A 276,777-nucleotide genomic window follows, 5' to 3' on the forward strand; every position below is an offset into this window, starting at 1 on the left:
CCATTTTGGATTTCAGGATAACAAAGACACATAATTTCTTCTTCCTTTCTGTAACACTAACCACTGAGCCTCAGCTAAGGAATGCATTATATAAAAAAGCCAAGTGATAAGCAAGGAAGCAGGGGGATAGAATGCTCTGTCTAAATATTAATGGAATAGAAATAATTCTAAACACAGACATAATGACAGAGAAGACAAGTAATTAATTTTACTTTCTACATTTTACAAGGTCCCATTGTAATTAAGGGGTGAAATTTAGTTTACAACTGTCAATTTTAGAAATTACGACAGGAATTGTCGACACACTGTCTGGAGAAAATCCAAAGAAACGCTTTGAACTGACAAGTAAATTTAAATTATGGTAGTCATATAGATAAGCCAAATGACGTCAAAGTCGTCATCAGGAAAAGTTAACTGTTTCCTGGATAAGAAGGTTTAGTGAGGCGAGACTGCCCCTATGGACCAAATACCTAAATTACAATCTGCAGGTTGACCACACCTTCAGTTTCCTATTAGCCTTATCAACTAATGACATACAGAGAGTCTGGTCCTTTAAAAGTTAGGACAAAGGGAAGAGAGGGGTTGGAGTTGGAGAGAGTTTGGGATTTCAGATTCGAACATGCAGAGAGATCCATGACAGATATTCACTCTTGGACCCAACTCAAGAAACACTCCTGGACACTTAAAATTTTACTTTTACTTTCTAAGCAACACTATTTTTTTTTCTATTACTTATATACCTCCATACAACCAATTATACACGCATTCAAGTTCCTGGGACTACCTACTCATCTGATGAGAACATCTACTTAACTGGTAATTATGCTGGTTTTATTTAATTAATCTAAAATAATTAAAAATCTAATAGCATGATATATGACTGGATAAATCACGGTCAGATTTCAATATTTAGAAATCTTAGTTAACTAAAGAATATATAGTTATAAACATTCCATTCTGCAGGTGGAATTAAGAATAATTATATATTGATGTGATATTATCACGTGTTAGCATACCGATGGTTTTATCCAGGTGTATTGATTTGCTCTAAATAAGATAAGATATCTTTTTAGGCAAATTAAAAATTCAGCTTATAGAATTTGGTAGATTATTCTTATTGGATGGTTCCAGGAAATGATTAATGAGCTGGTTTGAATGTTATTTTAATTTAAAAAAATGACATGAGAATAGGATATTATATGCCTAGGACAGGCATAGGCAACCTTTGGCTCTGCAGATGTTTTGGACTACACCTCCCATGATGCTTTACCAGCATTATGTGTGTAAGAGCATTATGGGGGATGTAGTCTGGACATCTGGAGAGCCGAAGGTTGCCTATCCCTGGCCTAGGAGGATCTAGCCAGCATTGAAAGGGTTACTCAGTTGATCTGTTAGCCAAGGTTTTATGACTTTTCGCTGCACTGTGTGAAGTTTTACTTTCTGTCTGTAAAGTACCCCATAAATCTAGTCTTGACAGTTGATGCTGTAGATTTTGCTGTTAGCCATTGGAACGTGTTTTAACATTGCCATTGTATTGCATACTTATGTTATACTAAACATTCACTGATTATTATCGTGCATGCTGCCTAATATTATTATTATTTTATTTGTCACAATAAATTATATCTATTTTTATAACAAATTGTGATTTTATTTGTATGGAATACATTTCACTTACATGATAACGATCTCTGAGATCTAAGAGAATTGAAATAGTGGGCAATTCTCGACTGTTTAATATTATCATCCCATAAATATCCCCACACACCCAAGAATTCATTATATCTTGTCGAAAACCCTGCAGTGCATAGAATATTGCTCTTAGTTCTCTTAGGTTTGAGTGCAACTTGCTCTCTCTCTGTGCCCATGTACCTTGCATCCATTCCTTTTCTAAATGCGCACCCCAACCTTGGAGACTTGCGTCTGTAGTAACTGTTATCCATGGTGGATCCTCCAGAGGAAACCCCAAGGATAAGTTCTTGGTTTTCTCCCACCAAGTCAGGTCGTCTTTTGTTTTTTGAGAGATAGGAATTTTTTGATCCCAGTCGCCCTCTTGTTTCTTGAATTCCTTTAGAAACTGCATTTGGATGGGACGCATCTTCCACTGGGCCCATTTCACCAAGCCTATAGTCGACGTAAGAGATCCTATAAGGCTCATGAATTCCCGTGCTGTAATGCATCTCTTGTAGTGAAGATTCCTGGTCTTCCTCTGAATCTTCTCCATTCTTTCTGTAGACAAATTCACTTGACCGATTACCGTATCTATGGCAGCCCCCAGGAATATAATATTCTGAGAGGGAACTGTTGCGGAGCTGCAATATTATAATCCCAGGATCTCCGCTGGTAAAACACAATAATCCAAGTACAAAGCTGGAAGCAGGCAATATTCCCAAATCCTCCCAAGAACCAGACGGAACACAGTCTGAGAGTCAACTGACACTTTATTCAAAAAGACTGATATTTAAAGCAGGTCACTCAACTGTCACTTTATTAAAAAAAAACTGATATTTATAGCAGGTCACTTAACAGGGGTTTCCAAAGATGGGCAGCAGGGGTTTTGGTTGAGAGGACTGGAGGGAGACTACCGTTTCCAGGTCCTCCTCCCATCAGCCCCTGCTGTAACATACAGTAATGAAAACCACGAGGACATAAACCGTTACCTTTCTACTTCAAAATATACAACTTAGTCAGTTTTAATAGCAATGCTAACGAATGGGGAGGATTCGAACAGATATACACAGTACAGCATAAATTAAACATAGCCGGAGACGCCACACTATACCGGCGCGCAGTACACAACAGAAAATAGGCACAACCATTCTATCTTAGGCAGTCCCAAGTGGCTAGGTTTGCCACAATGCTCCCCCAGAACCAAGCCGGCATACACAGTCTGATCCCAACGGATCGGCTTGGGGATGTCCGGGGGAGTGCTCACAGATCATTTCTCAAGTTCTGTCTGTCTGGACAACCCATCGGCGTTACCATTCTGTTTTCCAGGGCGATAATGGATCGTGAAATCAAACGGCTGCAGCGCCAAACTCCAGCGCAACAGCCGGGCATTGTCTCCTGACACCCTGTGTAGCCACACCAACGGGTTGTGATCTGTGAGCAAGGAGAATGGTTGTCCATACAAATAAGGTTGTAACTTTTTGAGGGCCCACACCACGGCCAGGCATTTCTTCTCGATGGCGGCGTAGCTTACTTCCCTTGGTAGTAATTTTCTGCTTAAGTAAGCTACGGGATGTTCTCCGCCATCAGCTCCCACTTGGCTCAGTACTGCCCCCAATCCAAACATGGAAGCGTCTGTGTGAACAAGAAAGAAAAGCCTTAGTTAATGCAGTTTTTAGTTCATGGAATGCCTGTTCACACTCTGGGGCCCAGTTGACCTGTCGTGGCAAGTTTTTCTTGGTCAAGTCCGTCAGGGGTTTGGCCAGGGCGCTGTAATTGGGCACAAATTTTCTGTAGTAACCAGCGGTACCAAGGAACGCCAATACTTGTGTCTTTGTCCTGGGGGTAGGCCACTTAGCTACTGCCTCTATCTTGGCCGGTTCGGGCCTCTGCTGTCCGCATCTTACCCTGTGTCCCAGGTACTGCACCTCTGCCATCCCTATGTGACACTTGCTAGGTTTTAGGGTCAGCCCTGCCTCTCCAATACGGTCAATGACCACACTAATATGTTTCAAATGATCTGACCAGGTCTGGCTATAAATGGCTATATCATCTAAGTACGCACAGGCGTACTCTTGGAACCCGTCCAGTAGCCGATCTACCATCCTCTGAAAGGTAGCCGGAGCGTTTTTCATCCCGAAAGGCATGACCCGAAATTGATACAGGCCAAACGGGGTGACAAACGCCGACTTGGGGATGGCCTCCTTGGCTAGTGGAATCTGCCAGTATCCCTTACACAGATCAATGGTAGTGAGATACTGGCCTCTTGCCATCCTATCTAGCAGCTCGTCTATACGGGGCATCGGGTAGGCGTCAGACACTGTTTTGTCATTGAGCCTCCGGTAGTCTACACAAAACCGCGTGGTGCCATCCTTCTTGGGTACTAGCACTACCGGTGATGCCCAGGGGCTATCTGAATGTTCGATAACCCCTAACTGCAACATTTCCTCAATTTCTTTCCTCATGTGCTCCCTTACTGCTTCAGGGATACGATACGGAGTCTGTCTCATAGGGAGCTGTCCTGGGGTCTCTACTCGGTGGGTAGCTAACAGAGTGAACCCTGGTAAATTGGAGAAGGTAGCACCTTTTGCCGCAATCAACTCCTGTACCTGGGCACGCTCCTGGGGACTTAGCCCCTCCCCCAGCTGCACACCTGTAGCGTTTTCTGCAGAATTTTCCTTTTCTAACATGTCTGGTAAGGGCAGATTCTCATAATCCTCAGTGGCTGGGGCACAGATGGCTGCTACCTCCTCTATTCTCTGGTGATAGGGTTTGAGCATGTTCACATGGAGCATGCGTCGTTTCCCTACCCCAGAGCACGGGCCGATCACATAAGTGGTGTCACATCTCTGTTCTACCACTTGGTATGGGCCCTGCCAGGTGGCCTGTAGCTTGTCTGTGCGGACAGGTTTCAAAATTAGAACTTTCTGTCCCACCTGAAAGCTACGGTCTCTGGCTCCCCTATCGTACCACCGGCGCTGTCGCCGCTGAGCCGCCCGGAGGTTCTCCCGTACGGTTTGGGTCAGAGCCTCCAAGCGGTCCCGGAACTCCAGCACGTATGGCACAATGGGGACTCCATCTGCACTGCTCCCCCCCTCCCAATGCTCTCTAATTAAGTCTAGGGGTCCTCTCACCCTTCTCCCAAACAATAACTCGAACGGAGAGAAGCCGGTAGATTCCTGTGGCACTTCTCGGTACGCAAAAAGCAGATGGGGTAAAAACCTCTCCCAGTCCTTATGGGACTCCCCAAATGTCCTGAGCATCTGCTTCAAGGTACCGTTAAAGCGCTCACATAACCCATTGGACTGCGGGTGATAGGCAGAATTTACAATTGGCTTAATGCCACATAACTTCCTTAGCTGGTGGGTCACTTCGGCTGTAAATTGGGTCCCCCTATCCGAAATTATCTCTTGGGGAAATCCAATCCTGGAAAATATCTTCATCATAGCTTCGGCTACCGTTTCTGCTTGTATATTGGAAAGGGCTATAGCCTCCGGGTACCGGGTGGCATAATCTACAATGGTCAGAATATACCGCTTGCCGGAAGGGCTAGGCTTGGACAGTGGTCCTACTATATCCACTGCTACTCTGCTAAAGGGTTCTTCAATAATGGGAAGGGGGCACAATTTCGCTTTGTGGCGGTCACCCCTTTTTCCCACTCTCTGACAAATGTCACATGTCTGACAATACTGTCTCACATCTCTAGATATACCTGGCCAGAAAAATGCATGTGTCAATCTGTACCTCGTTCTTGTCATCCCTAAATGCCCAGACAGCGGAATATCGTGGGCAATTCTAAGCAGTTCCTGCCGGTATTTCTGGGGCACTATAAGCTGCTTATTAGTCACATGTACAGACCCCCCTACCACCCGCTCAGCAACACGATACAACAGATTTTTCTCCCATACATACTGTTTTCCCTCTAAACCTGTCTGACCAGCTGTCGCCTTATCCTTATATATTTGCAACGTGGGATCGTTTTTAACCTCTGCCTCAAAGTCAGTCGGGGTATCCCAGGAAACACGGGTTACATGGGGTACATTGTCTCTTACCTGAGCCTCAGAGTGTGTGGAAGATGAAGCCGTGGTGCGAGCCTGCTGATGGGTGGTCACTGGATATGCCTCATGGCGAGGACTTTGGGGCACAAAAGCGGAAGTCATTTGCCCCAGGTCATTCCCCAAAACAACATCAGCTGGTAACTTGTGCATCAGCCCCACCTCCACCATACCTTCCCCCGCACCCCAATTCAGATGTACCTTGGCAGTTGGTAGCCGGTACATGGCACCCCCTGCTACCCGGACTGCTACCGATCCCCCGGTATGTGCTGATCCTGACACCAAATGCAGGGCAACCAAAGTTAAGGTAGCGCCGGAATCACGTAGCCCCTGTACCTCTTTCCCTTCCAGAGTCACGGTCTGGCGATGTGGTTGTCGGTTGTCAGTAGCATGGATGGACATTACATCATGCAAAACGCCCAGGGGTTCATCAGCCGACTCAAGCGGCACTCCTGGCAAAGTTGGCTCTGTATGATAATAATGGGCAGCTGCCCGCGGGGCCATATTCTGCCGGAGCTGATTCCAGCTCTGGCGGCTCCGGTTTTGGGTGCACTCCCGGGCCATGTGCCCCCATTGCTTACAGGCATGGCACTGGATGTTGGCCCTGCCATTATAACGGGAGTGGGGAGGTTGTCCCACAAGTGCTGGTCTGGATGGTGCTGTCGCTGGGGCAGGAGCAATAACTGGAAACGGTTGCGGGTTGGGTTTTGCATACCCTCGGTTATTATTTTTATGATGCCTCCTAGCATCATAATGTTGGTCGGCCAATCGTGCCGCTTCGGTTAGGGTGTGAGAATTTCGGTCATTCACCCATTCTTGAGCCTCTGGTGCCAGGCCATTACAAAACTGCTCCAGTAGCAACATCTGGCGTAACTCCTCCATGGTGGTAGCTCTGCTGGCTTGTATCCAGCCTTGTGAGGCTTGGTCAAGCTTGTGTGCCCACTCCGCATGTGAGTCTTTGTCCCCTTTTTTCTTTTTTTTTGTCAATCTTTCTTTTATTGAAGCATTTGTGATGGGGTACAGAAGAGAAGAGGGAAACGTATATTTTGATTACATTAGAGGGTGTAGACATTATCAGAGTTATACTAGTACATTTCTGAATAACAATGCTTCGCTTTTTTTTTATTATTAAATTATGAACTTGCCGATTGGGAACAACGTAATGTATTCAAGAGCACTGCATGACTTGTTAGAAAGTCAAAGGAATAGCAAAAGACAAGATGATTTCTAGACATGCAGTCAATAAACATAGCACGATTCAGGCTGGATTTACTCCAATTTAGGGGACATAAACACATGTGGGTTGTCGGTAGATTAAACTAAAAGTAGGTAGACATTAGACTAACGCAGCAAACGATAATATTAACGTGTTATGAGGGTCGCCATCGTAGTCTGTCATACAGTATATTTTAACTCAGGAGGCATAACCCTGTTCTGCTCTAGGAAACATACGTGGGTCACATAGTGTGTCCTGACATGCGCCAAGAGGCTAATGGAACAGTAAGTGGACGCGTAGCGTGCATGGTAACGTTACAGTACGTGCTGGTAAAATTAACTGTGTGACTGTGTGGGTCAGGAATATAAACTTATCCACCACTCAGGGTGGGTAGTACTATGTAGAGGTAGAACTAATGCACCCCCAGTCTGCGGCCATATCACAACTGTAGTTGAAAGTACCCGATATAGGTCTGAGATTTATATTGGTAACATGTTACCTAAAAAAGTGACGTCTGGCTCAGCTAACGCCTCCACAAGATATAAAAACAACAGGTAAAACTTAGGTGCAGTGAGTAATAAAACAAAATATAAGGTTATGCATATCTCGCAAGTATATTGCCCAGGTAATATTGCGCCAGGTCGTGAGTGTCCGTCAGCTTGTGGTCTGGCCTTTTATGATCAGGATCTAGGATTCATTCAGCCGATCCCTGTCGGTCTCATGGCTTGTGGTGAGCAAGGGAGTAGTCGATAGTTCATCAGCGGAGGTATCAGGTGGGTAAGCACGGAGGTGGTTGGAGTACGGCACGGAGCTTCACCCCAGCTCCAGGCTTGAAGTCGGGCCCACACCTTGTGTCCACAGACTCGGATACCTCTCGGGGCCGGGTCTTTCCCGTTGTGGGCGCTTTGGAGGGCCCTGGTGGTTCTCCGCCGCCGGCGGCGGGCAACCCTCCTGCGGTGTGGTCGGTGTTTGGGAGGAAATCTCCTGTTGGGCCCCTGCCTAGAAGGGCATTCCGCCTGTAGGCGTATGGCGGGTTTGCCCGGGGAACGCTCGCTCTGTCTCACGGCCTCCCGCCTTTCCCCTACCTCTTGTCGGTGAGGTGGTTGTTGTGCCGTCCGCTGCTCCAGTTTTTCCCAAAAGCTTTGCAGCAGGGCATCCAGACGTTCGTGGAGGGGCTGATGGAGAGCAGGCTCAGCTTTGAAGTTTGTGGGCGCCATTTTGTGGAGCACTGTTTGCTGGTTCGAAGCATGCTGTGGAGTCTTGTCCCCGTTTGCAGCATTTGTGGGTCGATGATAGCCGCTGATATGGACCGGGATAACCCCCACCGGTCCTGGGGGGGGGATGTCCGATACTGCGGGTGCGTCATGATTAGTCGTGCTGGGAGAGCGGCCGTCTCTCGCCAGCCCAGTGATGTGTAGGCCTCGGACCTCCGGTTCAGCGGTATGCGGTCAAAGTGTCTCAGAAGGTGTCTCCCGGTACCTCTGCCCTAGTGTAACAAGGTAGGGTGAACCAGGGTGCAGGGTTTGCAGAGTGTACCGTTGAATTTCGCCGTTAACCGTGAGCAGAATCCGGAGCTCAGAGTAAGCACGTCTGTGCAGCTCCCCGGTCAGGCTCCGCCTTTGTCCCCTTTTTTCAATTCTCGGAACTTGCGCCGGTATGCCTCTGGGGTAATGGCATACCTTTCTAATAGCGCCTGCTTTACCTTGTCATAATTCTTGCTGTCCTCTCTGGGTACAGCCCGGTAGGCGTCTGCTGCACGCCCAGACAGTTTGCCTGCCAACAAGGGTACCCACATAGCTTGCTCTACATCATGCAAGTCACACAATCTTTCAAAATCTTGCAAGAATCCATCTATTTCGTCTTTATCCTCGTAAAAAGTTTTAAATGCATGATGTGGTATTTTTGGCCTTCCCTGGCCCACAGTTGAAACAGCAGCGGTTTCTGCTTGAGGTGAGAAGGCTTGATTCCTTTGCGCCATCACGTACTCCTGTGCATCCGCCGAAATTATGGTCATAATTTCTGGAGATACTGGAGCGGGCCAAAATGCCAATCTTGTCCTCATTTCTCGTTCAAATGGGGTCTCCTCCAAGTTTGCTGGGGGTGTAGCACTACGAGCTCGGTCTCCTTCCATTAGCTCGGCAATAAGTCTTGCTTTAGGCTTATTGCTGGCTATCTTACCCCTGGCTTCCAACAGCTCCTTTAACGTTTGCCGTTTCAATATGGTGTAGTCCGTCCCCATTCACTTCTGCATCTGTATCAATTGCCTTCTGCTTTCCAGTATGTCAATTACAATTGTATAAACAGCGTTTTTCCTGCTGTACGGTTGGATCCCGCCGCTTGCCACCAATTGTTGCGGAGCTGCAATATTATAATCCCAGGATCTCCGCTGGTAGAACACAATAATCCAAGTACAAAGCTGGAAGCAGGCAATATTCCCAAATCCTCCCAAGAACCAGACGGAACACAGTCTGAGAGTCAACTGACACTTTATTCAAAAAGACTGATATTTAAAGCAGGTCACTCAACTGTCACTTTATTAAAAAAAACTGATATTTATAGCAGGTCACTTAACAGGGGTTTCCAAAGATGGGCAGCAGGGGTTTTGGTTGAGGGGACTGGAGGGAGACTACCGTTTCCAGGTCCTCCTCCCATCAGCCCCTGCTGTAACATACAGTAATGAAAACCACGAGGACATAAACCGTTACCTTTCTACTTCAAAATATACAACTTAGTCAGTTTTAATAGCAATGCTAACGAATGGGGAGGATTCGAACAGATATACACAGTACAGCATAAATTAAACATAGCCGGAGACGCCACACTATACCGGCGCGCAGTACACAACAGAAAATAGGCACAACCATTCTATCTTAGGCAGTCCCAAGTGGCTAGGTTTGCCACAGGAACCATCATACTTTTCTCCATGTTCAATTTCCAACCATGGTTCACGAGGATTTCTACTACCAACTGGGTGTGGAGTGCTACCGTCTGGCTGGATGGACCTATAATCAGAAAATCGTCCAAGTAATATTATATCTTTATCCCTTTCTTTCTGATTACTGCTACTAATGCGATGAGAGCCTTTGAGAATGTTCTCGGAGCCAGGCTTAGTCCAAATGGAAGTCCCTGGAACTGGTAGTGACTTCCTAATACACAAAATCTGAGGAACTTTCGGTGCCATATGTTGATTCGGATCTGGTGGTATGCATCTTTCAAATCGATTGACGTCATCCAATCCCCCACACTGATGTTTGTTACAATAGTCGAAATGGATTCCATCTTGAATGTTTTTCTTTTTAGTTTTGAATTCAACTTCCTCAAGTCCAGGATAAGTCTCCACTTCTTTTGTGGTTTCGGGGCTAGAAAAACTGTAGAATAGGGACCCTTTCTCTGTTCTCTTTTTGGAACATATTCTATCACATGTTCTTTTAGGAGTTTCGAGATGCAATCCCTCATAGCTTTCTCTTTTTCTCCTTTTGCTACCCGAGACTGGGTAAACACATCCTTTGTTGGAATGGCCTCGAATTCTAACCTGTATCCTTCGGCCAAGATTGATAGGACCCAGGAGTCTGTCACACTTCTGACCCAGACAGGATAAAAGAGATTCAGTCTTCCTCCTGTAATTCCAGGCTGGGCCGGCACACGTTCAGAAGTTTATCCCTTGTCTTGCTCCTCTTCTTCTGGAAGATTTTTGCTGAGTGTTTTTCCAATTTGACCTGGAATACTCTTTCCCAGGTTTATATGCCCTGCTTTCACGAAAGGCACGGTCTTTATATCGCCTATCTTTCCATGCTGCAGAACCGTATTTTCTGACTTGTGGAAGAAAGGCTTTTTTCCCATCTGCTGCCTTATGTATAGTTTCATCCAAGACCTTCCCAAATAGGAGATCACCTTGAAATGGAAGAGCACACAGGGACGCTTTCGAAGCGTAGTCTGCTCCCCAGGAGTGCAGCCATAATGCTCTTCTTGCTGCTATAGACAGGCCCATGCTTTTAGCCACCATTCTGGTAACATCCAGAGATGCTTCAGAGAACTCTGTTGCCAACTTCAGATCTCTCAGTCCTTCCAGAAGATGATCTCTCTGAACTCCTTTGGCGATATCCTCCTCTAAGTTGCCAGGCCATACTTTGAAGGCTCTTGACAGCGTTGTTAATGCTACTGCTGGATGTAGTGCTGATCCTAACTCCAGGTATGACTTTATCAGGCTGGCATCTAGCCTTTTCTCCATCGGTTCTCTCAAATAAGCCATGGAGTCAATAGGAAGGGCTATCTTTTTTGCCATATGTATAACTGCGGCATCAATCTTGGGGACAGAATTCCAGGTTTTGCAATCTTCCTTAGAATACGGATATAATCTGAATGCTTTGTTCTTCAGAGTCGCTTTTCTCTCTGGTTTCTGCCATTCTTGTGAAATGATCTCTTTGATTGTAGAGTGTACCGGAAAGGTAGGTATATTTGCTCTCAAATCCTCAAAATATCTATCAGATTCCTTTATTTCAGATTCTTCTTCTGGAATCTCAGGATCTCTCTTATTATGTGGATCAGCTAATCAACAGATTTCGAATCCAGATTTCTGGAGGCATAGTTAACTTCACCTTCCTCTTCGTCCGATATATCTTCCATCTCCATATTATCACCTGACTCAGAGGGGATTTCTTCTCTTCTCAGGCGTTTAGATGAGGACATCTTGCTTGTGGATTTAAACCCTTCTGCAATCGCCTCTGCAATTCATTTTTTCAGTTCTGTTTTTGGAGACTTTCTTCTCTCCCTTACTTCAGCGGCTTCTGTCAGACAATCTTGACATAAGTTTCTTCCACTGGGTGCAATTTGATTGCAGTTAACACACCTATTTGTTTTTTCTTTATGCTTTCTTGGTGATTCCTCTTTTGGATTACTCGGGCTGTTAAAAAGGCAATTTTAGCAATAATATATTTTTGGCCCCTAGTGGCACTCTTTTAACCCCCCCTCCCCCCCTTTAAAGGATAAACGTATATGAGGCTCACCTATGTTTTCTAGAAACAGATCTTAAAGCAGAGTGAGAAGCCATTTATTTTAAACAAAAAAAAATATTTTTGTTATTGTAGCGGAGAGGTAGTATAATCCACAGTATCTCAGCTGGGTAACAGGAACAACATAAAATAATCCAGGCAAATCAATACAGCATACAATAATCCCGGTAGCGTTGTAAGAATCCTTCCTCCCCAAGAACTAGACGACACATAGGCTGTGAGTCAACTGAGCTTTTAATCACAGGTCACAGTATTTATGGCCGACCGCCGCGTGGTCGGTAGCTGAACGGCGGCCACCCTGAATCCTTCTAATTACCGATTGCAACAATGTTGCAATCCTTAATGGGAGCCACACGACCTCCTGTGTGTGGTCTCCCTTCGGTAGTTTGTTCGTTTCTCGAACAGTGTTGAAATTCACTGTTCGTGAAACTATTGTATGATTGCTGGTGGCTTTCATGCCACCAGCAAACGAACGCTATTGTTCACATGGAATACATTATGCAGACATATACTTGGTTCTTAATGCTATAATGCACACCTTTATTAAAGTACAGTTTAAAGTGGCTAGTTTTGCCACAGTTATCCTACTCATTCTGAATATAACTGAACAGAAGAATACAAACATAACAAAGAAAGAGAACATTTTTACCTTATATGACCAGATATTAGTCTAGGGCAGCCTTAAACACACCAAAACTGTTCCAAACTTCAGCCAGAACATTGGAAACCCCACAAGAGCGTTCTTTTACAGGATTTCCGTTTTTTAAAATTTTGGCGCGATATCGCTTTAAGAGCCCGGCGGTTCACGCATGCGCACGACGCCGATGCCCCCGCCCTCCGAACCCGGAAGTAGCACCCAGCCGGTGCAAACAAGCAAGCAAGCCTTCAATCTCTCTCCAGCATGAGAAATACAAAGAACAACAGAAGAAGAACACTATATCAATGACTTTAGGGTAAAACCTGTAACGGACCGTTTTGCTCACCAGAGGTTAAAAACCGTTTAGGCGATAATCCCCTTTCCAGATGCACAGGCAGCAACTGAAAGCACCAATCTCCCGAACTGCAAACTTTACGAATACAGTTTTTACACAATATTTATAACTTCTAAAATATACATGCCACAAACATAAAACATACATTTTCATAATCAGCATGTGGGAAATAAGCACATACTCAAAAATCAGGGCAATCGGTTCAGGGGTTAAAAAGTTATATGGAAGTCCTTTAGGACCGACCGCAAGCACATTTTCATGCCCAAAACAGTTCCATAGATTTGGGCTGTGGGGTCGGTCTATTTCAGGCTGAAAAAAATGACGAATTAATCTTCGAACGGGACTTAGTCTCTGCGGCTGCAAAATCACCGTGGGAGAAGGTAAGGCTCAGCGGTGTTCGCGGAACTGTGTAGCCGATTTCAGTTCCATGAATACACATACCGCTGACCGCACGGAATGAACCAAGATGGCCGCCGTCATGTGTTTTGTTTTTCGAATGGCGGCCACTTCGACTACTTCGTCACTTCGACGGCATTCGAAGTGCCAATTTAAAAGTACAAACCCTTTCTCTGGGAGTTAAAGGGCCAGCAGCAGCACAACAAAAATCCATTATGCCCAAATCTGCTATTTCAAGGGCCAAACCTCCCAGGGACCATAATCACAGGGCAAGAGGCTGGCAAGCAGTCCTCTCCAGGCACAAGTGGCGGGGCTGGTTCCACCACATTTCTCCCCTTTACCATCCAGACTTACAGGGTATCTGATCTCCTGTCGGTCAGTGCCCTGGTTAGTCCAGCAACCCACCCACAGAACACAATCAGCAGTACAGCCTACCCACAATAAAGAGTTACTGCACCTGGGTAAACGTGCAGCCAGTTTTTGTCCAGGGGCTCCATCACGGCTTTGTGGGGTACGGGTACTTTGGATCTGGGGGTTGCATAGTGGGCAGAGACCAGCGGTACTCTGCCCTGATGCCAGTGCTTAAGCTGGAGTAGTCTGGTTGGAGCCCAGCTGTGAAGAGGGGGTAGTAGGCTCCTCTCCCTGGACCCAGTATTGCTGCTGGAGGGCACGACAGGCGGTCTCCCCTTTCAATATTTTGTCCTGCTGCTGGGGGGCGAGACTGACTGCCTCATCTGCCCCATCTGGGAGAATAGGGTCTCCCCTTTGGGAAATAAGCTGCCGCTGGGGAGAGTTGGTCACCGACTTCTCTCCCTGGAACCCTTTCAGACGCTGGGGAGAGGGGGTAGCAGGTTCCTCTCCCGGACACTCTCTCTGCTGGTGAAGGGGGGGACCGACTGTCTCCCCTTTCAGTATTTTGTCCTGCTGCTGGGGGGCGAGACTGACTGCCTCTGATTGCTATCTTTTATCATTATATAATCCACAATTAGGATTTCGAAACAATGTAAACGAATATTACAAAGTGCTTATTAGAACGCTATGAATCAAAATTGCTTGTGAATGTACAATAAGAAAGTATGGCATATCTATTAGACATAAAGTTTATACAGTGAAATAAAAATATAAATATAAATGTACATATAGGTATTACCTCTATTATGTTCATGCAATATATCTGTTATTCAGAAGTGTATGAAACAATGAAATAGAAATAAATATAGATGTACATATATATAATTGGCTATAAATAGCTTTGATAGATAAATAGGTTCAGCAAGAATTCCTCAATATTGATAACTGCATATGGAGCAAAGCAGGAAAACCAATATACAGAAAAATAGGGTGATGGACTACATATATTGTAAATGAGCAGGCTCAAAAAGGAAGAAGAAGCATAAATAAAACAAATTATATACATCAAACAATGTGTAAAACTACTTGTGTATAATAAATATAGTTGAATCATGGAATACAAAATTAAATCAGGTTAATCAGAGATAAATGGTGTAAATGAAAAACCCTCATTAAGACCCATATGGGTGTCATGCCTTAATTACGGTATTCCCTTACTTCCTGGTTCCACGGAGCTTAGCCACACCTCTTTATGACACGGTCTGCCTATTTAATCTGACCGCACCAGCTGATCGACGCTGGATTATTAAACTACGTTCCGTACCTACCAACCGGTACAACTTCATGGTGAAAGCCTCTGCTACCAGACCGGACTGAAAGACTCTGCAAAGTTCCCTTCACCTCTCCTCATCCACGACTAAAGCTTAACACTCTTCATCCGCCTCTGAGGAGATCTCGGGAACCAGTGTTCTATGTGCCGGAAGCTAAGTAAAACCAATGTGATAAGCGTTGCATCTAAAAGCTGTTATTACCTGTCTCCAAAAGTCCTTCGTTAAAGCCAACCGTTACAGCTAACTTCAACTCATACTTTATCTCAGTTATCTGCATCTGTCTTGCTTCAGTTAAAGTTATGGAACAGCTATTGTAATTACTTATCACCTAAACCGTTAATTCTACTAAGAGACTTTATTTGATTCAGTATCCGCAATTTACTATCGTTTACTCCTTAAAGCTACAGTGCCTATAATTGTGGACTTCAGTTATCGTTTACTCCTTAAAGCTACAGTGCCTATAATTGTGGACTTCAGTTATCGTTTACTCCTTAAAGCTACAGTGCATATAATTGTGGACTTCAGTTATCGTTTACTCCTTAAAGCTACAGTGCCTATAATTGTGGACTTCAGTTATCGTTTACTCCTTAAAGCTACAGTGCCTATAATTGTGGACTTCAGTTATCGTTTACTCCTTAAAGCTACAGTGCCTATAATTGTGGACTTCAGTTATCGTTTACTCCTTAAAGCTACAGTGCCTGTAATTGTGGACTTCAGTTATCGTTTACTCCTTAAAGCTACAGTGCCTATAATTGTGGACTTCAGTTATCGTTTACTCCTTAAAGCTACAGTGCCTGTAATTGTGGACTTCAGTTATCGTTTACTCCTTAAAGCTGCAGTGCCTATAATTGTGGACTTCAGTTATCGTTTACTCCTTAAAGCTACAGTGCCTATAATTGTGGACTTCAGTTATCGTTTACTCCTTAAAGCTACAGTGCCTATAATTGTGGACTTCAGTTATCGTTTACTCCTTAAAGCTACAGTGCCTATAATTGTGGACTTCAGTTATCGTTTACTCCTTAAAGCTACAGTGCCTATAATTGTGGACTTCAGTTATCGTTTACTCCTTAAAGCTACAGTGCCTGTAATTGTGGACTTCAGTTATCGTTTACTCCTTAAAGCTGCAGTGCCTATAATTGTGGACTTCAGTTATCGTTTACTCCTTAAAGCTACAGTGCCTGTAATTGTGGACTTCAGTTATCGTTTACTCCTTAAAGCTACAGTGCCTATAATTGTGGACTTCAGTTATCGTTTACTCCTTAAAGCTACAGTGCCTATAATTGTGGACTTCAGTTATCGTTTACTCCTTAAAGCTACAGTGCCTGTAATTGTGGACTTCAGTTATCGTTTACTCCTTAAAGCTGCAGTGCCTATAATTGTGGACTTCAGTTATCGTTTACTCCTTAAAGCTACAGTGCCTATAATTGTGGACTTCAGTTATCGTTTACTCCTTAAAGCTACAGTGCCTATAATTGTGGACTTCAGTTATCGTTTACTCCTTAAAGCTACAGTGCCTATAATTGTGGACTTCAGTTATCGTTTACTCCTTAAAGCTACAGTGCCTATAATTGTGGACTTCAGTTATCGTTTACTCCTTAAAGCTACAGTGCCTATAATTGTGGACTTCAGTTATCGTTTACTCCTTAAAGCTACAGTGCCTATAATTGTGGACTTCAGTTATCGTTTACTCCTTAAAGCTACAGTGCCTATAATTGTGGACTTCAGTTATCGTTTACTCCTTAAAGCTACAGTGCATATAATTGTGGACTTCAGTTATCGTTTACTCCTTAAAGCTACAGTGCCTATAATTGTGGACTTCAGTTATCGTTTACTCCTTAAAGCTACAGTGCCTATAATTGTGGACTTCAGTTATCGTTTACTCCTTAAAGCTACAGTGCCTGTAATTGTGGACTTCAGTTATCGTTTACTCCTTAAAGCTGCAGTGCCTATAATTGTGGACTTCAGTTATCGTTTACTCCTTAAAGCTACAGTGCCTATAATTGTGGACTTCAGTTATCGTTTACTCCTTAAAGCTACAGTGCCTATAATTGTGGACTTCAGTTATCGTTTACTCCTTAAAGCTACAGTGCCTATAATTGTGGACTTCAGTTATCGTTTACTCCTTAAAGCTACAGTGCCTATAATTGTGGACTTCAGTTATCGTTTACTCCTTAAAGCTACAGTGCCTATAATTGTGGACTTCAGTTATCGTTTACTCCTTAAAGCTACAGTGCCTATAATTGTGGACTTCAGTTATCGTTTTCTAATTAAAGCTACAGTACCTGTGAATTGGACTAACGTCCCATTATCTTTTACCTTTTATAATAAAAACTTCAAACTATATGAAATCTACAGTTGTGTTCCTTCATATCAAATGTTTAGACGTGACAATGGGAGAGAGTTTTTAATTTATATATCCAAAGACTCTCTCTTTGTAAACGTTTTTTATCAAGGTCACCTCCCCTTGGGCCGAGTGTAACCCTTTCAATTCCGCAAAAACGTATGTTTTGTGCGGAGCCTCCATGATGGAGTTTTAGATGTTTCGAGATAGGAGTGTCAACTAATCTCCTTGGGTTAACTGATGTAATGTGTTCTCAGATCCTGTGTTTAAATGCACGAATTGTCTTACCCACGTACATTTTTTTTACACGAACAGGTTAGTAAATAGATTAATCCAGTGGTTTGACAGTTAAAAAGGTTTTAACCCCTTAAGGACACAGCTTCAGAAGCTTGACTTACGCTTAATGACACAAGCAATTTTTGCATTTTCTTGCTGTTTGCGTTCAACTGCAATTTGCATCTCTCTCATTTATTGCACCGACACATATTATATACTGTTTTTTAAAGGACAGAAAGGGCTTTAATTTGATATGACATATATATATATAAATGCTTACTTATTATAAAAAAAATACAGAAAAATGAAAAATATTTTTTTTTTTTTACAGTTTTTGCAATCATAATGTGTGCCTAGTTAGTGCAGGTTAAGGAAAGTAATTAAAAATAAATTCATTTAGTTGTTCTGATTTACAGAATATATAATGTGTCTGGGATTTTAAGTTTTTTTTGGTAGTTACAGGTCACAAAGCACAAGGAGTAAAATAAACTTTTAATATGGAGCGATTTTAGAATTTGGTATGTTTGTCTTGTAAGCCTAATAGCCATAAAAGAAAACAAAATTGCCACACAAAAGTATATATTTATATAAAGTAGACACCACAGGCTATTTACCTAAGGTTGTTTTGACACTTTCATCGTAGCCATTTTACCGCCAACCTCTGCTAAATATTGGAGTAAAATTGTGTTTTTTGGGGGTTTTCGCACACAAACGTATAACAAAGAACTTCTCATGTGTATTTTGTAAAGTTGGTGTGTGCTATTCCTGTACAAAGTTTTATTATGTGTTCAGTTACTTATGCTGAGTACAACGGTACCCCCATTGTATGTCTTTGGCACTATTTTGTGAAGCTACAGTGCCATATAGGAGACCTGTCCTTTTCAGTATTCACAGTAGAATTTTGAGAGACGGATTTAATGAGCCTATGCTTCCATTTGGGGTATTATAGTAGTTTGACTGTTCAAAAACCCCCACAAAGGCCTACCATTTGTAAAAGTAGACACTCCAGGGTATCTCATAAGGTGCATTTTGTGCCTTAACATGCCCCCATTTTTTTACCATTACATGCCAAAGTATGTGGTAAAAAATAATTTTGTGCATTTTTTACATACGGATTGCATTTTTGCTGGGCATTTTGTATATTTCATGTGTGCCACTAAGTTCAAACCCCCCAAATTATGCTCAGCTAAGTCTTCTGAGTAAAAGGACACCCCCATTGTATGTCTATGGCACTATTTCGTGAAGCTACAGTGCCATACAGGAGACCTGTCCTTTTCAGTATTCACAGTAGAATTTTGAGAGACGGATTTAATGAGCCTATGCTTCCATTTGGGGTATTATAACAGTTTGACTGTTCAAAAAAAAACCCACAAAGGCCTACCATTTGTAAAAGTAGACACTCCAGGGTATATCATAAGGTGCATATTGTGCCTTAGCATGCCCCCATTTTTTCACCAATATATGCCAAAGTATGTGGTAAAAAATAATTTTGTGCATTTTTTGACATCCGGATTGCATTTTTGCTGGGCATTTTGTATATTTCATATGTGCCACTAAGTTCAAAACCTCCAAATTATGCTCAGCTAAGTCTTCTGAGTAAAAAGACATCCCCAATGAATGTCTTTGGCACTATTTTGTGAAGCTACAGTGCCATATTGGAGACCAAGCCATATCAGTTTTTACAGAACTTTGAATTTTGACGCTGGGCCTATGTGCAATTTCCAAGCATCTTCGTAAGTTTTAAATTCAAACTACCCCACAAAGGCCTACCATTTCTTAAAGTAGACACCCCAGGGTATTTCAAAAGGCATATTTTGAACCTTAGCGTGGCATCATTTTTCCGCTAGCTTGTACCAGGTGTAGTGGTAATGAGCGTTATTAAATTAATTTTTTAACTTTTTAAACCTTTTTTTACTTTTTCAAACTATTTTTTAAACTTTTTTTTTGCTTATTAATTTTTTTAAAGTTTCCTAAACTTTCGTAAAACTTTTTTTTACAGATTTAACATTTTTCTAAGCTTTTTCTTTTACCGTAAACCCCTAACTAGCAGTAAGCAGCACTAACAGTAAATTCCCCATTTTCCCATAACTCCCACCCACCCCAGCTAGCAAAATATTTAATTATACAATATTTAAATTAGTTAATTAAATAAATTTAACCCCTGAGGGTTAAAAAATAAATAAAAGTTAATCGTCAGGGGTTAAAAAAAAAATTAGATCACAGTATAATACTGTGATCTGTATTTTGATCACTGTAGGCAGTGATAGACTGGCAGGGAAGGGGTTAATTTTTATTTGGACTGGGTAAAGGGTTTATTTTCTTTCAATTTTTTACTTAAACGTTATTAAAACTTTTTTTAACTTCATTTTTTACTTTTTAAAGCTTATTTTAAAACTTTTTTTAACGTTAACCCCTAGTTAGCCTAACACTAAATCCCCCAATTCCCCACTAACTTCCACCTTCCCCAGCTAGCTAAATTTATAATTTTAAAATATTTAAATTAATTAATAAAATAAATTTAACCCCTGAGGGTTAAAAAAAAAAGAATTAACCCTCAGGGGTTAAAAAAAAAAAATCAGATCATATTAAAATGTAATCCCTGCCAATTGATCACTGTAGTCAGTGATCAATTGGCAGGGAAGGGGTTAATTTTTTATTAAAATGGGTAAAGGAGGGGTAAAGGGGGGTGGGATTTTAATTTAACTTTTTTTTTTACACACCAGGGGGCAGGATCACTGAAGATCCGTCTCCCTGCACTTCACACTGAACCCGGAAGTGCAGGGAGGCGGATGTTAAGTATACAGAGCGCTGTCAGAGCGGGCACATGTACTGGGACAGCCCGATCCGGTGCTCCCGGTCTGCCTCTAATACAGAGGCAGACCGGAGCACCATTAACCCCACGATCGCCGCGATTGCGGCGATCTGGGGTTAATTTTACCGCGTGACGGACGAGGTCCGTTATCCGTCGTTAAGGGTATCCCCTGGATGACGGACCTCGTCCGTCACCCGTCCTGAAGGGGTTAATGTCAAACTCATGTGTGTTTGTAGAGTCTGAGATCTTCTTAGATGGGCGAAGTATAAATTTGCATGCTTTACATCTGCCACATTGGTACGTTCCAGATACTGAAGATTTCAGCCATGTGGATTTAGTAGATGGGGATCGTAGATGGCTTGGGACCAACATGTCTTTAATGTTTCTTCCTCGTCTTACCGTGACTGATGCATATGGTGTAATAACTTTCTGTAGATGGTGGTCTTGTAAAATCTATTAAGAATTTTGAGCGTTGGATGCCAGCCGGCATCAAAATTGCCTATGCATCTTCTCAATTGTGTATTTTCACTTCTATGTTTATCTATCAAGAGAGTTTCCCTGTCTGTCATCAGGACTCGTTGGTAAGCATTTTTCACGCATCTATTGGGATATCCTTTTCTTTCAAAACTGCTCTTTTAAAGTCTTTGCTTTGTTCTTAAAGTCTTCGATCGTAGAGCAGTTGCGACGTAAACGAAGGTATTGACCCACTGGTATCCCTCTTTTAAGAGGAAGTGGGTGGTAACTCTCCCAATTCAAGAGGTTATTTGTCGAGGTTGGTTTCTTAAAAAGGGTAGTGGTCACATTCCCCTGGTCATTAATCATAATCGAAATATCCAAGAAATTTATGGCCCTGCCACCCATTTCATAAGTCAATTTCAAATTGATATCATTATGGTTTAGAGTATGAACAAATTCCTTAAAAAGCTCAGTGGTACCGGTCCACACTATTACTATATCGTCGATATAGCGCTTCCAAATCTTGACGTATTTGGTATATTCTATCAATGGTGTGCCAAATACTGTGGTCTTCTCCCACTACCCTAGGTGGAGGTTAGCATATGAGGGCGGGGTACAAGCCATCTCCATAGCTGTCCCTCTTACCTGATGATAGTATTTCCCCTGGAACATGAAATAATTATGTGTCAAAATATATTTCATGAGGTCTTGTACAAATTGATTATGTCTCTTTGAGGTGGTTAGGTTATTGTCAAGATGTGCCTTCAAGTGTGTCAACCCTATTTCATGTGGAATGGAACTATAGAGACCCTCCACATCCAAGCTGCACACAAATAAAAAAATGAATTTTTAGGGAGATTAATCCCATCAAAGACCTTCAAAGTGTGTTTAGGGTCTCTTAGGTATGATGGTAAATCCATAACATTTTTACGTATGATCTGAACAACGTATAGACTCACGTTCTGTGTTAAATTTTAATTACCAGAGACAATTGGTCTTCCGCTCATTATTGGCTGTTTGTGTACTTTTGGTAACGAGTAGAAGGTTGCAACCACTGGATTTTTAATGTACATAAAAAAGATATTCATCTTTAGAAATGAGTGACAGGGACATCGCTTCATCTAAGATCATCTTTAATTCAGAGAGATATCTTTTTGTAGGGTTGTTACCTATTATTTCGTATGTGTCTTCATCTTGAAGTATCCTATGTGCCATAGACACATAGTCATATCTATCAAGGATAACAAGGTTCCCACCTTTATCCGAGGGTTTAACAATAATTTCTTCAATACCTTGTAAATGCTTCAAGGATTTACGTTCTTGAGGAGTGATGTTACTATATGGAGAAACGTCAAACTCTCTATCTCATTGCAAGTCAGTTCCACAAATAGATCAATATACTTAAATTCGGACAAGTATGGTGTAAATGTGCTCTTCTTTTTAAGTTGTGTAAATGGTGCTTGTGGGTTTGTTTGTATTTCATTGCTTGATAAAAGTTCAACTAATGTATCTAGCAAATCAATATCCAACGATTGTAATCCTAGATTTTTTGCTCTCCTTTCATCTTTTATGCAGTGGAACTTATGTAGAGCTAGCTTTCTTTCAAAGAGATGGATGTCTTTTGTCCAGTTGAATTTGTCAAACTCAGGTACTGGAACAAAAGACAGGCCACGTGTAAGTACTTGGGTTTCGGATATAGAGAGTTTGTATTTTGAAAGATTGAGGATTTGATTAGAATCTAATACCTTCTCCTTCGGAAGGTGTGTGGGGGTCTGGAACGACTCTGTGTCTGGGGTACCAAATTGTTCTCCATACTCGGATGTCCTAAAAAAGATACACCTCTTTTTAAAATGCTTTTAGTATTGCCTTCTCTATGTGTATTATCTCCTTTTGTATTGTCTGATTCAGAGCCGCTGGTTTCATATTCAGATGTAGGAATTGTTTCAGAGAAACTTTCCTTAATTCTCTTGCTCCACCTATAGACGTTCCCAGTTTTAAAATCACCACTATCTCTAATGTATTTAGAATGTTTTCGTATTTTTATATTCTGTTGATATTTCTCCAGGTTGATCTTGAGTTTATTCTCAAATGGCTCAAAATTAGGTTCTTGTTTTAATTTTTCAATTAGATCAATCTGGTCATCAACCTCTTTGTTTACTTTCTCCAGTCTTTTGGACTCGTATTTACATAGTATTTCCATAAATTTATTGGAGCAGGTCCCCGCTGCTTCCTCCCATTCTTTAATAAACTCATCTTCATCTATGTGACTGGTAGGCATGTTGTGGACTCTCAGCCCTCTAGGTATGAGATCTTTTTTAAGGTAGTTCTCTAGTGATACAATTTCCCACTCGGTTTTGATTTTTTGTTGGAATAGATTAGATGATAAAAGATAGCAACATAAGGTCATCGTACATGGAGTAAAGTGGGAGGAGCCTAATTCAATGTTTACAATCTGTCCGTCCCATTTTCTCTGACGTCCTTGAGCTAACGATGCTGAATAAGTCTATTCGGCGCGGGAAATGCTGGCCACGCCCCCTATTAAGGCAGGACGCCTATTGGTTAACGGACTTACAATACAGGGTATATAAAGGACTTCCCGAGCAGTATCTCGTTTGCCTCTGACGAAGGTGCTTTGAATAGCACCGAAACGCGCGTCAGGCGTTTCTTTGTCTCTTTCAGACATTACACTTATTCACAGTATGGCACTGTAATTATGTCACTTGTCTTTGTTTGATGTTTTAATAGATAGTTATTTAGTTCTACCACTGTAAGAGGTTTGAGCATATGTAGCCAAGCGGATCACATAGTATCTCTATAATCAGATACACTGTTGCTATTTAGGCTGCTACAAGTTTAAGCAGCTTTAGTTACATCTATCTTGTATATCTGTCCTGGCTATTATTCTGTCTATAGATATGCCGTGAGCATTCGATATCTATATTTTTCACCTCTCTCTCTACTATATGTATTTACAGCCTCCTTTCATTTTCTATTGTTTATGTGTGGAATACTTTACATATTGATACTCTGAGACTACTATATTAGCCCATGTACTTATTGGGACTTCCTTGGAGATATTCAATACTTCTACACTTCGGAGACTCTTTTAAGTGCTAGTTACTGAATATTTACTAACATAATTCTTTTTGCCCCTTTTTCTCTTCTATTGGAGATAGTAATCTTATATAGCAGTGACAACACAGAGCCTGATACATTAAAGCTCAAATTGCTGTCCTAATACTGCCTATATAGACCAGGATATTGTATTACTACTAGGGGCATATGATATCCCTATCTATTTTTTAATGTTTATAGGGATATTTAACATTTCACTTTATATGGTATTATCTGTCGTTTAACTACTTGATCATTTCCAGTCATACACAGTCCGATACAGCCAGTGGCGTACACATGACCCATGGGGCCCCGGTGCGAAAATTGATCCATGGGCCCCCTATCCCCCGTGCTTACTCTGCGCGGGCCGGGGCCGCAACACATGGCGGCGGGCACCTGGTCGCAGTGCTGCGACCCCTGCGACCACAGTATGTACGCCAGTGCATGCAGATGCACACACACTTAAAGGACCACTACAGACACCCAGATCACATCAGCTCAATGAAGTGGTCTGGGTGTCAGGTCCATCTAGTTTTAACCCTGCAGCTGAAAACATAGCAGTTTCAGAGAAACTGCTATGTTTCACTGAGGGTTAATCCAGCCTTTAGTGGCTGTCTCACTGACAGCCGCTAGAGGCGCTTCCGCGATTCTAAGACACTGAACGTCCATAGGAAAGCATTGAGTAATGCTTTCCTATGGGTGGTTTGAATGCGTGTGCGGCTCTTGCCGCACATGCGCATTCGGAGCTGAGAGACGGAGGGATCCCCAGCGCCATGGGAGTCCAGCGCTGGAGAAAGGTAAGTGCTGAAGACGCATACACGCTAGCTAACAGACACACACATTTACTGACAGAGACACACTCAGCAACAGACATACATACACACTCACTTAAAAACATACACTCTCACTGACAAACACTCACTAACAGACATCAAACAGACTCACTAACACACACACAAACACACTCAGTAACAGACACACACACTGACACTCACTAGCAGACACACACACTCTAACACACACACTAACACTCACACACTAACACTCACACACTAACACTCACACACTAACACTCACACACACTAACACTCACACACACTAACACTCACACACACTAACACTCACACACTATCACACAAACACTCACTATCACACAAACACTCACTATCACACAAACACTAACACTCACACACACACTAACACACAAACACACACTATCACACACAAACACACACTATCACACACAAACACACACTATCACACACACACTAACACACACAAACACTAACACTCACACTAACACACACAAACACACTATCACACACACACTAACACACACTAACACTCACACACACACACGTTTTTTTTTTTTTGATTGAATCCCCCCAGCCTCCTTACCTTTTGGAGTGCTGAGGGGATTCCCTGGGGTCCAGTGGTGCTGCTGGGCTCCTGGGGGGGCCGGTCACTGGGCGGGCAGTCAGGCTGGCTGGCGCGGGAGGGAGCACTCTCCCCTGAGTGCTTCCTCTTCAGCTCCCTCGCGCGTTGCGTAGGGATGCCGGCGCCGGAAGATGACGTCATCTTCCGGCTCCGGTTTCAGTGCGGTGCACGAGGGAGCTGAAGAGGAAGCACTCAGGGGAGAGTGCTCCCTCGCGCGCCCGCAGGATCGGATGTGGGGTGATAGCAGGGCCAGCATCGGGGGACCCGGAGGTGGCCGGCTCTTGGGCCCCCCAGGAGAAGAGGCTGGCCCAGTGCGTACATACCGGATCGCAGGGGCGGCCGGGCCCCCTGGTGGGCCGGGCCCGGTCGCAGCCGCGACCCCTGCGACCCTGGTATGTACGCCACTGGATACAGCTGTTCTTTGCAGCTGGATGCTCTGTGTTTGTTTTTCTTTTTTTCTTCTATATAACTTGGGGTTAGGCCCCTGGAGACCTCTGGAGTCTCCATTAGGTACTGGGTAAGTTAGCTTATATTAGTGATGCCAATATTGTTAGGCGTTACATGGTAGAGGCTTACTTCCCTTATTTCATAGTTTTTTTCTTATGTATTGCACACATATTTTAATTTTATTTTTCGTTTATTTCTATTTTCATTTATATTTATTTTTATTTACCGGTATATGTTTTTATTATTATTTTTATTTTTTTATTTTCATTTTAATTTGATTATTTTCATTTTAATTTATATATTTTTTTATATGTATATATTTTTTTACATACATATATTTATATATATTTTTCTTTTTATTAATTTTTTCCTCTTATCTAGATTTATATATCCATTTATGATCCATACACAGTCCTTATGTTCTATAATGAATGTAACCGAAAAAAAATATTTTTTTCTTTTGCTTATACGTTAGCCCCTTATATATATTAATCCTGATGCCATTCTCAATGCCATTCTCAATACTAATACACTGTTCTAATTGTAGGTGCGTGCATGACTATCTGTATGCACGCATGTATGTCTTTCTTTCTTATTTCAATGTGTTTGACGGCTTGCCGAAACCGGAAGCCGGAAATGACATCAGTGCATAGGAAATGATTTGCGCTCCACAATGGAACACACGCGAACACCAGCTGATCGGAAGGTATGAAATTAAGCACCATATTTAAACTAAAACATCAGAACAAGGTCCCAGATCCCTGAGGAAGTCCACAAACCGGACTAAACGGGTTGGATATTGTGACGAGACCAATCTCGCCACATTGCATTGGAGGAGCCTGGTTGCCCACCTGCTCCCTTTAGACTATGGCCTGGACTTTTAAAAGACTTTATTCTCCCTGCAGAAAGGCTTATTCGTGCCTTTCTGCCAGGGCGTTGGGTAGATTTTATCTACCGAACAAAATGCAAAAGGCGCGACCACCGGGAAGCTGGCGTGTGCCTTCAATCTACCTCCCTGAAGCTAGCGTGTGCTGTCAATTGACCACCCAGTTGCTGCGGTTAAACGCAGCTTAATTGATTGTTACTGGGTGGCCACGGTTACACTTAGCGGCCGCTAGGTGGTGGTGTTATGGAGCTCCCTGGACGGCCAACGGTGCTCAGCCTGGATTCAGTGCACTAAAAGCGGATACTTTTACGTGCAGGCACCACTGAGCCTCCAGCCTTCCCTGTTTCTATTTGTGGCTACTTAACCGAACGCCGGTTCAATCGGGACTTTACTAAGTGAATGTATTTGACCCAGATAGCTATGCCATGGAGCCTATTCGTGCAATTAAAGACTTTGACTCCATGGCAATTGAACTATGTGTGTGGGATCTGAGCGCTATTCGGTAGTTATGTGACATGTATGGATTTGGTGTAATAAATGTAATATTATATGTTTTAATGTATTTTACTGTCTCTGTGTCCCCACGTGTATAATGGCGATTTGCCTCTGTCCTGGGAGATAATTGGATTACTTCCCAATTATCTCCAGGATAGAGGGAGGGAAATTAGGATGCATTGTGGGATGTTTTACTTCTGTGTGTCTGAATGTGATACATGTCTGTCTGTGTTACAGTCTTCCATCTGGTCCCCTAGGGGAGTGTCCACCAGGTGGGAGACCTGCATAAATACCGGGCAGGTAGCCCTCAAAAAAACAGAATCCTATTTTACCCTCAATACGGAGTTTGGTCTTGTGATTGGGGGGATTTAGTATGTACGCAGTTAGAGACTGATTGCTGGGAATGTAAGCTGCTTGGATGCTGTGTGTGTTCGTCTGTTAGCAGCTATTCGTGAGATTACCGTTCAGGAGTTTGGAGTACTACTGGGTATACTGTTCGGGAGTTTGGAGCATTCCCTGGTTCCAGTTCGGGAGTTTGGGGTTCTACAGTAGCTGTACCTCCACAAAAGGGAAACTCTACTAAACGGCGGTTTAACCCCTTTATGCCGGGAGAGCCGTAACACCTGCACCCATGATGGAATGAAAGAAGGTACCCTTTGCTGCTTTTAAAAGTTTCCAGGAGACAGAAGGAGAAATAGATTTGTACCTTGCAGATTTTGAAAGACAATGTGCTTTACACAGTGTTCCCACCGACGAATGGGTTACCATCTTGGCTGGGAAATTATCAGGGAGAGCAGCAGAGGCGTTCCAGGCTATCCCTGACGAGGAGATCCAACACTACACTGCTGTCAAGGAGGTATTGCTCGGCAGGAACGCTGTCACTTCCGATGTGTACCGCCGTCGATTCAGAGAGTCCAAGAAGCAGGGGAACGACTCTTACACCGAATGGGCCTGCCACCTCCATCGAACAGCGTCCCAATGGGTGACCGGTTGCCAGGATGTATCAGGAGAGGACTGTGGCAAAACTAGCCACTTAAGAAATGTATGGGGGTAAAATGTTTCATTTTTAGTTTATTTTCCCTTTTATTACATGTATATGTATAGGGCATTCATGTGCTTGCAGCATACGAATGCTGCCAGTGTTCCGCTTGGAGTTCCACAAACAGTGATTTTCAAACACTGTTCGTGAAACGAACCAACTGCCGAATGGGAGACCACACAATGGGGATCGTGTGTCTCCCATTAACTACTGCAACAATGTATCTCCAGTTTATTAATGGGTTTCGTGGGTGGCCGCCGTTCGTATACCGAACACGTGGCGGTGGCCATCTTTGTTCACGAAAGCACAGCGGTATTTGGTCGTCGAGTGCCTGGAACTAAAATCGGCTACTTGACTTACCGAACACTGCTGGACTTCCAGGCCGTTCGTGCAAATAATTATTTCGGTAGATGAAAGCTTTTTGTGTATTCTCCAGGTACAATGTCTGTTCACCTAAAGTGTATTCTGCATGGCGTTCGGTTATTTCTGCAGGGATCTGAGCGGTAATTCACCAGACGGTGTGCTCAGATCCCAGCTATAAAATAAAGCATGGGTAGTCAACCTGGTCCCTACTGCCCACTAGTGGGCGGTTTGGGATTTCAGGTGGGTGGTGGTGGGTTCTGCAGAAAACGCCCAGTGAGCCTCGATGGCCGTGTGTAACGGACCGCCCAGCACCCCGACTGGGTACCTCTGTTATTGGATGCTCCTAGCGCTTCCAGAGGGCTCCAAGCGCTCCATCAGACACCACAACCACCGCAGACCCCACGAAGCGCCGTAGCTTGGTTGGGGTCTCGCCGTCTTTACCCACCCTGGACCAGGCTCCAGTGGGTGAACCTCTCCTCCAAGAGAGTGAAACAGGAACAAGCTCTTAAAAGAGCTTAGAAGTGATTATACAAGGGAGCATGAAGAGCATAGCAATCCCTTGTAGTGATATAGCAATTTCCCCAATAAGAGACAGGACTCTAGATTGAGGGTGAAGAAGAACTGTCTAATACTTTATTTTCCTTGGGACTAGCCCATATGGTCATTACATTAACATTGCTGTGAAAACTCAATAAAATTACAAACAGTCAAATCATAGCAGGCAACATACAGTGATTTATTATAACACAATGGGGAAATCCTTCCATCTTGAGTTCTCTGCAGTCAGTGGCGTACACAAAACCCATGGGTCCCCGGTGCGAAAACTGATCCGTGCCCCCCCCCCCCCGCGCGCTTACTCTGCGCAGGCTGGGGCCGCAACACATGGCGGCGGGCACTTGGTCGCAGGGCTGCGACACGTGTGACCGCGGTATGTATGCCAGTGCACTTAAAGGACCACTACAGACACCCAGATCACATCAGCTCAATGACGTGGTCTGGGTGCCAGGTCTCTCTAGTTTTAACCCTGCAGCTGAAAACATAGCAGTTTCAGAGAAACTGCTATGTTTCACTGAGGGTTAATCCAGCCTCTAGTGGCTGTCTCATTGACAGCCGCTAGAGGATTTTCTGCGATTCTCACTGTGAAAATCACAGTGAGAAGACGCTGAACGTCCATAGGAAAGCATTGAGTAATGCTTTCCTATGGGCGGTTTGAAAGCGCGTGGCTCTTGTCACGCATGTGCATTCGGAGCTGAGAGGCGGATCGGGACTGAGAGATCCCCAGCGCCAAGGGAGTCCGGCGCTGGAGAAAGGTAAGTGCTTAAGACACACACACACACTCTCATGAACAGATGCACACATTTACTGACAGACACACACTCAGTGACAGACGCACACAAACATACTCAGTAACAGACACACACACTAACACACTCTCTAACACTAAGACACACACTAACACACACACTCTAACACACACACACACACTCACTAACACATACACACACACTCACTAAAACTAACACACTAAAACTAACACACACACACACACTAACACACACTAACACTAACACACTCACTAACACTAACACACTCACTAACACGTTTTTTGTTTGTTTTTTAAATGTAATCCCCCCAGCCTCCTTACCTGTGGGAGAGCTGGGGGGATTCCCTGGGGTCCAGTGGTGTTGCTGGCCCTGCTGTCACCCGGCTGGCGGGCGCGCGAGGGAGCACTGTCCCCTGAGTGCTTCCTCTTCAGCTCCCTCGCGCGCCGCGTACTGATGCCGGTTTCAGTGCGGTGCGCGAGGGAGCTGAAGAGGAAGCACTCAAGGGACAGTGCTCCCTCGCGCGCCCGCCAGCCGGGTGACAGCAGGGCCAGCCTCGGGGGGCCCTGAGGTGGCCAGCTCCTGGGCCCCCCAGCAGAAGAGGCTGGCCCTGTGGGTACATACCTGGGTCCATACCCTGGTGGGCCTGGCCCGGTCGCGGCCGCGACCCCTGCGACCCCGGTATGTACGCCACTGTCTGCAGTACAAGGCTTAAATAGGGTCCTGAGATGAGACACCTGTGACAGGGGGCGGTGCAAAACCAAGGAGCTGGCTAGACTCCCAAATATATATGGGAAAACAAGGGACTGGCTGCACTCACCTAAACATGCTTAAATGGGGTGCTGCTGGGGGCCAATAAGTACAGTAAAAATAGAAATCCAGCGCACTCACTTATCAACTAAACAGCTACTTTGATGCTGACAGATTTGACTAGTTTTATTAAAAAAAAAAACTAATCTAGGCAAAAAATAATGTTTTTTTTTTTTTTACTAAAGCTAGTCAAGTGAAGTGTGGTAATCCTCGTGGAAATGTCCAGCAGGAAAACAGATACAAAATAAAATACAAATACAAATAAATGACTCAGCTCTACGCGTTTCGTCTGTATTCTCAGACTTCCTCAGGAGTAATAAGGTGCTTCAACTCATCTGGGGAACTCATCTTCCTTTTATAGGGAGTCCCGCCGTTTTTTTTCATTTATTTTCCCGTTCAGCTGATTCTGATCAGCTGTACTTCAAATGTCCGTGTTCACCTTCCTTATATGGAGTTCCGGAAAACGTCCGTGGAACGCACTGGTGTTCCACCGATCCGGAAATATCTGCATTCTTGCCAGCCGTGCGGAAATCGTGTATGCCGTTGGAACGCATATGCGTTCCACTTCATTCTCTTACGAACCCCACAAGGATTAGGCAGTCCCCATGATATAGAACAAAATAAAATCACATTAAGTTAGTGGTTTATTCTCTGTACGTTCCAAACAGCATTTCTACTACACCATTTTCTAACATACTGTTGCGGTCACCGCCCCGCCGAGCCTCACGGTCGTGCCCAACCGGCACGACCGCACCGACTACACGAGCTTACCTGCTCGTCGGCGAGCCGGGAACCGCGCACTTAGTTCTTCCGGGCATCACGCCCGAATCCAATATGGTGCCGACCACGTGGTCGCGTCTATGGATAGCCCCGCCCCTGAGAATTATACTAACGTGTGCGTGACGTCACGACGTCAACGCACACGCACGTTCTGGGGTCAGAGGTCGCCCTCTGAGCAATCATAGCTTAGAGAGGGGTATTTAAACCCCTAATTCACCCCAGTACTTTGCCCTGTCGTGGTTTCAGTTTCCTGGTTTCCCGAGAGTGCTATTTTCGTGTTTCTGATTTCCTGGTATCCTGATCCTTGGCGTTTCCCTGGTTATCCTGATCTCTGGTTTCCCTGACTTGGCTTGTTTTATCGGTATTGAGTATTTTCTGGCTTCCTTGACCTCGGCTTTCCCTTTGACCATTCTCTGTCTCTAGCGTATTAGTCCGGCCATTCTAAGGTCCGGTTTACGCTCTATCCTGTTATTTTCCTTTTCTTACTTATGTATATGTTTACATAGTTTCTGCGTGCTGGACCACATTACTAGCCGTGACATTACGACAGGGCCATGGATCCTGCAGAACTATGCAAACATATGATCGCCTGTGAAAATAGGGTGGAGGATATGGACCATAGGTTAGACCAATTTGCCCAGGCATTTCAGACCTTGCTCCAGAGGACTGCCTATTTAGAGGTCCCTCCTGTACCACCTGTGGTTCCGCCACCTGTAGTGGTTCCCGTACCACATAAACCACCGTCCATAACCCTGTCACCGCCCCCTCGTTATGGAGGTGATTCTAAGGAATTCAGAGGTTTTTTAAACCAAATTGAATACCACTTTGAGGCCTCTCCAGGTTCATTCCCAACAGATAGATCTAAAATCGGCTATCTGATGAACCAATTAACTGGAAAAGCCTTGACCTGGGCTAACCCCTTATGGGAAAGTGGTGACGCAGTAGCCCGTGATTACAGTACCTTTCTTACGGCTTTTAAGGCTACGTTTGAACCTAAAGGCAGGGAGAAGAACGCTGCCAAAGCCCTTATGAGAATCAAGCAAGGCAGTCGTTCTGTAGCCGATTATGCCATAGAGTTCAGGACATTAGCGTCTGAGGTTGATTGGACCAATAGCGGTCTGGTGGCTGCTTTCTCTGAAGGTCTAGCTGAGAGTATACAAGATGAGACTGCAGCTAGAGACCTTCCGGTTAATCTTAATGAGTTTATTGCCTACATGATAGACATTGATAACCGGCTCAGAGAGAGAGAGAAAAACAAACAACGTAACAGACGTTCTAATTTGTCCATAGCTCCTCGTTTCTCTAACCCAGTGGTGAGTAGCCAAACGCCTCTTCCAGAACCTGAACCCATGCAATTGGGCAGCGCTAAACTCACTGAGGCAGAGAGACAACACAGACGTAACGAGGGGCTATGTATGTATTGTGGCAAGAAAGGACATCTAAGATCGTCATGCCCGGTTTGGCCGGAAAACTTGCACACCTAAGGCACGTACGGGGACCGACCTTAGGTGTGATGTATATGTCCCCTAAATTGACTAAGAACCGTTTCCTTGTCAAAGTAACCTTGTCTTTCAAGAACACTACTGTTCAGTGTGAAGCTATGATTGACTCTGGGGCAGCGGAGAATTTCCTAGACAAAGAATTCTCTGCAAAACATCTCCTGCCCTTAAAACAAAAAGAGAAACCTATAGCAGTCGAGGCCATTGATGGAAGGCCTCTTACCCAGCCTTTCATCACACACGAAACTATGCCAATCACTGTTTCAGTGGGTATTCTCCACTCTGAAGAAATGACCTTTCAAATCATATCTTCACCTACAGTTCCGATAATACTCGGTTTCCCTTGGCTACTAAAACACAATCCACGTTTGGATTGGATTGAAGGAGAGATTGTGAGTTGGGGTGAGAGATGCAAAGGTGTTTGCTTTAAGCAAATCCCACAACCTATTGGTACCATTAATGTTCCTATTGCACCTCCCTTGACCACACAAATTCCGCCGCAGTATATGGATTTGAAAGAAGTATTTAACAAGGTCCACGAGTGAGGAGAAACTGCACAAAGAAATCAGATTATAGGGAGCAAGCCAGGCACCTAAAAAATAAATTTATAGCAAAAAAATACGAATCCACTTTGCTGGATAAAGAAATTGGGGAAATAGAAAAAAAGAATAGAAAAGACCTAATGACATCTAAACCCAAGAAGATCCCCCAAAGGGACTACAATTTCTCCTTTATCACACAGTACAATACTCAACATTGGAAAATCAAAAAGATTTTCAACAAACATTGGAACATTCTGTGTAGAGATCCCATACTAGGTAAAGTGTTACCCAAAAAAACACCTATGATTTTTAGAAGAACAAGAAATCTGAAAAACATTCTTGCACCCAGTTATGCATTAAAAATCCAGCGAAAGGGCAGACCATTTAACGTCAATGGTTTTAACCCTTGCAACAACTGCAAAGCATGTAAAAATCAAAGATACATACAAAAGAGAGAATTTAGGAGCTCTACAACCGGAGAGAAATTTAAAATAAAATCTAACATTAACTGCAACACCAAAAATATAGTCTACATGCTTCAATGCCCATGTGGGAAACAATATGTGGGGAGAACCTGTAGAAAACTTAAAGAAAGAGTTTGGAACATCAAAATAATATTAGAAAAAAATCAACTAAACATATAGTACCTCTGCATTGTAATTCCTGCAACCAATTTGATTGGCAACATTTTTCTTTCGTGGGCATTGAACATGTGGATCCCTATTGGAGGGGAGGAGATTTAACTAAAAAACTCTCACAGAGAGAAACATTCTGGATAAATAAACTAAAGACACTCCAACCTTGGGGTTTGAATTTGGATATTGACCTGTGGAGTTTTTTTGAAGATTAATTTTGGTTGTATAAAAGGTCTGTACGGATGTCGCACCTCCTTTTTCCTCATTTCATTTCTATGTAATTTCCAATATTCGTATAAAGGCGCTACTAATGGATTTATCTCGAAAGATTATATATATACAATTCAGTCCTCTAGTGGTATTAATATCAAATATTGAGCTGTATAAATAATATGGCCAATTATCCACATTAGTATTAAACATGGGGCCCCTTTAAAAACTTTTAAAAAATTCTAAAAGGGCAACTCTAAGATCCCTGCATCTATCCCCCACACCCTGAGCCCTCCTGGGCTGAGAGCAAGACGGGGAGTACCCCAGAGGCGCTGGCCACATAAGCGGAGAGGGGCAAGACGACACCACAAGCGACCTGATCTACCTCCCTGCAACAACCCGAAAGGGCCGATCCTGGACCACGAAGGTTCCCAGGCTCGTGGCCTGCAAGCGCCAGCTCTCCCACAGCTCCAGGGCAAGAGGGGATTCCCACATCCGAGACGCCGCGGCACTACCCAGAAAAGACGGAACTCAAGCGAGAGGCCCAAACCTGGGAAGCAGCAGACAACCGGAGATCACCGGGCCTACAGCGAACAGACCAGCATTCTGGCACAAGCTCGAGGGATGAACTTCCTCATCGCCATCTCAGCCCTAAGCGACTGTCTAGCTGTCTCCATCCACACCAGACAAGCAAGACTCTACAAGGCAAGACACCGAGGCCAACAACCGAAGAACCCCGGGGACGGTACGGACCTACCGAGCCGAGGCATCGGCTAACAGAGCCTCATGCCCCCGAGCGAGGTACCCGTGCCCCCCCCAGGACTTACTGCTACACTGCTCTATACTCACCCATTGATACCCAGGCGGATGATTACACTAAGCCAGGCCGAGACGCCGAGAAAATTCAGCTGACTGCCGGCAAGCACAGAGGTTTACAATGTCACCCATTGCCTGAACATTTTCTTTTTTGTTAGCGCTTATTTTTCAGGCTCTTAACTTCTGTACTGATACACTCAGGTTTACTTTATTTAATTATAGCTGGCACCACCTATTGTGCAATTGGAGAGCCCTAAAAGCTTGTTCAATCGCATTGAGCCTAACATGTTAGTAACCTTCGCCATCTTGTTTAGCCAGACCTTACAAGTAAAATGTCTACCAGCTCGAGTCTTGCTACAGCTAGCCGACTTCTTTTTTCTTGTGTTATCAGACAACTGTATAATTTAATTGGCAAAGTTTAAGGTCTTTATGTTTATCAGTCTGCCTAACAAACGACGACATCCTCAACCTAAGTTCACTATTTTATTATTTCATATTATTATGATTAACACGAGACATGTATATCACACCGTAAGCACAAGTGAGCTAATCTCTGATACTCAAAACTATACGCATACTAATACTGATAATATGTTACCACTGTGCACACCGCTAATATGTTTTAAGCTTTAGTCTATAACTAACGTAAAAAGCATGGCTATTTTATTTTATTATTATTTTCTTTATTACGCTTAACACGAGAATTACATAAGCTAACCACTGGATGTTTAATTAGTTGCTCTCCTCACAGATACTAGACAGCATTGTTTGGAAAATTACCCACTCAACTGAGCATACCAATATTATAAAAATTGTGCCTGTATTTCATTTGTCCCGCATGTTCAGCGAGGAAATGCCTGAGGACTGCTCTTGGGGCACCTCAAAACTGCTTGTAAACTTTATATGCACAACAAAAATAAAAAATTTAATTAAAAAAAAAAAAAAAAATTCTAAAAGGAAAACCTGTAGAGGTAGAAAAATGTGGAAGTACCATAGAGAGTGAGATGAGTGGGAGGAGTGCGAACAAATATACATGTAGAAATGGGTTCCACCTTATGCACTTAATTACCAATATATTATAGAAGAGTTATGTGTTAAATATTGGGCTGTATGTATCTTCATTTGTCTGTCTTATACACACTCCCAAAATGAGAAACCAGTATGTAAGAAAGATATAAATATATGGAGTTTCACTTTAGATTTCTATTTGAATGTAATAATTTAGATGTATATACTTGTTTTAGTGTATTTTTATTTTTTAATTTTTTTTTTTTCATTATGATTTTTTTACAACATAGTTTATATATATATATATAATATCTATGTATATATTTTCAATATATATGATTTTTTAGCTTTTAGTAGTAATATAATGGATATTTTTATCCACAAATGTGCTATCCAGAGTCTTCTTTTAACTTCCTTCCCCCTTATATGCTTTGATTTGCCCATATGTCTCCGGGAGAACTGAAGATTCATGACTGTCATCCATTTCCGGGTATTTGGAACGCACGTCTGGAACGCAAGGGACGTGCGTACGTGATGACGTCATCGCGTCCAAGCAGGAAGTGCGGCCCGAACGGAGAAGAAACACCGGCCGGGAATAATTGAATAATGAACTCCGGGAGGGGATATATAAGAACGGGCGGGGGGGAATGTTTTTTATACACATTTTCTGTTGTGATTGATGCACCAAGTCCCTGAGGAAGTCCCATCTAAGGACGAAACGCGTAGGACGCCCAGTGGTGATATACTCAATGCTTTTAACTTATATGTAAGTTATTAAATTCTTTTTATACTTTACTCTGGAATTGCACTTTATTTTTCTCCATATACTTTCTCTTTTGAGCAAATACTCTGATTGACTGATGGGAGTGTGAAGAATCAGAAGAAAAAGATTTCACTTAAGGCTGATTTACATCTGATAATTTGTGAGTGGCCAATTGTAAATTATAATACCTCACTAACTCTCACACAGTTAAACGCTATGTCTCTCCATTTTATCTGTATTTAGCAGATGATCCCCTATTCTATTTTGCTTTAACAAGGTCCAGTCAGAAGGATTACCTCCTCATAGACCTTATGACTGTACTATAAACTTATTACCAGGGACTATGCCTCCCAAGGGAGGAGTTTATGCCTTGTCCCCCCAGGAAAATCTTTGTTTGGAGGAATATATTAAGGATGCTCTCAGAAAGGGTCATATCCGTAGATCCTCCTCACCAGCCGGGGCTGGGTTCTTCTTTGTCTATAAAAAAAAAAGGAGATCTACGCCCCTGTATCGATTATAGGGGTTTGAATAGGATTACCATAAAAAATGCCTACCCTATTCCCCTTATATCAGAGCTGTTTGACAGATTGAAGGGAGCTCGAGTCTTTACTAAGCTCGATCTCCGAAGTGCATACAATCTAGTCAGGATTAAGGACGGTCACAAATGGATGACCGCATTTAACACCAGAATGGGACAGGGGGGGGGAAAGGGGGGGGGGGGTTGTCGGGCGATGGCTAGCGGCGGTTATCATGTATCTGAGGGAGATGTCTCCTATGTATATATTGTTGGGGTGTGGGTAACCGCGCCTGTTCCGTGGCATCGTCAGTTTGGGCGTAATGGGGGTTATAGTGTAACAGCCTGGTATCGTCCTCTGATAATGCCCGTGTGTACGGTGAGGTTTGATCGGTGTGTGTGTGTGGTTGCTTGTGTGTGTTAGGTCGGAGAGGGTGTGGGGGGAGGGGGGGGGGTGAGGTGAGGGCGGGGGGGGGAGGAGGGGGGGGGTAAGGGGGGGGGGGGGAGGATGTTGCCAAATCCTCCCAGGGTGTGCCCAAGTCCCCCTCCCAGTCTCTCGACCCATTTCCCCTCAGTGGGTACGATCGTCCCTGCCGTCGTTTAGGCCGTGTATAGTATCCAGGGTGTCCAGCATGTAATGTGTTTTTCATATCTCCCCTGTAGTTCCGCGATTTTGGCTTCTGCTGTCCTAATGTCTTCCACCTTTCGCTTCCAGTGTTCCAGTGTGGGTGGAGTCACCGACTTCCAGTGTAGAGGAATGAGAGTCTTAGCCGCGTTGAGCAAGTGTCTTAAGATTGATCTCCTGTAGGCCGGCACTGGGAGTTCCGTGTGGTGTAGGAGTGCTGCCTCCATAGTCAGCTGTGTTGGCTCGTCCAGGATTTCTTTTATTTCGTGCTCAACACTGGTCCAGAACGGTTTGATCTTAGCGCAGTCCCACCATATGTGTCGTAGGGTACCAGGGTCTTCGCCGCATCTCCAGCAGGTGTTAGGGATCGTTGGGTTATAGCGGTGTATCAGACTCGGTGTGCGATACCAGTGGGATAGAAGCTTATAGTTTGTTTCTTGGTGGTGCGAGCTGGATGTGCTTTTGTGTTGTAGAAGCAGTATTTTTTCCCATTGTTCGGTTGTGAACGTAGTCCCTGTCCAGTCTTCCCATTGCTGTTTGTAGAGAGAGTTGTGGGTTCGATGTCCCGTTACTAGTTTTTGGTACATGGTTGACACCCTACTGTCCGTTTCTGGCGTCTGCGTGCAGAGACTCTCGAACCAAGTTAGGTCCCTGTGTAGTGATCCTCTGTGCGGCATGTTGTGGTAATAGTGTGTGAGTTGGGCGTAGTGGAATTGGTGCATAAGCGTTGGTGGGCCCACCGTCGCGATGTCCCTGAGCTGGCGTATTTCCGAATTATGAAGGACCGCGTGAATTGGGATATATCCGGCTTGATCAGCCATCGGCCAGGCACTTGGTGGCAGGTTGTCCCCTAGGTTTGGGTTGTACGTGATTGGTATGAGGGGGCTAGGTTTGGGTGAGATGTGTTTGTCCTTCCTCAGGGTGGTCCAGTGTTTTAGGGTGTGCGCGATAGGCGAGTCGGCTTCCAGGGCCGGTTGTGCTTCTGCGTCCTTGTGCCAGACAAGCGTGTGTAGTTGTTTGTCTACCGTTTCCCTCCATAGTGTCACCCATCTTTTGTGTGGTGAGTCTGTGTGTAGTTCCTTGATCCTCTGTAGGATTGTTGCCTGATGATATTTTCTGATATCTGGTAGTGCCAATCCACCCCAGGTCCTGGGGAGGCAGAGTTTGTCATAGCTGACTCTCGCTTTTTCTCCCCGCCATACGTATCGGATGAGCGCTGTTTTTAGGGTTGCGAAAAATGTTTGCGGGACTGTCTGCGGGGTCGTCTGAAGGACGTACAGTATCCGTGGGAGGACGTTCATTTTTATGACTGCGATCCTCCCTAGCCAGGATATGTGGGGATAGTTCCATCGTTTAAGGTCTGCTAGGATGTTAGCCAGAAGCGGGGCGTGGTTATGGGTATAGACCTCTTTAGTCGCGTCTGGTATCCACAGTCCGAGGTATCTCATTTTGTCCTTACACCAGTGGAAAGGAAACCTGCTGATTATTTTGTCGCAATCTGCTTTCGGGGTCGTGACGTTCAGGATGTCGCATTTGGGGAGGTTTAGTTTGAGTCCAGATAGTCTGCCGTACCTGTCGAACTCGGTCATGAGCTTGGGGAGTGAGTCTACTGGACTATCAAGGAAGAAGAGCATATCATCCGCAGTGGTTCCAGGGTGAGTGCGAATATCAGGGGTGACAGTGGACAGCCCTGTCTCGTGCCGTTTCTAATGTTAAAGCTTTCGGAGAGTGCCCCGTTAACCCTGATTCGAGCTGTAGGTTGACTGTAGAGTGCCGAGATCCATGTGAGCATGCCCGCACCCATTCCCGTCCTTCGTAGGGTTTCTGTCATGAAGTCCCAGTCGACTCTATCGAATGCTTTCTCGGCATCCGTAGAAAGCAGTAACAGTTTGGTTGACGAGTGCTTGGCTAGGTGTTGGATGGTAAACAGTCGTAATGTACTGTCCCGAGCCTCCCGTCCCGGAATGAATCCTGTTTGGTCGGGGTGTACTAATCTGGGCATGTGAGGATGGATCCTCATCGCTAAAATCTTGGAGAATAATTTAATGTCCGTGTTAAGGAGAGAAATCGGGCGGTAGTTCCCCACCTGCTCAGTATCCTTGCCCGGTTTGGGGATCACTGTTATGGTTGCCGCCAGGGCCTCTCTGTGAAAGGTGTGTCCGTCTTTTATCCCGTTGAGAGCCTCAGTGAGGTGCGGTATTAGGATGTGTCCATACTGTTTGAGGTATTCCACTGGGTAGCCATCAGGGCCTGGAGCTTTCCCGGATTTGGTCGTCTTCAGGGCTCGGCGTACCTCCTCCTCCGTGATGGGGGCATCCAGATCTTCAGCTTCTAATGGTGTTAAAGTGTCTCGAGGCAGGTTGTCGAGGTAGTTCCTGATATCGGTCCGTCTTGCGGCTATATCCGGTTCGGTGTCTCCTTCGCGGACGTTATATAGACCTGTGTAGAATCGCTTGAAAGTATCAGCTATTTCTTCCGGGAATTGTGTCGATGTTCCCAGTGCAGTTCGTAGGGTGTGTACTTGCGCTCTCCCTTGCGCACCCCTGAGCATTCGGGCGAGCAGCTTGCCTCCCTTGTTGGCATGTAGGTAGAAAAACGCCCTTGAGCGTCTTACAGTCCTGGCGTATCTGGAGGTGAGGAGATCCGTTAATTGTTTCCGAGCGGTTATTAGGTCCCTATAGGTCTGTATCTGTTGATCTCGTTTGTGCGTTAGCTCTAGATCAGAGATCCTCTGCGTGAGGTCCCTGAGTTGCGCAGAGGCTTCTGTCTTCCGTCGGGATGCCATCTGAATGAGGTGTCCCCTCATGACACTCTTGTGGGCTTCCCAGAGCGTCATGGCGGACATTCCTTCAGTGTTGTTTTCGGCGAAGTACTGATTGAGGTGTTCCGCGATCTGAGCCTTCGAGGTAGCGTCCAGGAGCAGGGAGTCGTTCATTCTCCAGGAGGTCCTGCTTGGTCTGAATAGGGGTGATGTGATATCTATCTGTACCGCACTGTGGTCTGACCACGGCGTGGTGAGGATGTCAGCCTTCCGTAGATGGGTCAGCCCTTCTTGTTGTAAGAATAGGTAGTCGATTCGGGTATAACGTCGATGTAATGTGGAATAATAGGTGTAGTCCCTGGTATCGGGTTTCAGGGCTCTCCAAGCGTCTATCAGGCGCAAGTCTCTGAGCGCTTTTCGTATCGTCCGAATCGCCGAGTCTGGGACGCTGCTGCTACCTGTGGAGGTATCTATCCGAGGGTCTAATGGTATATTGAGGTCACCCCCAAATATTAGGGTGCCTTCAGTGAAACGCGACAGTCTGGTCAGGGTTCGTCTGAGGAAACTGGCCTGCCCGGAGTTCGGTGCATAGGCGGTGGCGAACGTATATGTTTTGCGCGCTATCTCCCCTTTAATGAAGAGGTATCTGCCTCCTGCGTCTGACAGCGTATCCATGGGAGTAAATTGGAGGTGGGCCGCTAGGAGGATTGCTGTTCCGGCTTTGCATGCGGTCGGATGGTTGCTGAAGTAATTGTGTACATAGTGGGTATCTTTTAACAGCTTGTTCATTTCGGGTTTGAGATGCGTTTCCTGCAGCAGTGCGACTGACACATGCTGTTGCCTGAGGCTACGTAGAAGGTGGGACCTTCGTTCTGGAGCATTGAGGCCCCTACAGTTTTGCGAGCGGACCACCAGGGGGGACGGCGTATAAGCCATTTATGTGTTTCCAGGTGTGGAGTTCCAGGTGCACCTCGCCGGTTCCGCAGGGGTGGTGTACACTTCTCTGGTCGGCGTACCCGGGCACACCCGGGGGGAGAGGAAGCTCCTGGAGTGGGAAATAAGGGGGGGGGGGTCAGAGGGGTGCAGGCAGGAGGTGAGGGGAGGGGGGGGGGTATGTAGTTGAGATTAGTGTTGCTGATAAGTGTTTGGTTGTGTGTGATGTGTCGTGTTTGAAGCAATGTGTGGGTGCGAGTGTGTGTGGAGCAGACGTTACCAGGTGTTCTGTTGTGTCGGCAGTAGGGCGTGTGGGGGAGGGGGGGGGGAGGTCAGGTCCGGTAGGGGGTATGAGAGTCCCGCGAGGTCTGACCTCTCGGTGAGCAAGCGAATCTGTAAGCAACGTTAAGTAACCACAATATCTACGATTCCAATCATATCTTATAACTCTGCTGACTAAATAGTACCCAGCGCATTTACATTTCTAACAGTATCACATTGACCCACACAACGTATCTCCCCCCCAACCCATCCCCCCCGCCAGTCCACCCGCGGGACGGCGGTCCCTCCCAGGGAGCTCTATCGGCATCCCCATCGGCATCCCCATTATATTATAGGATCACAGAGAGGATATATTGTATTATAGGATTACAGAGGGGATATATTGTATTATAGGATCACAGAGAGGATATATTGTATTATAGGATCACAGAGAGGATGTATTGTATTATAGGATCACAGAGAGGATATATTGTATTATAGGATCACAGAGAGGATATATTGTATTATAGGATCACAGAGAGGATGTATTGTATTATAGGATCACAGAGAGGATATATTGTATTATAGGATCACAGAGAGGATATATTGTATTATAGGATCACAGAGAGGATATATTGTATTATAGGATCACAGAGAGGATATATTGTATTATAGGATCCCAGAGAGGATATATTGTATTATAGGATCACAGAGAGGATATATTGTGTTATAGGATCACAGAGAGTATATATTGTATTATAGGATCACAGAGAGGATATATTGTATTATAGGATTACAGAGGGGATATATTGTATTATAGGATCACAGAGAGGATATATTGTATTATAGGATCACAGAGAGGATGTATTGTATTATAGGATCACAGAGAGGATATATTGTATTATAGGATCACAGAGAGGATATATTGTATTATAGGATCACAGAGAGGATGTATTGTATTATAGGATCACAGAGAGGATATATTGTATTATAGGATCACAGAGAGGATATATTGTATTATAGGATCACAGAGAGGATATATTGTATTATAGGATCACAGAGAGGATATATTGTATTATAGGATCCCAGAGAGGATATATTGTATTATAGGATCACAGAGAGGATATATTGTGTTATAGGATCACAGAGAGTATATATTGTATTATAGGATCACAGAGAGGATATATTGTATTATAGGATCACAGAGAGGATATATTGTGTTATAGGATCACAGAGAGGATATATTGTATTATAGGATCACAGAGAGGATATATTGTATTATAGGATCACAGAGAGGATATATTGTATTATAGGATCACAGAGAGGATATATTGTATTATCTGATCACAGAGGGGATATATTGTGTTATAGGATCACAGAGAGGATATATTGTATTATAGGATCACAAAGAGGATATATTGTATTATAGGATCACAGAGAGGATATATTGTGTTATAGGATCACAGAGAGGATATATTGTGTTATAGGATCACAGAGAGTATATATTGTATTATAGGATCACAGAGAGGATATATTGTATTATAGGATCACAGAGAGGATATATTGTATTATAGGATCACAGAGAGGATATATTGTATTATAGGATCACAGAGAGGATATATTGTATTATAGGATCACAGAGAGGATATATTGTGTTATAGGATCACAGAGAGGATATATTGTATTATAGGATCACAGAGAGGATATATTGTATTATAGGATCACAGAGAGGATATATTGTATTATAGGATCACAGAGAGGATATATTGTATTATCTGATCACAGAGGGGATATATTGTATTATAGGATCACAGAGAGGATATATTGTATTATAGGATCACAGAGAGGATATATTGTATTATAGGATCACAGAGAGGATATATTGTATTATCTGATCACAGAGGGGATATATTGTATTATAGGATCACAGAGAGGATATATTGTATTATAGGATCACAGAGAGGATATATTGTATTATAGGATCACAGAGAGGATATATTGTATTATAGGATCACAGAGAGGATATATTGTATTATAGGATCACAAAGAGGATATATTGTATTATAGGATCACAGAGAGGATATACTGTATTATAGGATCACAGAGAGGATATATTGTATTATAGGATCACAGAGAGGATATATTGTATTATAGGATCACAGAGAGGATATATTGTGTTATAGGATCACAGAGAGGATATATTGTGTTATAGGATCACAGAGAGGATATATTGTATTAGATCACAGAGAGGATATATTGTATTATAGGATCACAGAGGGGATATATTGTATTATAGGATCACAGAGAGGATATATTGTATTATAGAATCACAGAGAGGATATATTGTATTATAGGATCACAGAGAGGATACATTGTATTATAGGATTACAGAGAGGATATATTGTATTATAGGATCACAGCGAGGATATATTGTATTATAGGATCACAGAGAGGATATATTGTGTTATAGGATCACAGAGAGGATATATTGTGTTATAGGATCACAGAGAGGATATATTGTATTATAAGATCACAGGAAGGATATATTGTATTATAGGATCACAGAGAGGATATATTGTATTATAGGATCACAGAGAGGATATATTGTGTTATAGGATCACAGAGAGGATATATTGTATTATAGGATCACAGAGAGGATATATTGTATTATAGGATCACAGAGAGGATATATTGTATTATAGGATCACAGAGAGGATATATTGTGTCATAGGATCACAGAGAGGATATATTGTATTATAGGATCACAGAGAGGATATATTGTATTATAAGATCACAGAGAGGAAATATTGTATTATAGGATCACAGAGAGGATATATTGTATTATAGGATCACAGAGAGGATATATTGTATTATAGGATCACAGAGAGGATATATTGTGTTATAGGATCACAGAGAGGATATATTGTATTATAGGATCACAGAGAGGATATATTGTATTATAGGATCACAGAGAGGATATATTGTATTATAGGATCACAGAGAGGATATATTGTATTATAGGATCACAGAGAGGATATATTGTATTATAGGATCACAGAGAGGATATATTGTATTATAGGATCACAGAGAGGATATATTGTGTTATAGGATCACAGAGAGGATATATTGTGTTATAGGATCACAGAGAGGATATATTGTATTATAGGATCACAGAGAGGATATATTGTATTATAGGATCACAGAGAGGATATATTGTATTATAGGATCACAGAGAGGATATATTGTATTATAGGATCACAGAGAGGATATATTGTATTATAGGATCACAGAGAGGATATATTGTATTATAGGATCACAGAGAGGATGTATTGTATTATAGGATCACAGAGAGGATATATTGTATTATAGGATCACAGAGAGGATATATTGTATTATAGGATCACAGAGAGGATGTATTGTATTATAGGATCACAGAGAGGATATATTGTATTATAGGATCACAGAGAGGATATATTGTATTATAGGATCACAGAGAGGATATATTGTATTATAGGATCACAGAGAGGATATATTGTATTATAGGATCACAGAGAGGATATATTGTATTATAGGATCACAGAGAGGATATGTTGTATTATAGGATCACAGAGAGGATATATTGTATTATAGGATCACAGAGAAGATATGTTGTATTACAGGATCACAGAGGGGATATAGTGTATTATAGGATCACAGAGAGGATATATTGTATTATAGGATCACAGAGAGGATATATTGTATTATAGGATCACAGAGAGGATATATTGTATTATAGGATCACAGAGAGGATATATTGTATTATAGGATCACAGAGAGGATATATTGTATTATAGGATCACAGAGGGGATATATTGTATTATAGGATCACAGAGAGGATGTATTGTATTATAGGATCACAGAGAGGATATGTTGTGTTATAGGATCACAGAGAGGATATACTGTATTATAGGATCACAGAGAGGATGTATTGTATTATAGGATCACAGAGAGGATATATTGTATTATAGGATCACAGAGAGGATATATTGTATTATAGGATCACAGAGAGGATATATTGTATTATAGGATCACAGAGAGGATGTATTGTATTATAGGATCACAGAGAGGATATATTGTATTATAGGATCACAGAGATGATATATTGTATTATAGGATCACAGAGAGGATATATTGTATTATAGGATCACAGAGAGGATATATTGTATTATAGGATCACAGAGAGGATATATTGTATTATAGGATCACAGAGAGGATATATTGTATTATAGGATCACAGAGATGATATATTGTATTATAGGATCACAGAGAGGATATATTGTATTATAGGATCACAGAGAGGATATATTGTATTATAGGATCACAGAGAGGATATATTGTATTATAGGATCACAGAGAGGATATATTGTATTATAAGATCACAGAGAGGATATATTGTATTATAGGATCACAGAGAGGATATATTGTATTATAGGATCACAGAGAGGATATATTGTATTATAGGATCACAGAGAGGATATATTGTATTATAAGATCACAGAGAGGATATATTGTGTTATATGATCACAGAGAGGATATTATATGATGTTGCTGAGTATTTAGAGTAATTTAGGTTTACGCAGAATATATATAGAGATATAGGGTAGTACATAGGGTCTATACAATGCTCCCAGCGCATACACTGCATTCTATACATCGCTCCCGTCCCAAACATCGCTCGCTGAGAGGTCGTACCCTTCACTGATTCACACTTTGCTTTGGAAGGACGCGTGATACATCGCTTCGTCTCCGCTCCTGAGATACGTTTATTGTGGAGATCCTGATTCATCTGGGCTGAGGAGATCCTGGTCCTGGTCCATCTTGCTGAGGAGATCCTGGTCCTGGTCCGTCTGGGCTGAGGAGATCCGGGTCCTGGTCCATCTTGCTGAGGAGATCCTGGTCCTGGTCCATCTGGGCTGAGGAGATCGTGTCCTGGTCCATATTGCTGAGGAGACCCTGGTCCATCTTGCTGAGGAGATCCTGGTCCATCAGGATTGAGGAGATCCTAGTCCACCTGATCCATGTGGAGATGATCTTGGTCCTCCTGGGCTGAGGAGATCTTGGTATTCTCGGGGGTGATGAGATCCTAGTCCACCTTGGATAATGAGACCATGGCCCAGTGAGGCTGAGATGGATATTTGACCCTTATTTACCTTCTGGTCCGTGGTGGGATTTTCATCAGAGGAGGTTGGGAAGATGGAGTCCAGTGCTGACTCAGAGACTCGGCGCTTAGTGGAGCAGAACCGGACCGGGGGAGACCTGAAGATCAAAAGGTAATGGGGCAACTAGCAGGGGAACTGCCTGATCCTCAAAACAACCAATGTTTCATTCTTCATATATATCTAGGACAACATGTATCTTATACACCTTGTATATATAGGACAACATGTATCTTATATACCTTGTATATCTAGGACAACATGTATCTTATACACCTTGTATATCTAGGACAGCCTGTATCTTATACACCTTGTATATCTAGGACAGCCTGTATCTTATACACCTCGTATATCTAGGACAACCTGTATCTTATACACCTTGTATATCTAGGACAGCCTGTATCTTATACACCTTGTATATCTAGGACAGCCTGTATCTTATACACCTTGTATATCTAGGACAGTCTGTATCTTATACACCTTGTATATCTAGGACAGCCTGTATCTTATACACCTTGTATATCTAGGACAACCTGTATCTTATACACCTTGTATATCTAGGACAGCCTGTATCTTATACACCTTGTATATCTAGGACAGCCTGTATCTTATACACCTTGTATATATAGGACAACATGTATCTTATATACCTTGTATATCTAGGACAACATGTATCTTATACACCTTGTATATCTAGGACAGCCTGTATCTTATACACCTTGTATATCTAGGACAGCCTGTATCTTATACACCTTGTATATCTAGGACAGCCTTTATCTTATACACCTTGTATATCTAGGACAGCCTGTATCTTATACACCTTGTATATCTAGAACAGCCTTTATCTATATCTAGGACAGTCTGTATCTTATACACCTTGTATATCTAGGACAACATGTATCTTATACACCTTGTATATCTAGGACAGCCTTTATCTTATACACCTTGTATATCTAGGACAGCCTGTATCTTATACACCTTGTATATCTAGGACAGCATGTATCTTATACACCTTGTATATCTAGGACAACCTGTATCTTATACAACTTGTATATCTAGGACAGCCTTTATCTTATACACCTTGTATATCTAGGACAGCCTGTATCTTATACACCTTGTATATCTAGGACAGCCTGTATCTTATACACCTTGTATATCTAGGACAGCCTTTATCTTATACACCTTGTATATCTAGGACAGCCTGTATCTTATACACCTTGTATATCTAGGACAACATGTATCTTATACACCTTGTATATCTAGGACAACATGTATCTTATACACCTTGTATATCTAGGACAGCCTGTATCTTATACACCTTGTATATCTAGGACAGCCTGTATCTTATACACCTTGTATATCTAGGACAGCCTGTATCTTATACACCTTGTATATCTAGGACAGCATGTATCTTATACACCTTGTATATCTAGGACAGCCTGTATCTTATACACCTTGTATATCTAGGACAGCCTGTATCTTATACACCTTGTATATCTAGGACAACATGTATCTTATACACCTTGTATATCTAGGACAGCCTGTATCTTATACACCTTGTATATCTAGAACAGCCTTTATCTATATCTAGGACAGTCTGTATCTTATACACCTTGTATATCTAGGACAACATGTATCTTATACACCTTGTATATCTAGGACAACATGTATCTTATACACCTTGTATATCTAGGACAACATGTATCTTATACACCTTGTATATCTAGGACAACATGTATCTTATACACCTTGTATATCTAGGACAACATGTATCTTATACACCTTGTATATCTAGGACAGCCTTTATCTTATACACCTTGTATATTTAGGACAACCTGTATCTTATACACCTTGTATATCTAGGACAACATGTATCTTATACACCTTGTATATATAGGACAACATGTATCTTATATACCTTGTATATCTAGGACAGCCTGTATCTTATACACCTTGTATATCTAGGACAGCATGTATCTTATACACCTTGTATATCTAGGACAACCTGTATCTTATATACCTTGTATATCTAGGACAGCATGTATCTTATACACCTTGTATATCTAGGACAGCCTGTATCTTATACACCTTGTATATCTAGGACAGTCTGTATCTTATACACCTTGTATATCTAGGACAGTCTGTATCTTATACACCTTGTATATCTAGGACAGTCTGTATCTTATACACCTTGTATATCTAGGACAGCCTGTATCTTATACACCTTGTATATCTAGGACAACATGTATCTTATACACCTTGTATATCTAGGACAGCCTGTATCTTATACACCTTGTATATCTAGGACAGCCTGTATCTTATACACCTTGTATATCTAGGACAGCCTGTATCTTATACACCTTGTATATCTAGGACAGCCTGTATCTTATACACCTTGTATATCTAGGACAGCCTGTATCTTATACACCTTGTATATCTAGGACAGCCTGTATCTTATACACCTTGTATATCTAGGACAGCCTTTATCTTATACACCTTGTATATCTAGGACAACATGTATCTTATACACCTTGTATATCTAGGACAGCCATTATCTTATAGACCTTGTATATCTAGGACAGCCTGTATCTTATACACCTTGTATATCTAGGACAACATGTATCTTATACACCTTGTATATCTAGGACAGCCTGTATCTTATACACCTTGTATATCTAGGACAGTCTGTATCTTATACACCTTGTATATCTAGGGCAGCCTGTATCTTATACACCTTGTATATCTAGGACAACATGTATCTTATACACCTTGTATATCTAGGACAACATGTATCTTATACACCTTGTATATCTAGGACAGCCTGTATCTTATACACCTTGTATATCTAGGACAACATGTATCTTATACACCTTGTATATCTAGGACAGCCTGTATCTTATACACCTTGTATATCTAGAACAGTCTGTATCTTATACACCTTGTATATCTAGGACAACATGTATCTTATACACCTTGTATATCTAGGACAACATGTATCTTATACACCTTGTATATCTAGGACAGCCTGTATCTTATACACCTTGTATATCTAGGACAACATGTATCTTATACACCTTGTATATCTAGGACAGCCTTTATCTATATCTAGGACAGTCTGTATCTTATACACCTTGTATATCTAGGACAACATGTATCTTATACACCTTGTATATCTAGGACAGCCTGTATCTTATACACCTTGTATATCTAGGACAACCTGTATCGTATACACCTTGTATATCTAGGACAGCCTGTATCTTATACACCTTGTATATCTAGAACAGTCTGTATCTTATACACCTTGTATATCTAGGACAACCTGTATCTTATACACCTTGTATATCTAGGACAGTCTGTATCTTATACACCTTGTATATCTAGGACAGCATGTATCTTATACACCTTGTATATCTAGGACAGTCTGTATCTTATACACCTTGTATATCTAGGACAGCCTGTATCTTATACACCTTGTATATCTAGGACAGTCTGTATCTTATACACCTTGTATATTTAGGACAACCTGTACTCTATGGCGTCGAGCGGTGTGTATTATGTGTTGCTAAGCAGTGTGTACTATGTGTCTGTAGCGGAGCTGCAATATTAAAATCAATATCTCCGCTGGTAGACTGTAGAACAGGCTTCCCCAAACTCCGGCCCTCCAGATGTTGCTGAACTACAACTCCCATGATTCTCAGCCTATTTCATTCATAGAATCATGGGAGTTGTAGTTCAGCAACATCTGGAGGGCCGGAGTTTGAGGAAGCCTGCTGTAGAACATCACAGAGAAATACAGTACAGCAACACAGGGGTTTTCCACTGGTGGACCTTGTTGGAGACAGAGGACAAAGTAACATTTCCCAGACTCCTCCTCTGTACCTGGGAGATAATTGAGTAAGGACAACTCTTTAATTCCATTATGTCCCAGGTACAGAAAATATACAATATTTCAAACCCTCATAACACACATTGATATTATTCATAACTCCAGGAAAGATACTTCCCTGAATAGCAGGGATCTGAGTGCCCACTCTGTCAAAATATCACTCAGATCCGTTCGGTTGATTAGGTTGATCAAGTAAAAGTTTAGGTCAACCACGTGGTGAAGCCCCAAAATAGTTCCAGGTGATTGTATGCTTTGACCGGTCTTCTTTTGGTTGTTTTTACTATTAAAATAACAAAGGGAACTGTTCGTGTAACAGGGGGTCATGTCTTCGGTAGTTTATTTCATACGAATGACGCTCTTTATAGGTGAAGGGAAATGAACACACAAAGGGATGGTAGTTCAACGGTGTTCGTGCCTAGACTGGTCAACTACGAGGTAAAATATAGTCCCAGATGGTTTTATGCTTTGACCGGTCTTCTTTCGGGAGTTTTCACCATTAAAATAACTAAGGGAACTGTTCATTTAACAGGGTGCCCTGTGCTCGGTAGTTTATTTCATATGAATGTCGCTCTATATAGGTAAAGGGAAACGAACACACGAAGGGATGGTAGTTCAGCGGTGTTTGTGCCGTCGAGTGTCCGATTATAGTTCCATGCACTCGACGACCAAGCACCACTGTCTGTTTGTGAACAAATATGGCCGCCGCCATTTGTTCGGTCATACGAACGATGGCCAACCATCCGACCACTAAGAACCTTGCTGTTTCTAAGTGTGAATACTGTCAATTGGAGGCACATGACTCCCCTGGGAGGGCTCACTGTTCGGTAGATTGTTCGACAGACGAACAATATATCTTTAGTCTGTTCCGTAACCCCAAATTGTCTAACCAACTCAGTCTTTAATATGAATAGGTGGTTGGTTCTGCCACAGTGCCGCAGGGCGGTGTGTACCATGTGTCGCTGGGCGGTGTGTACCATGTGTCGCTGGGCGGTGTGTACCATGTGTCGCTGGGCGATGTGTACTATGTGTCGCTGGGCGATGTGTACTATGTGGTGCTGGGCGGTATGTACTATGTGTCACAGAACGGTATGTATTATGTGTCGCTGGGTGGTGTGTACTACGTGTCGCTGGGCAGTATGTACTATGTGTCGAATATGTACTATGTGTCGCTGGGCGGTATGTACTATGTGTCGCTGGGCGGTATGTACTACATGTCTCTGGGCGGTATGTACTATGTGGCGCAGGGCAGTATGTACTATGTGTCGAATATGTACTATGTGTGGCAGGGCGGTATGTACTATGTGTCGCTGGGCGGTATGTACTATGTGTCGCTGGGCAGTATGTACTATGTGACGCTGGGCAGTATGTACTATGTGTCGAATATGTACTATGTGTGGCAGGGCGGTATGTACTATGTGTCGCTGGGCGGTATGTACTATGTGTCGCTGGGAGGTATGTACTATGTATCGCGTATGTACTATGTGGCGCTGGGCAGCGTGTACTATGTGTCGCTGGGCAGTATGTACTATGTGTCGCTGGGCGGTATGTACTATGTGTCGCTGGGCGGTATGTACTATGTGTCGCTGGGCGGTATGTACTATGTGTCGCTGGGCGGTATGTACTATGTGTCGCTGAGCGGTATGTACTACGTGTCGCTGGGCGGTATGTACTACGTGTGGCAGGGCGGTATGTACTACGTGTCGCTGGGCGGTATGTACTACGTGTGGCAGGGCGGTATGTACTACGTGTCGCTGGGCGGTATGTACTATGTGTCGCTGAGCGGTATGTACTACGTGTGGCAGGGCGGTATGTACTACGTGTCGCTGGGCGGTATGTACTATGTGTGGCAGGGCGGTATGTACTATGTGTGGCAGGGCGGCATGTACTATGTGTGGCAGGGCGGTATGTACTACGTGTCGCTGGGCGGTATGTACTACGTGTCGCTGGGCGGTATGTACTACGTGTGGCAGGGCGGTATGTACTACGTGTCGCTGGGCGGTATGTACTACGTGTCGCTGGGCGGTATGTACTATGTGTCGCTGGGCGGTATGTACTATGTGTCGCTGGGCGGTATGTACTATGTGTCGCTGGGCGGTATGTACTACGAGTGCAGGAATGTAATATTGAGTGCAGAATTTTAATATTAAGTGCAGGAATGTAATATTGAGTGCAGGATTGTAATATTGAGTGCAGGATTGTAATATTGAGTGCAGGATTGTATTATTGAGTGTGGGATGGTAGTATTGAGTTTATGGTTGTATTATTGAGTGAAGGAGTGTAATATTGAGTGTAGAATTGTAATATTGAGTGTGGGACGGTAATATTGAGTGCAGGATTTTAATATTGAGTTTATGGTTGTATTATTGAGTGTAGGATTTTATTATTGAGTGCGGGATGGTAATATTGTGTACATGGTTGTAATATTGAGTGCAGGATTGTAATATTGAGTGCAGGATTTTAATAGTGAGTGTAGGACTGTAATATTGAGTTTATGGTTGTATTGTTGAGTGAAGGATTGTAATATTGAGTGCAGGATTGTAATATTGAGTGCAGGATTGTATTATTGAGTGTAGGATTGTAATATTGAGTGCGGGATTGTAATATTAAGTGCAAGATTGTATTATTGAGTGCAGGATTGTAATTTTGAGTTTATGGTTGTATTATTGAGTGCAGGATTTTAATATTGAGTGCAGGATTGTATTATTGAGTGTATGATTTTAATAGTGCGTGTAGGATTGTAATATTGAGTTTATGGTTGTATTATTGAGTGAAGGATTGTAATATTGAGTGTATGATTTTAATAGTGAGTGTAGGATTATAATATTTAGTTTATGGTTGTATTATTGAGTTAAGGTTTGTATTATTGAGTGCAGGATTTTAATATTGAGTGCAGGATTGTATTATTGAGTTAAGGTTTGTATTATTGAGTGCAGGATTTTAATATTGAGTGCAGGATTGTATTATTGAGTTCAGGTTTGTATTATTGAGTGAAGGATTGTATTATTGAGTGTAGGATTGTAATATTTAGTTTATGGTTGTATTTTTGAGTGAAGGTTTGTATTATTGAGTGCAGGATTGTATTATTGAGTTTATGGTTGTATTATTGAGTGTAGGATTGTATTATTGGGTTTATGGTTGTATTATTGAGTGTAGGATTGTATTATTGAGTTTATGGTTGTATTATTGAGTGAATGTTTGTATTATTGAGTGCAGGATTTTAATATTGAGTGAAGGATTGTAATATTGAGTGTATGATTTTAATATTGAGTGTAGGACTGTAATATTGAGTTTATGGTTGTATTATTGAGTGCAGGATTAGTTTGCTCAGCTGGGGTAATAAAACAATAAGTAGAGGCTGCGATTATCACTGATTACACGCAGTTCAGCCCTGGGCGCATTGTTCCAGCTTCTCTCCACGGCTCACCGCGTTCCCCAGAAGATTAATGTACTGACTGCTCCAGTGCTGATGGCCGTAGTATTCACCTCTCAACAGCACATTAACTGACTCTATTATTCTCTTAATTAATTCCATTAAAGTCGTCCTCAGAGACGTCCATTAATCGCACAGCTCTACGCTCCGTCCTTGGGGAATGAAGGAGATTTACACATTGTTTGTAAATACAGCTGAGCCCGCGTGGAAACTGACAAATACAAATTCCACATAGAACATCCCACAGCGACACGCACGCTGTCATACGTTAACTCCATAATAAAAAATATCACACCGACCGATAAATACAAACGGCACATAGAACATCCCACGCGACACGCACGCTGTCATACGTTAACTCCATAATAAAAAATATCACACCCACTGACAAATACAAATTCCACATAGAACATCCCACAACTCCATCATAAAAAATATCACACCCACTGACAAATACAAACTCCACATAGAATATCCCACAGCAACACGCACGCTGTCATACGTTAACTCCATAATAAAAATATCACACCCACTGACAAATACAAACTCCACATAGAATATCCCACCGCGACACGCACGCTGTCATACGTTAACTTCATAATAAAAGATATCATACCCACTGACAAATACAAACTCCACATGTAACATCCCACCGCGACACGCACGCTGTCATACGTTAACTTCATAATAAAAGATATCATACCCACTGACAAATACAAACTCCACATAGAACATACCACCGCGACACACACGCTGTTATACGTTAACTCCATAATAAAAAATATCACACCCACTGACAAATACAAACTCCACATAGAATATCCCACCGCGACACACACGCTGTCATACGTTAACTTCATAATACAAATATCACACCCACTGACAAATACAAACTCCACATATAACATCCCACCGCGACACGCACGCTGTCATACGTTAACTTCATAATAAAAGATATCATACCCACTGACAAATACAAACTCCACATAGAACATACCACCGCGACACACACGCTGTTATACGTTAACTCCATAATAAAAAATATCACACCCACTGACAAATACAAACTCCACATAGAATATCCCACCGCGACACACACGCTGTCATACGTTAACTCCATAATAAAAAATATCACACCCACTGACAAATACAAACTCCACATAGAATATCCCACCGCGACACACACGCTGTCATACATTAACTCCAGAATAAAAATATGTCCTGCCATGTCCTGCCATGTCTTGCCATGTCCTGCCATGTCTTGCCATGTCTTGCCATGTCCTGCCATGTCTTGCCATGTCTTGCCATGCCCTGCCATGTCTTGCCATGCCCTGCCATGTCTTGCCATGTCCTGCCATGTCTTGCCATGTCCTGCCATGTCTTGCCATGTCCTGCCATGTCCTGCCATGTCTTGCCATGTCCTGCCATGTCCTGCCATGCCTTGCCATGCCTTGCCATGTCCTGCCATGTCTTGCCATGTCCTGCCATGCCTTGCCATGTCCTGCCATGCCTTGCCATGTCTTGCCATGTCCTGCCATGTCTTGCCATGTCTTGCCATGCCTTGCCATGTCCTGCCATGCCTTGCCATGCCTTGCCATGTCCTGCCATGTCTTGCCATGTCTTGCCATGTCCTGCCATGTCTTGCCATGTCTTGCCATGTCCTGCCATGTCTTGCCATGTCCTGCCATGCCTTGCCATGTCTTGCCATGTCCTGCCATGTCCTGCCATGTCTTGCCATGTCCTGCCATGTCCTGCCATGTCCTGCCATGTCTTGCCATGTCCTGCCATGTCCTGCCATGTCTTGCCATGTCCTGCCATGTCCTGCCATGTCCTGCCATGTCTTGCCATGTCCTGCCATGTCCTGCCATGTCTTGCCATGTCCTGCCATGTCCTGCCATGTCTTGCCATGTCCTGCCATGTCTTGCCATGTCTTGCCATGTCCTGCCATGTCTTGCCATGTCTTGCCATGTCCTGCCATGTCTTGCCATGTCTTGCCATGTCCTGCCATGTCTTGCCATGTCCTGCCATGTCTTGCCATGTCTTGCCATGTCTTGCCATGTCTGGCCATGTCTTGCCATGTCTGGCCATGCCTTGCCATGTCCTGCCATGTCTTGCCATGTCTTGCCATGTCCTGCCATGTCCTGCCATGTCTTGCCATGTCTTGCCATGTCTTGCCATGTCTTGCCATGCCTTGCCATGTCCTGCCATGTCCTGCCATGTCTTGCCATGTCCTGCCATGTCTTGCCATGTCCTGCCATGTCCTGCCATGTCCTGCCATGTCCTGCCATGTCTTGCCATGTCTTGCCATGTCCTGCCATGTCTTGCCATGTCCTGCCATGTCTTGCCATGTCTTGCCATGTCCTGCCATGTCCTGCCATGTCTTGCCATGTCCTGCCATGTCTTGCCATGTCCTGCCATGTCTTGCCATGTCCTGCCATGTCCTGCCATGTCTTGCCATGTCTTGCAATGTCTTGCCATGTCCTGCCATGTCCTGCCATGTCTTGCCATGGCAAGACATGGCAGGACATGTCCTGCCATGTCTTGCCATGTCCTGCCATGTCTTGCCATGTCTTGCTATGTCTTGCCATGTCTTGCTATGTCCTGCCATGTCTTGCCATGTCTTGCCATGTCCTGCCATGTCCTGCTATGTCCTGTTTTTAATAGTATTTAATAATATGTGTTGGTGCAATAAACGAGAAAGATACATGGTTGAACACAAACAGCAAAAAAGGCAAAATCGCTTGTGTCCTTCAGCGCAAGACAAGCATCTTTAAAATACATTAAGACCAAAATGGAAGTAAAAATAAATGTACAAAATGCACAAAAATGCTACATTGTTCAACACGTTTTTTTGTTACATGATACTTGTAGCGGAGAGCTGATTTCTCACAGATTAACTCCACCAATATATCCAGAGGATGCAGGAACAAGTAATAAATCCCAGAGAATATCCAGCACAGTCAGCAATACAATCCAATAATATCCCATCACCTTCTCCAATCACTGGACGACACACAGTATCAGGAGTAGAACTGACTGTACTGGCACATACAGCCTCTTTTATTCCCAATCCACAAACATAGTACTGCCCACAGGGTTTTACAGAGCAACCAATCAATACGTACAATACACACAGACAATCCCACACAAAATCCTCCCCTCTGCCTGTGATATGATTACTGAACACAATTGGTAATCTTATTATCACAGGCAGAGGAATACAGTTTTATAAAACATATCACAGGGACCCCAAAACATGACCCCATATGAAGTATATCCTCAGAACTGGGGGATCTGGGTGAACCACATATCCAAAATTCACCCAGATCCGTTCAGTAGTTTGGAAGATACAGTTTACTGCAGATTCCGTAGAACATATACAGGCTATATGAAAATTAATTACTGTATAATGTGTCCCCTGTTGTATAGTTTAAAACTACTGCACGATGTCTTTGTGCACCAAATACCGGTGAGATGGCACCATGTAGAAAAGTCACAACAGTGTCTGTGAGTTAAAATGGCCGCCATCCATTCTTCTCACCATGTGCTTCATCCATTGTTCTCACCATGTGCCTCTGATACATGAAATGGTGGCCACTCAGTAACTCCACAGTATGTCCCCAGATGGTTCTTAAAGGGCCAGTAGTGCCATTCAACATCCCATGAATCCCAGCCATTGTACTTAAAGGGACCATAATCACTGGGCAGGAGGTGAGCCATCAACCCCCTCCAGGAAACTGGAGCGTACTCTGTTATAGGACCCAGTCCGCTACAATAGTTAACACAAGTTCCTTCACTGAAGGCAAAAATAAGCATATACGCATGGCAACTATGTATCAACAACCTACAATAACATGCTAGATGCTGCGGGATTTTACTTCAAGTATTAATTGTGGATGTTTCATTAATTAATGATAAGGTAGGCCGAACGAGCCCTCATTATGTATATACGAATCTGAATAGCTCCCTCTTTGCCTCTAGAGGTTTTTGTTTCTTGAATAAGAATAGTAGTTTTCTCGTCCTCAGCCTTTTTACAAGCACCAAGGACTTGTTCCCGGACTTTCCTTTCCGGAATGGTGGTTCTGCAGTGTCGATCGAGCTGGAAAGGCCAATATCCAGTCACTGCCATGGGCCGTCTTTCTCGTCCACCGATAACCAGCAGAAGCTGCAGGCACGGAGGAAGCTGTACTTTGCCTGTGGAGTCTGCTTCATATTTATGATTGGAGAAGTCGTAGGTAATGTTACCCATTTGGCCTCTTGCCATGTCTATAACCCAACTCTGTCATTGATTGTTTGTCACATTGTCCCGTCTCTTTCCTCTAGGAGGGTATCTTGCCCACAGCTTAGCTATCATGACAGATGCTGCTCACCTCCTCACTGACCTGGGCAGTATGTGTGTCAGCATCTTCTCCTTGTGGATCTCAACCCGTCCTCCCACCAAGACGATGAATTTTGGATGGCATCGCTCAGGTAGGTATTATCAGAACTCATTTTACACTGCCAACATTAACTGCAGCTCTAGAGCATGTTTGGGAACGAGTGGACCAACAATGACATATTACTACATAGAGCAGCAGGCGGATAATTCTAGATTTGGAACAGGTTCATGGCAGATTCCTACAAGCTATAATGCAGGCAAAGAGATCTGGCACAAGTGAAATTCTAGAGATGGGGTAGGCAACCTTTTAGCAGAACTGTGCCGAAATGAGATTGTGATGTTCCATAGCGGGCCGGTCTTATTTTTTTAAACTGAGGTGTGCATGTTGCCGTATTCTGCTTGTGTTATTTTTGCTGCAGTTGCTTTGTATTGTGCATATATGAGTTATTATACTGTATATGTTCACAAGTAGTTTGTGGTGTTGTGTATGATACCTATGTATGAGGGCTACTTGTGGAATTGTGTGTGTGGATGGATATGTCACATTGTGTGTTTGGTAGTGTGTGTATGTGTGGAGCTATTTGGGATATTGCAAGTGGGGTTGTGTGCATGTATGTGGATTGTTAGTCATGTTGAGTTTGTTGGGATTGTGTGTATATTTGTTTGTGGGCTGTTCATATTTTTTGTATGAGGGGAGCGTTATGTCAGGATTACTAGTAGATCCACACGTAGAATAATATCACACCTATGACTAAAGGTAAGGTCTTACTGGGCCTTAGAATGGCCAGACATAACGTACCAGAGAATAGTTAGAATACTTGCTGAGGTCAGGGATACAAAAGGAGTCTTGAGTTCCATCCACGATGACATACATCATCAACATAGCTTCACCAGAGCCCAGGCTTACACCAAACATGTCCAGATATATGCCAAACAGATGTGTAAACATGTATGTGCCATACATAACCTCCAGTCGTATGTATTGGGTGCTGTTATAAACTAAATAAAATTAAAGGGACAGTCTCACTGCTCAATTCTCTGCCATTTAGGAGTTAAATAACTTTGTTTATGAACCCTAGTCACACCTCCCTTCACGTGACTTGCACAGCCTTCCTAAACACTTCCTTTAACCCCTTAAGGACCAAACTTCTGGAATAAAATGGAATCATGACGTGTCACACACGTCATGTGTCCTTAAGGGGTTAAAGAGTCCTTTAAAGTTTATCCTTCCTTTATTGCAAGTTCTGTTTAATTTAGATTTTCTCATTCCCTGCTATGCTAATAGCTTGCTAGACCCTGCAAGAGCCTCCTGTATGTGATTAAAGTTCAATTTACAGAGCAAGAGATGCAATTTTATTACATGACAGGAGGTTTCTTATTTTGCATAAACTCTCTTTACTAACTCCACAGCAGCAAAGAAAAAGTATAACACGAACCAATCAAAATGCAGTAGGAGCTATAGTATCCACAGTGAATGAGCTCCTCCTCCTCCTCCTCCTCCTCTTTCTTTGCTGCTCCATCAGCAGACAGGTCAGAGTTTTTGGCTCTTCTCTGAGTTGTAGTTACATTTAAACCTTCCCATATCTTTTATTTCATTTTTGCTTTCCTATTTATCCTTACTACTGCCTTTCAGTTTATTTACTTCTACCTACTTTTCTCTAGCCTTATTGGCTTTGGTGTATGTAGCGGACTGGACCCTGCACCAGAGTCTGCCCCAGTTTCCTGGAGGGGACTGCTTGCTCGCCTCCTGCCCTGTGATTATGGTCCCTTTGAGATTTGGCCCTTCAAGTACAATATTTGGGCATAATGGATTATGTATGACCTTACTGGCCCTTTAAAGAACTGCATGTGGACATATTGTACTTTATTGTACTGTGCTGGCCTTTTAACAACAGTGAAGGGAAATACTGAAACTTTTTGGACACTTCCTCTTCCCCTCCCCCGGATCCATTGTTCTCCAGCAGGATGTGGTCCCAGGGACACTGCCAAAGCAGTGGGAACTGGTTTGAAAAGGAAAAGTCATGCTGACAGGGGTTTGAAAAGATACTTTACTAACTTTTGAACCCCTGGTCGGATTCATGCCATGTTTTAATATGTTGTTCCCCTGAATGGATTGATTGTGGATATGTAATTTTGTGTGAATGTGATGTATGGTTTTAAAGTTATGAAAGTTGTGTAAAAAGTGTATTTTAAACTGTATGAATAATGGGATTATGTGTCACACTAAGGGGAGGGGATGTGTGGGTTGCACCCGTGATACTATTGGTCATTTTATGCCTCCCCCTGGGTGTGGCCTGTATGTGTGAGATGGAAATAAAAGCCAGGCTGGATGTGCCAGTCCAGAGTTCCTGCTTAACCCTCAAAGTGAAGTGTCGTCTCATTATTGGGGGAAGGATTTATTGCATGCTGTTCCAGTTTGACTGCTAGGAGTGCAAGCCTATTCGTATGGTTCCTATTCGACGGTCTACAGCATTCCTATGCTTGAGAAGATTCATATGCTGCTTCGGTTCGGTGATTGTGGTGTCTGTCAGAGTGCTTGGAGTCCTCAGGAAATGCTAGGAGCATCCTTTAACGGAGGTGCCAGGCGATCCGTTACAGTGTATTTGACATATTGCACCCCCCACTCAACCCCACCGTCACGGGTCTTGCACCACCCTGAACCTGGCGATAACCCCTTAGCGCCTGGGGGAAGAGTTCCTACCTGGAACTGCTCCCTCACCGCCTCCTAACCAGGTGTATCCACGCCTCTGGCGATTGTCGGATCGTTCAGTCACGATCTCTCAGTGGTGGCGCCCATCTTGGATCTCGTGTCTCGAGTGCCGTTTTTTTTCCTTCTTACTTCTGCAGGTATTGCCTCTGGATCCTCGTTCAACCAGGCAGGAGTCTCCACAGGTCAGTCCCAACTTGCTGCGGTGGTATGCACTATAGGGCGTATCACCCTGTGCATTCTGGGGTGAGGCCCCTTATTCTGTGCTGCTGATGAGAGCTCTGCTTTGGCATTCTCTGTATACCTGGGTGAGGCCCAAATAAATCCCAATCTGACCATCTACACCCTATTAATATTTAGTACTGCTGGTAGTTACTATATCCCGAGTTTTAATCTGACCCTGCTGGGGTTTACTTATAATATTGCTGGTACTATAACACGGAGTTATCATACCCTGTTGGGGATATATTCATTAGTACTGCTGGTACTATCACCACTGTAGGATCCCCCCCTACAAGTCTGACCCCTGACCTACCTAAACCCTATACCTACTCAGTGCCAAGGTCCCTCCCCTACTCACAATGGAAGATTCCCAGACTTCCAGGCCATAGTAAATGCAGCTGTGGCCGCGTCCATGGAGAACGCCCTGTCACACATGATGACCATGAAGGCCGACCTTTCCAAACCCTCCAAACCTCAGTGCACACGTTACAAGTCGGACTCCGAGGCCTTGGACTTCGAGGCCTCGGACTCCCACACTAAAGAGGAACCCCAACCTGGCAAGCACCAGGGTGAGAAGGTACAACCCAATCCACACAAGGGAAAGACTCCTACCAAGAGACTTAAACCTGCACCCACCGTCACTCTTCCCCCTCCTCAGGACTACTCCTCTGAGGAGGGAAAGCTTGGCAATTCTATGGACATATTGGACGAATTGCAGGCGGTCGAATCAGACTCCAAAGACAATGTGTGGGGTTTGGATACTAGACCACTTCACACAGTGGGTCTAGATTCCTTCATGGATGACTTTCAGGCAACTTATTCAACCTCACCTTGTGGTGTTGGCAATAGGAATGGGCCTTCCTAGCAGTGATGGAGGTGTCGTTCAGCAGTCCGGCGCTGGTATACCTGACTGCTGCAGCACATCTGTGGACGTCGGCCGCTGCGGATACACACCATATTATAGCCCCACGTCCACCCACGGTAATGACGGCGTCGACGTGCGTGTGATGTCACGTAATAGATGCGCGCACGTTTAGGGGGTTAAAAAGGCCGGTTACTGCCAATTGGATCTGCAAGAGGGGTATTTAAACTAATTTCTCCTTTCACTCATTGCCCTGTCGTGGTTTCCCTTGGTTGGTGATCCGAGAGTGTGTTCCTGAGCGTTTATTTCTGGTTATTGACTTTGGCTTTATTTTGACTTCCCTGTATTCTGGTATCCCTGACTTTTGGCTTTCCCTCATTGTTGTGTCTCATGCTGTGTCCCCGACCTAGGCAAGTATTCTGACTATTCTCTGGTATGTGAAGTCCGGGAATTCTAAGGCCGGTAAGATGTTACCTTTGGTCCTAGGTGTGATACAGTTCTGCGTGCTGGATCAGCTAGTAATCCTGACACGCCTACACTATGTCCCGGGTAGACAAACTGTTACACCACATAGCTAGGGGATGCTACCTCACTACCATTGACTTCTTTAAGGGTTATTGACAGTTTTCCCTAGCCGAGGAGGCTATACCCAAATCGGCCTTTGTCACCCCATTTGAGTTATACCAGTTTCGAGTTATGCTGTTTGTGATTAAAGAGCTACCTTCCAGCGAATGGTAGACAGACTCCTCGATGGCCTTCAGGATTATGCTTGTGCATACCTGGATGACATAGCGGTCTACAGCGACACCTGGGAGACTCAATTGGAACATATAGGGACCGTATTGGATAGAATTTGGAGAGCCGGCTTAATCCTGAAGCCAGACAAGTGTCACAAGTGGTATGGCGGAGGTACAGTACCTGGTACACAATGGCCAGAACCATCCAAAGTCAAAGCAGTTGCTAACTGGCCCACTCCCTGTACCTAAGCACGAGTCAAGGCTTTCTTGGGAACAGCAGGTTACTAACAACAATTTGTCCAAGACTACAGTGTCACAGCGAAACTCCTGACTGACCTGGCTAAAAATAATTTATCTAGGTAGGTCCTGTGGTCCCCAGAATGTGAGAAAGCAATCCACACATTGAAACAAGCTCAGTCAAGTTGAAGACGACAGAAGAGCACCCTGTTGCCTATTTGAGCCAGAAACTGTTAACCTGAGAAGTCAGCTATGCAGCCATTGAGAAAGAGTGCCTGGCCCTGCTATGGACACTGAAGAAATTGAACCCCTACCTATATGGGCAAGCTTCCCTCTAATCACCGACCACAACCCGCTAGTATTTAGCTTAACCAGGTTGCAGACAATGCCCGATTACTAAGTTGGAGTCTGGCCCTACAACCCTACGAGTTCACCATCCACTACTGGCCTGATAAGCAGAATAGGAACGCTGACTGGTTGTCTCGGCAGACCGAGTTGGTGCACTGATGACATCGCCAGGTTGACCCAAAAGGGTCAAACCGTGTCTGCCGGAGTAATATACCAGGGGGGAGCCGTGTGATGGAATAATAATAATAATAATCCCATCACTTGTTTAAAAACGTAAAACTTTTCATACATTCAGGAGTTATTGTACCCAATCCCTGTTGGTTCAACAAAACCTCATCAGAACCCTGACACATCCATTAACATACGTTTGAAACTGAAAGGGAAGTAATTAATGAGTGCTTCCTCATGGCGGCCATCTTGTCTACCGAACACAGGCAGCAGTACTTAGTCATTGAGCGCCTGGAACTCTTTTCAGCTATGCGCTCGTTCAAACCCTGGTAAACATTGTACTGCTGCCCGTACTACTACGAACTACTTCTTGACCAGCTATTCGAACGACGTCTGGGAGACATGAACTACTGCCTAAGGGGAGCAAATTTCATTATTTTGTATGGAGACACCATGCTGGGGGTTTGTGTTTGAATTCTGTTTGTTTGGACAAACAAACCAGATCTACTCCCAACATTTAGTCTCAACTAATGTACGGGGGGAAAGCTATACCAGCTATAATCACTTCAACGGTTGGATAGAGCTACTTCACACTGGGAAAGGGAATCCATAGCGGCGATACTCTGTCGGTCCTCCACTCGAGGTTTCAGTAACTATTTTCTGGTGTTAATCATCTCGAACATTGTCCATCTTTGGATGAATATTTTATCAAGATGGAAAAATTATCTATTAAAGAAAAAAACAGTTTTGGAGAATTATATTGTGGCAGACCTCTCTGCCTTTGGATTATTATTTAAAACCTAATTTGTCTGTTTGTTTGGCCATTGCCGGTTGTTCGTATGTTTCCTGCTTGCATTCATCAAAAGACGAACAAACTACCGGATGGCAGGCCACCCAGCAGGGAAGTGTGCTGCTCGTTAACCTTTCTGCCCTCATTAACATTGTGGTTAACCGCAGACACTTCCAACTCCCGAACAGTCGGCTGGGTGGTCGTCGTTCGTATGAACGGATTTTGGACACTGCTTCCCACAAACACCGCTAAAATCACCGACCATCCATGACTCTGTTCCAAATTCCTACGAACGCTGTGCCGTTTGGTAAATTGACAATACATGAACAGAACTGTACCAGATAGTAGACCCATGGAGCTAATTTGTTTAGTTGAATGCACAATGTACAAGATTTTAGCTCCATGGCGATTGAACTACATGTATGGGATCTGAGCGCTTTTCGGTTTTATTGAGCACTCAGATCTAAGCTATCTGGGGATACGTTGAATGTGAGGGTTCCGTTCGGTATATTGGCTAAACAAGATGGCGGCGGCCATCTTGCTTAGCCGAACGCGGTCAGCTGTGTTTTGCCGTCAAGTTCATGGAACTAAAATCGAACACTCAACGGCACTAACACTGATGGAACTTCCACCTCCACATAATTTTGTCTACGTATGCACGACCTGAGCGCCATTGAGACACACATTGACTGTGCGCATGAATGGCTCTGTTTGACCATTCTGACTGGATTTGAACTATGTGAAATAGACCGGCCGCACAGCCTAAATCCCTGGAACCATTTTGGGCATGAAAGCCATGCTTGCAGTCGGTCAAATATGACTTCCAGGAATTTCCTGAACCCCTGCTCTGATCTGGGTGATTTTTAGATATGTTGTACATCCAGATCAGGGCTACCCAGGGATGTATAAATTATGGGGACATGTGGTGTTTTGGGCTGTTTTCTGTGTTTTGTGAAAAAAAAAAATCTGCTTGGGGATAATTTAGTTAATTACAGTATCTTACTCGATTATCTCTCAAGCAGAGGGGAGGGTTTGTGTACATTATCTAGGACTGTCTAACTATACAAGACTGTCCTGAATGGCTTCGTGACTTTGTGTCCTGTGCTCCACAAGGTCCACCTGGGTGGTAACCTTGTGGTTAAAACTGTATAAAAGACAATAAACCCTCAGATCTGCAGAGCGCTGGAGGTGAGACTTTGGGATTAAACTGTACACACGGTACTTAGTGACCTGCGCTACACCCACTAGTCCGTCACATATGTTTGTGGCGTATTAAACAGAAAGATGGAATGACCTTGTGATTGTCAACTAACGTACTAATTTGATGATCATCTCAGGGAAATGGAAAGTCAGTGGTTGTAACTATTTGTTCCTTCCCATGTGATCAATGCTGAGTACACAGGCGCTAAGGATATGTACTCCAGCGTATACAAGTCCAAGCCACGAATGTAGACCTTACATATTTACTTATTAACCCGGAGGACGTCCGTTCATAACACAGATGAAAGATAGAGGGTTCATTTTATTGATTTTATATAAGTTTGCCATTTATTTACATACTTCCACGAGCACTTTATACCAGCACCTTTAGTCCAATGTCACCAAATTCAGGAGTCAGAGATTGTTCTCAGAAGCACAGGTGAGAACTTCATTTTGGGAAGCTGTTCTACTGAAAATTCCAAAAAACTGAATTGGTATAATAATTGTCATTGTAATTGGCAGCTTAGCCAATATCCATGTGGTCGGTGATTCCCTCCCAAACTCTCCCTTTAATCTTTATTTTATTATTTCTTACGGTTTATTCTGGTTGGCCCTCTTTATGCCTATCGTAACCTGTGGCATCACAGTCCGCTTTCATTCATTGTTAAATTTTTTGACCCAATTAAATGTTTTCCTCCGTTAACAGAATTTCCTAGGCCAAATATCGTTTATGCAAATGATTCGGGAAAACCTATTCAGATGAACAAAAATGTTGCGAAAAATTAGCCTTTGTACTGCAGAATAAAAAGATGGAATTTATGAGCGTATATATATTGTGAGTTTTGGGACAGGTATGAGACAAGCTAGACTGAAATGACCTACATTACTCCTGCTCCATTCTGTGTCTTTGTATAATTTCAGAGATCCTCGGAGCTTTGGCATCAGTCCTTTCAATATGGATTGTAACAGGAGTTCTAGTCTACCTGGCTGCTGCTCGGATTATCAACAATGACTACGACATCGATGGACATGTCATGCTGATCACATCGGGCTGTGCTGTCGGTGTCAATGTCATGTGAGTAGTAAGATACTTTGCAGTATATTTTACATGGACAGATTCGACCTGACCTGATAATGTCATGGCTTTTGCTCAATGTTTCAGAATGGCCTACATTCTCCACCAATCCACTACTTTCCATGGACACAGCCACGGGTCAGGTTATGAGAAGATTGGAGACAGTCCCACCAGTGGGCTCCTCATGCACCTTGGGCCGCATGGCAATACAAGTGTGAGGGCGGCTTTCATCCATGTGATAGGAGACTTGCTGCAGAGCATTGGAGTCATGGTGGCAGCCATTATGATATACTTCAAGGTGCGAGTGTGTCTATACCAACACAGAGTGTGTGAAAATACGCCCACACACTTCCAGGGGTGCCACTTACTCCCTCTATGTTGCCACGGGCAGAGGCACTCAACCCAGTTTTCTGTTATACCGCTATGTTATTGTATGTATTTTGTGTGTGTGTAAAATTATAATTAAGTAAATCTGATATAGGGTGTAAACAAATATATACACAATGCTGAAAAAGGTCACACACTACTAGACAGGCCTGGTCATACAAGTCAGGCACACTTGACAGGCACTACTAAACACTGACAGGCCTGGTCACACTAGTTAGACACTACTAGACAGGCCTGGTCACACCAGTCAGACACTACTAGACAGGCCTGGTCACACTAGACAGACACCACTAGACAGGCTTGGTCACACTAGACAGACACTACTAAACAGGCCTGGTCACACTAGTCAGACACTACTAGACAGGCCTGGTCACACCAGTCAGACACTACTAGACAGGCCTGGTCACACCAGTCAGACACTACTAGACAGGCCTGGTCACACCAGTCAGACACTACTAGACAGGCCTGGTCACACTAGTCAGACACCACTAGACAGGCCTGGTCACACTAGACAGACACCACTAGACAGGCCTGGTCACACTAGTCAGACACCACTAGACAGGCCTGGTCACACTAGACAGACACTACTAGACAGGCCTGGTCACACTAGACAGACACTACTAGACAGGCCTGGTCACACTAGACAGACACTACTAGACAGGCCTGGTCACACTAGACAGACACTACTAGACAGGCCTGGTCACACTAGACAGACACTACTAGACAGGCCTGGTCACACTAGACAGACACTACTAGACAGGCCTGGTCACACTAGACAGACACTACTAGACAGACCTGGTCACACTAGTCAGACACTACTAGACAGGCCTGGTCACACTAGTCATACACTACTAGACAGGCCTGGTCACACTAGTCATACACTACTAGACATGCCTGGTCACACTAGTCAGACACTACTAGACAGGCCTGGTCACTGCAAGGAAACATAGAATGTGACGGCAGATAAGAACCATTCAGCCCATCTAGTCTGCCCAGTTTTCTAAATACTTTCATTAGTCCTTGGCCTTATCTTATAGTTAGGACAGCCTTATGCCTATCCCACGCATGCTTAAACTCTTTTACTGTTTAAGCACTCAGCGCACGCTCACCAGCGGGGAAACTTCACTTACATACACAGAAATATAATCCCTGCGCTCTAACTTCCACTACTCGTGGATGCCAGCAATGGCCATAGTATTAATCAGTCAAAATAAATAGAACTAAAACCCCCCAACAGGTCGCTGCCCACTGTCCTAAATCCCTATGGACATTCCATTTAATAACATGGGTTTCTAGTACCACTCCAATGGCCATTACCGTTACCTACCCAGGCAGAACCTCTCAGCTGAGTCCTACACTAACAATTCACCCCTAAACACTCATTAACCTTTAATAAGGAACACATTGGGTGGGCGGCAAGTTTCATGTGACAATTCCTAGCCCTCGTTACATGTGTGACATAACATTATACAGGCACAGTGTGTGTTTATGTCTATCATTAATATGGTGGGTATCTCTCCATGGAAGGTTAGATCACTGTGACATTATGTCAGATAGCAATGTTTCTTCTGTATTTCAGCCTCAGTATAAAATTGCAGATCCAGTCTGTACATTCCTGTTCTCCATCTTTGTTTTGGGAACCACAACAACGATCCTGAAAGATGTTTTCTGGGTGCTAATGGAAGGTAGGTCTCCCCAATCTATAGCACGGGCAGTGCTATGAGAATGAGTTTATATGTGCCACGTTTTCTTTCACGTGTCTGTCTCTGTCTGTCCTTCTTTGATGTACAAAACAATAGGAAAGACCAGCACTACACTAGAAATTTGGGTTTAAATCTCCAAGTTCTCCTTCAAATTAGAAAAAGAAAAAAACAAGGAGCCGCAATACCAAAATAAATGTAATTTATTTCACCAGTGTGGAACCGGCAACATTTCGCCCTACTTCTGGGTGTTTGTCAAGGCTTGACAAAGCAGCCATCCAGTTGGCGAGAGATCAGGAGAGGACAGCTATGTTTGTGTGTAATAGAACTCCTCAACCCTCTCCCCAACACACGTGTAACAATCCAGGATTTAGTCATTACCCGGTGTTCAAGGTGTTTAAAAAAAAAAAAAAAAAAAAAGTCGTCCGTCAACCAACGGGCATCTGAGACTTGGGAGAGATAACAGGGTGGCAGGCTGACGAGGCCACTGGCTTACAAAAACGAGAGACTATGTTAAAGTCTGACTTTAATTGCATTTTAATTTTCATTTTTGGTCCCGCTACTTACCTTGAATCGGACTGGCAACACGCATACCCGCTGGCCCATGTGTAAATATATTATTGTTTCTGGTCTATTTCCTCTTCTGTCTGAGCCCTACACGCCCCCTCTCTCTCTTGCCAATAACACAAAGGGGTAATATAATTGCCAAATAGTTGCTGTGATGTAGGGGTGCCCCAGAATCCGGTGCTCCCACAGCATTATATTGTAACTTATAACTCAAACCAAATTTTATTCGGGTTTATATGCTGATAACATACTGCAATGTGCGGCTAATTGACACCATCTATGAGTCTGTGCCTAGATTGATCCTGCCTGAAAAACATAGATGGTCAGAACTCACTGTGTATACTCTAACCCTTAAAAAATCGCCAGCAGCACAGGCTAGGATTTGTCACCTTACCGGGTGGAATATGCAGGAAAGGGATACACCGTACTTTGATTGCATTAGCAACCTCACTTTTATAAGCGTATAACATCCCTGACAAGCAAGCTTTGGTATACACTTTATGAGTTACTAAGGCAAGCAGAACAGATCAGAATAGACACACACCTCACTGTTACCCAACATCCAGCGGTTCAAAAGCAACACTTAATAACCCTGCTGATACCCATAGCTAAGTAACATAGGACGGATAGGCCTGACACCGTCTACACACTCAACTGCGTGTGTCTAACTCTTAAACACCTATCACAATTCCTAAGCAAGCAAATACCACACTGCTAGAAAATAATTCTCACAAGCTGCGTGCCTGCCTTTCCTAAAAACACCAGCTTAACACTAAATATATGACAGATAGACCGAACATGATGTATATAAAAAGTTTGCAACTGTATTATCACTATCATTTATATTGTTTCCTGTACAACGCAACCTAGCAGACAAGCAAGCAACTGTTTACATGTACGCGACTTAATACATATCTAATATTTCCCACGTTAACCAACCTGTTAAGACGAAGTGTTTTCTCATAAAAAATGTGCTGTTCTTTGAAATGCCATACATCTAATCATACAAAGTTGTTATAACTCAGCTTGAGAATGCTGTTATGGTTAAACGAGCTTGTACTGTAATTCTGAGCACAACAAAATGAAGAATTTAAAAGAAAAACACAAAAAGTAAAAACACCTCAGACTTTAAGGTGTTTTTTTCCCCCTTTTTCTAAACACCTTAGACTCACCAAGGTAATCCCTAAATCCTAGACTGTTACGTGTGCGTAGAATATCATAGAAATTATATTGGAAGCCATTGGAGCGGATGAGTTTACCAAGGGAGGCAGTATAGATGGAGAACAGTAGAGGACCAAGGACTGAACCTTGGGGGACAACAACAGAGAGGAGTTGGGGAGAAGAGGAATATACAGAAAAAATAAATACTGATAAAGTGCTGGGAGAGGTAGGAGGAGCACCAGGAGAGAGCAGTATCCCATAGACTGAGATTTTGGAGGATGAAAAGAAGCTGTTGATGATCAACAGTGTCAAAGGGAGCAGAAAGTTCAAAGAGAATTAGGAGAGAGTAGCGACCACTGGATTTAGCAGCAATTAAATCATTGGATACTCCAGGGCAATTGTGACAAAGTGACAAGCATGGAATCCAGACTGAAGTGTGACAAGCAGAAAGTTGGATTCACGGAAGTCTGTCTATCTAGCGTACACAACTCTCTCTCGAGGATCTTGGAGGCAAGCGGCAGTAGCAAGATAGGGCGGTAGTTTGATGGGAAATTAGGGCCAAGGTTGGGCTTTTTTAGAAAACGGGTGATGGTTGTGTGCTTGCAGTGTAAAGGAAATATACCAGAGAAGATGGAGAGATTTAATATTTTAGTGTGGAGCAGAGCAAGAGAAGCAGACAGAGCATGAGATGTGAGGGAATAGGACTGAGAGACAAGTGGTGGATTTTTAGGACTGAAGCAGAGCAGAAACCACTGCTGGTGTAGCAGGTGCAAGTGAGCAAATAAAAGAGGAGATGGGGGTTGAGGGATGTATTGGCAGGGGTAGGGGTAGGAAAGAGATTGTCAGGAGCGCGGAGTTATGAGGGTGTTGAAATAGTTTATTTTGCGCAGGAAACTGTAGGACAGCAGCAAAAATTTATAGTGGAGGAAGTCAGATGCAGAATGAGACTTTCCCCAGCAGCGTTCAGCAGTTCTGGAGCATTTTTGGAGTAACAGGTCAGCTTAGTGTGCCAGGGATGTAACCGGGGTCGCTAACAACATTCAATATAGGAGATTCCATGATACCTAGTTAAGAGGAGGGTGGAGTTGTAAAGAGACGTTGCAGAGCAAGGGTAGATGAGGTTTGAGATGGGTAAGGAGAGTTTGGAGGTTGGTGGAAAATTGCTGTAGGTCAAGACAGTTATTGATGTACCAAGGGTGGTTTCATGGGGTATGTCAATGTCAAAGGTCAGCAGAGACTAGATGTGGTACAGAGATTGGTGAAAATAAGAGTATGAGTTGCTGAGTCATCGCCCTCAGTAACCCTGTCTGTTGTTTTGGTAGGAGCCCCGCACAGTATCTCACATGGCGCAGTGAAAGAGGTCCTGTTGACAGTTGAGGGGGTACGCTCTGTTCACAGCCTGAAGCTCTGGGCGCTCACACTCAGCCAGAACGTGGTGTCTGCTCATGTGGCTATAGGTGAGTGGTGATTCTCTCCTATCAAACCTTCAATGCAGGAACGCAGAGAGTGCATTGTATACTTGCCTCCAATAAAGGTTACATTTTAAGTTTTAAATCTAGGTTTAAATGTCTTTAATCATTTACATTTTATTAAAAGGAAAGCTTAGAAAATTGAGCAACATTTTATCTACCATCCCCAAAAATCTTTGTTGTGCATTACGTGACTATTTTTGCCCATATGGTTAATTTACAATGAGTACATGAAACATGGAAACATTCTTTTACGATAAATGCTTTATGTTTTAAAAAAAGTCTTTAAAGGAGCATTATAGTGCCAGAAGTTTACAGCACTGTAACTTCACAAAATAGGGTCCAGGTCATACATTGGGCATATTGTTTAAAGGGACACTATAGTCACCTGAACAACTTTAGCTTAATGAAGCAGTTTTGGTGTATAGAACATGCCCCATGCAGCCTCACTGCTCAATCCTCTGCCATTTAGGAGTTAAATCCCTTTGTTTATGAACCCTAGTCACACCTCCCTGCATGTGACTTGCACAGCCTTCCATAAACACTTCCTGTAAAGAGAGCCCTATTTAGGCTTTCTTTATTGCAAGTTCTGTTTAATTAAGATTTTCTTATCCCCTGCTATGTTAATAGCTTGCTAGACCCTGCAAGAGCCTCTTGTATGTGATTAAAGTTCAATTTAGAGATTGAGATACAATTATTTAAGGTAAATTACATCTGTTTGAAAGTGAAACCAGTTTTTTCTCATGCAGGCTCTGTCAATCATAGCCAGGGGAGGTGTGGCTAGGGCTACAGAAACAGATACAAAGTGATTTAACTCCTAAATGACAGAGAATTGAGCAGTGACATTGCAGGGGAATGATCTATACACTAAAACTGCTTTATTTAGCTAAAGTAATTTAGGTGACTGTAGTGTTCCTTTAACTCAGAAGAGGTAACTGAGCATACTTAGGGGGAATTTATGACAGTGGCACTTATTAAACGTATGAAATACCCAGTGAAAATGCAACATGTATGTAAAGAAATGTATTTATTTTTCCACCACTAAATTTGAAATAAGTTGGCGAACAAATGGTGGCAAGTTTAGGTATAATATATGCCTAATAACATACCCTGGAGTGTCTGTTTTCTCAAAAGGCCTTTGTGGGGTTATTTGAACAGTCACACTGCTCTAATGCCACAAAATCAAACATAGGACCATCATTGAGAATTCTAACTATAGAAACTGAAATCGCATGGTCTCTTATATGGCATTGCAGCTTCCCAGAAAAGGTGCCAAAGGCATACAATGGGGGCATCGTTATACTCAGCAGATGTAGCTGAACACAATATGGGGTTTTGTGCAGGAATAACACACACCAGCTTTACGAAATACACATTACAAAAACCTTGTTACATGTGTATATGCCAAAACAGAGAAAAAACAAATTTTACTCCAATATTTAGCAGAGATTAGCGGTGAAATGGCTACGCAAAAAGTGCCAAACTAACCTTAGGTAAATAGTCTGTGATGTCAATATAGCAGAATGAACCTTTGGATGTTCCACTTTATTCCTTCTATGGGCTGTCCGTATCTTCCCCCGTTATTTCATATGTTTTTACTTATATTGCGTGTGTGGGACAGACCCCCGTCCCTGGATTATCCAGCTATTTAGCCTGTTTGCATGGTTGTTTGCTAAATTGCATTCACCTCCTATATTAATAGTATTTTGTTCGACAACCAAACAAATCACCGAACGCCAGATCACCCATATGTGAAGTGTGCCGGTTGTTGACCCCAGTAACCTCGGTTAACACCTCCACAAACCACAATAACACTAACATTCTAAGCGGTCGGCTGGGTGGCCGCTGTTTGTATGTGGTGCATGGAACTAAAATCCGACACTCGGTAGTGCGAACACTGCTGGGACTTCCACCTCCGGTTCTGTTCATCGGAATCCATACGAACAGAGTCGCGTTTGGGGGGAGCATACTCCCGAACAAGATACATGAGATGAGCTTATGCACAAACAGCTCATTTGTTAGTTTTAGTATGTTTTGTACTCCGGAAAGAGACCAACCACACAAGCTGATTTCATGGAGGCATTTGGGCAGGCGCCTTGTGTGCGGTCAGTCTCAACTACACCCAGGTGGCGTTTCGGCTGCATTCGTGGGATCTGAGCGCTTTTCAGATATGTTGGGTGCTCAGATCCAGGCTATCTGGGGATATAGGATTTGAGGGGGTACCTTACTGTTAACTGTATGCTTTGGGGAGTTATTACTGTATATGTCCTGGACCTGAGAGTTAATATAATCATATTGTGTATAATGTCTCGTTTGCCCCTGGAATATGCGTCAGGAAACACAGTTATACCCCCAGAGCTGGGTGTCGTCCAGTTGCTGGGGAGGAGGTGGGAGATTCCTGGATTATTTTACTGTGTTTGGCTGTTCCATTGGAGTGTTATACTTGTTCCAGAGTATATTTTGGAGTAACCACCGGAGGAGAGTCCCTGCTAGGACTAGGGCTCCGCTTCAGTCTACTTTATATAAATATATACTTTTGTGCAGCAATTTTGTTTTCTGTGATGGGTATTAAACTTCCAAGACAAACATATCAACTTCTAAAATTGTTTTATATTGAAATCTTATTTTAGACCTTGTATTTTGTGACCTGTAACTTTCAAAATAAACTGAAATTGATTTTGAATTACTTTTCCCAAACTGGACATATTATACACACGTTATTGGCAAAACCTGGAAACAAAAATATTTTTTTGTTCCCCCACCCATTATTTAGCATTTTTTGTAATAAATGAGAATTTATATATGTATATGTCACATCAAATTAAAGCCCTTTTTGTTGTCTAAAAAAAAGGTATATAATATATGTGTTGGTACAATAAATGAGGGATGCAATTGCATTTGAACACAATCCGCAAAAAATGTGAAAACTGCTTGTGTCCTTAAGGGTATGTCCAGCTTCTGAAGCTGTGCCCTTAAGGGGTTAATAACAGAGAATTTGATACCGGAGAAACTGACGGAAGCCAAGCACAGAGAGATGGACACAGGTTTCTTCAGGAAGGAAGAGATTCTTTATTGGATCACCGATCGGGACTCAGAGGGACTAGCGTCACCAAAATACAGCAAAGTCTGAGCCCCGGACAATAGTGCAGGCTCCTTATATAGGCACATAACTCCTCCCATATTAAGCTCCACCCGCACATTCTCTTGACCAATCAACACAAATAAGAATTAACTTCCTGTTTGACCGCATGGCTTGTCCAGCACAATGGAGGAGGGGGAATACTACATCCTGTATTCTTGCACATGCTCCGTACACTACTGATCGTATCTTGCCTCGTGCAACCAACTGATCGATACGTCAGCATATACACGTACACATGCCACGTGGTAATCTCGGCCTACTAAATTTATTTTTACCGAGATTCCACCACATTCCCCCCTTTGATGCCTCTTGATATTTTACAATTACTTGAGGCATCACTTAACCTTGGTTTGCTTACACCGCAAGTTACCTTGAACCAGACCAGACTTATCTTATGATGTGAATCTTCAACACTCATCTTCCTGCATTGGTTCTCCCTGATCTAAAGCCTTATACTTATAAATCGCCATTATCTGTGCAGCAGCCTTCCTCTCTGCTATATTTCCTATCAGGCTCTGCACAGACCTAACTACTAAGGGTATAAGACACGGCAGGACTAGACACAACATTAAAATTAGTAGGACTCCACCTACCACTGCCTTAAGCCCTCCAAACCACTCATACCAGCTACCAAACCAACTACTTGGATTATACCCTTTCCATACCTGAGTAGGCACATGCGCTAGTTTAACCATATGGCTAGTAAGCTCAGCTATTGCTTGCCCTTCGTCATCTATTTGAAGACAGCAATTGCTCAGGTTAAACTTCCCACATACACCTCCCTCTACTGCCAAAAGGTAATCCAAGGCTAATCTATTCTGGTAGACTGCTGTCCTCATCCTGGTGTTATGCTTCGCTAGAAGATTGAGCGCCTGTGATGTTTCGTTAGTGATAATCTCAACCACCGCCTGTAATCTTATAATACGGTTGAGCATATAAATAGGGGTTCTGTAACCAAAAGTACCATCCTCAGCCCACGTGGCTGGCCCATAATAATCTATGATACGCTGGGGAGGCCATTCATTATCTTCCCAGGTGCCTATCTCTATGGGTCCCCTTTTCTTCCTATGATTCACATCATACACTTTAACACCTAAAGTCTCACCTGTTTCAATCGGTAACAAGAAGAAGGATGGTTTGAGCATACCCAACACACATGCCCCTTCCCAGTCCTGTGGCAACTCCGAATAGGCTTTCTTACCACAGATCCAGTACAAATTTGCTGGGGCTCTCCAGGTAGATGTGATGGATAGATCAAACCACACATCCTTTAAATTGGCGTATCTAGCAAACGGGTTAGATGGTTCTGAGACATTTGAAGCCGACCACCAAGTTGTATTCTTTGTATCATCATCATAAGCTTTTTGCCCTAGACAAGTTAATTCTCCTACAGAAGTGTTATACATTATTCCTTTCCTTGCTATGCAAACATAACCTATGATGGAGGTCTTTAATCTCCACTCAGATTTACCTCTAACACTCATATGATAATCGGCTTGTGTAGATATTAGTTGGTCAACTGCCTCAGAACCGGACATTACCTCCTTTGCTTCCCAAGGCCATTGGTCTCCCATGTTAGTACCTCCACACACATAGCAGTTGGTAACATTAAGACTACCGGCAATACTTTCGGCTAAATCGATGAACAGGTTTTTAGCATTATGGGGGATCTTATTATCTATACTCATCTCTTCATAAAAGGAATGGTATACTTGATGAGTTTGGGAGGATACCGTATCAGTCTCTATCCCTATAAACAATACTGTCCCAGGATCTAAACCCGTCCCGTATATCTGAAACCCAAATAAATTGCCATATTTGTCTAAGAACTTATCGGGGTTATTTATAAGTATATGGATGGGATTACATTCCATGGACTTACAATATGGGCTAGTCGGCAACTTAGTCACTATCATGTCTTTGTCTACTGTCTGTCCCCAAGTCGCCCACCCCACACAAGACCAATATGGGCAAAAGTTATAGTCTTTATTTGGGCATCTAGGACTTACATATTTATTTTTACTACTGGGACAAATATATTTATCATTAGACCCATACGTCCTCTCCCATCTAAGATCCCCACATACATTCCACGGCTTTCTACCACTCGATATCGCTTTACACGCATCAAACAGCAGAACACCCGAAGAATGTACGGATTCTAACACCGTCTTATTAATTAGGGTCCCCTGAGGATCTCCATTCCTGAGAGTCAACCAAATTGTACGAGGTTGATACTCCGGACTGAAGCACCTAGGTTCTCCTACTCCTAAATGGCACACACTATAGTCTATATTTAAGTATCTACATCTCGATACATCTCCTTTACACTCGTATTGTGAATGCCAGATTAGGGTTTGGGAAATATGGTTACCTGTTCTCGTAGTCTTAATGCATACCTCACAGCTAGGAGTGTCGGTACCTCTACCTTCCTGAATATAAAAACACATATAAATAAACACTATCAAAAGCACATCTTTCGCCGTCATCCTCAGTCTTCGTCCGTGCGAAGGAGCCTCAGCTTCCAGGATGTGAGGGCTGCAGGGAATGGAGTTCTGCTCGTCTTCACAGGTGTCCCTTCGAGACTTTCCTGGCTTATAAATTATACGTCGGTGGGCGGACAGGCTTTATTATGGCCTTCTCACTCACTCCCTGTAACAATAAAATTTGTAATCCACACGATTCCTCGTTACTCCGACTGAGTAGTGCGTTTTAACCGGATCTTGCAGGGATTCTCTGGATCTGCTGTAACTTGCCAAGAATCGACTGCTGCTGGTTTAACCCTGGAGTGATGTATCCACGGAGTCACTTCGGCTACTTTTATCGCTGTAGGGGTAGACAAAAGAACAACATAAGGACCTCTCCACTTGGGCCCTAACGGTACATTATTCCACTCTTTAATCCACACTTGATCTCCTGGATGATAACTATGAACAGGGGGATAAATATTCACAGGTAATCTATCTTGTACCCATTTCTGTACCTCCTCCATAGTCTTACCCAACTCTACAACCTGCTGCCGGGTAATTCCTTCTCCCAACTGACTCAAGTCCCCCCTTAAGTTACCAAGTACGGGAGGTGGTCGCCCATACATGATTTCAAAAGGAGAGAGGCCCATCCTTCTGGTAGGGGTACTGCGGATTCGCAATAAAGCTATGGGTAAGAGAACGTTCCACTTAAGTTGGGTTTCCTGACACATTTTAGCCAACTGGTTCTTTATAGTTCTTATTCATTCTCTCTACCTTACCAGAACTCTGGGGTCTATATGCAGTATGAAGCCTCCACTTTATACCAAGCATATGAGTCAGTTGTTGTAGGCACTGATGAACAAAAGCTGGACCATTGTCCGATCCTATAGAACAGGGTAGTCCATATCGGGGTATTATTTCTCGTAGCAGGAATCTCACAACTTCTCCTGCTTTCTCTGTACGGGTAGGACATGCTTCTACCCAGCCTGAATAGGTGCACACAATTACCAGCAGGTAACGATGTCCACCCGATTTAGGCATCACTGTAAAGTCTATTTGTAGATCGGACATGGGGAGTCCCCCCATAAACTGGACTCCTGGTGGCTTTACTGGTCCTTGTCTTGCATTATTTTTAGCACACGTTACACATCTTCGTACAATGGCCTGAGTCAAGTTGGACAATCTTGGTATGTAGAAATGTTTTCTGAGAGATTCTTCAGTACTGTCTCTCCCAGAATGTGTCCCGTTATGATAATTTTGGACAATTTCTACCGCTAGTGATGCTGGTATGACTATTCTTCCATCTTCTAGCTGATACCACTTGTTCTCCAAATACTTTCCCGGTTCAGTCTTTAACCACTCCTCTTCTTGAGCTGTATAAACTGGAGTCCATTGGGACAGTGGAGTTGGTATAAGAGCAGCTATATGCCCCACATACTCCTGTCTTCCTGATTCAGCAGCACGCTTAGCTGCACTATCTGCCATCCGATTTCCCTTGGTTACATCACCATCTCCTCTCAGATGCGCTCGACAATGAATAATACCGACTTCTTTCGGCTCCCACACTGCTTCCAATAGTTGTAGGATTTCAGCTGCGTATTTGATTTCTTTGCCTTCTGAATTCAGTAGTCCTCTTTCTTTATACAAAGCTCCGTGGGCATGAGTGGTTAAAAACGCATATTTAGAGTCCGTGTAGATGTTCACTCTTAAACCTTCAGCCAATTGTAACGCTCGTGTCAGTGCTATCAATTCTGCCTTTTGTGCTGATGTTCCTTTCGCCAGTGGCCGAGCTTCTATCACCTTGTCTATTGTTGTCACTGCATATCCTGCATAGCGGATCCCTTCTTTCACATAACTACTGCCGTCGGTATAATATTGAACATCGGGGTTCTGGATGGGAAAATCACGAAGATCTGGTCTACTTGAGAATACTTCATCCATTACTTCCAAACAATCATGTTGACTTTCAGTAGGTTGTGGCAAAAGGGTAGCTGGATTTAAGGTGTTTACAGTCTCTAAATGCACTCTTGGGTTTTCACACAACATTGCTTGATACTTGGTCATACGGCTGTTACTAAACCAATGATTTCCTTTGTAATCCAACAACGTCTGTACTGCATGTGGAACTCGTACATAAAGTTCTTGACCCAGAGTGAGTTTATCGGCTTCAGCTACTAGCAGGGCGGCTGCAGCTACGGCTCTTAGACAAGGTGGAAGTCCGCTGGCCACTGCATCCAATTGCTTAGACATGTAGGCAACAGGTCTTTGCCATGATCCCAAGTACTGTGTCAATACTCCCACAGCCATTCTTCTTTGATAGAATGGTCGTGTGTGATCAGGTAGACCTAATGCTGGGGCACTCATCAAAGCCTTCTTCACATCTTCAAATGCCGTTTGCTGTTCTTGGGTCCATAGGAAGGGGTCGTGCTCTGTACCTTTGATAGCTGCGTACAGAGGTTTTGCCAGTATCGCATAGCTGGGAATCCATATCCTACAGAAGCCTGCTGCCCCCAAGAATTCTCGCACTTGTCTTCTATTCTTGGGTATTGGTATTTGGCAGACAGCTTCTTTTCTCTCTGGCCCCATAATTCTTTGACCTTCAGAGATATGGAATCCCAGATACTTGACGGTTGGCAAACACAACTGAGCCTTCTTTCTTGACACCTTGTATCCTGCCTTCCAGAGAATGTGTAGTAGATCGTGCGTTGCTTGCTGACAGATTTCTTTTGTAACTGCTGCTATCAACAAGTCATCTACATATTGTAACAATACACACTCTCCTGGGATGGACTCAAAATCCAGTAGATCTTGACTTAGGGCTGAACCAAATAGGGTAGGTGAATTTTTAAACCCTTGGGGCAGTCTTGTCCAAGTCATTTGGCGTTTTGAGCCCGTTACATAGAAACATAGAAACATAGAATGTGACGGCAGATAAGAACCATTCGGCCCATCTAGTCTGCCCAGTTTTCTAAATACTTTCATTAGTCCCTGGCCTTATCTTATAGTTAGGAAAGCCTTATGCCTATCCCACGCATGCTTAAACTCCTTTACTGTGTTAACCTCTACCACTTCAGCTGGAAGGCTATTCCATGCATCCACTACCCTCTCAGTAAAGTAATACTTCCTGATATTATTTTTAAACCTTTGTCCCTCTAATTTAAGACTATGTCCTCTTGTTGTGGTAGTTTTTCTTCTTTTAAATATAGTCTCCTCCTTTACTGTGTTGATTCCCTTTATGTATTTAAATGTTTCTATCATATCCCCCCTGTCTTGTCTTTCCTCCATGCTATACATGTTAAGATCCTTTAACCTTTCCTGGTAAGTTTTATCCTGCAATCCATGAACCAGTTTAGTAGCCCTTCTTTGAACTCTCTCTAAGGTATCAATATCCTTCTGAAGATAGGGTCTCCAGTACTGTGTACAGTACTCCAAGTGAGGTCTCACCAGTGTTCTGTACAATGGCATGAGCACTTCCCTCTTTCTACTGCTAATACCTCTCCCTATACAACCAAGCATTCTGCTAGCATTTCCTGCTGCTCTATTACATTGTCTGCCTACCTTTAAGTCATCAGAAATAATCACCCCTAAATCCCTTTCCTCAGATGTTGAGGTTAGGACTCTATCAAATATTCTGTACTCTGCCCTTGGGTTTTTACGTCCAAGATGCATTATCTTGCACTTATCCACATTAAATGTCAGTTGCCACAACTCTGACCATTTTTCTAGTCTACCTAAATCATTTTCCATTTGGCTTATCCCTCCTGGAACATCAACCCTGTTACATATCTTCGTATCATCCGCAAAAAGACACACCTTACCATCAAGACCTTCTGCAATATCACTAATAAAAATATTAAAGAGAATGGGTCCAAGTACAGATCCCTGAGGTACCCCACTGGTGACAAGCCCAAGCTTCGAATATACTCCATTGACTACAACCCTCTGTTGCCTGTCACTCAGCCACTGCCTTACCCATTCAACAATATTGGAATCCAAACTCAAAGATTGTAGTTTGTTGATAAGCCTTCTATGTGCAACAGTGTCAAAAGCCTTACTGAAATCGAGGTAAGCAATGTCTACTGCACCACCCTGATCTATAATTTTAGTTACCCAATCAAAAAAAACAGCGTTCTCCCATTGGAAAGCGAAAATACATTGACTTTCTGCGGCAATTCGGAGGCAAAAGAAGGCATCTTTGAGGTCTAAGACTGTAAAGTAAGTAGCCCCGCCCGGAATTAAAGCAAGCAGGTTATATGGATTGGGTACAACTGGATGTATACTAACAACCGCATCATTGACTGCTCTCAAGTCCTGCACAGGTCGATACTCATCTGTACCGGGCTTTTGAACAGGCAGCAATGGGGTGTTCCAGGGGGAAGTACAGAATTTTAGGATACCATACCGTATGAACTTATCCAGATAAGATTGGATGTTCTTCTTAGCCTTCTGTGGGATATGGTATTGTCTTAGGCTCACTGGATAAACCCCATGTTTCAGTTCAATTTTTATAGGTGGAATATTGCGGGCCAGTCCTGGTGGGTTGTTCTCTGCCCAAACTCCTGGTATGTTAAATAATGTCTCATCACTCCTAGGGTTTTGGCTAGTCAACACTGTATAAAGTCGCCACTCTTCTTCCTTTGGTACGGATAATGTCATAATACCTGAAGGTCCATTAAACTTTAAGGATGTTGTTCCATTTGGTAGGAACGTAATCTGCGCTTGTAATTTGGATAGCATATCACGTCCCAGCAATTGGACTGGACATTCAGGCATATAAAGGAATTGATGTTTTACTACGTGGCCTCCCAATGTACAGAGTCGACTTTTAAGAACCGGTTTTTCAGCACTTCTTCCAGTTGCTCCTATCACAGTAATAGTCCTTCCAGATGGAGGAGCAACTAGATTAGTCACCACTGAATGTTCAGCACCAGTGTCGATCATGAACGCACTCCTTTTTCCCCCTATTGATAGATCGACCATAGGCTCCGCTCGACCAAGGGGGATGGAGCCCGGTCGGTATCAATAGTCCTCCATGACCGTGTCAGCCAATCCTACAAAGTCCCTACCTTCTCTATCGCGGGACCTTTGCGCTGCTGGAATATACCTGTCTTCCCTAACACTTCCTCTGTTTCCATTACTCCCTCTATAACCATTACTCCCTCCGGGGCCTCCTCTACCTCTCGCTCTGCCTCTAAAGTTTCCGTAGCCTGCCCTGGGTAGGTCTCTCTCGTACTGCTCTCTTTGCGGACATTCGTTCCTCCAATGCCCTTCTTCCTTGCAATACGCGCACTGATCCCTACTCAAAGGCTCCCTACTCCATCTATTATTGCCTCTATCTGGGCCCCGTTTATCTACGCCTGCGATCGCTACCGCTAGCATATCAGCCTTTTTACGCATCTTGCGCTCCTCCTCTTTCTTGCTTTCTGTTTCCCTATTCATATAAACCTTATTAGCTACCTCCATTAGTTGGGTGATTGACATACCTGCAAACCCTTCTAACTTTTGTAGCTTGCGCTTAATATCTCCGTATGCTTGGCTGACAAAGGCGGAGTTCACCATTCGGGAATTGTCTGCGTCTTCCGGATTAAAGGGGGTATACAAGCGGTATGCCTCCAATAATCGGTCATAAAAGACACTGGGCGCTTCATCGCTTTTCTGAATCACCTCAACTGTCTTCGACATATTAATGGCTTTCTTTCCTCCGGCTTTCATGCCAGCAATTATAGCGTCTCTATAGGCTCTGAGTTGAACCATATCAGCACCATTTACGTTCCAATCGGGATCGGTGTTGGGATAATGTGTTGCGGCCCATGCTGCTGGATTGGCTTGGTTTAAAGTACGGGCTTTATCTTCTAATGCTTTAATGGCTGCTTGATTAATTCTTGTCCTTTCCTCATTGTTAAACAAAGTCATTAATAACTGCTGGCAATCAGCCCATGTCGGATTATGTGTCTGTACTATTGAGGTGAATAGATCAGTCATAGCTTGTGGTTTCTCAGTATACGAGGAATTGTGGGTCTTCCAGTTTAAAAGATCGGTTGTAGTAAATGGGACATATACGAAGACAGGGTCAGCATGTGCCATTTGGCCTGCGGCATCGATATAGGCTGACCCGGGATTCAGACGAAGAGGCATCTGATAGTGTCTTAATTGTTGGGCACCGGTCAACTGTCGGGTCTGTATGGGGCTACGTGGAGGGGCGTCAGTCATAGGTTCCAGTCGGGGAGAAATAGGGTATGGGGATGTGGGAGTTTGGTTTTGGGAAAAGGTGGTAAATAAAACACTTCGAGCCGAGCTAGATGAAGCTTGACCGGAAGTCTGAAGTGGCGCCAAATCAGGATATTCGTTTTTAATGGGGGTTGGTCTATCTGGTTCCGGAAGGGGAGATTTAGTACGAGGGGGGGTGGATCCTGTACTGGAGGAGGAAGCGGAAGTGGATGGGGGTAATGAGGGGAGGGTTGCAGGACTTCCTGTATTTGCGTCACTTCCTCTTAACGGAAAGTAAGGGGGCGGCAAAGGGATCTCGGACTCAGGGGGCGTGTCCAAAATGGGCCTAACACCAGTCCTAGTGGACGAACAAGTCCTAGCTACCATGAGGCGACATTGCTCCTCGTGGCATGTCCGGAGCCATTTTGGCGAGTCATTTACGGCCTGTCTCCAACAATCAATATAAGGAAACTGGCCGTAAAGTTCAGGCCTACCTGATACAGCCACGTGTAAGCGCTGTACCAGAGTTGGATCCAAACTGCCACGTGGCGGCCATGCCGCAACCAAAGTAGGCCACTCCCTAGTACACAAAGTGACCAAACGTACAGGAGACATCTTAACCCCGAAATCACAAATTTTGAATCCCTTTTTAAAATTCTTCACCATACATCCTAAGGGATCCGGAATCGTTGACTGCGACGCACCCATACTTAACAATGGAACGTCGTCGACAACGAATACTATACACGCGTACTATTCAACAGTCACACCCGTTTCCTCTGGCAACAGCACCACGTGGTACGGTTACCAAGTGAAACGTACACAATAACAATAAACACTCAGGGAATTCCCGTACACACACAGCTGCTACACCAGTCACTATATAATCAATATTATGCCCTTTGGCGTAACTATACAGTCACCCACGCTATAATTCTCTATATACGAATTACCCGTCTATAACACACCCCAGTAACATCGTCTTTTACAAATAGCGGTTACAGTACGGTTAGCATAGGTCAAAGCACAAGTTAAGGTCACAATACAATTATTAGTGGTTATGGTGTTAAACATGCAATAGACGACAATGATTAGTACTTATATACAATGTCAGTAAATATACAGGGTTATGGTACCGTGCACTATAATACAGCAACACACTATTAACACTCTCGCTAGACGGCTGAGCTCGCGCTATCTAACAAGATATACACTTTACTAAACAATCGTTAACACATTTACAATTCCCAACTAAACTATTGGCCAGTACCTTGATGGACTACCTAAAACTATATACACCCGTTTTGGTTAGCCACACTGCCCAATCACCACATATATAGCGAGCTAGAGAACCGAATTTACACAGGCGCCTCTTAGTCGCACTATCAAAAGTCTAGTGGGTTCCAAATTTACACGCCTTCCCACTTAGCCCAGATAGGATGAGAACTAGCGAACCGAATTTACACAGGCGCCGCTTAGTCTCCCGGTCCCTCCGACCTAGCGAACGTAATATACACCCTAGAACGCTAGTCTAGACAAGACACCGGTGTCCGGCTAGGGCTATTTACACCAGGACCCCGCCTGACTAACCAAATCAAACGGTCTGACTAAAGAGCGTTCGATCGAGCGGTGCGCCTTCGCTCCTTCCCTCCGACAGAGGGGGCAGATACACAGATTCAAAACCCCTTTGGGCCTACCGCACAATCGGTATACCCCTAGTGGGTCCTGCCGTCTAAAACAGCAGTTGTCTTACCTCCTCGTTCCTGAACCTGAGTTCACACTCATCGACGGGGACACCCCAGCACTTCTCACGTAGAGGCCGATGATCTCCTGGACAACAGACCAGTGGCGCCGAGACGAAGGGAGGTCCACGCAGAAGTTCAGGGGTGCAGCCGTAGAGAACGTGGGCAAAGATAGACCGTCTCACGCCTCTGCCTCTCAGCTACCGTTGAACGATGAGCTTCCCGGCCAACGCACCAAATGATACCGGAGAAACTGACGGAAGCCAAGCACAGAGAGATGGACACAGGTTTCTTCAGGAAGGAAGAGATTCTTTATTCGGTTCACCGATCGGGACTAGCGTCACCAAAATACAGCAAAGTCTGAGCCCCGGACAATAGTGCAGGCTCCTTATATAGGCACATAACTCCTCCCATATTAAGCTCCACCCGCACATTCTCTTGACCAATCAACACAAATAAGAATTAACTTCCTGCTTGACCGCATGGCCTGTCCAGCACAATGGAGGAGGGGAATACTATATCCTGTATTCTTGCACATGCTCCGTACACTACTGATCGTATCTTGCCTCGTGCAACCAACTGATCGATACGTCAGCATATGCACGTACACATGCCACGTGGTAATCTCGGCCTACTAAATTTATTTTTACCGAGATTCCACCACAAATTCAGCAATTGGTTTGGCTTCTTAATGACAGAATTGAGCAGTTAGATCTATATACTAAAACTGCTTCATTAAGCTAAAGTTGTTTTGGTGACTATTTTTATACATACAGCAAACGGAAATCAACTACAGCTTATACATGGAGTTTTATTACTGAGCCAACACTAAACTACACAACAATCAAATCCAATAACTATAGTGCAGTGCAGTTGATTTATTGCTAATTGTTTACAAAGTTCTGCGTTCTAAGTCACATTCCAAGCTGGAGATGTGTGTTGAATATCCATGTGCTTAGAGAAGTGCTCTCCAACTCAGTCCTTAACCCCTTAAGGACAGAGCTTCAGAAGCTTGTCTTTCACTTAATGACAACGGCATTTTTTGCATTTTTTGCTGTTTGCGTTCAACTGCAATTTGCATTTTACTAATTTATTGCACCGACACATATTATATACCGTTTTTTAAAGGACAGAAAGGGCTTTAATTTGATGTAACACATGTATATATATAAATGCTTATTTATTATAAAAAAAATACAGAAATATGCAAAAAAATGAATTTTTGTGTGTTTTTTTTTACAGTTTTTGCAATCATAATGTGTACATAATTAGTGCAGGTTAAGGAAAGTAATTAAAAATAAATTCATTTAGTTGTTCTGAATTACAGAATATATAATGTGTCTGGGATTTTCAGTTTTTTTTGGTAGTTACAGGTCACAAAGCACAAGGAGTAAAATACACTTTTTATGTGGAGCGATTTTAGAATTTGGTATGTTTGTCTTGTAAGCCTAATAGCCATAAAAGAAAACAAAATTGCCACACAAAAGTATATATTTATATAAAGTAGACACCACAGGCTATTTACCTAAGGTTGTTTTGACACTTTCTACGTAGCCATTTTACCGCCAACCTCTGCTAAATATTGGAGTAAAATTGTGTTTTTTGGGGGTTTTCGCACACAAACTTATAACAAAGAACTTCTCATGTGTATTTTGTAAATTTGGTGTGTGCTATTCCTGTACAAAGTTTTATTATGTGTTCAGTTACTTCTGCTGAGTACAACGGTACCCCCATTGTATGTCTTTGGCACTATTTCGTGAAGCTACAGTGCCATATAGGAGACCTGTCCTTTTCAGTATTCACAGTAGAATTTTGAGAGACGGATTTAATGAGCCTATGCTTCCATTTGGGGTATTATAGTAGTTTGACTGTTCAAAAAAAACCCACAAAGGCCTACCATTTGTAAAAGTAGACACTCCAGGGTATCTCGTAAGGTGCATATTGTGCCTTAACATGCCCCCATTTTTTTACCATTACATGCCAAAGTATGTGGTAAAAAATAATTTTGTGCATATTTTACATACGGATTGCATTTTTGCTGGGCATTTTGTATATTTCATGTGTGCCACTAAGTTCAAACCCCCCAAATTATGCTCAGCTAAGTCTTCTGAGTAAAAGGACACCCCCATTGTATGTCTATGGCACTATTTCGTGAAGCTACAGTGCCATACAGGAGACCTGTCCTTTTCAGTATTCACAGTAGAATTTTGAGAGACGGATTTAATGAGCCTATGCTTCCATTTGGGGTATTATAGTAGTTTGACTGTTCAAAAAAACCCCACAAAGGCCTACCATTTGTAAAAGTAGACACTCCAGGGTATCTCGTAAGGTGCATATTGTGCCTTAACATGCCCCCATTTTTTTTACCATTACATGCCAAAGTATGTGGTAAAAAATAATTTTGTGCATATTTTACATACGGATTGCATTTTTGCTGGGCATTTTGTATATTTCATGTGTGCCACTAAGTTCAAACCCCCCAAATTATGCTCAGCTAAGTCTTCTGAGTAAAAGGACACCCCCATTGTATGTCTATGGCACTATTTCGTGAAGCTACAGTGCCATATAGGAGACCAAGCCATATCAGTTTTGACCGAACTTTGAATTTTGACGCCGGGCCTAAGTGCAATTTCCAAGCATCTTCGCAGGTTTTAAATTCAAACTACCCCACAAAGGCCTACCATTTCTTAAAGTAGACACCCCAGGGTATTTCAAAAGGCATATTTTGAACCTTAGCGTGGGATCATTTTTCCGCTAGCTTGTACCAGGTGTAGTGGTAATAAGCGTTTTTTCTGCCTTTTTGACACACAAAGTGAGTTTGCACAGTATATTTTGCAAACCTTATGTGTACTACCACTGTATAATACTTCATATGTTGCTCAGCTATGTCTGCTGAGTACAAAAATACCCCCGTATGTACCTTTGCCAGGTATATGTGGACATCGGAGGGGCACATTTGGGACAGAGCCATTCCATTTTTTTTCAAATTTTGAATTTTTACGCTGTGCCCATGTCCCATTTTAGAGTATTTTACCAGGCTATATAATCCAAATACCCCATAAAGCCATACCATTTCTTAAAGAAGACATCCCAGGGTATTTCAAAAGGCATATTTTGAACCTTAGCGTGGGATCATTTTTCCGCTAGCTTGTACCAGGTGTAGTGGTAATGAGCGTTATTAAATGTATTTTTTTACTTTTTAAAACTATTTTTTAAACTTTTGTTTTGATTATTCATTTTTTTAAAGTTTCCTAAACTTTCGTAAAACTTTTTTTTACAGATTTAACATTTTTCTAAGCTTTTTTTTTACGTTAACCCCTAACTAGCAGTAAGCAGCACTAACAGTAAATTCCCCATTTTCCCATAACTCCCACCCACCCCAGCTAGCAAAATATTTAATTATACAATATTTAAATTAGTTAATTAAATAAATTTAACCCCTGAGGGTTAAAAAATAAATAAAAGTTAATCGTCAGGGGTTAAAAAAAAAAAATTAGAACAGTATAATACTGTGATCTGTATTTTGATCACTGTAGGCAGTGATCGACTGGCAGGGAAGGGGTTAATTTTTATTTGGACTGGGTAAAGGGTTTATTTTTTTACATTTTTTACTTAAATGTTATTAAAACTTTTTTTTTAACTTAATTTTTTAACTTTTTAAAGCGTATTTTTAAACTTTTTTTAACGTTAACCCCTAGTTAGCGTAATACTAAATCCCCCAATTCCCCACTAACTTCCACCCTCCCCAGCTAGCTAAATTTATAATTTTAAAATATTTAAATTAATTAATTAAATAAATTGAACCCCTGAGGGTTAAAAAAAAAAAAGAATTAACCCTCAGGGGTTAAAAAAAAAATCAGATCTTAGTAAAATGTAATCCCTGCCAATTGATCACTGTAGTCAGTGATCAATTGGCAGGGAAGGGGTTAATTTTTTATTAAAATGGGTAAAGGGGGGGGGATTTTAATTTGACTATATTTTCTTTCCACCAGGGGGCAGGATCACTGAAGATCCGGCTCCCTGCACTTCACACAGAACCAGGAAGTGCAGGGAGGCGGAGGTGAGTATAGAGAGCACATGTGCCCGCTCTGGCATGCTGTCAGAGCGGGCACATGTACTCTGACAGCCCGATCCGGTGCTCCCGGTCTGCCTCTAATGCAGAGGCAGACCGGAGCACCATTAACCCCGCGATCGCGGCGATCTGGGGTTAATTTTAACGGGTGACGGACGAGGTCCGTCACTCGTCATTAACGCATTCCCCTGAGTGACGGACCTCGTCCGTCACTCGTCGTTAAGGGGTTAAGGTATGCTAGTGTGCCCAGTGGATGGATCGGTAATTTATTGGTAAAAGGTATTAGGTGGTCACATTTAGTACAACACAAAGTCATTTAATAATATGTTACCACTCTTTAGCCATTACCATTAAGGTATTCCGGAGGAGCGGTCAGGGACATGAAGAAGAAGGGTTTTACGATATTAAACAAAGGTCACGGGGGGAAGATTATTCCAAGTGTTGTTAAAAGTGGTGTAAAGATTAGAAGCAGCTAAGGCACCAATGGAATGTGTCTGCTGGTTCCACGATGGACTACCCCACTTTTAGAACTCTTAACACTTAAATTGTTAGAATGATCAATATAATAGTAGATTATGCTAGCTTTAGTGTACCTATAATCTTAATTTTATTAATGACAGGAGGCGAGTATTTGTTTAAGTCTCTCTTTACTAGAACTCCACAGCAGCACATTGACACAGAAAAAAAACAACCAATCAGAAAAAGTTTGGTACTATAAAACTCCCCTCCTCACTCATAATGTCCTCTTTCAAGCTGCGACAAAACAGAACAAAAGGCAGAAATAACAATGCAGAGCGAAACCAAGTCCTAGGATATAATCAATGCTACAACGTCATCCATCCGAGAAGAAATGTCAGACATGGTACCACGGACGGACTTTATACTGAAACGAGAGAAACAGAATCGAAAGGGCTGGTTAGACAATGAAATGTACTCTGAACAAACAGGCACCCAGTGTAACAACCAGAATTACCGTAATATACAGAAATCCCAACCATTATGTAAGAGGCAGAAACATGAACCAGTGACAGGAAGCCGAAACAGCAAGCAGGGCTGCATTCATACCTGATTACCCAAACTACTGGCAAGAAACCAAACAAGGGAGGGATGAAAAATGGGATGGAAATACTCGCCTCCGGTCATTAATAAAATTAAGATTATAGGTACACTAAAGCTAGCATTATCTACAATTTTATAACATGACAGGAGGCTTCATATTTGCCGTTTTAATGCGCATTCAACAACCAGAATGATGCCTTTGTCACTGGCAAATAATCCGGGAGATAAATAAATAAATAAATCTCAAATTGACTTTACAACAGCGAGTTATGGCTGTAGCTTGGTCGAAGAAGCTGCCAGTCGTTGATGATCCTCAAAGTGTGGACAAAATTCAACCCGTAGATAGATTTCCTGCACTTGGGAAACTGTGATACGGTTCCGTCAAAACAGTCAATGTATAGTAATGTCGACACACGTAGTCCATACACAACCAGACGCAATAGTTTGAAGTGCACTGGCGGGCCTGGGCTCGCAAAATAAACTGCCATCTGTACTCTATTCTTGATGTAGAAGGTGGCTTCTCCGATCATCCTGTAGTTCTCCAACCTCAAGATTCGTGTTTGAGTCCACGATAAAGCTTGGGGCAGGACCGAATGGAGCTCATCCATTTCCCCCCGTGATGTACACGGTGAGTGGTCTTCATCCAAGAAAAGATCTATCAAGCGGGCAATTGTGCGGAGGGGCACGCGGTCGCACTCCAGATGTCTCCAGTACTCGAAGCGGATTGAGGAAACCGTGACTGTGGTAGACAAAGAACTCCTAAGGGCACCTCAATCAAAAACCCAAGAACCTCACTCGAGAAGTGAGGAGAGGTTCGACTTCCTAGGTAGACTGTGAAGCCTCGAGGTACGAACAAGGGGAGCGTAAATAGAGGTTGAGTTTTGCGTCCAAAGGCGCGGTCACAGAAGAGTGATAAGCAGTCCGGATTCATTAAGTAATGGAGACCTTTATACACGAAGATGAGCTGTCACTGATCTTAGCCGCTCGGTGGAACACAAACGGTCGAATTTTAGCTGAAGGGTATACAGATGGACCAGATGTGCCCGATCGCCCCACAGGGGTGTTGCGAACGTTGGTGTGACGAAAGCAACTTTGGAAAGGACTAATGGCCAGCCTCTTGCCCTGTGACTATGGCCCCTGTAATAAACCTGGCTGAAAAACTTTAAACAGGCTCTGTTCATGTGAGTTATGTACTTTTGTACTCCAGACAGAGAGACCGACCGTTAGCCCTGATTCTATGGAACTGTTTTGGGCATGGGGCCATGCTTGCGGTTGGTCAAAATTATGACTTCCAGGAAATTCCTGATCTGGGTGATTTTTGGATATGTTGTTCACCCAGATCAGGGTTTTCAGGGGGATATGTGGAGTTTTCCAGACTATATATATGTTTTTTCTGCTAAGAGTTAATTGAGTTAATCCATTGTCTTTGTTAATTGTATCACAGGCCGAGGGGAGGGATTGTGTACATTGTATGGGAGTGTCCAAATGTAAACCTGTTTTTATTGGCTTGTATGTTTTGTATTCGGTGCCCAACTAGGGCACCTGGGCGTCACCTTTGCTGTAAAACTTGCATAAAAGACCAGTGTGTGTCATTAAAACTTTCTGTTCCTGTATGACCCTCAACATGTAGTCTTGTCTCATGATTGGAGGGGAACTGCTATAATCTCTCCTTTAGTTTTTCATCTCTAATTAATTACCTCAATAGCCCCATGTCTCCCCACCCATAATAGTGTGTTTTATTTAATTTTTTTTTTCTAACCTCAGACCTTATATTTCAGACTGGGCCCCTTAAAACAGCATTAACACCTAGCACTCCCAATCAACCAAGTCCTGCAGAATCTTCTGAGCAGAGGTATCATCTCGGGAAGTTGTGTAAAAAGTATATTTTAACTGTATGTATAATGGGATTATGTGTCACACTAAGGGGAGGGGATGTGTGGGTTGCACCCATGATACTATTGGTTATTGTATGCATCCCCCTGGGTGTGGCCTGTATGTGTACACTTGTAATAAAAAGCAGGCTGGGTGTTCCAGTCCTCAGTTCTTCTTGACCCTTCAAAACGTAGCCTCGTCTCGTTATTGGAGGGAATTGCTGTATCACACTGGGGATTGCTATGCTCTGCATATTCCCCTGAGCTTTAATCACTTAGCTCTTTTAAAAGCTTGTTCCGGATACGCTCTCCTGGAGGAGAGGTCTTCCCCACACGGTCCTGGAGGACAGAAGCCGATCCAGGGTGGAAGGAAGACGGCGCGGCTCCAGTTAAGCTACGGCGGTAGTGGAGTCTGAGGTGGTTGTGGTGTCCAGTGCGGTGCTTGTGGTCCTCGGCGCAAGCTAGGAAGCGTCCATCAACGGAGGGTACTCGGTCGGAGTACACGGAGCTCCGTTACACCACCTTTGACCTCTGCAGCCACTAAACTACTTTCAATTACTTCCTCTCTCGGGCTATCGCAGTGGGCAAATTCTCCCACCCATGTAGCTGGCAATACCCTTGACCTAATCTTCACTTATGCATGTACAGTATCTAATATCTGCAACACTCCACTCTCTGATCACCACCTCTTATCATTTGCTCTCACCCAACAACCTCAGCCTAACCCCCCACAACTCAGGAGGGACCTTAATTCTCTTGATGTCCAGCAGTTGTCAGCTGACATTGATTCACGACTGCTGTCCATCCCTTCCCTCTCCTGTCCTTCACTGGCTATCTCCACGTATAACTCTGCTCTTACATCTGCCTTGAATGCTGCAGCGCCACTCCAAGCAAGCACCTCGAGGAGGACCCGCCCCCAACCATGGCATACTAAATCAACGCGCTACCTGCAAAGATGCTCCCGTTGTGCTGAACGCTCCTGGAGGAAGTCTTGCACACAATCAGACTTTCTCCATTATAGATTCATATTGTGTTCATACAGTGCAGCCCTTGCTGACAGTCCTATTTTTCTTCTCTCATTAGTTCATGTTCCCGCAACCCCAGGCGTCTGACACTTTTAATTCTCTTCTTCGCCCTGCTGTGGCCACCCCCCAAACTAACCTTACTGCTGATAACTTTGCATGTTACTTCACTGACAAGATTGAACAGCTAAGAAAAGAAGTCTCCCCTCCTTGCCTTTCTGTTTCTCAACCACACATAAATCATGCCTTTCCTACCCTTCAGACATTCTCCCCAGCTACTGACCAAGAGGTGTCTGCTCTTCTTTGCTCCTCTCGCCCCACCACTTGTCCGCTCGATCCTGTCCCATCTCACCTTATCAGATCTCTCTCCACTTGTCTCGTGCCTTCTTTAACACACATCTTCAACTGCTCTCTCTCTTCTGGCATCGTCCCTGCTGACCTTAAACATGCCACTGTAGTACCTATACTAAAAAAAACATCCCTCGACCCATCCACCCCCTCTAACTAAAGTCCCATATCCCTGCTCCCTTTTTCCTCAAAGCTTCTGGAAAAACTTGTCTTTACCCGTGTGTCTCATTTCCTCAATTCCAACTCTCTCCTTGACCCCCTTCAATCTGGCTTCCGCCCTCTCCCCTCTACAGAGACTGCCCTTATCAAAATGACCAACGACCTAATCGCAGCTAAATCCAAAGGCCACTACTCCATACTAATTCTTCTTGACCTCTCAGCGGCCTTTGACACCGTTGATCATGCTCTCCTTCTTCAAACTCTTCAATCGCTTGGTCTCTGTCCTCTCGTGGTTTTCCTCTTATCTCTCCCAACGCTCATTCAGCGTCTCTTTTTCTAATGATACCTCCTCCCCACGTCCTGTCTCGGTTGGAGTCCCCTAAGGCACTGTCCTTGGTCCCCTTCTATTTTCTCTTTATACTGCCTCTCTTGGCAAACTTATTAACTCTTTTGGATTCCACTACCACCTCTACGCTGATGACACCCAGCTATATCTCTCCTCCCCGGACCTCTGCCCTGCCGTCCTGCAACGTGCCACTGCTTGCCTTTCTTCCATCTCTGACTGAATGTCCTCCCGCTTTCTGAAACTCAATCTCTCAAAAACTGAGCTCCTTGTCTTTCCTCCTCCTAATACTGATCCTCCTCTTTCGCTCTCCCTTCAAGTTTGTGGTACCAACATCAGTCCATCCTTGCAAGCGTGCTGTCTTGGCGTCATACTTGACTCTGGTCTCACCTTTGAGCCTCACATCCAGCATGTTGCCAAATCCTGTAGATTCCATCTTAAAAACATAGCCCGCATCCGCCCCTTTCTTGCACCAGATACTACCAAGGAGCTTGTCCATGCTCTAGTAATTTCCTGCATGGATTATTGTAACCCTCTCCTGATTGGTCTTCCCAAAAGCCGTACTGCACCCCTACAGTCCGTAATGAACGCTGCTGCTAGACTGATTTTCTTCTCTAGTCGTTTCTCTCACACCTCACCCCTCTGCCAGTCCTTACATTGGCTTCCTGTATGCTATAGGAGTCAATTCAAGGTACTAACTCACACCTATAAAGCACTGAACAACTCTAGCCCCTCTTATATCTCCTCACAGATCCATAGGTATGTCCCTTCTCGGTCTCTCCGCTCTGCCCGTGACAACCTCCTGTCCGTTGTCAGCACCCGTATGGCCAACTCGCGCTTGCAGGACTTCTCGCGGGCGGCTCCCTTCCTATGGAATAGCCTGCCTACCGCCATCAGACTCTCCCCTAGTCTTGCATCTTTTAAAAAGTGCCTTAAAACCCATCTCTTTAGGAAAGCTTATGGCCTCCAAGACTAACCCTTACCTCACATACCTGTCTCTTGCCCTCTCCTAAAGGGCAGCCCACCTTATTTGATTTCAAATTCCTGTCCTAATGTGTTTTACACCCCACCTCCTATAGAATGTAAGCTCGATTGACCTTCAACCTATTGTTCCTGTAAGTTTATTTGTAACTGTCCTATTTATAGTTAAATCCCCTCTCATAATATTGTAAAGCGCTACGGAATCTGTTGGCGCTATATAAATGTCCATAATAATAATAATAATAATAATAATAATAATAACAATAATAATAACAATCACATTGGGGATTGCTATACTCTGTATACTCCCCTGGGTTCTAATCACTTTGCTCTTTTAAGAGCTGTTCCGGTTATGCTCTCATGGAGGAGAGGTCTCCCCCACACGGTCTTGGAGGTCAGAGGTTGATCCAGGGTGGAAGGAAGACGGCGGGATTCCAGTTAAGCTACGGAGTCTGCGGTGGTTGTGGTGTCCGGTGCAGTGCGGAGCTTATATTCGTCGACGTCAAGTAGGAAGCATCCATCAACGGAGGTGCCCAGTCGGAGTGCCAGGTGATCCGTTACAGTTGGTAAATGAAGCCGGAGGATTATGGCAGTGTGTAAATACATCCTACAACATTTAAACTAGAAGGATAGAGCTGTAGAAGGAAACAAGAAACTGAATTGGTCCATGTTGAACAGTGCCTGGATTTCGGTGTCTAATTGTGAGACCGTTGTCCGTACAGGGCGAAAGTGGAGTAGTCAAATGGCTGGATGTACCACCCCGCTGTTGTTTAGCCCTGTCAAAGGAACCAGAGTAGGGCCCGATGGGACACTCGTCACACCGAAAATAGGGCATAGTTGAATGGGGTATATAGGTCCATGTAAGTGTGAAGTTCTGAAGATGGTTACCCACCAAAATAGGCCCTCAGCAAAGGGACCCAAGACTCGAGGTCAGAAATCCTGGCATCAATACGAAGAGAAAAAACAGCTATCTTCGTTCAGTGCACAATGACATTTCTGCGATGCCTAGTATGCATATAGAACATAAGGCTCTTTCTCCAACGACAGACATATCCAGGGGGCAGTTTTTCCAAGGTAGGATCCGTGCCGGGGTTCAAGAACTTTGGATGGCTTAACCTGAGCAGACTCAGTGCTTGATCGATACCTTTTCGAAAGGTCGCCCCCCGACCTTGTGAAGTTCGTGTCGGTCTTGATGTCGAACTCTGGGGTAATTTGGGCCACAACCAAATCCAGTCATCCATCTTCGTCTTCAGATGTCTTCCTCTCACTTCTCCCAAAATAGCTAATGGGTAGGGAACACAGTATTGCCACGGGCCTCCGGTCTGTTCCCGCACCTAGCGTGTACCAGTACTTCCAGACCTGGGGATGTGAGTTGTGCTTGCGAGATAGTGCATGTCTGCCCTCGAAGGCATCAGAATCTCCCGCTAGGAGAGGCTGCCTGAGGAGGTTGTCCATAACGGCATAAATAATAATAGCATTGTGAGATTGCTTGCTCAGTGCAATGAATGTTATAAAATTGAATATATATCTGGAATATTTGGGGCTCCCCAGTAAGAGTAAAAACCTCCAGGAACAGTAAGCCAATCATAGGAGCTGTGACAGCCAGATCAAACAGTCCATATTCTGCCTGATAGGGTACCAGGGACCATTAGAATCTGATGGGAGGTTCTCCCCCGTAATACCTCTTCCGCCAGGAGGTAGAGTGGGCCGGGCAACGAGGGTCAATCGGCAAGGAAAGCAGCGATATGTACTGTAAGAGCTGTAACATCAGCGGTAAAACCACAGTATGTAGAATAAATATCAATAATGGGCTGTGTTCATTATTATTATAATAATTATAATGAGTTTGTGAGAGGGTCGCACCCTCTAATAATGCAATTAGTCTCCATATCAGTATAAGAGGGCCGCACCCTCTACTAATGTAATTGGTAGCTATATCAGTATTAGGCTGAGTGTATGAGAGGGTCGCACCCTCTAATAATGTAATAAGCAGCCATATACTATAGAATGTAAGCTCGTTTGAGCAGGGTCCTCTCCAACCTATCAGTCCTGTAACTTTTTTGTAATTGTCCTATTTATAGTAAAGCTCTACAGAATCTGTTAGCGCTATATACACCCTGTTCCAAATTATTATGCAAATTATATTTTTCTCATTTACCTAAATGATTGATGTAAATAACAGTCAGCATAATTCTCATGTTATCAACTCTTAAGAGTACAGTTCAAATTTTATTGAACAAACCTCCTAATGATCACAGTATTTTTTTTAAACATAAAAAACTTACAATGCACCGTTCCAAATTATTACGCACAGTAAGTTTCAAAACACTCTATAGGTTGTAAAGAACTGAGAATTGTCATTTGTTGTGTTTGCAGCATATTTACTGAAATCAAAAGCTATTTCAATCAAACTTATAACAACATTCTAACTTTTTAAACATTTTAACAGGTCACGTTACCCCTTATTTGATAGAGGCTTCACAAGTCTTGCATCCATTGAACTTGTGAGTTTTTGGACAGTTTCTGCTTGAATTTGTTTGCAAGATGTCAGAATAGCCTCCCAGAGCTGCTGTGTTACGATTGCCTCTGGTCTAGCAGGAGGTTGGATCGCTTGGATGTCCTGGTTCCCGAAGTCAGAGAGTCGAACGATGCTTCAAATCGGTAGAAACCTGTAAATGTAGAATCTCCCACTAGCTATAGTAAAGCTAGGATTCCCGGATCCCTACAACACGAGTCGAGGCTGCGAGTTGAGGGTAAAAACCAACTGGCTTTACTGGCACACAAGCATGGCAATTTATGCAAGTCCCCAGGTCCAGGGACAGCCCCCTATGGACCTGGTGGGATACAGGTACAATGCAACGAGTCAACCAATCACAATACATTGTATCTTTCAAACTAGTACCCGCCCAGCTTGGAGATAATGAGGCCAACGGTTATACAATCTAATTATCTCCAAGCTCCCAAAAGACCATGCTTTATTGTGTCCTAGAAAACAGCATAAAAATACATAACTTTGGAATTATTAACAACATATAGTCCATTCCACGAATTGTTCGGTAGCTCAGATCTGGATGCATCAATTGTACGAATTGCGCCCAGATCCCACGAACAGAACGGGAGATTTCTGCTATATAAAGTCCTGTTCGGCAGTTGGATTGTAGGACCTTGATGGCGGCCATGTTTTTAGGTCCGTCAATGGACAGCGGGGCCTCAACTCCGTACTTATGGAGCGGAGGACGGGTAGATAGTCATACAAATCCCCGCTACCAGTCTGGTTGTCCCGGCCGATCGGGACACGAACGGAGACCATCCGGAAGGGGTACTTAACCTGCGGTTAACCGCAAAATGAACGTTCTAATCGATGCCACACGCCAGAACGTAGGTGGTCCCCCATTCGTTAGTCTTTCAGTAGTTTCCCTTCGGGGAATTGAGCACAAATGGAGGGTCCCCTGGGACCGTCGATTAGCTTGTGGTTAACCGCAGACCGCAACACCTTGTGCGGTCAATGAGCGGCACACTCCGCTCGCCGGGTGGTCGGCCATTCGGTACTTCGAAGGGTGACGCGGTTAAGTGGTGGCACACGCCAAAGGTCGGGTGGTCCATTGTTCGTACCAACGAACAAGACTTTATAACAGTTTGTGTAATCCGTTCGTATGAACTGAATGCCGGTAAAATAGGGTTTAAATGAGAAAAGGCAAAATATAACAATAAGATGGGTCTTTGTAACATGCTGTTTGGATGTAAACTGCCTCCCACCCTCATAGATATTTTGCTTGAGGATGCTCCAAAGGTTCTCAATAGGATTGAGGTCAGGGGAGGATGGAGGCCACACCATGACTTTCTCTCCTTTTATCCCCATAGCAGCCATTGATGCAGAGGTATTCTTAGCAGCATTAGATGGTGCATTGTCATGCATGAAGATGATTTTATTACATAATGCATAGTTCTTCCTTTTATACCAGGGAAGAAAGTGGTCAGTCAGAAACTCCACATACTTTGCAGATATCATCTTTACACCTTCGGGGACCCTAAAGGGGCCAACCAGCTCTCTTCCTATGATTCCGGCCCAAAACATGACTCCACCACCGCCTTGCTGACGTCGCAGCCTTGTTGGAACAGGGTGGCCGTCCACCAACTATCCACTACTCCATCCATCTGGACCATCCAGGGTTCCACCGCACTCATCAGTGAACAGGACTGTTTGAAAATTAGTCCATGTATTTTTCTGCCCAATGCAGCTGTTTCTGCTTGTGAGCATTGGTTAGTGATGGCCGAATAGAAGGTTTATGCACAGTTGCAAGACTCTGGAGGACTCTACACCTTGATGTCCGTGGGACTCCAGAGGCACCAGCAGCTTCAAATATCGGTTTTCTGCTATATAATGGTATTTTAGCAGCTGCTCTTGATCCGATGCATGGATCTGGCAGAAATCTTCCTCAATGTGCCTTTATCTGCACAAACCCGTCTGTGCTCTGAACCAGCCACAAATCTCTTAATAGTGCGATGATTACGCTTACGTTTTCGTGTAATATCTAATGTTTTCATACCTCGTCCAAGGCATTGAACTATTTCACTCATTTCGGCAGTAGAGAGATCCTTTTTCTTCCGCATATTGCATGAAAATGGTGCTCTGCTTAATATCGTGGAACACCCTCCTTTAGTAGTTTTTCCTTAAATTAGGCTCACCTGGCAATATAATTATCACAGGTGTCCGAGATTGTTTTTAGTGATCAAAAGAGCCCTGAGACACAATGCCATCCATATGTTAAACTGAAAAATAAACTATTTAATCTTCGTGACACTTAAATAGAATTTGCATAATAATTTGGAACAGGGTGTAGAGAAACACCGTGCCGGGACGGAATTCCAAGGCATAAGGAGTAGTACACACAGGCTGCATGAGTAGGCCCTAACCTGACAGGGGCAGGCAAGAGTCCGGTGTCCCTGGAGGAGAAAATGAAAAACAGATCTATATGTGGGTAAGGAAATGCAGAAATGCATTCTCCAGGCTATAAAGGTACTGTAATGGATCGACGGACACCCCGACTGGGTACCTCCGTTGAAGGATGCTCCTAGCGCTTCCTGAGGACTCCAAGCACTGCAGCAGACACCACAACCACCGAACCGGAGAAGCATACGAATACTCTCAAGCATATGAATGCTGTAAACAGCTGAACAGGAAAAGCATTGAATCAGCTTACACTCCTGGCAATCAGCATACAATCCAATTCCCTCAATAACGAGACGACACTTCGTTTTGAGGTCAAAGCAGAACTGACTGTACTGGCACATACAGCCTCTTTTATTCCCAATCCACAAACATAGTACAGCCCACAGGGTTTTACAGAACAACCAATCAATCTGTAAAATATACACAGACACTCCCACACAAAATCCTACCCTCTGCCTGTGATATGATTACTGAACACAATAGTTAATATAATTATCACAGGCAGAGAAATACAGTTTTTACCAAATATTAATAACTTCCAAAATATACATGCCACAAACATAAAACAAATTTTTTTTAATACATTTTCAGAATCAGCATGCTTGAAATATACACACACTCAAAAATCAGGGCAATCGGTTCAGGGGTTAAAAAGTTAAGGGAAAGTCCTATTTGACCAAATGAAGCATGGCTTTTCTGCCCAAAACCAGTACTACAGAGTCTTCTATCCTGGAGATAATTGGGAAGTAATCCAATTATCTCCAAGGACAGAGGCAAAACTCCATTAGCCACATGGTAGCAACATATAATAAAATACAATATGCCCAAATACTGTATTTAAAGGGATAAATCTCCCAGGGGCCATAGTCAGCAGGCAGGAGGCGGGCAAACAGGCTTCTCCAATGTCCAGAGGCGAGGTTGGTTTCGCCACAGGTACTGCAGCATAAATAAACATTTATCCATTAAGGGTTGATGTTGTTTTGACTTCACATATCCATCCTTGATGGTAGTACGCCACTCATGACATCATCCTTGGAGAGACATGAAGACTGTCTCAGGAATTAAACCCACAACTCTGAGGTGCCTGGGGCCGAGCTATTGCCAGAAAGCCCTAAACTAGAGAAAGAAATCTACCCGTGCCTGAGAGCCAGCACCCGCCTCACGCGGTGTCCCTGCGTCCTATGAGGGGATACCCATGGGGAAGGACCCCCAGCTGGGGGAGGGACAGAAGCACCCACATGGGCCGCAGCAAATGCCGGCCGAAGCTCGGTAGGGGAGTTAAACTCCGGTCGTTGGGATCGTCCCAGGAGGCCAAGAGCAAACACGTGGGAGGCAGCTAAGAGGGAGCCTCTCGAGCAGCGAAAAAACCCACAACGGGGAAAAAACTTAAGACGGCAGTGATAGAAAACCAATCATAATACTGCATGCACACCAGATTATAGGAAAATGTAAACTGTGTACAGGAAAAGAATAGATGGAGTAAAAAGTGGAATAGTCAACCAAAGAGCCCCAGTGGCAGTAACAGGGAACAGAATATGGCAGGGGGGAAACATAATAGATAAAGACAAAAAACAATCCCCCAAAATAATCAAAAAGCAAATTAGAAATATAGACTAAATAAAATAAAGTAAATTGCCATTCCAGTGTCTCCCACAAGAGCAGGAAGCAGTGGTACTCTGGCCTGTGCTGATGTGGAGCAGCAAAGAAAGAGGATGTTATGTGTAGGGAGGGGAGTTTTATTGTATCTAACTTTTTTCTGATTGGTTGTTTTTCTCTCTGTGTTAATGTGCTGCTGTGGAGTTCTAGTAACAAGAAACATAAGCAAATATGAAGCCTCCTCTCATGTTGGTATTTGCTAATTTCCGAACTCTTTTCTTTTGTCCATAGATGGAAGTCATGATCCAGACACAGTCCTGAGAGAAGCCACTGAAGTCCTACAGAGTAAATTCGACTTCTTCATGAGCACAATACAGGTGGAGAAATATCTGGAAGATATGGGGGATTGTCCACAGTGCCAGGACCCAATGGGCTGATGGTAATGCCCCTCCACACCTCGCCATCCATTCCCAAAAGCGAAACCAGAGAGTGAGATGAGCTTCTGCAGATTGTGAAGGCCAAAGTTCAGTAAGCAATCATATCTGGAGAGCCCTGAACTTGTTGTGGATGGGCACGGTTTCCTTCCAGTCACCCAGTATCCAGGAGCAAATAGTTACAGAGCAATTTTCCTCTCCTTCCACTAAAATTATCACAAGTGAAACTGTAAGGTTCCCACACTTAACTAGCTGCCAGAATGTGCATCAAACAGTATTAAAATATGGAAGACATGTCATGTAGACCGTGACAACAGGGAGATATAATGCTAGTGGAAGTGCTGCTATTTGCTAGCAGACATTAAACAGTGCTAGGGACTGATTAAACCATGGCTACACCCTCGGCCACGTTTCACAGTTTATCAAAATAGGTGGACCATGGTATTTGTGGCTTAATAATGGGAGAAAAACGTGAAAAAGTATTTCCAACCCCAGAGCAGGTGCCCAGCAGGCTCCAGCGATGCACACCAAATGTTAATGTATATGAGCCGGGCTGTTTGTTGATGCATGTTGTGTATACCCGTGTATGTAGGAATGTCTGAATCTCAATGAGACGGTTAATCGTCACATTAAGACTTTTAATGCAGTACATGGGTTTAAAATACGGTGGTAAAGTCGCTACACTGTCTGTGACCCAGTAATTAGAAGAGGTTAGTTTACAGAGAGCAATGTGGGGAAGAGTCAGAGGGCACCATGCTTCCTGCCAGGAACACTTTAATATGGTGTGCCCTGTATCCTGCCCACTCTCCTTGGTATTAAAATATGAAAGATATAGAAAGATTACTTACCTCGTTTCCAGCGCAGCTGATGTCTTCCACCATCTGCAACAATCTAAAGTTTCTTATAGAGAACAATAGATTGGAGCTATGCATGCGCAGCCAAACCCTGCACTCCACCAATCGTATGCCGACATTAACAGTACTTCGAGATTCGAGGACAGAGCTTCGCTCAGCTCTGGAGAAAGAAACGTCTATAGTGGCCGGAGGTAGCTTTAACCTTGTAATGGAAACTGCCATATCTACAAAACTGTAAAGTCTTACATTGCAGAGTTAAAAGGACAAGACCGCTGCACCTAGACCACTTCATTGAGATTATTGGTCTGGATTAACTGCTCCTTTAATATAGACACACAAGAGCCATATTTTGATTACAGGAACACTCCAAGTACAGTAGCTCTAATAGCAAGAATCTCTCTCCACCCAGCTAAACCCAGCAGTGCAGGGATTACACCATTTGTTAAAAGTGATCAGCTGACAAAGTCAGCCACATGAGCTGGTTCTGCACTGCAAGTCTTAAATCAGCTGGAAGAGAATGGCCACTCGGATCCTTCATACTCTGCCTTTTTCTGTGTTGCTATCACTATAAACCCCGCTCTAGTCCCATGTACACCCTTTCTGTATTGCTTCCTATATATAGATCTCTGTATAACACCACGTATTGCCCAATATGCTCAGTAACTATCACTAAATGTAACCCCATCACAATGTTCAATCGCTGCAGACTTGGTTAGAGCTACACTAGTAGCACAGAAACATAGTAGCAGTACAATCTCCATGGACAGCAAGGAAACGCTCATGTTGATTACTCCATGTTTAGAAATTTGTGCCAAAATGACACTTTATACAAATCCTGGAACATGGTCTCACATTGAACACAGTACAACTGCTCACAGTGGTCGAGGTGATGTCTCTATGTCTGAGAAGACATCATCTGCCTGGGGGCAAGCAGACATTTATTAAATGGAAGGGAGGAAGAGACATTTTAGTCCTCGTCCATCATCATCGATGGCCGCACTGCTTTCTGTAGCTGTGCCACACTCACTCTCTGATTCCGCTACTCACTGCCAACTCAGCCTTCTACCTACATTCCAAAGTGATCATGAGGTCCACTCTCCACCGTGAAACTGTAATGTGTGCTCTGTCCTTGGTCTGATATTGTATAATGTCCTGTGTTGTGTGTATGTCTCGATGTTTGTACATGTCAAGTTTGCCAGTGGCAGGTCCTACAAAGAATAGTCCAACAATCTGGACTTTATTTAACAGCCGAGAAGTCAACAGCCCAGGGTAACTATTTAGGCTGTAAAAAGCATCTTGGACAGTCTTTCCAAGTTGACTAGTTTGGTCTATATTTTGAAACGAGGCTGTGAACTCTGGAATTCAGCAATCTGTTCTCCCAATCTGTCTGTGGCAGAACATGGTGGGTCTGGGAACCAGAGCCTGGATTAAGATTCCATTAGAAAATGTCAAGGGTCTAAACAAGCCTTCAAGAATCATTGTAGGGGTTTGGAGTCTCCATTTTAAGAAAACTCCAAAGAACACAGCATTACCTTTACCTACAAAATGTGTGGTCTCAACTACAAGCCCCTTTTTCAATGAGGCAAACAGCGATAAAGGTTGCATGGCAGCTACAAATCATTTTGTTTTGGTTGGTTTTCAGAGTAGATTAAAGTCTGGATTCTCCCTGTCTCTCACTGTACATGGGGAGTCCCTCCCTCCAAATTAAACACAGATAAGTAGACTAGTGGATTCAAATGGCATCCTTACTGCAATGCCGGCTGTGTCTGCAATACCCAAGAGGCCACTGGCTGTGTAAGTGGAGTTTGTGAACATGTTGTCTTGTTACACTGTGACTGTTTCTGTCTGTAACACACTGTGAGTCCTGTAATGTTCTTTTTAAATTAAACACGATGAAAGCTCGCTATTCTGTGTGTCATTTTGCAGTCAGCATCCACACTGACCCCCTCCCCCAGCCCTCACACACACAGGCGGCCCCCAACCAGCTTTGAAATGGATTTGCAAACCCTGCTGGTTCTTTCCCCACAGGACCCAGTGATCTAGCTTTTGGGCAATATGGAGAGCAGATCGGAACCAGATTTGATATCAGTTGAAGCAGCAGCCAACACACATTTCATTATAAAACATAAGATTTTAATAAACAACATGATGACCCCCAGGTAGCTCAATATGAGCGATTATACAGAGTGACATACATACACCAGCCATGCCTCCAGCGACACGGCCATACATATACTGAGCACAAACACCACAACTACCTCCAGGCAGCACCCTCAGCATGCTACTGCTATTCTGAATCTGTCACATGACTAATTCCCATCATCCACATATCATCCTCAATTAAGGTTATTGGGACTAAAAGCGTGGATTTATTGTGTGACCACTAACCCTCTGAGTGTCAGAGAAATGCCCAGAGCACGGCAAGTTTTGGTACTCAGAGGCCTCCGCAGTTTAAATGTGTGCAGGGCTGGTTCTCCAATCTCCACTGAAGATGGCTCCAGTGCAGGAAGCTGGAATTCTGTGTGAGGGACAGTTGGAACTTCAGTTACATCCTGGCAGCTTTAAAAATAACTATTCCATAAATAGAGAAGTAAAGGTTCCTGCCCAGACCAGGGTGAAGAGCAGTACAACAAAACTAAAAATTGGTTAAAAAACAGGAAGTCTGACGTATAAAACTAGACGCTAACTGGGCAGTAAAATAAACAGATTTATAATAGAACCCATTCATAACAAAAGTTCACACAATTAATATGATGGTTGGTAAGGCCAAGCCCTGAGGACCCAGTTTGTCACAGACTGGGCTCCTCTGGTTAAAGAGTTTCCTAGACACATGGTTAGCCGTGCGTCACTCAGCAGGCGGATGAGAAGGCTCTCTTTACCCTGCACACGGAGGCTCTAGCAGAGCTGGTGTAGGAGCAGATCATCAGTGTCTATATCTGTACAATGCAATGCTGGACCTCGGGGCTATAATCGAACTCCCGAACCGTGTCGGCTTCTTCAAACTTTGCTTGGAACTGTGCACTCTTCTCCTGAATGAATTTCTCAGCCACGGAGGAGAAGAGGCCTTTGACACAGTGAAGTCTAATCAGGCCAGAGTGGCCCCCAGAGGAAATCCACGTGTGTGCATCAAGATTTGGGCAGAAACGGACCTGGAGGAACAACAGGAGAACAGAAACAGCATGTTAGTGTTACCCAGTGATTGGAAACATCCCAAAGTAGATTGGGATTCACTAAACATTAGGTACAACCCGCATAAACTGCCTACAAGCGGGGTCACTGCATGGCTGTACTGACTGAAACCTGCACACAGCCCCGCATATAACCATTCAAACTAGTCTGCACCTCCCACCCCAGGGCGGCACCGTGTGAACCCCTCCCACCCCAGGGCGGCACCGTGTGAAACCCTCCCACCCCAGGGCGGCACCGTGTGAAACCCTCCCACCCCAGGGCGGCACAGTTTGAACCCCTCCCACCCCAGGGCAGCACAGTTTGAACCCCTCCCACTCCAGGGCAGCACAGTTTGAACCCCTCCCACTCCAGGGCAGCACAGTTTGAACCCCTCCCACTCCAGGGCAGCACAGTTTGAACCCTTCCCACTCCAGGGCAGCACAGTTTGAATCCTTCCCACTCCAGGGCAGCACAGTTTGAACCCCTCCCACTCCAGGGCAGCACAGTTTGAATCCTTCCCACTCCAGGGCAGCACCGTTTGAACCCCTCCCCCTCCAGGGCAGCACCGTTTGAACCCCTCCCCCTCCAGGGCAGCACAGAGCCTGTCCCACACATCAGCAGTGCTAGTAAAAGCAGATGTCGGGGCCCACCTAATGGTTTCTTCTAAAACGCAGTCTTTATTTGGAACACACTTGAGAAAGATTAATAAATATTAATGTAATGCTGAAACGTTGTCTCCATGTCTGTATTCCAAATAAAGAAACCACCCGGTGTGCCCAGATATCTACATTTACCACCATTGGATTATTAAAGGTAATTGGCCCTCCATGTCTGGAGCAACCTGGTAGTAGTGCCCCCCTTTTAATGTGTGTGCATCATTCTCTCACCTCTCCTTCAGCAGGGCAACACAGACAGAAGACACTGCAGGGTGACACAGACAGAAGGAGCTATGGGACACGGAGACTGTCCCTCCCATTGCAGGGCACACAGCCCCGCATATAACCATTCAAACTAGACTGCACCTCCGACTCCAGGGCCGCACCGTGTGAACCCCTCCCACCCCAGGGCCGCACAGTTTGAACCCCTCCCACCCCAGGGCCGCACAGTTTGAACCCCTCCCACCCCAGGGCCGCACAGTTTGAACCCCTCCCACCCCAGGGCCGCACAGTTTGAACCCCTCCCACCCCAGGGCCGCACAGTTTGAACCCCTCCCACCCCAGGGCCGCACAGTGTGAACCCCTCCCACCCCAGGGCCGCACAGTGTGAACCCCTCCCACCCCAGGGCCGCACAGTGTGAACCCCTCCCACCCCAGGGCCGCACAGTGTGAACTCCTCTCACCCCAGGGCCGCACAGTGTGAACCCCTCCCACCCCAGGGCGGCACAGTGTGAACCCCTCCCACCCCAGGGCGGCACAGTGTGAACCCCTCCCACCCCAGGGCAGCACAGTGTGAACCCTTCCCCCTCCAGGGCAGCACAGTTTGAACCCTTCCCCCTCCAGGGCAGCACAGTTTGAACCCCTCCCACCCCAGGGCCGCACAGTTTGAACCCTTCCCACTCCAGGGCAGCACAGTTTGAACCCTTCCCCCTCCAGGGCAGCACAGTTTGAACCCTTCCCCCTCCAGGGCAGCACAGTTTGAACCCCTCCCACTCCAGGGCAGCACAGTTTGAACCCCTCCCACTCCAGGGCAGCACAGTTTGAACCCCTCCCACTCCAGGGCAGCACAGTTTGAACCCTTCCCCCCTCCAGGGCAGCACGGTTTGAACCCTTCCCCCCTCCAGGGCAGCACAGTTTGAACCCTTCCCCCCTCCAGGGCAGCACAGTTTGAACCCTTCCCCCCTCCAGGGCAGCACAGTTTGAACCCTTCCCCCCTCCAGGGCAGCACAGTTTCAACCCTTCCCCCCTCCAGGGCAGCACAGTTTGAACCCTTCCCCCCTCAAGGGCAGCACAGTTCCCCCCTCCAGGGCAGCACAGTTTGAACCCTTCCCACTCCAGGGCAGCACAGTTTGAACCCTTCCCCCTCCAGGGCAGCACAGTTTGAACCCCTCCCACTCCAGGGTCGCACAGTTTGAACCCTTCCCCCTCCAGGGCAGCACAGTTTGAACCCTTCCCCCTCCAGGGCAGCACAGTTTGAACCCCTCCCACTCCAGGGCAGCACAGTTTGAACCCTTCCCACTCCAGGGCAGCACAGTTTGAACCCTTCCCACTCCAGGGCAGCACAGTTTGAACCCCTCCCACCCCAGGGCAGCACCGTTTGAACCCCTCCGCCTCCAGGGCAGCACAGTGCTAGTAAAAGCAGATGTCGGGGCCCACCTAATGGTTTCTTCTAAAACGCAGTCTTTATTTGGAACACACTTGAGAAAGATTAATAAATATTAATGTAATGCTGAAACGTTGTCTCCATGTCTGTATTCCAAATAAAGAAACCACCCGGTGTGCCCAGATATCTACATTTACCACCATTGGATTATTAAAGGTAATTGGCCCTCCATGTCTGGAGCAACCTGGTAGTTGTGCCCCCCTTTTAATGTGTGTGCATCATTCTCTCACCTCTCCTTCAGCAGGGCAACACAGACAGAAGGACATGGAATCTGTCCCTCCCACCGCAGGGTGACACAGACTGATGGAGCTATGGGACACAGTCTGTCTCTCCCACTGCAGGGTGACAGACAGAAGGAGCTATGGGACACGGAGTCTGTCCCTCCCACTGCAGGGTGACACAGACAGAAGGAGCTATGGGACACAGAGTCTGTCCCTCCCACCGCAGGGTGACACAGACAGAAGGAGCTATGGGACACAGTCTGTCTCTCCCACTGCAGGGTGACAGACAGAAGGGAGCTATGGGACACGGAGTCTGTCCCTCCCACTGCAGGGTGACACAGACAGAAGGAGCTATGGGACACGGAGTCTGTCCCTCCCACTGCAGGGTGACAGACAGAAGGAGCTATGGGACACGGAGTCTGTCCCTCCCACTGCATGGTGACACAGACAGAGGAACAGAGGGAGCTATGGGACACGGAGTCTGTCCCTCCCACTGCAGGGTGACACAGACAGAAGGAGCTATGGGACACGGAGTCTGTCCCTCCCACCGCAGGGTGACACAGACAGAAGGAGCTATGGGACACACAGTCTGTCTCTCCCACTGCAGGGTGACAGACAGAAGGGAGCTATGGGACACGGAGTCTGTCCCTCCCACTGCAGGGTGACAGACAGAAGGAGCTATGGGACACGGAGTCTGTCCCTCCCACTGCAGGGTGACAGACAGAAGGAGCTATGGGACACGGAGTCTGTCCCTCCCACCGCAGGGTGACACAGACAGAAGGAGCTATGGGACACACAGTCTGTCTCTCCCACTGCAGGGTGACAGACAGAAGGGAGCTATGGGACACTGACTCTGTCCCTCCCACTGCAGGGTGACAGACAGAAGGAGCTATGGGACACGGAGTCTGTCCCTCCCACTGCAGGGTGACAGACAGAAGGAGCTATGGGACACGGAGTCTGTCCCTCCCACTGCAGGGTGACACAGACAGAAGGAGCTATGGGACACGGAGTCTGTCCCTCCCACTGGAGGGTGACCGATAGGAATTTTGTGATACAGGAAATATCAGGCTGCATGTAGTATAGGGGGATGGGTGTAGACGGCAGTGTAAGCGGTGTTATTATCTGTAAACATCATTTAACCACATCATCCCCACTGAGCAAAGAAAAAACTCACAAAACCCCACACAGCAATGGGTGAGCGGGTCTCACTAAGTGTCAGGAGACTCACCTTGTGTATGGCTTCCAGCTGTACGCGCTCTGTATTAAGATCACCCTTTGTCTCATTAGCGTGCATCCTTTTCATTGGATCTCGTTTGGTGAAGTTATGGAATTTCCTCTGTGGGCGAGAAGGGACAGCAGCCCATGACACGTGTCACACAGTATACAGTTACTGAATATCACTACAAAGAGCTGGCCGTGACACGTCTCACACAGTATACAGTTACTGAATATCCTACACAGAGCTGGCCGTGACACGTGTCACACAGTATACAGTTACTGAATATCCTACACAGAGCTGGCCGTGACACGTCTCACACAGTATACAGTTACTGAATATCGTTACACGGAGCTGGCCGTGACACGTCTCACACAGTATACAGTTACTGAATATCCTACACAGAGCTGGCCGTGACACGTGTCACACAGTATACAGTTACTGAATATCCTACACAGAGCTGGCCGTGACACGTCTCACACAGTATACAGTTACTGAATATCACTACACAGAGCTGGCCGTGACACGTGTCACACAGTATACAGTTACTGAATATCCTACACAGAGCTGGCCGTGACACGTCTCACACAGTATACAGTTACTGAATATCACTACACAGAGCTGGCCGTGACACGTCTCACACAGTATACAGTTACTGAATATCCTACACAGAGCTGGCCGTGACACGTCTCACACAGTATACAGTTACTGAATATCACTACACAGAGCTGGCCGTGACACGTGTCACACAGTATACAGTTACTGAATATCCTACACAGAGCTGGCCGTGACACGTCTCACACAGTATACAGTTACTGAATATCACTACACAGAGCTGGCCGTGACACGTCTCACACAGTATACAGTTACTGAATATCCTACACAGAGCTGGCCGTGACACGTGTCACACAGTATACAGTTACTGAATATCCTACACAGAGCTGGCCGTGACACGTCTCACACAGTATACAGTTACTGAATATCACTACACAGAGCTCACACAGTATACAGTTACTGAATATCCTACACAGAGCTGGCCGTGACACGTCTCACACAGTATACAGTTACTGAATATCACTACACAGAGCTGGCCGTGACACGTGTCACACAGTATACAGTTACTGAATATCACTACACAGAGCTGGCCGTGACACGTGTCACACAGTATACAGTTACTGAATATCCTACACAGAGCTGGCCGTGACACGTCTCACACAGTATACAGTTACTGAATATCACTACACAGAGCTGGCCGTGACACGTGTCACACAGTATACAGTTACTGAATATCCTACACAGAGCTGGCCGTGACACGTCTCACACAGTATACAGTTACTGAATATCACTACACAGAGCTGGCCGTGACACGTCTCACACAGTATACAGTTACTGAATATCCTACACAGAGCTGGCCGTGACACGTGTCACACAGTATACAGTTACTGAATATCACTACACAGAGCTGGCCGTGACACGTGTCACACAGTATACAGTTACTGAATATCACTACACAGAGCTGGCCGTGACACGTCTCACACAGTATACAGTTACTGAATATCCTACACAGAGCTGGCCGTGACACGTGTCACACAGTATACAGTTACTGAATATCCTACACAGAGCTGGCCGTGACACGTCTCACACAGTATACAGTTACTGAATATCCTACACAGAGCTGGCCGTGACACGTGTCACACAGTATACAGTTACTGAATATCACTACACAGAGCTGGCCGTGACACGTCTCACACAGTATACAGTTACTGAATATCCTACACAGAGCTGGCCGTGACACGTGTCACACAGTATACAGTTACTGAATATCCTACACAGAGCTGGCCGTGACACGTCTCACACAGTATACAGTTACTGAATATCCTACACAGAGCTGGCCGTGACACGTCTCACACAGTATACAGTTACTGAATATCACTACACAGAGCTGGCCGTGACACGTGTCACACAGTATACAGTTACTGAATATCCTACACAGAGCTGGCCGTGACACGTCTCACACAGTATACAGTTACTGAATATCACTACACAGAGCTGGCCGTGACACGTCTCACACAGTATACAGTTACTGAATATCCTACACAGAGCTGGCCGTGACACGTCTCACACAGTATACAGTTACTGAATATCCTACACAGAGCTGGCCGTGACACGTCTCACACAGTATACAGTTACTGAATATCCTACACAGAGCTGGCCGTGACACGTCTCACACAGTATACAGTTACTGAATATCACTACACAGAGCTCACACAGTATACAGTTACTGAATATCCTACACAGAGCTGGCCGTGACACGTCTCACACAGTATACAGTTACTGAATATCCTACACAGAGCTGGCCGTGACACGTCTCACACAGTATACAGTTACTGAATATCACTACACAGAGCTGGCCGTGACACGTGTCACACAGTATACAGTTACTGAATATCACTACAAAGAGCTGGCCGTGACACGTCTCACACAGTATACAGTTACTGAATATCCTACACAGAGCTGGCCGTGACACGTGTCACACAGTATACAGTTACTGAATATCCTACACAGAGCTGGCCGTGACACGTCTCACACAGTATACAGTTACTGAATATCGTTACACGGAGCTGGCCGTGACACGTCTCACACAGTATACAGTTACTGAATATCCTACACAGAGCTGGCCGTGACACGTGTCACACAGTATACAGTTACTGAATATCCTACACAGAGCTGGCCGTGACACGTCTCACACAGTATACAGTTACTGAATATCACTACACAGAGCTGGCCGTGACACGTGTCACACAGTATACAGTTACTGAATATCCTACACAGAGCTGGCCGTGACACGTCTCACACAGTATACAGTTACTGAATATCACTACACAGAGCTGGCCGTGACACGTCTCACACAGTATACAGTTACTGAATATCACTACACAGAGCTGGCCGTGACACGTGTCACACAGTATACAGTTACTGAATATCCTACACAGAGCTGGCCGTGACACGTCTCACACAGTATACAGTTACTGAATATCACTACACAGAGCTGGCCGTGACACGTCTCACACAGTATACAGTTACTGAATATCCTACACAGAGCTGGCCGTGACACGTGTCACACAGTATACAGTTACTGAATATCCTACACAGAGCTGGCCGTGACACGTCTCACACAGTATACAGTTACTGAATATCCTACACAGAGCTGGCCGTGACACGTCTCACACAGTATACAGTTACTGAATATCCTACACAGAGCTGGCCGTGACACGTCTCACACAGTATACAGTTACTGAATATCCTACACAGAGCTCACACAGTATACAGTTACTGAATATCCTACACAGAGCTGGCCGTGACACGTCTCACACAGTATACAGTTACTGAATATCCTACACGGAGCTGGCCGTGACACGTCTCACACAGTATACAGTTACTGAATATCCTACACAGAGCTGGCCGTGACACGTCTCACACAGTATACAGTTACTGAATATCCTACACAGAGCTCACACAGTATACAGTTACTGAATATCCTACACAGAGCTGGCCGTGACACGTCTCACACAGTATACAGTTACTGAATATCACTACACAGAGCTCACACAGTATACAGTTACTGAATATCCTACACAGAGCTGGCCGTGACACGTCTCACACAGTATACAGTTACTGAATATCACTACACAGAGCTGGCCGTGACACGTGTCACACAGTATACAGTTACTGAATATCACTACACAGAGCTGGCCGTGACACGTGTCACACAGTATACAGTTACTGAATATCCTACACAGAGCTGGCCGTGACACGTCTCACACAGTATACAGTTACTGAATATCACTACACAGAGCTGGCCGTGACACGTGTCACACAGTATACAGTTACTGAATATCCTACACAGAGCTGGCCGTGACACGTCTCACACAGTATACAGTTACTGAATATCACTACACAGAGCTGGCCGTGACACGTCTCACACAGTATACAGTTACTGAATATCCTACACAGAGCTGGCCGTGACACGTGTCACACAGTATACAGTTACTGAATATCACTACACAGAGCTGGCCGTGACACGTGTCACACAGTATACAGTTACTGAATATCACTACACAGAGCTGGCCGTGACACGTCTCACACAGTATACAGTTACTGAATATCACTACACAGAGCTGGCCGTGACACGTGTCACACAGTATACAGTTACTGAATATCCTACACAGAGCTGGCCGTGACACGTGTCACACAGTATACAGTTACTGAATATCCTACACAGAGCTGGCCGTGACACGTCTCACACAGTATACAGTTACTGAATATCCTACACAGAGCTGGCCGTGACACGTGTCACACAGTATACAGTTACTGAATATCACTACACAGAGCTGGCCGTGACACGTCTCACACAGTATACAGTTACTGAATATCCTACACAGAGCTGGCCGTGACACGTGTCACACAGTATACAGTTACTGAATATCCTACACAGAGCTGGCCGTGACACGTCTCACACAGTATACAGTTACTGAATATCCTACACAGAGCTGGCCGTGACACGTCTCACACAGTATACAGTTACTGAATATCCTACACAGAGCTGGCCGTGACACGTCTCACACAGTATACAGTTACTGAATATCACTACACAGAGCTGGCCGTGACACGTGTCACACAGTATACAGTTACTGAATATCCTACACAGAGCTGGCCGTGACACGTCTCACACAGTATACAGTTACTGAATATCACTACACAGAGCTGGCCGTGACACGTCTCACACAGTATACAGTTACTGAATATCCTACACAGAGCTGGCCGTGACACGTCTCACACAGTATACAGTTACTGAATATCCTACACAGAGCTGGCCGTGACACGTCTCACACAGTATACAGTTACTGAATATCCTACACAGAGCTGGCCGTGACACGTGTCACACAGTATACAGTTACTGAATATCCTACACAGAGCTGGCCGTGACACGTCTCACACAGTATACAGTTACTGAATATCCTACACAGAGCTGGCCGTGACACGTCTCACACAGTATACAGTTACTGAATATCACTACACAGAGCTGGCCGTGACACGTCTCACACAGTATACAGTTACTGAATATCACTACACAGAGCTGGCCGTGACACGTCTCACACAGTATACAGTTACTGAATATCACTACACAGAGCTGGCCGTGACACGTGTCACACAGTATACAGTTACTGAATATCACTACACAGAGCTGGCTGTGACACGTCTCACACAGTATACAGTTACTGAATATCACTACACAGAGCTGGCCGTGACACGTCTCAGACAGTATACAGTTACTGAATATCCTACACAGAGCTGGCCGTGACACGTCTCACACAGTATACAGTTACTGAATATCCTACACAGAGCTGGCCGTGACACGTGTCACACAGTATACAGTTACTGAATATCCTACACAAAGCTGGCCGTGACACGTCTCACACAGTATACAGTTACTGAATATCACTACACAGAGCTGGCCGTGACACGTCTCACACAGTATACAGTTACTGAATATCACTACACAGAGCTGGCCGTGACACGTCTCACACAGTATACAGTTACTGAATATCACTACACAGAGCTGGCCGTGACACGTGTCACACAGTATACAGTTACTGAATATCACTACACAGAGCTGGCCGTGACACGTCTCACACAGTATACAGTTACTGAATATCCTACACAGAGCTGGCCGTGACACGTGTCACACAGTATACAGTTACTGAATATCACTACACAGAGCTGGCCGTGACACGTCTCACACAGTATACAGTTACTGAATATCCTACACAGAGCTGGCCGTGACACGTGTCACACAGTATACAGTTACTGAATATCCTACACAGAGCTGGCCGTGACACGTCTCACACAGTATACAGTTACTGAATATCACTACACAGAGCTGGCCGTGACACGTCTCACACAGTATACAGTTACTGAATATCACTACACAGAGCTGGCCGTGACACGTGTCACACAGTATACAGTTACTGAATATCACTACACAGAGCTGGCCGTGACACGTCTCAGACAGTATACAGTTACTGAATATCCTACACAGAGCTGGCCGTGACACGTCTCACACAGTATACAGTTACTGAATATCCTACACAGAGCTGGCCGTGACACGTCTCACACAGTATACAGTTACTGAATATCCTACACAGAGCTGGCCGTGACACGTGTCACACAGTATACAGTTACTGAATATCCTACACGGAGCTGGCCGTGACACGTGTCACACAGTATACAGTTACTGAATATCCTACACAGAGCTGGCCGTGACACGTCTCACACAGTATACAGTTACTGAATATCCTACACAGAGCTGGACGTGACACGTGTCACACAGTATACAGTTACTGAATATCACTACACAGAGCTGGCCGTGACACGTCTCACACAGTATACAGTTACTGAATATCCTACACAGAGCTGGCCGTGACACGTGTCACACAGTATACAGTTACTGAATATCCTACACAGAGCTGGCCGTGACACGTCTCACACAGTATACAGTTACTGAATATCCTACACAGAGCTGGCCGTGACACGTCTCACACAGTATACAGTTACTGAATATCCTACACAGAGCTGGCCATGACACGTGTCACACAGTATACAGTTACTGAATATCCTACACAGAGCTGGCCGTGACACGTGTCACACAGTATACAGTTACTGAATATCCTACACAGAGCTGGACGTGACACGTGTCACACAGTATACAGTTACTGAATATCACTACACAGAGCTGGCCGTGACACGTGTCACACAGTATACAGTTACTGAATATCACTACACAGAGCTGGCCGTGACACGTGTCACACAGTATACAGTTACTGAATATCCTACACAGAGCTGGCCATGACATGTGTCACACAGTATACAGTTACTGAATATCCTACACAGAGCTGGCCGTGACACGTCTCACACAGTATACAGTTACTGAATATCCTACACAGAGCTGGACGTGACACGTGTCACACAGTATACAGTTACTGAATATCACTACACAGAGCTGGCCGTGACACGTGTCACACAGTATACAGTTACTGAATATCCTACACAGAGCTGGCCGTGACACGTCTCACACAGTATACAGTTACTGAATATCCTACACAGAGCTGGCCGTGACACGTCTCACACAGTATACAGTTACTGAATATCCTACACAGAGCTGGCCGTGACACGTCTCACACAGTATACAGTTACTGAATATCCTACACAGAGCTGGCCGTGACACATGTCACACAGTATACAGTTACTGAATATCCTACACAGAGCTGGCCGTGACACGTCTCACACAGTATACAGTTACTGAATATCACTACACAGAGCTGGCCGTGACACGTCTCACACAGTATACAGTTACTGAATATCCTACACAGAGCTGGCCGTGACACGTCTCACACAGTATACAGTTACTGAATATCCTACACAGAGCTGGCCGTGACACGTGTCACACAGTATACAGTTACTGAATATCACTACACGGAGCTGGCCGTGACACGTCTCACACACAGTATACAGTTACTGAATATCACTACACAGAGCTGGCCGTGACACGTCTCACACAGTATACAGTTACTGAATATAACTACACAGAGCTGGCCGTGAAACGTGTCACACAGTATACAGTTACTGAATATCACTACACGGAGCTGGCCGTGACACGTCTCACACAGTATACAGTTACTGAATATCACTACACAGAGCTGGCCGTGACACGTCTCACACAGTATACAGTTACTGAATATCCTACACAGAGCTGGCCGTGACACGTCTCACACAGTATACAGTTACTGAATATCCTACACAGAGCTGGCCGTGACACGTCTCACACAGTATACAGTTACTGAATATCCTACACAGAGCTGGCCGTGACACGTCTCACACAGTATACAGTTACTGAATATCCTACACAGAGCTGGCCGTGACACGTCTCACACAGTATACAGTTACTGAATATCCTACACAGAGCTGGCCGTGACACGTCTCACACAGTATACAGTTACTGAATATCCTACACAGAGCTGGCCATGACACGTCTCACACAGTATACAGTTACTGAATATCCTACACAGAGCTGGCTGTGACACGTCTCACACAGTATACAGTTACTGAATATCCTACACAGAGCTGGCCGTAACACGTCTCACACAGTATACAGTTACTGAATATCACTACACAGAGCTGGCCGTGACACGTCTCACACAGTATACAGTTACTGAATATCACTACACGGAGCTGGCCGTGACACGTCTCACACAGTATACAGTTACTGAATATCACTACACAGAGCTGGCCGTGACACGTCTCACACAGTATACAGTTACTGAATATCACTACACGGAGCTGGCCGTGACACGTCTCACACAGTATACAGTTACTGAATATCACTACACAGAGCTGGCCGTGACACGTCTCACACAGTATACAGTTACTGAATATCCTACACAGAGCTGGCCGTGACACGTCTCACACAGTATACAGTTACTGAATATCCTACACAGAGCTGGCCGTGACACGTCTCACACAGTATACAGTTACTGAATATCCTACACAGAGCTGGCCGTGACACGTGTCACACAGTATACAGTTACTGAATATCACTACACGGAGCTGGCCGTAACACGTCTCACACAGTATACAGTTACTGAATATCCTACACAGAGCTGGCCGTGACACGTCTCACACAGTATACAGTTACTGAATATCCTACACAGAGCTGGCCGTGACACGTGTCACACAGTATACAGTTACTGAATATCACTACACAGAGCTGGCCGTGACACGTCTCACACAGTATACAGTTACTGAATATCACTACACAGAGCTGGCCGTGACACGTCTCACACAGTATACAGTTACTGAATATCCTACACAGAGCTGGCCGTGACACGTGTCACACAGTATACAGTTACTGAATATCCTACACAGAGCTGGCCGTGACACGTGTCACACAGTATACAGTTACTGAATATCCTACACAGAGCTGCCCGTGACACGTCTCACACAGTATACAGTTACTGAATATCACTACACAGAGCTGGCCGTGACACGTCTCACACAGTATACAGTTACTGAATATCCTACACGGAGCTGGCCGTGACACGTGTCACACAGTATACAGTTACTGAATATCCTACACAGAGCTGGCCGTGACACGTCTCACACAGTATACAGTTACTGAATATCCTACACAGAGCTGGCCGTGACACGTCTCACACAGTATACAGTTACTGACTATCCTACACAGAGGTGGCCGTGACACGTCTCACACAGTATACAGTTACTGAATATCCTACACGGAGCTGGCCGTGACACGTCTCACACAGTATACAGTTACTGAATATCCTACACAGAGCTGGCCGTGACACGTCTCACACAGTATACAGTTACTGAATATCCTACACAGAGCTGGCCGTGACACGTCTCACACAGTATACAGTTACTGAATATCCTACACAGAGCTGGCCGTGACACGTGTCACACAGTATACAGTTACTGAATATCCTACACAGAGCTGGCCGTGACACGTCTCACACAGTATACAGTTACTGAATATCACTACACAGAGCTGGCCGTGACACGTCTCACACAGTATACAGTTACTGAATATCACTACACAGAGCTGGCCGTGACACGTGTCACACAGTATACAGTTACTGAATATCACTACACAGAGCTGGCCGTGACACGTCTCAGACAGTATACAGTTACTGAATATCCTACACAGAGCTGGCCGTGACACGTCTCACACAGTATACAGTTACTGAATATCCTACACAGAGCTGGCCGTGACACGTCTCACACAGTATACAGTTACTGAATATCCTACACAGAGCTGGCCGTGACACGTCTCACACAGTATACAGTTACTGAATATCACTACACAGAGCTGGCCGTGACACGTGTCACACAGTATACAGTTACTGAATATCCTACACAGAGCTGGCCGTGACACGTCTCACACAGTATACAGTTACTGAATATCCTACACAGAGCTGGCCGTGACACGTCTCACACAGTATACAGTTACTGAATATCCTACACAGAGCTGGCCGTGACACGTGTCACACAGTATACAGTTACTGAATATCCTACACAGAGCTGGCCGTGACACGTGTCACACAGTATACAGTTACTGAATATCACTACACAGAGCTGGCCGTGACACGTCTCACACAGTATACAGTTACTGAATATCCTACACAGAGCTGGCCGTGACACGTCTCACACAGTATACAGTTACTGAATATCACTACACAGAGCTGGCCGTGACACGTCTCACACAGTATACAGCTGGCCATGACACGTGTCACACAGTATACAGTTACTGAATATCGTTACACGGAGCTGGCCATGACACGTATCATTGCATGTCATTGCTCTTAGTATACAAAATATAGATTAAAGAACAGTGCACACACATTTAACAAGGCTTCTTTTATCACCTCTCTCAGCAGAAAAATCTGGGGGTTCAGTTCCACCATACGGCCATTTCGAGATGAAGCTGTAAGTATTGCACGTTAGCGTGTTAAACCGCTTCCTGTGGTCACTTCCAAACAAGCCCCTATAGTGGATGGGTGGGGTGCCCAATAGGAATCAGATTCCTAGCATGTAGCGTAGGACCCACCGATTTCCTGGTACTGTGACGCAGTGCTGGGCTGTGTTTGCTGAGAGAGGGGATTTGAAGCAGCCTTGTAAAATGTAAAACTGTATTTTTGTTTGTGTGTGCTGTTCCTTTAACTGTATTTTGTATCGATTTTGCTCTTTGACGCAGCGCCACTACTAAGAATGCATGTTCCGGGTGGGCCCCCAATTCCCCATTGCTCTTTGTATGTCATACACTACACAGAATTTCACAGCTATCCTGTAGCATTTCATTATATAGCTGCTAACGCCACCTTGTTTGAAACCACACCTACTGCGCTACATGATACATCCACTCTCCCTGCCAGAATGGGACAATAGTACAAGATACAACGTATATATCTTAATACTAACAGATCAGAGAGAGCGTGGACATGGCACTAATGCACAGACCCCCCCACATACTGCGACAAAACAATCGTAACACTGCAGTCCCATCCACGGCACACACACAGATTAATGGAGCGAGGGACGCGGGGGGAGGACAGATAGAGCTGCAAAAATGAAACATCGAAGACATGAACTGGCGGTCCAGGATAACTGCAAGCAGACATTCCCCAGCATTTATCTCGCCTAGAGTCTGGAAAATCAACCTCTCATCAAGTGGAATTCATAAGAACAATACTAAAGCAATCGCAAAAACCCAGACAGAAATCTATCATTGTAACCCAAATACCCAGCACAGAAATCTATCATTGTAACCCAAATACCCAGCACAGAAATCTATCATTGTAACCCAAATACCCAGCACAGAAATCTATCATTGTAACCCAAATACCCAGCACAGAAATCTATCATTGTAACCCAAATACCCAGACAGAAATCTATCATTGTAACCCAAATACCCAGCACAGAAATCTATCATTGTAACCCAAATACCCAGCACAGAAATCTATCATTGTAACCCAAATACCCAGCACAGAAATCTATCATTGTAACCCAAATACCCAGACAGAAATCTATCATTGTAACCCTAATACCCAGCACAGAAATCTATCATTGTAACCCAAATACCCGGACAGAAATCTATCATTGTAACCCAAATACCCAGCACAGAAATCTATCATTGTAACCCAAATACCCGGCACAGAAATCTATCATTGTAACCCAAATACCCAGCACAGAAATCTATCATTGTAACCCAAATACCCAGCACAGAAATCTATCATTGTAACCCAAATACCCGGCACAGAAATCTATCATTGTAACCCAAATACCCAGCACAGAAATCTATCATTGTAACCCAAATACCCGGCACAGAAATCTATCATTGTAACCCAAATACCCAGACAGAAATCTATCATTGTAACCCAAATACCCAGCACAGAAATCTATCATTGTAACCCAAATACCCAGCACAGAAATCTATCATTGTAACCCAAATACCCAGCACAGAAATCTATCATTGTAACCCAAATACCCAGCACAGAAATCTATCATTGTAACCCAAATACCCAGCACAGAAATCTATCATTGTAACCCAAATACCCAGCACAGAAATCTATCATTGTAACCCAAATACCCAGCACAGAAATCTATCATTGTAACCCAAATACCCAGACAGAAATCTATCATTGTAACCCAAATACCCAGCACAGAAATCTATCATTGTAACCCAAATACCCAGACAGAAATCTATCATTGTAACCCAAATACCAGCACAGAAATCTATCATTGTAACCCAAATACCCAGCACAGAAATCTATCATTGTAACCCAAATACCCAGCACAGAAATCTATCATTGTAACCCAAATACCAGCACAGAAATCTATCATTGTAACCCAAATACCCAGCACAGAAATCTATCATTGTAACCCAAATACCCAGCACAGAAATCTATCATTGTAACCCAAATACCCAGCACAGAAATCTATCATTGTAACCCAAATACCCAGCACAGAAATCTATCATTGTAACCCAAATACCCAGCACAGAAATCTATCATTGTAACCCAAATACCCAGACAGAAATCTATCATTGTAACCCAAATACCAGCACAGAAATCTATCATTGTAACCCAAATACCCAGCACAGAAATCTATCATTGTAACCCAAATACCCAGCACAGAAATCTATCATTGTAACCCAAATACCCAGACAGAAATCTATCATTGTAACCCAAATACCAGCACAGAAATCTATCATTGTAACCCAAATACCCGGCACAGAAATCTATCATTGTAACCCAAATACCCGGACAGAAATCTATCATTGTAACCCAAATACCCAGCACAGAAATCTATCATTGTAACCCAAATACCCAGCACAGAAATCTATCATTGTAACCCAAATACCCGGCACAGAAATCTATCATTGTAACCCAAATACCAGCACAGAAATCTATCATTGTAACCCAAATACCCGGACAGAAATCTATCACTGTAACCCAAATACCCAGCACAGAAATCTATCATTGTAACCCAAATACCCGGACAGAAATCTATCATTGTAACCCAAATACCCAGACAGAAATCTATCATTGTAACCCAAATACCCAGCACAGAAATCTATCATTGTAACCCAAATACCCAGCACAGAAATCTATCATTGTAACCCAAATACCCAGCACAGAAATCTATCATTGTAACCCAAATACCCAGCACAGAAATCTATCATTGTAACCCAAATACCCAGCACAGAAATCTATCATTGTAACCCAAATACCAGCACAGAAATCTATCATTGTAACCCAAATACCCAGCACAGAAATCTATCATTGTAACCCAAATACCCAGACAGAAATCTATCATTGTAACCCAAATACCCAGCACAGAAATCTATCATTGTAACCCAAATACCCAGCACAGAAATCTATCATTGTAACCCAAATACCAGCACAGAAATCTATCATTGTAACCCAAATACCCAGCACAGAAATCTATCATTGTAACCCAAATACCAGCACAGAAATCTATCATTGTAACCCAAATACCCAGCACAGAAATCTATCATTGTAACCCAAATACCCAGACAGAAATCTATCATTGTAACCCAAATACCCAGACAGAAATCTATCATTGTAACCCAAATACCCAGACAGAAATCTATCATTGTAACCCAAATACCCAGCACAGAAATCTATCATTGTAACCCAAATACCCAGACAGAAATCTATCATTGTAACCCAAATACCAGCACAGAAATCTATCATTGTAACCCAAATACCCAGCACAGAAATCTATCATTGTAACCCAAATACCCAGCACAGAAATCTATCATTGTAACCCAAATACCCAGCACAGAAATCTATCATTGTAACCCAAATACCAGCACAGAAATCTATCATTGTAACCCAAATACCCAGCACAGAAATCTATCATTGTAACCCAAATACCCAGCACAGAAATCTATCATTGTAACCCAAATACCCAGCACAGAAATCTATCATTGTAACCCAAATACCCAGCACAGAAATCTATCATTGTAACCCAAATACCCAGACAGAAATCTATCACTGTAACCCAAATACCCGGCACAGAAATCTATCATTGTAACCCAAATACCCAGACAGAAATCTATCATTGTAACCCAAATACCCGGCACAGAAATCTATCACTGTAACCCAAATACCCAGCACAGAAATCTATCATTGTAACCCAAATACCAGCACAGAAATCTATCATTGTAACCCAAATACCCAGCACAGAAATCTATCATTGTAACCCAAATACCCAGCACAGAAATCTATCATTGTAACCCAAATACCCAGCACAGAAATCTATCATTGTAACCCAAATACCAGCACAGAAATCTATCATTGTAACCCAAATACCCAGCACAGAAATCTATCATTGTAACCCAAATACCCAGCACAGAAATCTATCATTGTAACCCAAATACCCAGCACAGAAATCTATCATTGTAACCCAAATACCCAGCACAGAAATCTATCACTGTAACCCAAATACCCAGCACAGAAATCTATCATTGTAACCCAAATACCAGCACAGAAATCTATCATTGTAACCCAAATACCCAGCACAGAAATCTATCATTGTAACCCAAATACCCAGCACAGAAATCTATCATTGTAACCCAAATACCCAGCACAGAAATCTATCATTGTAACCCAAATACCCAGCACAGAAATCTATCATTGTAACCCAAATACCCAGCACAGAAATCTATCATTGTAACCCAAATACCCAGCACAGAAATCTATCATTGTAACCCAAATACCCAGCACAGAAATCTATCATTGTAACCCAAATACCAGCACAGAAATCTATCATTGTAACCCAAATACCCGGCACAGAAATCTATCATTGTAACCCAAATACCCAGCACAGAAATCTATCATTGTAACCCAAATACCCAGCACAGAAATCTATCATTGTAACCCAAATACCCAGCACAGAAATCTATCATTGTAACCCAAATACCCAGCACAGAAATCTATCATTGTAACCCAAATACCCAGCACAGAAATCTATCATTGTAACCCAAATACCCGGCACAGAAATCTATCATTGTAACCCAAATACCCAGCACAGAAATCTATCATTGTAACCCAAATACCCAGCACAGAAATCTATCATTGTAACCCAAATACCCAGCACAGAAATCTATCATTGTAACCCAAATACCAGCACAGAAATCTATCATTGTAACCCAAATACCCAGCACAGAAATCTATCATTGTAACCCAAATACCCGGCACAGAAATCTATCATTGTAACCCAAATACCAGCACAGAAATCTATCATTGTAACCCAAATACCCAGCACAGAAATCTATCATTGTAACCCAAATACCCAGCACAGAAATCTATCATTGTAACCCAAATACCCAGCACAGAAATCTATCATTGTAACCCAAATACCAGCACAGAAATCTATCATTGTAACCCAAATACCCAGCACAGAAATCTATCATTGTAACCCAAATACCCAGCACAGAAATCTATCATTGTAACCCAAATACCCAGACAGAAATCTATCATTGTAACCCAAATACCAGCACAGAAATCTATCATTGTAACCCAAATACCCAGACAGAAATCTATCATTGTAACCCAAATACCCAGCACAGAAATCTATCATTGTAACCCAAATACCCAGCACAGAAATCTATCATTGTAACCCAAATACCCAGCACAGAAATCTATCACTGTAACCCAAATACCCAGCACAGAAATCTATCACTGTAACCCAAATACCCAGCACAGAAATCTATCATTGTAACCCAAATACCCAGACAGAAATCTATCATTGTAACCCAAATACCCAGCACAGAAATCTATCATTGTAACCCAAATACCCGGCACAGAAATCTATCATTGTAACCCAAATACCCAGCACAGAAATCTATCATTGTAACCCAAATACCCAGCACAGAAATCTATCATTGTAACCCAAATACCCGGCACAGAAATCTATCATTGAAACCCAAATACCCAGACAGAAATCTATCATTGTAACCCAAATACCCGGCACAGAAATCTATCATTGTAACCCAAATACCCAGCACAGAAATCTATCATTGTAACCCAAATACCCGGCACAGAAATCTATCATTGTAACCCAAATACCCGGCACAGAAATCTATCATTGTAACCCAAATACCCGGCACAGAAATCTATCATTGTAACCCAAATACCCAGCACAGAAATCTATCATTGTAACCCAAATACCCAGCACAGAAATCTATCATTGTAACCCAAATACCCAGCACAGAAATCTATCATTGTAACCCAAATACCCAGCACAGAAATCTATCATTGTAACCCAAATACCCAGCACAGAAATCTATCACTGTAACCCAAATACCCAGCACAGAAATCTATCATTGTAACCCAAATACCCAGCACAGAAATCTATCATTGTAACCCAAATACCCAGCACAGAAATCTATCATTGTAACCCAAATACCCAGCACAGAAATCTATCATTGTAACCCAAATACCCAGCACAGAAATCTATCATTGTAACCCAAATACCCAGCACAGAAATCTATCATTGTAACCCAAATACCCAGCACAGAAATCTATCATTGTAACCCAAATACCCAGCACAGAAATCTATCATTGTAACCCAAATACCCGGACAGAAATCTATCATTGTAACCCAAATACCCAGCACAGAAATCTATCATTGTAACCCAAATACCCAGCACAGAAATCTATCATTGTAACCCAAATACCCAGACAGAAATCTATCATTGTAACCCAAATACCCGCACAGAAATCTATCATTGTAACCCAAATACCCAGCACAGAAATCTATCATTGTAACCCAAATACCCAGCACAGAAATCTATCATTGTAACCCAAATACCCGGACAGAAATCTATCATTGTAACCCAAATACCCAGCACAGAAATCTATCATTGTAACCCAAATACCCAGCACAGAAATCTATCATTGTAACCCAAATACCCAGCACAGAAATCTATCATTGTAACCCAAATACCCGGCACAGAAATCTATCATTGTAACCCAAATACCCAGCACAGAAATCTATCATTGTAACCCAAATACCCAGCACAGAAATCTATCATTGTAACCCAAATACCCAGCACAGAAATCTATCATTGTAACCCAAATACCAGCACAGAAATCTATCATTGTAACCCAAATACCCAGCACAGAAATCTATCATTGTAACCCAAATACCCAGCACAGAAATCTATCATTGTAACCCAAATACCCAGCACAGAAATCTATCATTGTAACCCAAATACCCGGACAGAAATCTATCATTGTAACCCAAATACCCAGCACAGAAATCTATCATTGTAACCCAAATACCCGGCACAGAAATCTATCATTGTAACCCAAATACCCAGCACAGAAATCTATCATTGTAACCCAAATACCAGCACAGAAATCTATCATTGTAACCCAAATACCCAGCACAGAAATCTATCATTGTAACCCAAATACCCAGCACAGAAATCTATCATTGTAACCCAAATACCCAGCACAGAAATCTATCATTGTAACCCAAATACCCGGACAGAAATCTATCATTGTAACCCAAATACCCAGCACAGAAATCTATCATTGTAACCCAAATACCCAGCACAGAAATCTATCATTGTAACCCAAATACCCAGCACAGAAATCTATCATTGTAACCCAAATACCCGGCACAGAAATCTATCATTGTAACCCAAATACCCGGCACAGAAATCTATCATTGTAACCCAAATACCCAGCACAGAAATCTATCATTGTAACCCAAATACCCGGACAGAAATCTATCATTGTAACCCAAATACCCGGCACAGAAATCTATCATTGTAACCCAAATACCCAGCACAGAAATCTATCATTGTAACCCAAATACCCAGCACAGAAATCTATCATTGTAACCCCAATACCCAGCACAGAAATCTATCACTGTAACCCAAATACCCAGACAGAAATCTATCACTGTAACCCAAATACCCAGACAGAAATCTATCATTGTAACCCAAATACCCAGCACAGAAATCTATCATTGTAACCCAAATACCAAGCACAGAAATCTATCATTGTAACCCAAATACCCAGCACAGAAATCTATCATTGTAACCCAAATACCCGCACAGAAATCTATCATTGTAACCCAAATACCAAGCACAGAAATCTATCATTGTAACCCAAATACCCAGCACAGAAATCTATCATTGTAACCCAAATACCCAGCACAGAAATCTATCATTGTAACCCAAATACCCGGACAGAAATCTATCATTGTAACCCAAATACCCGGCACAGAAATCTATCATTGTAACCCAAATACCCAGCACAGAAATCTATCATTGTAACCCAAATACCCAGCACAGAAATCTATCATTGTAACCCCAATACCCAGCACAGAAATCTATCATTGTAACCCAAATACCCAGCACAGAAATCTATCACTGTAACCCAAATACCCGGCACAGAAATCTATCATTGTAACCCAAATACCCAGCACAGAAATCTATCATTGTAACCCAAATACCCAGCACAGAAATCTATCATTGTAACCCAAATACCCAGCACAGAAATCTATCATTGTAACCCAAATACCCAGCACAGAAATCTATCATTGTAACCCAAATACCCAGCACAGAAATCTATCATTGTAACCCAAATACCAGCACAGAAATCTATCATTGTAACCCAAATACCCAGCACAGAAATCTATCATTGTAACCCAAATACCCAGCACAGAAATCTATCATTGTAACCCAAATACCCAGACAGAAATCTATCATTGTAACCCAAATACCCAGCACAGAAATCTATCATTGTAACCCAAATACCCGGACAGAAATCTATCATTGTAACCCAAATACCCAGCACAGAAATCTATCATTGTAACCCAAATACCCAGCACAGAAATCTATCATTGTAACCCAAATACCCGGACAGAAATCTATCATTGTAACCCAAATACCCAGCACAGAAATCTATCATTGTAACCCAAATACCCGCACAGAAATCTATCATTGTAACCCTAATACCAGCACAGAAATCTATCATTGTAACCCAAATACCAAGCACAGAAATCTATCATTGTAACCCAAATACCCGGCACAGAAATCTATCATTGTAACCCAAATACCCAGCACAGAAATCTATCATTGTAACCCAAATACCCAGCACAGAAATCTATCATTGTAACCCAAATACCCAGACAGAAATCTATCATTGTAACCCAAATACCCGCACAGAAATCTATCATTGTAACCCTAATACCAGCACAGAAATCTATCATTGTAACCCAAATACCCGCACAGAAATCTATCATTGTAACCCAAATACCCAGCACAGAAATCTATCATTGTAACCCAAATACCCAGCACAGAAATCTATCATTGTAACCCAAATACCCAGCACAGAAATCTATCATTGTAACCCAATACCCAGCACAGAAATCTATCATTGTAACCCAAATACCCAGCACAGAAATCTATCATTGTAACCCAAATACCCGGCACAGAAATCTATCATTGTAACCCAAATACCCAGCACAGAAATCTATCATTGTAACCCAAATACCCGGACAGAAATCTATCATTGTAACCCAAATACCCAGCACAGAAATCTATCATTGTAACCCAAATACCAGCACAGAAATCTATCATTGTAACCCAAATACCCAGCACAGAAATCTATCATTGTAACCCAAATACCCAGCACAGAAATCTATCATTGTAACCCAAATACCCAGCACAGAAATCCATCATTGTAACCCAAATACCCGGACAGAAATCTATCATTGTAACCCAAATACCCGGACAGAAATCTATCATTGTAACCCAAATACCCGGACAGAAATCTATCACTGTAACCCAAATACCCAGCACAGAAATCTATCATTGTAACCCAAATACCCAGCACAGAAATCTATCATTGTAACCCAAATACCCAGACAGAAATCTATCATTGTAACCCTAATACCCAGCACAGAAATCTATCATTGTAACCCAAATACCCGGACAGAAATCTATCATTGTAACCCAAATACCCAGCACAGAAATCTATCATTGTAACCCAAATACCCGGCACAGAAATCTATCATTGTAACCCAAATACCCAGCACAGAAATCTATCATTGTAACCCAAATACCCAGCACAGAAATCTATCATTGTAACCCAAATACCCGGCACAGAAATCTATCATTGTAACCCAAATACCCAGCACAGAAATCTATCATTGTAACCCAAATACCCGGCACAGAAATCTATCATTGTAACCCAAATACCCAGACAGAAATCTATCATTGTAACCCAAATACCCAGCACAGAAATCTATCATTGTAACCCAAATACCCAGCACAGAAATCTATCATTGTAACCCAAATACCCAGCACAGAAATCTATCATTGTAACCCAAATACCCAGACAGAAATCTATCATTGTAACCCAAATACCAGCACAGAAATCTATCATTGTAACCCAAATACCCAGCACAGAAATCTATCATTGTAACCCAAATACCCAGCACAGAAATCTATCATTGTAACCCAAATACCAGCACAGAAATCTATCATTGTAACCCAAATACCCAGCACAGAAATCTATCATTGTAACCCAAATACCCAGCACAGAAATCTATCATTGTAACCCAAATACCCAGCACAGAAATCTATCATTGTAACCCAAATACCCAGCACAGAAATCTATCATTGTAACCCAAATACCCAGCACAGAAATCTATCATTGTAACCCAAATACCCAGCACAGAAATCTATCATTGTAACCCAAATACCCAGCACAGAAATCTATCATTGTAACCCAAATACCCAGCACAGAAATCTATCATTGTAACCCAAATACCCAGCACAGAAATCTATCATTGTAACCCAAATACCCAGCACAGAAATCTATCATTGTAACCCAAATACCCAGACAGAAATCTATCATTGTAACCCAAATACCAGCACAGAAATCTATCATTGTAACCCAAATACCCGCACAGAAATCTATCATTGTAACCCAAATACCCAGCACAGAAATCTATCATTGTAACCCAAATACCCAGCACAGAAATCTATCATTGTAACCCAAATACCCAGCACAGAAATCTATCATTGTAACCCAATACCCAGCACAGAAATCTATCATTGTAACCCAAATACCCAGCACAGAAATCTATCATTGTAACCCAAATACCCGGCACAGAAATCTATCATTGTAACCCAAATACCCAGCACAGAAATCTATCATTGTAACCCAAATACCCGGACAGAAATCTATCATTGTAACCCAAATACCCAGCACAGAAATCTATCATTGTAACCCAAATACCCAGCACAGAAATCTATCATTGTAACCCAAATACCCAGCACAGAAATCTATCATTGTAACCCAAATACCCAGCACAGAAATCTATCATTGTAACCCAAATACCCAGCACAGAAATCTATCATTGTAACCCAAATACCCAGCACAGAAATCTATCATTGTAACCCAAATACCCAGCACAGAAATCTATCATTGTAACCCAAATACCCGGACAGAAATCTATCACTGTAACCCAAATACCCAGCACAGAAATCTATCATTGTAACCCAAATACCCAGCACAGAAATCTATCATTGTAACCCAAATACCCAGCACAGAAATCTATCATTGTAACCCTAATACCCAGCACAGAAATCTATCATTGTAACCCAAATACCCGGACAGAAATCTATCATTGTAACCCAAATACCCAGCACAGAAATCTATCATTGTAACCCAAATACCCGGCACAGAAATCTATCATTGTAACCCAAATACCCAGCACAGAAATCTATCATTGTAACCCAAATACCCAGCACAGAAATCTATCATTGTAACCCAAATACCCAGCACAGAAATCTATCATTGTAACCCAAATACCCGGCACAGAAATCTATCATTGTAACCCAAATACCCAGCACAGAAATCTATCATTGTAACCCAAATACCCGGCACAGAAATCTATCATTGTAACCCAAATACCCAGACAGAAATCTATCATTGTAACCCAAATACCCAGCACAGAAATCTATCATTGTAACCCAAATACCCAGCACAGAAATCTATCATTGTAACCCAAATACCCAGCACAGAAATCTATCATTGTAACCCAAATACCCAGCACAGAAATCTATCATTGTAACCCAAATACCAGCACAGAAATCTATCATTGTAACCCAAATACCCAGCACAGAAATCTATCATTGTAACCCAAATACCCAGCACAGAAATCTATCATTGTAACCCAAATACCCGGCACAGAAATCTATCATTGTAACCCAAATACCCAGCACAGAAATCTATCATTGTAACCCAAATACCCAGCACAGAAATCTATCATTGTAACCCCAATACCCAGCACAGAAATCTATCATTGTAACCCAAATACCCAGCACAGAAATCTATCACTGTAACCCAAATACCCGGCACAGAAATCTATCATTGTAACCCAAATACCCAGCACAGAAATCTATCATTGTAACCCAAATACCCAGCACAGAAATCTATCATTGTAACCCAAATACCCAGCACAGAAATCTATCATTGTAACCCAAATACCCAGCACAGAAATCTATCATTGTAACCCAAATACCCAGCACAGAAATCTATCATTGTAACCCAAATACCAGCACAGAAATCTATCATTGTAACCCAAATACCCAGCACAGAAATCTATCATTGTAACCCAAATACCCAGCACAGAAATCTATCATTGTAACCCAAATACCCAGACAGAAATCTATCATTGTAACCCAAATACCCAGCACAGAAATCTATCATTGTAACCCAAATACCCGGACAGAAATCTATCATTGTAACCCAAATACCCAGCACAGAAATCTATCATTGTAACCCAAATACCCAGCACAGAAATCTATCATTGTAACCCAAATACCCGGACAGAAATCTATCATTGTAACCCAAATACCCAGCACAGAAATCTATCATTGTAACCCAAATACCCAGCACAGAAATCTATCATTGTAACCCAAATACCAGCACAGAAATCTATCATTGTAACCCAAATACCCAGCACAGAAATCTATCATTGTAACCCAAATACCCAGCACAGAAATCTATCATTGTAACCCAAATACCCAGCACAGAAATCTATCATTGTAACCCAAATACCCAGCACAGAAATCTATCATTGTAACCCAAATACCCAGACAGAAATCTATCATTGTAACCCAAATACCCGCACAGAAATCTATCATTGTAACCCTAATACCCAGCACAGAAATCTATCATTGTAACCCAAATACCCAGCACAGAAATCTATCATTGTAACCCAAATACCCAGCACAGAAATCTATCATTGTAACCCAAATACCCAGCACAGAAATCTATCATTGTAACCCAAATACCCAGCACAGAAATCTATCATTGTAACCCAAATACCCAGCACAGAAATCTATCATTGTAACCCAAATACCCAGCACAGAAATCTATCATTGTAACCCAAATACCCGGCACAGAAATCTATCATTGTAACCCAAATACCCAGCACAGAAATCTATCATTGTAACCCAAATACCCGGACAGAAATCTATCATTGTAACCCAAATACCCAGCACAGAAATCTATCATTGTAACCCAAATACCCAGCACAGAAATCTATCATTGTAACCCAAATACCCAGCACAGAAATCTATCATTGTAACCCAAATACCCAGCACAGAAATCTATCATTGTAACCCAAATACCCAGCACAGAAATCTATCATTGTAACCCAAATACCCGGACAGAAATCTATCATTGTAACCCAAATACCCGGACAGAAATCTATCATTGTAACCCAAATACCCGGACAGAAATCTATCACTGTAACCCAAATACCCAGCACAGAAATCTATCATTGTAACCCAAATACCCAGCACAGAAATCTATCATTGTAACCCAAATACCCAGACAGAAATCTATCATTGTAACCCTAATACCCAGCACAGAAATCTATCATTGTAACCCAAATACCCGGACAGAAATCTATCATTGTAACCCAAATACCCAGCACAGAAATCTATCATTGTAACCCAAATACCCGGCACAGAAATCTATCATTGTAACCCAAATACCCAGCACAGAAATCTATCATTGTAACCCAAATACCCAGCACAGAAATCTATCATTGTAACCCAAATACCCGGCACAGAAATCTATCATTGTAACCCAAATACCCAGCACAGAAATCTATCATTGTAACCCAAATACCCGGCACAGAAATCTATCATTGTAACCCAAATACCCAGACAGAAATCTATCATTGTAACCCAAATACCCAGCACAGAAATCTATCATTGTAACCCAAATACCCAGCACAGAAATCTATCATTGTAACCCAAATACCCAGCACAGAAATCTATCATTGTAACCCAAATACCCAGACAGAAATCTATCATTGTAACCCAAATACCAGCACAGAAATCTATCATTGTAACCCAAATACCCAGCACAGAAATCTATCATTGTAACCCAAATACCCAGCACAGAAATCTATCATTGTAACCCAAATACCAGCACAGAAATCTATCATTGTAACCCAAATACCCAGCACAGAAATCTATCATTGTAACCCAAATACCCAGCACAGAAATCTATCATTGTAACCCAAATACCCAGCACAGAAATCTATCATTGTAACCCAAATACCCAGCACAGAAATCTATCATTGTAACCCAAATACCCAGCACAGAAATCTATCATTGTAACCCAAATACCCAGACAGAAATCTATCATTGTAACCCAAATACCCAGCACAGAAATCTATCATTGTAACCCAAATACCCAGCACAGAAATCTATCATTGTAACCCAAATACCCAGCACAGAAATCTATCATTGTAACCCAAATACCCAGCACAGAAATCTATCATTGTAACCCAAATACCCAGACAGAAATCTATCATTGTAACCCAAATACCAGCACAGAAATCTATCATTGTAACCCAAATACCCGGCACAGAAATCTATCATTGTAACCCAAATACCCGGCACAGAAATCTATCATTGTAACCCAAATACCCAGCACAGAAATCTATCATTGTAACCCAAATACCCAGCACAGAAATCTATCATTGTAACCCAAATACCCAGCACAGAAATCTATCATTGTAACCCAAATACCCAGCACAGAAATCTATCATTGTAACCCAAATACCCGGACAGAAATCTATCACTGTAACCCAAATACCCAGCACAGAAATCTATCATTGTAACCCAAATACCCGGACAGAAATCTATCATTGTAACCCAAATACCCAGCACAGAAATCTATCATTGTAACCCAAATACCCAGCACAGAAATCTATCATTGTAACCCAAATACCCAGCACAGAAATCTATCATTGTAACCCAAATACCCAGCACAGAAATCTATCATTGTAACCCAAATACCCAGCACAGAAATCTATCATTGTAACCCAAATACCCAGCACAGAAATCTATCATTGTAACCCAAATACCCAGCACAGAAATCTATCATTGTAACCCAAATACCCAGCACAGAAATCTATCATTGTAACCCAAATACCCAGCACAGAAATCTATCATTGTAACCCAAATACCCAGACAGAAATCTATCATTGTAACCCAAATACCCAGACAGAAATCTATCATTGTAACCCAAATACCCAGCACAGAAATCTATCATTGTAACCCAAATACCCAGACAGAAATCTATCATTGTAACCCAAATACCCAGCACAGAAATCTATCATTGTAACCCAAATACCCAGCACAGAAATCTATCATTGTAACCCAAATACCCGGCACAGAAATCTATCATTGTAACCCAAATACCCAGCACAGAAATCTATCATTGTAACCCAAATACCCAGCACAGAAATCTATCATTGTAACCCAAATACCCAGCACAGAAATCTATCATTGTAACCCAAATACCCAGCACAGAAATCTATCATTGTAACCCAAATACCAGCACAGAAATCTATCATTGTAACCCAAATACCCAGCACAGAAATCTATCATTGTAACCCAAATACCCAGCACAGAAATCTATCATTGTAACCCAAATACCCAGCACAGAAATCTATCATTGTAACCCAAATACCCAGCACAGAAATCTATCATTGTAACCCAAATACCCAGCACAGAAATCTATCATTGTAACCCAAATACCCGGCACAGAAATCTATCATTGTAACCCAAATACCCAGACAGAAATCTATCATTGTAACCCAAATACCCGGCACAGAAATCTATCACTGTAACCCAAATACCCAGCACAGAAATCTATCATTGTAACCCAAATACCCAGCACAGAAATCTATCATTGTAACCCAAATACCCAGCACAGAAATCTATCATTGTAACCCAAATACCCAGCACAGAAATCTATCATTGTAACCCAAATACCCAGCACAGAAATCTATCATTGTAACCCAAATACCCAGCACAGAAATCTATCATTGTAACCCAAATACCCAGCACAGAAATCTATCATTGTAACCCAAATACCAGCACAGAAATCTATCATTGTAACCCAAATACCCAGCACAGAAATCTATCATTGTTCTATCATTGTAACCCAAATACCCAGCACAGAAATCTATCATTGTAACCCAAATACCCAGCACAGAAATCTATCATTGTAACCCAAATACCCAGACAGAAATCTATCATTGTAACCCAAATACCCGGCACAGAAATCTATCATTGTAACCCAAATACCCAGCACAGAAATCTTTGCATAGGTGTATATATCATGCCCCTGCAGTCTCACTGCTCAATTCTCTGCAATTTAGGAGTTAAATCACTTTGTTTATGCAACCCTAGTCACACCTTCCTGCATGTGACCTACACAGCCTTCCTAAACCCTTCCTGTAAAAAGTCATCTAGTGTTTAAACTTCCTTGTTTGGCAAATTCTGTTAATTTTAGAATGTTGTGTCTCTGTTAATAGCTTGCCAGATACTGCAGGAGCTGTCCATGTGTGATTAAAGTTCAATTTACAGAGCAGGAGACCAACACTTCTAAATTAAGTTAAAATTGGTTGAAAATGAAACCATTTTTCATGTAACTTAATTTATTTGTCCAATGTGCAATATGGAACCAAAGACAATACAAACAGATTTCATCCCTGACACGGGATCCAGATAGACTCTGTATCAGAGATACTAAAAAATAAAGATAAATTGATCAAATTCAAAATCCCAGATCCCTGCACCTGTGAGAAGAGGGAGGGCGACTGAAAGTGATGGAGGATATGTATACAACCCAGGAGGGCTCTGGAAACGTTTCGTACCACCTCAAACTATAGCATATGGCTCCTGCACATGCCCCAGTGCACATGTCTGGTGTAAGAAATACTTGTGGCCACTGTTGCATGTTTCCTAGCTATGCACAAAAGTTGATTTATCGAGATACAAATGATATTAATTCCGTATGTTGAAAAGAACCAGGAAATGGCTGTATCCAGACAATAGAATCAAACTAATCCCTCAGTACACGCCGTGTACATAGCAAGATTCTTTGTGTTAAATGGTCACTGTACATGTCATTAGCACAGAGTTACATAGCGTGAAAAGAAACAGGTGTCCATCAAGTTCAGTTTATTCATATTGAATCTAAGGACATCTGTCGCCACCATTTTTAATATTATTGTAAGAATCCTTGCAGCATGTAATGAAACGATTTGGCATTTTTTAAATGAAGTGTATATAAAAATACCTGAAAATGTGGCCTCTACTTTCACAGAACACTAGATCTCCCTGCCATAGTGTTACACCTTCGGTCGGACTGCGGTAGAATCGGACTCTCTTACCGCTGCCAAGATAATACCACAGAGGACACACACGAGTCTCATAAGTGAGAGACGGTTATGATCTTCAGTATGCCATATGATGACAGTATTATAATAGTACATACAATGTAACGATACTCAATGTTGACATGAGCCAGAAAGCTCAATTTCGACGTGCGTCTAATGAGTTCAATGAACGCTAGGCTCCATGTATCATAACTTAGTGTGGCGAAAGTAACCTTGCCACTGGTTTTTGGAGGGGCCTGTTTGCCAACCTCCCACCCTGTGACTATGGCCCCTTTCATTTATTTTGTCTGAGAGACCCTAATTGTGCCTATTGGGACTGTGAACAATGTCTCTTCGAACGGTCGAAGTGACACTTCGAATACAGTCAAAGTGTTGAAGTAGTCGCCATTCAAACACGTGGCGGCCATTTTATTTAGTCGAACGGGTTCAGTGTGTTTGCCGCCAAGTTCATGGAACTCAAATCGGACACGCAACGGAACGAACACCGCTGAAAAGTTACCTTCCAGGAAACTTTGACAATTCAAACGGAGTTCGGTGAGTTGAAGCCCACGAACAAGGGACACACATTAACTATGTCCATTCACAATTACATTCGACAATTTGAACGGTACTACGACTGTTTAACATAGACCGGCCGCACAGCCTAATTCTCTGTTCCTGCTACACTCTCTGGAGTAGGAGAGGTCTGCCCACTGGGAGCTGGATCCTGGTCTTGGGTCCTAGGTGGGTGGAGGACGGCGAGACCCCAACCAAGCGGAGGCGGTTCGTGGAGTCTACAGTGCTTATGGTGTCTGGTGGAGTGCTTGGAGAATCGATTGACAGAGGTACCCGGTCGGGGTGCCAGAAAGTCCGTCACACTTAGTATTCACATAAATGAATAACAGACATGAAAAAAAGACCGAGACCAATTCCCACAGACAAACAAAAATCTTATGGAAAGCATTCCCAAACAAAGATGGCGACTGTAGCTCCATATCAATGCCCATGGTCTCCTAATGGGAACCAGCTCACATAGTTGCGACTGTCAGGTGTCCACATCCAAATTGGAATTCTAACGGTGCTCCAGCATTGGAGCTCACTGCTCCCCCATCTCATACATACAGATACTCGCCCTTTCTCATTACTTACCAGGTCCGTGTCTTGAAAAAGGAAACTGTAGTGTCCTTCTGCTGCCCGGAAGGATTTGGGTTTGAAATGTCCCCAATCGCTGCTCTCTACCAAGGGTCCTACGGGAAGTTCTGGGACAGCAGGAGAAGGGTCAGAGGATGAGGGGGTGAGTGGAAGGAAGTCTGCTTTGTACACCGGCTGAAAAAATGACACATTATTAGTAAGGAAAAAAATAAGCCAAGATAGTAGGACTTCTAATGCCGGTTTCAAATGTGACCCACTCACTGCGCCTGATCTGATCTGAACAGGTGGAAGTGACAACTGCTGAAGGTATACCATCCCTGCACCATGCAAGACAACACAGGGCTGTGGAATGTGGGAAGGCTTTTTGAAGGTATTTTTAGTTGTGAGGTCAGTTTTTGGATAGGAGCAGGGCTTGGCAGACCCCTCGAGACATATGCCATGTCCTCCAAAAATGCTGTGACACCAGTTTAAAAAAAATATTTTATAAAAAGGATTGATTGAAAACCAGTGGGTCTGTGGCTCTAGAATCTGAAAAATACAAAATAACTAGGGAGGTCTGCTCCCCAATACTACCAGATAATACTGTGGTTCTGCAACCCATTATGTGGGACTGGTTCCAAAATCCTACCAAAAATGTAGTGGCTTCCAATCTTAAAATCAGCCAGATAATATGCTGGGTCTGCATCCTAAAGATAATTAGGATCCAATTATATAACGAGGGCTTGCAATATTGACCAGATACCAAGGATTGGATCATAAAACAAAACTAGTCTGGCTGTGGCAGACAAGCTCGGACATCTACTCATAACATAGTCTCTCATCGTGAGGACGTCCCTGCTCAATGACCAGTCAATGGACCTTTTACACGTGTGGAGTGCTTCACATAGACCTATTCAATGTCTTAAAACAACCTGGGCATCCTCTTTTATGGATTAAAGGGACACTATAGTCACCTAAACAACTTTAGCTTAATGAAGCAGTGTTGGGTGTACAGATCATGTCGCTGCAGTCCCAATGCTCCATTCTCTGCCATTCAGGAGTTAATCACTTTTGTTCTTGTTTATGCAGCCCCAGCCAGACCTCCCCTGGTATCATTTTTAATCAGATCTTACAGCACAGTATGTTTACTTTAGAAGTTCTAATCTCCTGCCTGAGGCAGCGCCGCTCCTCCTTCTGGCTCCGTCGGGCGAGACTGATCCCGCCCACCGGCCGAGGAGACCTAATGCGCATGCGCAGCAATGCCACGCATGCGCATTAGAGCTCCCCATAGGAAAGCATTGAAAATGCTTTTCAATGCTTTCCTATGAGGAAATGAGCGACGCTGGAGCTGCAGCGACGCTGGAGCTGCAGCGACGCTCTAGCACAGGTTTTCTGTGCTATGAAGGAGGAAGTGACCTCTAGTGGCTGTCTAGTAGACAGCCACTAGAGGTGGAGTTAACCCTGCAATGTAATTATTGCAGTTTATACAAAACTGCAATAATTACAGTTGCAGGGTTAGGAGTAGTGGGAGTTGGCACCCAGACCACTCCAATGAGCAGAAGTGGTCTGGGTACCTATAGTGTCCCTTTAACCCCTTAAGGACACATGACATGTGTGACAGGTCATGATTCCCTTTTATTCCAGAGGTTTGGTCCTTAAGGGGTTAAAGTTCAATCAATAGAACAGAAGCGACAAGCATCTAAAGTGAACACACTGTGTTGTAACATTGGACTGAAAATTAAGCCATTTTGAGATTGCAGGGGCATTATCTACACAATAAAATGGCTTCATTAAACTAGAGTTGTTTTGGTGGGATTTACATTTTATTTAAAAAAAACAAAACAAAAAAAACAACCTATAATACTTACAAATCTGCGATCCGCAGGCCGCTTGATGTTTAAGGAGTGAACGTTGAGATTCGGCAGCAAAATAACAATCATCTCCCCGGTGACATCTCCAGCAGAAACTGAGCCCAGCCAGTCTGAGCCAGAGATACTCTGCAAACAGACACAAAATACACAGATTGCACATTGTATTCACACCAGTCAGCATGCTACATATATAGATATAACTATGATTAACACAGGGGATGATGGGCTTTCTCCACTCAGGACAGTAAACAAACAAAATAACACAATGACCGGCTCTGCCCTGAACTATTATCAGACCTGGCTGAATTTATACATAAAGACCGGCTCTGCCCGGAGCCATTATTAGACATGGCTGAATTTATACATAAGGACCGACTCTGCCCGGAGCCATTATCAGACCTGGCTGAATTTATACATAAGGACCGACTCTGCCCGGAGTTATCATCAGACCTGGCTGAATTCATACGCTATTATCAGACATGGCTGAAATTATTAACTATGAAAGAGTGCAGTGTCTCAATAACCGGATATTGATAATAAAGACAAGGGTTATATATAGACATTTTGCAGTTTTGTACAAATACGCACTTTATTTTATGTATAAAGTGGTTATTACACTTTTGTACATTGGTGACTTGTTTTCCTGCCAAAAAACATTTTTGAAGGATTATTTTTTTAGTCCTTAAATAAAAAGTGAGTGAAACTGCTAACCTGTCACGAGAACCAGCAAGGTGACAGTCAAGGAAACAGATTTTTATAAAAAAGGCACACTTTTGTAGATTTATATATATATTAGTAAAGTAAAATGGAAGAAAATAAAGTGACAAAAAGGCACAGGAAGGAATATTTTTACGCAAATAAGGGAATAAAGAATGCATGACACTGTCTATAGATAACTCCCAACATGGCTTGTCCCACAAAGGCAAACCTAACAGACAAAACAGGCCGCTAGAAAACAATATCCCGTTCAATAACGCCAAATGTGCGCCAGCTGAGTTGCGTCCATGGCGAAATGGCCCGGATAATATCACTGACTCAATGTGAGTGCCACAGCGTTATTCAACTAAATATTGTAATATGGAAGCACAACATGGCTGCCATATAACGGACACGCAATAATAATGCAGTAATTAACCATAAGTACTGCACAAATGAAGGATTTCATTGTATGTTTTGTTAACATCCACATCCCAACTTAAAGCACATTACCTCCCTAGTATGGTGAAAGGTATACAGCGCAGCAGAATATGCCGCCATTTTATAAATGATAAAAGTTACAGGATGACAATGTGTGTGCCTTACCCAGACAGTTCCTTTCCGTGGAGTCAGAAAATACGGCTTGTAGCCCTGGAAGCCAGAGTCCACAAAATGAATCCCACATAGTCCGTGGCTACAGAAATAAAGAATACAATAAACAAAGTATGGAGAGACTATTTAACAAAAAGCATAACCATCTGGGTGCTAATCCTCACTGGTATTCCCTCAAATACCAACATAAATAGTAGTCATGATAAGAAAGAGAATGCACACCAAAAAAGTCACAAAAGTAACTTAACCTGGTTTAATAAGCCAATATCAAATTACAGGCAAAAATAAACAATATAGTAAAGTGACATAATAGGCACAAAACATAAATCAAAAAATCAAGAATAATTACCAAAAGTTCTCACAAGCCTAATAGGGCAGAAACAGGACACAAAAACTAACCACCCAACGTTTCGGCACCTCCTGGTTCTTGATAAAGGCAACCAGGAGGTGCCGAAACGTTGGGTGGTTAGTTTTTGTGTCCTGTTTCTGCCCTATTAGGCTTGTGAGAACTTTTGGTAATTATTCTTGATTTTTTGATTTATGTTTTGTGCCTATTATGTCACTTTACTATATTGTTTATTTTTGCCTGTAATTTGATATTGGCTTATTAAACCAGGTTAAGTTACTTTTGTGACTTTTTTGGTGTGCATTCTCTTTCTTATCATGACTACAGAAATAAAGAAAACGCTATTATAGACATTCGTCATTAGACGAATTTAGTCAATTTAAACATGGTTCATGGTTACTCACGAGGCATAGCAGTTTTCTTGTGCCACAGCCACGCCACAATATGGCAGCAACCAGGCAATTTCTGTGCTCAAGAAACGCTTGATGTTGTTTATTGGCTCATAAAGACGGCGCAGGTCCCAGAACTTCAGATGACGGTCACTTCCAGCTGTCACTAGGAAGTTACTGAATGGAGAATATGAAACAAATTGTCAAAACTGGAAAAGTACTCACTGCAGAAAATAAACACTGTCGTCATGGGATGGAATGTAGCTGGCCAGGCAGTGCCGTCATTGGATGGAATGTAGCTGGTCAGGCAGTGCCGTCATGGGATGGAATGTAGCTGGTCAGGCAGTGCCATCATTGGATGGAATGTAGCTGGTCAGGCAGTGCCGTCATGGGATGGAATGTAGCTGGTCAGGCAGTGCCGTCATGGGATGGAATGTAGCTAGTCAGGCAGTGCCATCATTGGATGGAATGTAGCTGGTCAGGCAGTGCCATCATTGGATGGAATGTAGCTGGTCAGGCAGTGCCATCATTGGATGGAATGTAGCTGGTCAGGCAGTGCCATCATTGGATGGAATGTAGCTGGTCAGGCAGTGCCGTCATTGGATGGAATGTAGCTGGTCAGGCAGTGCCGTCATGGGATGGAATGTAGCTGGTCAGGCAGTGCCATCATTGGATGGAATGTAGCTGGTCAGGCAGTGCCATCATTGGATGGAATGTAGCTGGTCAGGCAGTGCAGTCATGGGATGGAATGTAGCTTGTCAGGCAGTGCCGTCATGAGATGGAATGTAGCTTGTCAGGCAGTGCCGTCATGAGATGGAATGTAGCTGGTCAGGCAGTGCAGTCATTGGATGGAATGTAACTGGTCAGGCAGTGCAGTCATTGGATGGAATGTAGCTGGTCAGGCAGTGCCGTCATGGGATGGAATGTAGCTTGTCAGGCAGTGCCGTCATGAGATGGAATGTAACTGGTCAGGCAGTGCAGTCATTGGATGGAATGTAACTGGTCAGGCAGTGCAGTCATTGGATGGAATGTAGCTGGTCAGGCAGTGCCGTCATGGGATGGAATGTAGCTTGTCAGGCAGTGCCGTCATGAGATGGAATGTAACTGGTAGGCAGTGCAGTCATTGGATGGAATGTAGCTGGTCAGGCAGTGCCGTCATTGGATGGAATGTAGCTGGTCAGGCAGTGCCGTCATGGGATGGAATGTAGTTGGTCAGGCAGTGCCGTCATGGGATGGAATGTAGTTGGTCAGGCAGTGCCGTCATTGGATGGAATGTAGCTGGTCAGGCAGTGCAGTCATTGGATGGAATGTAGCTGGCCAGGCAGTGCCATCATTGGATGGAATGTAGCTGGTCAGGCAGTGCAGTCATTGGATGGAATGTAGCTGGCCAGGCAGTGCAGTCATTGGATGGAATGTAGCTGCTCAGTTTTTTTTACCTGTTTGCTTTACACCACTCTACACTACGCACAGCGTGGTCATGTGCCTGGAAGCTGTTGAAGGGGTATTGCTTAATTACTCTGCCCTGTCGGACCTTCTGCAACGCTGACTTTGTCTTTAAATCCCAGATAGACACAGTACCTGCCGGACAGGAAACAGACATGGATAGACTATGTCCTCTACATATATATGTTAATTAAAAAAAATGTTGTTGCTTCACCGAGTAACCATGATATAAAAGTCTAAACCCCTGGGAGTTGGGAGCAGAGCACCCCCTAAACCCCTGGGAGTTGGGAGCAGAGCACCCCCTAAACCCCTGGGAGTTGGGAGCAGAGCACCCCCTAAACCCCTGGGAGTTGGGAGCAGAGCACCCCCTAAACCCCTGGGAGTTGGGAGCAGAGCACCCCCTAAACCCCTGGGAGTTGGGAGCAGAGCACCCCCTAAACCCCTGGGAGATGGGAGCAGAGCACCCCCTAAACCCCTGGGAGATGGGAGCAGAGCACCCCCTAAACCCCTGGGAGATGGGAGCAGAGCACCCCCTAAACCCCTGGGAGATGGGAGCAGAGCACCCCCTAAACCCCTGGGAGATGGGAGCAGAGCACCCCCTAAACCCCTGGGAGATGGGAGCAGAGCACCCCCTAAACCCCTGGGAGATGGGAGCAGAGCACCCCCTAAACCCCTGGGAGATGGGAGCAGAGCACCCCCTAAACCCCTGGGAGATGGGAGCAGAGCACCCCCTAAACCCCTGGGAGATGGGAGCAGAGCACCCCCTAAACCCCTGGGAGATGGGAGCAGAGCACCCCCTAAACCCCTGGGAGATGGGAGCAGAGCACCCCCTAAACCCCTGGGAGATGGGAGCAGAGCACCCCCTAAACCCCTGGGAGATGGGAGCAGAGCACCCCCTAAACCCCTGGGAGATGGGAGCAGAGCACCCCCTAAACCCCTGGGAGATGGGAGCAGAGCACCCCCTAAACCCCTGGGAGATGGGAGCAGAGCACCCCCTAAACCCCTGGGAGATGGGAGCAGAGCACCCCCTAAACCCCTGGGAGATGGGAGCAGAGCACCCCCTAAACCCCTGGGAGATGGGAGCAGAGCACCCCCTAAACCCCTGGGAGATGGGAGCAGAGCACCCCCTAAACCCCTGGGAGATGGGAGCAGAGCACCCCCTAAACCCCTGGGAGATGGGAGCAGAGCACCCCCTAAACCCCTGGGAGATGGGAGCAGAGCACCCCCTAAACCCCTGGGAGATGGGAGCAGAGCACCCCCTAAACCCCTGGGAGATGGGAGCAGAGCACCCCCTAAACCCCTGGGAGATGGGAGCAGAGCACCCCCTAAACCCCTGGGAGATGGGAGCAGAGCACCCCCTAAACCCCTGGGAGATGGGAGCAGACCACCCCCTAAACCCCTGGGAGATGGGAGCAGACCACCCCCTAAACCCCTGGGAGATGGGAGCAGACCACCCCCTAAACCCCTGGGAGATGGGAGCAGACCACCCCCTAAACCCCTGGGAGATGGGAGCAGACCACCCCCTAAACCCCTGGGAGATGGGAGCAGACCACCCCCTAAACCCCTGGGAGATGGGAGCAGACCACCCCCTAAACCCCTGGGAGATGGGAGCAGACCACCCCCTAAACCCCTGGGAGTTGGGAGCAGACCACCCCCTAAACCCCTGGGAGTTGGGAGCAGACCACCCCCTAAACCCCTGGGAGTTGGGAGCAGACCACCCCCTAAACCCCTGGGAGTTGGGAGCAGACCACCCCCTAAACCCCTGGGAGTTGGGAGCAGACCACCCCCTAAACCCCTGGGAGTTGGGAGCAGACCACCCCCTAAACCCCTGGGAGTTGGGAGCAGACCACCCCCTAAACCCCTGGGAGTTGGGAGCAGACCACCCCCTAAACCCCTGGGAGTTGGGAGCAGAGAACACCCTAAACCCCTGGGAGTTGGGAGCAGAGAACACCCTAAACCCCTGGGAGTTGGGAGCAGAGAACACCCTAAACCCCTGGGAGTTGGGAGCAGAGAACACCCTAAACCCCTGGGAGTTGGGAGCAGAGAACACCCTAAACCCCTGGGAGTTGGGAGCAGAGAACACCCTAAACCCCTGGGAGTTGGGAGCAGAGAACACCCTAAACCCCTGGGAGTTGGGAGCAGACCACCCCTTAAACTCGTGGGATTTGGGAGCAGAGAACCCCTAAAGCCTTGGGAATGGAGCACCCTAAACCCCTAGGAATTAAAAGAATAACACCCCAGCATATTTATGGATTAGACACTAAATTGTGTCCATGAAAAAAAAAATTAGGGAGATAATGTGACAAAACATGGTGACACAGGGAGCTGGGTTACGTGGACACACATGGTGACACGGGGAGCTGGGTTACGTGGACACACATGGTGACACGGTGAGCTGGGTTACGTGGACACACATGGTGACACGGTGAGCTGGGTTACGTGGACACACATGGTGACACGGGGAGCTGGGTTACGTGGACACACATGGTGACACGGTGAGCTGGGTTACGTGGACACACATGGTGACATATTTTATGACCACAAAAAGGCAACTCACCATCGTAGAATCCAGCAGCCAAGTGATTGTGGGGTTTGGAAGGCACCCATGCCAGAGTGAAGCACTGCCCATTCTCTCCAAGGTTACGGCATTTGATTGAACCAACCTGCAATCTCACAACGCAATCCACCTGGAAGGCAACATGCCCACAAAAAGAAAAAGCACAGGCGCACAGTGAGCAGTTAGGGTTTCTAAAAGACGCCAACTTATGTTACTCCGACTCACATGCCCCATAGCTAACCTCAGAGTATGGTTTGATGATTTTGGGGTGATATTGCACAGCTTGCAGGCAGTGTTCTTTCTGTTATACCCCAACCCCGTCAGGCACAGCACTTTCACTGGACCACACAATCCATCTTTGTCCCCATAAAGAGGATTTGTCTCGTTCTGCCTCAATTACTTTAATTAAAAAGGACGCGCCGATGGCTAAGTGAATATTGACCCAGAGACTGACACAGGGAGATAGCATTTTATTGGGTCTGACAGAGATTTATTGGAAGAATGGGTCTTTGTCTGTTTCAGAGAACACAGAGCGAACTTCCTTTTAGATCCAACACAGAGCACGGGGGAGGAGGAGAGGGGTCAATGGTAAACGTGTAGGGAGAAAGCTGGGGGAGCAGAAGAGACTGGGTAGTTGACCATATACACAGAGGGGGTACACACCAAAAAAGTAAAGGAGTAGAACAGAGAGACCTGTGGGCAGCTAGATGTATACACAAAGCATGGGGGGGGGGGGGAGTGCGGCAAGACATCAATATACAGAGAGAGGCAGCAGAGATAGATCCAGAGAAAGCAGGTGCACAGTGTCACTCAGAATATGGGGGGGCATTACAGGGTCGCACAGAATATGGGGGGACAGTACAGGGTCACACACAGTATAGGTAAAGATCTTACCTTACATATAGTGAGCTCATCACTTTGGTAGCCTGGGGAGAGAGGAGTATAAATGTGATTGCGATGCAGAACATGTATTGTATTGAGATAAATTTGAAGTTTTTTTATGGTGTGTGCAGACTGACAGTTTTCTTTCCACAGAGATTGCCGGCGCAGGGAAGAGAGACAGACAAACAGCCCAGATGAGAGAGAAGGAGGGGGAGATGAGAGAGAAGCCATTCATGGTTTTATCCCCTGGGAGGACGGTTATCAGCCATAACGGCCCAGGCAGGGAGTCTATCAATCACTGCGCAGTAATGCTGGGAGAAAGCACTCAGCCATATCGCTGCCATCTGGAGTACGCCGCTCGCTCATTACACGTTTTATGATGATAATCAGAATGCTTTCGATCTGACAGTCTCAGAACGAGCATTACTTTTTAGTATGATTATTGACTTTCTTATAGCGCCAACTTATTCCATAACGCTTTACAATAATACTTCATTACACACTCTGCAATGGCGGATTTACCCTGGAAGCTAAAAAGGTGTATTGTTTGCTATTAAATAGTGCTTGCCCAATATCTGCATTCTCTCTATGTACACAGTACTCCGTTATCATAAGGGGGGGATTGGCAGAACATGGCGGGAGGAGAGTAGCGTGCAGCTCTGTTAGTGGAAATATAACTCTCGTGTTAAAGGGACGTTACAGGCACGCAGACCATGTCATCTCATTAAAAAGCCCAGGTCGGTTTCCCTGCAATGGAAAACGTTACCATTCCTGAGAAACTACAATGTTTACATGGCAGGGTTAAGTCCACCTCTAGTGGCAGTCTTCCCTAACAGATTTTGACTCTGTGAAACGATAGTGGACGTCCTCAAGCTGTGCACGAGCATGTCTATTTTGTATTGAGCATGTCATTTGTATTCCTGACGCTAGAGTGGTGAGCTTAGGACAGTACGGGCATCTACAGTGACTAAATCAAGTCTCTTCATTAACATGAGGAAGAGCAGCTCAGTGAGATTTGGGAAGACACAGAGTGATAGAGGATTTCAATCGACCTGGACCCAAAATCGTCCACATTCCTTGACCTCCACAGAGCCTGCAGTCGCAGCTTCAACAAAAAGGAGTTATCTACTAAATATCAAAATAAACATTCAATGAAGGGTTGCTTTAAGTACGGATTTAAAAAAAATCTATATCGGCATTACAACTTTGTCATCTGGTAATTAACCCCTTAAGGACTGAGCCAAATGTACACGTTGTGATCAAAACAAAACGTAAACAAAACCTGGAATTTGCGCTATATGTCTGTCCAACCGTAATTCACCTCTTTCATATTATATGCACCCACACTTATTATATATCATTTTGTTCAGGGGAAACAGGGCTTTCATTTAATATCAAATATTTAGCTATGAAACAATTTAATATGAAAAAAATGTTTTAAACATGTGAGAAATTGTTTTATTGTTTTAGTGCTACGTGACATTTAACCCCTTAAGACCGCAGGACGTACCATGCCGTCCTTATTTGGGCGGCTCTAAACGCTGCAGGACGGCATGGTACGTCCTGGGCGGTCTTCTTACCCCCCACGTGGCCGGCGGCACATGGCCGCTGCAGATCGCGGTTGGGGGGCATGCCTGGCCCCCCAGGCAGCCCCCCTGTGCCTGGGGACCGCGGTCTGCAGCTTCCGATCGCAGTGACAGGCTGTCACTGCGATCGGTATTTACCATGTGTCAGCCGATTTTAAAATCGGCTGACACATGGAGCCGGCCGCATTTTCACTCTGCAGATCGCGGTTGGGGGACATGCCTGGCCCCCCAGGCAGTCCCCCTGCGGTCAGTGACCGCGATCTGCAGAGTATGATCGCAGGGAGAGGCTGTCTCTGCGATCTGAATGCAGAGACAGCCTCTCCCTGCGATCTGATCGCAGTGACAGCCTGTCACTGCGATCAGAGTTACTATGTGTCAGCCTATTGGCTGACCCATAGTAACTGCAGGCAATGGCCAATTACCGCGATCTGCAGGGGGATCCTCTGCAGGAGGTGATCACACCCCTCTTAACCCCTTAAAGTAAAAAAAAAAAAAAATTAAAGTTAAAAATAAAATATACTTACATCATTTATATATATATATATATATATATATATGCACACATTTACACATACACTAAGTGTATTTTAATATTTATATATATTAATATCAAAATACACGTAGAAGGATATTGATTAAATATATACATAATTATATATATATATATATATATATATATATATATATATATTATAATAAAAAATATGTAAATACGTAAAAAAAAAAGAAAGAAATAATTAAAAATATATATGTGTGTAATTTCGTTCTAACTGTATTTTGATACTAATATATATATATATATATATATATAGATAGATATCAAAATACACGTAGAACGAAATATATATATATATATATATATATATATATATATATATGTATATACCCAAGTATATACGTATACATCACTATATGTATACCTATACATAAATAAAAATAGTAAAAAAATTATATACATATATATACATATATACACACACACACACACACACACGTGTATATATAATAATTTTACATATATATTTATGTAATAATTTTACATAATTAGGTCCTTTTATTAATTACAATTTGCAGGACCTGCCTAACAACCCAGGCCGAAAGTATAGGGAATTTAATTTGCTAGCACTATATTTAACCCTATAACTTTCCAAGACACTATAAAACCTGTACATGGGGGGTACTGTTTTACTCGGGAGACATCGCTGAATACAAATATTTGTGTTTCAAAACCGTAAAATTTATTACAACAATGATATCGTCAGGGAAAGTGAAATTTATTGCATTTTTCGCACACAAACGGCACTTACACTGACGATATTTTTGCTGTAATACTTTTTACTGTTTTGAAACACAAATATTTGTGTTCAGCAAAGTCTCCTGAGTATAACAGTACCCCTCATGTACAGGTTTTATGGTGTTTTCAAAAGTTACAGAGTCAAATATAAGGCTTGCGTTTCAGTTTTTTCACAATGAAATTCGCCAGATTGGTTACGTTGGCTTTGAGACCGTATAGTAGCCCAGAAATAAGAATTACCCCCATGATGGCATACCGTTTGAAAAAGTAGACAACCCAAGGTATTGCAAATGGGGTATGTTCAGTCTTTTTTAGTAGCCACTTAGTCACAAACACTGGCCAAAATTGGCTTTCAAATTAGTTTTTTGCATTTTTCACACACAAACAAATATTAACGTTAACTTTGGCTAGTGTTTGTGACCAAGTGGCTACTAAAAAAGACTGGACATACCCCATTTGCAATACCTTGGGTTGTCTACTTTTGCAAATGGTATGCCATCATGGGGGTAATTTTCATTCCTGGGCTACCATACAGTCTCAAAGGCAACGTAACCAAACTGGCAAATTTCAATGTGAAAAAAATGAAAAATGTAACGTGTTATATTTGACCCTGTAACTTCCCAAAACACCATAAAACCTGTACATAGGGGGTACTGTTTTACACGTGAGACATCGCTGAATACAAATATGTGTATTTTATTGCAGTAAAAGCAAACAGTATTGTGACATTCACAGTTAGAATGTCACATAGAACTAAGAAAATTTTAAAAAATCATATTTTCTCTCATTTTTTTATATTTTATTCATATTAAATTACGTTTCATACCTAAATATTTGATGTTAAATGAAAGCCCTGTTTCCCCTGAATAAAATGATATATAATAAGTGTGGGTGCACATAATATGAAAGAGGTAAATTATTGTTGAACAGACATATAGTCAAAATCTGTGGTTTGTTTACATTTTTTTGGGTTCACAACTTGTACATTTGGCTGCGGTCTTAAGGGGTTAAACTGTGAATGTCATAATACTGTTTGCTGAATACAAATATGTGTATTTTATTGCAGTAAAAGCAATGTCTCACATGTAAAACAGTACCCCCTATGTACAGGTTTTATGGAGTTTTGGGAAGTTATACATTTTTCAGTTTATACAGATTGAGATTCGCCAGATTGGTTACGTTGCCTTTTAGACTGTATAGTAGCCCAGGAATGAGAATGACCCCCATCATGGCATACCATTTGCAAAAGTAGACAACCCAAGGTATTACAAATGGGGTATATCCAGTCTGTTAGCGTTCATATTTGTTTGTGTGTGAAAAATGCAGAGAACTGCATTTTCACTGACGACATCGCTGTAATATGTTTTATGATTTTGAAACACTAATATTTGTGTTCAGCGAAGTCTCCCGAGTAAAACCGTACCCCCCATGTACAGGTTTTTTATGGTGTCCTAGAACGTTGCAAGGTTAAATATAGGGCTTGCGAGCCAAACTCTCTGGACTTTCTGCCTGGTTGTCGGCAGATCCCTCAGAATGTAATTAAAGGACCACTCTAGTGCCAGGAAAGCATACTCATTTTCCTGGCACTAGAGTGCCCTGAGGGTGCCCCCACCCTCAGGGACCCCCTCCCGCCCGGCTCTGGAAAGGGGAAAGGGGTTAAATCTTACCTTTTTCCAGCGCTGGGCGGAGAGCTCTCCTCCTCCGATCCTCCTCTTCTCCTCCCCGTCGGCTAGCTGCGCGCGCATTCAGCCGGTCACATAGGAAAGCATTCATAATGCTTTCCTATGGACGCTGGCGTGCTCTCACTGTGAAAATCACAGTGAGAATCACGCAAGCGCCTCTAGCGGCTGTCAGTGAGACAGCCACTAGAGGACATAGGGGGAAGGCTTAACCCATTCATAAACATAGCAGCTTCTCTGAAACTGCTATGTTTATGAAAAAATGGGTTAACCCTAGAAGGACCTGGCACCCAGACCACTTCATTAAGCTGAAGTGGTCTGGGTGCCTAGAGTGGTCCTTTAATAAAATAACTTAATTATGTAAAAATATATTTGTAGAATTTAAATATCTCTCTCTATATATGTATATATATATATATATAAAAAAGATAAATTTGCACCCAGGCGGATTTACCGGATCACAAGTAAGGAGAGTGCCAAGCTATTTATCTTTTTTGTATATTGGGTGAGCGTTACACCCTCTTGAGCACCCCACTCGTTAAGCTATCGTATTAGCACTATTATATTTTTGTTCTGCCACTTTTTCAAGTTGTCCTCAAGATGGAAGATTTTCTGGTCAGATCAGGAGCCCTAGCGGATACAGCAGAAACTTTAAGTATTACAGAGGAACAAGCCACAGCAGTATTATGGCTCCGCACCCCTAAAGACCTAGCACATACCAACACTGCAAACGAGTTATATAATGATTTGTTTAAATTAAAACGACGGGAAATTGATCTAGACCTCCATGGAGTGTTCATTTCAGATTACTACAGAGCAAAACGAATACCCAGAGGCTTTAGAGTCCGGAATGCCCCTACGATCGGCAGACAAAATCCGGATTTTTGCAGACGTTGGATGCATATAGCAAACAAATGCTCTCTTGACTGGATGGTGATAGTGGTCGAAGAAGTCGGTAAAGAATTAATCCTTGTTAAAAAAAAAACATCCAAGAATTTGAAGTAAGTAACGTTCCTGCACTACAAACACCTTCCATGCAAGATACTCTACTTAAACTCCAAGATGACATCCAAAAATACCAAAAAGACCTTATCAGATTTAAAAAACACAAACTTAATAAAGTAAACCATGATTACACTCATCATCAGGTGTACAGATGGTTGAGTGGCAGCGATTCCAATAGTAGAAATCCTCCTCCTAGATATCAACAAAGGATCATAAAACCGAAGTTTCAAACTATTGATGTTAGTTCGGGGGAGTCGGCTTCTGAAACTGAGGCACTGGAGACTGGATCTAAGACATATACTACTCCTTTTTTAGAGAGGGGAGCTACATTCAAAGATCCTCCAGATATGCCCAAAGAAAGGAGAGATATAAGAAAAAAAAGACCCATCAGACGAGGTAAGAAGGGTAACCCGTTTTACCAACACTTCCGGGAAACCGCCACGTCAGAGAACACGTCCGTAGTGTTCAATTTATCTGACAAAGTTCTTACTAATGACCATTTATTTGTTCTTAATAAAGGACTCACATTTATCCCTAGCAGAAAACCAGACGCTTTTGCTATGGAAATAGAAATGTACAAATTAAACCGAATTCTCAATTGCAATGAATTTAGAAAAACAGGAATGAATGTTCGTCCCCATTTGTTCCCTTCAAGGGAGAAAAAGGACATCAAAACTAACAATATCGCTATCAAAACATTCATACAAACTATCCATAAAGATGTGCATCAGATTATCAGAACGCCTCCTCACTTTAGACATAACCTCACGATTCAAGAAAAAGAAGCCCTTAAAGATCTGCAGCAAGACCCCACTATAGTTATTCGCCCCGCGGATAAGGGGGGGAGCTATTGTCATTCAAGCCTATCAATATTACAAAAAATAAATCATGAGACAATTGCAAGACGATAAGACTTACAAAAAATTAACCTTTGATCCAGTAAAAATGTTCCAACAAAAGATTAAGTGTCTCATTGAAATTGGCCTTCAGGCAAACTATATTGACTCTCATACGGCAAAATTTCTACAAGTGGAATTTCCTATCCATCCGGTATTATATACAATACCCAAAATACACAAATCCTTGCAAGAACCTCCGGGAAGGCCCATAGTATCGGCTAGAGGCGGACTCCTTGAGCCCATAGCTAAATATGTGGATTTCTATATACAAGGATGTGTGAAAGAAATACCTTCATGTCTCAGAGACACTCAGGATTTACTAGATCAATTAAAAGATCTAACAATTGAATCAGAGACGGAATTTATTTTCGCGACCCTTGACGTACAAAATGTATATACGGTTATCCCAACAACTGAAGGGATACAAGCTGTACGCGAAACTCTCCTGAATACCAATGCCTATGAAGGGCCACCGATTGAATATCTATTGGAATGGTTAACGCTGGCACTCACGTGCAATTACTTTAAATTTGAAAAAACCTTTTATGTTCAAATTTTTGGGACTGCCATGGGAGCGGCCATGGCGCCATCATATGCCAACATATTCATGGCATGGTTTGAACGACAACATATCCTCTCTAAATATCAAATCAATATATTGAAATACTGTAGATTTGTGGACGACATTCTACTAATATGGAAAGGCACCGAAGAAGAGCTAACAACCATGGTTACCGACATTAATAATCTACAGACTCCCATCAAATTAACTTGTACTGCCAACAGCAAAACTATTCAATTCTTAGACGTATGTTTATTCAAAAGTGAGAAAGGCATTGGTTACACCTTATATCGGAAGGAAACAGACAGAAACACATTACTTTTAGCAACAAGTTTTCATCCTAAACATCTTATAGTCATTACCAATCTCTCAATTTATTCGAGTACTACGGTACAACAGTGATCCTCAAAATATGGACACACAGTTACAACAGATGAAACAGAGATTTTTAGCCAGAGGCTATTCACAACAAACCTTAGCCCTTGCTGAATCAAAAGCAAAGGAACGTATTCAAAAAATGGAACCTAAATCAAAAGAGTCTCATACAGACCGTCTGTTCCTCCCACTCACTTTTCATACTAACACGTCGCAAATTAAAGATACAATATATAAACATTGGGATATATTACAAGCGGACAAACAGTTGTCACCTATTTTTCAACATTCACCCATTATCAGCTACAAGCGCAATAGGAATTTGAGGGACATAGTTCGCAATGATCCGATACATTGTTACCAACAAGAAAAATTTATAAAGAAGAAAGGATGTTATAAGTGCACTGGATGTGTAACGTGCAGCCACGTGGTTTCAGGTACTTCTTTTGCCCATCCCCACACGGGCAAACGGATTCCCATTCAGCATTACATTACCTGCACCACAGACCATGTCATCTATTTGATTACCTGCCCATGCGGGCTATCTTATGTGGGAAAAACAGATCTAACTGTCCGAGATGGAATTAGAGGACATCGTTCAGGAATTACCACAGCTTTTCATGATCAACACACTGAGAAACCAGTTGCAAAACACTTCTTAGCCCTACAACATCGTTTACCTACTCTCAGGTTTATCGCCATCGACCATGTTCCACCTCTGCGTCGAGGAGGCGGTATAACAGCGCACCCTACTGGAGACATTACATATAACGGGACGGTATAACAGCGCACCCTACTGGAGACATTACATATAACGGGGACGGTATAATACAATTAAGGATTGGTTTCAAAATGTTTTGATCTAATTGAATAGGAACCAGTTAACATTCTAAGCATAACTATTAACAAATGAATAAGGTGGGAGTGTGTTCCAATCTGTTTTTTACTGGATAATGTTTGCCTCCAGATTAAAAGACTGACTAACATAATTTTTGTTGTAAGCCCAGATATTTTATTATTGCATATGCATAGGAATTGAGACTTTGGGCATTATAGTGTATTAATTCTGGATCTGTTACTAGCAGCAAGTGCTTAGCCTTATGCCTATCCCACGCATGCTTAAACACTTCTACTGTGTTAACCTCTATCACTCCAGCTGGAAGGCTATTCCATGCATCCACTACCCTCTCAGTAATGTAATGCTTCCTGATATTATTTTTAAACCTTTGTCCCTCTATTTTTGAGACTATGTCCTCTTGTTATGGTAGTTTTCCTTCTTTTAAATATATAGTCTCCTCCTTTACTGTGTTGATTCCCTTTATGTATTTAAATGTTTCTATCATATCCCCCCTGTCTCGTCTTTCCTCCAAGCTATACATGTTAAGATCCTTTAACCTTTCCTGGTGAATTTTATCCTGCAATCCATGAACCAGTTTAGTAGCCCTTCTTTGAACTCTCACTAAGGTATCCATATCCTTCTGAAGATAGGGTCTCCAGTACTAAGTACAATACTCCAAGTGAGGTCTCACCAGTGTTCTGTACAATGGCATGAGCACTTCCCTCTTTCTACTGCTAATACCTCTCCCTATCCAACCAAGCATTCTGCTAGCATTTTCTGCTGCTCTATTACATTGTACATTGTCATTAACAGCCAGAAACTGGAGAACAAGAAATGTGGATTAATGTATAGCCATTTATAAGCTTAACAAAATTTCCATTGTCTTTTCCATTTATTTTGCAGAAGACAATGTTATTTGACTATTTTGTATGTTTTAAGTATACATTATCAGTGAAGAGTAGAATAAATTTTATCCCGTTTGCGAGACATAAAAATTGTGATAATGTATATTTGTGATATAAGTAGGAATTACATTTTGAGATGTTAGATATAAATTAATAAAATAAAGAACGAGAGTCAGGGATAGCGTCTGTCTCCACGGGCACAAGTCTGGTGTGGGAGATGTGGTGGGCTAGCCGCTGCGGGACACCCACGGAGTGAAACGTTCGAGGCCTGTGCAGACAAGATGAGCATGTTAGCCTTTTATTATTTTTCTCTAGGGAAAGCATAGGGCCAGTTAATAGTTGTTGTACATGGGCTATTTGCAGCCTCCATTGCATTTCTACTGTCTACTCCCTTACCTGCCCACCCCCGCTTACTCCTTCCACCGATCCCTCCCCTTCATCTACAGTCTCCCACTTTCTCCTCCTACTCCTCCCTCTACTCCACCTTCTCCTCTTTCCTCCTACTTCTCCTCTACTCCTCCCTCCTCTACTCCACTTTCTCCTCCTACTCCTCCCTCTCCTCCTCCTTCTCCTCTCTCCTCCTCCTTCTTCTCCTCTCTCCTCCTCCTTCTCCTCTCTCCTCCTCCTTCTCCTCTCTCCTCCTCCTTCTCCTCTCTCCTCCTCCTTCTCCTCCCTCTACTCCACCTTCTCCTCTCTCCTCCTACTTCTCCTCTACTCCTCCTCCTCCTACTTCTCCTCTACTCCTCCTCCTACTCCCTCTACTCCACCTTCTCCTCTTTCCTCCTACTCCTTCCTCCTGCTCTTACTCCTCCCTCCTCTACTCCACTTTCTCCTCCTACTCCTCCCTCTACTCCTCCTTCTCCTCTCTCCTCCTACTTCTCCTCTATTCCTCCTCCTACTCCTCCCTCTACTCCACCTTCTCCTCCTCTTACTCCTTCTTCCTCTTTCTACTCTTCCCTCTACTCCACTTTCTCCTTCTCCTCCTCCTCCTCTACTCCACCTTCTCCTCTCACCTCCTACTTCTCCTCTATTCCTCCTTCTCCTCCTCCTACTCCTCCCTCTACTCCACTTTCTCCTTCTACTCCTCCTTCTCCTCTCTCCTCTTACTTCTCCTCTATTCCTCCTTCTCCTCCTATTCCTCCCTCTACTCCACCTTCTCCTACTCCCTGCTCTTACTCCTCCCTCCTCTTTCTACTCCTCCCTCTACTCCACCTTCTCCTCCTCCTACTCCACCTTCTCCTCTTCCTGCTTCCCCTGTCCCTCCTACTCCACCTTCTTCCCCTCTCGCTCTATCCACTACTCATTCCTCCATCTCCCCACTACCATATCTATATCCTTTATATGCTTCCTCCCTCCTTATTCCTTGCCAATTTCCTCCGCTCATAGACAACTCTGCCTCTACCTGACAACATTATATTTTGAAGAAAAGTTGCTCTGGCCACTCTTCCGCCACTTCCCAGGGGGGAATACCACACTAATGAAGAATTATTCTAACAAAAAATGATTCAGACTGGTGGGGGTGCACTTCATCATGAAATAACTGTTTTGGGCATTCTCAAGGAAATAGTGCGGTCCTGACCCAGATTCCCATGGAAGTAAAACACCTGTAAGGGAGGTGGCTGTCCCCCATGTTTTTTTTCTTCACTAAGCCCCCAGAAATCTCATGAAAGGAACACATGAAACATGAACAATCAATTTACAACTCTCTACAGAGGGGGGTCAGCAAGAGAACTGTAAATAGAAAGACAAATACCCCCCAATCTCACACAGAAATAGGTGAGGAAACCTCTTCTACTGCTCCTCATGGTTGCTTTGAACAGATGAAAGAAGAAACAAGACACCTTTCAACAGAGCATGCAGTAGCTTTACCAGATCCTGACTCCACTCTGTTTGCGGATAAAGAGGAAAGGTACCATACTGGATTTGCTGTTGCTACAGAAGATCAGGTACGTCAAGCATCTTCACTTTCCTCACCCACATCTGCTCAAGACGCTGAATTGACAGCCTTCTCAGTGGCATACAAAATGCCTGAAGGAAGACATGCCAATATCTACACTGACTCAAGATATGCCCTGGGTGCAGCACATTATTTTGGATCAATCTGGAAGATAAGAAGCACCACTCAGCTGACCAAGCTGCCAACCAAGCCACAAGTGCACCAAGGGAAGTGGACAGAATGGTGTCCGCTAAAGAAACTTCTATACTCACCATGTAGATCCTACCTACAGATCTCAAGCTTCTGAAAGAATGACAAGCAGCTGCTGACCCTGAAGAAATACAAAGCTGGAAAAACAGAAAGGGGCAACCCTTGAAGACGGGCTGTACTCCAACACTCTCAAGCTCTGTTTACCCAAAAACATGTACTGGGCAGTGAGCCCATGGAACTTTATACCTATTCAAGACCCTCATGAACTCTTTGATCTCTAAATACTCTAAAGCACCTAGAATTACTCCTCTAATCATCAGTTACTGCCGATCCTGTGTTATTTGTGCCAAGGACAGCTCAGGCAGAAGAGGAGGAGAATCCTAAGCACCTAGCTAACTCTCACTATCCCTTTCAAGAATCCAAGTGACTATATCCAGGTGCCAAAGAGCTGCTGGGTCAAATATGCACTAGTTATAATAGACATTTTGTCAGGATGGCCAGAAGCCTAGCCGGTCATCAATGTGACAACCAAGACCATATACCCAATAGTGCATTGTGAAAGTTGCAGAGATCACTCAGTGGATTCATTGTTCCAGATTCAAGACTCTTTCTCTCTCTGCAACATGAGAAGTAACATTTGTCGATTTTGACACACTTTTGACTCTAAAGAAAAAATGACTTGTTAAATAAAAAGATACCAACAAGTAGGTGTTTGATGGCCATAATAATGCCTGACCACCTGCCATCGATGGAAAGCCGAGGACCCCAAAAGGAGACCTTGTGAAGCTAAAAAGATCCAAACGCCAAGCTTCCTCGGGATTATTTGCCCATCCTGAGTTTGTGGTGATATTAACATTGACTAAATGATCAGAGTCCACCTACGCTGATGTAGCGTGGGACAGGTTTAATACTACAATGCATAAGCAAATGTGCCCTAGCCAAGGTTATTATGTCCATACACATAATACATGACAAGGTACTCTTGACACACCACATTCATGCTTCAGAACACAAAGAGGAGCACCCCTCTAAAGGGAAAGTTTGACATATATATATATTGATGCCATAGGTGTGCCATGGGGGGGTACCAGATGATTTTGCAGTAAAAGGAAAGTTTGAGCCCATTTTCCCAACCGTCACTGATAATAATAATATTTTGATTTGCATTTATTATATCTATTGCAACCAATAACATTTACCAGTCACCATGATTTGTTGTGCCTATACTCCAGATAACACAGGTCCATATGGTAATGTAAGCTTGTCTATTTATGATGTCCCTCTGAAGAACTAAGAAGACTTTAAGAACCGTTACTTCATAGGGTTTTGTGCCTTTGGGCTAACCTGTCTTCTGAAACTAACCAATAAAGTTTATCTTTTAGAATTTAACATTTCATAGGGGGGACTGATGTAGAATTATTAAAAATCTTTATTGAACTTGTATTGAATTATTGTACTAACTCCATTTTAACCTTACACTGTGACAGACCCTCCATTTTGTCCTCATTACCTGACAGATCCTCCATCTTAAACTACATTACATGACAGAGTTTCCCAGCACATTTAATACAATGAACAGAGACTGTATTTTCTATAAAGACATAGCTGACTCCGGAATTATTGAATCTCCTGTAACATGCAACAAAGTATAACCAAGGCCAGAGCCAAGGCCATGAGAACACTGTACTAATGAAATGTTCTATTCATAAAAGAACCTTGCACCTGACCACAAGACCTGACATCACTGACTGTGTAAAATGACGCTCAAGCCCCCCTTTCCACCGAGTAAACCTCATGCTGGGAAAGATGGCGCTTGAGCCTTCTGTCCACACCCGTGTCCAGAACAATACCACCTCCCGGTGGGAGGACACCTAGCTAGTCACTCAAATCCCTGAGCCAATTAATAATATTGATGGGTGGACACTGATATAGTCACATAACATTTAATCCAATTAATGATGTTTATTTGTTATTATCTGATATTCAATGATGATGTCATTTTGCCTTTAAAAGGGTCTGCATAACCGTTTTCCAACCAGATGCCATTAAATTTTCTGAAGTGCTGGAGACATTACATATAACGGGGACAGTATAACAGCACGCCCTACAGGAGACATTACATATAACGGGACGGTATAACAGCGCTCCCTACTGGAGACATTACATATAACGGGGACGGTATAACAGCACACCCTACTGGAGACATTACATATAACGGGACGGTATAACAGCACACCCTACTGGAGACATTACATATAACGGGACGGTATAACAGCGCTCCCTACTGGAGACATTACATATAACGGGACGGTATAACAGCACGCCCTACTGGAGACATTCCATATAACGGGACGGTATAACAGCACGCCCTACTGGAGACATTACATATAACGGGACGGTATAACAGCGCACCCTACTGGAGACATTACATATAACGGGGACGGTATAACAGCGCACCCTACTGGAGACATTACATATAACTGGGACGGTATAACAGCGCACCCTACTGGAGAAATTACATATAACGGGGACGGTATAACCGCGCACCCTACTGGAGACATTACATATAACGGAGACGGTATAACAGCGCTCCCTATTGGAGACATTACATATAACGGGGACGGTATAACCGCGCACCCTACAGACAACCCAGGGTATTCAAAACGAGGTATGTCCAGTCTTTTTTTTAGTAGTCACAAATCTTGGCAAATTCCTTTCACTGATGATATCAGTGTTGTGATACGTTTTGCAGTTTTGAAAATACTTCTATTTGTGTTTAGCGAAGTATCCTGAGTGACTATAATAATATGCTTTTAATAATAGTCCATTAAATTGCAGTATTTTATCCCGGCCTGTGTTTATCCTGATTATGAAGCAGCATGGATCTGTCATAGTGTAAATAAATTTGCGGTGCAAGTGGGAAAAGTAAAGGCTCACCTTGTTCATGACATCGCTCACAGCATCATGGGGTAAAAACATCACACACAAACTACTTGGGCGGTAAGGGAGTTTTAGCACAGCCTTCACGGCTCTCCTCACTCCAGTATACGCTTTTAGTGTGAGCACCATAAATCACTTTGCTTGGTGCTAAGCGTGCCATGACCAGCTCTCATTGCCGAGTGTAGCTCATAGCAGCTGCTGCTAAACACGGATTGTTGGGCTGTATGTATGGTCCACTGCTCTGCCAACGGTGAAACACGGCCAGCCCACTAAACAATCAAACCGGCCGTATTAACTTATAGCAGTATGGCCGGATTCAGTTACAAAAAGCAATTCCAATCTTCTTATGTGACAGTTGGAAGTGCTCTATGAGGATACACTACTTGTCCTATAAATCCTCTGTTGGATAGGGACCTTTTTATGCATTACCTATGACGACAAACAGAATCCCTTTAATAGCGTTTATTGGGAACGGTGTCTGAATAGAGGACACAGAAAAATGACTTATTGAATGGAACCAGTAGTTTTATCGTACAAGCGATTCATAGAATTGGTCAGTTTTCGGTTCAGATCTCATGAAGAGTGAATGATACAGGTGTATCGGCAGGGGGGGGGGGGGGGGGGGTTATTCTTATCAAATGACAGTTTTAATGGCCTCGTTGCTCTGTTAACTTTATTACGGTCCATTAATGAAACATCAGTGTTTAATCATTAAAGCCGGATTTGGAGAAAACTGCAATTTTAGTTTAAAATTACTGAAAAAGTTCCCCTATCAAGTATTTGGCTGTTAAAACGTGAATATCACTGGTCTAGGTATGTGATGTGAAAAGGTCTGAGCGGATTTACTAAAGCAGCAACAATGCGTGCAGTGACAGACCCCTGGGCAGCCCAACACATAGAAAGAAGGCAGGAGGATAGAAGGCACTGCGCAGATCATCCACTTTAGATTGTCAGCTTCCCAGGTCAGGGATTCATTACTTTGAAAGTAACATACAGCATTAAGACCCATGCCCACCCGACACGTCCCAGTAGCACGGCACGTTGCGTCCTACCTTTTACCTGCTCTTTGCGATGGGTGTAGAGGGATTCCGGGTGGGGCAAGCTGTAGATTTCAATAAATCCGCTGGAGAAGGCAGCAGCCAAGAGACCAAGTCGCGCCATCTGTGAGTTCTAGGGATACGCGGATGAGACTGGACATTAAACAATATTATTTTATTATTAATAGGCACAATATGTCTGCGTGTGTATCTCGTGATGGAGCTTATTTTAGCTTTGATGAAATAATCTCCGTTTTAATGGCAGGAGGCAAATATTTAGCATTCTTTCTGTACTCCACCTTACATAAACAGCAGCAAAAAAGCCTCAGAAAAACATGGAATAAACAGAGCGCGAGGAATCACGTCCTTTCATTACTGCTCCGCCCATCCCTCAGTTATTTGTGTTTGTTCAAAGGTAAACTGTGTTTCAGTGACTAATTGTGTTCTTTATTAGTTCTCTAACCAGTTGTGACGGAGCACCCGTCACTATGAACTGGTGCAGGACTCCTTGTCACCATCTTCCCTGAACATTAGAATTTTTTTTTTTTTTTTTTTTACTTTCACTACACCAAGCCTTCCCTTCTAACAGGTTCTCCCAGCTCCACCATTCAGGGACTCCTCTAACAAGGCCCAACCGGGAGCTACCCAGAACCTTCATGTAATCACACACCGGCTAAAATTGTTGCTAAAAATAACTTGAGCTAGATAGCGCTGATCTTTTTGAACTGGTTACCCCTACGGAAAATAGCTACACTGGGATGTCAAATGTTTGGAAGCACTGTACGGAACATTGTGTTTAGGGTTAACGTTATGTTAGGCCCCCTGGTGTCTGGGAGCTAGCTAAATTATCTTGTGAGTAAAGTATGTCCCAGACACCAGGACCGTGCTTGTAATGACCCTCTTCACCAAAAACAGTGTGTAGCGGCATTACCTTCCTGCAGCCGCTCAGGAACCACTTTAGAATACAAAGAGACCCATTTACACCCAGTAACTGGACGAGATACAGCTCTGGAGGTACAACACAATTTTATTTTGCCACACTCGGCTTTTATGCATATACAAGGTGTCTCCAACACACATAGATAGGGGTGTATCCCAGAATCTTCTCTACCTGGGAGCCAAAACGCGGGAAAGGGGGGTCACTGACCTTTTGTCTCTCAGGTACAGAAAGCCTGTCACTCAGGCAAGGGGTCTTCATCCCAGAAGCCTCTGGGCCTGGGGGTCAAAGCGCAGGAACAAGCTTTGGTTCCATTGTCTCCCAGGCACTGAAAGCCCGCCAAACTAACCAGTTCCCCAAAAGGGTCCACACCAACCTCAGGGACCCTCACAGCGGTACATTCCTTGACCCGCCTCAGTTCGTGGGGTCCCGGTGTGAACCAGGCAAGGGAAGCGTCTCCTTTCGGGATACAAATTCTCCCCCTGGTTGGCGTTTATCTATACGAAATGGTGGCCACCCAGGGGAGCATTCATTAATTACATCCCTTGCGGTTTCACTTATGATGCGAGTGCAAACTTTCTGATTAGTGTGAACGTTCCAATGGGGCACATGGAGGTCTACGTTCAAACGAGTCGGGAAACAAACCACAAACGCTCCCCCTGTTAGTTTATACGAAATAGCAGTCACAAAGGGGAGCTCTCAATTGTTTCCCTTGCGGTTTCGCACCGATGATCGAGGTGAGAAAGTTCTATTTGGGCTGTTGGGGTGGTCCCCGTTTGGGAGATGAAGGAGTTCTGTTCATGGGAGCTCTCCCGAAAACGGAGTGGGCACAGTATGAAACTTACAGGGAAACACACACAATATAAAAGGAACTCCACGAATAGGCAGTGGTTCTGCCACAAATCCCACCCTATCATTGTCTTTTTATCCTAGTTTTTCCCCTTCTTTCGATTTCAACAGCTTTGCAGGAAGCCGCTTTGTGCTCTTAGTGTGTCCCTTTGACTATGACCCATGTTCCATGCAGCGAAATGGATTAGTGGAATAAACTTTTATTTATCTCTTTGTGGTCCCCGTGTTCACACTCTTTGATCACCGACCACCCCTAGCTATTACCCACAAATTAGCAATTATATCAAGTGCTTTCTCTGTGTGGCCGCCTTTCGTAAAACAGAAGACGCGGCAATTTGTCTCCCGAACACAGGTCGTCGAGTATGTCGAACGGTTTGTCGGTTACGCGACCCCACGAACACCCGGGAATCTTGTACCGCTGTCCATCCAACTTCCCAAACAATTAGGAGAACGGTGTTTGGGAGGCATGCACTACTGCACAGGAGGAGCGTTCGTCGGTGTTCATATGAGAACACCCGAAAAATGACTGGTTGTTACCTTGTTTTTTATGGACCTATTTTGGGGCATCGCCTCGTGGCCAACCAGTCAAAACTTCATTTGAATGACATTTCCAAACTACCGAAGGGATCTGAGCGCTATTCGGCGATATAACTTTTGTGGGGTTCCTATGTTATCTTTTCTATGTTTTTCTGTATCTGAGAGATAGTTGAATTATAGTTTTCTCACTCAATTATCTCTCAGAAACAGAGAGAGGAAAACCCTTGTAATGTTGATGTGGAAACCCCATGCTAGGGGTCAGTTCATAAAAGCCGTGTGTGGCTATATAAAAATCAGTTGACTCCCATTACTATGTGTAGTCTAGTTGCTGGGGGGAAAGGGTCTTGCATTTTTATAGTGCTTCTTTCAGCTTCGAGGAAGGAATAGAAGATACCTAGTCGTGGTATTTGAGCTCCGCTACATTCCACTATTGCCCTTCCCTATCGATCAGGGTTATTTTCCGGTCAGGTTATGTCCGATTTAGCTCTGTGGGTTCCTTCCCAGAGTTCTGGGGTCTCCCCCACTTAAATATAGAAGAGGCAAACGGCAAAAGGGTTACTCCAAGCACAACGATCACTGAAAGTGACAGTCACTGTGAAATGCTGCACATACAGAGATTATCCCCTCTGCTGCCAGAGGTTTAACTCCACCTTCAGGTGTGTCATTAGTAAGTCCAGAACTAGACTTCCGGGTTGGTTAATGTAAATTCTGTGTATATTTCTCAATTATTGAGACCTCTTTAACCCCTCGCCCTCCACATAGTCTGCACGTGAAAACTATGCAACGTTCTACTAGAAGCATGTAAAAGTTACACGTTTACCTTTCTTGGGATACTAGGAAGCTCCCAACCTCCACTAGGGCAGAATTTCAAATCCCAGATGCAGCCGTGGTCCAAAGCCAAGCCATAGGAGAACGTTGCTGCAGACTCAGCACTGGAAAGAAGAAATGACATGGTTAAAAAACAAAGCCCCCGATTCATATGGATCTGTCTGTGTCAGAGACAGTCCATGTGCCAGACCCCCCCCCCCCCCACCCCCAATTGATTTAACTGACAGCTTGAGTTAGACACTTGACATTACATTTCCCAGAGTTCTCTCCCATAAACATTTTGTAGAGAGAATCATGGACACATTATCTACACTAGGAGTATCCATGAGATACAGACCCTCTCTCCATATCCAGGGGCCCCAGGTTCCACAGCTGTAGCAAAGCTGGTCCAGTCTTTGTTATGTCCACTCTGGTTTGGTCATCCATGCCTTTGTGACAGTACAAAGCCAGGTACTGGCATGACCTGCTTCCCGACATGGTTGGGCACCACTCCATGGCCCACACAGGCCCCCCAACAAAGAAGGTCATGTCCCACCGCTCAGGGTGTGGTGGAAGAGATTGAAACCTGGAGAGAGAGCATACAGAGTTTAAGACACATGGAGGGAACATTGACCAATAAGTCCAGATACACAGACAACTAACTACTTTTGATTTTCTCACCTGGTAGACAAGAAGCACCAGTTCTCATATCCATACACTCCACCGTCGGTTACTACCATACCACCCGTACACTCCACCCTCAGTTACTACCACACCACCCTTACACTCCACCCTCTGGTTACAACACCACCATCCATACACTCTGTAGCAGAATGGAGAATTTCCAGTACTTTTTATATATACTTTCCCCTTGTATTTGTCCGTTTCCTCCTTTTTCCGTTCTGGTGACATCATACGAACAGAATTCTTTCGTCTCCTGAACGAAGACCACCTCTGTACCCCATTAGAACGTTGACACCAACTACTTAAGTGCGAAATCGCAAGGGAAGTAATTAATAAATGCTTCCCCTGGGTGGCCGCCATTTCGTATAACCAAACACGTGGCAAACAAAAGAGTGGCGGCTATCTTGTCTACCGAACGTGGGCAGCGGTACTTGGTTGTTGATTGCCTGGAACTCTTTTTGACTAGGCACTTGCGCGAATGCCGGTAAAGCCTAGACCGCTGCCCTTTCTGTTTCCAGACCACCTAGACTAACAACATTCGGGAGATATAAACTACCGAACAGGGGGAGCATTCGTATCCTGAAATAAAGAACTTCCCTTGTCTGGTGTTCGCACGGGAATCTCACGTACGGAGACCAGCCAGGGCACCTATTTCCATGGAACCGATTTGAGTGATTCTTGGATATTGTGACGGACCGCCTGGCACCCCGACTGGGTACCTCCGTCAATCGCTACTTCCTAGTAATCCTTGAGTACCATAAGCACCGCACCAGACACCATAACCTCCGTAAAACCCACAAACCGCCACAGCTTGGTTGAGGTCTCACTGTCCTCCACCCACCCTGGACCCAAGACCAGGATCCAGCTTCCAGTAGGCAGACCTCTCCTTGTCCAGAGAGTGTAACAGGCTGCTCTTACAAGAGCAATCGTTGTGATCCAAGGGAGTATAGTTATTCTAGCAATCACCCAGAGTGAATATATCCCCCAAACATGAGCCTAGACTTGTGGCAGAACCAGCCTCGCCACTGGGCATTGGAGAAGACGGATTGCCAGCCTCCTGCCATGTGACTATGGCCCCTGGGATGTATTGCCCTTTAAGGAACTGATTTGGGGCTTATGGACTTGTATTGGACTGTGTATGGCCCTTTAAGAACCGTATTTGGGCATAATGGATTTTTATAGTGCTGTTTCTGGCCCTTTAAAGGGACACTCCAGGCACCCAGACCACTTCTGCCCATTGGAGTGGTCTGGGTGCCAACTCCCACTACTCTTAACCCTGCAAGTGTAATTAGTCTTTTTTATAAACTGCAATAATTACCTTGCAGGGTTAACTCCACCTCTAGTGGCTGTCTACTAGACAGCCACTAGAGGGAACTTCCTGACTCATAGCACAGTTGGACGTCCTCACGCTGTGTGAGGACCTCCAGCGTCGCTCAATTCCCCATAGGAAAACATTGAAATCTTTTTCAATGCTTTCCTATGGGGAGACCTAATGCGCGCACATTAGGTCTCCTCGGCCGGTGGGCGGGATCAGTCACGCCCACCGGCCGACGGAGTCAGAAGGAGGAGCGGCGCGGAGGAGGAGGCAGCAACGAGTGACATCGTCGCTGCCTCAGGTAAGTGACTGAAGGGGTTTTCACCCCTTCAGCAACTCGGGATTGGGGGGTGGGAGGAAGAGGGAACCTGCAGTGCTGTTTTCCTGGCACTGGAGTTTTCCTTTAAGTACTTTGGGAAAGGACCTGTAGTTTTGGCATGGCACTTCGGATGCAGCCGAAGTCCCGAAGTAGTTGAAGTGGCCGCCATTAGAAAACCGAACACTTGGCGGCGGCCATTTTGATTAATTCGAATGAAGTCAGCGGTGTGTGCCGTCAAACTCACGGAACTAAAATCGTCTACAGAACGGCACGAACACCGCTGAAGTTTTACCTTCCCTGGAACTAATGCATTCGACAGTTCCACAATTCGAATGGTTGTCGTTCGTCTGTTTGAAGTGACTTTAACATGGGAAATAGACCGGCCGCACAACCTGATTCTCTGGAACTGTTTTGGGCATGAAAATGTGCTTGCGGTCGGTCAAAGGTGACATATCTATCTCCCAAACGGCTTCAAATGATTTTTGGGTATGTTTGTATTTGAAATATGCTGATTAATAATATGTGACTTTTATTAATATTGGATGTACAGTTTTAGAGTTATGAAAGTTGAGTAAAAATTATGTTTTAAACTGTATGGCTAATTGTGTTACCTCTTGGGCTAAGGGGAGGAGATGGGTGGGATGTAACCATTGTGTGATTGGGTAATGTATAATTGTCTGTGGGCGTCTCCCTTGCACGGGAGAATTGCATAAAAGCAGAGTGTGTGTCATTAAAAACCTCAGTTCTACTTCACCCTCAATTTGGAGTGCAGTCTCTTTTTGGGGGAATCTGCTACAAGGGATTGCTATACTTGTCATACTCATCTTGCTAAATCACTACTGAGCTCTTGTAAGAGCTTGTTCCTGCCTCGCTCTCTGGAGGAGTCTACGATGGTTGTGGTGTCTGGCGGAGCGCTTGGAGCCCTCAGGAAGCGCTAGGAGCATCCTTCAACGGAGGTACCCAGTCGGGGTGCCAGGTGATCCATTACAAGACTTCATGAAGGGTAAAACAAATCTGTTTAATGGTAGCCACAACTGGCCTTATATGAAGGTCCCCATCCACAGGGCACTCCCCCCCCCCTCCCCTCCCTCTCCCTGGACCTGAGAGTAGACTACAGTAAAAACATTCAAACTATTACATTGGTCTCAGGTCCAGGACACTCCCATACAAAATAGGTCAGCACTATATTAAACTCAATTATCTCCAGGCACAGGAAACACACATTTTTATAAAACCCCCAAAATACCTTAAAACACACAATATGCCCACAAAGTTACATCCTCTGATAGCCCTGATCTGGGTGACCAACATATCCAAAAATCACCCAGATAAGTTCAGGGATTCAGTGATTTCCTGGAAGTCATAATTTGACCGACCGCCCGCATGGTCCCATGCCCAAAACAGTTCCAGAGAATCAGGGCTTACGTTTGGTCTAGTTCGGTAGAAAAAAAAAAGGAAAAGAACAAACTACCGAACAGAGTCAATAGTCTTACCCTGAAGCTTAATCCTCTTGTTCGTGAGAACGTTTCCACTGAACAGCGCCTTTCTAAGTGTTGTAGAACCGAACACAGGCGATGTTGGAAGTCCAACAATTAGCATTAGGCTTAACAAGCTCCAGGGTGGTCTCCGGTTCGTGCGGCTGGTAGGTTGCCGAACCAAATATAAAATTCCACGAACCAAGTTTCTTCACATAGTTTCTTAAAGGGCCCATAGTCTTTTGGTAAGAGGTTGGCCAGCAGGCCCCTCCAAGAACACGTGACAAGGCACAGTTCGTCACAGATATGTTATACACTAAGGTCGGGGGTATCAAGGAATGTACTTTTTGTGGGGTTCCGATGTATGGTGGGGGTACAGTATATTTTGTTGGGGTTTCAGTACCTGAGAGATAATTAAATTATAGGGTTTTCTCACTCAATTATCTCTCAGGCACAGAGGATCCTGGGATTGAAACCCTTGTATTATTGTGTGGGAAAACTCCTTTTTTTGCATGAGTATAAAAGCTGTGTGTGACTCAAACTTCAGTAGTACTCCCAGAACTGTGTGTCGTCCAATTGCTGGAGAGGAGGTGAGATATTCCTTTGGTGTTTTACTTGTTCCTTATTTTACTTTTGTGGATCCAGTGGAAAAGAGTCCCTGCTAGGACTAGGGCTACACACTCCGCCCTCCGGTTACAACCACACCATTCATACACTCCACATTCAGTCATTATGACCAAATCTTCCATATACTCCATTTCTGGTCATTACCACAGCTGCTGCACACGACACCAAGAGTCATTACTATGTATACTGTATAAAGCTTCCTGAGCTAATATCACTCCAGCATCACCTACCTTCCGAGTGTGTAGATGTCACTGTCTTCCTTAATACCTTCTCTGCGGATGGCGAATTGCGGTGATGTAGCTTGAGAGGGGATGTACGTCTCATAATCACTGGAAGCAAATCAGGAATAGATCTATTAATGCAAGGTCCAAATATCGACTGTTTAGAGCAATGCCAACATTACTACCTGGAACTCAGAACCCCCAGAGCAGGGCCTCCTTCACCTCTAGAATTGGAAAGCTCTGTAAAATATGGCACTGCATAAACGCTAATAAAAACACATGCCCAATAAGAAGCATCAGAATAAGGAGCCACTTATATTACTCATAGTAAGGAGGCGGGAGAATAAATGATCACACATACTATAATATTTATTTATATTTTTGTGTTCGAGGCTACATGGAATATGATCTGAAAACTCGGACTGAGTTAAAACGCGTCTGCATAGCTGTGAGCTTGTGTGTCACCATATGGGACCTGCACAGTCTACTTTTAAACCTTTATTTGTAATAAATTTGTTTACTTTTAACATCATCATTGCTGCTTTTTCCTGATTTTGGGGGACACCATTCAAGATCCTCCACATAGTCTTTGAGGCACCTTTGGGCATTATATACAGAGCCTGGCACGGCTCTGGAATTCGTGAGTGTATCCAATTACTTATATACTAATTTATTTGTATATACAGTCTATACTATGTACTATTCTTTTGTGTCGTACATGGAAAATTATCTGCATAAGTATAAGTATTCTTAATTATTTTTGGCCATTTTTTTATTGGTACCATTGGTACACAGGGATGGTGTGTGTATTTGGCACTTGTCTTCAAGTGCCTTTATTTTACCATATGATATAAAATGAGATTGTATTTAGCAAACCTGAGATAGGAAAAGTCAGTTGAGGTGTGCCGAAACCGACGTATGCTGTAGGCCGGTAAATAAAGTGGGCAAAAAGGAATACATATCATGCTCAAAATATATTTATTGAGTAAAGAACATAATACCATATAATTACATTATGAGGAAATTTCACGCATGCTCTTCGTGTTGCCTGTACTAGTTGGGGTATGGATGTTGTATATGCTGATGACTTCCAGTGACCTGGAGTGTAATGATATGGACTGGAACGTGAAGTCTTGATGCCATAGATGCGGCCCTTGTCCAACACTAATGTCATGAATAAGTCTAGGGTTCGTCCGAGCCGCGTTAAATGATAACCGTACGTGTAACATGCCTTGTTGCTAGTGAGGATAATCCTGTGAAGTGACAGTAGCAGAAGAGATGCGATATGCGGTAAGGTGAGGAGGAGGAATCGAAAATCACCTCCTGCACCATAGATTTTTCATGGGATAGTATGTAATGTGGACGGGTTGACCCAGTTGCCTCATTTTGGTAGTGGGTAGTCCGTATGCAACGATTGTGATGTTTAATTAGGTAGGAGCTTTGAAAGCAACATGGTGCACTGTGTTGGCCACTGACTGTGAATTCCAGTGGCCTCAGGAAGTCGTAAAAGGTCAGATAATAGCGGTGTCAGAGTTAGTGAGGGATTTGAAAGAGGCTGAATCTAGCACATTAGACAGACCTGTCACGAAATAGCCTAAATTGAAGGTGGCAAAATAAGATAGCGAACATAACCAGAGACATAATAACCGACATTATGTAATGAAGGACCACTTACCTGTGACGTGACTAGTAATGGAAAGACTTGGTGACCGCAATTGATGGGAGACCACTAAAGGCACAACTTGAAATACCTTAAAATCTGGAGGAGTAATACTGTGTACATTGAAATATCGGAATCTGCCAGACACGTGAGCGCTACAAGGGCTAGGGAAATAGTTGTAAACATGTAAGTGACAACCAATATGTACCATGCGACCACTTAAAGAGTAACACGAGTGACTTAGACTAACCAGGTGGCCTGAATATGGAAATACTAGCCTGTGATGTAATACTAGCCTGTAATGTAATACTAATAATGCAGAAACTCTGCAAAGTAAGTGAATCGTGAACCTGTCACATATATAAGCCCCTGTTGCCTGAAAATAATGGGATAGCCCAGAGACAGATGAACATAGATAAGTGCTTAATATAGCGAGGGCCAAGTTGACCAGCCTAGTTATATAGGGGAACTAATAGAGTAGAAAGGGGTCGAGAAGCGGAAAAGTGTCACTAATGTAGAAAACCTCCTTGGCTCAGGTCCCTAGTATCAGTATCAACAAGAATATACAATATGAAGTATCTACAAGGACCATAACGGTGGACAAGTCAAGCTAACACGAGTATGAGGAGCCAACCCACAAGCCGTAATTCGCGTAACTGAACCAAAGTAAAACTAACCCCTTTGGTTTTATGTGGGAACCCCATGTGTGGGTGCAAGTTGAGTTGACATGACTGTACCAGTCAATAGCAACATGTAGGGGGCCAAGACCTAATATAGAAGTCGATATGATCCTGTAAGGGGCATTATACCGGAAGCTGAAGTAGGCCTCACCGTGAAGCTACGTATTACTGAAATACTGACTATGATAGTAGTTCACCCTGAAAGAACAAATATACAGTTAGTAGCAACCGATTAAAACAGCCATGGCAGCCCATGGTGACTTCTATGAATATGAGGTAGGGGCCGGCTCAGCTTAAAGAGGACATGTGTCGTATAATAATATAGTATCTGATAGGTGTAGCGTCACACTTATCTATTTCCTAATTCACCTATTAGTGTAAAACTTTCAGACCTAAAGTCAGATAGCATGACAGAAAGTCAATATCCTGTGGATAGCTGAACGTACCGGGCCAAGTGTTCAATATTGAATAGAGTTATGATTGTATGCTTACGGAGGACCTTGTGAGGGTCAGCGTGCTGTTGATGTCATGGTTCGACAACATATTTCTAGTCTCTCATATTTATATCTTAGAGGACACGAGGGCTGAGAATGTTGCAAGGAGGTTGTTGTTGCTCGAGCAACTCGCACCTACCCCAGCATCAGCATTTACGTATTGGTACATGTGAGCCTGCACAGTTCCATTTTCTCGGCCGTTACTGAGAAAGGAACGTTGCGTCTGCATAGTTCTGCCTGAATACGAGGCATGGTCCATGACCTGATGGAATCCGATAGGTGTCACCTTTCCGTGTAGGTGTAGTGAACTAAACTGGAGTAGTAGGGATTGACAAGTCAAAACCTTTACAGGGATCTGAAACATACTGCAACATATTAATAATTAGTTCAATCAGGATTGTCATACTGGCTGGCTAGCTAGTGCCAAGTGGCGAAGCAATTACTAGGTAGGTGACAGGTGAGGCCCTACTAGTTGCCAAGTGGCTTGAGAGGCTCGATCTATGCTTTGGCACAAGGGGATTTGTGGCCACTGAACGTCATGGCGGGGTGTTGGCCTCTCGGTGACATTTTAATCCGGAGAGAGATTGGGTGTGACTGCCACTGTGCGAGGCGGCTAACTATGATTGGCCCGGGGGGGCGTAATACCTCATATGTGGAGGATGGGTGTTGGCCTCGCGGGATCCCGAACTCCAAGGCAGAGATGCCCGACACTTAACATCTATTGGTCACCTAGATCTCTATAAGCCAGCAAAACCTCACTAAAAGGTCTATATTGCGGGGGAGCCATCATGGCTAAAACATACCTGAATTCGCCTAAGAGTCCGTGTAGTTCTGAATGGTATGGTTGTAACTGAAACTTCAGTATCCCCTAGAGGAGGAAGCGCGGGGAAGGAGAGGTCTATAACCTACTAAAAGAACTGTCACTGACAAATGGGTGCCAGGTCTGAAAAGCAAATGATGCTCCAACCTGAAACCCTGTAAAATATGATACGATAAGACATAATGAATAGGCAGATGAAAAGCCCCAAGACCAAATCCGCAGTCAGGAACTGTAGTGTTTAGCCATGCCATCCCATCCTATTTGGGGAAAATCACAAAATATGATTAGACATACCACCTAAATATGTTTGTAGGTAAACCGTAGATTGTGCAGAAAAGCATGTGTAAGTATAGACAGTGTGGCCCAAGGCAATCACCTATCGTAACTCCTCTAATACGACGCATCGAAGGTCATACCGGTCTGTGGCATTGTGATAATCAGATTGAAGAAATATTACAGTTCTATAACTTGAAAATTGTGATAAGCGTATACTAGGTGCCTATAATATGGACTACCCAGAACCTAACCAAGAATTATTCTTACTCCAAAAATGTCTCAATGACGCCTTAGCACGTGAGGGTTAACCATTACAGGGCATATGAACATACGTTGTAAGGGCATTATGGTGCCAGGAGTAGGAAATATGCTGTGACAAAGTGCCCTTCGCCACTTGTGCTTGGAGGGGACTACTAGCTAGCCTCCTGCCTTCCGACTATGGCCCCTGTGCTGATAGCTGTATTTTACCCTGCAGAAAGGTTTATTTGTGTATTTCTACCGGGGCGTTCGAGACTTTCAAGATGTGAGTAGTGCTACCCCAGATAGCTATGCCATGGAGCCTATTCGTGTAACTAGAGACTATGGAAAAGACTTTGGCTCCATGGCGATTGAATTGTATGTATGTGATCTGAGCGCCATTCAATAATAATGTGCACTCGGATCTAAGCTATCTGGGGATATGTTGCATGTATATGTTTTATGTAGTAATTGTAACATTGTGTAATTTTATGTCTTTTTGTAACCATGTGGTTAATGGAGTCTTGCCTCTGTCCTGGGAGATAATTTGATAACTTTCCAATTATCTCCATGATAGAGAGGAGGGATTGTGATGTCACTGTGGAAGTGTTTTGTTTGTATTGTCTGTCATTGGTTGTACTGTGTCCCACCCTGTGGGATGTCCCCTTGCATGGGGACTTGCATAAAAGCTAGTGTGTGGTCATTAAAATCAGATCATCTTGTACCTTTCTTGAAGCCTTGGCTCATGCTTGGGGGATGGGATAACTACACTCTGGGGATTGCTATAATCATTTACTCCCCAGAGTAAGCTCTCGCAATAGCTAGATTTGTTCCTGCTACGCTCTCTGGATTTAGGAGAGGTTCACCCACTGGGAGCTGAATCCTGGTCGTGGATCCAGGGTGGGTGGAGACGGCGAGACCCCGGCGTAGCTGCATCGCTGGAAGTGGGGTCTGCAGTGCTGATGGTGTCGGTTGGAGTCCTCAGCGAGCACTAGGAGCATCGATTGGCGGAAGTACTCATTCGGAGTGCCAGCGTTGCGTCATATATGCGTATCCTGATTTGTATCCAGTGTCAGGGTGGCTGTGCTGGGATTAATGCGAGTGAAGGTAGGATGTGACTCGGAGAAAGTTTGTGGAGTTTGTGTATGTAACTAAGATATGTTGACAATGAGATGGTAGAGAAACTGATGGTTACGAATAATCATCCAGTTTAAATGTGATTATACCTATGTATTGGGCCCAATGAAATGAGGTGTTGGAAGACAGAATCAAACCGGGAACCGAGGCCTCTAGGTGCCATAATGGCTGAAAAAGGCTGGAGGCCATGACGGGCGTACATGAGATAAGATATACATTAAAAGGCCTACACCTGGAATGTGTAGGAGGAGGATAAATACTTATGCATGCACCGCTGGCATAAAAGATTAGGGTTGAAAGCAACGGGAAATGCTAGAAAACAAATGGTAGAATCTCTCAGTGTATTAGCATCAGATATAAACATTATAGCTTAACTGGGCATATCTACTAAACAGTAACTTACCAACAATGCTGGCCCGATGAGTACCTGCCTGCCCCGAGGCCTGACAACATTTAAGTGTAGAGTGACTAACAGAAATGCCTGAGATACGGTAAGTTTAGAGGTTATTTAGTAAGAAGATTTGAGACAGATATTTAGAAGATATTCCCCCTTTTTCAGAAACTAAGGCATTACTAGAAAATTGCAATATCTGAATGGTAGAACAACATCAGCTATAGATTCACAATCAGCGACCTACATTCAGCTAGAAACTGGGACAATCAAATAGGATTTAGAGCAGATTGTAATATTACAACCCAACGCCAAAGGCCTAAATTAATTGTGAGATACCCTGAGTGTACTTTATAAACAGGAACACATACATAGCAGAGGGAAAACCCACAATAGCAATGTCTTGCTTGCTTATAATGTATTCAGTAATTCGTAGCATATTATATATATATATATATATATATATATATATATATATATATATATATATATATATATATATATATATATATATATATATATATATATATATATATATATATATATATATATATATATATCACATATCTGTGTATGTCCATATGTTTGGACCGTTGTGCCTCTCATTGTCTCAAGATTTAATATGTATCACTCTATGTGGCCTTGTGTGGCTAAGAGTGATGATCGTGCCACTTCCTGTGAGCGTGCTTGATCCTCTGCCGGACTGACAGAAAGAGGCAGGCAGAGGATGTGTGAGACAGCTCCTAACAGACCGAGATAGCTGCAAGTGTCTGTGGAGGGAGGCTAACACAGTTTCTTAAGTGGCCGACGGCCAGAAACCAAATCCCTTACCTCTCCTTATTAAAACGTGCCAAACGCGGCATACAACCTTAGCTCAAAATGCGGATAAGTCTGTTAAAACGGTTGAATGAGAAACGTTTGTGCGCATGCGCCTGAAAGCTTATTGTTCGTGTGATATGATCGTATAAACGAAAGCCCTGCCTTAAATTCTCATTCGTATGGGCACAACAAATACATTAAGATGAACTGCAGCGTTCGACAGCCCGGGAATGTACGAACAGAGGTAAGCAAAACATAAAGCCGGCCCGAGAGGACGCTGTGCGCCAGCAACTGTGTTGCGATGGTCGGCTTTATGCCTTACGTTTCCGTTGCAGATTACGGGCCGCCAGAGGAAGGAACGGGCATCCGAGGGAGCCAGCAACCGGTGAGTAGGGACGATCTCGGGCCACAGGATGCCTGCTGAACAATTCTTCTGGTAGCTGTGGCTGAACTCTTTCTTGGTCTACCTGACCTTGGCTTGGTATCAAGAGATCCCTGAATTTTTCACTTATTAATAAGTGATTGAACAGTACTGACTGGCATTTTCAAGGCTTTGGATATCTTTCTAAAGATGGAAAAGGATATAAAAAGTTCAATTACCTTGTTACACAGGTCTTTTGATAGTTCTTTTCTGCTCCTCATGAGTATCTAGCCTGCACAGTGCATCTACATGAGAGCTAACAAACTCATTGACCATTTATACACAGACACTAATTGCAATTTAAAAAGGCACAGGTGTGGGAAATTAACCTTTAATTGTCATTTTAACCTGTGTGTGTCACCTTGTGTGTCTGTAACAAATATGATCACTATCCTTCAATAAAATACATTTTCTTTTGCTACTACACCATACACTAGGCTATACTACACCAGCACAGGCCCTCCCTACTATACCATACCTACTATACCATATACTAAGCTATACTACACCAGCACATGCCCTCCCTACTGCACCATACCTACTATACCATATACTAGGCTATACTACACCAGCACAGGCCCTCCCTACTGCACCATACCTACTATACCATATACTAGGCTATACTACACCAGCAAAGGGCCTCCCTACTGCACCATACCTACTATACCATATACTAGGCTATACTACACCAGCACAGGCCCTCCCTACTGCACCATACCTACTATACCATATACTAGGCTATACTACACCAGCACAGGCCATCCCTACTGCACCATACCTACCCTACCATATACTATGCTATACTACACCAGAACAGGCCCTCCCTACTGCACCATACCTACTATACCATATACTAGGCTATACTACACCAGCACAGGCCCTCCCTACTGCACCATACCTACTATACCATATACTATGCTATACTACACCAGCACAGGCCCTCCCTACTGCACTACACCTACTATACCATATACTAGGCTATGCTACACCACCACAGGCCCTCTCTACTGCACCATACCTACTATACCATATACTAGGCTATACTACACTGTGGTGGAATCTCGTTAAAAATAAATTTAGTAGGCCGAGATTACCACGTGGCATATGTACATGCATATGCTGACGTATCGATCAGTTGGTTGCACGAGGCAAGATACGATCAGTAGTGTACGGAGCATGTGCAAGAATACAGGATGTAGTATTCCCCTCCTCCATTATGCTGGACAGGCCATGCGGTCAAGCAGGAAGTTAATTCTTATTTGTATTGATTGGTCAAGAGAATGTGCGGGTGGAGCTTAATATGGGAGGAGTTATGTGCCTATATAAGGAGCCTGCACTATTGTTCGGGGCTCAGAACTTGCTGTATTTTGGTGACATTAGTCCCTCTGAGTCCCGATCGGTGATCCAATAAAGAATCTCTTCCTTCCTGAAGAAACCTGTGTCCATCTCTCTGTGCTTGGCTTCCGTCAGTTTCTCCGGTATCATTTGGTGCATTGGCCGGGAAGCTCATCGTTCAACGGTAGCTGAGAGGCAGAGGCGTGAGACGGTCTATCTTTGCCCACGTTCTCTACGGCTGCACCCCTGAACTTCTGCGTGGACCTCCCTTCGTCTCGGCGCCACTGGTCTGTTGTCCAGGAGATCATCGGCCTCTACGTAAGAAGTGCTGGGGTGTCCCCGTCGATGAGTGTGAACTCAGGTTCAGGAACGAGGAGGTAAGACGACCGCTGTTTTAGACGGCGGACCCACTAGGGGTATAATGATTGTGCGGTAGGCCCAAAAGGGGTTTAAATCGGTGTATGGAATCTGCCCCCTCTGTCGGAGGGAAGGAGCGAAGGCGCACCGCTCAATCGAACGCTCTTTAGTAAGACCGTTTGATTTGGTTTGGAGTCAGGCGGGGTTCTGTGTAAATAGCCCTAGCCGGGCACCGGTGTCTTGTCTAGACTAGCGTTCTAGGGAGTATATTTTGTTCGCTAGGTCGGAGGGACCGGGAGACTAAGCGGCGTCTGTGTAAATTCGGTCCGCTAGATCTCAACCTATCTTGGCTAAGTGGGAAGGCGTGTAAATTTGGAACCCACTAGACTTTTGATAGAGTAGATAGACTAAGAGGGTTCTGTTGTAAATTCCGCCCTCTAGTTCGCTATATGTGGTGCTTGGGCAGTGTGGCTAACCAAAACGGATGTAGATAGTTTTAGGTAGTCCATTCAAGGTACTGGCCAATAGTTTAGTTGGGAATTGTAAATGTGATAAAGATTGTTTAGTAAAGTGTATATCTTGTTAGATAGCGCGAGCTCAGCCGTCTAGCGAGAGTGTTAATAGTGTGTTGCTGTATCATAGTGCACGGTACCATAACCCTGTATATTTACTGACACTGTATATAAGTACTAATCATTGTCGTCTATTGCATGTTTAACACCATAACCACTAATAATTGTATTGTGACCTTAAATTGTGCCTTGACCTATGCTAACCGTACTGTAACCGCTATTTGTAAAAGACGATGTTACTGGGGTGTGTTATAGACGGGTAATTCATATATAGAGAATTATAGCGTGGGTGACTGTATAGTTTCGCCAAAGGGCATAATATTGATTATTTAGTGACTGGTGTAACAGCTGTGTGTGTACGGGAATTCCCTGAGTGTTTATTGTGTTATTGTGTACGTTTCACTTGGTAACCGTACCACGTGGTGCTGTTGCCGAAGGAAACGGGTGTGACTGTTGAATAGAACGTGTGCATAGTATTCGTTGTCAACGACGCTCCATTGATAAGTATGGGCGCGTCGGAGTCGACGATTTTGGATCCCTTAGGTTGTATGGTAAAGAATTTTAAGAAGGGATTTAAAACATGTGATTTTGGGGTTAAAATGTCTCCTGTACGTTTGGTCACTTTGTGCACTAGGGAGTGGCCTACTTTGGTTGCGGCATGGCCGCCACGTGGTAGTTTGGATCCAACTCTGGTACAGCGTGTACACGTGGCTGTATCCGGTAGGCCTGAACTTTACGGACAGTTTCCATATATTGATTGTTGGAGACAGGCCGTAAACGACTCGCGAAGATGGATTCAGATATGCCACGAGGAGCAATGTCGCCTCATGGTGGCCAGGACTTGTTTGTCCACTAGGACTATGGTTAGGCCCATTTTGGACACGCCCCCTGAGTCTGAGATCCCTTTGCCGCCCCCTTACTTCCCTTTAGGAGGAAGTGGTACGAGTACAGGAAGCTCTACACCCCTTCCCCCATTGCCCCCATCCACTTCCGCTTCCTCCTCCAGTGCAGAATCCACCCCCCCCTCGTATTAAACCTTCCCTTCCGGAACCAACCCCCGTTAGATTTGAATATCCTGATTTGGCGCCACTTCAAACTTCCGGTCAAGCTTCTTCTAGCTCGGCTCGGAATATTCTATTTACCGACCTTTCCCAAAATCAAGCTCCCACATCCTCATGCCTTACCACCCCCGACTGGAACCTCTAACCGACGCCCCTTCACGTAGCCCTATACTAACCCGACAACTGACCGGTACCCAACAACTCAAACATTACCAGATGCCCCTTCGTCTGAATCCTGAGTCAGCCTATCTCGATGCCGCAGGTCAAATGGCATATGCTGACCCAGTCTTCGTATATGTCCCGTTCACGACTACCGATCTCTTGAATTGGAAGCCACAATTCCTCGTACACTGAGAAACCACAAGCTATGACCGATCTGTTCACCTCGATAGTTCAGACACATAATCCGACATGGGCTGATTGCCAGCAGTTATTAATGACATTGTTCAATAATGAGGAAAGGACTAGGATTAACCAAGCGGCCATTAAAGCGCTAGAGGATGAAGCCCGTGCTTTAAACCAAGCCAATCCAGCAGCATGGGCCGCAACACATTACCCTAACACCGATCCCGACTGGAATGTTAATGGCGCAGATATGGTTCAACTAAAAGCCTATAGAGACCCTATAATTGCTGGCATGAAAGCCGGAGGGAAGAAAGCTATTAATATGTCGAAGACAGTTGAGGTGATTCAGAAAAGTGATGAAGCGCCCAGTGTCTTTTATGACCGATTATTGGAGGCATACCGCTTGTATACCCCCTTTAATCCGGAAGACGCTGATAATTCCCGAATGGTAAACTCCGCCTTTGTCAGCCAAGCTTACGGAGATATTAAGCGCAAGCTACAGAAGTTAGAAGGGTTCGCAGGTATGTCTATCACCCAACTAATGGAGGTAGCGAATAAGGTGTACATGAACAGGGAAACAGAGACAAAGAAAGAGGAAGAGTGCAAGATGCGTAGAAAGGCAGATATGCTAGCGGTAGCGATCGCAGGCGTAGATAGACGGGGTTTAGATGGAGGCGATAGTAAGTGGAATGAGGAACCCCTGAGTAGAAATCAGTGCGCATACTGTAGGGAAGAAGGGCATTGGAGAAGTGAGTGTCCTCGAAGGGAACAGTATGAGAGGGACAGACATAGGGCAGGTTATGGAAACTTTAGAGGCAGAGCGAGAGGTAGAGGAGGCCCCGGAGGGAGCAATGGTAATAGAGGAAGTAATGGGAATAGAGGAAGTGTAAGGGAAGATAGGTACTATCCAGCAGCGCAAAGGTCCCGCGATAGAGAAGGTAGGGACTTTGTAGGATTGGCTGACACGGTCATGGAGGACTATTGATACCGACCGGGCTCCATCCCCCTTGGTCGAGCGGAGCCTATGGTCGATGTATCAATAGGGGGAAAAAGGAGTGCGTTCATGATCGACACTGGTGCTGAACATTCGGTGGTGACTAACCTAGTTGCTCCTCCATCTGGAAGAACTATTACTGTAATAGGAGCAACTGGAAGAAGTGCTGCAAAACCGGTTCTTAAAAGTCGACTCTGTACATTGGGAGGCCACGTAGTAAAACATCAATTCCTTTACATGCCTGAATGTCCAGTCCAATTGCTGGGACGTGATATGCTGTCCAAATTACAAGCGCAGATTACGTTCCTACCAAATGGAACAACATCCTTAAAGTTTAATGGACCTTCAGGTATTATGACATTATCTGTACCAAAGGAAGAAGAGTGGCGACTTTATACAGCGTTGACTATCCAAAACCCTAGGAGTGATGAGACATTATTCAACATACCAGGAGTTTGGGCAGAGAACAACCCACCAGGACTGGCCCGCAATATTCCACCTATTAAAATCGAACTAAAACTTGGGGTTTATCCAGTGAGCCTACGGCAATATCACATCCCGCAGAAGGCCAAGAAGAACATCCAATCTTATCTGGATAAGTTCATACGGTATGGTATCCTAAAATTCTGTACTTCCCCCTGGAACACCCCATTGCTGCCTGTTCAAAAGCCCGGTACAGATGAGTATCGACCTGTGCAGGACTTGAGAGCAGTCAATGATGCGGTTGTTAGCATACATCCAGTTGTGCCCAATCCATATAACCTGCTTGCTTTAATTCCGGGCGGGGCAACTTATTTTACAGTCTTAGACCTCAAAGATGCCTTCTTTTGCCTCCGAATTGCCACAGAAAGTCAATGTATCTTCGCTTAACAATGGGAAAACGCTGTGACGGGCTCAAAACGCCAAATGACCTGGACAAGACTGCCCCACGGGTTTAAAAATTCACCTACCCTATTTGGTTCAGCTCTAAGTCAAGATCTATTAGATTTCGAGTCCATCCCAGGAGAGTGTGTATTGTTACAATATGTAGATGACTTGTTGATAGCAGCAGTTACAAAAGAAATCTGTCAGCAAGCAACGCACAATCTACTACACATTCTCTGGAAGGCAGGATACAAGGTGTCTAGAAAGAAGGCTCAGTTGTGTTTGCCAACTGTCAAATATCTGGGATTCCATATCTCTGAAGGTCAAAGAATTATGGGGCCAGAGAGAAAAGAAGCTGTATGTCAAATACCGATACCCAAGAATAGAAGACAAGTGCGAGAATTCTTGGGGGCAGCAGGCTTCTGTAGGATATGGATTCCCAGCTACGCGATACTGGCAAAACCTCTGTATGCAGCTATCAAGGGTACAGAGCACGACCCCTTCTTATGGACTCAAGAACAGCAAACGGCATTTGAAGATGTGAAGAAGGCTTTGATGAGTGCCCCAGCATTAGGTCTACCTGATCACACACGACCATTCTACCTGTATGTACACGAGCAAAGAAGAATGGCTGTGGGAGTATTGACACAGTACTTGGGATCATGGCAAAGACCTGTTGCCAACATGTCTAAGCAACTGGATGCAGTGGCCAGCGGACTTCCACCTTGTCTAAGAGCCGTAGCTGCAGCCGCCCTGCTAGTAGCTGAAGCCGATAAACTCACTCTGGGTCAAGAACTTTATGTACGAGTCCCACATGCAGTACAGACGTTGTTGGATTACAAAGGAAATCATTGGTTTAGTAACAGCCGTATGACCAAGTATCAAGCAATGTTGTGTGAAAACCCAAGAGTGCATTTAGAAACTGTAAACACCTTAAATCCAGCTACCCTTCTGCCGCAACCTACTGAAAGTCAACATGATTGTTTGGAAGTGATGGATGAAGTATTTTCAAGCAGACCCGATCTTCGTGATTTTCCCATCCAGAACCCCGATGTTCAATATTACACCGACGGCAGTAGTTATGTGAAAGAAGGGATCCGCTATGCAGGATATGCAGTAACAACGATAGACAAGGTGATAGAAGCTCGACCACTGGCAAAAGGAACATCAGCACAAAAGGCAGAATTGATAGCACTGACACGAGCGTTACAATTGGCTGAAGGTTTAAGAGTGAACATCTACACGGACTCAAAGTATGCGTTTTTAACCACTCATGCCCACGGAGCTTTGTATAAAGAAAGAGGACTATTTAATTCAGAAGGCAAAGAAATCAAGTATGCAGCTGAAATCCTACAACTATTGGAAGCAGTGTGGGAGCCGAAAGAAGTCGGTATTATACATTGTCGAGCGCATCTGAGAGGAGATGGTGATGTAACCAAAGGAAATCGGATGGCAGATAGTGCAGCTAAGCGTGCCGCTGAATCAGAAAGACAGGAATATGTGGAGCATATAGCTGCTCTTATACCAACTCCACTGTCTCAATGGACTCCAGTTTATACAGCTCAAGAAGAGGAGTGGTTAAAGACTGAACCTGGAAAGTATTTGGAGAACAAATGGTATCAGTTAGAAGATGGAAGAATAGTCATTCCAGCATCACTAGCGGTAGAAATTGTCCAAAACTATCATAACGGGACACATTCTGGGAGAGACAGTACCGAAGAATCTCTCAGAAAACATTTCTATATACCAAGATTGTCCAACTTGACTCAGGCCATTGTACGAAGATGTGTAACGTGTGCTAAAAATAATCAAAGGCAAGGACCAGTAAAGCCACCAGGAGTCCAGTTTATGGGGGGACTCCCCATGTCCGATCTACAAATTGACTATACAGTAATGCCTAAATCTGGTGGACATCGCTACCTACTGGTAGTTGTGTGCACCTATTCAGGCTGGGTAGAAGCATGTCCTACTCGTACAGAGAAAGCAGGAGAAGTTGTGAGATTCCTGCTACAAGAAATAATACCCCGATATGGACTACCCTGCTCTATAGGATCGGACAATGGTCCAGCTTTTGTTCATCAGTGCCTACAACAACTGACTCATATGCTTGGTATAAAGTGGAGGCTTCATACGGCATATAGACCCCAGAGTTCTGGTAAGGTAGAGAGAATGAATAGAACTATTAAGAATCAGTTGGCTAAAATGTGTCAGGAAACCAAACTTAAGTGGAACGTTCTCTTGCCCATAGCTCTATTGCGAATCCGCAGTACACCTACCAGAAGGATGGGCCTCTCTCCTTTTGAGATCATGTATGGGCGACCACCTCCCCCGTACTTGGTAACTTAAGGGGGGATTTGAGTCAGTCGGGAGAAGGAATTACCCAGCAGCAGGTTGTAGAGTTGGGTAAGACTATGGAGGAGGTACAGAAATGGGTACAAGATAGATTACCTGTGAATATTTATCCCCCAGTTCATAGTTACCACCCAGGAGACCAAGTGTGGATTAAAGAGTGCCCGTTAGGGCCCAAATGGAGAGGTCCTTATGTTGTTCTTTTGTCTACCCCTACAGCGATAAAAGTAGCCGAAGTGACTCCGTGGATACATCACTCCAGGGTTAAACCAGCAGTCGATTCTTGGCAAGCTACAGCAGATCCAGAGAATCCCTGCAAGATCCGGTTAAAGCGCACGACTCAGAGTGACGAGGAACCTTGTGGATTACAAATTTTATTGTTTCAGAGATTGGTAAGTGAGTGAGAAGGCCATAATAAAGCCTGTCCGCTCACCAACGAGTGTATAAGTCAGGAAGAGTCTCGAAGGGTCCCCTGTAAAGACGAGCAGAACTCCATTCCCTGCAGCCCTTACATCCTGGAAGCTGAGGTGCCTTCGCACGGACGAAGACTGAGGATGACGACGAAAGATGTGTTTCTAATAATGTTTTTATATGTGTATTTTTATATTCAGGAAGGTAGAGGTACCGACATTCCTAGCTGTGAGGTATGCATTAAGACTACAAGAACAGGTAACCATATTTCCCAGACCCTAATTTGGCATTCGCAATACGAGTGTAAAGGAGATGTATCAAGATGTAGATACTTAAATATAGAATATAGTGTGTGCCATTTAGGAGTAGGAGAACCTAAGTGCTTCAGTCCAGAGTATCAACCCCGTACAATTTGGTTGACTCTCAGGAATGGAGATCCTCAGGGGACCCTAATTAACAAAACGGTGTTAGAATCCGTATATTCTTCAGGTGTTCTGCTATTTGATGCGTGTAAAGCGATATCAAGTGGTAGAAAGCCGTGGAATGTATGTGGGGATCTTAGATGGGAGAGAACGTATGGGTCTAACGATAAATATATTTGTCCCAGTAGTAAAAATAAGTATGTGAGTCCTAGATGCCCAAATAGAGATTATAACTTTTGCCCATATTGGTCTTGTGTGGGGTGGGCAACTTGGGGACAGACAGCAGACAAGGACATGATTGTGACTAAGTTGCCTACCAATCCATACTGTAAGTCTATGGAATGCAATCCAATCCATATACTTATAAATAACCCTGACAAGTTCTTGGATAAATATGGTAATTTATTTGGGTTCCAAATATATGGGACGGGTTTAGATCCTGGGACAGTATTGTTTATAGGGATAGAGACTGATACGGTATCCTCCCAAACTCATCAAGTATACCATTCCTTTTATGAAGAGATGAGCATAGATAATAAGATCCCCCATAATGCTAAAAACCTGTTCATTGATTTAGCCGAAAGTATTGCCGGTAGTCTTAATGTTACCAACTGCTATGTGTGTGGAGGTACTAACATGGGAGACCAATGGCCTTGGGAAGCAAAGGAGGTAATGTCCGGTTCTGAGGCAGTTGACCAATTAATATCTTCACAAGCCGATTATCATATGAGTGTTAGAGGTAAATCTGAGTGGAGATTAAAGACCTCCATCATAGGTTATGTTTGCATAGCAAGGAAAGGGATGATGTATAATACTTCTGTAGGAGAATTAACTTGTCTAGGGCAAAAAGCTTATGATGATGATACAAAGAATACAACTTGGTGGTCGGCTTCAAATGTCTCAGAACCATCTAACCCGTTTGCAAGATACACCAATTTAAAGGATGTGTGGTTTGATCTATCCATCACATCTAACTGGAGAGCCCCAGCAAATTTGTAGTGGATCTGTGGTAAGAAAGCCTATTCGGAGTTGCCACAGGACTGGGAAGGGGCATGTGTGTTAGGTATGCTCAAACCATCCTTCTTCTTGTTACCTATCGAAACAGGTGAGACTTTAGGTGTTAAAGTGTATGATGTGAATCATAGGAAGAAAAGGGGACCCATAGAGATAGGCGCCTGGGAAGATGATGAATGGCCTCCCCAGCGTATTATAGATTACTATGGGCCAGCCACGTGGGCAGAGGATGGTACCTTTGGTTATAGAACCCCAATTTATATGCTCAACCGTATTATAAGATTACAGGCTGTGGTTGAGATCATTACTAATGAGACATCACAAGCGCTCAATCTTCTAGCGAAGCACAATACCAGTATGAGGACAGCAGTGTACCAAAATAGATTAGCCTTGGATTACCTTTTGGCAGTAGAGGGAGGTGTATGTGGGAAGTTTAACCTGAGCAATTGCGGTCTTCAAATAGATGACGAAGGGCAAGCAATAGCTGAGCTTACTAGCCATATGGTTAAACTAGCGCATGTGCCTACTCAGGTATGGAAAGGGTACAATCCAAGTAGTTGGTTTGGTATCTGGTATGAGTGGTTTGGAGGGCTTAAGGCAGTGGTAGATGGAGTCCTACTGATTTTAATGTTGTGTCTACTCCTGCCATGTCTTATACCCTTAGTAGTTAGGTCTGTGCAAAGCCTGATAGAAAATATAGCAGAGAGGAAGGCTGCTGCACAGATAATGGCAATTTATAAATATAAGGCTCTAGATCAGGGAGAACCAATGCAGGAAGATGAGTGTTGAAGATTCACATCATAGATAAGTCTGGTCTGGTTCAAGGTAACTTGCGGTGTATGCAAACCAAGGTTAAGTGATGCCTCAAGTAATTGTGAAATATCAAGAGGCATCAAAGGGGGGAATGTGGTGGAATCTCGGTAAAAATAAATTTAGTAGGCCGAGATTACCACGTGGCATGTGTACGTGCATATGCTGACGTATCGATCAGTTGGTTGCACGAGGCAAGATACGATCAGTAGTGTACGGAGCATGTGCAAGAATACAGGATGTAGTATTCCCCTCCTCCATTGTGCTGGACAGGCCATGCGGTCAAGCAGGAAGTTAATTCTTATTTGTATTGATTGGTCAAGAGAATGTGCGGGTGGAGCTTAATATGGGAGGAGTTATGTGCCTATATAAGGAGCCTGCACTATTGTCCGGGGCTCAGAACTTGCTGTATTTTGGTGACACTAGTCCCTCTGAGTCCCGATCGGTGATCCAATAAAGAATCTCTTCCTTCCTGAAGAAACCTGTGTCCATCTCTCTGTGCTTGGCTTCCGTCAGTTTCTCCGGTATCAACACCAGCACAGGCCCTCCCTACTGCACCATACCTACTATACCATATACTAAGCTATACTACACCAGCACAGGCCCTCCCTACTGCACCATACCTACTATACCATATACTAGGCCAGGCATAGGCAACCTTCGGCCCTCCAGATGTTTTGGACTACACCTCCCATGATGCTTTGACAGCAGTATGAGGGTAAGAGCATTATGGGGGATGTAGTCCACAACTTCTGGAGTGCCGAAGGTTGCCTATCCCTGTACTAGGCTATACTACACCAGCACATTTTCAATACAAAAAAAAGCCAAAACATCACAATTTCTGACAGGGTATTAAATTTTTTTAAAGAGACCTGTATAAATGGACACTATAGTCACCAGAACCACTACAGCTTATTATACAGTAGTGTAATGGAGCTCCCTGTACCCCTGGCTGTGTACCTCCGCCAAGGACCGCTTCCTAGTTGGAGCAGGGGATAAACCGCAGCACTTCTGCCGTGACTTGATTGGGGTCCTGGAACCGAATGGGGACTCGCTCTATCCACCCCCAGGCACTGGATGACACTCCGTCCTGGGAGCTCTAATCCTTACAAGGACTTTCCCCATTGAATCCTCCACACTGGAACAGTTATTAAAGAATATCCCTTTCCCCTCCCAGTAACTAGACGACACATTATTCTAGGAGTACAAGCTGCCTAAAATGCATCCAAACATTCAGTATCTCCTCTCTCTGCCTGCAGACACTGAACTTTCCTCAGAGATTCATCGATTCAATTCATCTCTACCCCTGATCTGTCTTCTTGTCAGTCTCAGCCAATCCTATGGGGAAGCATTGTGATTGGATCAGTCGACCACTTCTGATGATGTCAGGAGACAGCTTGTTTTTCTGAGGCAAGCAGCATGCAGAGTTACAGCTTCAGGCTTGAATACAGTAAGATTTTTACTATATTTATGGAGGCAGGAGGGGCCCAGGGGGGCTAGATGGTGGTTTTAACACTATAGGGTCAGGAATAAATGGTTGTGTTCATGACCCTATAGTGATCCTTTAATGTGCGGCATACAGCATAATGTACGGCATAAAGGTTAGTGCACGGTATACAGCTTAATGCACGGTATACAATGAATCTCTATGATGAGATGCTGATTGGCGCAGCATAGAGTTTATCATGATTTAAGATCTCAGCCAGAGAAGCGAAGGGAGGCGTGGCCAGAGCGGCGTGAGATGAAAGGTGAATTACTGTAGCGAGATGGCTGGCCACCTGAAGAGCCCCTTCAGCACTATGGTGTCCTGAATAAATGTCTTCCTGACATTATAGTCTTCCATTAACTGGTTTTCATTTTCTCACCTCGCAGACAAGATGTGCCAGTTTTCCTTGTTCGGGATCCATTCCGGAAACTCCCAGTACGAATGGTTCAAGTCGTGGCTGTGAAAAAAAAAAAAACATCAAAAGTTTGAGGAATTCATTTCTTAATGACCAAAACCATCAGTTAACCTCAACATAACATGTTCACTCAGCAGCTCTCTTGTGACCCCCTAGCGACGCAAGCCTTCCTAGTATACCATATACTAGGCTATACTACACCAGCACAGGCCCTCCCTACTGCACCATACCTACTATACCATATACTAGGCTATACTACACCAGCACATGCCCTCCCTACTGCACCATACCTACTATACCATATACTAGGCTATACTACACCAGCACAGGCCCTCCCTACTGCACCATACCTACTATACCATATACTAGGCTATACTACACCAGCACAGGCCCTCCCTACTGCACCATACCTACTATACCATATACTAGGCTATACTACACCAGCACAGGCCCTCCCTACTACACCATATACTAGGCTATACTACACCAGCACAGACCCTCCCTACTGCACCATACCTACTATACCATATACTAGGCTATACTACACCAGCACAGGCCCTCCCTACTGCACCATACCTACTATACCATATACTAGGCTATACTACACCAGCACAGGCCCTCCCTACTGCACCATACCTACTATACCATATACTAGGCTATACTACACCAGCACAGGCCCTCCCTACTGCACCATACCTACTATACCATATACTAGGCTATACTACACCAGCACATACCATAAGGGGGCAAACTACTATACCAACATCATAACAGCAGAGACCCCCTTACTATTCCATGGTGACTTCCGTAGCTTTCCAGATGGGAGCCATGATTGAGCAATAGAATCCATTCTCTGCAAATCCTCTCAGTGTCGGACTCTCCTTCTGGAAACAAGGCATGACATTATTAGAATGTGTGAGCATTGACGCATAACTCAGAAAGCAAGTGTTGACACCAAACTCATCCTAAAGGATTAATCACCCCATCACCGCACTCGGCCACCTCCCTAGGACCGACATCACCGCACTCGGCCACCTCCCTAGGACCGACGACATCACCGCACCCGGCCACCTCCCTAGGACCGACGACATCACCGCACCCGGCCACCTCCCTAGGGCCGACGACATCACCGCACCCGGCCACCTCCCTAGGGCCGACGACATCACCGCACCCGGCCACCTCCCTAGGGCCGACGACATCACCGCACCCGGCCACCTCCCTAGGGCCGACGACATCACCGCACCCTGCCACCTCCCTAGGGCCGACGACATCACCGCACTCTGCCACCTCCCTAGGGCGGACGACATCACCGCACTCGGCCACCTCCCTAGGGCGGACGACATCACCGCACTCGGCCACCTCCCTAGGGCGGACGACATCACCGCACTCGGCCACCTCCCTAGGGCGGACGACATCACCGCACTCGGCCACCTCCCTAGGGCGGACGACATCACCGCACTCGGCCACCTCCCTAGGGCGGACGACATCACCGCACTCGGCCACCTCCCTAGGGCGGACGACATCACCGCACTCGGCCACCTCCCTAGGGCGGACGACATCACCGCACTCGGCCACCTCCCTAGGGCGGACGACATCACCGCACTCGGCCACCTCCCTAGGGCGGACGACATCACCGCACTCGGCCACCTCTATAGGACAGCAATGCCCCAGTAAACCATTTACTATACGAGTGGAATGCCAATGAAAGGTCCACATGTGACATCTCCCAATGGATATTAAACCATCCATCATATTTATAAGAAACTTTCATTAGAACTTTCCAATGCACTCAGAAAGCATGAGATAATATTACATTTACAGTAAGTGTTAGAACATCCGCTATTTAACGCTCCGTAATTTCCTTTCCCCAACTTGTCCGCACACAGACCTGGAGACAACAGTCATCAAATGTTAACTTCTCACTTTGTAATAGGTTATTACATTTAATGCAATGTAATGATTGGTTTTATATTATTTAAGTACGTGTATATAAATATTTTCTTTTATATTTCACTTTTTATCTAGCTGAGCCACCATTTTGGGTCTGCCTCCACTGTTATATAACCAACTGCTGCTTAACCTAACTTACCTGCTGCAATTGCTCTGTGTAAGCCGGCAGCAGCCAGCAAGTTAGGTTCAGCAGCAGTTAGTTGGATAACAGAGTCTGACCCCAAAAAAGCTGTGGGTTGTACCGATCCGATGCAGTCTCCCCTGGGTGGTGCCAGCTCCTAGTGACTGATCCAACATGCATGGAAATACAACAATGATGTCTATGGAGCCTTTATAGATATCTCAGGAAGATTCAGACGTCATATTCAAAAGATGAAGGCGGTAGTTCTGCTTTTTGTCAAGGTCCCTTCTAACTGGGAATTTCGATGACATTCCAATGCAAAAGCTGAATTATGTATGTTTGTTTTGGGGGGGAGGATGACAGAGCCACTTTATATTTAATGAATCTTAATACATTTTTACAAAAAGAGAATTGCAACTTTCATGGCAGTTTCCACTTAAAATCCAGATTTTTAAGTAATTTGGGCTTTTTTGGAGGTGGGCCTCACATGGACACTTACCTGACAGTGAGTGGCTGTGCTTTTTGTCTTGATCGATTCCAACTCACTGTCTGAGATGTCACTCAGTCTCTCACTTTCAGCCTCTTCATTCTCTGCTGCTTGAAGTACATCCTCCGACACAACAAAATCCTCATCGACCTCCTCCGCTTTCTTCCTCTTACGTCTTCGTTTCACGGGCTCCTCATAGTCCCCTTCTTCTGTACTTGTTGGCTTGGAGGGAGAGGGCACGCCAGACGCAGACCACTCATCTTCCAAGTCTTGCAGATACAGTAAGGCTCTACAAACCAGACAGACAGAGAGGGACAGATACAGTAAGGCTCTACAAACCAGACAGACAGAGAGGGACAGATACAGTAAGGCTCTACAAACCAGACAGACAGAGAGGGACAGATACAGTAAGGCTCTACAAACCAGACAGACAGAGAGGGACAGATACAGTAAGGCTCTACAGACAGACAGACAGCAGTCTCGACAGAGATCCAGCAGTCTCGACAGAGATCCAGCAGTCTCGACAGAGATCCAGCAGTCTCGACAGAGATCCAGCAGTCTCGACAGAGATCCAGCAGTCTCGACAGAGATCCAGCAGTCTCGACAGAGATCCAGCAGTCTCGACAGAGATCCAGCAGTCTCGACAGAGATCCAGCAGTCTCGACAGACAGACAGACAGAGGGCAGATCCAGCAGTCTCGACAGACAGACAGACAGACAGACAGAGGGCAGATCCAGCAGTCTCGACAGACAGACAGACAGACAGAGGGCAGATCCAGCAGTCTCGACCTACAGACAGACAGACAGAGGGCAGATCCAGCAGTCTCGACCGACAGACAGACAGACAGAGGGCAGATCCAGCAGTCTCGACCGACAGACAGACAGAGGGCAGATCCAGCAGTCTCGACCGACAGACAGACAGACAGAGGGCAGGTCCAGCAGTCTCGACCGACAGACAGACAGAAAGAGGGCAGATCCAGCAGTCTCGACAGACAGACAGACAGACAGAGGGCAGATCCAGCAGTCTCGACAGACAGACAGACAGACAGAGGGCAGATCCAGCAGTCTCGACAGACAGAGGGCAGATCCAGCAGTCTCGACAGACAGAGGGCAGATCCAGCAGTCTCGACAGACAGAGGGCAGATCCAGCAGTCTCGACAGACAGAGGGCAGATCCAGCAGTCTCGACAGACAGAGGGCAGATCCAGCAGTCTCGACAGACAGAGGGCAGATCCAGCAGTCTCGACAGACAGAGGGCAGATCCAGCAGTCTCGACAGACAGAGGGCAGATCCAGCAGTCTCGACAGACAGAGGGCAGATCCAGCAGTCTCGACAGACAGAGGGCAGATCCAGCAGTCTCGACAGACAGAGGGCAGATCCAGCAGTCTCGACAGACAGACAGACAGAGGGCAGATCCAGCAGTCTCGACAGACAGACAGACAGAGGGCAGATCCAGCAGTCTCGACAGACAGACAGACAGAGGGCAGATCCAGCAGTCTCGACAGACAGACAGACAGAGGGCAGATCCAGCAGTCTCAACAGACAGACAGACAGACAGAGGGCAGATCCAGCAGTCTCGACAGACAGACAGACAGACAGAGGGCAGATCCAGCAGTCTCGACAGACAGACAGACAGACAGAGGGCAGATCCAGCAGTCTCGACAGACAGACAGACAGACAGAGGGCAGATCCAGCAGTCTCGACAGACAGACAGACAGACAGAGGGCAGATCCAGCAGTCTCGACAGACAGACAGACAGACAGAGGGCAGATCCAGCAGTCTCGACAGACAGACAGACAGAGGGCAGATCCAGCAGTCTCGACAGACAGACAGACAGAGGGCAGATCCAGCAGTCTCGACAGACAGACAGACAGAGGGCAGATCCAGCAGTCTCGACAGACAGACAGACAGACAGAGGGCAGATCCAGCAGTCTCGACAGACAGACAGACAGACAGAGGGCAGATCCAGCAGTCTCGACAGACAGAGGGCAGATCCAGCAGTCTCGACAGACAGAGGGCAGATCCAGCAGTCTCGACAGACAGAGGGCAGATCCAGCAGTCTCGACAGACAGAGGGCAGATCCAGCAGTCTCGACAGACAGACAGACAGACAGACAGACAGAGGGCAGATCCAGCAGTCTCGACAGACAGACAGACAGAGGGCAGATCCAGCAGTCTCGACAGACAGACAGACAGAGGGCAGATCCAGCAGTCTCGACAGACAGACAGACAGACAGAGGGCAGATCCAGCAGTCTCGACAGACAGACAGACAGACAGAGGGCAGATCCAGCAGTCTCGACAGACAGACAGACAGAGGGCAGATCCAGCAGTCTCGACAGACAGACAGACAGAGGGCAGATCCAGCAGTCTCGACAGACAGACAGACAGAGGGCAGATCCAGCAGTCTCGACAGACAGACAGACAGAGGGCAGATCCAGCAGTCTCGACAGACAGACAGACAGACAGAGGGCAGATCCAGCAGTCTCGACAGACAGACAGACAGACAGACAGAGGGCAGATCCAGCAGTCTCGACAGACAGACAGACAGACAGACAGAGGGCAGATCCAGCAGTCTCGACAGACAGACAGACAGACAGACAGAGGGCAGATCCAGCAGTCTCGACAGACAGACAGACAGACAGAGGGCAGATCCAGCAGTCTCGACAGACAGACAGACAGACAGACAGAGGGCAGATCCAGCAGTCTCGACAGACAGACAGACAGACAGAGGGCAGATCCAGCAGTCTCGACCGACAGACAGACAGACAGAGGGCAGGTCCAGCAGTCTCGACCGACAGTCTCGACAGACAGAGGGCAGATCCAGCAGTCTCGACAGACAGACAGACAGACAGAGGGCAGATCCAGCAGTCTCGACAGACAGACAGAGGGCAGATCCAGCAGTCTCGACAGACAGAGGGCAGATCCAGCAGTCTCGACAGACAGAGGGCAGATCCAGCAGTCTCGACAGACAGAGGGCAGATCCAGCAGTCTCGACAGACAGAGGGCAGATCCAGCAGTCTCGACAGACAGAGGGCAGATCCAGCAGTCTCGACAGACAGAGGGCAGATCCAGCAGTCTCGACAGACAGAGGGCAGATCCAGCAGTCTCGACAGACAGAGGGCAGATCCAGCAGTCTCGACAGACAGAGGGCAGATCCAGCAGTCTCGACAGACAGAGGGCAGATCATGCAGTCTCGACAGACAGAGGGCAGATCCAGCAGTCTCGACAGACAGACAGACAGACAGACAGAGGGCAGATCCAGCAGTCTCGACAGACAGAGGGCAGATCCAGCAGTCTCGACAGACAGACAGACAGACAGAGGGCAGATCCAGCAGTCTCGACAGACAGACAGAGGGCAGATCCAGCAGTCTCGACAGACAGACAGACAGACAGAGGGCAGATCCAGCAGTCTCGACAGACAGACAGACAGAGGGCAGATCCAGCAGTCTCGACAGACAGACAGACAGAGGGCAGATCTAGCAGTCTCGACAGACAGACAGACAGACAGAGGGCAGATCCAGCAGTCTCGACAGACAGACAGACAGACAGACAGAGGGCAGATCCAGCAGTCTCGACAGACAGACAGACAGACAGACAGAGGGCAGATCCAGCAGTCTCGACAGACAGACAGACAGACAGACAGAGGGCAGATCCAGCAGTCTCGACAGACAGACAGACAGAGGGCAGATCCAGCAGTCTCGACAGACAGACAGACAGAGGGCAGATCCAGCAGTCTCGACAGACAGACAGACAGAGGGCAGATCCAGCAGTCTCGACAGACAGACAGAGGGCAGATCCAGCAGTCTCGACAGACAGACAGAGGGCAGATCCAGCAGTCTCGACAGACAGAGGGCAGATCCAGCAGTCTCGACAGACAGACAGACAGACAGACAGAGGGCAGATCCAGCAGTCTCGACAGACAGACAGACAGAGGGCAGATCCAGCAGTCTCGACAGACAGAGGGCAGATCCAGCAGTCTCGACAGACAGACAGACAGACAGACAGAGGGCAGATCCAGCAGTCTCGACAGACAGACAGACAGCAGATCCAGCAGTCTCGACAGACAGACAGAGGGCAGATCCAGCAGTCTCGACAGACAGACAGACAGACAGACAGAGGGCAGATCCAGCAGTCTCGACAGACAGACAGACAGACAGACAGAGGGCAGATCCAGCAGTCTCGACAGACAGACAGACAGACAGAGGGCAGATCCAGCAGTCTCGACAGACAGAGGGCAGATCCAGCAGTCTCGACAGACAGAGGGCAGATCCAGCAGTCTCGACAGACAGAGGGCAGATCCAGCAGTCTCGACAGACAGAGGGCAGATCCAGCAGTCTCGACAGACAGAGGGCAGATCCAGCAGTCTCGACAGACAGAGGGCAGATCCAGCAGTCTCGACAGACAGAGGGCAGATCCAGCAGTCTCGACAGACAGAGGGCAGATCCAGCAGTCTCGACAGACAGAGGGCAGATCCAGCAGTCTCGACAGACAGACAGACAGACAGACAGACAGAGGGCAGATCCAGCAGTCTCGACAGACAGACAGACAGAGGGCAGATCCAGCAGTCTCGACAGACAGACAGACAGAGGGCAGATCCAGCAGTCTCAACAGACAGACAGACAGACAGAGGGCAGATCCAGCAGTCTCGACAGACAGACAGACAGACAGAGGGCAGATCCAGCAGTCTCGACAGACAGACAGACAGACAGAGGGCAGATCCAGCAGTCTCGACAGACAGACAGACAGAGGGCAGATCCAGCAGTCTCGACAGACAGACAGACAGACAGAGGGCAGATCCAGCAGTCTCGACAGACAGACAGACAGAGGGCAGATCCAGCAGTCTCGACAGACAGACAGACAGAGGGCAGATCCAGCAGTCTCGACAGACAGACAGACAGAGGGCAGATCCAGCAGTCTCGACAGACAGACAGACAGACAGACAGAGGGCAGATCCAGCAGTCTCGACAGACAGACAGACAGACAGAGGGCAGATCCAGCAGTCTCGACAGACAGACAGACAGACAGACAGAGGGCAGATCCAGCAGTCTCGACAGACAGAGGGCAGATCCAGCAGTCTCGACAGACAGAGGGCAGATCCAGCAGTCTCGACAGACAGAGGGCAGATCCAGCAGTCTCGACAGACAGAGACAGACAGACAGACAGAGGGCAGATCCAGCAGTCTCGACAGACAGACAGACAGAGGGCAGATCCAGCAGTCTCGACAGACAGACAGACAGACAGAGGGCAGATCCAGCAGTCTCGACAGACAGACAGACAGACAGAGGGCAGATCCAGCAGTCTCGACAGACAGACAGACAGACAGAGGGCAGATCCAGCAGTCTCGACAGACAGACAGACAGAGGGCAGATCCAGCAGTCTCGACAGACAGACAGACAGAGGGCAGATCCAGCAGTCTCGACAGACAGACAGACAGACAGAGGGCAGATCCAGCAGTCTCGACAGACAGACAGACAGACAGAGGGCAGATCCAGCAGTCTCGACAGACAGACAGACAGAGGGCAGATCCAGCAGTCTCGACAGACAGACAGACAGACAGAGGGCAGATCCAGCAGTCTCGACAGACAGACAGACAGACAGAGGGCAGATCCAGCAGTCTCGACAGACAGACAGACAGACAGAGGGCAGATCCAGCAGTCTCGACAGACAGACAGACAGACAGACAGACGGCAGATCCAGCAGTCTCGACAGACAGACAGACAGACAGACAGAGGGCAGATCCAGCAGTCTCGACAGACAGACAGACAGACAGACAGAGGGCAGATCCAGCAGTCTCGACAGACAGACAGACAGACAGAGGGCAGATCCAGCAGTCTCGACAGACAGACAGACAGACAGACAGAGGGCAGATCCAGCAGTCTCGACAGACAGACAGACAGACAGACAGAGGGCAGATCCAGCAGTCTCGACAGACAGACAGACAGACAGAGGGCAGATCCAGCAGTCTCGACCGACAGACAGACAGAGAGGGCAGGTCCAGCAGTCTCGACCGACAGTCTCGACAGACAGAGGGCAGATCCAGCAGTCTCGACAGACAGACAGACAGACAGAGGGCAGATCCAGCAGTCTCGACAGACAGACAGACAGACAGAGGGCAGATCCAGCAGTCTCGACAGACAGACAGACAGACAGAGGGCAGATCCAGCAGTCTCGACAGACAGAGGGCAGATCCAGCAGTCTCGACAGACAGAGGGCAGATCCAGCAGTCTCGACAGACAGAGGGCAGATCCAGCAGTCTCGACAGACAGAGGGCAGATCCAGCAGTCTCGACAGACAGAGGGCAGATCCAGCAGTCTCGACAGACAGAGGGCAGATCCAGCAGTCTCGACAGACAGAGGGCAGATCCAGCAGTCTCGACAGACAGAGGGCAGATCCAGCAGTCTCGACAGACAGACAGACAGACAGACAGAGGGCAGATCCAGCAGTCTCGACAGACAGAGGGCAGATCCAGCAGTCTCGACAGACAGAGGGCAGATCCAGCAGTCTCGACAGACAGAGGGCAGATCCAGCAGTCTCGACAGACAGACAGACAGAGGGCAGATCCAGCAGTCTCGACAGACAGACAGACAGACAGAGGGCAGATCCAGCAGTCTCGACAGACAGACAGAGGGCAGATCCAGCAGTCTCGACAGACAGACAGACAGAGGGCAGATCCAGCAGTCTCGACAGACAGACAGACAGAGGGCAGATCCAGCAGTCTCGACAGACAGACAGACAGAGGGCAGATCTAGCAGTCTCGACAGACAGACAGACAGACAGAGGGCAGATCCAGCAGTCTCGACAGACAGACAGACAGACAGACAGAGGGCAGATCCAGCAGTCTCGACAGACAGACAGACAGACAGACAGAGGGCAGATCCAGCAGTCTCGACAGACAGACAGACAGACAGACAGAGGGCAGATCCAGCAGTCTCGACAGACAGACAGACAGAGGGCAGATCCAGCAGTCTCGACAGACAGACAGAGGGCAGATCCAGCAGTCTCGACAGACAGACAGACAGAGGGCAGATCCAGCAGTCTCGACAGACAGACAGAGGGCAGATCCAGCAGTCTCGACAGACAGACAGAGGGCAGATCCAGCAGTCTCGACAGACAGATAGAGGGCAGATCCAGCAGTCTCGACAGACAGAGGGCAGATCCAGCAGTCTCGACAGACAGACAGACAGACAGACAGACAGAGGGCAGATCCAGCAGTCTCGACAGACAGACAGACAGAGGGCAGATCCAGCAGTCTCGACAGACAGACAGACAGAGGGCAGATCCAGCAGTCTCGACAGACAGACAGACAGACAGACAGACAGAGGGCAGATCCAGCAGTCTCGACAGACAGACAGACAGAGGGCAGATCCAGCAGTCTCGACAGACAGACAGACAGACAGACAGAGGGCAGATCCAGCAGTCTCGACAGACAGACAGACAGACAGACAGAGGGCAGATCCAGCAGTCTCGACAGACAGACAGACAGACAGACAGAGGGCAGATCCAGCAGTCTCGACAGACAGACAGACAGACAGAGGGCAGATCCAGCAGTCTCGACAGACAGACAGACAGACAGACAGACAGAGGGCAGATCCAGCAGTCTCGACAGACAGACAGACAGACAGACAGAGGGCAGATCCAGCAGTCTCGACAGACAGACAGACAGACAGAGGGCAGATCCAGCAGTCTCGACAGACAGACAGACAGACAGACAGAGGGCAGATCCAGCAGTCTCGACAGACAGACAGACAGACAGACAGACAGAGGGCAGATCCAGCAGTCTCGACAGACAGACAGACAGACAGACAGAGGGCAGATCCAGCAGTCTCGACAGACAGACAGACAGACAGACAGAGGGCAGATCCAGCAGTCTCGACAGACAGACAGACAGACAGAGGGCAGATCCAGCAGTCTCGACAGACAGACAGACAGACAGACAGAGGGCAGATCCAGCAGTCTCGACAGACAGACAGACAGACAGACAGAGGGCAGATCCAGCAGTCTCGACAGACAGACAGACAGACAGACAGAGGGCAGATCCAGCAGTCTCGACAGACAGACAGACAGACAGACAGAGGGCAGATCCAGCAGTCTCGACAGACAGACAGACAGACAGACAGACAGACAGAGGGCAGATCCAGCAGTCTCGACAGACAGACAGACAGACAGACAGACAGAGGGCAGATCCAGCAGTCTCGACAGACAGACAGACAGACAGACAGAGGGCAGATCCAGCAGTCTCGACAGACAGACAGACAGACAGACAGAGGGCAGATCCAGCAGTCTCGACAGACAGACAGAGGGCAGATCCAGCAGTCTCGACAGACAGACACAGGGCAGATCCAGCAGTCTCGACAGACAGACAGAGGGCAGATCCAGCAGTCTCGACAGACAGACAGACAGACAGACAGAGGGCAGATCCAGCAGTCTCGACAGACAGACAGACAGACAGACAGAGGGCAGATCCAGCAGTCTCGACAGACAGACAGACAGACAGACAGAGGGCAGATCCAGCAGTCTCGACAGACAGACAGACAGACAGACAGAGGGCAGATCCAGCAGTCTCGACAGACAGACAGACAGACAGACAGACAGAGGGCAGATCCAGCAGTCTCGACAGACAGACAGACAGACAGACAGACAGACAGAGGGCAGATCCAGCAGTCTCGACAGACAGACAGACAGACAGACAGACAGAGGGCAGATCCAGCAGTCTCGACAGACAGACAGACAGACAGACAGAGGGCAGATCCAGCAGTCTCGACAGACAGACAGACAGACAGACAGAGGGCAGATCCAGCAGTCTCGACAGACAGACAGAGGGCAGATCCAGCAGTCTCGACAGACAGACACAGGGCAGATCCAGCAGTCTCGACAGACAGACACAGGGCAGATCCAGCAGTCTCGACAGACAGACAGAGGGCAGATCCAGCAGTCTCGACAGACAGACACAGGGCAGATCCAGCAGTCTCGACAGACAGACAGAGGGCAGATCCAGCAGTCTCGACAGACAGACAGAGGGCAGATCCAGCAGTCTCGACAGACAGACAGAGGGCAGATCCAGCAGTCTCGACAGACAGACAGACAGACAGACAGACAGACAGAGGGCAGATCCAGCAGTCTCGACAGACAGACAGACAGACAGACAGACAGAGGGCAGATCCAGCAGTCTCGACAGACAGACAGACAGACAGACAGACAGAGGGCAGATCCAGCAGTCTCGACAGACAGACAGACAGACAGAGGGCAGATCCAGCAGTCTCGACAGACAGACAGACAGACAGAGGGCAGATCCAGCAGTCTCGACAGACAGACAGACAGACAGACAGAGGGCAGATCCAGCAGTCTCGACAGACAGACAGACAGAGGGCAGATCCAGCAGTCTCGACAGACAGACAGACAGACAGACAGAGGGCAGATCCAGCAGTCTCGACAGACAGACAGACAGAGGGCAGATCCAGCAGTCTCGACAGACAGACAGACAGACAGACACAGGGCAGATCCAGCAGTCTCGACAGACAGACAGAGGGCAGATCCAGCAGTCTCGACAGACAGACAGAGGGCAGATCCAGCAGTCTCGACAGACAGACAGAGGGCAGATCCAGCAGTCTCGACAGACAGACAGACAGAGGGCAGATCCAGCAGTCTCGACAGACAGACAGAGGGCAGATCCAGCAGTCTCGACAGACAGACAGAGGGCAGATCCAGCAGTCTCGACAGACAGAGGGCAGATCCAGCAGTCTCGACAGACAGACAGACAGACAGACAGAGGGCAGATCCAGCAGTCTCGACAGACAGACAGACAGACAGACAGAGGGCAGATCCAGCAGTCTCGACAGACAGACAGACAGAGGGCAGATCCAGCAGTCTCGACAGACAGAGGGCAGATCCAGCAGTCTCGACAGACAGACAGACAGACAGACAGAGGGCAGATCCAGCAGTCTCGACAGACAGACAGACAGACAGACAGAGGGCAGATCCAGCAGTCTCGACAGACAGACAGACAGACAGACAGAGGGCAGATCCAGCAGTCTCGACAGACAGACAGAGGGCAGATCCAGCAGTCTCGACAGACAGACAGACAGACAGACAGAGGGCAGATCCAGCAGTCTCGACAGACAGACAGACAGACAGACAGAGGGCAGATCCAGCAGTCTCGACAGACAGACAGACAGACAGACAGACAGAGGGCAGATCCAGCAGTCTCGACAGACAGACAGACAGACAGACAGACAGACAGAGGGCAGATCCAGCAGTCTCGACAGACAGACAGACAGAGGGCAGATCCAGCAGTCTCGACAGACAGACAGAGGGCAGATCCAGCAGTCTCGACAGACAGACAGAGGGCAGATCCAGCAGTCTCGACAGACAGAGGGCAGATCCAGCAGTCTCGACAGACAGACAGACAGACAGACAGAGGGCAGATCCAGCAGTCTCGACAGACAGACAGACAGACAGACAGAGGGCAGATCCAGCAGTCTCGACAGACAGACAGACAGAGGGCAGATCCAGCAGTCTCGACAGACAGAGGGCAGATCCAGCAGTCTCGACAGACAGACAGACAGACAGACAGAGGGCAGATCCAGCAGTCTCGACAGACAGACAGACAGACAGACAGAGGGCAGATCCAGCAGTCTCGACAGACAGACAGACAGACAGACAGAGGGCAGATCCAGCAGTCTCGACAGACAGACAGAGGGCAGATCCAGCAGTCTCGACAGACAGACAGACAGACAGAGGGCAGATCCAGCAGTCTCGACAGACAGACAGACAGACAGACAGAGGGCAGATCCAGCAGTCTCGACAGACAGACAGACAGACAGACAGACAGACAGAGGGCAGATCCAGCAGTCTCGACAGACAGACAGACAGACAGACAGACAGAGGGCAGATCCAGCAGTCTCGACAGACAGACAGACAGACAGACAGACAGAGGGCAGATCCAGCAGTCTCGACAGACAGACAGACAGACAGACAGAGGGCAGATCCAGCAGTCTCGACAGACAGACAGACAGACAGACAGAGGGCAGATCCAGCAGTCTCGACAGACAGACAGACAGACAGACAGAGGGCAGATCCAGCAGTCTCGACAGACAGACAGACAGACAGACAGAGGGCAGATCCAGCAGTCTCGACAGACAGACAGACAGACAGACAGAGGGCAGATCCAGCAGTCTCGACAGACAGACAGACAGACAGACAGAGGGCAGATCCAGCAGTCTCGACAGACAGACAGACAGACAGAGGGCAGATCCAGCAGTCTCGACAGACAGACAGACAGACAGACAGAGGGCAGATCCAGCAGTCTCGACAGACAGACAGACAGACAGACAGACAGAGGGCAGATCCAGCAGTCTCGACAGACAGACAGACAGACAGAGGGCAGATCCAGCAGTCGACAGACAGACAGACAGACAGACAGACAGACAGAGGGCAGATCCAGCAGTCTCGACAGACAGACAGACAGACAGACAGAGGGCAGATCCAGCAGTCTCGACAGACAGACAGACAGACAGACAGAGGGCAGATCCAGCAGTCTCGACAGACAGACAGACAGACAGACAGAGGGCAGATCCAGCAGTCTCGACAGACAGACAGACAGACAGACAGAGGGCAGATCCAGCAGTCTCGACAGACAGACAGACAGACAGACAGAGGGCAGATCCAGCAGTCTCGACAGACAGACAGAGGGCAGATCCAGCAGTCTCGACAGACAGACAGAGGGCAGATCCAGCAGTCTCGACAGACAGACAGAGGGCAGATCCAGCAGTCTCGACAGACAGACAGAGGGCAGATCCAGCCGTCTCGACAGACAGACAGAGGGCAGATCCAGCCGTCTCGACAGACAGACAGAGGGCAGATCCAGCCGTCTCGACAGACAGACAGAGGGCAGATCCAGCCGTCTCGACAGACAGACAGAGGGCAGATCCAGCCGTCTCGACAGACAGACAGAGGGCAGATCCAGCCGTCTCGACAGACAGACAGAGGGCAGATCCAGCCGTCTCGACAGACAGACAGAGGGCAGATCCAGCAGTCTCGACAGACAGACAGAGGGCAGATCCAGCAGTCTCGACAGACAGACAGAGGGCAGATCCAGCAGTCTCGACAGACAGACAGAGGGCAGATCCAGCAGTCTCGACAGACAGACAGAGGGCAGATCCAGCAGTCTCGACAGACAGACAGAGGGCAGATCCAGCAGTCTCGACAGACAGACAGAGGGCAGATCCAGCAGTCTCGACAGACAGACAGAGGGCAGATCCAGCAGTCTCGACAGACAGACAGAGGGCAGATCCAGCAGTCTCGACAGACAGACAGAGGGCAGATCCAGCAGTCTCGACAGACAGACAGAGGGCAGATCCAGCAGTCTCGACAGACAGACAGAGGGCAGATCCAGCAGTCTCGACAGACAGACAGAGGGCAGATCCAGCAGTCTCGACAGACAGACAGAGGGCAGATCCAGCAGTCTCGACAGACAGACAGAGGGCAGATCCAGCAGTCTCGACAGACAGACAGAGGGCAGATCCAGCAGTCTCGACAGACAGACAGAGGGCAGATCCAGCAGTCTCGACAGACAGACAGAGGGCAGATCCAGCAGTCTCGACAGACAGACAGACGGCAGATCCAGCAGTCTCGACAGACAGACAGACAGAGGGCAGATCCAGCAGTCTCGACAGACAGACAGAGGGCAGATCCAGCAGTCTCGACAGACAGACAGAGGGCAGATCCAGCAGTCTCGACAGACAGACAGAGGGCAGATCCAGCAGTCTCGACAGACAGACAGAGGGCAGATCCAGCAGTCTCGACAGACAGACAGAGGGCAGATCCAGCAGTCTCGACAGACAGACAGACGGCAGATCCAGCAGTCTCGACAGACAGACAGACAGAGGGCAGATCCAGCAGATCCAGCAGTCTCGACAGACAGAGGGCAGATACAGCAGTCTCGACAGACAGACAGAGGGCAGATACAGCAGTCTCGACAGACAGACAGACGGCAGATACAGCAGTCTCGACAGACAGACAGAGGGCAGATACAGCAGTCTCGACAGACAGACAGAGGGCAGATACAGCAGTCTCGACAGACAGAGGGCAGATACAGCAGTCTCGACAGACAGAGGGCAGATACAGCAGTCTCGACAGACAGACAGACGGCAGATACAGCAGTCTCGACAGACAGACAGACGGCAGATACAGCAGTCACCAAAGCCAACATGTGAAACCCTTTCTCTAAAGAAAAGACAGGCTAATAGGGTTATCCACATGTGGATTAACGTGAATTGCACATTTTGGGGAACAACAGCTTAAAGAAACAAATAAATCGCTGAGTGGACTAACTTTTAAGTTCGGCTCTCGAAGTCTCAGATTTGAAATTTTATTTAAATGCCCTTCAATTTAGCAAATAACCCTCTCAGTCTGTAGATATAAAAACAAAAGGTGCGTGCTTACGTTTTTGCCGCACGTCTCCGGGGACGCCCACTTGGGGTCACTTCCTGTTCCTTACTGCCTGTGTCACTGTCGCCAGCGGCACTCTGCTCCTTGGGAACCGAAGCTTCTAGTCCCTGACTTAATCGGATACTAAGGAGTTCAGCCTTGGATTTACGGCCTCGCTTCTTTGGGATTTTGGAAGGTGGTGTAAAGAGGCTGGAGCTCGGCGGCTCGATCTCTGGCATACTTGGCAGACTAGAAGAGGGGGGCTCTGCCAAAGATACTGGCAGGACAGGGGATGGGGGTATAACATCAGCTTTGTGCTTCTGGAATCGTCCCCGTTTCCTTTTTAGGTTGGATGACTGAACAATGGAAGTCTGAGTCTCATTAACAGATATGAAACCTCCGCAACCTGGATACAAAGAAAAGAAGGGAGTGAGGACACTGTGCCAGAGGTATAATAATAATATACAGATATAAGAATATATATATATACACACATAAATAGTGTTTCTTGGCACTCACCCTTTCATGTGTATAGTTCAATTTAGCCTGGGTGCAATCCCACGTTGAAAATATATAAACAGAAATAAAGAGATGCACTCCAAGGACTTGGTAGATGAAAAAAGGGGTAGTTTATTCCAATAGGTATAGCATTAAAAAATAGCCAACGTTTCGGTCCTTGAGAAAGACCTGAATGGGTTGAAACGTCGGCTATTTTTTAATGCTATACCTATTGGAATAAACTACCCCTTTTTTCATCTACCAAGTCCTTGGAGTGCATATATATATATATATATTTATTAAGGCAGTTTGGCCTGTATTTGTGGGAGGGGCTTAAATGAATTCACTCCCCTATATAAGGGACACATTTCGCCCTGACTCATTTCGCTTGAGGTCAGCATCTGAATGATTTCTACTTCAGAGCTGTGTCAGGAATCCAGCCACAGGCTTTTCCGACCTACCACCTTCTTTCTTCAATCCATCGCCGTGGATGGTGCCCAAGTGACTCACAAACCGTAAGTCGACCTACCCGTTACGCCAGGCATCAGTCCCACGGCACCATGCATGGGTCAGGTCCTCACTTTACGGCTGCATTTTGTCTAAGTCTGTTCTAAAACCATTGCATGTTCATGCATATCATTCGTTTAAACCCCCTACCGGTCTTTGGGTGTACTACAGGATTCTTAGACATTATTGCATTTCATGTACAAACCAACGAACCACCGCATTTTTCACCTACACACTGACCCCTATTGGTCATTCAGTGTACTACAGGCTTCTTAGACGTTTTTTGCATTTTCATGAACAAACCAATAAACCCCTGCATTTTCGCCTACACACTGACCCCTACTGGTCTTTTGGTGTACTACAGGCTTCTTAGACATCGCATTTCATGTACAAAGGCTTCTTAGACATCGCATTTAATGTACAAATCAATGAACCACTGCATTTGCGCCTACACACTGACCCCTACCGGTCATTCAGTATACTACAGGCTTCTCAGACATTATCGCATTTCATGTACAAACCAACGAACCACGGCATTTTCGCCTACATGCTGACCCCTACCGGTCAATCGGTATACTACAGGCTTCTCAGACTTTATTTCACTTCATAAGCAAACAAACTAACTACAGCATTTTCGCTTTTATACTGACTCCTATCTGTCAAACGGTAGGATTAAAGGGTATTTTAACATACAATCAGCATTTCTGACCCCTACTGGTCAACAGCAAAACTGTCTTCACATGTCATATACAATTTACCAGCCAATATAAATTACACAGAAGATTGTTTTAAACATAACCATAAACCATAAATTAAACTCCAGCATGGGCTCAACTTCAGGTTTAATTCACAATAATTTACATTTTACATCAAGACCAACAGTGGTTCTATCAACACTGCCAGCTACAGGTCTGTCAAGTACATTGACAATTTTCATGGGGTTTTACAAACACCAAAACACTGCCACCTATAGGTCAACAGACAAACAACATTTCACATACCAATCAGTATCCAACTACACTGCCACCTATAGGGCACTCGGCAGATCTCCAGTGCACTGGCATTTTGCAACACCATGTTCACTGACCCCTACCATTCAATAAGACATCCAACAATTCACATAGCAAGCACTATATCAACATCTGGTATAAATACATATATTATTACACAATAGCAGACACATCTGTATATACGTAACTGGTAATATAGTTCACATACATTTTTCACAGCACGCTGCTCACACAACAGACTTTCCCCTAGCAAGAGGACATACAACATACAAGGTGGGGACAGACCACTTTTTCACTTGCATACGGCACTTAATGGGTTAAGATTGATACATATTTAACCAGTATGGTTACGATGTTTAATATTTACACATCACGGCACTTTACTTTTCACATATACTGTACGTATTAAGATAAGCTTGGTCTATGCCATATGGTTTTATCCATTCAGGTTACAGTTACTACTAAAAAACCTATACGGATTGTCTGGTTCAATACCATACTACCAAGTTCATACACCTGCTCATGTAGTTATCCATCTCTTACCTTCCCTGGAATAGTAATAGTGTACTGGCAATTAGGGTTCTAGGGCCCAATAGGTATTACCCCCTTTTTTCTCTGCATTATGCTTTGGTTAGTGGTCCCGCGAGGCCAACACCCCGCCTCATACTCAGAGGCATACATCCCTCGGGCCACTCGTGAGCTAGCCGCCTCACATTGTATCATAGAGAGGGCCTCACCTGTCACTCCCCTTCCTATTTTCTGGTTACTGTCACCGAGAGGCCAACATCCTGCCACAACGTTCGGTGGCCACACAAAATCCCCTCGTGCCAAGCATAGAGAGAGCCTCTCAAGCCACTTGGCAACTAGCAGGGCCTCACCAGTCACCAAAGAACACCAAGCCTAATCGTTTCGCCTTACGGCTTAGCTAGCAAGCCAGTACAAAACCCCTGGGTACAAATAATAATTGCAATCTTTATTGTTATTTAAGTATTTCTCAAAGAGATGGTGAAGAATCTCCTCTTCCTAGCACCCCGGCTAGAATTGATACACCTTCAAGCAGAGGAGATGTTTCAAGTCCAGCAGCAATCAGATCCTGGACGATCCCACACATTACCACCGACCTAAGGAGGTGACAAATCCCCTACCCTGCTACAGCAAGGAAAGCAGAGTTATTCAAACTCCTCCATACATCAACGGACAACTCGGAGGCAGGGGAAGGCCCAGCTACACCAACTCAGGTGACACCCAGGCTATGCTAGCCTCACTCATAAACTCATGAGTCAAAAAATTTGACAGACTGGCAATCTCGAGTTGGTCACCACAGCCCTCACAAGGCTGGGCCTCACGCTACTGTACAACCAGCACCAACCGAAACTCGGTTACCTGGTACAATCAATTCTTAGGACACACAAGACGTTAACCCTGCACGTATGATCCCAGCACATTGGGGAAGAAAGGCATATATATGTATGATGATGTAACTGTGATGGTCAGATCCTGTCAGGATATTTATATCGGCAGACATTTTGTGCTATGATAGAAATTAAAAGTGTATATTTTGCCTGAGTCACTTTGAACAGAGCAGACTCCATTTTGGATTTCAAGCTAACAAAGACACAAATTTCTATCCTTTCTGTGACTAACCTAGCCGGAGCTAAAGAATGCATTGTATATACAAACCAAGTGATAAGCAGTAAAATAGGGGGATGGATGCTCTGCCTAGATGTTAATGGAATAGAAATAATTATAAACCCAGACAGTGACAGAGAAGATTAGTAATTAATTTTACAAGGTCCCATTGTAATTTAGGGGTCACATTTAGTTAATACTTGTCATTTTTAGGAATTACTACAGAAAATGTTGACACCATGTCTGGAGAAAACCCTTTGAACTGACAAGTAAACTTAAAGGACCACTCTAGTGCCAGGAAAACATACTCGTTTTTCTGGCACTAGAGTACCCTGAGGGTGCCCCCACCCTCAGGGACCCCCTCCCGCCGGGCTCTGGAGAGAGGAAGGGGTTAAACTTACCTCTTTTTCCAGCGCCGGGCGGGGAGCTTTCCTCCTCCTCTCCATCTTGATCGCGACGTCATCGGCTGAATGCGCATGCGCGGCAGGAGCCGCGCTCGCATTCAGCCGGTCGCATAGGAAAGCATTTACAATGCTTTCCTATGGACGCTTGCGTGCTCTCACTGTGATTTTCACAGTGAGAAGCACGCAAGCGCCTCTAGCGGCTGTCAATGAGACAGCCACTAGAGGATTTGGAGGCTGGATTAACCCTCATTATAAACATAGCGGTTTCTCTGAAACTGCTATGTTTATAAAAAAAAAGGGTTAATCCTAGAGGTACCTGGCACCCAGACCACTTCATTAAGCTGAAGTCGTCTGGGTGCCTAGAGTGGTCCTTTAAGTTATAATAACCATAAAGATAAGCTAAATAACGTCAGAATAGCTACCAAAAAAACTCTTTCCTGGATAGGAATGTTTAGTGGGATGAGACTGCCCTCTATAGACCAAATACTTAAATTGCTATCTGGAAGGTAACCACACCTCCAGTTTTCTATTGGTCTATCACCTAGTGACGAACAGAGATTTTTTCCCTTTAAAAAGTAAGCATTGGAGTAAGCAAGGGGAGGAGAAAGACAAGAAGTAAGGAGCAAGTGAGTCAGAGCGAGAAAGAGACCCATGACAAACATTCCTTGAAACTTAGCTACCTGAGAACATCTCTTTAACTGGTAAATATGCTGGTTTCATTTAATTAATCTAAATTAATAGCGTGATATATGACTGGATAAATCACGGTCAGATTTCGATATTTGGAAATCTTAGTTAACTAAAGAATATATAGTTATAACCATTCCATTCTGCAGGTGGAATTAGAATAAATATATATTAATGTGACATATCACATGTTAGCATATCGTGATATTTATCCAGGTGTATTGATTTGCTCTAAAATAAGAAAATATCTGTTTAGGCAAGTTAAAATTTCAGCTTCTAGAATCTGGTAGATTATTTTTATTGGATGGTTCCAGGAAATGACTAATGAGCTGGTTAAGATGTTGTGTTAATTAACCCCTTAAGGACCAAACTTCCGGAATAAAAAGGGAATCATGACATGTCACACATGTCATGTGTCCTTAAGGGGTTAAAATTACATGAAATAGGATAATATATGCCTAGAAGGACCTAACCAGCATTGAAAGGGTTATTCTAACTGCTAGCTAAAGTTTTATGACCTTTCGCTGCGATCTGTGAAAGAAAGTTTTTCTTTGTCTCTGAAGTACCGTCATAAATCTTGTTTGACAATTGCTGTGTTAACCATTGGAATGTATTGTCATTGTATGCATACTGATGTTATACTAAATATTCATTGATTATTGTTACACATGTTACATAGTATTATTTAAATAGTCACAATAAATTGTATCTATTTTTATAACAAATTGTGATTTTTATTTATATGGAATACATTTCACTTACACGATAACCAATCTTTGGGATACGAGAATTGAAATGGTGGGCAATTCTCAACTATTTACTATTATCATCCTATAAATATCGCCACAATCCAGGGATTCCAGGTAAATCTGAACCTCACTTACAGTCAGCATAACAGAACCATTGGCTGTAAACACACTCATAGCCAAGATATGCAGAGGGGTCTTCCAATCTCCACCATTTACAGCATGGCACCAAACACAAACACATTGGTATTGTCACAAGGAAATCTTCCCTTAAACAAAGAGTAACCATAGTAACCATAGACCTCTGCTACCCTAAGCCTCATACCCTCCGAGGAGTTTCCTTACTATACAACACCATTGATCTACCTTTACAGCTATCACTCAAGCGTGGGTTGAAGCTTGGTTAAGTAAGACCAATATCATCAATGCAGTAAACGGCTACCATCTACCCTACACACTGGCACTTACATGGCATAAAATGGGCAATCCTTTCCCCTCTCAACTTTCGGGCTACAGATTAGCCTACTATCGATATTCGCAGATACTCTATGCTGGTTATGATAACATATCCAGAGGCCTTACAGTCATACACTATCTAGAAGACTTCTTGTTGATCAAATATAACATATTTTTCGCTAGAAGCCTCACGGCAGCTTAGTCTGGTTGACCACTTGGGCGTCCCAGTACCCCATAAGAAACAGAAGGCCCAGACACTATCATCACATTACTGGGCATACGACTTGAGTCAGCATCCATACACGCAAGTTACCACAAGACAAATAGGGAACATTCAACTACATCAATCACTACCACCTGCTTAGTACTTACAACTGCAAGGAACTACAATCCCTACCAGGTTCCTTAATTTTGCCATGCCAATCATACCACAAGACCACGCTTTCACATCCAGAGTACTTTCCCCTTTTTTCCACACTTCCAACATGACGATCAGAGGATGTCCCTAGACACCCCAGCAACAGCAGACCTGCACATGGGGGGGGGGGGGGCCGTATCGTCGGCCTCGGCACACCACAACCGACTTGCTCCCTTTATACTATCCTACGCTTATGCTGGATCCTTACTCCATATACGGCTATTTGCCCCTTACACAAGTATTAAGGCAGTTTGGCTTAAATTGATTCACTCCCCTATATAAGGGACACCCCTTACCTGACTCATATCGCTTAAGGTCAGCATCAGAATGACCCTCCCACCCACATATACATATATATATATATATATATATATATATATATATATATATATTATATATAAATATATATATATATATATATATATATATATATAGGGATAATAATATAATAAAAGAACAGGGGCAGTGAGGACGCATTGCTATAGGGATAATATAAGAGAGAACAGGGGCAGTGGGGACGCAGTGCTATAGGGATAATAATATAATAAGAAAGAACAGGGGCAGGGAGGACGCAGTGCTATAGGGATAATAATATAATAAGAAAGAACAGGGGCAGTGAGGACGCATTGCTATAGGGATAATATAAGAGAGAACAGGGGCAGTGGGGACGCAGTGCTATAGGGATAATAATATAATAAGAAAGAACAGAGGCAGGGAGGACGCAGTGCTATAGGGATAATAATATAATAAGAAAGAACAGGGGCAGTGAGGACGCAGTGCTATAGGGATAATAATAATATAAGAAAGAACAGGGGCAGTGAGGACGCAGTGCTATAGGGATAATAATATAATAAGAAAGAACAGGGGCAGTGAGGACGCAGTGCTATAGGGATAATAATATAATAAGAAAGAACAGGGGCAGGGAGGACGCAGTGCTATAGGGATAATATAATAAGAAAGAACAGGGGCAGGGAGGACGCAGTGCTATAGGGATAATAATATAATAAGAAAGAACAGGGGCAGTGAGGACGCAGTGCTATAGGGATAATAATAATATAAGAAAGAACAGGGGCAGTGAGGACGCAGTGCTATAGGGATAATAATATAATAAGAAAGAACAGGGGCAGTGAGGACGCAGTGCTATAGGGATAATAATATAATAAGAAAGAACAGGGGCAGGGAGGACGCAGTGCTATAGGGATAATATAATAAGAAAGAACAGGGGCAGGGAGGACGCAGTGCTATAGGGATAATAATATAATAAGAAAGAACAGGGGCAGTGAGGACGCAGTGCTATAGGGATAATAATATAATAAGAAAGAACAGGGGCAGTGAGGACGCAGTGCTATAGGGATAATAATATAATAAGAAAGAACAGGGGCAGTGAGGACGCAGTGCTATAGGGATAATAATATAATAGAACAGGGGCAGGGAGGACGCAGTGCTATAGGGATAATAATATAATAAGAAAGAACAGGGGCAGTGAGGACGCAGTGCTATAGGGATAATAATATAATAGAACAGGGGCAGTGGGGACGCAGTGCTATAGGGATAATATAATAAGAAAGAACAGGGGCAGTGGGGACGCAGTGCTATAGGGATAATAATATAATAAGAAAGAACAGGGGCAGTGAGGACGCAGTGCTATAGGGATAATAATATAATAAGAAAGAACAGGGGCAGTGGGGACGCAGTGCTATAGGGATAATATAATAAGAAAGAACAGGGGCAGTGAGGACGCAGTGCTATAGGGATAATAATATAATAAGAAAGAACAGGGGCAGTGAGGACGCAGTGCTATAGGGATAATAATATAATAAGAGAGAACAGGGGCAGGGAGGACGCAGTGCTATAGGGATAATATAAGAGAGAACAGGGGCAGTGGGGACGCAGTGCTATAAGGATAATAATATAATAAGAGAGAACAGGGGCAGTGAGGACGCAGTGCTATAGGGATAATAATATAATAAGAAAGAACAGGGGCAGTGAGGACGCAGTGCTATAGGGATAATAATATAATAAGAAAGAACAGGGGCAGTGAGGACGCAGTGCTATAGGGATAATAATATAATAAGAGAGAACAGGGGCAGGGAGGACGCAGTGCTATAGGGATAATAATATAAGAAAGAACAGGGGCAGTGGGGACGCAGTGCTATAGGGATAATAATATAATAAGAAAGAACGGGGCAGGGAGGACGCAGTGCTATAGGGATAATAATATAAGAAAGAACGGGCAGTGGGGACGCAGTGCTATAGGGATAATAATATAATAAGAAAGAACAGGGGCAGTGGGGACGCAGTGCTATAGGGATAATAATATAATAAGAAAGAACAGGGGCAGTGAGGACGCAGTGCTATAGGGATAATAATATAATAAGAAAGAACAGGGGCAGTGAGGACGCAGTGCTATAGGGATAATATAATAAGAAAGAACAGGGGCAGTGAGGACGCAGTGCTATAGGGATAATAATATAATAAGAAAGAACAGGGGCAGTGGGGACGCAGTGCTATAGGGATAATAATATAAGAAAGAACAGGGGCAGGGAGGACGCAGTGCTATAGGGATAATAATATAATAAGAGAGAACAGGGGCAGGGAGGACGCAGTGCTATAGGGATAATAATATAATGAGAGAACAGGGGCAGGGAGGACGCAGTGCTATAGGGATAATAATATAATAAGAAAGAACAGGGGCAGTGAGGACGCAGTGCTATAGGGATAATATAGTAAGAAAGAACAGGGGCAGTGGGGACGCAGTGCTATAGGGATAATAATATAATAAGAAAGAACAGGGGCAGGGAGGACGCAGTGCTATAGGGATAATATAATAAGAAAGAACAGGGGCAGTGAGGACGCAGTGCTATAGAGATAAAAATATAATAAGAAAGAACAGGGGCAGGGAGGACGCAGTGCTATAGGGATAATAATATAATAAGAAAGAACAGGGGCAGTGAGGACGCAGTGCTATAGGGATAATAATATAATAAGAAAGAACAGGGGCAGTGAGGACGCAGTGCTATAGGGATAATAATATAATAAGAGAGAACAGGGGCAGGGAGGACGCAGTGCTATAGGGATAATATAAGAGAGAACAGGGGCAGTGAGGACGAGGTGCTATAGGGATAATATAATAAGAAAGAACAGGGGCAGTGAGGACGCAGTGCTATAGGGATAAAAATATAAGAAAGAACAGGGGCAGGGAGGACGCAGTGCTATAGGGATAATAATATTATAAGAAAGAACAGGGGCAGTGAGGACGCAGTGCTATAGGGATAATATAATAAGAAAGAACAGGGGCAGTGGGGACGCAGTGCTATAGGGATAATATAATAAGAAAGAACAGGGGCAGTGGGGACGCAGTGCTATAGGGATAATAATATAATAAGAAAGAACAGGGGCAGTGAGGACGCATTGCTATAGGGATAATATAAGAGAGAACAGGGGCAGGGAGGACGCAGTGCTATAGGGATAGTAATATAATAAGAAAGAACAGGGGCAGTGGGGACGCAGTGCTATAGGGATAATATAATAAGAAAGAACAGGGGCAAGGAGGACGCAGTGCTATAGGGATAATAATATAATAAGAAAGAACAGGGGCAGTGGGGACGCAGTGCTATAGGGATAATATAAGAGAGAACAGGGGCAGTGGGGACGCAGTGCTATAGGGATAATAATATAATAAGAAAGAACAGGGGCAGTGAGGACGCAGTGCTATAGGGATAATAATATAATAAGAGAGAACAGGGGCAGGGAGGACGCAGTGCTATAGGGATAATAATATAATAAGAAAGAACAGGGGCAGTGAGGACGCAGTGCTATAGGGATAATAATATAATAAGAAAGAACAGGGGCAGTGAGGACGCAGTGCTATAGGGATAATAATATAATAAGAAAGAACAGGGGCAGTGAGGTCGCAGTGCTATAGGGATAATAATATAATAAGAAAGAACAGGGGCAGTGGGGACGCAGTGCTATAGGGATAATAATATAATAAGAAAGAACAGGGGCAGTGGGGACGCAGTGCTATAGGGATAATAATATAATAAGAAAGAACAGGGGCAGTGAGGACGCAGTGCTATAGGGATAATAATAATATAAGAAAGAAAGGGGGCAGTGAGGACGCAGTGCTATAGGGATAATAATATAATAAGAAAGAACAGGGGCAGTGAGGACGCAGTGCTATAGGGATAATAATATAATAAGAGAGAACAGGGGCAGTGCCACACTCTGGGTCACGTTCTGAGGGCAGGTTGAACAGAGAATCCCTTCTTTAAACATGCCTGTTGCTGGCACTACTTGAAGAATTGCACATACCAGAGTCTAGAACACAGCTGCCCTTATTGTCAGAGGCGGACTGAACAGAGATGGGTCTCACTGCCTCAGGAAGGGTGGGGGGATTAAATTCTGAATCGTCTTTTCCAAGAACCATTGTATTGTCAGCGGTGTGCTCCAATGCAGCTGCAGCGGGGTCCTTCAACATCCCCCCATTCACATCCCAAGGTGCTGCATCTGGAGGGAAAGATCTTTCATCACCGTACGCATATAAATACATACACACACACACACATATATATATATATATTAAAAATGAGCACCTGGATCGTAAATTTTAAATCTCCATTATACACACTGCATGGGATCCCATTGTACACACTGCATGGGGTCCCAGGGTCCCCATTATACACACACACACTGCATGGGATCCCAGGGCCCCCATTATACACACACACACACACACTGCATGGGATCCCAGGGCCCCCATTATACACACACTGCATGGGATACCAGAGCCCCCATTATACACACTGCATGGGATCCCAGAGCCCCCATTATACACACTGCATGGGATCCCAGGGCCCCCATTATACACACACTGCATGGGATCCCAGGGCCCCCATTATACACACACTGCATGGGATCCCAGGGCCCCCATTATACACACACACTCTGCATGGGATCCCAGGGCCCCCATTATACACACACACTCTGCATGGGATCCCAGGGCCCCCATTATACACACACACTCTGCATGGGATCCCAGGGCCCCCATTATACACACACACTCTGCATGGGATCCCAGGGCCCCCATTATACACACACACACACACACACACTGCATGGGATCCCAGGGCCCCCATTATACACACACAAAGATCTTTCATCACCGTACGCATATAAATACATACACACACACATATATATATTAAAAATGAGCACCTGGATCGTAAATTTTAAATCTCCATTATACACACTGCATGGGATCCCATTGTACACACTGCATGGGGTCCCAGGGCCCCCATTATACACACACACTGCATGGGATCCCAGGGTCCCCATTATACACACACACTGCATGGGATCCCAGGGCCCCCATTATACACACACACTGCATGGGATCCCAGGGCCCCCATTATACACACACACTGCATGGGATCCCAGGGCCCCCATTATACACACACACTGCATGGGATCCCAGGGCCCCCATTATACACACTGCATGGGATCCCAGGGCCCCCATTATACACACTGCATGGGATCCCAGGGCCCCCATTATACACACTGCATGGGATCCCAGGGCCCCCATTATACACACTGCATGGGATCCCATTATACACACACTGCATGGGATCCCAGGGCCCCCATTATACACACACTGCATGGGATCCCAGGGCCCCCATTATACACACACACTGCATGGGATCCCAGGGCCCCCATTATACACACACACTGCATGGGATCCCAGGGCCCCCATTATACACACACTGCATGGGATCCCAGGGCCCCCATTATACACACACACTGCATGGGATCCCAGGGCCCCCATTATACACACACTGCATGGGATCCCAGGGCCCCCATTATACACACACTGCATGGGATCCCAGGGCCCCCATTATACACACACTGCATGGGATCCCAGGGCCCCCATTATACACACACTGCATGGGATCCCAGGGCCCCCATTATACACACACTGCATGGGATCCCAGGGCCCCCATTATACACACACTGCATGGGATCCCAGGGCCCCCATTATACACACACACTGCATGGGATCCCAGGGCCCCCATTATACACACTGCATGGGATCCCATTATACGCACTGCATGGGATCCCAGAGTCCCATTATACGCACTGTATGGGATCCCATTATACGCACTGCATGGGATCCCAGAGTCCCATTATACGCACTGTATGGGATCCCATTATACACACTGCATGGGATCCCAGGGCCCCCATTATACACACACTGCATGGGATCCCAGGGTCCCATTATACGCACTGCATGGGATCCCAGGGCCCCCATTATACACACACTGCATGGGATCCCAGGGCCCCCGTTATACACACTGCATGGGATCCCAGGGCCCCCGTTATACACACTGCATGGGATCCCAGGGCCCCCATTATACACACTGCATGGGATCCCAGGGCCCCCATTATACACACTGCATGGGATCCCAGGGCCCCCATTATACACACTGCATGGGATCCCAGGGCCCCCATTATACACACTGCATGGGATCCCAGGGCCCCCATTATACACACTGCATGGGATCCCAGGGCCCCCATTATACACACTGCATGGGATCCCAGGGCCCCCATTATACACACTGCATGGGATCCCAGGGCCCCCATTATACACACACACTGCATGGGATCCCAGGGCCCCCATTATACACACTGCATGGGATCCCAGGGTTCCCATTATACACACTGCATGGGATCCCATTATACACACACACACACTGCATGGGATCCCAGGGCCCCCATTATACGCACACTGCATGGGATCCCATTATACGCACACTGCATGGGATCCCAGGGTCCCATTATACGCACACTGCATGGGATCCCATTATACACACTGCATGGGATCCCAGGGTCACCATTATACTCCCAGTTCCCCCCTCCCCCATTATACTCCCAGCCCCCCCTCCCCCATTATACTCCCAGCCCCCCTCCCCCATTATACTCCCAGCCCCCCCTCCCCCATTATACTCCCAGCCCCCCTCCCCCATTATACTCCCAGCCCCCCCTCCCATTATACTCCCAGCCCCCCCTCCCATTATACCCCCAGCCCCCCTTCCCATTATACCCCCAGCCCCCCTCCCATTATACTCCCAGCCCCCCCTCCCCCCCATTATACTCCCAGACCCCCTCCCCCCATTTTCCTCCCAGCCCACTCCCTCCCCCCCATTATACTCCCAGCCCACTCCGTCCCCCCCATTATACTCCCAGCCCTCCCCCATTATACTCCCAGCCCCCATTATACTCCCAGCCCCCCTCCCTCCCCCATTATACTCCCAGACCCCCTCCCTCCCCCCCATTATACTCCCAGACCCCCTCCCTCCCCCCATTATACTCCCAGACCCCCTCCCTCCCCCCATTATACTCCCAGCCCTCCTCCCTCCCCCCATTATACTCCCAGCCCTCCCCCATTATACTCCCAGCCCCCCCCCATTATACTCCCAGCCCCCCCCATTATACTCCCAGCCCCCCCCATTATACTCCCAGCCCCCCCTCCCTCCCCCCCATTATACTCCCAGCCCCCCTCCCTCCCCCCATTATACTCCCAGCCCCCCTCCCTCCCCCCATTATACTCCCAGCCTCCCCTCCCCCCCATTATACTCCCAGCCTCCCCTCCCCCCCCATTATACTCCCAGCCTCCCCTCCCCCCCCCATTATACTCCCAGCCTCCCCTCCCCCCCCATTATACTCCCAGCCTCCCCTCCCCCCCATTATACTCCCAGCCTCCCCTCACTCCCCCCCCCATTATACTCCCAGCCTCCCCCCCATTATACTCCCAGCCCCCCCCATTATACTCCCAGCCCCCCCTCCCTCCCTCCCTCCCCCCATTATACTCCCAGCCCCCCTCCCTCCCCCCATTATACTCCCAGCCCCCCCCATTATACTCCCAGCCCCCCTCCCTCCCCCCATTATACTCCCAGCCCCCCCATTATACTCCCAGCCCCCCCTCCCTCCCCCCCTTATACTCCTAGCCCCCCCCCCCTTATACTCCCAGCCCCCCCCCCCTCATACTCCCAGCCCCCCCCCCCCTCATACTCCCAGCCCCCCCCCCCCTCATACTCCCAGCCCCCCCCCCCTCATACTCCCAGCCCCCCCCTCATACTCCCAGCCCCCCCCCCCCCCTCATACTCCCAGCCCCCCCCCCTCATACTCCCAGCCCCCCCAGAGTCCCATTATACGCATGGGATCCCAGAGTCCCATTATACGCACTGTATGGGATCCCATTATACACACTGCATGGGATCCCAGGGCCCCCATTATACACACACTGCATGGGATCCCAGGGTCCCATTATACGCACTGCATGGGATCCCAGGGCCCCCATTATACACACACTGCATGGGATCCCAGGGCCCCCGTTATACACACTGCATGGGATCCCAGGGCCCCCGTTATACACACTGCATGGGATCCCAGGGCCCCCATTATACACACTGCATGGGATCCCAGGGCCCCCATTATACACACTGCATGGGATCCCAGGGCCCCCATTATACACACTGCATGGGATCCCAGGGCCCCCATTATACACACTGCATGGGATCCCAGGGCCCCCATTATACACACTGCATGGGATCCCAGGGCCCCCATTATACACACTGCATGGGATCCCAGGGCCCCCATTATACACACACACTGCATGGGATCCCAGGGCCCCCATTATACACACACACTGCATGGGATCCCAGGGCCCCCATTATACACACTGCATGGGATCCCAGGGTTCCCATTATACACACTGCATGGGATCCCATTATACACACACACACACACTGCATGGGATCCCAGGGCCCCCATTATACGCACACTGCATGGGATCCCATTATACGCACACTGCATGGGATCCCAGGGTCCCATTATACGCACACTGCATGGGATCCCATTATACACACTGCATGGGATCCCAGGGTCACCATTATACTCCCAGTTCCCCCCTCCCCCATTATACTCCCAGCCCCCCCTCCCCCATTATACTCCCAGCCCCCCTCCCCCATTATACTCCCAGCCCCCCCTCCCCCATTATACTCCCAGCCCCCCTCCCCCATTATACTCCCAGCCCCCCCTCCCATTATACTCCCAGCCCCCCCTCCCATTATACCCCCAGCCCCCCTTCCCATTATACCCCCAGCCCCCCTCCCATTATACTCCCAGCCCCCCCTCCCCCCCATTATACTCCCAGACCCCCTCCCCCCATTTTCCTCCCAGCCCACTCCCTCCCCCCCATTATACTCCCAGCCCACTCCGTCCCCCCCATTATACTCCCAGCCCTCCCCCATTATACTCCCAGCCCCCATTATACTCCCAGCCCCCCTCCCTCCCCCATTATACTCCCAGACCCCCTCCCTCCCCCCCATTATACTCCCAGACCCCCTCCCTCCCCCCATTATACTCCCAGACCCCCTCCCTCCCCCCATTATACTCCCAGCCCTCCTCCCTCCCCCCATTATACTCCCAGCCCTCCCCCATTATACTCCCAGCCCCCCCCCATTATACTCCCAGCCCCCCCCCATTATACTCCCAGCCCCCCCCCATTATACTCCCAGCCCCCCCCCATTATACTCCCAGCCCCCCCTCCCTCCCCCCCATTATACTCCCAGCCCCCCTCCCTCCCCCCATTATACTCCCAGCCCCCCTCCCTCCCCCCATTATACTCCCAGCCTCCCCTCCCCCCCATTATACTCCCAGCCTCCCCTCCCCCCCCATTATACTCCCAGCCTCCCCTCCCCCCCCCATTATACTCCCAGCCTCCCCTCCCCCCCCATTATACTCCCAGCCTCCCCTCCCCCCCCATTATACTCCCAGCCTCCCCTCCCCCCCATTATACTCCCAGCCTCCCCTCCCCCCCCATTATACTCCCAGCCTCCCCTCCCCCCCCATTATACTCCCAGCCTCCCCTCCCCCCCATTATACTCCCAGCCTCCCCTCACTCCCCCCCCCATTATACTCCCAGCCTCCCCCCCATTATACTCCCAGCCCCCCCCATTATACTCCCAGCCCCCCCTCCCTCCCTCCCTCCCCCCATTATACTCCCAGCCCCCCTCCCTCCCCCCATTATACTCCCAGCCCCCCTCCCTCCCCCCATTATACTCCCAGCCCCCCCCATTATACTCCCAGCCCCCCTCCCTCCCCCATTATACTCCCAGCCCCCCCCATTATACTCCCAGCCCCCCCTCCCTCCCCCCCTTATACTCCTAGCCCCCCCCCCCTTATACTCCCAGCCCCCCCCCTCATACTCCCAGCCCCCCCTCCCTCCCTCCCTCCCCCCATTATACTCCCAGCCCCCCTCCCTCCCCCCATTATACTCCCAGCCCCCCCCATTATACTCCCAGCCCCCCTCCCTCCCCCCATTATACTCCCAGCCCCCCCCATTATACTCCCAGCCCCCCCTCCCTCCCCCCCTTATACTCCTAGCCCCCCCCCCCTTATACTCCCAGCCCCCCCCCTCATACTCCCAGCCCCCCCCCCCTCATACTCCCAGCCCCCCCCCCCTCATACTCCCAGCCCCCCCCCCCTCATACTCCCAGCCCCCCCCCCCCTCATACTCCCAGCCCCCCCCCTCATACTCCCAGCCCCCCCTCCCTCATACTCCCAGCCCCCCCCCCCTCCCTCATACTCCCAGCCCCCCCCCCCCCCTCATACTCCCAGCCCCCCCCCCCCCTCATACTCCCAGCCCCCCCCCCCCTCATACTCCCAGCCCCCCCCCTCATACTCCCAGCCCCCCCTCCCTCATACTCCCAGCCCCCCCCCCCTCCCTCATACTCCCAGCCCCCCCCCCCCCCCCTCATACTCCCAGCCCCCCCCCCCCCTCATACTCCCAGCCCCCCCCCCCCCTCATACTCCCAGCCCCCCCCCCCCCTCATACTCCCAGCCCCCCCCCCCCCCTCATACTCCCAGCCCCCCCCTCATACTCCCAGCCCCCCCCCCCTCATACTCCCAGCCCCCCCCCCCCCCTCATACTCCCAGCCCCCCCCCCCCTCATACTCCCAGCCCCCCCCCCCCCCCCCCTCATACTCCCAGCCCCCCCCCCCCCCCCCCTCATACTCCCAGCCCCCCCCCCCCCCTCATACTCCCAGCCCCCCTCCCTCCCTCCCCTCCCTCCCCCATACTCCCAGCCCCCCCTCCCTCCCCCCCTTATACTCCCAGCCCCCCCCCCTTATACTCCCAGCCCCCCCTCCCTCCCCCCCTTATACTCCCAGCGCCCCCGGTCTCACCCTCGCTGTGCAGTCCGTGTATCAGGCGCTGGGTGGGGGCTGCTCGCTCCCCGGTTTAGGCCCTGGTTCCCGGGTTCCCGGATGTGACGCCTCCGGCAGCTGAATGATGACTGACAACTAATTGCACCCAGGGCCAGGCTCCGCCCATTCAACCTAACCTGCTAGGAGGGAACCAGCCAATCGGCGTCCGGAACAGACCCTGGAGTCCTCTCTGATTGGATGATAGAGCCCAGCAGGTTAGACTGAGCGTGTGGCAGAAACACGTGACCTGTGCCAGCTAGTGTCTCCTGCCCAGACCGCCGCCATCTTGCTGGAGACCAATTCATGGCGGGGGCAGAGCCCAATACAGGAACCTGGACTAGAACCCCCAAACCTGTACTAGAACCCCCAAACCTGGACTGGGGCCCCCAAACCTGGACTAGAACCCCCAAACCTGGACTGGGGCCCCCAAACCTGGAATAGAACCCCCAAACCTGTACTGGGGCCCCTAAACCTGGACTAGGGGCCCCCCAAACCTGGACTAGAACCCCCAAACCTGGACTGGGGCCCCCAAACCTGGACTAGAACCCCCAAACCTGGACTAGAGCCCCCAAACCTGGAATAGAACCCCCAAACCTGTACTGGGGCCCCTAAACCTGGACTAGGGGCCCCCCAAACCTGGACTAGAACCCCCAAACCTGGACTGGGGCCCCCAAACCTGGACTAGAACCCCCAAACCTGGACTGGGGCCCCCAAACCTGGACTAGAACCCCCAAACCTGGACTGGGGCCCCCAAACCTGGACTAGGGGCCCCCCAAACCTGGACTGGCGTCTTGTGGGAGTTTTTTACTTGCTTGAGACCCCATGCTGGGGGTCTGTGTAAATAAGTGGACCACCTGGCCATAATAAAACATTACAGTTGCACCCTTCATTAAGTCTCGACTGATGTTTGGGTTTGCAAATGACGAACCGAGACGATGAGATTTCTTCTCATGACCTGCTTGGATTTCGTGAAATTACGAAACAATGTACTATGCGAATGGGCTATAATCCCTAAGCCATGATCATTTTGGGAGTGTACGAACGAGCGTACTTCATGAAGTACATGAGGGTCGTTTCACCTGGCTTTTCTAGGGAGCGAATGCTCCACCCAGTCGGTAGTTCATATCTCCTGAACGTCGTTCGTCTAGATGGTCAAGAAGTAGAACGGACAGTGGTGCGAACTCCCCCTGGGTTCATTGAGTCACGTGGCCGAAAATAGTTACATGCGTTCGACGACCATGTACTGTTGCCTGTGTTTGTTTGGAGTGGTGCTGCACAGGGGGCCCGGTTGCGCCGTTAAAGCGCCCAGCGCTGACCGGGCCCCCTCACAATCTACATCCATCGGGTGGCCCTGACAGCATGCGCCACCCGATGGACCCCTCCATACGCGGCCCCGGCGGTTTGCCGCGCGGGGCCGGGGCCGCAAATGGTCACGGCGGTACCCAGTCGCAGGAGTACCGCCGGCTCGCACCCGCCCGCCCGGTCGTCAAAACCTGGAAATCCCTACCGCCCACCTGGAATCCTAAAACGCCCACTAGTGGGCGGTAGGGACCAGGTTGACGACCCATGGTATAGAGTATGTGTTGATGCAATAAATGAGATAGATGCAAATAGCAATTGAACACAGACAGAAAAAATAGCTTGTGTCCTCAAGGGGTTAATATGAGTAAACAGAGTGAGTATCAGTTGGTGAATATACTATTTGGATATTAAAGCATTGGGTAGCGTGGCCGAGCGGTCTAAGGCGCTGGATTAAGGCTCCAGTCTCTCCGGGGGCGTGGGTTCGAATCCCACCGCTGCCACAAGTTTTTATATTTACCATTTTTTACTTATAATGAATTCATTCCTTGCTCATGTCTACCGTCAAACTACTAATAATTATTTTACCGTTTTTACCGTTAATACTTAGTATAAAAGTATTTCCAAACAAGTTGTAACAGAGTTTTTAATAAAAGTGTCACTTCCCATACCGGGAGTCGAACCCGGGCCGCCTGGGTGAAAACCAGGAATCCTAACCGCTAGACCATATGGGAGGCTATGAATTCGATGCTTATTGGTGCTTATTGGTACTGTTACTGTAATTGATATCACTGGGAGCTGTGCAATCTGCGAGACAGAAACTGTAAAATGTGAGAAATCTGTTTAATTGGAAGATTATACTGCAATAAATACTTATTGAGAAAATAATTTAAACTATGATAAAAAAAAGTACGATGCGTTGGCCGGGAATCGAACCCGGGTCAACTGCTTGGAAGGCAGCTATGCTCACCACTATACCACCAACGCTGTGATATGGCTAGTGTAACAGAGACTATAGTGTACTCACAGAGCTGGGACTCTGGTTCAAATCTGACAGCATACACTGGGTGTAATTACTATTAACCATTCTATATTCTCAGTCATTATTACACAAATGTATATAATACTGAGTGATTATAATCCACTATATATTATACTGAGTGATTATAATCCCATTATATATTATACTAAGTGATTATAATCCATTATATATTATTCTAAGTGATTATAATCCCATTATATATTATACTAAGTGATTATAATCCCATTATATATTATACTGACTGATTATAATCCATTATATATTATACTGAGTGATTATAATCCATTATATATTATATATTATACTGAGTGATTATAATCCCATTAAATAGTATACTGAGGGATTATAACCCATTATATATTATACTGAGTGATTATAACCTATTATACGTTATACTGAGTGATTATAATCCATTATATTTTATACTGAGTGATTATAATCCATTATATCTTAGACTGAGTGATTATAATCTAATTTCCATATTATAGTGGGTGATTATTATATATTATACTATTATAAATATAGGTTATGCTTAGTGTTTATAATTCTCTATATAAATGATATAAAATGTAATAAAACCAGTTACACTTTCTATGCTGTAAATAAAAATATGTCCTTCGAGCCGGAATTGAACCAGCGACCTAAGGATGTCTGAGTTTCTCTCTACAGTCCTCCGCTCTACCAGCTGAGCTATCGAAGGGACGTTGAAGGGATTTTAAAATGAGTGCCATACATTGTATATTACCTGGCAGGGTACAATGAGGGCAATACATTGTATATTACCTGGCAGGGTACAATGAGTGCCATACATTGTATATTACCTGGCAGGGTATAATGAGGGCAATACATTGTATATTACCTGGCAGGGTATAATGAGTGCAATACATTGTATATTACCTGACAGGGTACAATGAGGGCAATACATTGTATATTACCTGACAGGGTATAATGAGGGCAATACATTGTATATTACCTGGCAGGGTATAATGAGTGCAATACATTGTATATTACCTGACAGGGTACAATGAGGGCAATACATTGTATATTACCTGACAGGGTATAATGAGGGCAATACATTGTATATTACCTGGCAGGGTACAATGAGTGCAATACATTGTATATTACCTTGCAGGGTACAATGAGGGCAATACATTGTATATTACCTGGCAGGGTACAATGAGTGCCATACATTGTATATTACCTGGCAGGGTATAATGAGGGCAATACATTGTATATTACCTGGCAGGGTATAATGAGGGCAATACATTGTATATTACCTGGCAGGGTATAATGAGGGCAATACATTGTATATTACCTGGCAGGGTACAATGAGGGCAATACATTGTATATTACCTGGCAGGGTACAATGAGGGCAATACATTGTATATTACATGGCAGGGTACAATGAGGGCAATACATTGTATATTACCTGGCAGGGTACAATGAGGGCAATACATTGTATATTACATGGCAGGGTATAATGAGGGCAATACATTGTATATTACCTGACAGGGTACAATGAGGGCAATACATTGTATATTACCTGGCAGGGTACAATGAGGGCAATACATTGTATATTACCTGGCAGGGTACAATGAGGGCAATACATTGTATATTACATGGCAGGGTATAATGAGGGCAATACATTGTATATTACCTGACAGGGTACAATGAGGGCAATACATTGTATATTACCTGGCAGGGTATAATGAGGGCAATACATTGTATATTACCTGGCAGGGTATAATGAGGGCAATACATTGTATATTACCTGGCAGGGTACAATGAGGGCAATACATTGTATATTACCTGGCAGGGTACAATGAGGGCAATACATTGTATATTACCTGGCAGGGTACAATGAGGGCAATACATTGTATATTACATGGCGGGGTATAATGAGGGCAATACATTGTATATTACCTGGCAGGGTATAATGAGGGCAATACATTGTATATTACCTGGCAGGGTATAATGAGGGCAATACATTGTATATTACCTGGCAGGGTACAATGAGGGCAATACATTGTATATTACCTGGCAGGGTATAATGAGGGCAATACATTGTATATTACCTGGCAGGGTATAATGAGGGCAATACATTGTATATTACCTGGCAGGGTATAATGAGGGCAATACATTGTATATTACCTGACAGGGTACAATGAGGGCAATACATTGTATATTACCTGGCAGGGTATAATGAGGGCAATACATTGTATATTACCTGGCAGGGTATAATGAGGGCAATACATTGTATATTACCTGGCAGGGTACAATGAGGGCAATACATTGTATATTACCTTGCAGGGTATAATGAGGGCAATACATTGTATATTACATGGCAGGGTATAATGAGGGCAATACATTGTATATTACCTGACAGGGTACAATGAGGGCAATACATTGTATATTACCTGGCAGGGTATAATGAGGGCAATACATTGTATATTACCTGGCAGGGTATAATGAGGGCAATACATTGTATATTACCTGGCAGGGTACAATGAGGGCAATACATTGTATATTACCTGGCAGGGTACAATGAGGGCAATACATTGTATATTACCTGGCAGGGTATAATGAGGGCAATACATTGTATATTACCTGGCAGGGTACAATGAGGGCAATACATTGTATATTACCTGGCAGGGTACAATGAGTGCCATACATTGTATATTACCTGGCAGGGTATAATGAGGGCAATACATTGTATATTACCTGGCAGGGTATAATGAGTGCAATACATTGTATATTACCTGACAGGGTACAATGAGGGCAATACATTGTATATTACCTGACAGGGTATAATGAGGGCAATACATTGTATATTACCTGGCAGGGTACAATGAGTGCAATACATTGTATATTACCTTGCAGGGTACAATGAGGGCAATACATTGTATATTACCTGGCAGGGTACAATGAGTGCCATACATTGTATATTACCTGGCAGGGTATAATGAGGGCAATACATTGTATATTACCTGGCAGGGTATAATGAGGGCAATACATTGTATATTACCTGGCAGGGTATAATGAGGGCAATACATTGTATATTACCTGGCAGGGTACAATGAGGGCAATACATTGTATATTACCTGGCAGGGTACAATGAGGGCAATACATTGTATATTACATGGCAGGGTACAATGAGGGCAATACATTGTATATTACCTGGCAGGGTACAATGAGGGCAATACATTGTATATTACATGGCAGGGTATAATGAGGGCAATACATTGTATATTACCTGACAGGGTACAATGAGGGCAATACATTGTATATTACCTGGCAGGGTACAATGAGGGCAATACATTGTATATTACCTGGCAGGGTACAATGAGGGCAATACATTGTATATTACATGGCAGGGTATAATGAGGGCAATACATTGTATATTACCTGACAGGGTACAATGAGGGCAATACATTGTATATTACCTGGCAGGGTATAATGAGGGCAATACATTGTATATTACCTGGCAGGGTATAATGAGGGCAATACATTGTATATTACCTGGCAGGGTACAATGAGGGCAATACATTGTATATTACCTGGCAGGGTACAATGAGGGCAATACATTGTATATTACCTGGCAGGGTACAATGAGGGCAATACATTGTATATTACATGGCGGGGTATAATGAGGGCAATACATTGTATATTACCTGGCAGGGTATAATGAGGGCAATACATTGTATATTACCTGGCAGGGTATAATGAGGGCAATACATTGTATATTACCTGGCAGGGTACAATGAGGGCAATACATTGTATATTACCTGGCAGGGTATAATGAGGGCAATACATTGTATATTACCTGGCAGGGTATAATGAGGGCAATACATTGTATATTACCTGGCAGGGTATAATGAGGGCAATACATTGTATATTACCTGACAGGGTACAATGAGGGCAATACATTGTATATTACCTGGCAGGGTATAATGAGGGCAATACATTGTATATTACCTGGCAGGGTATAATGAGGGCAATACATTGTATATTACCTGGCAGGGTACAATGAGGGCAATACATTGTATATTACCTTGCAGGGTATAATGAGGGCAATACATTGTATATTACATGGCAGGGTATAATGAGGGCAATACATTGTATATTACCTGACAGGGTACAATGAGGGCAATACATTGTATATTACCTGGCAGGGTATAATGAGGGCAATACATTGTATATTACCTGGCAGGGTATAATGAGGGCAATACATTGTATATTACCTGGCAGGGTACAATGAGGGCAATACATTGTATATTACCTGGCAGGGTACAATGAGGGCAATACATTGTATATTACCTGGCAGGGTATAATGAGGGCAATACATTGTATATTACCTGGCAGGGTATAATGAGTGCAATACATTGTATATTACCTGGCAGGGTATAATGAGGGCAATACATTGTATATTACCTGGCAGGGTATAATGAGGGCAATACATTGTATATTACCTGACAGGGTATAATGAGGGCAATACATTGTATATTACCTGGCAGGGTACAATGAGGGCAATACATTGTATATTACCTGGCAGGGTACAATGAGGGCAATACATTGTATATTACCTGGCAGGGTATAATGAGGGCAATACATTGTATATTACCTGGCAGGGTACAATGAGGGCAATACATTGTATATTACCTGGCAGGGTACAATGAGGGCAATACATTGTATATTACCTGGCAGGGTACAATGAGGGCAATACATTGTATATTACCTGGCAGGGTATAATGAGTGCCATATATTGTATATTACCTGGCAGGGTATAATGAGGGCAATACATTGTATATTACCTGGCAGGGTACAATGAGGGCAATACATTGTATATTACCTGGCAGGGTACAATGAGGGCAATACATTGTATATTACCTGGCAGGGTACAATGAGGGCAATACATTGTATATTACCTGGCAGGGTACAATGAGGGCAAAACATTGTATATTACCTGGCAGCGTATAATGAGGGCAATACATTGTATATTACCTGGCAGGGTATAATGAGGGCAATACATTGTATATTACCTGGCAGGGTATAATAAGGGCAATACATTGTATATTACCTGGTAGGGTACAATGAGGGCAATACATTGTATATTACATGGCAGGGTATAATGAGGGCAATACATTGTATATTACCTGACAGGGTACAATGAGGGCAATATATTGTATATTACCTGGCAGGGTATAATGAGGGCAATACACTGTATATTACCTGACAGGGTATAATGAGGGCAATACACTGTATATTAACTGGTAGGGTACAATGAGGGCAATACACTATATATTACCTGGCAGGGTATAATGAGGGCAATACATTGTATATTACCTGGCAGGGTATAATAAGGGCAATACATTGTATATTACCTGGCAGGGTATAATGAGGGCAATACATTGTATATTACCTGGCGGGGTATAATGAGGGCAATACATTGTATATTACCTGGCAGGGTATAATGAGGGCAATACACTGTATATTAACTGGTAGGGTACAATGAGGGCAATACACTGTATATTACCTGGCAGGGTATAATAAGGGCAATACATTGTATATTACCTGGCAGGGTATAATGAGGGCAATACATTGTATATTACCTGGCGGGGTATAATGAGGGCAATACATTGTATATTACCTGGCAGGGTATAATGAGGGCAATACATTGTATATTACCTGGCAGGGTATAATGAGGGCAATACATTGTATATTACCTGGCAGGGTATAATGAGGGCAATACATTGTGTGGCAAACCTAGCCACTTCTGGACTGTAGTATTAAAGGTTGTCCGTAGGCTGAATATATGCTGTGTATTTTAAACTGTATATGTACCGTATTATGGCCGTTCACATGCTGGCAGCCGTACCCTGCCAGCATACAAATCCCTTTCGTTTGACGAAACACGGCTATCCAGGCCGTTCGCCATACGAATGCGGGCTCCCCAGGTAGACCACCCACTCACCAGTCGTGTGGCACCAATTAACCGATTGCAACAATGTTGCAATCGGTAATTAAGGGCTCTCCTAGGTGGCCGTCGTTCGGCTACCGACCATGCGGCGGTCGGCCATCTTGGATCCTTTGTCTCTGCAGCGGTGTTCGGTCCTCTAGAGCCTGGAACTGAAAACGGCTACTCAATGATCCGAACACCGCTGGACTTCCAGAGTGTTCGGGAGTTCCGCGTTCGGCACATTCTGTTCCCCATAGATGTTCGGTACTTTTAAACCGAACTCAATGTTTTAATGTATTTTTTGCGGCGTTCGGTTAGTTTAGCTGGGATCGGAGCGGTATTCTCACTAAATGTGCCCGCCGACCCCAGCTATCTACCGAACGGTCATTCGTCTAAAAGCGAGTAAAATTGTATAAAATATGGATTTCTATATAAATTGTCGGCTTTGCTACACGAGGGGATAATCCACTTAATCGTCCATTTTAGTGGGAGTATCCCTCTCGTGCAGCAATGCCTGTTGGGATAATTACAATGCCTGATGGGAGAAATCCCCTGTAACATCTGTAAGGAAACCCCTTGCAAGGGGAACTGCATAAATATGGAGGTCTGTGAATAAAGCAAGTTAGTTGACTCCCAAACTGTGTTTCGTCCGGTTATTGGGAGGATTGGGGAATATTGCCGTGCTTTCTGCTCTGACTGTGGATTACCTGAAGATACCAACGGATATCGTGGACTAATATACTGCATTCCGTTACAATTGGTGGCAAGTGACGGGATCCGAACCTTACAGCCGAAAAGCAGCGTTCGTGTAAACTGGAACTACCGAACAAGGAAAGCAAGGGCAATTCGTATGGAGATTGATTATACCATACTGAAACGACAGACTTTAAAAGAGCTACTGGAAGCCAGGGGTAAGATAGCCAGCAACAAATCCAAAGCTGTGCTGATCGCTGAACTGATGGAGGGAGACAGAGCACGCAGCGCTACACCTCCACCAGCCATGGAAGAGACCCCATACCAGAAAGAGCTAAGAACCAGGTTGGCGTTTCTGCCACAGCCAGTACCCTTGGAAATATTGACCGTGCTGATATCAGATGTGCATGATTATCTGATGGCAACCAGCACACCAGAGACACCGCCTAGGGTAGAATCTGTTACTGCCTCCATATACGGACAGGTAAAACCCAAAGTCCCACATCACGCATTTAAAGCGTTTTGTGAAGAAAAGGACGAGATCGACGGGTATTTACAGGATTTCGAGAGGCTGTGTGATTTGCACGACTTGGAACCCGCAGTATGGGTACCCCTACTGGCAGGCAAATTATCGGGTAGGGCAGCTGAAGCCTACCGCGCTGTGCCCCGAGAGGACAGCAAAGATTACCCTAGAGGGCGATCTTGGAGAGGTATGCCATTACCCCAGAGGCGTACCGGCGCAAGTTCAGGGGCTTGCGCAAACCTGAGAAAGATTCTCATGCGGAGTGGGCGCACAAGCTGGATCAAGCATCACAAGGCTGGATACAAGCCAGCAACGCGACCAATATGGAAGAATTGAGGCAATTAATGCTGCTGGAGCAATTTTTTAATGGTTTGTCCCCGGAAGCACAAGAATGGGTGAGGGATCGGAAACCACTCACCCTACCCGAAGCCGCTAGATTGGCGGATCAGCATTTTGATGCCAGGAGGCATCACGGACTCCAAAGTAAGACTCTCCCTCGGATTACCGGGCCACCCAATACTTTTTCTCCTACCGGCCCCACAGTACCCCTGTCCAGGCCCGCAATGAATAATCCACCACCCCCTTCCCGATACAATGGCCGGGCTAACATTCAGTGTCACACCTGCAAGCAGTGGGGACATATTTCTCGTGAGTGTACACAGAACCGGAGCCGACAAGCTTGGAACCAGGTGCGACAAAATTTAACACCAAGGGCTGCTGCGCATCACTATCAGGTAGCACCAGCTGCCCAGGAAATGTTGAGCGCTCAAATCGAGGAACCTCTAGGGGTGCTCCACGAAGTGATGTCGGTCCGAGCCACCGACAACATCATCGGCAGCTAGTGACCCTGGAGGGGAAGGAGGTACAAGGGCTCCGAGATTCGGGAGCCACTCTAACTTTGGTTGCACCGCATTTGGTACCAGGCGCAACCCACACTGGCGGATCAGTGGCAGTAAGGGTGGCAGGGGGAGCAGTGGTGGGGTGTGGGAGAGGGAACTGTGGAAGTGGGGCTTATGCAAAATTTACCCGCAGATGTTGTACTGGGGAATGACTTGGGCCAGATGACTTCCGCTTTTATACCCCAGGCTCCCTATCAGGAGGCCCATCCCGTAACTACACGGCAACAGGCTCGCACCACGGCTACACCGATACACTCTGAGGCTCAGGTAAGAGACCATGACCCCCACCCGACTCCCATGTCCTGGGATACCCCGACCACCTTTGCGACTGAAGTACAGACCGACCCCACCTTACAAATATATAGGGACCGGGCACAAGCTGACCAGACAGGGCTAGAGGGGGAGCGATACACGTGGGAGAAAGGGTTATTATACCGTGTCACGGCAAAGGACGTGGGGGGGTCTGTCACCTTGACCAACAAACAGTTAGTGGTAACGCAGAAATATCGGCAGGAGCTGCTTAGAATTGCGCATGATATTCCCTTGTCAGGACACTTAGGGATGACCTGCACCCGATACCGCTTAACGCATGCGTTTTTCTGGCCCGGAATCTCTCAGGATGTGCGACAGTATTGCACCTCCTGCGACGTTTGCCAGCGAGTAGGTAAACGAGGGGATCGCCACAAGGCCAAGTTATGTCCCCTACCCATTATTGCAGAGCCCTTCAGCAGGGTAGCGGTAGACATAGTAGGGCCCCTGCCAAAACCCAGTCCCTCTGGCAAAAAGTACATTTTAACCGTAGTGGACTACGCCACCAGGTACCCCGAGGCTGTGGCCCTCACTAACATTCATGCTGAGACCGTAGCGGAAGCCTTAATGAAAGTGTTTTCTAGGGTAGGGTTCCCCCAAGAAATAATATCGGACCGGGGCACCCAATTTACTGCCGAGGTCACCCAACATATGTGGAAGGTTTGTGGCATTAAGCCGATAGTCAATTCCGCCTACCACCCCCAGTCCAATGGACTATGTGAGAGGTTCAACGGGACGCTGAAGCAGATGCTTCGGACGTTTGGGGAAACCCACAAAGACTGGGAGAGGTTCCTGCCTCACCTACTCTTTGCGTATAGAGAGGTTCCCCAAGAGTCGACCGGATTCTCCCCATTTGAACTATTGTTTGGAAGAAGGGTGCGAGGACCCTTGAACTTGATTAGGGAACACTGGGAGGGAGAGAGTACGACTAACGAAACCCATATCGTATCATATGTACTAGAGTTCAGAGACCGTCTGGAGGCGCTAACTCAGGCTGTGCACACCAACCTCCAGGCGGCTCAGCAACGCCAGCGACGCTGGTACGATAGAGGAGCTAGAGACCGCAGCTTTCAGGTGGGACAGAAGGTTTTAATTTTAAAACCCGTCCGCACAGACAAGCTGCAGGCCATCTGGCAAGGCCCATACCAGGTAGTAGAGCAGCGATGCGACACTACCTATGTGATTGGCCCCTGCTCCGGGGTAGGGAAGAGACGCATGCTCCACGTGAACATGCTCAAACCCTACCATGAGAAGATAGAGGATGTGACGGCAATCTGTGCCTCCGCCTTAGAAGATCAGGAGAACCTGCCCCTACCGGACCTACTAGAACCGGAAGAACCGATAGAGCCCTCCCGGGGAGTTCAGCTGGGGGAGCGGCTAAGCCCTCACGAGCGTGCCCAGGTACAGGCGCTGATTGTAGCTAAAGGGGCTACCTTCTCCAATTTACCTGGGTACACTCCACTAGCCACCCACCGAGTCGAAACCCCGGGACAGCTACCTATGCGACAGGCTCCATATAGGGTTCCGGAATCAGTCCGGACCCATATGAAGGCCGAGTTAGATGAAATGTTGCAGCTAGGGGTTATCGAACCCTCAGATAGCCCCTGGGCATCGCCGGTAGTTCTGGTGCCTAAAAAGGACGGCACCACCCGATTCTGCGTTGACTACCGGAGGCTGAACGACAAAACAGTGTCTGATGCCTACCCGATGCCTCGGATAGACGAGCTGCTAGATAAGATGGCACGGGGTCAGTATCTCACTACCATTGACTTGTGTAAGGGATACTGGCAAATTCCTCTAGCCGATGACGCCATCCCCAAGTCGGCGTTTGTCACTCCGTTTGGCCTGTAGCAGTTCAAGGTCATGCCATTCGGAATGAAAAACGCTCCGGCTACCTTTCAGCGGATGGTAGATCGGCTACTGGACGGCTTCCAGGAGTATGCCTGTGCCTATTTAGATGACATAGCCATCTTTAGCCAGACCTGGGAAGACCACCTACGCCATATAGGGGCGATCTTAGACCGTATTGGGGAAGCCGGGTTAACGTTAAAGCCCAGTAAGTGCCACATAGGTATGGCCGAGGTGCAGTATCTGGGCCACCGAGTAGGGTGTGGGCAGCAGAGGCCCGAGCCAGCCAAGATTGAGGCCGTAGCTAAGTGGCCTACCCCAAGGACTAAGACTCAAGTGCTAGCGTTCCTAGGGACGGCCGGGTATTATAGAAAATTTGTTCCCGACTACAGCACCCTGGCCAAACCCCTGACGGACCTGACCAAAAAGAACCTTCCCCGACTGGTTGTCTGGGCCCCAGAGTGGGAGCAGGCATTCCAACAACTCAAGACAGCTCTGACTAATGCTCCTGTGTTAACTGCTCCTGATCCAACTAAAAGATTTCTTGTCCACACAGACGCTTCAATGTTTGGATTGGGGGCAGTGCTGAGCCAAGTGGGAGCCGATGGCGGAGAGCATCCCGTAGCCTACTTAAACCGACCTTATTACATAATACCACACCACAATCAGCTCACTCTATACACACACACACAATCCCACAAGCAGGCTCCAAACACATGCACAATACTCTTTCCTGGCCCTTTTGTCTCCTGGTATCCATTTATAGAGACACCAGAGACAAGTTGCAAGGAAACACAGTGCAAGCATGTTATTAAATTTGCTTGCACTGTGCAGAACAAATACAGGGCTTTTTTCTCATGCTAGAGCTCTTAAGCAGAGCTCTGCGCATGGTCTGCCCTGGCCTGCACTTTGAGAGGGGGCGTGTTTGTCGTTAGTGATGACAAAACACACCCTCTCTGCCCCGCCCCCTTCTTAGTGGGCCGCTGTGATAAAAAAATGCCCGGGCCGAATTGTTATCCCAGTCCGGCCCTGAGCTGCACAGTTATATATTTTTATATATTTTCTTATCTTTTGCTGCCATGTGTTCAATGGAGTTTTGCCTCTGTCCTTGGAGATAATTGGATTACTTCCCAATTATCTCCAGGATAGAAGACTCTATGGAACTGGTTTTGGGCAGAAAAGCCATGCTTCATTTGGTCACAAAGGACTTTCCCTTAACTTTTTAACCCTTGAACCGATTGCCTTGATTTTTGAGTATGTGTATATTTCAAGCATGCGGATTCTGAAAATGTATGTTTCATGTGAATGGCATGTATATTTTGGAAGTTATTAATATTTTGTAAAATCTGTATTTCTCTGCCTGTGATAATTAGATTACCCATTGTGTTCAGTAATCATATGGGTCGTATTTCAAAACCCTGTGGGCAGTACTATGTTTGTGGATTGTGAATAAAAGAGGCTGTATGTGCCAGTACAGTCAGTTCTGCTTGACCTCAAAACGAAGTGTCGTCTCGTTATTGGGGGAATTGGATTGTATGCTGATTGCCAGGAGTGTAAGCTGATTGTATGCTTTTCCTGTTCAGCTGTTTACAGCATTCATATGCTGGAGAGCATCCGTATGCTACTCCGGTTCGGTGGTTGTGGTGTCTGCTGCAGTGCTTGGAGTCCTCAGGGAGCGCTAGGAGCATCCTTCAACGAAGGTACCCAGTCGGGGTGCCCGTCGATCCATACAGTCACTATGCCCCACTCCCTCTAACATGTAAACTCACTGAGCAGGGCCCTCAATCCCTCTGTTAGTGTCACTATACCCCACTCCTTCCAACATGTAAACTCACTGAGCAGGGCCCTCAATCCCTCTGTTACTGTGTCACTAAACCCCATCCCACTAACATGTAAACTCACGGAGCAGGCCCTCAATCCCTCTGTTACTGTGTCACTATACCCCACTCCCTCTAGCATGTAAGCTCACTGAGCAGGGCCCTCAATCCCTCTGTTACTGTGTCACTATACCCCACTCCCTCTAACATGCAAGCTCATTGAGCAGGGCCCTCAATCCCTCTGTTACTGTGTCACTATACCCCACTCCCTCTGTAACGGACCGTTTCAGCATATGAGGGGTTAAATTCCGTTTAGGCGATAATCCCCTTTTCTCAGAAAGGCACAGCTACTGCAGAACATCAGAACTCACGAACTGGATATAGGTGAATAAGGTAGCACTCCAGCTGGAACCTCACAAATAGCTGCTAGCAGATGAATAGGAAAAGCAGACATCAGCTTACACTCCTAGCAGTCAAATCTCCAACAGCATACAGTGAATCCCCCCAAGAACGAGACAAGGCTCCGTGTTGAAGGTCAAGCAGTGGTCTGAGGTGCTGGGCACCCAGCCTGTTTTTTATTACATGAGTACACATACAGGCCACACCCAGGGGGAGGCATAAAATAACCAATGACATAGATGTTACCTCCCACACATCCCCTCCACTTAGTGTGACACTTAATCCCATTATGTGTACAGTTCAAAATATACTTTTACACAACTTTCATAACTTTAAAACCATACATCACATTCACATAAAAATACATATCCACAATCAATCCATTCAGGGGAACAACATATTAAAAAATGGCATGAATCAGACCAGGGGTTCAAAAGTTAGTAAAAGTATCTTTTATTCCCCCTGGCTCAAACAGTAAAAGTAAAACATCCCCACAATGCATCCTGGCTTCCTCCCTTCTGCCCTGGAGATAATTGGAGAAGAAATCTAATTATCCAGGACTAGAGGCAGACTCCATTAACCACATGGTTGCAAAACAACATAAAACTCTATAAAATACATAAAGTCACATTTTATACATTAAACACAGACATTTAACATATCCCCAGATAGCTCAGGTCTGCATGCACATTATTAGGTGAATGGCACGCAGACCACACAAATACAGTTTAATTGCCATGGAGCCAAAGTCTTTCCCATAGTCTTTCATTATATGAATAGGCTCCATGGCATAGCTATCTGGGGGGTATCACTGCTCACACAGGGCAAGTACCGAATTGCCCCACTGTATTTAAAGGGCCAGAATGAGTGACATGCACTCTGTTAGGGCCGAATACTGTTTGTAAAGGGCCCAATCTCCCAGGGCCATAGTCCAAAGGCAGCAGGCGGGCAACCAGGCTCCTCCAATACAATGTGGCGAGATTGGTTTCGTCACATCTCTCCCCCTTTCCAAAAAGACTAACAGGGTGTAACGGACCGTTTCCGCATATGAGGGGTTAAAATCCGTTTAGGCGATAATCCCCTTTTCTCAGAAAGGCACAGCTACTGCAGAACATCAGAACTCACGAACTGGATATAGGTGAATAAGGTAGCACTCCAGCTGGAACCTCACAAATAGCTGCTAGCAGATGAATAGGAAAAGCAGACATCAGCTTACACTCCTAGCAGTCAAATCTCCAACAGCATACAGTGAATCCCCCCAAGAACGAGACAAGGCTCCGTGTTGAGGGTCAAGCAGTGGTCTGAGGTGCTGGGCACCCAGCCTGGTTTTTATTACATGAGTACACATACAGGCCACACCCAGGGGGAGGCATAAAATAACCAATAACATAGATGTTACCTCCCACACATCCCCTCCCCTTAGTGTGACACTTAATCCCATTATGTGTACAGTTCAAAATATACTTTTACACAACTTTCATAACTTTAAAACCATACATCACATTCACATAAAAATACATATCCACAATCAATCCATTCAGGGGAACAACATATTAAAAAATGGCATGAATCCGACCAGGGGTTCAAATGTTACTAAAAGTATCTTTTATTCCCCCTGGCTCAAACAGTAAAAGTAAAACATCCCCACAATGCATCCTGGCTTCCTCCCTTCTGCCCTGGAGATAATTGGAGAAGAAATCTAATTATCCAGGACTAGAGGCAGACTCCATTAACCACATGGTTGCAAAACAACATAAATCTCTTTAAAATACATAAAGTCACATTTTATACATTAAACACAGACATTTAACATATCCCCAGATAGCTCAGGTCTGCGTGCACATTATTAGGTGAATGGCACACAGACCACACAAATACAGTTTAATTGCCATGGAGCCAAAGTCTTTCCCATAGTCTTTCATTATATGAATAGGCTCCATGGCATAGCTATCTGGGGGGTATCACTGCTCACACAGGGCAAGTACCGAATGGCCCCACTGTATTTAAAGGGCCAGTGTGGCGAAACCAGCTTCGCCACTGTGAACTGGAGAGGCCTGGCTGCTAGCCTCCTGCCTTTGGACTATGGCCCTGGGAGATTGGGCCCTTTACAAACAGTATTCGGCCCTAACAGAGTGCATGTCACTCATTCTGGCCCTTTAAATACAGTGGGGCCATTCGGTACTTGCCCTGTGTGAGCAGTGATACCCCCCAGATAGCTATGCCATGGAGCCTATTCATATAATGAAAGACTATGGGAAAGACTTTGGCTCCATGGCAATTAAACTGTATTTGTGTGGTCTGTGTGCCATTCACCTAATAATGTGCACGCAGACCTGAGCTATCTGGGGATATGTTAAATGTCTGTGTTTAATGTATAAAATGTGACTTTATGTATTTTAAAGAGATTTATGTTGTTTTGCAACCATGTGGTTAATGGAGTCTGCCTCTAGTCCTGGATAATTAGATTTCTTCTCCAATTATCTCCAGGGCAGAAGGGAGGAAGCCAGGATGCATTGTGGGGATGTTTTACTTTTACTGTTTGAGCCAGGGGGAATAAAAGATACTTTTAGTAACATTTGAACCCCTGGTCGGATTCATGCCATTTTTTAATATGTTGTTCCCCTGAATGGATTGATTGTGGATATGTATTTTTATGTGAATGTGATGTATGGTTTTAAAGTTATGAAAGTTGTGTAAAAGTATATTTTGAACTGTACACATAATGGGATTAAGTGTCACACTAAGGGGAGGGGATGTGTGGGAGGTAACATCTATGTTATTGGTTATTTTATGCCTCCCCCTGGGTGTGGCCTGTATGTGTACTCATGTAATAAAAACCAGGCTGGGTGCCCAGCACCTCAGAGTTCCTGCTTAACCCTCAAAATGAAGTGTCGTCTCGTTCTTGGGGGGGATTGGATTGTAAGCTGCCAGAATGAGTGACATGCACTCTGTTAGGGCCGAATACTGTTTGTAAAGGGCCCAATCTCCCAGGGCCATAGTCCAAAGGCAGGAGGCTAGCAGCCAGGCCTCTCCAGTTCACAGTGGCGAAGCTGGTTTCGCCACATTTCTCCCCTTTGCCAATTAGACTAACAGGGTACCTGACTTTCTGCCGGTCAGTGCCCTGGTTAGTCCAGCAACCCACCCACGAAACAGAAATAACAGAGCAGCCCACCCACACTAACCGGTTACTACATCTGGGTGAGGAAGGATTTTGTCCAAGTTCTGGTGTTTCACCACTGCTGGGTGGGAGACGGGTAGGCTGCCTTGGTGGGTTGCTGAGGGGGCAGAGACCAGCGGTACTCTGTCCTGTTGCCAGCACTACCACGGGAGTAGTCTGGTGGGCGCCTGGTTGCTGGAGACTGGCTGTCTCCCCTTTAGGTGCACAGCTCGACTGCCGGAGGGGGAGACTGACTGTCTCCCCTTTGGATCCATCACACTGAGGCTGGGGAACAGGACCGACCGTCCCTATCCCTTGTGCTGTAAGTGCAGAGACTATGGTCCCATCTGCACAGTTGTGGGGCTTAACATCTCCCCTCGGTGGGTTAGGTTGCCGTGGGAGAGAGGGTGTAACAAGCTCCTCTCTCTGGATGGCAAACTGCCGCTGGGGAGGGAGGACACTGCTCTCCTCTCCCTTTACTTCACACTGCCTTCCTGGCACATCACTTTGCTGCTGGGGGGCAGGAACAACAACCTCTGCCCCCTGTAACTCAGCCTGCCGCTGGGGAGGAAGGACGACACCTTCATCTCCCTGGGGTACACACTGCCGCTGGGGAGGGAGGACGCTGCTCTCCTCTCCCTTCACTTCACACTGCCTTCCTGGCACATCACTTTGCTGCTGGGGGGCAGGAACAACAACCTCTGCCCCCTGTAACTCAGCCTGCCGCTGGGGAGGAAGGACGACACCTTCATCTCCCTGGGACTTACTCTGTCGCTGGGGATCTGGGCCTGCTGCCCACCATCCCGTTGGGCCCGGTGGAGAGACCTCGGTCCCATCTCCACCTGCCTGTTGTGGTTCCTCACAGGACCAATCTTGTTGGATCCTCTGCGTCCTTAGCAGCATGAGGTACGCCTGTACATCGTCGTAGACCCGGGATGCCATCTGCACCGCTCGGGCTGGTGAGAATAGAGCCATCCTGCTCCTGTATTCCCTGATAAACTCGGATTCCTCCTTCTCCCTTGGAGGTGCTGCAGCAGCTGCGACTCTGTCTCCTTCCATTTTCTTATTTCCTTTGTAGCTAGGGTCGCTGTACGGATACTAGCGTTGCCCTCAATTTGTAATCCAGAAATGGTGTTGTCTGTAGCTGTCCCTCTGGTTGTAGGAACGATCCCGCCGCTTGCCACCAATTGTAACGGACCGTTTCCGCATATGAGGGGTTAAAATCCGTTTAGGCGATAATCCCCTTTTCTCAGAAAGGCACAGCTACTGCAGAACATCAGAACTCACGAACTGGATATAGGTGAATAAGGTAGCACTCCAGCTGGAACCTCACAAATAGCTGCTAGCAGATGAATAGGAAAAGCAGACATCAGCTTACACTCCTAGCAGTCAAATCTCCAACAGCATACAGTGAATCCCCCCAAGAACGAGACAAGGCTCCGTGTTGAGGGTCAAGCAGTGGTCTGAGGTGCTGGGCACCCAGCCTGGTTTTTATTACATGAGTACACATACAGGCCACACCCAGGGGGAGGCATAAAATAACCAATAACATAGATGTTACCTCCCACACATCCCCTCCCCTTAGTGTGACACTTAATCCCATTATGTGTACAGTTCAAAATATACTTTTACACAACTTTCATAACTTTAAAACCATACATCACATTCACATAAAAATACATATCCACAATCAATCCATTCAGGGGAACAACATATTAAAAAATGGCATGAATCCGACCAGGGGTTCAAATGTTACTAAAAGTATCTTTTATTCCCCCTGGCTCAAACAGTAAAAGTAAAACATCCCCACAATGCATCCTGGCTTCCTCCCTTCTGCCCTGGAGATAATTGGAGAAGAAATCTAATTATCCAGGACTAGAGGCAGACTCCATTAACCACATGGTTGCAAAACAACATAAATCTCTTTAAAATACATAAAGTCACATTTTATACATTAAACACAGACATTTAACATATCCCCAGATAGCTCAGGTCTGCGTGCACATTATTAGGTGAATGGCACACAGACCACACAAATACAGTTTAATTGCCATGGAGCCAAAGTCTTTCCCATAGTCTTTCATTATATGAATAGGCTCCATGGCATAGCTATCTGGGGGGTATCACTGCTCACACAGGGCAAGTACCGAATGGCCCCACTGTATTTAAAGGGCCAGAATGAGTGACATGCACTCTGTTAGGGCCGAATACTGTTTGTAAAGGGCCCAATCTCCCAGGGCCATAGTCCAAAGGCAGGAGGCTAGCAGCCAGGCCTCTCCAGTTCACAGTGGCGAAGCTGGTTTCGCCACACAGGGTACCTGACCTCCTGCCGGTCAGTGCCCTTGTTAGTCCAGCAACCCACCCATAAAGCAAAAAAAACAGTACAGCCCACCCACAATAAATAGTTACTACACCTGGGTAGAGGAGAAGTTTGTCCATGTCCAGGTGCCTCACCACGGCTGTGTAGGGGACTGGTAGGCTGCCTTGGTGGGTTGCTGAGTGGGCAGAGACCAGCGGTACTCTGTCCTGGTGCCAGCACTACCACCGGAGTAGTCTGGTTGGAGCCTGGTTGCTGGAGACGGACTGTCTCCCCCTTAGTTGCATAGCTCTGCTGCTGAGTGGGGAGACCGGTTGTCTCCCCCTTGGATACACAGCTCTGTCGTGGGGGGGTAGGACCGACCGTCCCTACCCCCTGTGTGGTGAGTGCAGAGACCACGGTCCCATCTGCACCGGTGGGGGGTTTACAGTCTCCCCCTGGTATATTAAGCTGCCGCTGGGGAGAGGGGGTAACAGGCTCCTCTCCCACTAGAACACTTTGCCGCTGGGGAAAGGAGACTGGGCTCTCTATTCCCTGCCCATTACGGATCCGCCGCTGGGGAGAGGTGGTAGCAAGCTCCTCTCCCATACATACTTTCCACCTTTGTGGAGGGAGACCGACTGTCTCTCCTCCCAATACAGTGTCCTGCCGCTGGGGAAAGGAGACTGGGCTCTCTATTCCCTGCACATCAATGAGGTGGTAGCAAGCTCCTCTCCCATACATACATACATACTTCCATCATCTGTGGAGGGAGACTGACTGTCTCTCCTCCCTGCCCATTACGGATCCGCCGCTGGGGAGAGGTGGTAGCAAGCTCCTCTCCCATACATACTTTCCACCTTTGTGGAGGGAGACCGACTGTCTCTCCTCCCAATACAGTGTCCTGCCGCTGGGGAAAGGAGACTGGGCTCTCTATTCCCTGCACATCAATGAGGTGGTAGCAAGCTCCTCTCCCATACATACATACATACTTCCATCATCTGTGGAGGGAGACTGACTGTCTCTCCTCCCAATACAGTGTCCTGCTGCTGGGGAAAGGAGACTGGGCTCTCTATTCCCAAAACATCACGCTGCTGTTGGGGGGTAGGACCAACTACCTCTGCCCCCTGTAACTCAGCCTGCCGCTGGGGAGGGAGAACGCTGCTCTCCTCTCCCTGCACTTCACATTGCCTTCCCGGCATATCACTCTGCTGCTGGGGGGTAGGACCAACTACCTCTGCCCCCTGTAACTCAGCCTGCCGCTGGGGAGGGAGGACGCTGCTCTCCTCTCCCTGCACTTTACACTGCCGCTGGGGAATGGAGACTGGGCTCCCAATTCCCAATAAATCACGCTGCTGCTGGGGGGTAGGACCAACTACCTCTGCCCCCTGTAACTCAGCCTGCCGCTGGGGAGGGAGGACGCTGCTCTCCTCTCCCTGCACTTCACACTGCCTTCCCGGCATATCACTCTGCTGCTGGGGGGTAGGACCAACTACCTCTGCCCCCTGTAACTCAGCCTGCCGCTGGGGAGGGAGGACGCTGCTCTCCTCTCCCTGCATTTCACACTGCCTTCCCGGCATATCACTCTGCTGCTGGGGGGTGGGACCAACTACCTCTGTCCCCTGTAACTCAGCCTGCCGCTGGGGAATGGAGACTGGGCTCCCAATTCCCTGCAGGACCGGTGGAGAGACCTCGGTCCCATCTCTACAGGCCACCTGGGGTTCTTCCCAGTAAATCTCTACAATATCTTCCCAGCGGAAGGGGTCTGGATCTGGGTCTGTCACCTTACTGTCCTGCTGAGCCTTCCCAATGAAGCGGAAGAGATCTTGGTAGTTTTGCTCCAGTTCCCACTCCAGGGCTGCTAGGTGAGCCAGGTCTTGCTCTACCTCATGGGGGTCATCCCACTCATGCCTAGCCTCCCTCTCATAGAAAATGTCCTGCAGTCTAGTTTGCGCAGGGCTCCCGAAGCAAGGCTCTGCAAAGGACTCCCATAACAAGCCCGGACCATCAAACTCCTCTCCCTCTGGCTTGTCATGTTCGGCTGTCCAGGGTATATACTGTGCCATATACCACCAGAGCGCCTGGTAGGCATCCTCCAGCCATAGCTCCTGCCATACCCGGTGCTCTAGTTCCTTCACCCATTCCTCCAGGGGCTGCTCTCCCAGGAAGGGCATCCGCAGGGCCACTTGCTTCTGCAACCGCTGCTCTTCACTGGGGAGACTCTCACCCCGCTGGTATTGTACATTATCCAGGGCCTGGTACCAGATGCCTTTCCTTATTGCATCCCGGTCATCCATGTCACCCTTATTGTACTCCACTGCTGGTTCCATCCTGGTGCTGTCAGGGTCGCTGTACTCAGACATGCGTTGCCCTCAAATTGTAAATCCAAAGAAATGGTGTTCTGTAGCTGTCCTTCTGGCTGTAGGAACGATCCCACCGCTGCCACCAATTGTAACGGACCGTTTCAGCATATGAGGGGTTAAATTCCGTTTAGGCGATAATCCCCTTTTCTCAGAAAGGCACAGCTACTGCAGAACATCAGAACTCACGAACTGGATATAGGTGAATAAGGTAGCACTCCAGCTGGAACCTCACAAATAGCTGCTAGCAGATGAATAGGAAAAGCAGACATCAGCTTACACTCCTAGCAGTCAAATCTCCAACAGCATACAGTGAATCCCCCCAAGAACGAGACAAGGCTCCGTGTTGAAGGTCAAGCAGTGGTCTGAGGTGCTGGGCACCCAGCCTGGTTTTTATTACATGAGTACACATACAGGCCACACCCAGGGGGAGGCATAAAATAACCAATGACATAGATGTTACCTCCCACACATCCCCTCCCCTTAGTGTGACACTTAATCCCATTATGTGTACAGTTCAAAATATACTTTTACACAACTTTCATAACTTTAAAACCATACATCACATTCACATAAAAATACATATCCACAATCAATCCATTCAGGGGAACAACATATTAAAAAATGGCATGAATCAGGGGGGCGGGGCCTGACTGCCAAGATGGCCGGACGTGCTCCATGAGGGCTCCCATGCCAACGAGCACAAATCGGGATACCCAGAGAGATCCGACCATGCTAACGGCTCAAAATGCCCAGAACCAGATACAGGACCTCACGGGGCACACAGCGATACCTGTCCCACGTCCCACCTTTAACGGCCATGCGGCCTACACTGGAGTGGAGCCTGGGGCGAAGGGGAGGCGGCCGATCCCTCAGCACAGGCCCTGCTCACACGTCCCACTCGGAGGTTGCCCCGCTGCCCCCCCCTCTGGACCGGCGGGGGATATCCCGGTCCTCGCTGGGGACGGCAACCCCCTCAACGCGAATCCACAAAGCGACAAAACTCCCGCAAGCACGGGAACACAGAGGCGCAGACAAGATGGCGGCGAGAAGAAACGCTCTCTCCACACCGCCCAAATGCACCCTAACATTCTTCTACCGACTCCGCAACAACCTTTGGCTCCACACAGAAGGTCGGCACCTTAAACGAACACTGCAGAGTGTAGCGGCGTGGATCCGCCCGGCCACCCGGCGCCTCCTGAGTAGTGGCCCGTTCAGAGCCCCCAGACAACGCCTTCCCCAGAGCTCCTCACAGCGGGAAAAGCTGACAGGCCTCCCAAGCACCGGCCATCGCCCTCCTGAGCACCGGAATGGGACCAAGCCTGCACACCTAACCTGCCACTCGGCAACGCCGGATTCCTCCGGCCAAAGAGACAAACCCCAGCGCTCAAGTCCTCGAGAGAAAGACCGAGAGGCTTACCAGAAGGCAACACAGCTTCCAACTGGCGGGATACCCCGGGCGGGATACCCCTCCAAGCCATGCTGGTGGCGACCTCCTGCTACAGTACCAACTCCGCAAATACCCAGGGCCTACCTGTCAAGCCTCCAGGGTAGGTGTCGGCTGATTGGGATACTAAGCACCAGGAGTGGACTGCACTCTTGAAGGGACAATGCGGGGCCCCACAGTACTCCCAGGATCCCTAAGTGTAACGACCTGTTCACACTGATAAACTCACTGACGAACAACCTAGCCAAATTGATTCTGAACTGCACATCTGACTCTCTTTTCTCATTGCTTGGTACTCTTGTAAGCCTGTTTCACGAGATTGTTAAACACGCACATACTACCATATGTCCAGGCTTTTTAGTGCACTAGGACGGAGGTGAGATTAATACCGCGCGTAGCATGACTACCTACCAGCCGCTTTTAGAACTAGATATTTGCTAATACAAGAAACATGGCACAGGGCTACATAGTTGATTAACTTTTAATGTTTTTAAGGCTCAGCGTTTTGATTTAACTTACTCGCTAAACTTACCTTTATACCTATCTTAACTCAGCCTGCGACCCTACGACCTTACGGTCTCCAGCGACAGCTAATACAATGTTTAATGTATTAAATCAATGTCCACAAGTCCAACTCCCAGTTTTAGCTTTAGGGACCAGCTGAGTCCTCAACTAAGAGGTACACTGAGTAACCTGCCTGCTTAATTTGAAATTAGAACACCTCTACAAGTTTCTACCTAGCGTCTGACACAGCATATTACCCTACTATGTAGAAAACAAAAGCATTGTTTTTTATATGTTATGTTTTTCAAACTCTCTAAGCGATGTACATCATTATCGTTCATGTTTTTACTTTAAAATTGTGTGCAAGATCCCATGTTTAACCCTATGTTCAAACTATGTCTAACATGCTAGAGGACTGCCTTTGGGGTACCTCCTAAGCAACTGTTATTACTATGCGCACTTCAAAAATAAAGAATTCAAAAAAAAAAAAAAAATGGCATGAATCAGACCAGGGGTTCAAAAGTTAGTAAAAGTATCTTTTATTCCCCCTGGCTCAAACAGTAAAAGTAAAACATCCCCACAATGCATCCTGGCTTCCTCCCTTCTGCCCTGGAGATAATTGGAGAAGAAATCTAATTATCCAGGACTAGAGGCAGACTCCATTAACCACATGGTTGCAAAACAACATAAAACTCTATAAAATACATAAAGTCACATTTTATACATTAAACACAGACATTTAACATATCCCCAGATAGCTCAGGTCTGCATGCACATTATTAGGTGAATGGCACGCAGACCACACAAATACAGTTTAATTGCCATGGAGCCAAAGTCTTTCCCATAGTCTTTCATTATATGAATAGGCTCCATGGCATAGCTATCTGGGGGGTATCACTGCTCACACAGGGCAAGTACCGAATTGCCCCACTGTATTTAAAGGGCCAGAATGAGTGACATGCACTCTGTTAGGGCCGAATACTGTTTGTAAAGGGCCCAATCTCCCAGGGCCATAGTCCAAAGGCAGCAGGCGGGCAACCAGGCTCCTCCAATACAATGTGGCGAGATTGGTTTCGTCACACCCTCTAACATGCAAGCTCATTGAGCAGGGCCTTCAATCCCTCTGTTACTGTCACTATACCCCACTCACTCTAGCATGTAAGCCTACTGAGCAGGGCCCTCAATCCCTCTGTTACTGTGTCACTATAACCCACTCCCTCTAACATGTAACCTCACTGAGCAGGGCCCTCAATCCCTCTGTTACTGTGTCAATATACCCCACTCCCTCTAGCATGTAAACTCACTGAGCAGGGACCCTCAATCCCTCTGTTACTGTGACACTATACCCAACTCCCTCTAACATGTAAACTCAGTGAGCAGGGCCCTCATCCCTCTGTTACTGTGTCACTATACCCCACTCCCTCTAACATGTAAACTAACTGAGCTGGGTCACAATCCCTATGTTACTCTGTCACTATACCCCACTCCCTCTAACATGTAAACTTACTGAGCAGGGCCCTCAATCCCTCTGTTACTGTCACTATACCCCACTCCTTCTAACATGTAAACTCACTGAGCAGGGCCCTCAATCCCTCTGTTACTGTCACTATACCCCACTCCCTCTAGCATGTAAACTCACTGAGCAGGACCCTCAATCCCTCTGTTACTGTGTCACTATACCCCACTTCCTCTAACATGTAAACTCACTGAGCAAGGCCCTTAATCCCTCTGTTACTGTGTCACTATATCCCACTCCCTCTAACATGTAAACCCACTGAGCAGGCCCTCAATCCCTCTGTTACTGTGTCACTATACCCCACTCCCTCTAACATGTAAACTCACTGAGCAGGGCCTCAATCCCTCTGTTACTCTGTCACTATACCTCACTCCCTCTAACATGTAAACTCACTGAGCAAGGCCCTCAATCCCTCTGTTACTGTGTCACTATACCCCACTCCCTCTAACATGTAAACTCACTGAGCAGGGCACTCAATCCCTCTGTTACTGTCACTATACCCCACTCCCTCTAACATGTAAACTCACTGAGCAGGGCCCTCAATCCCTCTGTTACTGTGTCACTATACCCCACTCCCTCTAACATGTAAACTCACTGAGCAGGGCCCTCAATCCCTCTGTTACTGTGTCACTATACCCCACTCCCTCTAACATGTAAACTCACAGAGCAGGGCCCTCAATCCCTCTGTTACTGTGTCACTATACCCCGCTCCCTCTAACATGTAACCTCACAGAGCAGGGCCCTCAATCCCTCTGTTACTGTCACTATGCCCCACTCCCTCTAACATGTAACCTCACTGAGCAGGGCCTCAATCCCTCTGTTACTGTGTCACTATACCCCACTCCCTCTAGCATGTAACCTCACTGAGCAGGGCCCCCAATCCCTCTGTTACTGTGTCACTATACCAAACTCCCTCTAACATGTAACCTCACTGAGCAGGGCCCTCAATCCCTCTGTTACTGTGTTACTATACCCCACTCCCTCTAACATGTAAACTCACTGAGCAGGGCCCTCAATCCCTCTGTTACTGTGTCACTATACCCCACTCCCTCTAACATGTAAACTCACTGAGCAGGGCCCTCAATCCCTCTGTTACTGTGTCACTATACCCCACTCCCTCTAACATGTAAGCTCATTGAGCAGGGCCCTCAGTCCCTCTGTTACTGTGTCACTATACCCCACTCCCTCTAACATGTAAACTCACTGAGCAGGGCCCTCAATCCCCCTGTTACTGTGTCACTATACCCAACTCCCTCTAACATGTAACCTCACTGAGCAGGGCCCTCAATCCCTCTGTTACTGTGTCACTATACCCCACTCCCTCTAACATGTAAACTCACGGAGCAGGGCCCTCAATCCCTCTGTTACTGTCACTATACCCCACTCCCTCTAACATGTAAACTCACTGAGCAGGGCCCTCAATCCCCCTGTTACTGTGTCACTATACCCAACTCCCTCTAACATGTAACCTCACTGAGCAGGGCCCTCAATCCCTCTGTTACTGTGTCACTATACCCCACTCCCTCTAACATGTAAACTCACTGAGCAGGCCCTCAATCCCTCTGTTACTGTGTCACTAAACCCCACTCCCTCTAACATGTAAACTCACTGAGCAGGTCCTCGATCCCTCTGTTACTGTGTCACTATACCCCACTCCCTCTAACATGTAAACTCACTGAGCAGGGCCCTCAATCCCTCTGTTACTGTGTCACTATACCCCACTCCCTCTAACATGTAAACTCACTGAGCAGGCCCTCAATCCCTCTGTTACTGTGTCACTAAACCCCACTCCCGCTAACATGTAAACTCCCCCCCCCCCCCCCCCACACTCCATCTAACATGTAAACTCACTGAGCAGGGCCCTCAATCCCTCTGTTACTGTGTAACTATACCCCACTCCCTCTAACATGTAAACTCACTGAGCAGGGCTTCAATCCCTCTGTTACTGTGTCACTATACCCCACTCCCTCTAGCATGTAAACTCACTGAGCAGGGCCCTCAATCCCTCTGTTACTGTGTCACTATACCCCACTCCCTCTAACATGTAAGCTCACTGAGCAGGGCCCTCAATCCCTCTGTTACTGTGTCACTATACCCCACTCCCTCTAACATGTAAACTCACTGAGCAGGGCCTCAATCCCTCTGTTACTGTGTCACTATAGCCCACTCCCTCTAACATGTAACCTCACATAGCAGGGCCCTCAATCCCTCTGTTACTGTCACTATACCCCACTCCCTCTAACATGTAAACTCACTGATTAGGCCTTCAATCCCTTCAATGTCACTATACCCCACTCCCTCTAGCATGTAAAGTCACTGAGCAGGGCCTCAATCCCTCTGTTACTGTGTCACTATATCCCACTCCCTCTAACATGTAAGCTCACTGAGCAGGCCCTCAATCCCTCTGTTACTGTGTCACTCTACCCCACTCCTTCTAACATGTAAATTCACTGAGCAGGGCCTCATTCCCTCTGTTACTGTGTCACTATACCCCACTCCCTCTAACATACAAGCTCATTGAGCAGGGCCCTCAATCCCTCTGTTACTGTGTCACTAAACCCCCCTCCCGCTAACATGTAAACTCACTGAGCAGGCCCTCAATCCCTCTGTTACTGTGTCACTATACCCCACTCCCTCTAGCATGTAAGCTCACTGAGCAGGGCCCTCAATCCCTCTGTTACTGTGTCACTATACCCCACTCCCTCTAACATACAAGCTCATTGAGCAGGGCCCTCAATCCCTCTGTTACTGTGTCACTATACCCCACTCCCTCTAACATGTAAACTCACTGAGCAGGCCCTCAATCCCTCTGTTACTGTCACTATACCCCACTCCCTCTAACATGTAACCTCACTGAGCAGGCCCTCAATCCCTCTGTTACTGTGTCACTATACCCCACTCCCTCTAACATGTAAACTCACTGAGCAGGGCCCTCAATCCCTCTGTTACTGTGTCACTATACCCCACTCCCTCTAACATGTAAACTCACTGAGCAGGGCCCTCAATCCCTCTGTTACTGTCACTATACCCCACTCCCTCTAACATGTAACCTCACTGAGCAGGCCCTCAATCCCTCTGTTACTGTGTCACTATACCCCACTCCCTCTAACATGTAAACTCACTGAGCAGGGCCCTCAATCCCTCTGTTACTGTGTCACTATACCCAACTCCCTCTAACATGTAAACTCAGTGAGCAGGGCCCTCATCCCTCTGTTACTGTGTCACTATACCCCACTCCCTCTAACATGTAACCTCACTGAGCAGGCCCTCAATCCCTCTGTTACTGTGTCACTATACCCCACTCCCTCTAACATGTAAACTCAGTGAGCAGGGCCCTAATCCCTCTGTTACTGTGTCACTATACCCCACTCCCTCTAACATGTAACCTCACTGAGCAGGCCCTCAATCCCTCTGTTACTGTGTCACTATACCCAACTCCCTCTAACATGTAAACTCACTGAGCAGGGCCCTCAATCCCTCTGTTACTGTGTCACTATACCCCACTCCCTCTAACATGTAACCTCACTGAGCAGGCCCTCAATCCCTCTGTTACTGTGTCACTATACCCCACTCCCTCTAACATGTAACCTCACTGAGCAGGCCCTCAATCCCTCTGTTACTGTGTCACTATACCCAACTCCCTCTAACATGTAAACTCACTGAGCAGGCCCTCAATCCCTCTGTTACTGTCACTATACCCCACTCCCTCTAACATGTAAACTCACTGAGCAGGGCCCTCAATCCCTCTGTTACTGTGTCACTATACCCCACTCCCTCTAACATGTAACCTCACTGAGCAGGCCCTCAATCCCTCTGTTACTGTGTCACTATACCCCACTCCCTCTAACATGTAACCTCACTGAGCAGGCCCTCAATCCCTCTGTTACTGTGTCACTATACCCAACTCCCTCTAACATGTAAACTCACTGAGCAGGCCCTCAATCCCTCTGTTACTGTCACTATACCCCCCTCCCTCTAACATGTAAACTCACTGAGCAGGGCCCTCAATCCCTCTGTTACTGTGTCACTATACCCCACTCCCTCTAACATGTAACCTCACTGAGCAGGCCCTCAATCCCTCTGTTACTGTGTCACTATACCCAACTCCCTCTAACATGTAAACTCAGTGAGCAGGGCCCTCAATCCCTCTGTTACTGTGTCACTATACCCCACTCCCTCTAACATGTAAACTCACTGAACAGGGTCTCAATCCCTCTGTTACTGTGTCACTATACCCCACTCCCTCTAACATGTAAACTCACTGAGCAGGGCCTCAATCCCTCTGTTACTGTGTCACTATACCCCACTCCCTCTAACATGTAAACTCACTGAGCAGGGCCCTCAATCCCTCTGTTACTGTGTCACTATACCCCACTCCCTCTAACATGTAAACTCACTGAGCAGGCCCTCAATCCCTCTGTTACTGTGTCACTATACCCCACTCCCTCTAACATGTAAACTCACTGAGCAGGCCCTCAATCCCTTCTTTACTGTGTCACTATACCCCACTCCCTCTAACATGTAAACTCACTGAGCAGGGCCCTCAATCCCTCTGTTACTGTGTCACTATACCCCACTCCCTCTAACATGTAAACTCACTGAGCAGGGCCCTCAATCCCTCTGTTACTGTGTCACTATACCCCACTCCCTCTAACATGTAACCTCACTGAGCAGGCCCTCAATCCCTCTGTTACTTTGTCACTATACCCCACTCCCTCTAACATGTAACCTCACTGAGCAGGCCCTCAATCCCTCTGTTACTTTGTCACTATACCCAACTCCCTCTAACATGTAAACTCACTGAGCAGGCCCTCAATCCCTCTGTTACTGTCACTATACCCCACTCCCTCTAACATGTAAACTCACTGAGCAGGGCCCTCAATCCCTCTGTTACTGTGTCACTATACCCCACTCCCTCTAACATGTAACCTCACTGAGCAGGCCCTCAATCCCTCTGTTACTGTGTCACTATACCCAACTCCCTCTAACATGTAAACTCAGTGAGCAGGGCCCTCAATCCCTCTGTTACTGTGTCACTATACCCCACTCCCTCTAACATGTAAACTCACTGAACAGGGTCTCAATCCCTCTGTTACTGTGTCACTATACCCCACTCCCTCTAACATGTAAACTCACTGAGCAGGGCCTCAATCCCTCTGTTACTGTGTCACTATACCCCACTCCCTCTAACATGTAAACTCACTGAGCAGGCCCTCAATCCCTCTGTTACTGTGTCACTATACCCCACTCCCTCTAACATGTAAACTCACTGAGCAGGGCCCTCAATCCCTCTGTTACTGTGTCACTATACCCCACTCCCTCTAACATGTAAACTCAGTGAGCAGGGCCCTCATCCCTCTGTTACTGTGTCACTATACCCCACTCCCTCTAACATGTAAACTCACTGAGCAGGCACTCAATCTCTCTGTTACTGTGTCACTATACCCCACTCCCTCTAACATGTAACCTCACTGAGCAGGCCCTCAATCCCTCTGTTACTGTGTCACTATACCCAACTCCCTCTAACATGTAAACTCACTGAGCAGGCCCTCAATCCCTCTGTTACTGTCACTATACCCCACTCCCTCTAACATGTAAACTCACTGAGCAGGGCCCTCAATCCCTCTGTTACTGTGTCACTATACCCCACTCCCTCTAACATGTAACCTCACTGAGCAGGCCCTCAATCCCTCTGTTACTGTGTCACTATACCCCACTCCCTCTAACATGTAACCTCACTGAGCAGGCCCTCAATCCCTCTGTTACTGTGTCACTATACCCAACTCCCTCTAACATGTAAACTCACTGAGCAGGCCCTCAATCCCTCTGTTACTGTCACTATACCCCACTCCCTCTAACATGTAAACTCACTGTAACGGAGCTCCGTGTACCCCGACCGAGTACCCTCCGTTGATGGATGCTCCTAGCGCTCTCAGAGGACTCCAAGCACTGCAGACGACACCACAACCACCGCAGGCTCCACAACCGCCGTAGCTTAACTGGAGCCGCGCCGTCTTCCTTCCACCCTGGATCGGCTTCTGTCCTCCAGGACCGTGTGGGGAAGACCTCTCCTCCAGGAGAGCGTAACAGGAACAAGCTCTTACAAGAGCTAAGTGATTAAGAGCTCAGGGGAATATGCAGCGCATAGCAATCCCCAGTGTGATATAGCAGTTCCCTCCAATAACGAGACAAGGCTACGTATTGAGGGTCAGAAGAGGTCTGAGGACTGGAACACCCAGCCTGCTTTTTATTAGGATAAGGTACACACAGGACACTCCCAGGGGGAGGATGAAATTAACCAATAACAGCATAGTACAGCCCACAGGTTCCCTCCCCTCAGATAAACAGTTAAACCAATTATTACATACAATAAAAATACAGTTTTTACACACACACTGTAACTTTAAAACCATACATCCAATTTCAATAAAAGTTGCATATTCAGACTCAGCATACATCAAACATAAACACTTCCAAAAATCAGCCAAATCCCTCCAGTGGATCAAAAGTTAGCTGGAAGTCCTTTATGACCGACCGCAAGCACAATTTCCTGCCCAAAACAGTTCCATAGATTTGGGCTGTGCGGTCGGTCAATTTCATGCGAAAAAACGACTAAGTCCCATTTCGAACGTCTCTGGAGCTGCAAGTTCCGTATGGGAGAAGGTAAGGGTCAGCGGTGTTCGGTAAAATGTGTAGCCGATTTCAGTTCCACAGAATCTTTAGCATACACCGCTGACCGCGTTCGACTGAACAAAGATGGCCGCCGCCACGTGCAATTAACCGGCAGTAACGGGGAGGTAAATTGCCTGCACACTTTAACTTCTGGGTGGTCCGCCTGTGTGGTACTTGGTTCAGTAAGCCCTATTTACTGAACCAAGTGGGGGAAAGCCAGGAACAAGTTATTTTACCGGTCTGGGGACATAGTCTTAAAGGGGCATTGTTCAGCAAAGTCACAATATGTCCCCAGACGGTTCTTAAAGGGCCATACACACCCAATAAATGTTAATAAGTTTTCAGGGGCACAATCTTCCAGGGGCCATAGTCATGAGGCAGGAGGCTGGCAAACATGCTTCTCCACAATCCAGGGAAGCAGGGCAATTTCTCATTTAAAGGGCCAGTTACAAATAGCGATTTGTAACACATCTCCCCTTTGGGGGGAAGACTAACCAGGCACCTGACCTTCTGTCGGTCAGTGCCTCCGTTAGTCGATCCACCAACCCACAATAAACAGACGTCCGAGTAGCCCCCCCACAACATCAAAGTACAGGAACAGCCCACCCACAACACACAGTCACTGCACCTGGGTATTTGGCTGTGGTAATGAGGCCACATGCCGAGGGTACTTGAAGGGCAGAGGCCAACTGCACTCTGCCCAGATGCCAGCTCTTCTGCTGGGGTAGCCTGCAGGACATCAGGCTCTGGACCAGGGACAAAGGTAGGGCAGAGGCCGACTGCACTCTGCCCAGCTGCCAGCTCTTCTGCTGGGGTAGCCTGCAGGACATCAGGCTCTGGACCAGGGAAAAAGGTAGGGCAGAGGCCGACTGCACTCTGCCCAGCTGCCAGCTCTTCTGCTGGGGTAGCCTGCAGGACATCCGGCTCTGGACCAGGGACAAAGGTAGGGCAGAGGCCGACTGCACTCTGCCCAGCTGCCAGCTCGTCTGCTGGGATGCTTGGGACATAGTCCGGCTCAGTAGCCAAGGGAACATGGACGTCAGTAGGGGTTAACATTGCCTCTGTTAACTCTGGTGCCACGCTAGGAGTTACCTGGGGAGGGGAATTTGTACTTACCCCCTCCTCTGGGTGTCCCGGTGAGGGTAGTTGGGGATCTGGAAAGGCTGTCCAGCATCCCTGTAGGTCAGGCACAGAGACCACGGTCCCATCTGCGCCGTCTGGGGGATTGGTGTCTCCCCTTGTTAGGGTAAGCTGCTGCTGGGGAGAGGGGGTGCTGTGCTCCTTTCCCGGAAACACAGGCTGCCGCTGGAGAGGGAGACCGCCTGTCTCCACTCCCGTAACATTGTCCTGTTGCTGTAGAGAGGGACCAACTGTCTCTGCTCTCTGTAGGACACACTGCTGCTGGGGGGGAAGGTCGGCACCTTCGGCCCCCTGGGGTACACACTGCCGCTGGAGAGGGAGACCGCCTGTCTCCACTCCCTTACCATTGTCCTGTTGCTGTAGAGAGGGACCAACTGTCTCTGCTCTCCTTAGGACACACTGCTGCTGGGGGGGAAGGACGGCACCTTCGGCTCCCTGACACTCACTCTGGGGTTGGGGATCTTCCCAGTAAACCTCTACGATATCCTTCCAGCTGAAGGGCTCTAGACCTGGTTCTGCTTGTCGGGTAGGTTGGGGCTGCACGGAGCTGAGCAGGTGTAGGTAGTCTTGCTCCAGCTCCCACTCCCTTGTTACCAGGTGGGTCATGTCTTCTCTCACCTCGCGTTCGTCAGCCCAGACATACATGCCCATCCGGTAGTCGTAGATGTCCCAAAACCTAGACTCCTCCGTGCTGCCGAAATCAAGATCCTCCTCCATGGCATCCTGAAGTAGACCAGGACCATCATAATCATCCCCCTCCGGTAGGTCGTGCTCGGCCGTCCAGGGAGTAAGTCGAATGGTATGCCACCAGAGGGCCTGGTATGCGTTGTCTAGCCCGATCTCTCGCCATACCAGGGTCTCCAGTCTTGCCACCCACTCATCTAGGGGCTGCTCCCCCAATAGACATATTCGCATTGCCACACGCTTCTGTAGCCGCTGCTCATCACTGGGGAGGCCCTCACCTCGCCGCCACTGGGCATCTTCCAGGGCATCATACCAGAGTTCCCTTCTGGCTGCATCCCTGGAATCTGCGGCCTCCTTCTCCTCCTCATCATGGAACGCTGTCCGCAAACCAGCTGATTCCATCCTGTTGTAGCCAGGGGCGCTGCCCAATGGCTAGCGTTGCCCTCAATTGTAACTCCAAACGTTACCAGTGTCTCTGAGCTGCTTCTCCTCGCACTAGGACGCCATCCCACCGCTGCCACCAATGTAACGGAGCTCCGTGTACCCCGACCGAGTACCCTCCGTTGATGGATGCTCCTAGCGCTCTCAGAGGACTCCAAGCACTGCAGACGACACCACAACCACCGCAGGCTCCACAACCGCCGTAGCTTAACTGGAGCCGCGCCGTCTTCCTTCCACCCTGGATCGGCTTCTGTCCTCCAGGACCGTGTGGGGAAGACCTCTCCTCCAGGAGAGCGTAACAGGAACAAGCTCTTACAAGAGCTAAGTGATTAAGAGCTCAGGGGAATATGCAGCGCATAGCAATCCCCAGTGTGATATAGCAGTTCCCTCCAATAACGAGACAAGGCTACGTATTGAGGGTCAGAAGAGGTCTGAGGACTGGAACACCCAGCCTGCTTTTTATTAGGATAAGGTACACACAGGACACTCCCAGGGGGAGGATGAAATTAACCAATAACAGCATAGTACAGCCCACAGGTTCCCTCCCCTCAGATAAACAGTTAAACCAATTATTACATACAATAAAAATACAGTTTTTACACACACACTGTAACTTTAAAACCATACATCCAATTTCAATAAAAGTTGCATATTCAGACTCAGCATACATCAAACATAAACACTTCCAAAAATCAGCCAAATCCCTCCAGTGGATCAAAAGTTAGCTGGAAGTCCTTTATGACCGACCGCAAGCACAATTTCCTGCCCAAAACAGTTCCATAGATTTGGGCTGTGCGGTCGGTCAATTTCATGCGAAAAAACGACTAAGTCCCATTTCGAACGGGACTTAGTCTCTGGAGCTGCAAGTTCAGTATGGGAGAAGGTAAGGGTCAGCGGTGTTCGGCAGAATGTGTAGACGATTTTAGTTCCACAGAATCTTTAGCATACACCGCTGACCGCATTCGAGGAAACCAAGATGGCCGCCGCCACGTGCAATTGACCGGCAGTAACCTCACAGCCTGGGAGGTAAATTGCCTGCACACTTTAGCTTCTGGGTGGTCTGCCTGTGTGGTACTTGGTTCAGTAAGCCCTATTTACTGAACCAAGTGGGGGAAAGCCAGGAACAAGTTATTTTACCGGTCTGGGGACATAGTCTTAAAGGGGCATTGTTCAGCAAAGTCACAATATGTCCCCAGACGGTTCTTAAAGGGCCATACACACCCAATAAATGTTAATAAGTTTTCAGGGGCACAATCTTCCAGGGGCCATAGTCATGAGAAAGGAGGCTGGCAAACATGCTTCTCCACAATCCAGGGAAGCAGGGCAATTTCTCATTTAAAGGGCCAGTTACAAATAGCGATTTGTAACACTCACTGAGCAGGGCCCTCAATCCCTCTGTTACTGTGTCACTATACCCCACTCCCTCTAACATGTAACCTCACTGAGCAGGCCCTCAATCCCTCTGTTACTGTGTCACTATACCCCACTCCCTCTAACATGTAACCTCACTGAGCAGGCCCTCAATCCCTCTGTTACTGTGTCACTATACCCAACTTCCTCTAACATGTAAACTCACTGAGCAGGCCCTCAATCCCTCTGTTACTGTCACTATACCCCACTCCCTCTAAAATGTAAACTCACTGAGCAGGGCCCTCAATCCCTCTGTTACTGTGTCACTATACCCCACTCCCTCTAACATGTAACCTCACTGAGCAGGCCCTCAATCCCTCTGTTACTGTGTCACTATACCCAACTCCCTCTAACATGTAAACTCAGTGAGCAGGGCCCTCAATCCCTCTGTTACTGTGTCACTATACCCCACTCCCTCTAACATGTAAACTCACTGAACAGGGTCTCAATCCCTCTGTTACTGTGTCACTATACCCCACTCCCTCTAACATGTAAACTCACTGAGCAGGGCCTCAATCCCTCTGTTACTGTGTCACTATACCCCACTCCCTCTAACATGTAAACTCACTGAGCAGGCCCTCAATCCCTCTGTTACTGTGTCACTATACCCCACTCCCTCTAACATGTAAACTCACTGAGCAGGGCCCTCAATCCCTCTGTTACTGTGTCACTATACCCCACTCCCTCTAACATGTAAACTCAGTGAGCAGGGCCCTCATCCCTCTGTTACTGTGTCACTATACCCCACTCCCTCTAACATGTAACCTCACTGAGCAGGCCCTCAATCCCTCTGTTACTGTGTCACTATACCCAACTCCCTCTAACATTTAAACTCACTGAGCAGGCCCTCAATCCCTCTGTTACTGTCACTATACCCCACTCCCTCTAACATGTAAACTCACTGAGCAGGGCCCTCAATCCCTCTGTTACTGTGTCACTATACCCCACTCCCTCTAACATGTAACCTCACTGAGCAGGCCCTCAATCCCTCTGTTACTGTGTCACTATACCCAACTCCCTCTAACATGTAAACTCAGTGAGCAGGGCCCTCAATCCCTCTGTTACTGTGTCACTATACCCCACTCCCTCTAACATGTAAACTCACTGAACAGGGTCTCAATCCCTCTGTTACTGTGTCACTATACCCCACTCCCTCTAACATGTAAACTCACTGAGCAGGGCCTCAATCCCTCTGTTACTGTGTCACTATACCCCACTCCCTCTAACATGTAAACTCACTGAGCAGGCCCTCAATCCCTCTGTTACTGTGTCACTATACCCCACTCCCTCTAACATGTAAACTCACTGAGCAGGGCCCTCAATCCCTCTGTTACTGTGTCACTATACCCCACTCCCTCTAACATGTAAACTCAGTGAGCAGGGCCCTCATCCCTCTGTTACTGTGTCACTATACCCCACTCCCTCTAACATGTAACCTCACTGAGCAGGCCCTCAATCCCTCTGTTACTGTGTCACTATACCCAACTCCCTCTAACATGTAAACTCACTGAGCAGGCCCTCAATCCCTCTGTTACTGTCACTATACCCCACTCCCTCTAACATGTAAACTCACTGAGCAGGGCCCTCAATCCCTCTGTTACTGTGTCACTATACCCCACTCCCTCTAACATGTAACCTCACTGAGCAGGCCCTCAATCCCTCTGTTACTGTGTCACTATACCCCACTCCCTCTAACATGTAACCTCACTGAGCAGGCCCTCAATCCCTCTGTTACTGTGTCACTATACCCAACTCCCTCTAACATGTAAACTCACTGAGCAGGCCCTCAATCCCTCTGTTACTGTCACTATACCCCACTCCCTCTAACATGTAAACTCACTGAGCAGGGCCCTCAATCCCTCTGTTACTGTGTCACTATACCCCACTCCCTCTAACATGTAACCTCACTGAGCAGGCCCTCAATCCCTCTGTTACTGTGTCACTATACCCCACTCCCTCTAACATGTAACCTCACTGAGCAGGCCCTCAATCCCTCTGTTACTGTGTCACTATACCCAACTCCCTCTAACATGCAAACTCACTGAGCAGGCCCTCAATCCCTCTGTTACTGTCACTATACCCCACTCCCTCTAACATGTAAACTCACTGAGCAGGGCCCTCAATCCCTCTGTTACTGTGTCACTATACCCCACTCCCTCTAACATGTAACCTCACTGAGCAGGCCCTCAATCCCTCTGTTACTGTGTCACTATACCCAACTCCCTCTAACATATAAACTCAGTGAGCAGGGCCCTCAATCCCTCTGTTACTGTCACTATACCCCACTCCCTCTAACATGTAAACTCACTGAGCAGGGCCCTCAATCCCTCTGTTACTGTGTCACTATACCCCACTCCCTCTAACATGTAACCTCACTGAGCAGGCCCTCAATCCCTCTGTTACTGTGTCACTATACCCAACTCCCTCTAACATGTAAACTCAGTGAGCAGGGCCCTCAATCCCTCTGTTACTGTGTCACTATACCCCACTCCCTCTAGCATGTAAACTCACTGAACAGGGTCTCAATCCCTCTGTTACTGTGTCACTATACCCCACTCCCTCTAACATGTAAACTCACTGAGCAGGGCCTCAATCCCTCTGTTACTGTGTCACTATACCCCACTCCCTCTAACATGTAAACTCACTGAGCAGGCCTTCAATCCCTCTGTTACTGTGTCACTATACCCCACTCCCTCTAACATGTAAACTCACTGAGCAGGGCCCTCAATCCCTCTGTTACTGTGTCACTATACCCCACTCCCTCTAGCATGTAAACTCACTGAGCAGGGCCCTCAATCCCTCTGTTTCTGTGTCACTATACCCCACTCCCTCTAACATGTAAACTCACTGAGCAGGGCCCTCAATCCCTCTGTTACTGTGTCACTATACCCCACTCCCTCTAACATGTAACCTCACTGAGCAGGCCCTCAATCCCTCTGTTACTGTGTCACTATACCCCACTCCCTCTAGCATGTAAACTCACTGAGCAGGGCCCTCAATCCCTCTGTTTCTGTGTCACTATACCCCACTCCCTCTAACATGTAACCTCACTGAGCAGGCCCTCAATCCCTCTGTTACTGTGTCACTATACCCCACTCCCTCTAGCATGTAAACTCACTGAGCAGGGGCCTCAATCCCTCTGTTACTGTGTGTCCAACTTGTCTGGTTACAACTACATGTCCGTTCGTCCACCCACTGTAAACCGCAGCGGAATTTAATGGCGCTATATACATAATAATGTGATTCTCTATCTCTGTATCCAATTATAATCCATTCGATATAGAAATACTAGTGTCTATATAATGCAGGTCTTTGTACACTACGCAAAAAAAATAAAGGGAACATAAAAATAACACATCCTAGATCTGAATGAATTAAATATTCTTCTGAAATACTTTGTTCTTTACATAGTTGAATGTGCTGACAACAAAATCACTCAAAAATGTAAAATGGAAATCAAATTTTTCAACCCATGGAGGTCGGGATTTAGAGTCACACTCAAAATTAAAGTGGAAAAATACACTACAGGCTGATCCAACTTTGATATAATGTCCTTAAAAGAAGTCAAAATCAGGCTCAGTAGTGTGTGTGGCCTCCACGTGCCTGTATGACCTCCCTACAACGCCTGTGATTCTCCTGATGAGGTGGCGGATGGTCTCCTGAGGGATCTCCTCCCAGACCTGGACTAAAACATCTGCCAACTCCTGGACAGTCTGTGGTGCAATGTGACGTTGGTGGATGGAGCGAGACATGATGTCCCAGATTTGCTCAATTGGATTCAGGTCTGGGGAACGGGCGGGCCAGTCCATAGCATCAATGCCTTCGTCTTGCAGGAACTGCTGACACACTCCAGCCACACGAGGTCTAGCATTGTCTTGCATTAGGAGGAACCCAGGGCCAACCGCACAAGCATATGGTCTCACAAGGGGTCTGAGGATCTCATCTCGGTACCTAATTGCAGTCAGGCTACCTCTGGTGAGCACATGGAGGGCTGTGCGGCCTCCCCAAAGAAATGCCACCACACACCATTACTGACCCACTACCAAACCAGTCATGCTGGAGGATGTTGCAGGCAGCAGAACGTTCTCCACGGCGTCTCCAGACTCTGTCACGTCTGTCACAAGTGCTCAGTGTGAACCTGCTTTCATCAGTGGCGAATTTGCCAACTTGGTGTTCTCTGGCAAATGCCAAACGTCCTGCACGGTGTTGGGCTGTAAGCACAGCCCCCACCTGTAGGCGTCGGGCTCTCATACCACCCTCATGGAGTCTGACCGTTTGAGCAGACACATGCACATTTGTGGCCTGCTGGAGGTCATTTTTCCTCCTTGCACAAAGGCGGAGGTAGCAGTCCTGCTGCTGGGTTGTTGCCCTCCTACGGCCTCCTCCACGTCTCCTGATGTACTGGCCTGTCTCCTGGTAGCGCCTCCATTCTCTGGACACTACGCTGACAGACACCTCAAACCTTCTTGCCACAGCTCGCATTGATGTGCCATCCTGGATGAGCTGTACTACCTGAGCCACTTGTGTGGGTTGTAGACTCTGTCTCATGCTACCACTAGAGTGAAAGCACCGCCAGCATTCAAAAGTGACCAAAACATCAGCCAGGAAGCATAGGAACTGAGAAGGGGTCTGTGGTCACCACCTGCACAACCACTCCTTTATTGGGGGTTTCTTGCTAATTGCCTATAATTTGCACAACAGCATGTGAAATTGCACAACAGCACAACAGCATGTGAAATTTTATTAAAGACACGGAGGCTCCTATTATGCATATCTCTTTCTTTATTACCCTCAGCAGCAAAGATAGAGAAATATAAATATATCAAAATGAAAGAAAAAACTGCATGGGCACACAGGCAACCAATCACAAAACAGAGGAAGTGACTATAAAAGGCCTGTGTCACTCACAATCCCCCTCTTTCTTTGCTGCTCTCAGACCAGATAAGTACTCTCTGTTCACTCTCTATCTAATGTGTTATTTAGTGAATTTCTTTGATTGTTTATTATGTGATTTATGTTTTTTCTGGGGCTTCTGCTTACCTTTGCCCCTTCCTGTGCCTGCGTGGTTTGCCCTGCTTGGTTTTTCCCCGCCGTCCTCGCCCTCTCCTACCCTCTCCTCTTCTCGTTGGGTGGCCTCCTGGTGGGTGGCCATGGGTGCTGCGGTCGGAGAGGAGTTTGCGTGCCTCTGCTCCTCGCGACGGTGGCTCCCTGGGTGCAGACGGGTCGGACCGCATGTGTACCATACACGCGTCCCTCCCCTGAACTTTCTGCTTTTCCCAAGGTGCTTCTACCTCGTGCGGCGGCCATCTTGGATTGCGGTTTTGCCGCGATCTTCCTGCAGGCTTCCTGGGTTCCCTCTCCTCCTGCCCGGCCGTCCTCCCCTTGCTCTGTCGGCCTCTGAGGTTTTCTTCTTTTCCTGGGCGCTCCACCATTCAGGTACTCTGTTTATTGTTATGTTTAATGTTATATGTTATGCCTAATTAACCGTTTCTTTTCTCCTATGGGTTACTCAACCCTGTCCTGCTAGGTTTATGCTTTTAGTTTTTTCTTAATGTGTATTTACAGTTTTTCTCATGCTACCTCCCTGTTTATGCCTTTGTATTTTGCCATATTTAATGATGGGAATTGCATGAATGTGTCCAGATCATATGAGCCTTTACTTTGCTGGTTGTTTTTATTCCCAGAGGCACCTGATCTTTCTGACTATTTATTTTATTTATTTTAAATAATTATGTATTCCCTTTATATATTATTGCAGTTTCTCAAGTCTGCTTTTATCTAATGGACAATACATTTTTCGTTTTACATACCAACCCTCTCCCTATGATGGCTGAGGGTGATGGGCCTGAGAGCCGTTTTGATTTTTCCTCAGGGGCAGCAGAGCTGACTGTCAGACATTAATAGTCTCCTATATTGCGTATCCCGTGCCATGAATTTTATCTCTATCCTGGGTGCGGAGTCGTCTTCGCTCTCCCAGTATTTCTGACGCAACTCCCTTAATGCCCCCTGCGGCTACCTCTGCTCGACTGGGTATGGGACCCTCTCTATCTCCAAGTAAATAGAAATGGTTTTGGTGGGGCCGGGCGTGACGGGAGCCGCCCGTCTGGCCGTGATTTACGGGACTCGTTCCGAGAATGCCAAGCTCCTTACTCCTTATGCGGGATTTTCACGAACTCTAAACTCCACTCCTCCCCATCCAGGGGGAGAATATATTAAGCCCCTGCCACCCCGTGGTTACTCGTCGGGCAGACTCCCTTCTGGTGGATACCCTATGTTCCCCTCCTCCTCATGGATGGGTGGCGGGCAGGTTTGGCCCAGTTTTCTGCTAAAGATGCTGCCCTCGTAGTTTCTCTGAGCGGTGCGGAGCTACCGTCTAATGTTTTTTCTGTCTTGACCTGTTGGCATTTTGGCCCCATTGCACTTGCCTGTCAGGGGGACAGGTATCTGTGATTCTCCACGGAGATCCACGACCTGCTCGCCTTAGGGAAGATTCGAGGTTACCCTGTGGTTACCAAGCTTCAGATCAGTATAGTCTTGGTGCCTAAACGGTGGGGAGGGGTTCGCCCCGCTCTACTTCCCCGACCTCTCTTTGTTTTCCCTTTGGTACCACCACTTCCACTGATGGGCATCCACTGCCTCCGCGATCATTTCTAGGAGTCGGTTTGGTTGGCCCATCTGGAATTGACAGAATATCTTGTTTTGGTTACTATGAACACGGAATACGTTTTTTTTTTCCCCGTTTTGCCTGGCGAAGGAAATGTTCAAGATTTTTTGCTAGGGCTACTGTTAGGTCTCTCATCGGCTTCTGGATGTCCCACCAGGAGGTACTAGGGGTACCCGTCTGAATGTCTACCTGGACAACGTCCTGGTCATATCCCTGTCCAGGTACCAGTTACGGTTGCGTGTCAACTGTCCGATCACGATGCTTCGGAGTTTCCATTTATTAATGAGCGGTTGGGAGACAGTTTTTCTGTAGTCCTCACGGTCGGTGGAGATTTTTCTTGGGTTTCACGGTGGAACTCTATCAGACTGTTCCCGTTCCTTCCTGGCTCCGAGATCTAAACCATTATGAAGTTTGTCATGTAGACTTTTAGAACAGTGGTCCTGGTGGTCAGGCATTTAGTGACGGTGCCAGATCTGCCAATGGCTTCCATCCAGGCTACGTCTCCAGGACCACCTCACTTTCTACCCCTTCAAGTCAGTAGGATTCCTATCTCTGTCCGGGTCACTGTTATGAGGCAAGGCGGGATTTGGACGACGGGTCCGGCATCTATCGGATTTAAGGCTTGGCTCATAGGTAGACCTGGATCAGCGGGACCCTCTGTGAGCCGTGAATATTTTCTTCCAGAGACAAGTGGTCCGAAATCGAGAAGATGTTGCACATTGACTATTGTAAATCTTGGCGGGAACATTTTGTTTTCGCGGTATTGCCCCAGGCGCGCATATGACTGCATTATGTTTTGAGTGGGCTATATGTCGGCGATGGGTTCCATTGACCAGCTAAGGGGCACATAGCGCACACGTGGCTAATCGTAGCATACAAGATTCTGGTGATTTTTGTCTTCAGAGTCTCGGTGACAGCAGAACACGTTCCACCTGGACACTTCTAGGTCCGCTTGGATTTCACGTTTATTCAAGAGTTTATGGGGACTGGCGCGTACACGCTTCGGCATTTTTTCTCGGTTTGTAACGGTTGTGGAAGCGGTTCGAGGTGGATCTATTGGCATCTTGCCTTTACACCTCATTACCGAGGTTTTTACGACTGGAAGGCGATACCCAGCAACTGTAGCGATTGCCGTGTTCGTTCTGGATTGACCGGATATTTGGATGTATGCATTCCCTCCGTTCGATTTGGCTGCTCGCGGGCTCTTGCACTTGGCCCAGCACTAGGTGGCGTTGGTATTGATTGCTGCTCTGTGAGGTCGCATCCATGGTTCCCTCGATTACTGAGAATGGCGATGATTTGCCAGGTTTGAGTCCAAGCGTTCAGAACCCTTCTACACCGAATGGGACTACACTTCGTGGTTTAAGACCTTCTACATCGGATGACGTGACTCCTTTTGGGACGTTTGGATTATCTTGGCCGTTCTGCGATCAACTCCCCGTCTCCTCTGTAAAACATAGATGTCAGGCAATCGACCGGTCTTAGGTCAACATGACGAGTGTGGTCCGGTTGATGCGTGGGACTACCACTGGTTTTTCCGTATCTAACCCTGGATTTGGGATTTTTCCTAGTCGGTCACGAACCTTCGTAGATCATCTATGTAGAGGATTCACCTGTTTTGTGATTGGTTGCCTGTGTGCCTATGCAGATTTTTCTTTCATTTTGATATATTTATATTTCTCTATCTTTGCTGCTGAGAGTAATAAAGAAAGAGATATGCATAATACTCGCCTCCGTGTCTTTAATAAAATCATGACTTTACGTCATGTTAATAGTAAAATCTGAGAATTGATTGTCACTCAGTGTTGCTTCCTAAGTGGACAGTTTGATTTCACAGAAGTGTGATTAACCCCTTAAGGACAGAGCTTTAGAAGCTTGTCTTTCACTTAATGACAACGGCATTTTTTGTTATTTGCGTTCAACTGCAATTTGCATTTTACTAATTTATTGCACCGACACATATTATATACCGTTTTTTAAAGGACAGAAAGGGCTTTAATTTGATGTAACACACATATATATATAAATGCTTACTTATTATAAAAAAAATACAGAAATATGCAAAAAAATGCATTTTTTTTTTTGCATTTTTTTTTTGCATTTTTTGTGTGTTTTTTTTTACAGTTTTTGCAATAATAATGTGTGCATAATTAGTGCAGGTTAAGGAAAGTAATTAAAAATAAATTCATTTATTTGTTCTGATTTACAGAATATATAATGTGTCTGGGATTTTAAGTTTTTTTTGGTAGTTACAGGTCACAAAGCACAAGGAGTAAAATAAACTTTTTATGTGGAGTGATTTTAGAATTTGGTATGTTTGTCTTGTAAGCCTAATAGCCATAAAAGAAAACAAAATTGCCACACAAAAGTATATAGTTATATAAAGTAGACATCACAGGCTATTTACCTAAGGTTGTTTTGACACTTTCATCGTAGCCATTTTACCGCCAACCTCTGCTAAATATTGGAGTAAAATTGTGTTTTTGGGGGGTTTTCGCACACAAACTTATAACAAAGAACTTCTCATGTGTATTTTGTAAAGTTGGTGTGTGCTATTCCTGTACAAAGTTTTATTATGTGTTCAGTTACTTCTGCTGAGTACAACGGTACCCCCATTGTATGTCTTTGGCACTATTTTGTGAAGCTACAGTGCCATATAGGAGACCTGTCCTTTTCAGTATTCACAGTAGAATTTTGAGAGACGGATTTAATGAGCCTATGCTTCCATTTGGGGTAGTATAACAGTTTGACTGTTCAAAAACACCCCACAAAGGCCTAACATTTGTAAAAGTAGACACTCCAGGGTATCTCATAAGGTGCATATTGTGCCTTAACATGCCCCCATTTTTTTACCATTACATGCCAAGGTATGTGGTAAAAAAATAATTTTGTGCATTTTTTACATACGGATTGCATTTTTGCTGGGCATTTTGTATATTTCATATGTGCCACTAAGTTCAAACCCCCCAAATTATGCTCAGCTAAGTCTTCTGAGTAAAAGGACACCCCCATTGTATGTCTATGGCACTATTTTGTGAAGCTACAGTGCCATATAGGAGACCAAGCCATATCAGTTTTGACCGAACTTTGAATTTTGACGCCGGGCCTATGTGCAATTTCCAAGCATCTTTGCAGGTTTTAAATTCAAACTACCCCACAAAGGCCTACCATTTCTTAAAGTAGACACCCCAGGGTATTTCAAAAGGCATATTTTGAACCTTAGCGTGGGATCATTTTTCCGCTAGAGTGTACCAGGTGTAGTGGTTATAAGCGTTTTTTTCTGCCTTTTTGACACACAAAGTGAGTTTGCACAGTATATTTTGCAAACCATATTGTAACGGAATGCAGTATAATAATGCACGATATCCGTTGGTATCCTCAGGAAATTCACAGTCAGAGTAGAAAGCAAGGCAATATCCCCAATCCTCCCAATAACCGGACGAAACACAGTTTGGGAGTCAACTAACTCGGTTTATTCACAAGCAGCATATTTAAGCAGTTCCCCATGCAAGGGGTTTCCACACAGATAATCCAGGGGATTTCTCCCAACATGCATTGTGACTTTCCCAACAGGCATTGCTGCACGGGAAGGATACTCCCACTAAAATGGACGATTAAGTGGATTATCCCCTCGTGCAGCAAAACCGACAATTGACTTTAAAATACATAATTCACACAATATTCGGTACTTTGGAATAACCGAACGTTCGGTAGATAGCTGGGGTCGGAGCGCACACTTTGTGAGAATACCGCTCTGATCCCAGCTGAATTGACCGAACGCCGCACATAATACATTTAAACATGGAAGTTGGTCTAAAAGTACCGAATAAGTACGGGACACATAATGTACCGAACGCGGAACTCCCGAACGCTCTGGAAGTCCAGCGGTGTTCGGATCATTGAGTAGCCGTTTTCAGTTCCAGGCTCTCGACGACCGAACACCGCTGCAGAGACAAAGGATCCAAGATGGCCGACCGCCGCATGGTCGGTAGTCGAACAACGGCCACCTAGGAGAGCCCTTAATTACCGATTGCAACAATGTTGCAATCGGTTAATTGGTACCACACGACTTGTGAATGTGTGGTCGACCTGGGGAGCCCGTATTCGTACGGCGAACGGCCAGGATAGCCGTGTTTCGTCGTACGAATGCTTGTATGCTGGCAGCGTACGGCTGTCAGCATGCGAACGGCCATAGCACAACACATATACCTGTAACGGAACACATTATACATTCAGCCTACGGACAACCTATACTGCATATAGCTCAGAAGTGGCTAGGTTTGCCACAATGCTCCCCCAGAACCAAGCCGGCATACACAGTCTGATCCCAACGGATCGGCTTGGGGATGTCCGGGAGAGTACTCACAGATCACTTCTCGAGTTCAGTCTGTCTGGATAACCCGTCAGCGTTACCGTTTTGTTTTCCGGGCCGATAATGAATGGTAAAGTCAAAGGGCTGCAGCGCCAAACTCCAGCGCAGCAGCCGGGCATTGTCCCCAGATACACGGTTTAGCCACACTAACGGGTTGTGATCTGTGAGTAAGGAAAAAGGTTGTCCGTACAAATATGGCTGTAACTTTTTGAGGGCCCACACCACGGCCAGGCATTCTTTCTCAATGGCAGCGTAGCTCACTTCACGCGGCAGCAACTTGCGGCTTAAGTAGGCTACGGGGTGTTCTCCGCCATCGGCTCCCACTTGGCTCAGTACTGCCCCCAATCCAAACATTGAAGCGTCTGTGTGAACAAGAAATCTTTTAGTTGGATCAGAAGCAGTTAACACAGGAGCATTAGTTAGAGCCGTTTTGAGTTGCTGGAATGCCTGCTCACACTCTGGGGCCCAGACAACCTGTCGGGGTAGGTTCTTTTTAGTCAAGTCCGTTAGGGGTTTGGCCAGGGTGCTATAGTCTGGAACAAACTTCCGGTAGTAGCCGGCCGTCCCTAAAAATGCCAGCACCTGAGTCTTAGTCCTGGGGGTAGGCCACTTTGCTACGGCCTCAATCTTGGCTGGCTCGGGTCTCTGCTGCCCACACCCTACTCGGTGTCCCAGATACTGCACCTCAGCCATACCTATGTGGCACTTGCTAGGCTTTAACGTTAACCCAGCCTCCCCAATACGATCTAGGATCGCCCCTATATGGTGTAGGTGGTCTTCCCAGGTCTGGCTAAAGATGGCTATGTCATCTAGATAGGCACAGGCATACTCCTGGAACCCGTCCAGTAGCCGATCTACCATCTGCTGAAAGGTAGCCGGAGCGTTTTTCATTCCGAAAGGCATGACCTTGAACTGGTACAGGCCAAACGGAGTGACAAACGCCGACTTGGGGATGGCGTCATCGGCAAGCGGAATTTGCCAGTACCCCTTACACAAGTCAATGGTAGTGAGATACTGGCCCCGTGCCATCTTATCTAACAGCTCGTCTATCCGGGGCATCGGGTAGGCATCAGACACCGTTTTGTCATTTAGCCTCCGGTAGTCGACACAGAACCTGGTGGTGCCATCCTTTTTAGGTACCAGGACTACCGGCGATGCCCAGGGGCTATCGGAGGGTTCGATAACCCCTAGCTGTAACATTTCATCTAGCTCGGCTTTCATATGGGTACGGACTGATTCCGGAACCCTATATGGAGCCTGCCTCATAGGTAGCTGTCCCAGGGTGTCTACTCGGTGGGTGGCTAGCGGAGTGTAACCAGGTAAATTGGAGAAGGTAGCCCCTTTGGCTTCAATCAGCGCTTGTACCTGGGCACGCTCCTGGGGGCTGAGCCGCTCCCCCAGCTGAACTCCCTGGGAGGGCTCTATCGGTGCCTCGGGTTCTAGTAGGTCAGGTAAGGGTAAGTTCTCCTGATCCTCTAAGGAGGAGGCACATATTGCCGTCACATCCTCGATCCTCTCATGGTAGGGTTTGAGCATGTTCACGTGGAGCATGCGTCTCTTCCCTACCCCTGAGCAGGGGCCGATCACATAGGTAGTGTCGCATCGCTGCTCCACTACCTGGTATGGGCCTTGCCAGATGGCCTGCAGCTTGTCTGTGCGGACGGGTTTTAAAATTAAAACCTTCTGTCCCACCTGAAAGCTGCGGTCTCGGGCTCCTCTATCGTACCAGCGTCGCTGTCGTTGCTGGGCCGCCTGGAGGTTGGTGTGTACCGCCTGAGTGAGCGCCTCCAGACGGTCCCTGAACTCCAGTACGTAGGATATGATAGGGGTTTCATTGGTAGTACTCTCTCCCTCCCAATGTTCCCTAATCAAGTTCAAGGGTCCCCGCACCCTTCTCCCAAATAGTAACTCAAACGGGGAGAATCCTGTCGACTCCTGGGGAACCTCTCTATAAGCAAAGAGTAGGTGAGGCAGAAACCTCTCCCAGTCTTTGTGGGTCTCCCCGAACGTCCGAAGCATCTGCTTCAGCGTCCCGTTGAACCTCTCACATAGCCCATTGGACTGGGGGTGGTAGGCGGAATTAACTATTGGCTTAATGCCACATACCTTCCACATATGTTGGGTAACTTCGGCCGTAAATTGGGTACCTCGGTCCGAGATTATCTCTTGGGGAAACCCTACCCGGGAAAACACTTTCATTAACGCTTCCGCTACGGTCTCAGCATGGATATTAGTGAGGGCCACAGCTTCGGGGTACCTGGTGGCGTAATCCACTACAGTTAAAATTTATCTTTTGCCAGAGGGACTGGGTTTTGGCAGGGGCCCTACGATATCCACCGCTACTCTGCTGAAGGGTTCTGCGATAAAGGGTAGGGGACATAGCTTGGCCTTGTGGCGATCCCCTCGTTTACCTACTCGCTGGCAGACGTCGCAAGAGGTGCAATACTGGCGCACATCTTGAGAGATCCCGGGCCAGAAGAAGGCATGCGTTAAGCGGTATCGGGTACGGGTCATCCCTAGGTGTCCTGACAAGGGGATATCATGAGCAATTCTAAGCAGCTCCTGCCTATACTTTTGCGGTACCACTAGCTGTTTGTTAGTCAGGGTGACAGACCCCCCCACATCTTTTGTCGTGACACGGTATAACAACTCTTTCTCCCAGATGTACCGCTCCCCCTCTAGCCCTGCTTGGTCTGTTTGTGCCCGGTCCCTATATACTTGGAGGGTGGGATCGGTCTGGACTTTGGTCGCAAAGGTAGTCGGGGTATCCCAGGGCATGGGGGTCGGTTGGGGGACATGGTCTCTTACCTGAGCCTCAGAGTGTATCGGTGTAGCCGTGGTGCGAGCCTGTTGCCGGGTGGTTACGGGGTGTGCCTCCTGGTAGGGAGCCTGGGGAATAAAAGCGGAAGTCATTTGGCCTAAGTCATTCCCCAGCACAACATCTGCAGGTAAATTCTGCATAAGCCCCACTTCCACAGTCCCCTCTCCCACACCCCAATCCAAGTGTACTTTGGCAGTAGGTAGCCGGTATACTGCTCCCCCGGCCACCCGTACTGCCACTGAACCGCCAGTGTGTTGCGGTCACCGGCCCGCCGAGCCTCACGGTCGTGCCCGACCGGCACGACCGTTCCGACTACACGAGCTTACCTGCTCGTCGGCGAGCCGGGAACCGCGCACGTAGTTCTTCCGGGCATCGCGCCCAGATCCAAGATGGCGCCGACCGCGTGGTCGCGTCTATTGCTAGCCCCGCCCCCGAGAATTATACCAACGTGTGCGTGACGTCACGACGTCAACGCACACGCACGTTTTGGGGTCAGAGGTCACCCTCTGACCAATCATAGCCTAGAGAGGGGTATTTAAACCCCTAGCTTTCCCCATTACTTTGCCATGTCGTGGTTTCAGTTTCCTGGTTTCCTGAAAGTGCTATTCTCGTGTTTCTGATTTCCTGGTATCCTGATCCTTGGCGTTTCCCTGGTTATTCTGATCTCTGGTTTCCCTGACTTGGCTTGTTTTATCGGTATTGAGTATTTTCTGGCTTCCTTGACCTCGGCTTTCCCTTTGACCATTCTCTGTCTCTAGCGTATTAGTCCGGCCATTCTAAGGACCGGTTTACGCTCTTTCCTATTATTTTCCTTTTCTTACTTATGTATATGTTTACATAGTTTCTGCGTGCTGGACCACATTACTAGTCGTGACATTACGACATGGCCATGGATCCTGCAGAACTATGCAAGCATATGATCGCATGTGAGAGTAGGGTGGAGAATATGGACCACAGGTTAGACCAATTTGCCCAGGCATTTCAGACCTTGCTCCAGAGGACTGCCTATTTAGAGGTCCCTCCGGTACCACCTGTGGTTCCGCCACCTGTAGTGGTTCCCGTACCACATAAACCACCGTCCATAACCTTGTCACCGCCCCCTCGCTATGGAGGTGATTCTAAGGAATTCAGAGGTTTTTTAAACCAAATTGAATACCACTTTGAGGCCTCCCCAGGTTCATTCCCAACAGATAGATCAAGAATAGGCTATCTGATGAACCAATTAACTGGAAAAGCTTTGACCTGGGCTAACCCCTTATGGGAAAGTGGTGACGCAGTAGCCCGTGATTACAATACTTTTCTTACGGCCTTTAAAGCTACATTTGAACCTAAAGGCAGGGAGAAGAACGCTGCCAAAGCCCTTATGCGAATCAAGCAAGGCAGTCGTTCTGTAGCCGATTATGCTATAGAGTTCAGGACATTAGCGTCTGAGGTTGATTGGACCAATAGCGGTCTGGTGGCTGCTTTCTCTGAAGGTTTAGCTGAGAATATACACGATGAGACTGCAGCTAGAGACCTTCCGGTTAATCTTAACGAGTTTATTGCCTACATGATAGACATTGACAACCGGCTCAGAGAGAGAGAGAAAAACAAACAACGTAACAGACGCTCTAATTTGTCCATAGCCCCTCGTTTCTCTAATCCAGTGGTGAGTAGCCAAACGCCTCTTCCAGAACCTGAACCCATGCAATTGGGTAGTGCTAAACTCACTGAGGCAGAGAGACAACACAGACGTAACGAGGGGTTATGTATGTATTGTGGCAAGAAGGGGCATCTAAGGTCGTCATGCCCGGTTCGGCCGGAAAACTTGCACACCTAAGGCACGTACGGGGAC

General features: G+C 45.7%; 2 protein-coding genes and 4 non-coding genes across 6 annotated transcripts; 2 read left to right on the plus strand and 4 right to left on the minus strand.

The window, feature by feature from the left end:
• The first annotated feature begins 47,219 nt into the window (after positions 1 to 47,219).
• SLC30A3 (solute carrier family 30 member 3) lies at positions 47,220 to 103,821 on the plus strand. The gene is made up of 8 exons (XM_063440766.1): positions 47,220 to 47,472; positions 58,701 to 58,909; positions 58,998 to 59,144; positions 67,245 to 67,398; positions 67,486 to 67,696; positions 69,365 to 69,470; positions 72,536 to 72,670; positions 102,935 to 103,821. The coding sequence occupies exons 1-8, from the start codon at positions 47,396 to 47,398 to the stop codon at positions 103,078 to 103,080; spliced, it is 1,185 nt and encodes a 394-aa protein (XP_063296836.1). The 5' UTR covers positions 47,220 to 47,395; the 3' UTR covers positions 103,081 to 103,821.
• Positions 103,822 to 106,042: 2,221 nt separating this feature from the next.
• Positions 106,043 to 224,758, minus strand: GTF3C2 (general transcription factor IIIC subunit 2). The gene is made up of 19 exons (XM_063441884.1): positions 224,654 to 224,758; positions 217,725 to 217,919; positions 207,071 to 207,461; positions 193,645 to 193,921; positions 191,864 to 191,958; positions 191,039 to 191,116; positions 171,714 to 171,812; positions 167,422 to 167,649; positions 167,077 to 167,188; positions 163,949 to 164,066; positions 148,680 to 148,711; positions 147,786 to 147,915; positions 145,222 to 145,363; positions 143,801 to 143,962; positions 143,045 to 143,132; positions 141,740 to 141,868; positions 139,890 to 140,066; positions 110,868 to 110,975; positions 106,043 to 107,080 (listed from the first exon to the last, which is right to left on the minus strand). The coding sequence occupies exons 2-19, from the start codon at positions 217,888 to 217,890 to the stop codon at positions 106,862 to 106,864; spliced, it is 2,751 nt and encodes a 916-aa protein (XP_063297954.1). The 5' UTR covers positions 217,891 to 217,919; positions 224,654 to 224,758; the 3' UTR covers positions 106,043 to 106,861.
• Positions 224,759 to 226,394: 1,636 nt separating this feature from the next.
• Positions 226,395 to 226,476, plus strand: TRNAL-AAG (transfer RNA leucine (anticodon AAG)). Its single transcript has one exon. It is a non-coding gene; the product is annotated as a tRNA-Leu (tRNA).
• Positions 226,477 to 226,635: 159 nt separating this feature from the next.
• Positions 226,636 to 226,707, minus strand: TRNAE-UUC (transfer RNA glutamic acid (anticodon UUC)). Its single transcript has one exon. It is a non-coding gene; the product is annotated as a tRNA-Glu (tRNA).
• Positions 226,708 to 226,888: 181 nt separating this feature from the next.
• TRNAG-UCC (transfer RNA glycine (anticodon UCC)) lies at positions 226,889 to 226,960 on the minus strand. Its single transcript has one exon. It is a non-coding gene; the product is annotated as a tRNA-Gly (tRNA).
• Positions 226,961 to 227,628: 668 nt separating this feature from the next.
• TRNAY-GUA (transfer RNA tyrosine (anticodon GUA)) lies at positions 227,629 to 227,715 on the minus strand. Its single transcript is given in 2 exon segments — positions 227,629 to 227,664; positions 227,679 to 227,715. It is a non-coding gene; the product is annotated as a tRNA-Tyr (tRNA).
• Positions 227,716 to 276,777: the final 49,062 nt, after the last annotated feature.

Source organism: Pelobates fuscus, chromosome 2 (genome assembly GCF_036172605.1).
Source record: "Pelobates fuscus isolate aPelFus1 chromosome 2, aPelFus1.pri, whole genome shotgun sequence".
NCBI classification, from domain to species: Eukaryota; Metazoa; Chordata; class Amphibia; order Anura; family Pelobatidae; genus Pelobates; species Pelobates fuscus.

Coding starts and splice junctions, on each gene's coding strand:
- SLC30A3 (XM_063440766.1), top strand. CDS start 47,396: ATGGAGTCCAGTGCTGACTCAGAGACTCGGCGCTTAGTGGAGCAGAAC. Junction 47,473..58,700: donor GGAGACCTGAAGATCAAAAG/GTAATGGGGCAA, acceptor TCTCGTCCTCAG/CCTTTTTACAAGCACCAAGG. Junction 58,910..58,997: donor TATGATTGGAGAAGTCGTAG/GTAATGTTACCC, acceptor TCTTTCCTCTAG/GAGGGTATCTTGCCCACAGC.
- GTF3C2 (XM_063441884.1), bottom strand. CDS start 217,890: ATGTTGAAGGACCCCGCTGCAGCTGCATTGGAGCACACCGCTGACAAT. Junction 207,462..217,724: donor CAGCTGTGTTCTAGACTCTG/GTATGTGCAATT, acceptor CTTTGTATCCAG/GTTGCGGAGGTTTCATATCT. Junction 107,081..110,867: donor AGCTGGAAGCCATACACAAG/GTGAGTCTCCTG, acceptor TTGTTCCTCCAG/GTCCGTTTCTGCCCAAATCT.